Source organism: Hippoglossus stenolepis, chromosome 1, assembly GCF_022539355.2.
Source record: "Hippoglossus stenolepis isolate QCI-W04-F060 chromosome 1, HSTE1.2, whole genome shotgun sequence".
NCBI lineage: Eukaryota > Metazoa > Chordata > Actinopteri > Pleuronectiformes > Pleuronectidae > Hippoglossus > Hippoglossus stenolepis.
Window position 1 is genome coordinate 21,176,356 of NC_061483.1, and position 230,289 is coordinate 21,406,644.

The following is a 230,289-nucleotide window of genomic DNA, read 5'->3' on the forward strand; positions in this document are numbered from 1 at the left end:
GTGGATGAGTGTTTAAAGATCCATGTTGTGAAGTGAGCACAGTTTGTGTGTGTGTGTGTGTGTATGTGTGTGGACAACTGGGCAGTGGCTGGAATGTTGCAGTCATCCCCTTCCACCTCCGCACTTCGCCAAACCCAAACACACACACGCAAACACATGCACGCACACACACTCCTGACACACACAGATCATGATGAATTGTCCTTTCTGCAGGCCCAGATTGTTTTTTAAGGTTTAATTCAGTTTCTTCCTGTGCTTGGATGAGCAGCTGTGTATATGTGTGTGTTTGTGTGTGTACGTATGTGTGTGCGTGTGGGTGTGAGGGTGTGTGTGTGTGTATTGATGAGTGTGTTTGCACCTCTGTGTAGGTGTGTCATAGTATGTGTGAGATAGAGAGGGAGAGGTAAGAGGGAGAAGGATAAAGAGAGTGAGAGAAGGAGAGAACAAACGGGTGTTATGGATCTCAGGTTTAATGTACTCCAGCAGGTCAGAGAGAGGGGGCCTCCAGTCGCCATGGAAATGACAGAACCTGATCAATACTCAAGGTTACGACCTCTAAACTGCGACCCCCTCCTCCAAACTCATGTCTCCCACCGATATCTATCTATCTATCTATCTATCTATCTATCTATCTATCTATCTATCTATCTATCTATCTATCTATCTATCTCCCTCCAACTTTCTTCTGGTTAGCTCAGCTCTCACAAGGACAACCCAGTTGCACTTGTTCTCTTTTCTTTAAACTGTCATCAATATTCAGTCGCCAGCCCAATCTAACCCTACCCTCCGCTCAAAATCACTCTCTCAGGGTTTCTCTCTAGTTGTTTATCTTCTTCCTTCTTTTTCCTCCAAGTTTTGGTTCGACAAATTCAACACAGTCCATTAAAGTATGACAAAAGCTGTAAAATCCAATACATGGCTAAATTAAGTTGTCAAGGTGATCATCAGCTCAAATGGGAGCTTTTACATTACATTTCATTGAGCTGACACTTTTTATCCAAAGTGTCTTACAATAAGTACAGTTCTAATGTCATGTGGCAGCGCAGAAATTCTCCTTTAGAAACTAGTTTGAAGGAGAGAGGTGCTGAGGTTACAGGTTTCTGGAACAATGGTCCTTTCAGACATGCACACAGAAGGTGCATGTGTGAATGCAAATGTCCGAGTGAGACGCTCCGCAATCCAGGAGAAGTGGATGTGTCAACACAGCGGTGGTGTTCACTGCGAGCGAGTGCGTTGGTTGATGACGCTTCTCACACACGGCAGACGCAAAAATGAAAAACACAAAAAGAAAACCAAAATCTCTCGGTGAAAAAGCGGTGACATACAAGTAGCAGACACAGACGAAGATGTCCAGAGAGTTTGTGGTGATAAGAGCCGACACCGGTGTCGGTGTGCTGTCAAGATAATCACGTGATCTCCGCTGCAGAGTTAATACATCACTTCCTGTCTCTGTCTGCTGCACCCGGCTGCGCCACCTCACGCCTGAGTAATGTGGGGGATTTGATGCTGTTGTGAACACATCTGTGCAGAGAACCTCCTGCTGTATCGTGCATGTGTAAAAGGCGAACTCTGTGTAAACTCCATTCTCCGGATTTTAGCTACAGGTCATGTCTGAAAACGGCTTTATAATAAAAAAGATGTCACAGCATCCTTTGCTGCCTTGAGAAAGGCCCAACATTTGTCCATCTAATTTAAACACATCAAAAGCAAGATTTACAAGTTAATAGAATATTTAGCAAAATATCAAAACACCACGTTAGTGCCGAGACCTGGGTATTTAGGGATGATGCAGTTCATGGTTTGAATCTTAACTTGAGGGAGTCTGGCTTTGAGCTGAATTCTAGCATGGTGACAAAGACCATGCTAACATCCTGATATTGACAAGTTTTAATGTTTATTATAATAACCTTTGTATTATAATATGTATCTATATATCAAGTATTAAGTCATAGACCAATGTATTGGCTCAGTTGAAATTGACCCATGATGGTGCTAGATGAAAAGTCACTGAAAATATTACAATTCCTCCTGCTACCATGCATCACTGATGTCATTGCCACAAATTGTATATTTAAGTCTGGATCGAGAAGTGCACTAATTACCCATCGACATTGCTATCATGAAAGCTATGCTGCTAAAAATAAGGAATTAGTGCCATTGAAGTTCATTATTCATCTGTAAATCTGCAACGACAGCAACATTTCCTAATTATCTAAAGCTACCGACTGTGTGATTATATATCTGTCACACATTGAACATCAGTGGTGTTTGATTTATTGCTTAATTAAAATGAATAACAGACATACAGGGTATCACTTTTATCTGAAAAGGTTGCATGTTGCACTTAGAATAATGCAGGTATTACATTCACCTGTGTTTCTTAGGTATTGAATGAAAGTTCATCTTCTTGTCATTATTGATGGTTTGAGACTTGCAGATTTCCCAGCTTTTGTCCACTAAGCAAATTAAAACTGCCAAAAAGAGAGGAGTTACTAAATGATGAAAGTAGAAAAGCAAAAGAGAAGAAAAAACTAATTACATGTCAGAGACTTCTTGGTTTGGCGGAGTGTATTCGTCAATACAGAGACAGCACTCCTCACTGTCTGTGAGAGCAGGAAGAGCAGAAAATGTTGGACATCTTCCACTCTCTGCAAACCGCAGACCAAAGCCTCCATTTGAAGTTATCAATAGCAATCTATCTTGGCCTTCCTTCAAACTGAATAAAAGGTACAGCTCCTCTTCATCGGAGCTGCACAATAAACTGATACCATCTGGCACAAAAAGGAGGAGAGAGCGAGGAAGAGTAGGCAACAGTGACTAATCGCAATAAAATCAACGCAATAAAATCCTCTGGACACACTCTTACACTAAAGTACCATTTCTGACATACTCTTGTTCTGTGGTTTGGGGGAAAGACACGGACAAGATTACCTCTGTCAAAGGTGGATCAGAAGAAAAAGGTTCTCTGCTCCTTTATTGTGTACTTTATTGTGGCAATAAACAAAGATAAACAAAAATATCTGTAACAAATATAAATTATATGTCTATAAAAGACCATGAAGATGATTTATATCGGTAGAAGCAATAGTAATAGAATGATAGTGATTTAAACCATTTTTCAATGTAGCGTTGCAGCAAATTATTTTATAATTTTTTTATTAAATCTATAAGACAATCTCACATTTTCAGTCTTTTTCAATAACAAATTAAACATGTTTAATAAAAAAAAATTAACCGAAGAGAAGTCAAAGTGGAAAGTTATGAGGGGAAGGTGTTGGAGGTGGGAGGGGTCCTAGGATGGCTTGAAAGCGAAACTATAGGGAGGTATGTGCCACTCTACTCAATTCAATACACTCTCTTTACTACACAATATTCATACTATTATGACAGGATTTTATACCTATTATTTTAGTTTTGTAGAAATGTTTGACAACATGTAGTATTCCTCTGTATAAAGAACCCATACTTACCAGGTCATTGAGCCATAACAATCAGATGTAACTCCTCTGCCACTGCCTTTATTAGGCACCAAAATGTGCTCTATAGAATCCAGTTGACCGTTATTAATAATGTAAAGAAACCTGGTTTTAAACAGAAAATATAAAGGTAGGCTACGTTTCACACGTCTAAACTTTGAAACAGGTCAAATTTGACCTGAGCACAATAGGAGGGTTAAACCCGTTAAACCCTCCACAGATTGTCCTCGTCCTTTGACAATGTAAACCATCTAAATTGCAGTGTTTTAGCGCCTGTCTTTCTCTGCTGAGCTGGCCAGCGAGGCGTGAGGCTGTCAGCATTGTCAAACGGCCTTTCTCTCTCTCCTTTCTCCCTCGCTCCACGGCTGCTATCATCATCACCGGCCTTTCAGACACCAAACTTTGTCCCTTTATCTCCGATTGTGCCTCTCCCTCACTATTCCGCTGAAATTACCCTTTCATTTTGTTGTGCCATAAAATTACAGCCTGGTGAAGATTGGCAGCGTTTTTCTGCAGAGGGAGGGGGGCAATCAATGTTTTTGTTGTAGCTGTGTAGCTGTGTGCACGTGTGTCTGTGTATGTGTGTGTGTGTGTGTGTGTGCGAGCATGCGGTTGTGTGCGCATTTATCTGTGTGAGTGTGTATGGGCGTCTGCAGATTGTCAGAATGTGGTGATGTGTGATCGATGTGCCATTGTTCGTGTGTGCGTGTGTGTGTGTGTGTGTGTGTGTGTGTGTGTGTGTGTGTGTGTGTGTGTGTGTGTGTGAGTTCACGTCTCAGAGCTATCACTGGGGATAATAGGACTCTTGGTAATGCCAGGCTACAGGGGCAAAGACCCCTGTTTTACTGGACACTTTTAGATTTTTTCAATCAGTAAAAGGAAAATAGCAAAGTAGTACTGGAGGTGAGGACCTGCGGAGGGGCAAAAGGGGGAGCACTGTGGTTCATCTCTGTATGAAAGAAATCATATTCATATCAAATCTCAGCAGAGCAGCCATGGATTTGCTTAGGGTCTATATCAGAGTATAGGTTCTGCTTCTCCTCATGGTAAAGAAGGAGATGAAGTGTTTACCGAGAGACACAGGAATGGAAAGGTGGGCTCAGACTTTCGATATTAGCTGAAAAAGACCATAGCTGGATGAGTTATTGTCAACTCCGTCCAGTGCCCCACATTGGATGATGCAGGAAGTAGCAAGGGGAAATAATGTTATAGGGTGGTTGTGGAGGTGTTATGCACAGTAGTATCGTGAGAAGCAGATCACCCTCCAGTGAGAGGGAAGACCTGCATGTTAGAGCAGCCAGACACTCATGCAGCGTACATGCTAAATGTAGTGAGTGATAATTATCAGTGTAAACATGTCCAGCAGAATAGTGCACTGTGTTAACGGCTGCAGATGAAACAATTAGTTTGTGAACGCCTCCAGGACATCTGACTCCCGTCCTTCAACAGCAGAGCGATCAGGAGCGCTGAGGCTCGTCACCAGCCACGACATGTTTCTGAAGAAACCAGAGCGCTCCTCACTGCAGTTCAGGGCAAAGAAAAGCTTGAAAAGGTAACAATATTCTCATATATTGATGTGATGTGTGATTTTTAAGTGAGTCATGATTGTTTGAGCTGGACTTGTCAACATCGCACGATTTTATGCTGAATTTATCTCCTCTGACCTCATATTGATCTCCCACTGCCCTGCCTAAAATCAGAAAATATGCTTGAGCCCTAATCTGCAGGATGACAGATGGCGAGAGGTGAATTGCTTTGAGGTTAACTCATCTAAATAAGTAACATCCGTTCATTCCTAGACAGTCTGTCTTTTCTTTTCCGTCTTTCTTCTTTTTCGCTATCATGAGTCTTTGAGAGGAAGGGATGGCGTCTGTCGTTATCAGTGTGACACAGCCTGCTTCCTTGGATCACTCTTTGTCTGGTTAATTAATAACCGGCATCGATATTAGCATGTTTGCGTAAGGATCGGGAGAATAAGGGCCCACATTTCTGATGACGCCATTATGTTATCTCTTTTCTAAGTTGACAGTTTGCTTCATTGATACTCGGCCGCTTCCTCGTTGGCTGGAGAGTCAAAACAAACAGTCCGGTTAGCACACAATCAGAACACCATCCCTCTGAAAAGGCAAATGATGTTTCTTTGTAGAATCAGACTGCGTAGATATATATATATGTGGAAACGTTTGACAATCTTTATGACTATTATTATCTCTACAAAGCTATAAATGTAACGTTGTTAAAGTGGTTATATAACATCACTACATACAGTCTTCAAGAACCATTGTGTGAGCAGAGTTGTTCCAAAGTGTCCTGTATGAGTGAGTAAAGACAGACATTTATAAACCTACTCCGTCTCTTTGCTATGAACATAATTCATGAGTGGTTTACAAAGTCTGACTTACTCAACACAATGCTTAGGAAATTGTGCTGCATGAATGAGTTATGTTATTTATATCAACTAAAATACATTATTGTCACTGCCCCTTAACAACCTCCTATTTCCACTTTATTTTGATTTGTTTGCCAATAGAATTATGGAAAAACTACTGTACGGATTATTACAAAACATCGTGAAACAATGGGACATGGGCTGAGAAAGAACTTTTTGTGGGGATCAGAACAAAAGGTTTTTTTTCACTTTCTTTAACATCACTAAATCAGGAGTTGTTTTTACATCCCCCCCCCATTTCCCAGGCAATAATTCATGGATCTTGAAAAATCTGGTATATTTAGCAGACTGATATCTATAAGTATCTACAATTTGGTGTGGCTTGATTGAATTTAAACGTACTTTCTGTCAATAATAAAAGACCTATTTGATGATGTCGTGAAGCAGCGTGGGATCATGGGAGTTGTCTTCACCACCATTGCTGATGAAAATCTGCCTGACGTCACTCTATCACTCTATTTATTCACATTACCTAGCAAATGGTGATGTATAATTGTGATCCATTAAAAGTGACCAATACAAACAGTGGAAGGAAAAAAAGGCTAACTGGCAAACAGTGTGTTATTCCTCAGACATTGTTTCCCACAGTTAAAGCAGATATGACAATATTAAAAGACGAATTGTGGATTTCTCTGAGTTTGAACAATATTGGAAACATTTTGGATAATGTAGGTACACAAGTCAATAAAGTATATAACAAAGGTTTAGTTGTGTTTAGACATATTAAAGAAGGATTGTCACATTAAATCTGTATTGTGACTGTTGGGCCTCGGTGTAGTGTGCGTCTTTCTAGTTTTAAATTAATTAAAATTGATCATTTTGTTTAAACATTAACCATTTACCACTTCCTCTTTATTTATGTTACAGTAGTTATGTGATGATGACAATGGATAATATTTCTAATTTCTAGTGACGCTGCTGAAGTCTTTCTTTTTACACCTGCTTCCCAACAGCAGAACTTTTAAATATGAAATTCTTTTTTCACTCTTTTTGTGAATGGAACTTGCCCACAAATGGAGAGCAACAGTGAGTAGTCGAATATTTGTCCTAAGTCTAATTTACAGTTTCATCAAGTTGAAAAAAATAAATTAACAGCAAGTTTATATCATTGAGAGGAAGATTTATGAAAAATACAGAAAAGGGTTCAAAGATTGATTCTAACAAAATTTGTGGACACAGTAGGTTACTGAAAAAAACACGAGATTTTTCTATACAGCGATATTAGAAAATTGTGATGGTATGAGAATCATTGGCAGAGACTGTGACAAGTCTGATTTTTCTTTATATTTTCTCTCACGCCACATTTCTGTTATTACAGAATCCATAATGTGGATGCAGAGAGAGCTAACCATGTATTTATTGAGCCGATTCCCCTCCTGACTCAGTCAGCACTTGATATGTGTAACATCAACATCCATGAAGCTGATTGAGTCATACAGCAGTGAATATACTCTATAATAAATCTTTTGATATCAACTGGTATATCCTCCTTTCACTGAAAGCTTTCTGGATCCATACCAAGTCCTATTCTCCGGTACGCTGCAAGGAAGGAGGGTGGCCTTTATGGCTTTTGAATAGCATAAAGCTACCGAGACCTCTTCACCCGCGGTGCACGCTCTTTGACGCAGTCTGGCCTCTTAGCATTGTAAAGTCCAGAAGTATCTGATATTATAACAAAAGAACGGCGAGAGAATGTGGAAGGCATTTACTTGTGAGGAGGTGAGGGAAGAGGCAGAGTGAGAGGCAAGCTGCAAGGTGCCATCAGTGCAGAGAAATGGGAGTGAAAAGGATGAAAACCTATAAATGAAAATCAATACAAGAAGGCAGGAAGGCATAAGAACTGGGGGAAGGTAATAGAATAGACTAAAGATAAATAATGAGGACAGGAGGAAGGGGAAAGAAATGAGAGAGGAGAACAGAAAGAAGGAGACAAAGAAAAACGATGGCAGAATACAATCAGAGGAATATATTTGTTATTGTGTGGCTGTCCTTCCCTCCCATCAATAGGCTCAAGTTAGAAGACGGACAAATTTACCATCAGAAGCCTTAAGGAGCGAAAAGTGCCTCCATTCTTTTCTGTTTGTAAAGGACTCAGATTCACAGCGTTCCTGCGGCTGCTGCAGCTAATAACTCCTCATTTGAACACCAGCGCTCACTGACGTCTTTATGCTGATTAATGCAGCCCTTAAAAAACGCTTTTCACTCTTGTTAAAATTGGTCTGTAAAACTTTGTAAATGTAAGTTTATCTGGAAAATGATTGAGACTGGATTGGGCTTCAAATGAGTTACCTCAACCCAAGGAGGTCATGTTTTCACCCCTGTCCGAGCAGATTTACACAAAAACTACTGAACTGGTTTCAATGAAACTTCGAAGGATAGGACATGGGTCAAGAACCTGCGAAATGTTGGTGTAAATCCGGACAAAGGGGCAGGTCCAGATCATTTTCGAATTTGCAGGGAATAATAAATGGTGACATTATGATGACAAAAATAAGGCATATTTAGGGAACTTATATCTATGAATTTATGCCATTTGGTGTGGTGTCCAATCGAGAGGGCCTGGTGGGCCTTGGTGGAGGTGTGAACTTCCTTTTAGTTGGTAAATAGTTGGTGGCCACACTCCAAGACTAATATGAAAAGCCTGCCATGACACAGAAAAGTGTGAGATGTGATAACAACGGTGCTTACTGGGACATAGTTACTCTCCTTCACATGGTTGGCCAACCACTATGGGAAGTGAGGGTGAATGTTGAATTGCTGGTTTTGGAAAATGACAAAAAACTGTAGCATGCAAAAAATTCCCTCTTCTCAACACTCTTCTCAGAGCACCTTGGTGTTTTATAGGTGAAAAACAACAAACCAATGACTGTCCTCAATGTCCGGTGTTTGCATCCAGCTGGGGACCACTCATGTCCTGTTTCTACAACGTGAAAAGTAGGCAATTCATCTGATTTGTTCTCACATATGCATACTAAAAAAAGTTGCTGAATGTATTGCAGTTGAAATCTAAACTGTCATCAATCTGCAGTGTTTGTGCAGGTTTCTACTTTGGGTTGTAGTGTCACAGACCAACAATCCATCAGCCCGGGATCTCCCTGTCAACCCTGCTGAGGTCTTCTCCCTTCCCTTGTTCCTCTCTGTATTTATAAGACCAGTGCTTTGCCCAGTGGATCAACTGTAATCATCCATCCAAATGTAGTTGGATGTTTACCTGTACACAGAGTGCATTTGTTTTAAAGACGCTATTTAACTGTATTTGGACGATGGGTCAGAGTGTCTTGGCTATTGATATGTTTCTATGTTAGTGTGAACGCAGCATCCCATCACAGCCTGAGATATTTCAACACAACCATCGATCAGCCTCAGCAACACCCAGATCAGATGATACCAGGCTGGGTTACAGGAAGCACGTGTGTGTATGTGTGTGTGTGTGTGTGTGTGTGTGTGTGTGTGTGTGTGTGTGTGTGTGTGTGTGTGTGTGTGTGTGTGTGTGTGTGTGTTTAGGCCAAGGACAAAGACAGCTAGAGAAAATAAAGAGAGCGACACTTTAATTCACACATGACCGGAGAATGAAAGAATTGACCAAAGACAGAAAATCTAATTGATCATGAAAAATCTAATGAACGATTATTTGTGTGTGTGAGTGTGTGTGTGAGTGTGTGTGTGTGTGAGTGTGTGTGTTGGTGTAGAATGACCCTAAACCTCACCCTTAATCATGAATGAGAGCAGATACTCCACCATCACACTGTGCAACTCTCTGGACTCTGGCCAAGCAGGAAAGGGAGGCTGGCAGCAATTACAGACACAAACACACACACACACACACACACACACACACACTGATCACACAGCACCAACAGCACAGCGCAGTGAGGCCAGTTCCATCTGTGATTCTTCAAAGAGTTTGGCTGATATTGATTTGGTGCCAAGGTTAGCAGCTCATTCAGGCAGAGTGGAGCTTTCAGGAGCAGCTGGAAGGAGCTGAGACCACAGCCGGAGACGGGGGCTGAGACCTTGAGCTGAAACACACGGCAGCAATCCTCTTTTGGGGCTAACAATGTCTCCAAGCACACCATCACAATCACAATGCAGACAAAGACAAATAAACACACCAACACATAGGCCCGCACACACACACACACACACACACATTCATACATGCACTCTCCCTCTCGCAGTCATGAACGCGCTGCATTGAATGTAGAGTGGGAAAGAGGGCAAAAGAGTGTGAGAGAGGGAAGAGGTGTTCTGTGTGTGTGTTTGTTGTGGAGAGACTGAGGATTAGTTGTGTTTTTGAGAAAGTGATTGAGGATCTTAAATTCAGCTCTCGTCCCTGGCCAGAGGACCTCTGGGCTAACGCTGTGTATTCTGTGTTGTGCAACATTTGTCTGTGTGCTCTGTGGACATGTGTGTGTGTGCGTGAGAGAGTGAGTGTGTTCTGTGGATGTGTGTGTGTGTGTGTGCGTGCGCGTGCAATTTTGCTTTGTGTAGGCTTTACCTTTTTTCTTCAGCTAATCTAGCTGTGTTAACAAGATAAGCTGTTTGTGTGTATGCAGGCACAACTCCTGATGTGTTCGAAACCCTTAATAATGCTCATGTTATGTCCCTTCCAAGCAACGATTCAGAAAACAAATGGAAACACAGGAACCTGCAGTGTTTAAAAATGTGAAGATTCCTGCTATGAAAGCAGTTTCTCTAACAACATTTGCAGGTGGATTGTTTTAATGTCTGTAAAAAGTGTTTTGATCCAAAACAAACCTCCAAAAAGTTTCACTAAATCACCATATTCCATACATTTATGAGATCAGATACATCAGCATCAAATTTCACCTGTTCACAGATATTAGCGCTCTAATCATGCCTGATTTTTTCCTTAAAGATCTCTGCTTTATGTCTTGAGAAATTCCTTCAAATGATAAAAATGGTCTATCTTGCAATATTAATGAAACCAGTGAAACTGAAACCATTTCCTGAATCTACTGCCTTAAAAGAATCCAAATGTTAATGCATTGTTCCTTGAACCAAACCCAACTCTTCAATAAATTTGGTCATGTAGATTTTGTGTTATCCTGTCAACAGACAGACCAACAGCTATTAAAACTAACCTCTTCCATGGTGGAGGAAACTAAATCAGGGTTTTAGAGACACAGCAGGCAAACATCACACTTGACAGCGTGAGGTTTTTCCTCATCAATTATCAATGCATTTGAAAATATGCGAGTAATTAGAATGGCAGTAGAGTGCACACCTCCACTAAGGCCCAGCAGTCCCCTTAAATTCAATCAAGTTCAAGAATGTGCCAGATTTTTTTACATCAAGATCCATAAATGATTCCCTGAGAAGTCGGTGAAAACGTACGACACCACATCCTTCCACCAAGTTCATCCGCCCAGTAGATTTTGTGTGATCCTGCTGATTGACATACAATAAAATGCATCGAAAACATAATTTCCTTGGTAGAGATCATTTTAATACCACAAAATGTATTACCCACAACAGACCTTAACTGTTGAGTCACTTATGTGGCTTTCTTCTTTCACTACATCCCCCACCAAGGTCATGTTTTAAATCTCATTTTCTAATTAGTCAAACGGTTCAGTTGGATTTGAAGTAAAGGTGGATGGAGTAAGGAAGAAAAGGTTTTTTTATTTTATTTTCAAAAAGGATACAAAAGTGATCTTTCTGTTGTTTTCTTATAAACTAATTCATTTGAATGATTTTTCAGTATTTGATTTTAGGGATGGGCAATATTAACTGATACGTATTTTGAAGCTTTTTTCAGAGAACTCATATCTAAAAAAAATTCAAAATTTCTAAAAACGAAATAAATGATTATGTAAGGTGAGTATTTTCTCAAATGATACATTTGCATTAACAGTATGTTTTTCTGTATAGAGACACAAGCTGTGCTTCTGTAGTCGTAGTAGAAAACCATTTTACTTTCATGTCATTCACTGTAGATACTCCCTTCATGCACTGACGCTGCCACTGTGGCTGAATAAAAGTCTAATGTCACACACATACAAACCCATTTCTTGTTGCTTCTTGCTTTCTTTGGGCTGAAAATAGAAATAGTGTTCCACTTACCTACTTTACAGCGTTTGGTGAAGCACAGACGTGTGACAGCAGCTCTGTAAGATAAAATAAAAGTGCGTACAGAGTTAGTGTTTCTCCATATGAGCAGAATAGGTAAATATCAGAGTTATTGGTCAGACTGAAGCCAGTGGTGAGGGAAACACACACCGAGCTCACCAGCTGTCATCTTCAAAATGTGTTTCTGGTTTTTGTTGTCAGCTCCTGATAAGTTTACTTTTACAGACACAAGCTTTTGATATGACAGCAGGAACAGCATCACGTGCGCGTGTGCGTGCGTCTGCGCGTGCTCACACGCCCACGCACGTCTCTGCCTCCGCCGTCATCATTCAGACTAATCCCCTCACAGACCCCTCGTGTTGCTCTTTGAACGCAGTACAAAGCGTGTTCTGGGCTTAAAACAGCAGCACAAAGACACAAATAAAAAACCTGCTGAGACTTTTGACCTTTCGGCTGGGATTACAGTTTTCAAACAGCGTTCAAGGAATTCAGCTTTCGCATGCGTACAGGCTTTTCAAACACTCCGCCTGCTCCCTTCATCTCGGCTTGCTCGCCACCTTAATGGCCTTCGTTTCTGTTAAATACCACAAACATGCCGGAGCCGACGTGCTGAGTCTCGCTTTTCACTTCTGGTTGTAGTTGCATTGGCCTGATGAGGAACACGCAAGGTGAAATCATACAGTTACAGTTGCCATTTATAAAAGGAGCTTGAAGGCTGAAAGGGATAGTTCACTGAAAAATTAAAATGCACTCATTATCTACTTACTACTATGCCGATGGAGGGGTGGGTGAAGTGAGTCTACAAAACACTTCTGGAGTCTTAAGGGTAACTTGGTTGCGGCAGAATCCAAATACAATTGAAGTCAATGGTGACTTACACTTCATATCCAAGTGGCGATGCAGGGAGACTTAGCGCGATGGTGTGTCCGAGTGTCCGTGAATGCACCTCGTAGGTAGATACAGAGACATTTAGGCTAAAAAACATGGTGTAGATGACCTCGTTTCGAGTTGAAGAGGAATGTCGGGGCTTGCAGACACTTGGATGACACCACACGAGCAGTAAGGAAGAATGTTGTGTTTTTCTGTGGTTTTATTACGTCTGAAGAAGGACTCACCATTGACTTCAATTGTATTGGATTCTGCTGCAATGTGTTTTCTGGACTCAAACATCGGCAGAGTGGTGAGTAGATAATGAGTGCATTTTTAATTTGTTGGTGAACTATCCCTTTAATGTTGTTTGCTATGTGTCCAGCATTGTTGTCGTCAGATTTTCCTTTCTCCCATTTTTTCTGGCCTGCCCTGGTTTGAATGTACAAGACAACAAAATGTATGCAGAAACATGTTTTTACTCTTGTTTGATCTATGACACTTCTGGCTTTGTATGCTTGAAATTATCCCTCAATTTCCACTACCACCAGGCCACGTCATGTTACGGTCGTATCAACATATATTCTGGAGCCACTTCCCTGCAGAACCTGTGATAATACCCACAGACTTTTTCAGGCCAGGTTTCTTTTCAGGTTCATGTCTGGTTCTCAGGTTTTCGCAGCAACTCACAGACGTGAAAACAGTTTAGAGTGAAATATTTCCCTGTACGTGTTCATCAAATCATTCTCGGGTAATTATCAGTAGAACGGCAGCAGGCTTTTGTCTTTTGATTACATCACAGACTGGAGCTCTGGTTTCCCGGGATCCGGCTTTAGGAGACAGTTTTTCATGTGCACAAATATTGATTAAACTGTCCAGCATACAAGGAATAACATATGTGAATTCTGTATCAGGGAGGCTCGCGCACTTGAGCTGGTGTTTGCCTACAAGCGCTTCTCTGTGTATCGGTCATTCCTGTGGCTTAGAGGACGAGGGGGCACAAATTACGAAACGTATGTATTAGAGAAGACACACACACACACACACACACACGCGCGCGCGCGCACACACACACACACACACACACACACAGAGATTAAACCTTATGTGCAGTGTGAGGTGACAGTGGAGACTTAAATGTCATCACTTATGACAACAACTTCAAAACAAACTGCATTTTAAAACATAATAGAACCACAGCTTTGCAGGGACCATCCCATGTAAGTAAGTGTGTGTGTGCGTCTAAGTAGCACTAGAAGTCATTGTGTGGTGATTGTACTCACACACACACACACCCACACACACACACACACATTTTCTTCTCACTCCTGCTAGGCCGTTGACGCCTCTGCGAATCAATATGTGCAATTCTGGAGAAATACTGCATCACCATGGCAACTGGGCCTCCTGTCCTATGGAGAGGAGAGCTGCAAACCGTATCGTCTGTTTTTGTCCCACACCTCTTCCATCCCCCTTATCATTTCACGAGTTTTATGTAATTATTTTGCATTTGGGGCAACAATGCTCCATTGCTGTGTTGTTGTTATTGTTGTATTCTCCATTCCCATTGTTTATTTATTTCTGTTTGGACATTAAATGCTTCTCTTTCAACCACACATAACCTAAGGGTGCTTTCACATTCAGACAGGTGACAGGTGATAGCAGGTTACATTTTGTCCGACCAAAAGAGGTGGTCCCAGTTCAGATCAAACTGAACCACGGTTCAATTTCATCACAAAACATTTTTTATTGATAGTTCGGATTTTCGGATGAAATGAAAGGAAGTTCAAACAGCATTAATCAACAGAAGAAAAAGCGTCTTACAGGATTGCTGCAGTCTTTGCCTCTGACGATATAATGTTTGAACATTGAGAATGTTCATCTGGTGCATTCGAACTAGTGTCGAGTACTGCACCTGAGCTGGGGATCCTGGTAATAATAGATATAAAGATAATACAGTGACAACAAAATCAACCAAAAGAACTGGTACATTCATTTTCCTTGATTCAAATGGAAAGACGACCCACCAAATTGACAACACACTGATGTCAGATGCAAGCACGTCTACAAACCAGTCAATGGTTTAGGCAGACACAGCCCAGATAGGTGACGACTACGGGACGTACGTATGTCAAACAGCCAAGTCTTTCCCTAAATTACAATGTGAAAGCAACAGGATCAAATGTAAACAATGAAACAAAGACATGAACCTTGCTCGGGACTGTCAGGTGTGAAAAGGCCTTAAAGGGCGACTTAGCCAAAGCTATTGTTGTATGCGTTTGTCTCTACTCTCTCATGTGTCATTTTAAACAGCAAAGTGAAAACCTCTGTGGTCTAATAAGACCACAGTCAATATAAGAAGCTCGGTTGGTTTAAATTAGAAGAACACAGAACAACAGTATTGCAGATTTCACACCAGCTCCGAACCCAAATGTCAGGTGTTGTAGAGGCCAAGCGAGGCTGCCACACTCACACCTTGACTTCTCCAGATACAATCAGACGTTACACGAGTAATACCGGAATGTCGATTAAGCTTTTGGTTACATACCGGCGGTCTTTCATCTTAGAGAGAGACACCAAAAAGCATCCGTTTCACTAATTCACATTTAATCTCCAGCAAGATAAAACATTCCAATACACTTTTCATTCCTCAGCCCAGTCTGTCGAGAAGCTGCAATTCATCCACATTTTACCATGAAACTGCTGAACTCTTGAATTTCAAATAAGACCAATGAGCATTGCAGATGGTCAAGTGCAGGTCTGACAGATGCTCAGAACAGTCAGAGAAATATCAGAGAGTGGATCACTTGAATGGATTAATACATATATAACCTAAGTGAATAAAGCGCCAACTCTCTAAACTCTTATCCATTGTTGTACTATTACTAATGTTACTTTGTTCCACTATATCATGTATTGTGACATGGTTGCTAAATTAATCTCACATTATTCAATGTTGCTTGACAAACTGTTACGTATGTTAAAGGGTTTAGATGCTAAACACAGACCTTTAGGATGTATTAGCTGTTTATACCTGTTAAGGCTGTATGTGTGTGTGCAGCTAATGAAGCAGGCTGACAGGGAGAGGGGGATCTATACCTCTCCAGTGTCCAGACTCGGTCTCCTCCCAGGAGGCGAGCTGCCTGACAAACCCACAGACCCTAAACACCAGAGAAGGGAGGACCTGTCACGCCATTCAACTGGAAGCTGTCTGTCAGGAGGAAACAGGGATGTTTGTTTAGTGTTTATCTCTATGCTAATTTGGTTGGTTTGTGGTGTTCCTATCATTCTCTGCTCTAATGTGTTGTTAGAGAGCCAACACCTTATGTGTCTTCCTCCTCTGTGCTTCTTTAATGTCACTTGTTTTGTCTTTTCCATATCCCACACCTTACGAGAAGTGCCTCAAATACGTGTGTGTGGGTGTGGGTGTGTGTGTGTGTGTGTGTGTGTGTGTGTGTGTGTGTGTGTGTGTGTGTGTGTGTGTGTGTGTGTGTGTGTGTGTGTGTGTGTGTGCATCTCCCCAATGCAGCTTCAAGGCTGAGGCCACCACGCTCCAGAGATCTGATGGACACCAGCCATCAAAGGCAAAGAGACGTGTGACAGATATGCAGCTAAAAATACACTAATCTCTCTGTCACACCATCCTTCTTTTCTTCATCCTTCCTTTCCTTGGTGGCTCTCCGCCTGAATTTTATCTTTCAGCACCAAATCACCAAAAGAGGCCTCTATTTTCTGTTAAGACATTAAAAAAGAAAAAGAAAAAAGAAAAACCTTGAAATGCAGTTTTCTGTTTGAATTTTACTCGTAGCTAATGTTCACACATTGTATGAGGAAAAGAAAAGAAAACCTAATGGCAAATTCATGAAGGACATTCAATGATATTCACATTCAACGCTCAAAGAAGCATTAAACCCTCAACATAGGCCTTGGAGTCGCTCACACATGCACACACACACACGCACGCACACACACACACACACACACACACACACACACACACACACACACACACACACACACACACACACACACACACTCAGACAGAGGAGAAAAGGCACAACAGTTCGATTGCCTGAAGAATAGGATGACAGCTATGAAAACTTTTAAAAACACTTTGATATACATTTCAAGGGTTTTAAAATCGGCAACTAAATTTAAAAACAAGAAATGCTCATAATGAGTGACAGAGGATTACATACCTCTAAAACCGGTTTGTAAGGAAACATGTTTGCTTTGCAGCGTGACCAATTATTGATGTAACAAACCTGCTCCTTTAGTCATGCCTCATCATCCTCAGTCGACACATACAAACGGGAAATACTCAACGGCTCATCAAGAGGAAATCAGTCCGGCACTGCAGAGGAAATCAATGACAAATTCATCAAGGACATTCATGGACTATCACGTCCTGAAAGGAGCCTAAAGAGAAAAACAACCAAATATTGGTGATTATCCTGCACCCTTCAAAGTATGACACCTGCTACGTGATCAATACTTCGTCATCCTTTTTTGTTGCTGTAATGCAGGATGCATAACTTCTTGTAGCACTTGTGTCAGCAAGTTCTCAGCATGCTTCCACACTGAAGAGCGGGACACAGGAAATATAGTTGAATAGACTGGATGGTGCTTAAACAGCAGACAGCTCAGACAGTAGATTTCTATCAAAATTCATCATCAACCTTACCATCAAAATCACATGTACAGGACTGGAAGCTGCTCTTTCTTAGAAATGTCACAGGTTCCCAAACACATTGAGCAACACTACACCTGAAGTCATTAAAAACTGGAGGCTATATTTTTGCTTATTAACATTTGAAGAACATTTTTTCAATTTTAAGTCAAATACCTTGATTATATACCTAAAGTGTATAGAAGTAAAAAACACTGATTGGTCCTTTATGTAACTTAGCTCACCAGGGAACAATATTAATATCTTATGTGATGTTGGATCAGAATCAGAATCAGAATCAGAATTCTTTTAATTGCCAAGTATATTTACACATACAGGAAATTGCCTTGGTGTGGTTGGTGCATTTGGACATAAAAACAACAATCGGACATAAAACAACAATATATACAGTAAGAACAATAAGTTATGGGCACGTGCGGTGCTAAGGTGCAGTGATTGGTTTCGGGATAGTGCCAATAATATATAAATTATGTGCGGGGGGGGGGGCAGAGTCAATGTGATGCAGGGGGCTTGTTTGTGATGATTTGTATTCTTCTGCCTGTTTCTGCAATCAAGAAAGGCTACGGTGTGTTTGTGGTTCAGTATTTCAGGTTTTATTTAGTAAGACCACAGAATTGTAAATCAACTGTTTTAATTTACACAGGATTCCGCTGCGAAAAAATGAAGCTCATTTTGATTATCCTATGGAGCAAACACTTAACAGGTGCTAAGTAGGTAAAAGCACAGTCCAGTGCTTTGTGTTTCGGGCACTTCCTCCTTTTTTTGGGAAACATGGGAGAAATTAAAAGGCTAGAAGACGAGAAATATCTCCACAGTCCCTTCTTCAGACCTTTGTGAGAAATGTCACTCGCTTTTTTATACTTCCTGAAAAAAATACAAATGCTTCCATATGAAACAGTCAGCATGTTAAGTGCAGAGTAAAGTGAGGACCCAAAACAGATGACACACTTAAAGACAAACACAGTCTTTATTAAGACAAAAAAAAAAATGGTTAGGGTTACAGAGGTGGTCATGGAAGGCAGAGGTATTAAAATCCACAGAATGAAAAAGGGATGGTCAAAAACTTACTGAGGAACACGAGGGGAACACTGACAGGAAACTGACAAGACAAACAGGTGAAGAACACGGGTGAACACAGGGTTAAAGAAGAGTTAACTAGACACATGTCTGAGTAATGAGGGCAGGGCATGCAATCAGTGAAGGGGGGAAATCAGACAAAGACAGGAAGTAAAGTCCACAGAAATAAGACACAAGGGGAAGTTCAAAATAAAACAGAAACTAACTGAATCTGCAAGAACAGAAAACAAACAGAACTTAACTCAAGAAGCAAACAACAAGAGACACAAATCCAAAAACCAAACACAAGAAAACCAACAAGGTAAAAGTACATACACAGAACAAAAATGAGTCCAGCAAAAGATCAGAACAATAAATCATAACCCTAACCCTAACCCTAACCCTAACCCTACGGACAAGCTGAAAAATGTCAAAGGACGCAAGTTTCTCTGTCTGTCTGTTAGTTAAAATTCCTAATTAATGGGTGGATCCAGACATTTTTGTTACACTTTCTCTGCAGCCGTTCCAAAGAATTCATTATATCTATGGTGGGAGCGGGGACGTATGTGCACAGACGTCACTCTCATGCTCAACAGATTCAGAGTGACAGGTACACAAACTAAGGGCACTGGAACACATATTTGAATATAGCAGCAGCAAACCTTTGCCTCCCATTAACTTCAATTCTGTGCAAGCGAGGGGTTTAAAAAGACATTTGCATCCTGTGGTGAAGCAAAATCCGCATCGTGGCTTCGCGTGGAGTTCAACTTTAGGGAACTTTGACCTGCGATGTCACAGCCTCAACCGAAAACCTCTGTCATTGGTACATCCTCCTCTAGCATCCTCCTCTGCATCTCCCTCCCCTCCTCCTCACCAACAACAACACCAGCATCATCTCAATTTTCTCACAACCCAAAAATCAACCAGTAGCCACTACCACAACCTCAAACGAAGAACAACCGTAAGACCATACAAGTCATTTGTGCGTCACATCCTGCAGTACAGGTACACACACAACTACAGCAGATACTATGAGGTCTGATTGTCTGCGTGGAGGTTTACAACTCTATGAACAATTGTTATTTTCACATTTCTATAATACATTTTTGAAGTATTAGAAGTATTAGGAGTTTTAAACTCGAATCACTTATTTCACAGAACAACAGTAAAATATACAAATTATTAGTGTTGCCATAAAACTTGGAGAAAAGTGTTACTGCCAGATAATAATCTTTCAATGAACATATTTGAGTTCAGTGGCGCAGCGGACCTGCAGAGGGAAGCTCAATAACAAGTGCAGCAACAATACACCAGGATATGCAGCGTAACAGCACAGCAGGTCTGGTATCTCCAGCACATACGTGTACATTTTACACGTGCCCATCGCTCTGATTGCCTGGTTATGGAATGGAGGGCAAAGCTACTGTAAGTGAATTGGGTGTCTTCAATCTTCCCCAATCACTTAGAGCCTGTGCATCAGTGCATGTCATCCATCATGTGGACCAGAACATGCCCCAGACAAATGGTGCATCAGCATTCTTCAGGGGCTGCGATCACTGGTCACCGGGGCTAGTGGTTGAGGCTGGGGTCCCTCTGACCGTCCAGAAGAGAGATGACCCTGCAATTACAGCCCAGTTGATATCAGACACCTAAACTGACCTCTGGCAGCTCTGTTAAGTCAAAGGCTTTTAGTTTGCTGAGTGTCCAAAAGGCCACGTGAAACTGAAATGTGCTGCCAAGAGAGATGGGGTCTTGTTGGGACGAGCCCGAGAGCTCAGGAAAGCACGGAGAGAGGAAATGTAAAAAACGGTAAATGGTTTGAATTTATATTGCACTTTTCTCGTCTTGATGACGGCTCAAAGCGCTTTACAGTTACACTTCATTGCCATTCACCCATTCACACACACATTCAGACAATAGTGTATCTATGTGTAGCACTTTTTTTTCTATGAGAGGCAATTCAGGGTTCAGTATCATTCCTAAGGACACTTCGGCATGCAGATGTGGAAGACTGGGATCGAACCGCTGACCTACTGGTTAGTGGACGACATCGCTCCATCCCCCTCAGCCACAGCCGCCCCCACGTGTCGAAATGTCGAACGATAGAGTTACAGGAGTGCGAAATATGCGACAATCCCTCAGTGTGTGTGTGAGAATGTGTGTGTGAGAGTGTATGCATCACCAGTGTGCGCTCTCTGACAGTGCCTCCAGTGTGATGCAGGAACTTGCAGAGGTGTTGCTAGGACAGGGTCTGCTTGGTAACCTCTGCAACATGTCACTATAGGAGAGTTGAGCTTATTACTAAATGCTTGTACCGCATCTCGTTGCTCTCTGAGTGTAGAAGCCATCTCGTGATGGCCTGACCTAATCCATAGATGGAGGAACTATTTAATGGATTACTACACCTCTTCCCCTCACTCTCTCTCTCTCTCTGGCTGTCTTTTCTCAAAGGAACGTACACACACATATAACCCCCGCCCCCCACACACACACACACACACACACACACACACACACCTGGAAATCCTCTCAGGAAAGAGACTGATCAGTAACAGTATTGACTGGTTGATAAGTGGTTAGTATGTTGTTCATATCGAATAAGTGTTGAGAGAATTGGTTTTTCACACAACATGAAGAAATGGACTTTGAGATTTCCAACGTAATCTTTAAAATACTGTGGTCAGCCCAACTCTGTGTGGGTGGTCCTGCTGCTGTTGGATCAATTCTTATAGTTTTTTATCCTTATGCATTATACATTCTTTTCAAAACTGGATCCAATAAGTGAGACTTTTGCAAACCTTTCACCCGCCCTGAAACCATGTGTAAATCCATCCTCTGCTCTCCTGGAGCCAATGTGGAGCAAAATTTGTCTCGAGTCAAAATGGAGCCTTCAAGGCCAACTACTGTAGAGTGAAGAAGTACACATATAGGTTAAAATAAAGACTTTCTACATGTGTGTTCATTATTTCCTCCTTGCTTCAGCGTATTTTAAGGTAAGAAAAGCAGCTAAAAAGCTCTTTCAAAACACAAAACAACACATTTTTGTGCAGCATCTGCTGGCATTTCCTAGGTGTACTGAAAAAGATGCCTCAGAGCATGTGTGTGAGTGTGTGTCTGTGATGACATGGAAGGTGATATTTGAGAAACTGGGTGACAACAGTGTCACTCAGAGAAAAATATAGAGCCATAGCTCCCCCTGTGTATTAACACAGTGCTGCAAAAAAAAACAACCCGACACATCCAGTTGTCGCTGGGCTACCTGCACACAACTCTGTCATGTTTTTCTATCAGCACACTCGAACATGACACAACAGTGATGTGCACCCAAGTCCCTAAAGATTTTCACGTGGGTGGCTCTGGTGAGGGATGACCTCCTCTTGACTGCGTTGGTGACTCGCTCCAGCTGAACCATTCAACAGCCCAGTTCGCTTGCATACAAAAGGCGGTTTTCCAGACAAACTGGAGCCCAGTAAGGTGGAAGTCCCACACACAGTCAGACAGAATATTCCCCTGAGCAAAGCTATCGACAGGGCAAACATCAAGGAGACCCCCTCGCCCGTGCCTCTCTCTCCTCAGTATGTCAAAGCACACCCTCTTGACCTCCAGACTCCAGATCCTCTCCTCACACCTGTGGTCACATCAAACATTCAAAAGGCTACAGCTGCCATGACACGTATCCAGACGCATGCACACTCACACGCACATATGAGACATACATGTGCATGAACACACGTGCACATGGGACTAGAACACATACAACAGACTAAAGATGGGTCCCGGGGTGACCCAAAGACTCGGAGAGCTTGACTGTGGGCACATACGTTTTTTTCTCATAAACACTGTCTTTCCTGTAGTAGAGTAAATCCATTCATTATCTGTACCGCTTATCCTTTGAGCTATCCAATCCTAGCTGACATTGGGCGAGAGACGGGGGAATGTTTGAACCATTTTCAGACATGAACTATGGAAAATGTCCACGAAATTGGGCCTGGACAAGTTTACCCGTCACAAATTATGACCGATGTGTTCACAACCACATGAACATTTCTGGAACATTCAGGCAAGGGGGGGACATCTGGGTAGAGCAGGCAGGGAGAAGGACACTGCCTGTTTTTATTTACAACACATTGACACCAGCATCGACCTGCATCACCAAAAGCTCTCAAATCTCAATGTCTCTCACGGTTGACATCTTCGTCCGCGACTTCTACAGGTAGGACATCTCTTTTTCATCTTGAGATATTTGCATTCTTTTTTCAGTTTTGCATCTGTCGCATGTTAGAAATATCGTCAACACACACTCTGCAGTGCAGACATTTCCAGCTATATTCTCACATGGGCTCACTCTGCCATCTTTCGGCCATTTTACAAGGGGGCTGGCAGGAAAAGTTCAGATAATGTCTGGAGCAACTGACTCGGATATTTGCATTCTCCCATACAGCCCCTCTGGATTGCATGTGTGAATGCAGCTACAGAGACAAACAGCCATTCACTCATATGTGCAAATGTGAGTCACCTGTTATGCTAAGCTGCGTATCTCTGGACATGCAGCTTAGCTCAATGGGAAGCTGGAGTACCTGGAGAAAAGACAGGCAGACACATGGAGAACATGAAGAGTGCACATAGAAGGACCCCTGTCGAACCTGGGATTAGAACCATGAAACTTCTTGCTGAGGTGACAGTGCTAACCACTGCACACAAAAAAACATTAGGTAATACAAATCATTGATTGTAGAATTAACTGGATGGCAATATTTTAATCATGATCCATTTATTACGATGTTTAAGTAACTCTTCTGTTTGACATTGATTTTATTCACATTTGATCAAATCCTTCGGACACATCTGTGGTCGTGTTAGTGCCACACTGCTCTTTCTCCTGCCCAAATACAGTAGGTCTCTGTTGAATCACAGTGCTGTATGACATGTAATCCTATAGTGGAGAAGCAGCACTCCCCCCATCTTCATTAGTAGGAGTTTAAATTCCTGCAGCCTGCTTGGGCGCGCTCGACTTGTGGAACTATATCCCGCACCACACCGGGGCAGACGGAGGTGGCGCCTCTGCAATTTCATTTTGTTTAAAAATACTCCCCAAATGTTGTTAGAGCTGCATTAAAGGATCCTGTGTTAAAACAGGCAGGAGGGGAGGATTGAATCAGCTCACCGTGGGCTGGCACTCCTCACAACTCCACTCTGCATTAAAGGCCTGTTGGGTTACACTCTCAGCAGGAGACAGTGCTACAGCGGCCCGAGCTAACTGCATTAATTCCTCTGTGTTGTTAGATATACAGCACCTGTGGATACAACTCGCTCCGTTGTCTGTAATTACTGTCTGAACAACAAAGCAATACATGCTGGCAGCGGCCGCCTGCTCGGTCAAGACCGGGGAATCTCCTTTAACACCCTCCAGATTGCTGCGATGAAATCTGGCAAAAATAAGGTTTATCACTGTAGGTGCTGTGAAGCACTGAATTGTTCAATATATGCTACATTTCCTAAATGTCAGGAACAGGCTGTTATACAATCCTTATGTAGTGTTTTAGTTCTGAGACGTGATTCTTCTGCAGAAAATGACATTTTGTCTTGGACTATACCTTTTAATTAATCTGCCTTGTTCGACTTTAGACTTTTAGGTGAAGTCTGGACCAAAAAACCGGTGTGAAAGGTGGCCACAGACTATTTATATGTACTATTCTATTTCTATTTCAACATACAGTTTCCCAGAATGCCAAGTGACACACTTATATATATAATTTTTCTTTTGTCCAAAAAAAACAGTCCAAAACCTAAAATGTATATTTTGCTATCATATATGACAGATAAAAGCAGCAAATCCTCACAGTTGAAAAGTTAAAAGCATAATGGTTGATAATGAATTTACTTGATCGATTAATTGACTGACTGTTGCAGCTCTTATTCATGTGAAAGTGTAGGTTTAGCCTCTGTATCTTAGTTTTCATAACACGATGTAAGTCAAGAAACTGTAGCAAATCTCTCACAGATGACAGAATCGGGCCTCATGAACAAAATCTTTGCTCAGGGCTGAAATTTATACACTGCCATTCTTCTTCCAAATGTAGAGGTGTTGAATCTTTCAGCGGAACAAGAGTCCACCCAGGAAAAATTCATCTGTATGTAGCGAAGAAAACCTATTGATTTCACTGCAGTCTGAATGGTGGGAATTTGCTCAGCTAGTGCAGCCGAGCGCAAGTGTTACTTCTTTTTTTTTTGTTTATCCTCGCTGCTGTCTATTTATCTCTGCACCTGTGTCTCTGTTTGTTCAGACTGTGTGCTGATTTGCATCTGTCTGGGTGCTCTGCACCTCTGTACAGCGGACCACATCGGAAACGCATGAACAGAAACTCAGCTGCTGTAGAGCCTGTGTATGTTTCTGTGAGTCACTCTGAAACACAAAGTGGTTTCAAGTCCTGCACTTTCAGTATCAGTGACATCAGGGCTTGAACTTGTATTGTTTTAGGTTTAGATGTGGACTAATCTTAAACTGATTCTGCTCCATTAGACTCACCGTATCAGAAACCTGTGTGTCTAAATAACTCTCCATCACAGCTTCATCTTCAGCCTCAAAATAAAAAAAAAACTCTTTCAGCCAACAACACACCTAACAAAGGCCAAATAGAAAGTCATAATTAAGCCTGTAACACCCGAGAAACTGCACTAATTGTTTCATAAAGGAGTGAGATTTCTTCTTTAGAGAGGTTTTCATCCTCGTGCTATTACAATATCAGCCTGTGAATACACATTTTTCCATCTCCCACTGAAAGACATGAGTGTTGTGGAGAGACCTGTGTGCATCTGCAATCTGATTGGCGAAGAAGAAAGAAAATACGTTAGAGCCATTATTGAGAAAAGGTCTTTATCAATACGACGGAGCTCCGACGTCTAATAGAGACAAGACGCCAGCAATTGGCCGCATGTTTTTCATGTTCCTGCACTCAAGAGGCCTTTCAAGGCTCATTACAAAGGCTGAATCACTTTGAATGTCTGTGAATACTGAGGGAGGGATTGTTACGCCTCAACAAGAATATGTAAGAGCACACAGAGAGAAAACAAGCGAGGAGGGGACACAGAGATCCGTGTCACTGTACCGTTGGATCTGAGCACAGTCCAAGTATAGGGTCAGGGGCTCTGTCTTTCCTTTTGTGGAGGCTCGGTGTCACGTCAAGCTAACAGATGGACACTGACCCTCCCCTTATGGACTCCGATGGACTCCTGAAATCAAGATGGATATCGGCTTCCTCACATTTGCACTCTGAAAATGCCCCGGGCATTCATCAAAATGACACACAAAAGAAGCCGTTGTTTGTGTATTTCCCAACGCGCTCGAAACTAAACGACGGCGCGGGGCTCACGCACTTCAGCTCCGGGCAGTTAGGGCTCAGCCACGTGTGCTCGTGCCGTATCGTGAGGCAGGATTAGGTAACTCATTGATTTTGCGCTTAAGTTGAGATAATACGCAAATAATGTGCATTATTCAGAATTAGCCAAGCAAAATAGAAGTTTCGATATTCTGACTGATGGGAGGTTCACCTGGTATTTACTCACCTTCAGGGTAAATCTCTCAGCTTAATCAGATAAGGTCACTCATCACACCGGGGCGTTTGTTAAACCTGTTGCGCTTCATCCATTTTATTATAAAGAGGTTTTTAACGGATGTTTCCCTCCTCGTCTGAGGCCCAGGTGGCGAGGGAAGCTGCAACCAACCCAGATATCACCTCTCTGCATGCACTGAAGCATATGTGTGAGTGTGGCTAAGCATTGTGCAAAACGTTGAGTGCATTACAGCTGGGCCTAGCAAAAGAGAACAAAACCTGGTTGGTTCCGAATGAGTCCTTTTATCAGGCGATCGGTGCCCGGTGGGAAACCTTGAGAGCCCAAACTGAGTTTTAAGTGAGACTGCAACTGCTGGGGCCATTATCCTTTCACTCTTAGACCTTTCTCTCTCTGTCTGTACGTGTGTCTGTATGTGTGCATACATGTGTGTCCATGCCTGTGTGTGTGTGTGTGTGTGTGTGTGCGTGCGTGTGTGTCCTTCCCCTGCCTTGAAAGCCCTCGGAGCCTCTGGGAGCTGTGAAAAATCAATACTCTTCGGCAGCTCTGCCTCTTTATTCATTTAATAACTCACTACCATTGCATTACTGTTCCACTGATCTCCCATCACAGGGCCCAGATTGACACCTTTGTGCTCTTTTACCACACTGGAGTTTGATGTAATCAGTTAAACCTCCACCTCACGCCTGACACATGCATGAGATGGACCTTGAGTATGAACATGGGTGCATCAACAACATCGCAATATGAAAAAGAGGAGTCAAAGTGTGCAGCCCGAGCGTGAGCGAGGAGACTGCGTGTGTGTCTGGTGTCTGCGTGACTGTCTGACGGCGAGCGGCGAGCGGCGCTGTAATTCAGGAAGCAGGTGTCGAAAAGAGGAGTAACACACACAATTGACGGGAGCAATGTGAGAAAAAGGGGCTGGGCTCCTGCTGTGCATACTGAGAGACTCAAACATGAGCGTTGTGTATATGGAAGTGACGAAATCCTGTTATGAATGCACAATAGACGCGGTGAGAGATGATGAGAGTTTTCAGCTGCTGAGCCATTTCATCTGAGCAAGAGTCACGTTGAGAATGTTAAAATGTCTGGTATGTGACACAGGAAGTCTGTGTGTGTGTTTGCATATTGGTGTGTGTGTCTTTGTGTGTGCACACGTACAGTGATTGTGATGGTGGAGGTGGGGGTTGCCTCCCTGTGTGGGACTCTGAGCAGAGAGCAGGTGGGCTCGGGATGGAGCAGAGAATCTGTATTGATTGTTTTTGTGCCTCAGAGCTGTTTAGCCGTTGTCAAAGCTGCCTCTACCAGCTGAGAGGCAAATTGCAGCATTTACACCGGGAGGCATTTTCTTTCTTTTTCTTTTTTCTTTTTTTTTTAAATGAATTTATTTATTTATTTATGTAACAATAGGAGATGTTTCTACAGCCAAAATTAAAGACAAGAAAGCTCTCGAGAGAAAATGTCAAACTGAGCCAAAAGTCTCCGGAGTCATTCACACACACACACACACACACACACACACACACACACACACACACACACACACACACACACACACACACACACACACACACACACACACACACACACACACACACACACACACACACACACTTACAGACACACAACCTGAGATTGTCAACGCCATGTGCATGAGTGACATTTTTTAAGAAGCAGATTATCCACTTCTGACAACTAAACTTTTTTTCCCCTTTCATTTGCACAAACTGTGTGTTCAGCATCTTTTAAGGATCCACCTGCTGTAAGAAAGTATAGTTGTTTCTTTGGAGCTACAAACAACAGTTGTTATTACCTGAGATATTTGTTTCTCACAAACAATGCAATCTAAACACATTGTTTACACTTGTGTTTCATGTTCAAATGTTAATGTGCACATTTTCTAATTTGGCAGATGCATGTAACAAAAGCAACTTACAGCTGGAAGACACCACTGAAGCTTCAGTCCAGTTGAAGAGCTGGAAGTAAACACTGAATACTAAACCTGTTCAATAAGGGAAATGATGGGAAATCAGAAGAAGTGCACTGAAATAAATACTTACCAACAACAGCCCTGATAAACAATCAAAAACACCTATTAGTCTCCTCCAGTATTTTTCTGAAATACAAATATCTACGACAGCAAAAACGTATATTTTCTAAGATAAAATGGGACAGAGTAAGAAATACATTTAGGAGAACATCGTTACTTGGTGAACAGACTGAAATGCAACCAGGGAGCATAAACACAACCAGTCCTTCAAGCTCATTCACCTGAAGAAGATGCAGAAATAAATGTTATATTTTCTTCATTTGACCAGGGAGCTGATCGAGTACTGTGAATCACTAAAAGGGACCTCACGAAAAATTACTGCTACTGCTAATACGCAGATATGAAGCTCACAGTGCAACACTTCACAATTCACATACTGCACTTTCAGTGTAATTTATAATTAAAAGGAAACTTGATATAAACACATCCGTACACTGATGAACTGAAATTCAATGAACCAGAAACGCATCTTCATCAAAGTTTCCACATGTACTGAAACAGAAACATCCCTACTCCAGTTAGTCAAAGTACAGATGAGACGAATGCTTATTAAGGGCTAGTAAAGCTCCTACAACCTTCTCTACAGCTCCATAACCTCAACCATCAAACATGGTGGGAGGTTGGGGGTGGGGTGAGGGAAGGAAGTCAATCAATCGAAACTAATGAAAGAAAACAGCTGTACAACAGTGACCAGTGAGAAGTGCGGCTCCTTTATGCAGCTGTAGGACACACCAAGATAAAGACGCCAAAAAAAAAAAAAACGACAGAGAAGCAATGCGTCCAATGTTTTACCACCATAAAGCTCTGATTTAGCTCCACGCAACTTTACAATGCCGTGTTTTCCCTGATAGGTTGAGTCATCGGTGCAGAGGGCCAAGTGTACGCTTTTATGGCGGTGCTCGAGCAGGATACGCACACTACAGTGTGTTTGCTGATCCAATAACCAGCGGGGAAAGTTAATGACATGAAAGGGGCTGCTGTTTGCCAAACACACTGAAACGCATGATTGATTGATAATCCAGGCAGCCTCAATGCCGTGTCAGTCAATAATATAATAGCGTGTTTCTGGAGTGTACTAAAGTGGTGCACGAATACGGCCACAGAAACAGAGCGACCGGACAACAGGGTATTTAGCGCTAATTGGTGGTGGGATAAGTGTTGGGGTTTGGAGAGGGGGGCTGGGGAGGAGAAAACCAAGAGTTACGATCTCACAAATGGCTGGTTAAAACTGGTGAGCAGTCAGATGCACCCTTCCCCCTTTTTACATGGACGACCACTGAGGTGCTGCTGTGTGAACGCCTCAACCTAAAATGGCTCCAGTGGATCATAGGCCAACGTAAGAAAAACTAAAAACAGACACGCACTAATAAGGGACACTCGGGAGGCCGAAGCAGAGAGATGAAGGTAAAACCAGCTTCAGAATGTTCATTCAAACGCTTATTATAGCTGTACAGGCCAGAAGGATGTGTAAAACATGTCATCATATCAATTAAAAGGCAGCTTATACTTCTATTCATATTTGTGAGGGGATCACAACCCTGTATCTCACTGCTTTTTAAAGACATGAGTGCTCTTGTTCACAGATTCATTATCTGGACTTACAGTGTTTTGCAAGTCAATAAAGCAAATTATGTAAAGTAAAAAAAATAAAAGACATTCCCCCAACAAGGCCCAACAGCCCCATCATATTCAATCAAGCTGCTCCAAATTTCACACACTCATAGATATCACTTCTCTGAATGTAACTGTTTATTAAATAGTTGATAATGCCAAAAAAATGCTCTGTCTCACAGTGTTTAAGAAGAAAAAAGTACTAGATCCGCCACTTGATCTGGATCCACACCAAAATGTAATGGGTTCTTCTCTGACTTATACCACAATGTTCCATCAAGTGTTTGTGGGAAACTGTTCTGTTGTTTTTGTGTAAACTTGCTTACAAACAAACCAACAAATCACAAACAAATGCACAAGGGTTAAAATAAAACCTCCTTGGTGGAGGTAATGATTAAACCTCTGACTATGTGTTCCACTATGAGTTGATTATTATGACTTACTTTACTTACTTTAGATACATTTATTTATTACATAGTTATATAATGTGTAAAACAAATCACACTTGTCAATAAGTAGATCGATTATTAAATTATTGTTTTCGAAATTAAAACACACACACACATATGAATGCAGAGAGAGAGAGAGAGAGAGAGAGAGAGAGAGAGAGAGAGAGAGAGAGAGAGAGAGTAGTTAGTGGGTGTGTTGTGTTGCTGCTTGCTCGGGCTCCATGCAGAGAAGTTGACATTAAATCATGCATTGTGCTTGTTTGTGTGTGTGTGTGTGTGTGTGTGTGTGTGTGTGTGTGTGTGTGTGTGTGTGTGTGTGTGTGTGTGTGTGTGTGTGTGTGTGTGTGTGTGTGTGTGTGTGTGTTTGCGTGCATGCTTATTGATTGGCACACAGCTTTATGGCGCTCTGTTGTAAATGTCATGTTTTTACAGGCTACTGTTTGATATAAACCTGATTAAAGTATTTGCTTGCTAACACAGATTGCAAGCAGCAAATGCTCACAACCAGACGATTACTCAGCAATTAGGAACCGACTAAATGATTATATGACCGTCTGATCAAGCAAAGTAAACAAAGTATTTCCGTCCTCCTTCCCCCTCCCGTACTTACTCAAGCTCTTTCTGTGCCTCTAAGTAATTCACTGCTCTTTACAGGCTGCCATCTTCAGCCCACGTACGCGTCTAATTCTGGACCCTATTATTCTCCCTTTTTACGACATACATCTACATACAACTAGTTCATCATCCCACCGTAGATACACAGATATAAAACACACATCATTACATTTATCTGTCAGCCATATCTACTTTGCAAAGATTTGACCTCCAGAACACGACCAGCTAATAATAAAATATGATGATGAAGAATTATTTTACCAGAAACAATGATTAGAGAAGATAAATATATGATTTTATTGATCTCAGGGAGATAAATGTACACGTTACATGAGATAACTATTAAAAACTATTTCAATGTAATAAATACTAATAAAATATGAATCCACAGATGCGCATACACACAGACACAACATCAAGATCATCTAAACCAATCACAGCTGAGGCTCATGTGGTTGAGTCTCGTTCTCCCTCTTGTTTTGTGCCGTGTCTTTGTGTTGGTCACTAAACTGGACTGAACTATAGGTAATTAATGGAAAGAAGAAATCCAGTAATAAAGTAGAGCAACAGCCAGTGTGTTTGATAAGTACCAATATTGAAATGTTTGTGAAATGAAATGGTAATGAAATACTAACAATAGGAATAAACAATACCAATTATGTCATAATAAAAGTTTATATCGTTGATATTTTAATTACAGTTTATATTGAATATCTCTGAATTTAAGTAATATTCCAACATGGTAAAATATCCGACATCTTCCTCTGCACTAAGTTGATATGCATTGGTTTTATTTTTACATTTTTTAATTTCAAAGCAGAGTCTCTTACTGGCTGTTTTCGAAATATATTTATGTTGAATATAAAATCCCTCTCAATTCAGGGCTGCTGAACAAAGATATCCACAGACATAAGAACAAACAGGATTAAACGCAAGTGTCTTTTGCCTTTTGCAGTGACTTCTGCACATCTTGTTTAATAGAAGGTTTGTCAAACACATAAATGCTGATCATCCTTCCTTCCGTGAGTCATATTGAACTGAAATAATATTAATTTTCTCAAAATGTACTAGTATCTTTTAATCAAAATAGAAATATTCAAGCAGTGTAATAGTACACCTTTATGTTTCCCTACGTCCATACAAACACCGACCGTGATGTGAAATCTGTTATCTGTTATCTGCATGTTCTCCAAACATTTGCCTGTTGGAAATGTGGCCCCTCAGAAATGACTGGTGCACAGCATCCCACATCTTATGTGGCTGAGCTTCTAAGCTGTATGTACGACTCATGGATCTGGTTTCATAGAGGTGTAAATGTGTGAATATAAAGTAGGAGTCCCACTGAGAAATTACTGCAGCACTTTGTAACAGCTCATTATTATATTGAGTCAAACATATTTCTGTTTCCACAGCCACGCACCAATGGATAACGGATCCTTTCAGATTCAGCATAAGTAGAGTTATGGGGACACTTAGTGGCTGAAGTGCACAGTTACAACGATATATATATATATATATATATATATAAAGAGAGAGAGAGAGAGAGAGCGATAGAGAGAGAGAGAGAGAGATTTTTATGAAGTAACATGTTTTCAATGTGAATTGAAAAGGTTTATGTAAAGCAGAGGTGGCTGTATTTTTTAACTCTTGCATGCATCAGCATAATGTACAAATAAACAAAAACATATTTGACTAAATCCTACTCTACAGGTGCAATAACCCTTTAAAACCAATGCTATCGGTGCTGAGGAGGTCATGTTTTCACCCCTGTCCGTCTGTCTGTCTGAATAAGAACTACAGAAAAACTGGTGGAAAGATGGGATGTGGACCAAGAACCAACCCATAAAATCTTGGGGTGGATTCGGACAAAGGAACAGATCGAAGATTTCTTTTTCACAGATTTCCCAGGGACTCGTTTATGGATCTTGATGAAAAAAGGGCATATTTTAGGGGGCTGATATTTATGAGTTTGGTGGAGATCTAAAAAAATTTTATGGATTTCAATGTGTTACTGCAAACAATTTGATTTCCTTTTTTTACATTTTGTCTCCGATAACTGATTCTCATCATTCATGACTTGTTTGGTTATATTTGGTTCCATGATTAAACCGATCCAGTGAGGAAGAAAAGAGCCAGAAATCCAAAATCCAACTAACTAAACAAAAAAGCTCAAATAGGCTGAAATGAAGAAACATAAATTATAGGAACACAGGGATAAACAAAACACAACATGTTAGGAACTGAAAGGGGAAACGATTTAGAGTCTACACAGAGGACAAGTCATTAATGAGATGCAGTTACTGGAACTGAAAACTGGCAGGAAAAACCCTAAGGCAGGAAATAAAGTTGGAACAGACAAATGAGGGAATGAATTTCAAAAATAAAACAGGAAATACACAAAGTGCAAATGGTGGAGACAGAGGGGCAGATTGTGACAACTCACAGTTCCCTGCTCTTTATTATATTGAATCTGGCCACATACTGTATCACAGTAAAGCTTTTTGTACTTTACAAAACACTGAAACTCTAGTAAAGATCTGTTGGCTGTTATTAGAAGGTACTGAATGAAACATGTCTTACTTGTCTCTGTTTATCTTAGAATTGCAACTCAAAGTGCTTATGGAAACTGACATACAGAGCTGTAATAATAATTATAACAAACCCTACCAGAGGACATTCTGTTTAAAATAAATATTCATGTTGTGAATTAATCAACTGAAGCTAAATAATGCCCACACATGTCTAATATTGTCTCTTACCAACAAGGATGGTGTTAAAGGCTTAAACACATGATGAGGATCTCAACTTATTGACATTCAGTAACACACTCAGTAGCTATGTTAAACATTTTATCACTGCCTCACAGACGATGACATTAAGTGAACGAGTAATTGACTGTGTGATAATGTCTTTAATTCTGTAATCTTGTGTGTATACGCCTGAGACTGCCTTGTCTTTGAACGTGCGTGTGCCCATATGTGGAAGACTCCATGGAAACGGATTCCTTGTGGCTTTGTGAATATGCATGGCTTCCTGCATGCATGATTAATTCCGTGAGCAAATGTCAGAATATAGCATTAGAATGTAAATCCAACTGTGCGCCTGCAGTTCATACAACCACAGTTTCGCTGTTGCACAGGATTAGGTGCAATAAAATATTCCAAATTAAAAAAACAAAACAATTCATGTGTTATATGAACGCATCACTGAGCCATGTATACTGTTACATAACTGTTACACAGCATATTTTACTGAGAGTTTAGGTTTTCTATTTTCTTTCTTTTTTTTTCTGTAAAGATGATTTTAGACACTTCTAGTTATTTGCTATTTTCAGGATTACACTGCCAATGACTGTTTGGAGCGAAACAGAAAAAAAAACAAAAACATGAGTGGCCCCAGGATGGATCCTGATCCCTCTGACTCGACAATGACTGGTTTGAGTAATAGTGCATGTCATTCATTGTAGCACTGGTTATGATCCTGCAGAACAGACCACTTTCTTCACCGGAGATAATAAGCAAGCTGCTGCATTTGAACAGCAAATGTATTTGCACTGATTATTGGTTTGGTTGATTACAGCCATCAACAATATATTTGAAGGTCTGAACGTTTCTATAATCACAGGACACAGAGAACAGCTGTAGTTTAGGGCAACCGTCACTCAGCGGAAAGATTAAATGTCTGAACGCAGTAAAAATACGTCCATCAAAAGCAATGTGATGTATCGATGCAAATGTGAAACGTAAAAAGGTGCCACACACTCTTTTCACTTTTCAGTAAGGGGAACAGTTGAGTTTACCAGCTCAGTGGTGTTCCTTTATAGGAAAGTGTAGGCTGAGAGGGCTAATGAGCTATGAAAGAATGAGAAAAAAAACTAATTCAGATTAGTGAGTCAGTGTAATTGCTATGTGAGAAACAGAGGAGAGGAAAACCCCAGGTGACCCACACTTAGTAGATTTCAAACACATTCATTTGGAGTTTTAGTGAAGCAAAACTAAAAATCCATTTATTTTCTCACCTCTTTCATTTTTTCTTATGGATGTCATGTTATTTTTCTATTTTGAATGTGATTCTTGTCACGTTCGACCTAAGGGAAATCTGAGTGTATCATAAAACACTTCACTCCCACTCCAAAGTACCGACAATACCTCACAACAGAAAAAAAAGAAAATTAAGAACAGGGACCTTATCTGCCTCCCTAACAAACAGGAGACATAACAGAAATGTGTGATTCAATGTGTATGTTAACATGTTAAAGGCCAATAAGTAATAAAGGCTAACTAGTGAAATCCATTTTAAACATAAATGAATCCAGATCAATGGCATTGATACATTTTTTCTCATTTTTGCCAAAGACTGTAAATAACATTGAAATGCATAATCTCATATCAATCAGGTTTTGATACGTTCAAACGTAACATGAATTTAGATGTGGCATCTTCTAAGGGCAACTAGTTCTCATCCTTCACGTGACTAGAATCCAAAACAGATCATGTGTAGACATGAAAAGACCACCGCTGTCACGCCTTAAACTGAAGCATTTCCTCCCTCGTCCAACAGAGGACACTATTGTCCTTTTAACTATTTTGTGCCAACAGTGCTCGGGGCGTTTTCCCAGGCCAAGGTGTGTACATGGCCCAGTTGCTGTTTGCATGTCATGACTCAAAGTGTTGCCTTTATTAACCGCACTTCCTCCTGCCTGCTGCCTCTCTGGAGGCTCAGCGAGACGCTCTGCACATCGCAAACCACCCATCACTCTGCTGGGATCTAATGGCACCATGTATATCATCAAATTGTGTGATTATGTACTGAGGATAGAAGTCTACGATGATGATGTGCAGTAAATGATAATGACTGCTCAGGCTGCTCTTATTCCCCGTATGCAATTCAGAGTCAAGAGATTGTTTAATGGTTGATATTTAAACTAGTTATTTTACAACAGGCTTTTTTGTTCATTTTGATCAATTATTTGCAGCTAGTGCATTTTGATTATGATAATTTACACAGAACACAGTAAGTCTATGAGAGCTTTCAAAACTTTAACAATGTTAATATCTAATTTAATGTGGACACTAAATGCTAATATATTAGCTCAGGTCACAGCAACAACACTCTCACTGTTTGGACCTGCAGATTCTATTTCCTGCTGAGACAGAGGACCTAATGGAAAGCAGCATGGGTCAGTATCTCTGCCTGTTTGTGTTCCTTGACCTTATCCTCTGCCCGATCATGCAGTGACATAGGAGAGCCCTGCCTTTTGGGCTGAGAAGATGTCTCTCTGAATAAATCTAGATGGAGGTACCTGCCGAGCCCACCACTTTTCATTTGCAGCACAGGGGTTTGGTAAGGATGACTGCGCTCTCGGCTTCTTTTTTAATTTAGTTTGGTCGTGATATTTCTCTGGATACCACAGAGAAAAATCCTGGTAATCATCATAGCCATGGCAACGTAGCTTATATTGTCACATAATCATACGTGCGTAAACCATAGACTGTATAAAAAGACGATGCGTCACGACTTCCTCCCCCTACCCAGGAATGAAGCCAAAATATCAATGACACCAATGCTGCCATCTGGCGCATGTGGAGCAGTGTGCGTAGTTGTGATCAGGGGACGGAGCCGTGGTATCGAGGTCATGATGTTTGACCCCATTTCTACAGCAATAAATTACTAATTAAAACCAAATGAGCACTTGAACATTCATCGGAGTGATGAGAATTTCCTAAAATGACACACCAGGTGGTGACACTTTGGCTTCACATGTTAGGGACTCATCGCTTTGCTCATCTTCATATACAGTCTATGATGTAAATATATGACAGTGCAGAGGCTTAAAGGGTCTGTGACAACACACTACGTGTGCCAGCCCACACAAATATTGTCTAAGTTTGACAGCTCTTCATCGTCTGAGAGAGCTTCACCCCCATCTCCTGCTGCGCTGCGATTCCACTTCTTTTTCTGAGAAATGCATTACAGGAGAGAGAGTGAAAAAAACAAGTGAGCCCACAGAGAATTATCACTGGACTACAGATCCCTTCACCTCTGCAAAGCTTGAGCGTGCATGGTTTTTTTCACTGCTTTCAATCAGTCAGTTACATACTGTTATTTTCAGCTGCAGCCGGCTTCAATTATTTATTGAAATTTAATTATTTATTTTATTCATCAAAAAAAAAAGCTTTAAAAATTGAGTTCATGCAACCAGCTGAAAATTAAATGTCACACAGCGTTAGCACTTAGCAAGTGAACATAGTGGAGCATTTAGCAGCTGAAGAGCCAGAGACAGTGTTTCCCTCTGGAGTTGGTGGAGATCAAAACAGAATTGAATTGAATGTGGATATCTGAATGTTGATCGGTGTTTATGGGGAATGTAAATAGCAGCTGGCTAACAGGTTGGCTCAAACGCTTTAAGGGGAGCTAGCTTTCTGTTCTGCATTCTAGTGGCCACAATGAGTTACTGCAGGACTGTTTTTAGATAAGAGGTCATCCCTAACCCTAACCCTTTTATTATGGTGGTTATTTTTTAAGTTAGGATTTATAATAGTTTTTTTTGTTTTAATACCTACGTACATTTTCATTTTCCTTTAGACGTACACATACACACACTAATCTGGAGTCAAAGACTACACTTTGCTGTAATTACAAATACATCTTATTGTTTATACTCAGGTTTTCTGTAGCAAAATGTGTTGCGACGGACTATTGACTGTATGTCTTTGGTCAAAAGTGAGTTTTTGGTCAAAAGTGAGTTTTCTATATCTTTGCAATGAATTCATTTCATTATTCAGTGTTTCACGTGATCCTTGTTTTTGATCATCCCACAAATTGGTGTTGAATTTTAAAAACACACAAAAACATCAACAAACATTCCCAACCCCCCCACTTATTTTACAGTGTGAAAGACAACTGTGCATAATATTGGAAAATTGGGTGAAGGTTACCTTGACTTCGACATCCATCAGTAATGAGAAAGAGAATTATGTTCAACGCTCGCTTGCTAGCTGTTGACACGTTCTATTCTAGCTATGAGCCACAGGAGGACATCAGACAGGAGCGCCAAGTGGAGAGGAAGAGGTTGAATATCTGCTTGGCTGTCAAAGACGAGAAAGTCAGCAGCTGGGGCTCCCAGTGCATCGGGCCCGTGTGCAAGGAGCTACACACGTGTATCGAGCTGTCATTTGTGATGCATGTAAGTACTGAGATGGCCATTTGTGCTGTAGCCAGGTGGTTTTATTTCAACAGGCTTTTCTTTCATTTAGTTACAGTCATCACGGATCAATATCAGTTATTCATTATCAGTGTTGTGTGCATGTTTCTGAACATCTCCTAAATAATCATATACAAAAATTGCAGTGTATTATATCAATTATAACAAGAATATTTAATGATAAAATAAATTGATTTTAAAAGATATACAAACATGTTATTATCGCCCTGCGGCTGTATGCCTCCACCACCTAGCACAGTTTCAGTATACATCACTTTCTATTTCCAGACTCATATGAGGTCACTGTGGCCTTTGAAATCTAATCAAATAACCTTTGAGTCTAAATGACAACTGGTCAAAATTTGAAATAAAATTCTTAGGGCAGACTTGAGACATCATGTTAAAGAGGCCTAAAACATTTTTTGCAAGACCACCAACACCTTTGACCTTCCACGTCAAATCAGTTAATTCTTGAGTCTAACATTTGTGCCACACTAGAACGTCTTGAGGTTCACGTCATGAAACAATTTTGAAAGACCAAAAAGGGTTTTTAGAGGTCACAGTGCCCCTGACCTTTGACCTGCTAATTCTAATCAATTAATCCTTGAGTCCAAGTGAATGTTTATGCCAGATTGAATGAAATTCCCTTTGGATGTTGCTGATATACCACGTTAACAAGAATATGAGGTCAGTGTGATCTTTCCCCTTTGACTACCAAATTCTAATAGTTCCTCTGAGGCGTTTCATTTTCACAAGAATGTGAGGAACGGACAGATAAATGAATGTGCGGATGGACAACCTGAAAACCCAATGTCACTGGCTGTCACTGGAGTGGAGGCATTAAAAGCCCCCACTTACATAGGAAATGAGTTGTGCATTAGAAGGGGTTTGTATAGCTTTGCCTCAAAAGGTTAAAGAACGAGAAGTCTCCTGATTTAAAGGCTCACTCCAGCCTCGTCATGGGCTGCTGGAAAAGAAATAGATGAGTGACACCAACTTGTGCTCGTATTTCATCTCCCTCACTGTAAAAGCCACAAGACCCTCTTCCTGGAAGACTCACTATGCATTGAACCGTGGTGGTTTTGTCCATCACACTAACACACACTCGTTTCCACACCCTCGCACTCTCTACAGTGATCCATCTGTTTCTGTCGTCTTATTCAGTTGAAGGAGAAGGATAACCTTTGTTGACATACACCACATCTAACTTTTCTCACATGTGATTAACTGCTGAACGCAAGTTAGGTATTACTCAGTCTGACATGGATGTCAAGAGATATGTTCACAGCGGGATTCTCACCCCTCTCAAACACCCACCCACACACACACACACACACACACACACACACACACACACACACACACACACACACACACACACACACACACACACACACACACACACACAGACTTGTTATTTGCACTGTACAGTCAGAAAAGCACTAGCCTAACATCCAAGTGAGGTCATGGAGATAATTAAGGTCTAATGTAATCTTATGTGATCTAATCCAGCATAATATGACGTGACATAATATGATCACATACACACGGTAGAGCACTGAAATACACCTGACATTAAAATTTCTCTGCAAATGCAATTGAAAATGCATTTAGATGAGATATTAGTGGATTTCAGAACAGATGTATATCCCATTAAACAACATATTCTGGTATCGAAAAAAACTAAATGAACCCTTGTGCCAAATATAAAAAAACTGAATATACGTAATCAGGTATTTTAGAAAAAAAGAAAGAAGGAAACTATGTTCCTGAAGACCCCAAATATGCAGACAAACAAAATAAATTCAACAAAGTTTGATTAACTAATAATTAAAAGCCATAGAACAGTTATGTCTTCGATAGTTTAAAGTTCATAAATCAGTGGGGAGGATATTCCGCAATTCAGGCAATAAACAAACAGAAATCAGCCCCACACACACACACACACACGCACACACACACACACACACACACACACACACACACACACACACACACACACACACACACACACACACACACACACACACACACACACACACACACCAGATATCTTAAGAGAAAGTCCAAAGTAGGCCTGATATAGGAGGATGCCTGGTAATGAAAGGCTTAACTACTTTAAAGTCGATGCTAGAAGAGATTGGGCCGTGTCGTGAGCAGCGGTGGGATGTGATCCTGTCTGCACCATTTTGAATTAACTGTAGTTTTCTCTCTTTGTCTTTCCTCTTTTAATCTCAGATCTTTGTTTTCTGCTTGACGGACAGTACAGCCATCAACGGGTGCAACAGAGAAATAAAAGTGGGCATCATCTGTGTAGCTGTAAAATTATTAATATTTCCAAGAGGGAACATCATGATTATGAAATGTCTGTAACACAAAACTACCTGAATTAGTTTCAGTCAGGTAGTCTCAAATATTTAGTCTTGGTCTTCATATAATCATGTAAGCTTGTAAGGTTGTAAAAAAAATTATTTCCTAGAGGTTCGCAAAGGGAAAAAAAACTATTACATGATTAAAATGAATTGAAGTGTAACTTCATACTAGTATCCTAAACTCAAAGTATCCACCTGGTGTATTTACCTGATCGGTGGTGATTAACATTATAATCATGTTAGAGGGACACAAAGGAAATGACAGGAAATTACCTTTTATCTGTGAATTTTTAACAGACGTGAATAAAAACATTATCTGGATGTGCAATCCTCATGGCTACCATTAGAGATTATCTTGTCAGGGCAGATGGAAAAATTGTATGAAATTGTCATGTTGTCAGCTTCTGACTGACAACTCAGAGGGTGCAGTGTGTTTATCATAATAATTTAAATGCTGTATACGTTTTACCGATTAATAGGTCACATATCTTCCTAAACCACACAGGCCCAACATGCGTGTTACTCAGACATGCAAAAATATTATCAAACCAAACCATTTTATTGACGGACCAAACCATTGCGGACCAAACCATTTTTTTGCATTATATAAAATGTATAAAATGTATAAAATAACTCATTTCAGGTTGGCCACCCCTCTTGAATCAGGGTCCTGGGACAACTGACCCAGTATTCTTCAGATGTCAGCAGCCCTAAAGCTAGACTTTATCTCCTAATTGATTTAAGTGATACTCGCTCCCGGGCTGTGATGTACAACAATGTGTCTCCCCAGTCAAAGACATGAGTGGAAATGAGGTGTGACGTTTCTTTCAAAAAACCTGCCTCTAATATGAATTGATGTAATTTGCGAGGTTGAATCCAAATGATTTAAAATGCTTAATGAGATGTATAGTTTATCAAGAATATCTTGTCAGCCAAAATCAATCAGGACCAAATCTGTCTCAGTTAACCCAGTGTTTTATGATCTGGCAAACAGGCAGTGGCAGCCAGCCGTAACAGGCTACCACTTTGTACCTCCAATTTGGGGCAAGGCATGTTTATTTGTACAGCACATTTCAGCAACAAGGCAATTCAAAGTGCTTTACATACAATACAAAACGCATCATGACAAATGTAAAAGCATCATAAGACAATACAAAAAAAGCATTTAAAAAGAAATTAAAAGGGTTAAATACAAAATAAAACAATACATAAATAAGAAATACGAGTTAAAATAACAGTGCAGTGTAAGAAATGAGAAATGATTTGATCTAATAAAAGGCTGTGGCAAACAGATAAGCCTTTAGCATTGATTTTAAAGAACTAAGATTTGGAGCTGACCTGCAGTTCTCCAGGAGCTTGATCCACAAATGTTGAGCATAGAAACTGAACACTGCTTCTCCATGTCTAGTTTTGACTCTGGGGATAGAAAGCAGACCTGCTCCTGACGACCTGAGGGGTCTGGATGGTTCATAACGTAGCAGGAAATCAGAAATATATTTTGTCCCTAAACCATTCAGTGCTTGATAAACCAACAATAGGACAGGTTTTTCTATATCCTGCTCAGACATAAGTCCTTTAATCCTCGATATGTTCTGAAGGTGGTAATAAAATTACTTTGTAATTGTGTTAATGTGTTCATTTTAGTCCTATAATATGTGTAATTACCTACCTGGGGGGTAACTTATTTCATTCTAACCACAATTGATACCTGCTAGATGAACAGCAGATCAGTTTATAACATTTCCTCTACATCTAAAACTATTTATAATTTCATTATAACTTTAATGTATGACTGTTAAGACAACAATTTCAATGAGATGCCATTTTTCTTGACAACAATGTGTTTTAACATCAACAAATTAATTATATATCATATATTACCCTAAATCCCAACATATATTGGTATTTTAGCATTAGCAAAATAAATTTGATATTTAAACAACTTTTTAAACCTCTAATATACCCCCTTTAAACTCTTTTTATACAGCATTTCAATATATTTCAATAAATTGAATGCTAACTTGAACATGAACTGAAATATTACTACAGATTAACTTAACATGTACAATTTAAGTTGAACTAAAATGTCCCAAAAAATATATTGCAATGCACCTTTAATACTTAACAATGCTATCAGCTGTTAAGCTAACCAAGCTAGCTACTGGTGTTATAATAAATCAATAATACACCACTAAATAGAGCAATTAGTTTAATGATTAGTATTAGCAATTTTTTTGGTACATTAATAAGCTAATATAACATGTTATAACAATATTCTCATAAAGCCTGATTGAATTTATCAGGAGTATCTGAACTTAAACGATAAGTCTGGAATGTCTATCCTCACAGTGACAAGCAGCAAGCAGCCAGGACATCAACACATTTGAGTCTTATTTGATCGACGCACAAACGTAAACATATGATGACATATAATGTGTGTCTTCCTGGGTTGACGGGCGTCTCTGCATCAGGATGCCCCATTGACCTATTTCTCAGTGTCAGGCTCTTAAAAAGCAGCAGTTTTATCACTTCCCTGAGTGGATCATGTAACTCGACAACTGCATCTTGTGGTCTGTGCTATGGGTGTACGAGAGCCTGATCGATTTTATTTTTGTTATTGCGTATACATATCTGGATCTATATATTTGAGTATCTTTAGATATTAATAACCTGGATGTGGCCAGGTCTGCAGAAACATTGTTATGTACAGTAAATAAAGGTTGACCTTGTTTTTAGCTTCTTTCAGCTTTTACTGAAACCAATGAACTCCTTTTGACAAATACTGTGTCCATGAAGGATTTTACTTACTTTAAAACAACAGCAGGAGCTCTGAAGGTTGTTTTACAAACCTGCCACTTGATGAAAGTAATATCAAATATCCCTCTAGATTTTCCAATAGGGCAATGCTTTTTTTATTAAAACCCCCCCCCCCAAACTTTGTCCTTGATTTTTGATGCACCTGCTTCTCACAGTTCCTTTGTTCATTGTGTAATCCTCAGTCTGAGCTGATGTTTCAATGTCAGTAACAGACATTGTGGCCTTGCCTTTGAAAATACAGCATGAGAGAATGCTCAGATAAGTCATCATATGCTTTTTAGTCGGTCTTTGAGGTCGTCTTGCTTTCAGGGGCCTCTCGCTTTTAAACTCAATCTTCTATTTCATTGTGTCTGTGTCTGCATTTCTGTGAGGACAAGAAACGACAGAAAAGAGCGATAGAGAAAGAAGGCGAGATAAAGTGAGAAGGAGGTTGTATTACCCGCTACTGTATGTGCTACACCAAGCTGATTCTGAACTCTGATGGGAGGCGACACCCTTCTGAGGCAGTAAAAGTCCCCATGAATCACACAGTGCTCACCCCATTCTTTCTCCCTGTATACCTTACTTTCTCCCTTTGTCTTCGTCTTCCTCTCTTTGGGACTCACCCTGTCTGTGAGACTCTCTCTCCTTTTTTCTGTTTGTTTCTCTACTGTGACATGTACCTGTCTCCGAGCACTATCAGTGACGTTGGATGTGCCGGAGAGAAATGAATTGCATTTGTCACAGTTTTCACATTTATATACTCTTCCTGCCACATGCAGTTTTATCTCTGGCTGTGTCTCCGTGCCGCTCTGTTTCTCAGTCTGATCCAGCCTTACTGCTGGGTCTCATCATTGCAGTTCATGTGTGGTCCAACAAACAGGGATTTTTTGGGGAGCTCACCACATCTCACTGATTTAAGAGTGGCCTTTCTAAACTCATAGTAGACAATATTGAAACGCCAAGTCAAAGCAAAGCCTTTGTTTGTGAGCTCACTTGCAAAGAAGAAGAACAAAAAATACAGATCTAAAATAGAAGCTCCTGAAGCAAGAAGGGAACAGTGCTGATAATTGGAGCTGACATGTTACTTTGTGTGTGCAGGGGCAATGGGAAAGCCGCACTTCAGGGTCCTGTTGTGAGTGTTCGCGTGCACACGGGCATATTTGTTTGTGTGATTTTATGTATGACTGTTTGAGGGCACAGGAAAGCCTACTCCAGAGAGATGGAGGAGGGAACGGGAGGTTGATTGATGTGAGGAGATGTGCTTGGCAAGAATAGTCTCTGACAATCCCAAAGTTGAGCCAGAGATTTCCCCTGCGTAAGATCTACGGCTGATTACACAGGAATCCTCGACTTTTAGAAAATGGTATATTACTGGTACTGCTGGTGCCATTTGAGCTGCACCACTTACAAGTGTATTAGGTTTATGGATGCTTTGAAAAAGGTCTAGGTCACTCCAAAAAAGCTGAATGCAGGAAGGGGATTATGCATGGATTTATTTGGACCTAAATAAGTGCCATTGTTCTGCTACACTGTCAAGATCAAAAGTTATAACTGTATCTATGAGATAAGTATACTGTTGAGGTTAGAGTTAACAGGACCCAAAATGCAGATTCCAGACTAGCCAGGTGGGTGCAGTAAAGAATATTTTAAAAATAGATAGTCTCTAATTGGCAGGTTGGCAGAAAGGCAAGCAAACAGAAAAAGTCAAAAAACTTCAAATGAACAAAGAGCAAAGAGAGACCAGAGGGAATAGAACTGCGAAGTCCTGAACAAGACAGCAGAATAGAAACAGCACTAAACGAACCAGGAGCACGAGGCCAAACTTGCTGAAACGAAGCCGAGGAGAAGCAACACCAGGGAGACGAGCAGACAAACTGACAGCGGGGACTGGGGAGCACAGGAGGTAAATACACAGGAGAGGCAGGGATAATAGTGCACAGGTGAAACACATTAGGGCGGGTCAGACAATCACAGAGGTGGGGAACCAGAGGCTTGTTCAATCTTAAAAACGTTCTGTGCAATTTTGTTACGGTTTCCGGGTTGAAAGACATGTTCAGAAACAGTGTGCAACAGGCTTTGAGGTAGATTCTCTCTCGTTTGGTGGGTGTGTCAGATGTGTTGTGTATTAAAGTGCACACAATGGATTCAGAAGTTACACATGCAGCATCTGCTGCTTGGTGTTCACATCAATCGAAGATGTTAAAAGACACACGTTTTTACTTAGTATTTGAAAATGAGGTTATTTACACAAATAAGATAATATTACTCCATCTTAATTTATGTTATGGGCAAAGGCAGATATTCAAACCAATGTAATCTACCTCTGAGATCAAAGGAACGCCAAGAATGGCCTTCTCAGCTGTTGTAGTTGCAACACCAGGGTGTCACAACAGGGGGTTCAACACACCACTGTTTTATGTGCCCTGAACCTTAACGCAGCCCAGACAAATACAGGAAATTAAAGAGACACACAAGTTAAGTAACTTCAAAATAAAACAGGAAATAACAGAAAGTCCAGACAAAACATGCCAAGAAGTCAATTGGAGCCACGTGAGGGGCAGATCATAACATATGCGGTTCATATGAGAAAAGTGACTCAAGAATCACGCTTGCTGAAAGGGTAAAAGTTTTAACCACCAACATTTTAAAGGCAATCTAGAATAAGCCCCAAAACAAAAAGGTCAACCTCATTTCAGTATAGGAAATAGCTGCCTACTCTCAGCGTGGTAGGTTAGAGTTTGTATATCACCAGAAATGTGAAGTCCAACTGTGTAACTTATAGTCAGTTTTGGGTTTGGGCCAGAGACTAACAAAATGTGCCTAACAAAATAGGAAAGGTGCCAAACGGTTGCCTTTATAGGTACAAGCGACTTGAAATTACAGAGGAAACAGAAACAGCCATTGCCCTCCCAGACAATTTTACATAACAATATGAAAGGCTGTATAACTATTGACATTCACCAGCTTCATGGAGGATATCAGTTGCTGGTGAATGCAGTCTCACAATGCAGGACAGTGGGATAAAGAGACAGTATGATACATTTATAAATACATATACATGTTTATTTGGGTTGTGTGTGTGAGAGAGATAATTCAGTAGTCACCCATATTAGTTTGCAGATTGGAGATGCCTATGAGGATTCTGTGCTGTGATTTAATTAAAATGCTTTCAGAGCATGCAAGCTAATTACGGATCTTCCTTAGGGACAGTTGATGTGTCAGTGCACTGGAGTCAGGTGTCTCAAGACCAGACTCCATTTTGCATCACAGTGAGTTTTAATTGTCCAGACCATGGCCAAACAGACTTGATGGCTTACAGTAATGGCTTAATGGAGAAACCCACCATTAGTCTGTGGCATTGAACTACAACTATCTTCGTCTCTGCCCTCGCTGTGCCCATGTGGAAAAGAGAGCGGGCAGACATGACGGTCCGGAGGTGGAGAAGTGGTGAGGTCTCCTCATCCTATAACTGGTGGTCGGTGCACAGGTCACTGTGTATATCCAAGAATCAACAGAACTCACTTCACAGAGCTGGGGTCTCATTTATCACCGTTGCGTACGCACAAAACGGGGCCTGAAACGTGCGTACGGCACTTCTCACGCAAACGTTGGGATTTATAAAAACAAACTTGACGGGAAAATTTGCATATTTCCACGCAAACTCTGACCCATGCGTACGAACGTTTTGGAGACGGGAAAGTGGCGACACAGACGTGAGGTGGTGAACTGAAGCCAGATTATTGATCCAATTCATCATTTACATTAAAACCAACAGCTTAGTTTTGATCGCGCGACATTTCTGTCCCACACAAACCTTTTAATTAAGACATATATAAATCAATTTACAGCAAATTACGTTTAGATTCCATTTAACACCGAGTCATTAATAGGTTTTAATAATATCTTCTAACACTGTGCATGTATCATCAAATCACTGCAGTGAACGGGACTGAGCCATCAGGCGCACAGAGCGACCTGGAGATCACTGACAAGAAATGAAGACACTTTCCAAATAATATCCCAGAGTGGAGGTGAGGATCCACTGATGTGAGGGAATCAGTCCGATGCACTAAATAAATAAATACTGCCGTGACACTGGTCCGTGATGCTGCGTGATGTGTGCACGCGAATGGAAGGATGAGGAAGAATAGAGGGTTCAGCGATTGTCTGATCAGCTGATATAGATTCTATTGATCTGTGATCTGTGATCTTTTTTTTACTTCAGGCTCCGTTCTTTCTATCGTCTTCACTCTCACTCCCCGTATTATCCACAGCAGCAGCAGAGTATCAGTGTATTTTCTTTATTAGTGACATCACTGCTGTCCCATGAATCGCTCTTCACCCCCACCTCACTAACAAACACCTCAACGTCAGTGTCAGAAAGTTTCGCTTCCTCTTCTCATCGCTTGATGCCGTGACTCCGTCAGGACTCACGGTGGAAACCCATTGGTCAGCAGCATAATTTAGTATTCATGCCATGCTTTGCATTGACCATTTATGGTTGAAAGTGGGCGTGTGGAGGGCGGATATGAAGGCAGATCCACGTACAAACGTTTCCAGGTGGACTGTGATTTATAAAGCGAACATTGCGTTCAGGTGTGCGTGCGCACGGTTTTATAAATCGGAATTTCCTTTGGCGTACGCCATTTCCGGCTTTTGGGCGTACGTACACTTTTAGTATGAATCCTACGCAATGTTTGATAAATGAGACCCCTGGAATGACAGTGTTAGCGGGGATTATCGGTGAATCTGGCACACATCAAAGTCACAATCCGAATGGTTCCTTTCTCGTGCAACTTCTCCACATAAATTAGTAAAGCAATTAAATCTATAGCCAGTATTTATTCACTAGCACTTGGCAGGTGGCTGGCATTTCTTTCCCACTCGGCTTACTGAAAGTATCTGTGACTACTCAGCCAAAAGCCTGAGTGGATTGGAGGCTGCAGTATCTGCTCCAGACTGAGTCATCACAGGGGTCACGGTTGAGTCAGGGCCTGTGATCATAGACTTTGGGTTAGGTTGCTCATCTAGTGGCTGATGGGGACTGTGATGATTGATCCACTCAGAGTGTATCGATCAGCTGAGACAGAGTTATGGTCTCTTCCCACTCCGATTCACTCCGTCTTTCTCTTGCTCCCTCTCTCCTCTCCGCTCCCCGAGGACTGAACTGATGGGAAGTCTACTCTACTGTGTCCAGCTATTGACAGAGCCCTTGCCTTGAGACAGCTGTCTCAGTCTGTGTGTGAAAATAACAGTTTGTCTACCTACGTGTCAACCTGTCTCATAATGCCACAACAATACAGTGCACTATACAATAACATTAGCACCTATGATGCATATCTGGTGTTACAGGTGTTCAAATGATATTGGTGAGAACGTTTTTGTCTTCATCATTGTGAATGTTGGCAACCATAATGAAAAGGAAATGTTTACAAAAATAGATGAGAAAATCAAAAATCTGTATATCAGTATCCCTAAGTATTCCTACAAAAAAATCTTAACACAACGTTAATTGTATCTAATGATATGCTGCGCTTTTTGTTTGCTTGAGGACTTGGACAGGACCCATGGCTCATGTCACTCACCATCACTGGAATACACATGGGCTCGTGTTTCCCAAAAAAGCTTTTAAAATACTTGTTACTGTCCATTGGCTGCAACCACTTAAAGGGAACATACGACTTGTTAACAAGATGTTATAGTTCTACATATATTGAATACTACATTACAGATATCATTAAATTTAAGCAGATTAAATGCCACTTGAGAGTATAACCTATTGATCCCCATGTGAGAGAAAGATGCATAATGAAAGATTGATTTAAAAACCAAAGAATCACTCAATTAAACAGCATGTGAGGTTCAGTTAGCGTTGCTAGTGCTGTAACCACGCCCAAGAAGTTGGGTAGAACTAGAACTAGCACCAGCCAATCAAATCGTGTTTTAACAAACACTAACCAAACAAATCACGTTATTGCGAAAGAGGAGGCGCTGGCAGCTGGTGAACCTGGTTTGTGTTCATCTGGTCGTGTACGTCTTTGTATTTACAGCTAGCATGGCACATTAGCCCAGAAGCTCTGTTGGGTGTCCCAAGCATGAAACTGTGATTGTTGTTGTTGTTGACCACACATCAGGCACACTCACCATCAAGTGTTTACGCAACGCATATGTTTGTCCTGCGTAAGTGATGGACAAGAAAGGACAATATTGTTGCCGTCTATGATGTGACCCAGATTAACTAATGTTTTTTTCATTGCTGCATCTGCATGGTAAATATACCACTCATGCAAAATAAGAGAAGAGAATTGAAGAGAGGGGTTGTGACAGAGTATTTGCACGCTTCTCATGGGAGGATTATTTAATTGCGATATATTTACATCTGTACTATACAATTTTATTTACATCTCCATTTATTTCACCCTCTCTCTTCCCTACTAAACTAAATCAAGTTGCCAATCAGTAGGGCTGCATTATGAGTCATCATTGCATGTGAATATACATGAATATCGAGTGTTGTTTATTTATTTCACCATCTGAATAGACTGCACAGACACGAAGAGCCAACTTTACACTGTGTTATTCTCAATAGTTTTCTGCATTTGAGTAAAAACAACAAATAAAAAGACAACACATATACTGTCAGAGTAAAATCTAGGACAGTTTAGTATCACTGTACTGCAAGTTGAAGGAATAATGCAGTTTAGACAAGGGTGGAGAGAGCGAGAAAAAACGACTGAATGAAAGGGTGAAGAAAAAAGAAACAATCCTTTTATTACAGTAGAAGTTTAGCTGTCTAAATCACAGTTTTTTGGTTGAAAATAGAGTCAGCAGCTGTATTACATTAAGTTTACAGCTCCACTTTTTCTTTGTGCAATTCGGAATTACAATTCTCTCCTAATTTGTTGGAAGAGAGAATTTAAATATCAACATTGTCTGCAGTTCTTGTCCTGGAGAATAATGCTGAATATTCATGAGCAGGGACAGTGGCTACATCTTTAATTGTATATACATTATATATATTTGTGGAATCTATCTCCTCTTTTTTATAGAGGAAGTGGCTGATATCAAGAAGACCTACCAATGGCTGAAGAATGCTGGACTGACCGACAGCACAGAAGCGTTAATCATGGCAGGACTGGAAAAGGCCCTACGAACAAGAGCCTTAGAGGACAGGGTTTACCACATTAGACAAGACCCAAGGTGCAGACTGTGCAAAGACGCCCCTGAGACAGTCCAGCATAGCTGGAACAGCGTATATGGAAAGGCACAACCAAGTAGCCGGAATAGTGTACAGGAACATCTACACCCAGTATAGATTAAAAGTGCACAAATCCCAGATTTCAGATTTCAGACTGACAGACAACAACTGGCTAACCAACCGGACGTAGTGGTGATCGATAAACAGCAGAAGAAGGCAGTAATAGTAGATGTGGCAATACCGGCTGACAGCAACAACAGAAAGAAGGAACAGGAAAAGATTGAAAAGGGGTTGAAAGAAAAGCTGGAAGAAATGTGGAAGGTCAAGACTAATGTGATCCCCGTGGTAATAGGAGCACTGGGGGCTGTTGATTCCAGGATCAACATCTGAAGCTTCAGTCCAGAGCAGCTAAGATACTGCGCAGAACCCTCAAACTCCCAGGGCTCTGGTAGAGGACCCCAGCTTGAGAAAGACAATGCCACCCCCCCAAATAGGGGGGTGAGAGGGAGTTTTTTTTTTTTTTATTGTATTATTTGTTATGATTTCCCTTGAAGCATAGATTGTGATATTGTTATGATATCAGACTGTCATGCTTTTTAGCACATGAAATAGCTTTTGTTTTTTAAATCATTGAACATGAACATGACATATATTAAATGTAATACTTGATTCCTCCTGGACCATTATACTCTATTATAACCATAATAACTAATATTTTTTATTTTTTATGCATTTAAACTGTTGTTTTTGAATATTTAAACTTACACCTACTAAAAAGCAAATGGAAAACACATCGCCTATGTAATTCATTAACATTGCTGTCCACTGGGTGGTTTTGAGGATAGGAATGTAGAATGTGTGAAAGTGGAAGTGTTCTCTGCCTTTACTACATGATGTGATCATTCATGCTATCTAGTATTTGTTGGGATGGGACTGAGCGCAGAGTCTGTGTCAGATGAAGGTGATATTTGTGTGTGAGGTAGAGAGCGACAGAAAGAGACAGATGAACAGCGTTGCTGCAGAGGATATACAGTGAGGGCCCGGGTGATAAATACCTCCATTTTATTACATTGGACCTGAGCCCTGGAACGTACAGTGGAGGCTCAGATTGATTTCGCTTTGATGCTCTGCAACTTGGCAAACTTCCTCTCAGTGACGAGAATATTAATTACGTCCTTCCTTTGCTTCCTAATGTGAAGCTCCTCCGACTGAAGACAACTTCCGAGGTGCATGTGTTGTCAAGACAGAATTGCTTTCATCCGTACTACATTTGTTCTTCTGCAGAACTCTGTTCACACCTCAGGGAAAATCAGCTCCTACATATGATTCACATTGTTTATAGCACAAATTAGTTATACAGTAACGACCCAACAGGGGGTGTGATGTCATCTGCTTTTGATCTGGTTAAATCAATTGACCGAACTTGACAAGGACTGAAAGATTTTAATTGCAGATTGCCAAAGTAACCACTGAGCTGGCTAAAGGCTAATTCTAACTTCCTGGATTATTCCAAGTGACAGGATGAATAAAGTTAAAGGTTCAGTGTGTGTAATGTATCGATGAAGTTGCATGTTGCAGCTGAACACCCCTCACATCACCCCTCCCCTTCCAAACATGAAAGAGAACCTGTGGTAGCCTTCAGTTGTCATAAAAACTCAAAAGGTGTTTAGTTTGTCCAGTTTGGTCTACTGTAAAAAACCTGGCGGCCGCCGTAGAGAGGACCTGCTCTGGATTTAAATAAAGAAATTAAATATAAAAGGCCCATTAGAGGGTAAAGAAAACAACAATTCATACAATTTAGATGAAACGCACTAGTGAAAACATCACACGGATTATTTTCTATTTAATTAGATAGATCCCTTTCACCTAAATCGTACACACCGGTGGCACTTCATGTGTTGATATAAATATGTAAAGAAATCTATAATTTATCAATAATTTATCTGTCCAGCTGGTTTTCAAGCAAGAATGCAGAATGTTTACAGCTTCTCAAATTTGCTGCTTTAATACATGATAGTAAAGTGAATATCTTCAGGGTTCGGACTTTTATTGTGAATAAACAAGAATAACAAGGACACAGCCTCGGGCTATGAAAAGGAGTGAATTTCACTTATTTCGCATTTACACTGTTTTTCATATAACAAATACATGTACCTGTGCCTAAATCATAAAAACTTGTGTGGTGAGTAGGACTGTGATCATACATTTTATTCTGTGTGAAAAAAAAGATTAACCAACATCTAAAAGTAAAGTTAAAATGTCAATGGAATCAGACCATAGACAAAGGCTGTGTGTCTGTGGTGTGTGCAAGTGTGTGTCAGTGTATAAGTGTTTTTGTTGGTGTCAGGCTGTCAGAAAGGCCTCTCAAAGGTTGACGTTCTGTGGCATGACCAGGTGTCACTGTGCCAGAAGTCTGTCTGCACACTGTGTAGAATCTCAACAAGCCTGGACAAACTCAGACACACAAAGCCACACGTGCACACACACACGCACACACACTCACACACGCTCAAACACACACATAGAGAGAAAGAGAAAGACACACACATCTCGATTGCACAGGCATCAAACCACATACACACGGGCATTAATGCACATGTACAAATTCTGAGAGACACACGCACACAGTCATCATGTGTCCCAATGTGTAACACAGGCATCACATACACACACACACACACACACACACACACACAAGACACATTTAGCGGTCCAGGATTAGTCCTGCTCCCCTCCCCCGACTTCCAGCACATTGTGATAACGTAGTCAGAGGTTTTTCTCAGCTCTCGTTTTCTGCCTCTGATTGATGGAGGAGTGAACGAGAGTCAGATTTAGCTCTCCCATCAGCTGCCAAGAGGGCTGCGAGACGTTTACTCACACACTCAGGAAGCTAGGGAATACAAGGAGCCACGCTTATATGCATACATGTAAAGAGATGGACACGATGACAGATCGTGTCGCGTAAGTGAGGATACTCCCACACAACCACACTAAGGATTTGTATATGAGGCGGATGACAGAGAGAAAGAAGGATCAAACGAGGACATAGGAGGAACGAGGCTTGACGTATACAGTCCATAGGTGTATTTCTATTTTCACGTGTGTACAGAATATATGCATGTTTTCTCTAAGAGGTGTATTCCTGTCTTACAGTGTTTGCATCACAGGAAAAGCAGCATGACTATAACAGTGCTTGAGGCGGCCGGCCACAGATTACAGTAAACCCTGTGTGTGTTGGTGGTGTGTATGTGTGTATGTATGTGTGTGTATAAGCCTTCGAGCATGTCCATGTGCATGTGTACAGTGCAGTAGGCTGTGCTGCTGAACGTGTGTGTCACATGTGTTTGTAGATTTTCCCATAAATCCACAGTTTGTAGGTTGGAATTACTCAACATCTCCCACTTGTAGAGGGATGGTGGGATTAATGTCCCAGGATTATTTCTCCTTTAGGTCTTTGTGTGAGTGTTTGATACGTAGACGCTGGTGGGCTGACATGTACCATGCCGTGTTCTTTGTTAGGTGATTGTATCGATTACCATGCTCTACAAATGTGTCCTATTTTAGAAGCCTGACTTGCTTCTTTTAGCTGGGGATATGACGCACTGGTGGATTAGGTAAGTGCCGGTCATGGAGAAATATCTCAGTTGCTCACTTAAACAACTGGATATTCCAGGTACACATTACACATACTATTTGAATATACAATAACCTATAACATGTTTTTATACAGTTAAAAGTATGTGTGACACTTAGGATTACACAAACCCTGTCCTTGAGGATGTGGATTAAGGGGCTACTAATGTGATATAGTATTGGAAAAAAAAATGGCCAGAAAATAATAAAAAATAATAACTGTGAAACCAGTTTGTTATATGGCCTCCTACACTCCCCATAATGCATTACTTATTCAGTGTTACAATCTGTGGAGTCTACAAGACAAAACAGGACAGGTTGGTCGAAAAAAACCTGACAAACATTATTCAATTTATGAAAACCTCGACATATCAGTAACCTCTAGGGTGGTTTGGTGAACTTTATTTAAAAAGGTCTGTATTTATATAGTGATTTTCTAGTTTTTCTTCAACACGCTTCTACACACAGCGCTTTTTCTGTCACACACCATTCACTCACTGCATCAAATGACCATCAAATTCGAATCGGTTCGTCCATGTGTCCCTTGAACATTTGCACCATATTTGAAGAAATTCCCTCAAGGAGTTCTTCATATATCAAGTTCACAAAAAACAGGAAGTCCTCTGACCACAAAAATCTGATCAGTTCATCCTTGAGTCCAATTGAATATTTTTACCAAATATGAAAAATTCCCTCAAGGTGTTCTTGAGATACTGTGTTCACAAGGCAAAGAATGTGCTTTGTGAGGACACAGGGACCTTCACCTTTGACCACCAAATTCTATTCAGTTCATACGTGAGTCTAAGTGGACAATGAACAAATGTGCGTTTGTTCATATGGACAACCACAACAACATAATTTCTCAGGCGTAACATTTTTTATCTCTTTAGTTGCCAGTTGTTCCGCAATGTCCGATGCCACCGGGAAGTTGCTTTTCAGCATTCTTTATTATATCAAAAATAAACTCACAATAGTCAAGCAGTTTCTGCTGGCGTCCAGCTTTGCAGCTCCGCTCTGTCTCTCATGAAGTCTCTCATGAAGTCTCCGCCCCTGGCAGCTCTCCTGCTGCCTTTTGAATCCAGGGAGAGTCAATTGGCCAACTATAGTCTCAGCTGTGCCAATCTGCTCTCCCTGGTTCACATGGAGCCGCTCGCTGAGCCACGTCCACAGTTGCTGTGCAGGTCGAGTGGGGTTTTGGAGCCTTTTCACTCAAACATATGCTCGCTGCGTCTGATGATAACCAAAACTCTAAAGCTACAGGTCAAACAACTAAACTTTGAGCTGAAACTCAAAAGAAGCTCAATAAAGCCGAGGAGAGCTGTAGATCTGGGTAATAATTCAAATCATTGTAGAAATATTGACAATGGCTGCTTTGATTTCAAAAAGCTTCCATGCCACACAGGACATTATACAATTGCTGTCGTTGATTCTACAGTATTCCCCACAACTTATTAATTGATCTTGATGAGTGAAATTGCCAACGTGTCTCTTTAAATATATGACAATTGTTAATATAAATTAAGGAATGAGTTAGAAATGGATGATGACACTACACAGCCACTGAGCTACTCAAGGTGAAGTTTCCTTGTGTCTTTCTTCTGTTGTACATATTTTTTTTATTTAATATCAAAGAAAATGTGTTTTATCAAGAGAGATTTTTGGAGCTCATTTGCTGTTAGTAAGAGTGGAAGATTTTTATAGTTGTTGGTGCAGTGGGCAAATAAATTGCCATTTTCTCTCTTTCTCCCCTGTATATTGTCAGTTGTTGTGCATATTATAATTTATTTTACAGACTGTGCCCAAACAGTCAAATTGTTATCTCACTTAGAGGCCTCATGTCTTTCTTAGCATTCCAAATCCCACAAGCTATTGCTTCAAAGCAAAGTAATGAATTTCTGACAGTGGCACCTGTTTCAGGCTTTGAGAGAATCCTCTCTTTCGAATGAACCTAAAGCTGTAAATCCTTCACACATGCACTTCCTCTCTGAGTCTCTCGGTGAATCAAAAACCCAGATTGATAGCCTTTGTGTTATTATTGATACTTTACAAGGAATAGTCACTTCCTCTTCACATTGATCTAGTGAGTCATATATGTGAATGCACAGAGACTGAGCTGGTTATTAACAGCATAAATTATTTAAGAAATTTCCACCTCTGCAAACACCGGTGGAAAGAGACAAGATACAGGAAAGTGTGTGTGTGTGTGTGTGTGTGTGTGTGTGTGTGTGTGTGCGTGCGTGCGTGTGTGTGTGTGTCCTCAATGTGTGACTGTGTAATTAATTTTGTACACTTATTTAGATTTCAGAGACTCAAACTAATGTTTAATCATAAGGTATTTAACTAGTTGATCCAGTTCTGCATTTCACTGTCCACCTTTACAGTCCACCTTTACCTAACAGTCCACCTTTACCTAAGTCCACCTTTACCTAACTGTAAAGCAGTAGTGCTGCTCTCCTGTAAATGGTGGTTTTAATGGCTGACAAATACCTTGGGCTGTCAACACCAGTGGCAAACTGTGTGTTTACTATTTGCAATGCCATTTTCGGGCATTTAACAATGCCAGATGTGAGATGTCATAGTCTGTAAATATATTTCTCCTTACATTTACCTCTAAAGGACCATACATGCTTTCAACAATTACATAACTTACAAAACTACATGCATCTATTAGGTTGTTACTCTGCCCAGGGCCATAGACATGGCCGCTTATGCCTCTGAAGAGAATTGCGTTATCACAACCTCCCCCTACATGTTTGTTATTGTCAGAAACAACCATGTCTATGCAACGGACACGTGGAAGTATGTGGGCTGTGACAGTTACAGCATTAAAAGGATGTATCTATTTTTGTATGTAAAAGCAGCATAAATTAGCCTTGAGAGGTTGTCATGGAAGGTTTTTCTTTTCTACTCTACAGTCCACAGGAATTTAACATTAGATAACTCTGATAGGACATGAACACATCTCTTGAGAACTTGAACAGTCTGCTGCTGTTACCACCAGATCCAGTGCTGTACCAACTGCTGGATCCAAGAGGGGGGAATATTTAAATTTTGCATATATTATGCTTGTGTGTTGATTTAAATGACTTTTGAGCTCGTTGTTGTTTTGTGGGATGCAGAATTACCATCCTTGTCATTGAGGATTAGAGGTTTTTAACTTGAAGTGCCAACGGCTTTAACATTAACAGTCTTATGGTTGGAAGTCCCACCAAAGTCAAGCTGAAAGTCAGATACTGGGCCAAGGGTCAACTATCGATTTTTAAGGAAAGGCAACACTGGAAGGGCCCGAAGGAGGGTGGCAAACGTCAATATTGGTGTTTTGTGTCTTTTTAAATAAATCTGTCAGCTATATTTACCACAGCAATTTCTTTCATCAAGTATAAGACAACCTTTAGTTTCAAACTTTGTATGATAGTAAAGAGATATATACTTATGCCAAATATTAAATAACAAAGACAGATAATTATTGTGTTTATGGTAGAATGATGGCTATCATAGCCATGATAGCTTGACAGTGTTGTTAACCTACACTTGAACCTGACAGCAGTCTGAGGATCTCACTGAGCAGTATGTTTCCCAGTTGGATTATCTAAACAATCCAAAGTGACGCTAGTAGTTTTCATTGACCTACAACACTAGTTAGATTAGATTGGATTCCTTTAATGGTCATTTTTATGTAGGCACATGAAACAACATATGGCAAATTAAACAGACATATCAATTTTATGCAACACAATTTTAAATAGTAAGTAAATAAATGAGTATAAGAAAATAAAAGCTGACTAAAAGTGCTCAGCAACTAAGTATTTTGTGTGCCGCAGAGGCTTCCGCACACATTGGTCGCGTTGTCATGATGTCCATGGAAATTGCCGTATTTAATAATAAGCTATGGCTAATCTTGTCACTACAATAACAATGACTATGAATTCTCAAATAAGCATGCTGGGCCAAAAGGTGGCGATAAAGTCTACATCAACGATCTGTCAAATACCAGAAGAGAACGCTGTGATCCAAACGACAGTGTGCAAGCACAAAGTAAGTGGTGACAGTGCTTCCCCAAAAGCTCCGTTCTACATGTACAGTACGGAGACACGGAATCCGGAGGTTTTAAAAATCACCACTTTGGAAGGTGTTTGTAAGAATCAGTTTTAGTGACTGAAATTCCATTTGCATGTGAACAAGAGGCTCGAACACAAAGAAAACAGTTTGTTTGGCAAAATATACAAATTAGTATGTATGTGATTTCTCATCAGAACAATAAGAACAACATTTGCTGTGTTTGATTAGTGTCATTGTCACTGATGATCCTATAGGCTACATGTCATTGTTTATTGTTGATGTAGGGTATTAGTGTAGGTTGGTGTAATTCTAGTTCGTCTGTGCTTTACAAATTACACCTATTCATCACATGCTTGTGTTTCTGCTGCATGACACTGTGGTTCCCAGCTGTGCATGCGAGTGTGTGTGTGTGTGTATGTGTGTGTACGAGTGTGATTGCATTGGAACTCGTGTCTGTGGCCTACACCCTTGGTCACGCCGTCGAGGATGGCATGTCACAAGACATTACATCACTCCTCATCTCCTTGAATCTCCTTCCATCCAGTTGAGGATGTGTGGGCGGCAATAATGAGGAAAGAAAATGCCACCTCTAACCAGGAACATGCCCGGGGCACAGTGATGTCTCACGATGGAGACTTGACCCCAGAAGAGTCGGCTTCTCACCTCACACACGCTTACAGTAATTCAGAAGGGACTCATTTTTCCGCCGTCACTTGCATCAGATCTTTCCCAGGCAGGGAATTGAAATTGCAATCCATGCAAATCGGTGACTGCCATGGTGACAGCAGGTAAACTGGTGTTTGGCACTTGTTGTCAAAGCAGGTAAGTAGGAAGAATAGAGCCTTTTGTTCATGAAAGCAACCCAGAGAGCAGTGGGGTTGCTTGGCAATGGCTACTCGTCGAGAGATACAATGGACATAACCAAGCTCGTTGTTACAAACTTGTGTTTTTACACTTTTTTAAACACTTTCTTGTTTGAATTAAACAAAGAAAGATACAACATGTTGATCAGTGACCTTTAGACTTGTAGTTGGCAGATTTTGTCGCCTTTGGACAGAGGACATAAGGATCGGGTCTTCATGCATGGAGTCTGACATGTTGCAACACCTTTATTCTAGTAGCCCACAGACCAACACGGGCTCTGGAGAGGTCCTTTTGCATTTTTATGTTACCTGAAGGCCAACGTATGTTCTCTTCCATGCTTGGAACGGGAGAGTTATGCAAGGGGAGATCACGTAGATTTGATAATTTCAATATTATTATTATTATTTTTTTAATTTCTACGACATTTCATTTGCCGTGTTAGATACATCATCAACACACACCCACACTTTTCATTCTGCTCACGGAATGACAAGTCAGGCTGGAGGACGTAACATAACATTTTAATTACACACTTTTTATACTTTGTGCGGCTTATACTCCAACTTTGCCAACTACTAAATCCAATTATATTGTTCTTTGCATAAAAGCAATTAGCACAAATCGTGGGGCACCTCACCACTACATGTACCTTCATCATCTCCACCCTGTTCTGTTACCGCTTCTTCTTAATATTTAGCCTGATAGAATCACGTCTTTGAAGAGTTCACACATAACGATATGATCGAACCCTGAGTTGGCATTGAGCTTGGGCTTTTTCTCACTGACTTCTGAAACTAGGGTTACAAATCGTACAGTGTGAGCTATAAGGTTTGATTAAATTTAAACCTGCATAAATTATTTTTGGCTAATTGGAAGCAGAAACAGGCTGTAAACACAACATAGACAAAATCTCCTTTTTTTAATATAAGTTCTTGTGTTGGTGATTCAACACATTTAGCACATTAAAGGGTAATTTGTGACATTTCATAAACTTGATGATGATGTGTTGATCCCATTCAAATTACCTTTCTTTTACTTTTGCTCATGCACATCAAGTTTGTCTCCAATTTCTTAACAGCAATAAGAAAAGGCAATATTCATGCAATATGAATTTGATTATTCTTTATAAAACTGCACAGAACCCATAAAGTGAAACCCGTCGTGAAATGATTATGGGACTATGATGAGACAGTCTATTCATTTTAATATCTTAGCAAGTAATGATTTGATGCCCCTTAGACTTTTTACTCACAGTAATAGATGTGGCACAGTTTTTACATATTTTAAATATATAATCTTCAATCTTTTAATCCTGTAACATTTACAAGACATTCTCGGATTTATCTGTCATCCTGCCAACACCTGTTGCACCTGGCTCATCATCCATTGCTTTGTCAGGTGATCAGTTATGACATGGATCATCAGGTAGATAAATACCATGCACAACTACATGGGTTTTGATTTATTGAATCCACAGGAGCGCAACATGGATACTGTTACGGCTGTAACCGTCCCCTGTCCATGTTAGTGTGTATTGTGTCTCTCTGTGTCCGGTGGAAGCCTGGCAGATGCTCCTCCTCCTTCCTGACTGGTGTTGGAGACAAGGATCCGGATTGGAGCGGCATCAACCCCAAGCCTCCAATCATCATGAATCACTTAAGGCTGGCAGTATAAATTCTGTCCAGCTGGTCAGCCGTGGCGGCTGTAGTTGTGTGTGAACAGCTAGCCACTTTAGCTCTGTATTTATACTACGCCCGCTGTTGTTGTGAGACACTTGTTTCTGTTGCCTGAGAGTCAGGCCAGACTCAGAATTGTTTGTTTAAAGCTTGCATGTTAAGAGACATTAGGAGCGGGGAGCTATTTTTGTTCGTCTCTTGATTTGAACCAGTTGTCTTGTTTAGGTTGTTTGTGCAGCTCTTGTTAAGAGTCCTCATTTTGTTACATAATGTGTCTTTGATTTGAAATAGCACCCATCGGTTTGTTTTTCTGTTAGTTCACTACCTGTGTTGTGATTACAATCCTTAAACCAAATATTATAACAAAATAAACTTTATAACCAAAATCCACCTCATCCCTGACAAGCCGGGTCGTAACAGATACCATAATTCAGATTTTAAGATGTTGATGTCAGTCACTTTGAATCTTTTAAAGTGAAACAAATAACTAAGTGATACTGCTGCATGTGCGGTACAGCATGTACAGCGACGGCGGGACAGTGATGATAATGGTGACAGTGATAGTGGTGTTAGCAGCCGTGATGCCTCGTCAGGAGCAGGTCAGTGTCAGTTTTAAGCTGATCCACAAAGATTGGAAATCCAGCCTGACCTAATCTGACCCGTTAACAGGAAATGGATTTTCCATAATCGAAATTCCTCTGAACTAAACCCAGGGACTGAGACTCATTGCCAGGCTTGTCTGAGTGCGCTCACAGCGAGGCTTGATCCAGCCGCACCAATCTGATCCACCCTGTCATGCTTTGAAACCCATTTCTGAAGAGATGCTTCGAAGTGTCTCACTGTTTCCTTGGTAACAGCATTGCCTGCACTGTCGGGACTGGTTGTGATGTTAATGGACCAACTCCCAAAAAACATGAGCAAGCTGGAAGCACAATCCTCTTACTACTGACCAAGTTAAAAGTTTACTGGTTCTGGAAGGTCAACTACACTATGTGGGTACTTTCTTTCATAGTACCAACAGGTGGAACAGGTGGACATGGATGCTTTATAGTGACCGCAATTAAAAGCCTACTGCAATTGACTATTTATTGTAAAGCTGAAAAACAAATTTATATACAAACAGTAACAATGACACCTTACTGGAAAACCCATATTCCCATATGTTAACTAAAGTCTAAACTAAAGTGTTTCAAGGTGTGAAATGTACAATTAAATACATTTTGTTTGAACTATTTACTGATTTTCTCTAATGCCAAACCGGATGCGAATTTCCGCGCTGTCACTCACATGAGTTTGGCCGCAGGATCACTTGTGTTCAAATAGAATTGATTTTTCACTTTGTGTCTTCTCATAGGGTATTGAAAAGCTCTTGTTTTCCTGCAGTTATAAAGTTATTTCTTAGTTTCTTTCTTTGACTTCTACTAGACAGCCGAGTTCGAGCACCACGTTTGCAGAGCAGGAGCAGTAGCCTCAGTGCTCAGTGTGTACACAGGAGGTGTACACAAAGAATATCACTGCAGTCGCCAGTAGATATGGAACAACAAAATAAGATCGTTTCACAGAAAACAAATATGTTGCCTGTGAAGATTTGACTGATTCGTTCAGTGACGTGTTTGTGATTTGCACAAATATGTAAATTAACAACGTATCTTCATTACATGAATAGAAAATGTAAAATAGTCACATTATACTTTTGACACATATAAATTCTTCCTTGACCCATACCACATGCTTCCACCAAGTTTGGTAGTAATCCGTCCAGTAGTTTTTGTGCAATACTGCAAACTAACAGACGACAAAATGGAGATGAAAACATAACCTCTGAGGTAAAAACAGTAGGTAAACAGTTGTTGACTGTTGTTGATTCAACAGCATCACATGATTCCGCCTTTACCCCTGACAAGAGTCATATTGTTAATTAAGGTGGATACAAAAATGGAGACAGCTACAACCGCTCCTTGTCAGGAAAATGGAGACTTACAGTAAGTTTTGTCGGCATCGGAGCAAATTACATATGCAGAGCAGAGGGAGATAAGACAATCATATTCAAATGATCAAGGAATGTTACAATATTCATTCCTGTGATCTGCTGGATCTCATCTTCTGCAGTCCTGCCTTCATCATCGGAAGCTGCTCATCCATATTCCACTTTCTGAAGTGGCTCAGTTTCAGGCCCGGATGATAATGTGCGAGATTTATAGCGATTACTTTAAAAAGAGGAAAGGAAAAACGTGCCAAACAGGTGTCATTGCCCATTTTTTGTGCAAATCATCTGTGGATGTGAGCTTGATTTTTTCACCTCCATCGATCAAACAGCAGCCCTGCAGCTGCAGACGTGGTAATATCTGTTTATCGCAGCATCTTGTCATCCAGGGGCTGTTAGTGAGTTGGAGATGCAAGGCTTATCTAACCTCCAGAAGACATGGCAGGCAGCAGCCTGTTCCACGGTTGGCTGCTGCAAAACTGTCAAGCTAGTAAAAGGTTTTGCACCAAACTCATTTCCACCATCCTACCTCACCCTTACCTCTCAACTACTTTCCCACTTCTCTTTTATGGCCTCAAAGCCAGCAGAGTGTGAAGGTGTTACAGATCCTGGATATCTTGGAAAGATGTTGGTCTGCTCGCAGCTCGCTATCTTAATTTCATCTCTCTTTCATTCATATTTTGCAAATAACACGGAAATCAAAACAGGAAAAAGAAGAAAGGATTAACCTGCATCTTCAAACTAGCTTATCACTGTCTGTTTTTACCTTCCCCCTTTTAACTTTCCAGTCTATTTAACAGTATCCGATGGTCGATCAGAGAGCATGGTGTTGTCAGGGTTGCTGCGCCATTCAGTCAACAGAAGAAATATTTCTACTGCTGCTCAGGTGGGAGTTTCAGTTGATGAAATGTTAGTCACATAAGAATAGATATTTTTTCATTTCTGCTCAATGCGTAAACAAAACCAATCATAGTTATGCTAATATATGCACCATTAACAGTGTGGATGCAGTGTGTGAACAACTGAACCACTTCAGAGAAGAGAAAGCTTTCTTGAATGGAAGGTCAAACAGCCAACCGAAAAGTCTGGGTTTCTGTGAAAGTATTAAATATTTATCATTCTCATTTTCTTCTGCTTAAAATCAAACCAGTAACCAAAACTCAGTTTCATGATATCAGGTTTTTTCTGATACTAAATCAGTTGGTACTAAATAAATACTCTAAAAGTTTTTACAGTTACTTCAAATACAACACGTGTAATTGTTTGAAACATTTGTGTTTAATGATCTGTCAAATCTATAGCTGAGGTTTGGTGAAGCTTAGGGCAAGTACACAAATTTTGTTAAAGCTGCGATTACCAGTATTTTAATATTAACAATGTGTATTGCCATTAGCAGCATCCTCCAGAGCAGTGGTTCTTAAGCTGGGTTCGATCGAACCCCAGGGGTTCGTTGAGTCACTCTCCGGGGTTCGGCAGGGGTCAAGACACACACAGTATAGCCCGGTTCACACTAGCAATGTCGGGCCGTTTTTGTCGGCCGTCAAAAAATTGGCAACACACAATTTTTCTTCGCCGTGTTAGATAAATTCAGCCACCAGTGTTATTCGTGACGTCACGTCCACTTGGCCATCATTGGCTGCAGCTGATCACGCCACATTGCGTGATCAGGAACTTGGTGCGCTCAGTAGTCGACTTGTGGCTGTTGTGATTGTACGTCATTTGTGATTTTCTTTTAATCTTTCAATCCCTTCATACTAACTATGTCGAGCAAAAAAAGAAAGTGGTTGGACGAATACGTACAATATGGATTCACATGTATAAAGGAACGTGATGGGAGTCAGCGTCCTCAATGCATGATTTGCAATGCCAAGTTGAGCAATTCTAGTCTAGCACCGGCAAAACTAAAGGAACACTTCCTAAAGCTGCATGGAAATACAAGAACACAACGCTCGCTGAATTCAAGGTGAAGAGAGCCAGATTTGATGAAAAGGCTACTCTGCCTGTTCTCGGCTTTGTACCCATCTGAAAGGCAACAGCAAAAGTCACATTGATTTGCAGTAAATATTCATTGAGTTATGTTTTTGTGTGAAATTCATGTTTTGTTGGTTGTGTCCTTTGAACACAGTGATTTTGTGTGCAACTGATGCATGGTTCATTTTGTGCACTAATAAAATATATGCCTATGTTCTGAAGAAATCATATTTTATTTTTCCAATTACGAAGGTTTCGGTGAATGCACTGATGAAGCTTGCAGGGTTCAGTACCTCCAATAAGGTTAAGAACCACTGCTCCAGAGCTCCCTCCATCAGCTGGTTCTGTCCAACGCGTTTAATCTGTTGTGTGTAATGACCACTGTAGCCTCTAGGGGCCACTAGCAGGGCTTGAGGATTTGGGTCTTGTTATGTGTCTGCTCGATGTCCATGTGATCCCAAGATGAAACTTGATCCATTTCTTCCTCCAGTGTTGACTACGAGTGGTTTCAGCGGGGGAGGGGAGCAGAAAGTGCAGAGGCAACAGGAAACCAGAGCAGTGATCTTCCAACCATTTATTTGTGTTTTCTGATTGGAATATCCTTCCTGAAACAGAGAAGCACTATGCTTGGCCATCGGGGATTTGGAAGGAGCGTTAAGGAGGCTGAGGAGATAGGAAGTGGGGGAAGGAGAGCGCAGAGAAGAGTTCATTTCCCGGGGAGCCATGGTAGATGCTATCAGGTTCTGACGAGTGGTCTATGAGAGAAATATTATCACCCTTGTGTTTTTGTCTTCTGTAAACAGTGCGTCTTATCTATCCTCGCCTTCTTTCCTGCATCTGGAAAAGAGAGATGCTTTTTTTGAATTTTATGAGCTGCATTATAAAGCATAATAAATCTGCAGCTGCAGCTGTGTTAGCTTTAACCAAATCACGCTGATTTGTCGTAGCATTGTTAAAATTGAATTTTTCAAAACAACTTACAGCAAAACTGCATCTCCCTTGTGTTTGTGCAACTCTGTTCTCTCTCTGTGTCTGTCTCTTTCTCTTTCCTTTACAATTTGTTTTGTTCCCTATGTGCTCCTGCTGTCGGTCTGCCTCTGTGTGTGTGTGTGTGTGTGTGTGTGTGTGTGTGTGTGTGTGCATGTGAGCTATGGAGTTGCGGAAACAAGATGTGGGCGAGTGTCAGCCCGGATTACACCCATCCGGTCTCATCACTCTGGCACCAACACAACAGGAACTTCTGACGTAATGTAAACAGTCATTCGGCCTAAGGAGGAAGACTGCAGTCATCTTCATCATTACCATGATTCTTATGATCATAATATTCCCACCTCAACGCTGTGGCCCCTTTAGGTCTCTTCAGAAGAATGCAATAACTCTTGACAAGAAAAAGGTACAGGTTTAGTTGACTAGGAAGAGGCCAACACTGAAATTTAAAATCACGTTTATTGTGATATTGAATTTCTGTGTGCCGTGTCCTCGCAGAGCATTCCGTGTCTCATGTGAAACCACAGATAAACAATATACAATGCAGTTATGCCCAACTGTCACTTTTATTGCATTTTCAACTCCACTGCTGAAATATATGACACGAGCATCAAAGAAAACGAGAAAACTACGAGGTAAATCAGCTCTTGGTTGAGCAACACAAAAGGAAAACCATAGATATCTATCATTACCCCTGTCTGTTTGTTTGTCTATCGGCAGGATTACACAAAAACTAGTTCAAGTAACTTGGAAGGAGGACCATGGGCCTAGAAAGAACCCATTATATATTAGAATAAACAAAATACAATCCAGATGTTGGGGTGGAAAACAAAGAGCTTTTTGTTAACATTATGAAATCTAGATTTTTATTCTTTTTAATTTTTTTTCCATTTTCCCCAGTTTCCCAGGAAATATTTCATGGATCTTGAAAAAGTCAAAATAAAATCATATCTGATATTTCACATCTAATTTTCAGCTGCTGTAGATTTCATGTCATGTAGATCTATCATTATCTCTGCCAAAGAGTTTCCACAAAACATGGAAGAATGGGACGAAGAGTCAAGAAAGAACCCATTAAATTGTGGCGCACATCTGGATGTCAGGGACCATACAAAAAGACAAGGTGTAAAATAGGACATTTTCTCCTTTAATATTGGAAGTGTTCAAAAATTGCTAGCAAGTTACAAAAGTAAAGACATTCTGTGTAACATAAGATAGTAGAGAAGAGCTGCAAAATGAAGGGCACTTACTCAAAAAGAGGTCAAGCAAGCAATAAAGAACACAAGTTTAACTCAATCAAACATAACCAAACTGACCCCATCACAAATGACACAGGGAGCTTATAAAGACATGGACTAGTCCTAGACAAACACAAGGGGGGACTGTACTTACTACTAACATTAATTAACTAACAAACTTAAGATGTGCAATCATAAATACCCTATCAAAAGAAAGCTATCTACAAAGATGTTTTTGTGTTAAGCAAATGATAAAGAAACCATAAAAAGAAAGGATTTGAGAAATCTTAAATCAAAGACCTTTTTCAGTCTTAAATCAAAGACCTTCTTAAGTCTTCCACTTTCTTTAAAAGGCCATCTTTGCCAGGGGAGCTCAGTGAGACAAACAAAAAGATAAGTGTTAGCAACAACTCAAAAGACCATGTGACAGAATGTTAACAAAATTGTATGCACCCAAATTACAAACTGAATAAAGAGTGTTACATTTGAACATAAAGGACTATGTGTTTTGTCATTATTTATCAATTTTTGCGTGCAAAATGTGATCAGATCTAAATAAATACTAACACTGGACACTGTGGCCGCCACACTGGACAAAGGGGTTTATCCAGGGAATGTTTAATATTCTCTTTAATATTGCAAGATAGAGCATTTTCCTTTACATTTCCAGGCAATTATTTTATAATGCAATGTGAGGTGAGAGAGGACATTGATAATTATTGTGAGATTCCAATGTTTGTGAAACGTTCCATAAAATTAAGTCCCTGGGTATGTGTACAGTGCTGCAAAAATCCCTTTTTCATAGTTTGGTATCTAAATATCATTTTTCACACGCATGTATTTTGAGCTATGGGGACATAGAAAATTACATTCCAATGAAAACAACCTGCAGGCCCACCAAACAGCACAATCAGCAACAGCATGGGCCACTGGGGTGTTAGTTATCAACTACATCCTCAGCATCACTGGGAGTTCTTTCCTCTGCTGATACAGAATATATATATGGCTTGACCCTGGCGATTAAAGCAAGTATTGAGCAATGCTCTCTTCCTTCTTGCTGCACCTCCTCCATAGGTGGGGGTGAAGGAGGAGGAGAGTAATGCTCAACATCAGAGTGAAAGCTAACATTAGTGTCTCTGACTGTATCTCTCCTGGCCAAACATCCTGTTTCATGTGGGAACATCAAACCACAGCAGGAAAATCGTGATCTGAAAACCCTTTCATGAAATCTTGCATGAAATGACGTGTGTTACCTTGTGTGTTACTTAGAAGTTTGAGACATGTGGCTCGCACACAAATATTCAAATGCCCTCATGCAGGTCTGCCCATGCATTTGAATCATGCACGGGTAGAAAACAGAGTTTAGATTTGAGCATTGAAAGGAACAAAACTCAGAGCTCACAGTGGTATTTATTGCTGTGGATGGTTTAAGCAATGGTAAGAAAAAGTCATTAGTATTGATTGCTCTTCTAAGGAGTCAAAGCCACTTTAACTTCAGTCGTCTTTGTTTAATTCCATTCTGTCCCCCTCAGCAGTGGGTGCTCTTTATTGTGACCTCTAATAAGTGATGTCATCAGCCATCACAGCTAGCGGTGGGAGGGCACTCCTCTGGGACATCCCTTTTCCCGTCATTTGCAGTTAGAGAGGAACTAGGAATGTCCTCTCCCTGGGCCCTGATTACACAGCTTCCTGCATTTGCAGAAGTAAAGCCAACCCCATGAGCACTGTAGCTTCTCTCTCTGTGTGTGTGTGTGTGTGTGTGTGTGTGTGTGTGTGTGTGTGTGTGTGTGTGTGTGTGTGTGTGTGTGTGTGTGCGTGTGCGTGTGTGTGCGTGTGTGAGAGAGAGGGAGCGAGAGAGCTGCATACAGACACATGTACATTATTGTGTAAACCACATGAATATCTTTGCTACCTTGTCAAATAAACATCCACTGCTCTGCTGCTCTAGCCACAAACACACACGCACACACACACACACTGTCCCCACATATGCCTCATCACATACACCATCTTGCACTCACATCCGAACCAAACTGACAAATTACATGCTTCAGCAGATGGCTTTTGTGCTCCGAATCAGGGTGAACCCCCGCTGTCAACCACGCGAACAAACAACATACACACTGAGTCTGATTTGTTCAAAGTTCAACAGTGGAAGTGTAGTGAGCAGGCAAATTACTGTTTTCTCTAAAAAATCATTGGTAGAAAGGGAGCTGAATGTTATGATTTGTGTTAAGGCTTTACAAATGACTGTGTTTGACCAGTTGTGGTGTGGCAGCTTGTGATTTTCAGTCCGCAGCAGATCTGCTTGCAGATGTGTTACAATGTGTGACCTCAATGAATGGGCTGCAATCTGTTCAAGCAATCCATCATTTCTCCAAATGATATCTGACTGTGCTCCCCCCCACAGGGGGCCAAATGCAATATATAACAGAATGTACTGTTTTGTGCATTTACCGAGACACAAATCTATTTCTTGTTTTGTTAAGAGTAGCAGGCCAGAGGTTCAAAGCAGACAAGGAAAAGTTCCCGTGGAGTTGTTGTGACAAGGAAAATAAATGCACCATGACCAGTATGACGTGCAGTTCAGTCAACGAGGAAGTGTATTAAAATTCACAAGGTTCGATGGTCAGTGCTGGTCTCACAGACAACGTGCTCATCGATGCTGAAGAAGCATCAACAAACATGACAGTCAGTGGGCAAAGCTGAGCCACTGAGCGAGAGCACTGTGCAATTTGTCTGAGTCACTAAGAAAGACTCTGAATGAATGGCTAATATTTTTGTATTTACTAGTTAATGAAGCCGATAACTCATCCTTGTTGGGACCATTATTTGGACTTTATAAAAACACTGTTTTGTACCAACATTCCTTCTAGGTCTAAAAGAAACTCAACAACGATCTTCATCGTTTAGGGGGCTTTCACACCTACCTTGTTTAGTCTGAACCTTCGCACGTTTCAGTTTAATCCAAAACAAAAGAGCAGGTGTGAAAGCTGCCTCAGACGGACTTTCGTCTGCCCAAAAGAGGTGGTCTTCGTTCAGATCAAACTGAACCATGGCTTGGTTTGTCTTCTTTGTAAAAATATTTTTTTGGATTGTTTGGACTTTTGGACAAGTTGCAGGGAGTTGAAATATCGTTAAAATAATTTGTTTCTGCGGCTCTAACAATTACACATAGCTTCTTAAGAAATGATCTAGGAGCCTCATATTTCCCGTTAAAAAAAAGGGTTGTGCTCTAATGATCCCATCACGTTCATTCCCCACTTCATTATCTCTGTTTCAGTCTAATGAGTCTCTTCAATAAATTCAACATCAATGGTCCTTTTCCTTTTCACTGGATATGCTGGCCACCAATGTTCGGAGGGGGGAACATAATACTGTTGTTTTCAATTAAAAAAATCATTGTCTAACTGGTGTAGTCAGCCATATGCAGTGTGTGTTTAGAAGAAAAAGGTGAGCATATTTTAAAAAAGACAGCTACTTTACATATGCAAGAAGATGGAGACAAAAGCAAAGAAAATATACTGTGGGTTCATTGACATTGCTTACTTTGAATACTGATTCTGTTCATCAAGACTAGAGTCACAGGTCAGATGCTCTTTAACCCATTAACTCTTCCCCCCTCTTACAATCCACTCCAGATCTTGTCTGCTCTAATGGAGCATCAACAAGCTTTCTGCACGAGAGGATCCTTAGGCTTGATCGCAGAGCTTACTTTGCAAATCAAGAGGTCGTAAGGTGGTGTAAGGCAGCGAAAGGAAGACACTGTTAGACTGATGGTATTGGAAAGCAAGGGGTGACACAAAGTGAAACAGGCATTGAAATTCCCCAGATGGATTCATCCGTGTAAATGCTAAAGCATGGATTAACCCCCTCATATCTTAGGCTCAAAAGACCTTGCAAAAATACACTCATGGGGCTTAAAAGATCAGATTTTCATGCAATTCTAATGAGATGGTTCCAAGCAAAGCATACAAATTAGTATAATTAGAACTATATCAAGTTTATAGCAGGATTCTGAAATCACAATACAAGTGATAAAGGACGATAGAACCTCGATACACCAATCCCAGCCCCCCTTCAGTGCAGCCTGGTTCACTTCTACATAGTGACATTTTCTCAATCTTTATAACTGAAAAACAGATATGACAAGCTACTATACTTTATCACACTCATACACAATTTACATATTTGGAAAAGTACCTCATATGTATTGGGTATGATTCACACTAGTGTTATAAAACTGCGGTTAGGAGTTGGATTACCGTGTCATTATTTTGGCATCTAATGTTTACCGCTGCATAACCCATGGTCATCCCCCAGGGCTGGCAACTGACAATATTTAGCGAGGTGAACTGTATAATCTGTTTAAAGACCACAAAACTCATTGCATGCAAACACTGGGGAAAATAATGAGTGTCCAGTGCAGTGAGTTTTCTGAATAAAGAGATCGTTACATGTTCACAAATATCACTGACGTGGATGACTCTCCTCACGTCAGGCCAATTGAAATGAAAAGATGAAGCAAGACCTTCAGCTAAAACAGTCTGTGGAGAAAATCAATCAAAATGTAAATAATAGACAGTTTTGGATGGATTATCTATTTATGGGGCCAGTTAATATATTGTAGCTTTGGGACATTCTCTCGCCTACACTGTCTGTGCAGAATGACTAAAACCACCTCTAGAGCTGTTTAGGGACGAATTTAGCTTGAATATGTGTCACTGAAAAGCATTTTCCAATCCAAACTGAGCACATTTTTACACACAGTAATGTCCACAACTCTTATAATATCCTTGTGTTAGTGTCAACTAAGATGAATTAGTTTTGAACCTGAAGCACTGGTACAATGCAGAGGTGAAAGGTACATACAGTGTTATTGATTGGTTAAGGGTTTAAATCAAATGCTTTAATATCAGGCTATTGAGGGAGTGGTCAGTCAGGAATTTGAGTGAGTGCAGGTTGAAGGTCAATTCACATTCCACAGTGCGCACACATTCATCATATTCATACGAATCCATGAGTGCAGAAAACATTTGTCTGCTTGGTTTATTAACCAACGGCCATTGGAATGGATTGGACCAACTTCCAATTGATAGTAGTGATTTTGCTTGATAAATGGAAGCCATTGCAATGATTGGAGAAAGCTGTTAACCCGAGTGTCGACAAACACTAATCAAATGCTTTGGTGTAAATGTTGACTTTACCCTCTGCATTTGTCAAAGTGGTGGTTTAGATCTTGACAGGGAGGTCTGTAGTGTTGAAGTGTTGTGACCATATGACCACAAAAGCAACAAGGACTTAGATGGCTGAATGCAAGAATTCAATCCCTCTGTTCTTCCACAACTCCATATCTCTGGGGAGGGCAGTTTTGTACATGTTGGTAAGTTCTTTCTTGGAAAAAAAAATTCTTTAGATAATTATTACAAATGTATTTTGGTGAAGCAAGTTTGTGGCCTCATGCATCACTTGTTTAAATTAAATTGCAAAGAAGTTCTTAAGTGATTAATCATGATTTAGGGAGTTCCCTTCAGCTTTGCTCAGCTCATAAAGTCTCTAACAGGAGTTGGTTTGGAGTAAGAGCCTCAGCAGGCACCTTTATTGTGATCTTACAACCCCAACGGCACTCTGCGTTCGAGTTTGTTCTATTTATTGCAACAATACACAAGAGCTTTACGACAAGACCTACAATTACTATCGGTTAACAAGGGGGAGGTTACATGTTCAACGAACAAGCTAATTGCTTTTTAGTAGAGGAATGTTTCAGATCTCGTTTTATGTTCCCTGGTGTTGGCAGAAAGATGATTACAGAAAATTTAGTGACTTTTTCAAATTAGTCTCCTTTAGCTTCGAGTGAGTTAGAAAGGTGACAGTAATGGATATGTTGGGATAATGGCAATTTTCGGTTTAATGGAGGAAAAAATGAGGAGAAATATTTGAGCAGTTAAAATACAGTCTTGTTATTTTCACAGTTTTTTCATCGGGGGTGGGAAGAAGCTTTGCAGCAGTGAACTGACCCCGGAGCTTGAAGTGATTCTATATTTCTTAGTTGCAAACAAACAGGAAGCTTAATATCCTGATCATCTGTGATACCTCAACAGGCGAGTGCTCGAATACTTGCTGTGAATGTGCTCGTGTGTGTGTGTTAACGAACAGAAGCCTATGGACAAAGTCCAGGGAAAGGCCATCTGTTGCGATCTCGCCTCGACTCTCTCTCCCTTTAGTGACCCCTGTTGTTTACACTGTCACAGCTTCCTCCTCCTCCCTCTACCTCTATAACCTGACCACTGTCTGTGAAAACTAATGAAAATCACAAGTGTTCCACACTGACATGATGGAGGGGGCTGAGAAGGATGTGCTCAGATTTTAGAGGTGGAAACAAAGGATTTGGGTAAGAAGTTTGAACTGCTGTATACTGATTAAAAGGAAATTATATAGTGTTTTTGTCAATTCTATATATCTATATAAACTCCACTGATCGCGTCTTTAAGACTAAAACAGCAAATCCAGTTTCCTTTGACTGTTGCTTCCACACCCACCTTGTTTGGTCCCACCCTTGGGACTTTTCAGTTGAAACCAAACCAAAATAACAGGTGTGAAAGGTGCCTTTGTACCAACAGACCACAATTTAGGACAACCCAAAAAGTGGTCTGATAACTGTTTTTTGGATAGTTCAGACTTGAACATTTGCAGGTTGCAAGATGAGACAGCATTGAACAATAAAGAATAAAAAGAAGCTGAGGCGGCTCACTGGATTGCTTGCGTCAACTACGATTATGTTCATTTGCTGGTAGGAATACCATAATAATATTACACTGGTAACGGAATTAACAAAGTGGACCAGTTCATTCATATTCTTCTCCATCAAAAAACAACTTTCCACTGCTCCTAAAATAAGCTATTAAATGTGAGCTAATGTTTCACTGTTCCATGAATTGCATCACATTTCCATCATCATTTATTCAGTGTTTTTTTTTTCCGGGTAAGTTGTAATCCATATAGATGCAGATACACATACACTAGGTTTCTCTGTTCACATGTGATTACTGTAACAGTTAGCTGAGGGACTCCACTGGTTCTCCATATTGAATAACGCCCCCCACTCTCAACTCCACCTACCCCAATAATACGTTAACTCACACTTTGCTTTAAATCTTTGCATCGGCTTATTTGTACCTGCAATCACAGGCCCCAGTAAAACCCACTGGCCGGAAATTGTTCTGTAACTAACAGCAAAAAGTGCTATATTGTCACAGCAAAGTCAGTGAAGAGATTAATAACACAAGTACATACTGTAGAACTCCATGATAATTGCTCTCAGGGGGAATTCAGCTTGGTGTACGTGTGTGCATTAGTGTACGTGTGTGTGAGAGAGAGATGGGAAAGACCATGGCTATGAATTAAATGAGGGCAGCGTCAAGTAAATCAAAACATAGCCTCATTTTTCACAGATGCTGAAATGTAATGAGCCTGTTGTAGCGAGGACAGGCATATTCTCCAACAGCAACTGCATTCTAGCCAGGTAACACCCTGCAGGTTACTATCACTGTATTAAACAACACATTTTTCTTCTACAGTATATGCTAGGTGTAATTGTTCTGCACGTGTTTGGTTTGTGAGGGTACAGTGCAGCATTGTGCATGCCTGAAACACTTTACTTGAGTGAGGACACTTTTGCGAAGCCAGGCCATTTGGGGATTAGATTGTACAGTGGATGCGGCATGTGCTACAGATGTCTCAGGATAGAGTTATGGCGCAGGAGGTGGATGTCAGTGGAGGGAAAAAAGTTCATCTACTGAATGTGTGTAAGTAAGTTTGGACTCCCTCCTAATGAATCCTGTCTCATGGGTGCAGTCATGCTTCCCAATGGAGGCTATTCACAGTGTGGTTAGTGCAGGTGAGAATGGCCTCTCTGCACCAGCTGTGCTCTGTGAAAATTGCTGTTGAACTCTTAAGGTGGAATCAGCAAAGAAAACATTAAGCCCAAAAAGCAATGGCTCTGACCTTTTTAAACCCAATGGATGTCTTCGTTGTAAACCTGGTTTGCAGTGCAGCTCTAAATGTTTTGCCATCAACTATGAAATGCTTAAAGTTTCAACTGCTTTTTTTGTAGCATGAATTCTCCAGTTGGGTGAGAATCTTTGCACTGTTTAAAGCAAGGATTACTATGTCTTTATTCATGTTAGCCCATGGCCCTAAGTTCAATCAGTTGACTGACTGCCATTACATTTAGCAAAGATATTCATGGTCCTAAAAAACAGATAACTTTTTTTTGCTGTTTGTTTGTTTGTTGTTTATCTGTCTCTCGGCATGGATTAACAACAATTACTGAACCAATTTCTACGAAGTCTTGTTGAGGCACCCCTCAACATGACCCAAGGAAGAATCCATTAAATTGAGGGTAGCCGGATAAATGAGCAGATTCAGGGATGGATTTTCACTTTCTTTAATATGGCCGAGATAGGGCGTTAGCCATGGCAGAGGTACGCATTCTCTGAGCGCCTGTCTAATTCAAAATATCAGCTCGTCAAATACTTGTCAAAGTTGTAACTTTCCAATCAGCCTTAGCAGTAAATGTTTGCATTACAACATGTTGCATGTCTGTACAGAAGGTATTTCTCCCTACAGTTTTAAATGTGATAGTTCTTCAATAATCAGCATGTTAGTTTTGCCATTGTGAGCATGTTATGATGCTCATGTAAGCATTAAACCCAAAGCACCGCTGTGCAGCGTCACTGACCCAGCATGGCAGGAGACTCTTAGCCTTATAATTTATGTCTATGTGGTGTTTGCAGATAAAGCGCAAGTAACATATTGCACTACCAGGTCAGTATTCTCATTTACAGATCATGAATCCAACAAAAGCGTTTTTACACAGAAGTTGTAAAACATGTTGATGTGAACACTAATTTGCAGTAAACCATAGGCTGTATATAATGATGGACAATTTGCCTCCACTCCCTCCCACCATTATTTCATAATGGTGGGAGGGAGTGGAGAAACTGATTCTCTGGAACTCAGCTAACTGAGTTCCAGAGAATCAGTTTCAATCATGAGGTTTCAACCTATTCTTATAGCATTAAATCAAACAATAAACATCAGAGTGATTCAAACTGCCCAAAATCACAGAATCAATCTTTGAGATGACCCATACAGCCGTCAGCCAAAGGTTACTTTGGCTTCACTTTCCTTTTAGGGAGCAGTCATGTTGGCCATCATAGAGGACTGTGGAGAAACACAATTGCCTTGCAATCATTGCATCAGCACTTAAACCTCATGGTCATTGTTTCATTGTTGAATCCAGTGAGAGAAGAAAGTTAGCACAATGAAAAATGTCCCACTGTCCTCTTAGCTGCACACTGTGTATAAATATAAAGAGTACATGGTCCTGAGGGAAAGAACATTTATTTAATTTAGAAATACCTACACAACTCCTTTAGGTTCTTTATCAAACCACATCAGTAACCTCTCCCAGGCATTAATGACTGAAAAAGAAATGTGTCTTCATCAAGGCTCCAGTGAACCTGATTGATTGTGTGAATTGAAGCACTTGCCCCCAGTAGTTTCAGGCAAAACTGAGATCATTCAAACACAAACATATGGATCACAGTAAAAATGTTCATGACTTGGAGTTCCATTTGCATAATAACCAAATGAAATGTGGAATTTCTAAAAGTACCGTAGTTGTTGTGCTTTTGAAATGTTTAATCAAACTACATGCCAACTGTATCATGAACCCACTCATCTCTCTTTGTTTTTCATTTCTTGCATCATCCCCTCGTCCTCAGCCATGCAGGAGTTGTTTGAGAGAGGGAGCGGTTCCCAGCAGTAATACTGACTGATGCCACATCAGGTAACGACAGGCGCTTTGGGGGCCCCAGTACATTTTGCTGGTGTTTCCCAGCATGCTTTGTGCTGTTGTTATCTGGTGTCTGCAGCCTGCTGTGGGACTAAATAGTAAACAGAAAGGGCTGTGCTGACACAGCCATGACGCTAATGCCATACTGTAGAGAGCCTTCACAGCGCTCCGAGCTCATTTGAATGATTATCAGCTACGTTCTTTCTCATGTTTGAGCACCACACATCTACACCTCAGCAACTGTGTGCACAGGTGAGAGAGAGAGAGAGAGAGAGAGAGAGAGAGAGAGAGAGAGAGAGAGGAGAGAGAGAGGCTACAAACAGCATTTTCAAACTGATAACTCTGTCCACAAGAGCATTTTGGCTCTGTATCAGTTTTAATCCTCATCCATACTAACAAGCCGGAAAATGCATAAGGACGTGACTGCTCAGATACACCTGGCTGTTAGTTGCAGATATGTTGCAAATTGCTCAGATAATAGCTCCTCTCCTACGCATGTAAGCAGTCGTACAACAGCTATTAGCAAAAACAACAAGTTTAGTTCTACACTGGTAGCCAAGGCTAATGCCGATTGTTTTCTTACGGGTGGGTGTCATGTGATATGAGCCTGACAAATTATCGAAGGCTACGCTGTGACTTAAAAGATACGATCAGGGGGCGGTTGTGAGTGTTTACGTAACTGTTTGCAAGCATCTCCATTTTCTTCCCGTCCACACTAAAATGCAGCCCCAGAGTTTTCAAACAAAAACAGGGTAGGCAGTTTTGTCAAATTTCTCTGCTTTAGAAGTTAAAACTCCATATTAGTGTGGCCGCCATGTTGTAGTGTGGAAGAGAGAGAGAGAGAGAGACTATATATTTCAGTCCTGTTGACTTAGGTTCTTACAGGAGCTAATGAATGAGCGGTATGGATAAAGAATGGATGAGATGGATGTGTGTATGAGCGTGAGAGAGAAACACACAGATAGAGAGAGCACAGACAGAGATGGGGTGAGGGGAGGTGAGATGAGATGAGGCTGAATCATTCAGTTGCATCATTACCCAGAGGTGAGGCACATTCACCCTCGCTGGTCACAAGTTCCCAAATTTGACGTCCTGAGCCAAGGGGCCTATTCTCTAACAGAGTTCTGGGTCCTCATTTGTTTAGTCACAACAAGTCCCACATGGTGCCTTGCTATTCATTTGCAGTTCAGTGTATTTGCTAACGTTGAGCAGACAGCCCACATCGGGCAATCATTGGGTTTACTGGAGTAAATGCTACAATGACAATAACTCATTCTTTCATTCATTATGGTACTGTATTATATTTTCAAAAGAATAATTATAACGCTGTCAGCAGCTGTTTGGCTTAGTTTAGCACTAAAGCTGGACCCAGGGTAATAAGGAATGTTGAACCTTTAGTCCTATTTCAGCATTCATCAATATGACATTAAGTCGTTAAAATGCAATTTACTATTACATAAAAAAGTTTGTTTTCCATGTATACATCACACTGCGTACATCTTTTAATGAGCACACTGTGACCACATCACTGCCAGAAGAAGGCGATGGAAGTTACAGGTGTCAAACGGCTCCTCAACCTGACTCCCTATTATAACAATCAAGAAAAAGAGCCTCGTGCAGCTTTGATCACCCATTTACAGTTGTGCAGTACTGACAAATCAACCTCTAACTCCAAACTGACGGCTAATCACAGCTAGGGTGTAAACAGCAGCGTTAATTGAGACAATGTTGCCCTGTGAGCAACAAGAATAGCCACTGTGATGGTAGCTGTGAAATATTCCACTCAGAAAAAGCCAGGGGTTTTCACAGAAGCAGGGCAGTTTGTCATCTGTGGCCTGACACATTGTTTTTCAAGGATAAGCTCTCAGCACATTAAGGGTTTAAGTGTTGAGACACAGTCCCTCAAAACATCTTGGTTTACCTGTCACAGTCAACAGCAAAGATGATAATTATCTTAGAGCTGCAGCAGAGGAGGTACCACATGGTAGCTGAGTGGAGACCAATCTATTTGCCATATTATTATATTCATAATTTAAACAGGAGGCTAACAATTCTGGCAAACAACATCATATGATAATGATCATATCATCATATGTTGTTGAACGCCACCAAACACTATCATGGCATCTACTGCTGTGATCTCTGTCATTAAAGGACCTATAAGTATTTTAGTTTAAAATATTCTCATCTCTCCTCTCTCTTAAGTTGTGTGAGAGACATCCATGCATTCATTGTGTTGCAGAGAAAGTTGCTGAAGTTAGTATGAAATATAGTAACAGAACAAAAGTTAATATTAATGCTGCCTTTCATTGCTGAAACTCTTAGCCAGTGAGGAAATGTGTGATGCTGACAATGCTTATATTAGATTAGTAAGTAAAGAGCTGTTAATGCTAATGTTTGTTATGTAGAAATATGAAATACTTAGTTAATACTTACTTAAGGACCCTTTGAACAACTGAGTGAGCAGGACTAAAGCACCAAGTGAAAATGTCATAATTATTCAGAGCTACTTGTGTATGGATAAATCAATTTTATAAGTGTGGATGTTTAAAGGTTTTAAGATGTGTTTTCATGTTTAGGAATGCTGTGCGGCTAACAAACAACATTTTCAACACTGCGCATTTAGATGAATAAAACCAAGGTTGACAATAACCACAATATTTGTAAATCCGCATCCTGATAACACATATTGACTTTGTCATTTCCAATAAAACCAGTGTTTAAAGTAAGGAGGTTAGCTGACATGTTCAGGGGTGGATCTACTGGGTTGGTATCGGATGGCAGCTGCCACCAATAAAAAAATGCCTATTCACCTCAGGTGCCACCACACTTTTGGACAATCTAATTTGAAAATAAAGAAATACAATTTTATGGCTTGTATGAAATGTACAAAAAAAGGTCTGAATGCTATTGAATGCAGCAAGAGATGATCATCCTGTTATCCTCCTGGGTTCTGCCCCTCCCCTAAGTGGAGACGAATGTGACTTTGCATGGCCTCTCCCTTGGCCTTGGCTTAACACACAGGGTTGCACAGTCAAAGTGTATTTTGTTCAATAATGATAATTTGTGTTTGATTAAGCGAGGGACGGATTAGATCTGACTAAACCTGCCTGCAGCTACCGACATCTGTGAAACTGCTCATTCTGCAGACAAACCTCCAAATTTCAACATGCATTTGAAAACCATTCGCTCATTAGTCAGCAATGCATTGACAATTCATTAAAAGCTTGAGAGTTGCACTTTCACCACATTTTCAAATTGAAGCTCAGTGAACAGGATTGTCCACTTAATCAGGACTACAGAATAAATACTGCACATCTTGGATTTCTGGCAACACCAATTGATCTGTTTTAACAATATAAGCACATGATCCAATTCGCATGCTGCAAGTGGATTTAAGGTGTGTCTAAATCCAGTTTTGTTAGTTTTACGTGGTAAAAAAGTTGCTGCCCAGGGCTAATGGTTTTAAGGGTTGTATTGAGTCTCTTCATCAGTGAAGGGTGTGGTTTATATATAACATGTAATAAACAAATCAGTGTCAAAATTGAGAGTGTCCCACTCCCTTTAAAAGCCAGGTGGACCTTGGTGGATTGGTATTACGACAGAAAGTGTTTCAGTTTAAATACTTTACATCTAAATTGGAAGAAACAGAGTAATGTTAAATTAAGGCACATCATTTAATGATCTGTTCATTTGGGGGCTTTTCCAAGCTTTAAGATGACTACATGCCACCCTCTTGCCACCTAATGCATATTTATTTAGAGCCACCCCTGTTTGTGTGTGGGTTTTTATCTGCAATGCAGCAGTTGGACGCAGGACTCTGACTCTGCCAGCGACTTAAACATCCTCTGATTGATCTTTTGCTTTTCCCTCAATATCTAGTGAACTCACATGTGTAGCATGCACTGAAAACACGTCCGAATACAACCCACTTCATCTACTTTATCACTCATCACCATTGAGGGCCCTGTTTAAGATTTCACAGCAGTGCCCCATTTTGAAGCTTTGTATACCGAATGAAACTGAAACTTGTTTTTTCACTCAGATTGAATCGATCGCTTTTCATTGTAAAATCCAATCATACTGAAATGAGGCTTTGGTCTGGTTAGTTTTTCCCACATCATAATTATAATAATAACAAAGGCTGGCATGTGATTAACTAGAAAGAATCATAAGATGCTGGGGAGAATATTATGAATATGAGACAAAATGACCATCTTTACATATGTTGCATGCTCTGTCCCTTAAGAAGATTCACAGTCCCTTAGGAAACCAGGGTTCAGTAGCATTCACATTAACATTAAATAATTATTTTTGGTCCAATGCTGCACACATGAGATGGTGAACCAGTCCTGCGGACCTGTACCTAATCCTCACACTGTCCTGTGTTTGTTGAACTTTTTCCTTTATCTACATTTATTTCTCCTCTATATTATGGTAGTTACCTAACTGTCGACATTTTGAGCCACACCTCTGCATGGGATGGCATTTTTGGATAGTAGGTCCAACATTCAAGTACAACTACTGTATTTGATGGATTACCATGACCTTTTGTGAAGACACCATTGTTCCCAGGCAAAGTATGTGATCCTGAACCTTCCCTATAGTGCCACCATAAAGGTCACAGTTTTCACTTATCCAGGTAAAAATCCTACTAACTACTGGATGGATTACCACAACATTGTCTGTGTCCCCTGAGGATTATCCCTTCACTGCAAAGGTCAATTTTGTCATGACATTTGGTGCAAGCATTCATGTCTCCATCGGGATGATTGTAGAAACAATCCGATCCCTTCACCTTCAATCTAGCACCATCATTGAGTCAAAATTCCAATCAGCCTAGGCTGTAGTCTGTGTTTAATGCTAATTAGCAAATGTTAGCATGCTAATATACTAAACTAAGATGGTGAAGAAGGAAAACATTATTCCTGCTCAATCATCATAAGTATGTATTGTCTGTGTGGGCATTTTAACATGATGTCATTAACATTTAGCTCAAAGAAGCGCTGGTTAAAGTAGAGTCACACGTAGCCACTAACATGGTGTTGATTCCCTGGTGGCAAATTGGAGGAAATTGAGAAACAGTGATGGCCATGCTCAACAGAAATGGATTTTTTTCCCTTGTACTTCATATACTATCTTCATTTCTATGATATTTTAATAGACCACTGCAAATTTATTCCTCAAAATGCTTCGGGTTGGAATTTACTAGAGCACAACTTTCAGATTTTATCAGTTTGGGACAGCTTACATGGATGGGTGCAAACATTTTTAAAATCACCCTCGTCCTAATTTACAACCATCTTTCTTTACTATACTCTAGATCCTCAGCAACAATACTAAGCTCTCTCTGGTTCACCGGCTGCTAATATGATGAAGATGTTACTCCTATTCTATAGTGCTGAAGGCAGCGTGAGTTGATGCCAGCTGTGTGTTGACGGCTGTGTGATCTCAATGCACTCCTTTTAATGCGCTCTCTCTCTCTCCATCTCTTCTCAATATAAATGAAAAGATATTTTCCTTCGAGCTGATGCTCATGTGCTAGATTTAATGCTACATCAGCCCACAGCTATCCCTTAATGCTTCAATGGAAGGATTTCAACCACTAAAAGGCTATGTAAAGAAAGGCCATCTGCCTGTCTCATTAGTGCCAGCTATCCTGTGTTTCTGCCTCCAGAGGATAAAGGTCTGTCAGGGGAGATGGTGAAGTGACATTTCAATTCTTCTGGGTTAAGATGAAAACTTCAACTCAAGGACCATGACCTTTGTTATACAAATGCAAATCATAGTATACAAGTTGATTATCTGCAAAAGTCACAGGCACACAGCGGCTCAGCATTTGGTGTCAATCCTGCAGGTCAAAAAACAGCAGCAGCATACGCGCATGTGTACATTAACAAAGCTGGCCAGAGGTCTGTGTTTTCTGCAGAGCTGTGAACCTTGCCAACAACAGATTAGGAGGGGAAATCGAATATATGGTGTATAATAATAATCACAGGAGCTTGGCCAACAGAGAAGGGAACAGAGCACAAATGCAGACTGAAGCAAGTAAGTATGCAAACTAACACATTCAAAACACGGACAGGGTCTACACACAGAGTCAAAAGACAGTTCACAAATTTACAAATGACAGCAAATTCATCTTAAGATGCTTTTTAAAACATTGTAATGACACTTTGATCTAAACTGTTCCTGCAGAGCAGTGATAGGAAACACAATCACATCTCGTATTCAGCCCTGACTCTGAAACAGCAAACAATCCTTCTGTGGATCTCAGACTCCTCTCAGTGTTGACAAGGCACAACAACTCTCCAACAGATGGATGAACTGCAATGTTAGATTCTTTAATCCAAATAAATAAATACAAATACAAAGAATTACTGGATTTCAGCTGAAACTATCAAACACCAGCCTGCGAAGCCCCCAAAATTTAGTTTGTAATCTGTATGAGTCACAATGATCAGAACCTAAACGTGTAGTAATATATATGTCTTAGCTTTGATAGAGACTAGGAACAATGTGTTAAGTGTTGTGATGGATGAAAGGATGAAATGAAATCAGTTCTGGGCACAAATCAACATTAATCAAACCTAACACGGGGTCAAACATAATGAAAGTGGGTGTACCATTTTGGCTCAATGTTGGTTCCGTCACAGTTTGATTGCAGAAAAGTCCGAGGCATTCATTCTTTTATCACACTCAGGTCGTTTTAAAATATATCCATCTTCAAGGCGTCTGTAGGGCTAAATGACATAGATACTGATACCAGTGTATCATCAGCATCAATGACAAGGGAGCTCAAAACAGCAAACCATGTGCCCTAACGGGGGCATATACATGACACAAGATTGTACTGAGGATTGATCCCTGAGGTACTGAGGGGCTGTTAGAGCATCGCAATCATCTATGGAGATGGAAATTTAAACCATACTGATCGTTTTGTGTCCATGTACTTTTCAGTCAATCCAGACGTATCAATCTTGTCAAATGAATAGTTGATATTGATTACAAGCAGCATGGAGTCTGCCCAAACAATAAATGAATAACACAGATCTAGGATGTCAGTTTCTGTTTGGTTAAGTTTTGCTTTGGGCAAGTGTGTTTTATGGAGATAAGTCTATAATTCTGAAGGATTGGGAGATCTAGATTAGTCTTTTCAATAAAGGTGCATATTGCTCACACTGTTGCTTGCTCAAAACAGTTGGAGCACTTCACATGTAGACTGAGGCCAAGAGTGTCACTGAGTCAAAGCAGATGGCTGTACATTCTCAAATTGGCTAATAGATGAGTTCACATGACAAGTTAGCGAGTTGAAGAAAAAAAACTGTTATGAATGTTATTTACAAATAGTGGCGGGGTTTTAGATTAGATGCTGGTGATTTTTTTAAATTATAAAAAGCTACAGTAATCAATTGAGTCTTGTTTGAAAGCCAACTAGTTCTCTGAAGAATAAACACAGATTTAATTTGGTCATTTGTGATCAGGTGTGATTCCTCGCTCTATACAAAGCCAGGAGCTTCCTGAGTAACAAGAGATGCACCTCTGGTTTGTTTATCTTCTATCAGCGCTTGGCCTGTCTGAATTTGTGTTTGAAACAACGCTCTGTATCTTCACGGAGAATGACTGACAACTGGAGAAGACCTTGTTTATAGCAGAACACTAGAGTGGCAAGGCTGAGAAACAGTGCTCATTAAATTTGTTTACCAGGTCACTGGGGTGTACTGAGGTTGTGGTGGGTAGTCCTTTGCCAAATCAGAATGTTTTTACCGAAAATTTCTTAGCACAGTTGACTTGCTAACTCGCAAATATTCAGCTTATTTCCGTTTTAACAATTGAATAAAAACAGTAACGATAACCAAAGATATATTTGTCTGTAAAGGAAGAGTTCAATTTGACCATTCTGATTGGTCACAGTCAGAGAACCAGAGGAGGGAGATGTATTTTATTTGTTGCACAAGCTTGGGAAGGCTAAGGCTGGAGAGAAGAGAGTGGGGGGTGAAGGTGGAAAAAGAGCTCAGGGGTCTTGTCTTGCTGTCCCTATTGGGAACTAACAGCCTCCGGAAATGGCAGAAAGTGGGAGAATGAAACGCACAAGCGTATCAAAGGATAGTGTATGGAACTGAAATATAGAGATGGTGGATTGGGAAAGGAGTGAACCAACAATGTGGGGTTTTTTTTGACAGAAATAACTGTATTTAGTGAATCATCTGTGAAAGACAGCAATCCATGTTGCACAATTGAAATCCATCTTAATATTGTCCAGACACAATTAATTTGCCCATTTACCCCAGTCTCATATCACATTAGATTTGAACTGCACCATGACAATTGATTAAATAAATTAGCGTTTGCTCTGGTATCTCTGGCTGAACACACGTGTGCTGCCATAATTGGAGGAGATCAATTGGGTCAGATTGGCTCATGAACAGCTGAGATTCCGGGATGCAGCTACTGTTACCACCAGCAGGGGACGAGCAGGAGCCATACACACAGCATCCTCCTTCCTCCTCCTCCAACCCCCACTGCCTCAACACACAACCACACACATGCACACATCTCCCAACATCCTACCACTCTCCCATGTGACAGAGAGAAAAGATAGAGAGAGTGGGGAGGGAAATGTGATTGCGCTAGAAGGCCAGACAATTAGTGGCTGTTGGAGGAACGCATGACACACATCTCAGCTGAGAGAGGAGAGCAAGACTGACAGAGGGAGGGAGGCAGGCTCACGCGCACCAGAGCAGAGAGAGCGATAGAGAGAGAGAGAGAGAGAGAGAGAGAGAGAGAGAGAGAGAGATGGGTTTAATATGTATGCTTAATCACCACGAAAGCAGGAGGAGTGGGTGAAATGATGTGGACGATCATGTGACACTCTACCTGTAATGTTTTCATTTCGCTGTGTCCGTCTTCATTTGTCCCTGTCAACAGGGAATTAAAAAAGGACTCAATTAGCCAAATGTCACACAAGGACAAATTAAAGCAATTGTCTTCAACTGCCTCTCCTCCGTTGCCATTTTGTCATGAGGTTGAGTGCATTCTGTTCTTTTTCTATTTTCCAAATAAGTGTGTGTTTTTTACCACAGCTGTGAATCTGTGCCACGTACATTTCACGACGCCGATGGTGTTTTAATACGCCGGAGTACGTCTATGACCAATCTGCAGTGCAAATGAGCAATCATGTGTGGTGAAATTTCCAGTGAGAGACATAATTAGATGATGTGTGAGTGTGTTGGGAGCTCTGTTGTGTGTGTGTGTGATACAGATGGGAATGGTCTTGTAGAGCCTGGACATTGGCTGGCATAATACAAAGTGTGTGTGTGTGGGTGTGTGTTCGCTTTTATTAACTATTTAGGACCTTTTTCAGCCTCAACACTGACCTTGTCGGGACCAATTGACTTAATGGGAATCAGAGCGTGGTCCTAATGAGGCACATCTTCATATGTTAAGGCTAGTGGTAAGATGTGAACTGTGGTTAGGTTGATGTGGTTACATGGGAAGTGGTCATGATTAATGTTAGGGATAAGGTATTCTACGATGAATGGAAGTCAATGCAAAGTCCTGATAAGGACAGCTGTCCAAACGTGTGTGTGTACTTGTAGAAATATCTTTGTGAGGACATTTTGGTGGACCCCCACTTTCTGACCCACTTTCAATGGACCGTTTGAGGATATAGACTTGCTTTGGTTCATGGTTAGAATTAGCTTAACGCTAGGGTTGGGGTAAGGGTTAGACATTTAGTTGTGATGGCTAAGGTTGGGGTAAGGGGCTAGAGAATGCAATATACCAATGAGTGTCCACAATAAGATAGGAATATATGGTTGTGTGTGTGTCACAGGTTACCTTCATGGGCACATTTAAGACTAAAGACACATAGCTGCATCTAAAATTGTGAATAATCAGATTGGGTGGGTCACCGGTTAAGGTTAGGGTTAGGTTACTTGTGGCAATGGTCAGAGTAGGTCTGCATGAAGTCAATGCAAGTGTTGTTGTTTATGTGTGTGTGTGTTTGTGTGTGTGTGTGTGTGTGTGTGTGTGCTTGGCAGAAAATGATGACAGTGTGCTCCTCGCGCCCCTCAGGCATGCCCATGAGCCCGCGCGCAATACTGGTTGTGGGCGCGCGTGCACGACACTTGCACGCCACCCCCCCCCTTACAAGAAAAAAAATGAAAGCAACAGCCCCGTAGCGTCACACTGTTCCTCAGCGTGTATCTGTGGTTTCCAAGGTTCATTGGCTCATTACATCACTCCGTGTCTATCGCAATGTGCGGGTGTCTCTGCAGATCAAGCGGTTATAGCTCTATAGAATATAGAATATATACACACACTTATTCCGTCAGTTTCTGCCCGTCTCTGCTTACATCCCAGTCAAGGCGTCTTGTGCGGGGTGTGGGGTGGGGGTGCAGAGCTCTCTCATTGAGTAAGGAGAGAGAGAGAGAGAGAGAGAGAGAGAGAGAGAGAGAGAGAGAGAGAGAGAGAGAGTTTTGTACAGGGGAGGGACAGACATTCTCCAGCCGGACAGCACAATCTCAGTCTGGGCAGCCTGGAACAGCCGCATCGCTGTCTGCCTCCCCATCAGCACCACCACCTCCAGTCTGTCTGCATCCCATATTTGGACTACACACCCCGTGCCGTAACACTGTCTCTCCGAGGAGGGTGTGCGCGCGTGTGTGTGCCAATCGTGGAGCAACTCAAAAGGCAGCATCTGTGCCCCCCCACTCCTATAACGCAGACAGGGGAGCGCAGCAGAGGACCGGGTGAGGCGGTGGAGGTACAGACATGGAGGGGAGTTGTGCGTGTTCGCGGAGTCAGGGCTGTGGGATGTGGTGTCTGACGGACGCGGGGAGATGCTCTGAGCTCTGGTATTAGCAGCCAGCTGCGCACCGAGCCGCTCTCCTCTCCTCTCCCCTCCCTCCCTGCCTCTCCTCTCCAGCATCATCGCTGGTCTCCCTCGCGCCGACCATTCGCTGAAACCGCGGGACTCGGCTCCACACGGCTCGCTGTGATCACTCCACCGCTGGCGTCCTGCTGCTGCAGCTGCACGGAGGGGATTTCACACAACCAAGGTATGTGCAGCAGGCAGAGCCTCGTCCGGGCACTGGGTGCGTGTTGTGTGTGCATGCACGGTGTGTGTGGAGGCTGAGTGTTGTACCGACTTCATCCTAAATCTTCTTGTTGCTTCCCTCCCCTCCCTCTGTGGCCCTGTCACCGGATGAATGAAAGGATATTTGAGAATGATGCGGACAGATGGCATCATCTATCTAACGACCTATAGCTGAGGCGAAAAAACACTCAAACATGATTGATGCTATTTAGTCGGTTTGCTTTTTTGCTCCAAAAAACCCAGATTTGACACCAACACTGTCGAGCCTACAAATGTCCCATCGCTCTTATTCTCACCTTTCCCCATGTTGTTATGCAGAACGCACAGCATGCACGCATGTGAGCAATGCTGTTGTTTCACACTAAGCAAAGGCGATGAGACGTGGGTCCTGTCATGCTGGCCAAATGAACGGTGATATTTTGATGTATGAGAGCAGACAATCTGTTGTGAGGTTGGCTGCCTTCCTATACGGCTGCAGGCAGATATTTCACTGCTGGGAAATGCACAGGTTAGGAGAAGGGGAGGCTGAGGATGGGCGTGAGGGCAATATGATCTGAGGATGCACACACCCTCACACGCTCATCCCCCCACTGGTATGATGCCTCGCTTTCCCTCTCAGAGCAGCAAATGCATGCTTTAAAGCACCCATGCAGAGATGGCGCACATGTGTGTGCACGCACGGCTGCACACACACACACACACACACACACACTCCCACATGTACACTAATCCACACTCGGGCCATAATCCACACTAATGTGTTCTGAAGAAATGACGTAACACATGAGCATCTCTCATCTATATGCATCTGTTTCTAAAGGTTTGCACAAAAAGATATTCCCCCCACCCTGTTCGGCTCAGAACGACAAGAAGCTGAAAAAGCCCATGCAGCGTGTAGTATAATTACCTGCAGCATAATAAACTCAAATTGGCGTGCAGGCGCTTTTCATCAGGAAAATAGAGCAGATTGAACAGTTGTGAGAAATAGGTTATTGTGCCTCCTACTGACACTCATTTCCGTTGGAGGAGAGTGGCAGAGATTGTGCAAGTGAGAGGAGCTCAGTGTTTTAGAATGCTCTGCTCATCAGATGCATATAGGTGGGGGGGGGGGAGTGGGCTGGAAATTGGTCCCTGGACATTAATGCAGGGCCTGGGGTAGTAGTGGCTCAGAGCAGAAGGAGTGGGTGTGGCTGAGGTGTTCCCCTTTTCTCTGGAGGTTTCTCTAGTCTGACTCACATGTGGGAGGGACTCTACCTCAGGACCCCAGGAGTTCCCAGATTTTGTTTTGTCATAGTAGCTGGCAACAAATGTCTGGGAGCTCTTTTCTGACCAAGCAGATTGATCATGGAGCGAGTCATTTAAAAAAAGGCTACGCTTGTAGTTGGTGAGTAAGTTGCTATAAGACATCTCAATTGATGTAGTTGGAAGTTCAGTGCGTTGCTCAAAGGTACATAGCCTCAGGATTTTATCAGATAGAACAAGCAGCGTACATGCTTTACGCTATGGAACATACAGTATAATAATTGCTTGAACACATGGACACAAAATGATATTATGTGCCACATCATATGTAGCAGCACAATAACCGCTATCTAAAGTAGGGACTGAGATTACTATTATTTTATGGTGGGTGGAAGGTGTGTTTGTATGAGCGCAAACTTTGATAAATCTTGTCGTTCTATTATTAAAACAATAACTGCTGTCCACTTATCTCTCTTAAAGGTGCCACATAAGGACTTCTATTACAATGAAGCTGCGTTTATTATGCTACAAACATCAGTAAGGGTGAACAATAGCTCAGATGCCGTACACATAGATAACTCAACATGTAATCTCATTCTCACACGTGCTTGTCACGATGGCTCTGAATAAGCGGAACCATTTCATTTGTGGCTCATTTGCCGCCGAGTCTGCATACACCCTCATATCTTAGCAGATTCTGTGCCCAAAACACACGCACAAGTGGGATGAGGTGATCTAGTTATCTGTCATCCTTTTCTCCTAATTCTTGCATCATTACGCTCTAATGGGACGATACAGGCGATACCTCGTGGGCATTATCAAGTCATTTGCGAATCAACTCCAGTTCTAGAAGAGGGTGAATGCTTCATTTGTCAAACCTTAACATGCAGATGTCAGGGTGTTGGCTCTGTAAAGAGAAAGGCAGCTCCCTAATTGGTAATCAGCACTCATTAAACATTAGTACTCTCTTAGTGTGATTTGTCTGGACAGAGGGCAGCCACAGTGCAGCACACTGCTGTAAACAAGTGATGTTCCAGTGTCTGCTACAGTAAACAGTGACATATTCCAGATGCCGAACAGACATGATTGGGGCTGTAACTCAATTCATTTCATGCAGTATGTTGCAAAACAGAATCAAACATCCATTCAAATAATTGGTCCGTTATGGGTGAGCCATTCAACAGGATCCAGATTAAAAAATGTGTTAAAGATACTTTCCAAAATGTGCTTTCATTTTTACTAATTGTATTATGAATGAAGGGGTAGTATGTAAAACGTTATGCATTACTTGTGTCATTAAAGCCATGTATATTTTCACTTATGGTCAGAACCAGGATTAAAAAAGAGCACATGGACCTAATTGAACTAAGAATATGAACTCTACAGAAGTCGAAAAAAAAAAAGAAATAGGAATATAAGAAGTGGGCCATGTACACATTGTGTTTTCAACCCCAAAGAAAAAAAAAGATCTGAACAAAAAATTTAAAAATATTCCTCCTGATCAGATAATATCATTTGAGGGCTGGTCCCACAAAGACCTGCTATCAACCAACCATGCAGAGTATGCCCTATTTTTTAAAAACTTTTTGTCTTTGCAATTAATCTGTCCTTTCCTGTTGCTTTAACCACAACAAAACCATATTCTCAATTTAAAGCTACCATAAAAGGTTAAAGGTGGCACATGTTCTTCCCCAATATCAGGTTAATATCCTTTGCTTTGTTGGATTTTTTAAAATCTTTTCCCAGTCACTTTTGTACCTTGGATTTTAAACTCTTTGCATAGATATTTGAATGTTGATGTTTTGTTAGAGGCCATATCTGGTCAGTCTCCAGCACTGCCTAACGCCGACAAGCACAGAGCAACATAGCTTCAGACTGTGCTATGTTCCAGTAACAACACCCCATGCTATGCATGCATCACATGCACCCCTGCAAGAGTTAGTTTGATCAGATAAAAAGAGAAGGCAAATCTGGTGAAGATTAAGCATTTTCTCAGGCTGAACAATGTAACAATGTCTTGCAGGGGCCAACATCAAGCGTTCAGCTATAACAGTAGAGTTTATTTGCTACAGCTGATCTTAATCAATATTTTGGAATCATCCACAATAGTCTACAAATGTATTTTGTACCCACTGATTCAGTTTCTATAAACTGCTATTGATGTCACCCAGCTCATTTCTATTTTAGTCACATGTTCATTTTAATTTCACTTTCATTCTGCTCACTATATTTTGTATTATTCAAGTGATTCAAGACAAAAACCTCTTTTTACTTATTATCCATTTGTTTTACGTTTTTATTTTGTGAATGGATTTGTATGAGCATATTAATATTCCATTTCAGATATTTTGATTACCTCCTTCTGAAACAATATTTAGTCACATCAACAAACCACTGAGCCTGACAATTTGTTGCACTATAAATCAATCCAGTCATAACCATTACCATGCACATAACAGCATGACTTGTCTTTCTTTAAACAAGGTATTTTTTGTCTTTGCTTTCCTCTCATAGAAAGTATCCACCAGATAATTAAGCCCCAGGACTCCTACCACATCTGATATAACTGCCATCAGTGAAGCTTCATCTTGGTTCTTAAAGTGCCCATATTAGGCTTGTCAGGGTTTTCCCGTTCCTTTAGTGTGTCATATAGCTTTTTGTGCAAATAAAAGATTACAAAGACAGACTGGAAGACTGGGCCAAAAGCTAAAATGGAGCATTTCAGACAGAGGATGTAAGGAGGCGTTGCAGCAAAAATACTTTATGAGGCACATTTTGAACATTACAGCATGTAAATGTGTTCTTGTAGACCCCCAAATTAAAATTACTAACCTGTAAATGACAAAATGTATAGGCATTCTTCAAGACCAAGACAATCATTGTCCGCGCATATACGCCTGATTACACCACTAAACTTCATTCACAGCAGAGCTCCAGGAAAGTTAATTTATCTCTCCTTAAAGCTCCGACTCACAGGAGGCTCGTTCCTTCTCCATTGGCAGAACAGTAGGAGTCGTCCAGGCTGCCCATGTGTAGGCATTTTTTTAATATCTATTCATATGGAAACTTTCTGACCTTGGTTGGCCCATTAGCCCAATCAATAAGAATCAAGGCCCATATTGTAACTGCTCCCTTTAGGGTATCCAACAGTCCTTCTATTCACAGCAGCCGTTCTGACACGCTACAGTAGGTAAACACAAGTATTACTAATCATATAAATTAAGGCTCCACCTAAATATAACAGAACTGTCATTAATATGTTTAATAATACCTGTGTTAACCTATATTTCATGTCAAAATGGCTGCCATCAAAATGATCTATTATTGCTGCAAATCAGAGTAACAGGAGCAGTTCTGTTGTTCATGTTTCCCCAAACAAACTCCTCGCAAACCACAGATCATCAAAATTATATTGTCTCCATCTGGCAGCAAAATGGCAAAAAAGGACCTGAGGTGGAAAAACGTAAATTCAACACAGTGAAATGGAATAAGACTTAGCAAACCAGTGATAACATGGGGCATGTGAGTTTCTATCCTGTGATTTGATAATAATGCAGAAATACAGAAAAACGGCACCAAACATCAAACAAACACCATATTTCCATCCTGCTTTCCACAGGATTTCTGAGGTTTGACTGCCATTCTTCATATTTTACATCTGCCCTTTTTCAGACAGGAGTGGGAACTGTAAGTTCTCCCACCATCATTTGCTACAAAGCTAAAATGAGTTTGAGGGAGGCCTCAGCTTGTAAATGCCAAATGATCTAAGTGATTTGTACATGCTATTTGATCTAATCAGACAACACAACCTAAGTGGGGGGGCTTTATATTTTTTATTTTTGGTCAGTTTATCCAAATGATGGCTGTTAGAAAAATTGCTCTGGCATTTTCAGGGAAGTGAGGACCCACCTGCTGGTTGAAAACAGCAGTTAGCCCCCGAGTTGACCGGTCGGACAATTTGTTCTGCCATCCTGAGAGATCCATCACAGCAAACCCTTTGGCTGTTCAACGCTGGCTTTGTTGTCTGTAGTGTTTTGATAAATGATAAAATAATTTTTAGATGATGAAGTTTGGTCTCAGTTGGACATCTGTCTATGATAAGTACAGACAAACCGCCACATTTCAATATATATTAGATTGGCACTCAAATGCAATCAAGCCGCATCAAATTGTACACAGTCATAGATATAAGTCCCCTTAAAATAACTTTTTTTCAATTTAGGTCCATGGGTTATTCGCGGGGGAAATTGCAGACAAACAAAAAAACAAATATCAATGACAACATAACCTCTTTGGTAAAAAACAAACAAATATAAGCTCAATTGCAAATGTAACAATTCCTCAAGGACGTTTTTGTATCGTGACATCCTACTATATCAATGACAAAACAACATGAAGATTCTCTTATCCTGGTGGAGCGAGTTGATAAAACCTAATTTATCTACCCTTACAACTAAAGGTGCCCTTCATCAAGGCCCTCAGCTGCTAACTGATTAACACAAGTTGACTCTTGTGCTGCGACACCTCTCAGTGTTCACATGCAGACGTAAGTTCAGACGAGAGCTGAAAATGTCGGTGAAAGTAGTAGGGGCAATGTCAGGACATATTTCAAACAATATGTGATGTGATTATTTATGGGGGGACAGTTTCAGGTCTTGACCCATCAGTTGCAAAAGGCTTCTCTTGGCTTCATCCCAGTCTTCAAGAGAGCTGAGTCATGAACCTTCTCATACCATAAAATATACTGTAATCCCTCTTCACCTCAGCCTGTTCTCAATCCATTTCTGTAAAGTAATTTTGATAACGAGATTTGACTTATTTTCAATTGTGACTACACCAGGAGAATTTTGGGACAGATTCTAATGTAATGAGTTTTATAGATTTGAATAACATTTAGGTTAAAGTACAATTAGTAAACTGCAGCTCATTCTTTCCGAATGGTTCAATTGCACAGGAACTTTTAGTATTAAAAATAGTCAAATGTTAATTCTTTGAACAAGCAACCTAGCCTAAGGCCTACCACAAACCTTGTTTCAATAGTCAACCTCCTGGACTCATTCCACCACACAATGCTGGCAACCTGGTCTTAAGCTCTATTTGCTAATGCCTGGTCAGTCTTCAGAGCCCTGCAATAAAAGCTAACTGTGATGCTGTGTATCACAGCTCATTTGAAGCGAGCATGTCTCTGTGGTCATGAGACTGTAGACACATCACACTCTAAACGCCAGAACTAATGTGGAGCAGCTGTCGGATCCTCTGCACAACAAACACCCCTCTTTTGACTCAGTTGGCCACTTCCACTCTATAGAAAACCCACCTCTCAAATAACTCCAAGCTGTTAAACGTCTAATACTAGAGGACTCAAAAGGTTTCTGGCCTGTTTTCCAAAGGACTAGGGTGGCCGATTTGTCCACTTTAGTTAGTTACACATATGGATTATCATACTTGCATGGCTGAACATTGCAATTAATCTAATTCGGACAATACATGTATGAAAACATAGGTCACTGACTGAGTTGACACCCACACCACCTCCAAACACACCAAAAATATCAAAACGCACCTCTTCACTAACTAATTAACCAAGTTTCATGAAATAATGTTTTCAAGTTTTGCTTTGGACACAAAATGACAAATGGATTATATCGTATATCGTTATCACCCTCATCAATATAATCAATATATGGAAAATACAGCCATAACAAGATTTTGTGTTGGCGTTGAATATGATTTTAGATAGTCTGTGTTGTGTGTTCAGTTTCTATGTTGAAAAGAAACAATAGTAATAATAATAGTGATTTAAACAATTACCAAGTATTATGACCAGATATCAGGTCTTTTAACTTCACCATTTTTGTATTAAGCCAAATATTTATTTATGATAAACTCACTGTTGAAGTATGACCATAGGTTTGTGCTTCCTGTTTACTATATACACTGTCTTAAGAGTATTGTGAGGCAATTAGAATAAATGTCTATCTCCTGCTGTAGATGTTGGATATAACAGTGTAGCCAGTGGGTCTATCGACCTTGACTGACACTTTCATACATACATTAATGCATACACAGTCATAAATATATGTGCATGCAAATGGGAAATGATTAATCCACCTCCCAATCCCTGCACTGACACACACACACACACACACACACACACACACACACACACACACACACACACACACACACACACACACACACACACACACACACACACACACACAATTTGATTCTCACTCTATGTCTCTCCCTTCCCCTCTCTCTGTCAGCATGTCTGGCATAGAGTTAAAGTGATGTCTAAGTTGGATGGGTGACTTCAATGCTCTGTGGGGTTTGCTATAAAGCCATGCACGCAGCTAACTGTGTTAATAATACATATCATTAAATAATAAAACAGAAAAAAGCTGTCCTTTGTTTGAATGTTCAAATGAAGAACTGTATTTTCTTCATGTGAACCATCTGTTTCTTTTGCATTAAGTTTGGAGATGACTCAGTGAGAGCAATCATTGAGTGCCTTTTAAGGATTTAACTCAAAGCATATACCAATAAAGTATTTCCTGTTTGCAATTAGTGTGAACTGAGAATCTGTAAAAAATGTAAATTAAATATTCTTTTGTCTTTCAGAGAGATGTTTCGTTTCTGGAGGAAGGCGACTGGATTCAAGACTATTGCTGATTCTCTACGTGGACTGCAGTTTTAGCGATTGTGAGCTACTCACGGAAAATCACAGGTTGATTTTGCTTGGCTCAGTACCACAGTATTCTCAGCCATCTTCTCCTTTCACTAGATGATAAAAAACAGTCCACCGGATAGTCATCCATGGTTTCTGCCCTAATCAAGAACATATCATCCTACATTGAAAAGATTTGCAAAGGAATGTTTACAAAGAAATTGGCAAACCCAATAAAGAAGAAAGAGAGAAGCGAAAATAAAGAGCCTAAATCGGCCGCTGATTTGCAAGCACACAATCTAACTCTTTCTACTACACTGAAGACGACAGTGAAAAAGATTTCCAAATGCTCTTCTGCACGTAACATATCGCTTGAAGACGACGACGGAAAGAACGACTGCTCATCCTTGTCACCCACTTTCAGTTATCGTGTAGCTATAGCAAATGGACTCCCAAAAAGCTCTCCTTTTTTGAATAATAATGAAAGCATCTTTCCTGAGGTTCTCTCGATTGATAGTAGTTACTCTGACTCTTTGAGTGAGACAAAACCTGTCCGGAGACTGGATGAGCATAAATCCCACACAATGCCAGTAAGACGAAACAGGAAGAGCCTCATCAGTTTGGCTCCCTCTGATGGAAGTTCTGAGGGGGAAAGAGTGGAACGCTCCAGTCTACACACACTTAGGCTGGGTGCTCTACGCAAGTTAAGAAAATGGAAAAAGAGTCAGGAATGTGTCTCATCAGACTCCGAGGTGAGCAATTGGAGGAAAACCCTGGGCATCCGGAGCAAGTCTTTGGACCGTGCTGGACGGCAGCAAAAGAGTTCAACCCTGGAGCCTGGCTCCTCCTCCACAGGTTGCATCAGTCAAACCCAGGATGTCATGGAGATGATTTTTAAGGAGCTTCAAGGAATCAGCCAGATAGAGACAGAACTGTCTGAGCTGCGTGTCCATGTCAATTCTCTTAAAAGCTCAATTGATGAGATTTCCAGTAGTGTGGAAGTCGTTCAGAGTGAGATTGAGCAGCTTCGCTCGGGATTTGTCCAGTCTAGAAGAGAGACACGTGATATCCATGACTACATTAAACAAATTAGCCACCAGGCCAATAATTCAACCTTGCGGTTTATCAATGTTCCAGAAGAAAGGCATGAGAAAACAGAGAGTCTGATATATAAATTACTAAAAGACAAAATGGGTTTCATTGATGCCCACAAAACAATAAAAATTGAACTTGCTCATAGGCTAGGACAACAGAGAGAATGTTCAAATGCAAAACCCCGCCCTATTATTGTAATTTTTGCGACAACACAAGATAGGGATATAGTCTTGAAAAAATGCTACAAACTTAAAGGAACAGGCATTACAGTCTCTACTGATAGCTTAACTCATGATGGAAAGGAGAGAAAAGACAAAGCATTGCCCTCCTCACAAACCTACGAGAGCATGGATCTAAAGGTCTCTGGAAAGGATAAAGAGAGTGATGATTGGGACTCAATGGACAGTGATAAAGAATTGGAGGAATTAAGCAGAAATAAATATGCAATGGTGATTTCAAAGCCTGTTCACAAGAGTAAATCAGAGAAGAGGCGATCCCATGACCATAGCAGGTCAGGAGAAGAAGCAGGCTTCTCAGGAGCAGTTAATTATGCTGATGACACTTACTATGACCCAGACAAGCATGCCAAGGCTTATTACTCTGATCTGACCCCTGGCTGGCTTTCTCAGAGTGACTATTCCACCCCTAAACTCAGCCGCTCTGAGTCTGACTGCTCAAAACTTTGCCAGTCTTACTCAGAAGACTTTTCAGAGAGCCAGTACTTTACACGGGCCAATGGCTGCTCCTTGCTGTCCTCCTCAGATCAGGAACTGTGGCAGAGAAAACAAGAAGACATGTCTTCCTCCTGGTATGCTGGCCCTAGTGTCCCACTCAGCCAGGAAAATCCAACCTATGAACACAATGAGGTTGAGACAACTGAAACTATTGACAGTGGGGTGAGCAATGGACTTGTCTGCATGTCTGGGGACAGAAGCCACTATAGTGGCTCCCAGCTTTCTCTGCAAGGTGATCTATCACCGTGGAAAGACTGGCATCATCTGGAACAAGGTGCAGACTCTGGCTTGGAAGCCTCGATAGAGGTCAGTAGTCCCTTTGACCCATCAACCATCCCTGGTTTTCCAGAGAACATCACTAAATGTCAGGAGGTTGATTTGCAATTTGAAGGAGATGAAGAATTCATGATGTTTGACAGAGAACCTTCTCTTCCACCAATAACCACACACATCATTCCTCACATGACAGAGCGGGAGTCTGTCATCAAGACATCTGCTCGCCAGTCTAAAGAAGGATGTAAGGCGATGACAAAAGAAACCACAAAAGTATTATCTAAAGATGCCCCTAAAGCTGCTGCTAAAGTGACACATAAACAAACTAAATTGGCTACTAAAGAAGAAAGCACCAAAATATTGCCAAAGGAGAGTTGTAACAAGGTAACTGCAAAGGCTTTGCCTAAAGTGACCTCTAAAGCAGCACCTAAAGAGTTACCTAAAGAGATTAAGAAATCCTTAGCTAAAGAATCCTCTCAAGCTCCTAAAGAGTTACCTAAAGAGATTCAGAAATCCTTAGCTAAAGAATCCTCTCAAGCTCCCCCTAAAGACAGTTCTAAACAGACACCTAAAGATGCCATAAAGCCCACTGTTAAAGAATTATCTAAAGTGACATCTAAGGTAGCTTCTGGTGAGGTTGCAAAAGTAGCTCCAAAGGTGGCCCCAAAAGATAGCCCCATAATGACTCCTAAAGCAAGTCCTAAAGAGTCCCCCAAAGAGAGCCCTAAAATAACCCCAATTGAGAGTCCTATTTCAACCCCTAAAGAATCCCCTAAAGATTCCCCTAAAGATTCCCCAAAAGATTCCCCAAAAGATTCCCCTAAAGTCATTGCTAAAGAGTTCCCACAAGTTGCATCTAAAGAAGGTCTGACAGCTGCTGCTAAAGAGGTTACCAAAGAAGCTGCAAAACTACCCACAAAAGAGGCACCAAAAGAGATGCCAAAAGTCGCATCTAAGGAGAATGGTAAAGTACCCACAAAAGAGGTTTCTAAAATTCCATCTAAAGAAGCCCCTAAAGTAGCCCCGAAAGAGAGTTATAATGTTCCCCCAAAAGACACCCCTAAAGCAGCCCCAACAGAAGCCCCTAAAGTGACATCCAACATAGCCTCTAAAGATGCCCCCAGGGTAAATTCCCAAACACTTCCTAGAGAAAAATTCCCTGAATTGGATGTAAATCATAGCTTTCACCAGACCCAGAATAAGACTTCAAGTATGTACCGCAGCCAGAGTGAGATTAGAACTGAGAAGGTTGAGGAGGTTCCAAAGTCTTGGAGCAGTAGGCTCAGCATAGATCTTAGTGAGAAATCCTTTGGTTTTGGCTTTGGCTCTACACTGCAGAGGGCCAAGTCAGCTCTGGAAGTTGTTTGGAAGTCAGGTGCTCAGACTACCCCTCCTCCTCCAGAGGAGCCCACCAACCCCTCTTCATCATTTATGGGACGTTTCCGCACCCTGTCCACCTCCAATGCAAACAGCTCCACAGTAGACTCAGATGCCTGCACTGAGCCTGTTTTATGCAAACAGGCAGAGGATGAGAAAAAAGGTGAAGAACCTAAAGCTGGTGAACAACCAGTAGACAATGAGACTCACTATGTTGAGGTGATGGAGCAGGTACTAGCAAACTTGGAGAACAGAAATAATGCAAATGAGACAGATGAGACAGAAGAACCAACAGAGGAGTATGAGACCTCTCAGGACAATGATGTGTTTGAAGACATTGAGGAATCTCAAGACAATGCCTGTCAGGATTTTGAGGCATCACAAGATTTTGAAGCTACAGAGGACTTTGAGGAAGGTAAAGAGGCATGTGTTCTGGACTATGATTGCAATTTGGACGAGCAGTATAATGAAGAGTACAGTGAGGATTATGAAACACCATTCACTGAGGACACTGCTGAATATGACGCAATGGTGGAGTATGTTGATGTAGAAGAACCGGATGAGACTGAGGACAATGATGTGACAGAGGAGATGGATGAGGGTGATGAAGCAGAGTTAGCGGAGGTAGATGAAATAATTGAGGAGGCCACTGAGGTGTCTGAAAAAGTGGAGCAACAAAGGGAGGATGAAAACAAAAATGTTGCCGACGAGAAGCCTGCAGAGGCCCCACCCAAGAAGCGTCTTCGACCCACATTCAAGGAAGCAGCACTCAGGGCCTACAGAAAGCAGATGGCTGAACTGGAGCAGCAGATCCTGGCAGGGGGTATGACTCTTTACTCCTTTTTATTTGTCATGGTGTCACTTTGATATCTCTCTGAAATATTAAGCTTTACATTGTTACTTACATGACAGATCATATCTGTGTTTTTCTGTGGCATACATACAATATTAACTGCTCATCAAGGCAAAGACAAATATATCTTTGGTTGTGAATACTTAACATTACTTTACAAAATTATTTGGAACTAGAACATTATCAGCCAGGTACTTCACTTGACCCTTCAACATACAAGGGATATTAACCTACTGAAAACCACACATAAATACACAATAGGTATGGTCTGTTCTTTTTTATTCATCCAACAGAAGCCTTGTTTTGTTGGTGGAAGTCTCAATGAGAGTATATACTCACACTTTGATTCACTTTGAGACTCTTTGAATTGAAAACTGAAGATGGGACTTTCTCCGAGTGTGGATAGCAGTGTGGTATTGACATTGTTTTTTTATTGCCATGGTACAGCATTAGATTTTCTGTAGTAGACTGGCTCAAAGGATAAGACCATCAAAAACGTTTTCTGGCATTGTTTGAAAATTGAACACACCTTAAAACAATGGGACTGTACTCCAAAAGTATCATCAGTTTTTTGCAATGAATAAAAACATGATTATTGTCTAATCTTGGGTATCATTGTGGTGTCCGACAGCATATTGACAACTACCCAGAATGTTCTAGACATTTGAAATAATTTTTCTCTAAATATAGCAGCATATTTGGCCAGTACTCTCACTTAAATTTTTGAATCATAATTGTATTTTATACTGTATAATTGATGGGAGAAGTCTTACTTACATGGATGTGATTAAAAAATCAGCATGGCTGTTCAAATTGTTGAATTGATTCATTGAGGGGGAAGTAGTCTTTCAACTGGAATGAAAAAAAGAGACTAGGGAATTTCCACTCTTACTTAAAATGAAAAAGCTCTTGACCTACATACGTAGCTACGACTGCGATACTCATGGTGAAGTAGGCCCTGCAGTTCAGGGAATACAGGCTACACCTGAATATTGTAAGGCAGTGTGACAGATGTGTGCACAAACTTTTTCAGTGGCCACAAGCACAAACATCCTGCAGAGAATAAACTCAGGACTGTTATTAAATTAAACTCTTAAATTATGGGAGCTTTATCCAGACAAACGGTTGTAACTGACCAGGCTTACTAGCCTGAAAGAGACCAACAATATAATGGTAATATGAGATGCTAGTAGCCAAGATATAAACTACTATAAAGTACACATTGCTCTCTAATTATTAGCATAGCCCCACACATACAATACAACATAATTGAAATATTTTCATTTGTCTAAATACATGAGAAGAAAAGCAGAGGGGAAACATCAGTTATTCTTGTTGAAAGGGGCAAGGGGAAGAAATGTGAGGTCGGAGTAACAGCTAATGTGTGTTTAAAACGTCTGTCAAGAACTCTGAATTTTGTGACCACAATCAACTACATAGCTTTGTGTCTTTGTAGCTGATGTGTGCTACCCCTTCTCGTGCTCTTGAGCATGCTGGCTGGTCTTGGTGGTAGCTGTGAAGGGAGTCTCAGCAGTGCTGCCACTTTTGCCAGGCCTTTCTTCAACTGGCTACAGCAGCGTCTGTATTCAGATGCTAATTCACACTCCCAAGGGCATTCTGTAACCAGGTCAGCCTTGCTTGGAATATTTATAGAGGTCTGCTGCTAGTGAAGTTTGCTGTTTTCTCCTGGGGAGGCAAAGGAGGTAGATCCTCTTTATGCCTAGTGCAACATTTCCAGAGAAAGTGTGGATATGGAAATGCAAATGCAGGGAATGAAAGATCTTTATTGTTTCAAGTGAAATTATCCAATTCAAAGCACTGACTGATTCAATACAGTTGTTTTCATCTGATTGTTGTAAACAGGGAAATCCTTTTCTCCACAGTTTATGCTCACAACCCAGAGGAGCTATGGTATAGTTAACTGTAGCACCAGGTTTCAGATTGAACACATAAAAACTGCACTCCTACTTTGGCCCTGTTCAGACATAGCATTGACATCAATCTCAGGTGATCCAATCACAAGTGGTCAGCTCTAAGTACGCAAATTAATCATGGCCCACATTGAAGGACAAAGTATTTTTACACTTGGTGTTTCCCTGAGTATTTAATTGTGGCTAACTCCAGAAACTTTGACTTCCACATATTGTTTATTTTATTTCATTTTAAAGTAAATGTTTTGCACAGCTGCTTGCGCCGCATTGTTCAGGTCAGCCACTCTTTAAACACACACACACACACACACACACACACACACACACACACACACACACACACACACACACACACACACACACACACACACACACACACACACACATACACACACACATACACACATATATATATATACTTACATTAGCCCCTTTTGGAATAGCTAAAAACAACATAATTTGGTCTTTAAAAACAGAAATCATGTCCTTGTTTATTTACATATAGAGCAGGGAAGTGAGATCCAATCACATTGGGTCACAAGGGGTCACAGGAGTCAAGTGTGGAGATGAATTCTAATGGCAGGTGTGAACTGAGGTACTTAGAGCTGTGGTCAGATCACATGAGACTGATGTTGACACAAGGCCTGAAGAGGGCCCCTTGATTAAAGTGTTGCTAAATCGTTCTATCTTAAACTTGTAATTTCTCCCTAAACTTGCACTAGGACACATTCTTAATAATTCAGATCAAAGCCACAGTTTTGACTTTATCTGTACAATTCATATCTCATCTGAATGACAATAGAAGTGAGTTTCTTTAACCATTTTAACCCAATGCAGTTTCATGCCTACGGGGCAAGCCTGCAGGTTTCATGCCTGCAGGGCATAAAACAGAAATAGAATTGAATAGAACAGAATTGAACAAAATAAACCTGCCTGCCAAATGACAAAATTTGTCATTGTCGAATAAAATAGGACTGAAGGAGAACAGTGAGTTCTAACATTACTACTGTAGTTGATGCATTTCTATAGAAGGAAATGGCCTGATCCTTTGGTATAATCATTCATCTGTTCATCAGTGAACAGACTGGTAGGCACAGGCATTTGGGACATTCATATCTCATTCTGAGCTACCACATTTCATTAAGTCCAAGCCTGGTGGGCTTCAACCTCTCACTACAGACTTATTCTGTCATGATTTGTTTTGTCCCAGTGAGAGTATTAAAGATGCAAGTTGTAATTGGCTAATATATCCATCCATCCATTATCTATGCCAGTGTTCTTTGAGGGTCATAGGGGGAGCTGGAGCCAGTCCCAGCTGACTTGGGCAAGAGGCGGTGTACACACTGGACAGATTGCCAGCATCGCAGGGCCAACAAACAGTGACAAGCAACAATTCCCACTCATATTCACACATATGGTCTATCTGATTAACCTAACCCCAATCTGTATGTCTTTGGACTGGGGGAGGAAGCCAGAGTACCTGGACAAAACCCACACGGACACATAGAAGAACATGCAACCTCCACACAGAAAGATCCCAGGCTGAACAGGGATTTGAACCAGGAAGCTTCTTGCTGTGAGCGACTAAACATCACACCAATAACAAAGTATCCAGTAGTTCTAGAAAATGTTTTCAATATCTGTAAAATAGGTGCAAGCACTGATTACCTCCTGGAATTATGAATAAATAACAACTATAAATGGGTTAGATATGAAAATCCAGCAGATCAAATAAACAAATAAATAGACAAATAAGTACGTGGACACATTATAGACAATAATGTCCAGTTGTTCATAAGACTTGTCAAACAGCACATTAGTTATTTATCAGTCTCAAATGATGCTGAATTACACCACTGAAAACTACAAATAAAGGCAGAGCTAGTTAGTGTGATAACCAGTATCAGTAATGAATAGGTGACCGATAACATTTAAAGAAATACCATACGGCTACGATACAGACTTTATCAAAGGTTTTAGATGTGCTTGTTGTTGTCTGGACTTACTCAAAGTAAGGTGGGGGGTCCAGTGGTGTTGCTAGGCCGAGGCATGCTAGTTTGCTGCAGCCAGTGATTAGCCTCTGCCAAAGAGGGGGCGCACCCAGTCCTATAACACAAAGGTTGTATTTGTAGTGTGTTCATAGCAGCCTCCATAAGTCATCTTGGCATTCCTTCGCTCATAGTGTGTGACTGAGGAGGGGACTCACCTGTACTTTGCTAGGCTAGCTGTTGCGTTGATGTCAGTGCAGAGCTGAGCTTTACTGCAGGAGTGGGAGCCTTATGGTTGATAATCATGAATACAAAAAGCCAAACAGAAATTCGATTCCATGACAAGCAATTCGTTGTTACTTTGGTAGAAGAATACAACACAATAGACCAACGTGTTCCTCAGGGTGGTCCCCTCCTCCGGGTGTTTGCCTGTCAGGTAACCCACGCAGATGTTTGTGTTATCACTGACGAGCATCATGGCGGCTGTCAGGAGAAACATGTCAGTTTAAAGTTTTTGTCAAACAGGCAGCTTTCCTTCGACGGCTTTCTGACAGAGACAACATCCTGCAGGCAGGTTTTGTGGTGAGTGAGCTAGGAGCTAATTGCTAGGAGGCTGAAACTGTTAGTTTTAGAGTTACCTGACAAAGTAAAATTGTTCTTACGTGTCAGTTTGAATTGAAGAACAGTTGCAGAGTTTGATACAAGGTGAGGGTTCCTCCTCCGTGCTCTTTACACTCTCTGCAACTTTAATCACTCTCGTTTTATAAAATTGACTTTACACTAAAGACTGTAACTGAGGATATGGGGGGTTAGGGTTAGGGCTGATGAATAGAGATGATTCATGGTAGACATTTTAATCACATCAGTGATGACCCTGTCCTATCCGTGTGAATCAGGAAACCATCACAATGAGCCACTGTGAACAATACCATGTGTCTTAGTTGTGAAGTTATCTCTATTTTTCAACCATAGAATGTAAAAAATATCATGGATAAGTAAATGATTACAGAGTAATTAGTTACACAGTCAACTAATAGATTGCATTGTTAATTAATCTAGATCTGCGATTAAGAAACACCAGCCAAGACTATGAATAGTTATTAATAATATTAATATTAATATTAATATATAAGTAGTATTTTTGTCACGTTTAGTCAAATACAAATATGTGACTTGTTTGAGGCCAGGAGTTAAATCTATGTTTTTTGTTGTTCAGTCTGTAGAATAAATCTTTGAATCGCAGTTTTATAGCAACCATAAACTCAAATTCCAGTCGTGACACTAAATGGAAATATGGGCTTTTTTAAACAGTAAAACCACATTAACCCGAAACCAGGTTCATCTGGTGAGGTCAGTCTTCCATACCACCCACACGAGACATTTTTTCATCCGTGTTTATTCACCTCACCTAAGGCAAACTTTGATAAATATATTACATGTCATGAATATTGAGCTAAAGTGCTGTTTGTCAGTCGGCAGGGATAGAAACTGGCCTCCAGACTTTTTACCACCACACCGGAACATTCCAACAAATAATTTTTAACTGACCTTAGGTAAATATAAACTCTCTCAAAATCTAAATCTATATATATTTTAGAAAGGAATAGATGTTGAACAGAAAAGTTATCTGTGAATATTGGAGAGGCTGTTTACAGAATTTGTAAACATTTCTATTGCAAACTGCGTCTTTGCTAAATGATGAATAAACTAATGATTATACATATAAAATCTCTTTAGTTGATGATGCTTACCAGAGCAGATGCAGTCTATCTCGATCCCTGGACAGAAATAAAATACTGTATGTCCTTAAAAAGGTTTGCATATTACATTCACATTTGTGGTGGCCAGAAGTTTGTGATCTGTCACACTGTGGACTAGTGTGACAGATCACATCTCACCTCTGCACAAACTGCTGGTCATTTTGACCTAGTCTATTTCACCGTTACTGCTCAGTTGTCGTCTGGTGCTCTCTGCCGTGTACTCTTTGAGTAGGTCGGGCCAAATGTCTGCAGTAAAAACATAATAGATATTAGGGGGAAATATTTTCTAATTTTGATCGATAATTTATATTCAAACCCCGGTCTGCACCTCAGTGCACTGCGAATGTGAATGTGTTAAAATATGGCTGTGTGTGTCGGAGGAGGGGTCAGTCGTGGTTGTACTATCAGCCACGTGCAGGCTTTTCTGCTTCAGTGAGCTCTGATCTATGCACAGTGTGACCATGTGTGTCGACACAGAAGTTCAGGATTTACTGCTGCTGTTGCTACCTTGATACTTTTGCCTGCACGCACTCGCAGAGGTTTTCTACCTATCGATTATATTTTTGTGCTACACGTATAAGGCAGGTGTGGAATGAGGTTTATATCCGTACCCTGTAGTCTATCTGTGTGGGCTTGCTAGTGGAGGAGATGGCTCTATCTGTAAAGCCGTGCTGAAAGTAGCTTAGCTGATCGCTGTCCATGGTACCCACTCTGAGCTCAGCTCCTCGCTGAGTGCTGTGTCTCAGTGTGTGTGTGTGGAGCTTTTGGTGCCCCCTCACACACTTTAATATATTTTCACAGATATACACATGTAGTGTCTTTACATAAATCAAAAAATTTTAAAGAATTTATACAACCTAATTGTCTCTGGAGTTTCACAGTGATATGTGTGGTTGATGTGGTTTATGGTAAAGTGGTTTATAAAGGCGGCGACAGGACCTGCTCGAGATTTTTGAAGATAGTGGCTTGGCAATAAAACAATATCAATAAATATTGCAAACCAAAATTTTGTCGATAGCAATATAACAAATTAAATTTGTATCGGTACATTGGTCGTATTATGAAAGCACCGTGAGGAAGTATGACACATTGATCTAGCTCAGATTTGTAAAATATTTTGCCTATATATTAAGTGTTTATCATTCTCTGCTCATAAAGAAGCCTTCACTCAGGAGCAAAGATCAGCCCTTCAATTTAGAAATAATCATTTATTGTGGTAATTATCAGTATTGACTGAAATATATATTTTAATAGAATTTTTTGCCATATCGTCCAGCCCTACTTGATGACATTTCAACTCTCATTCAAACGGCCTCTTCATTGACTGGTGGAGTCAGAGGCAATAAGAACTGAAGAGGCCTTTAACATGAGAGGCGAAACATATTGAAGAATCCAGTTGGCTTCGAATAGCACTTACAAAGATATACAATCAAATTGTTTTTATGTTGACTAGAATGCATTTTTAATGTTTTTAAAATATCAGTGCCTCCACAAGGACCACTCATCATGAAAAGATGTGTGCTTGTGGTGAGCACTAATGGCTGTATAAAGCACTCTGGGTAATAGCATCCACCAAATACTCTGGGCTTCGTTCTCAATACATGTGCAGCACCAGAGTTATTGCTATTTAATGATTATCAATTCATTTTTATGTGATTTTTTTTGGTCAACTTTCAGGTAAACTGAGAACAAAATGAAGATGATAATTCACATTGTTGGTGTTATAACAACTGCATGTTAACAGTGTTTCAATGTCAGTTTAATCAGATGAGCAATTTGATCTTTTTCTTGTGAACAGCTGTTTTCTGTTTGCAGCACATTAGATCATGGTTATGTCGTCATTTATCACCCATGGGTCAATAGCACAGTAATTGCACCTCTGCAGTCTTGCTTATGCAGAGGGTTGGCCATTTCGCAGTTCATCTCCAAAATGGCAAAATGATTCTAAGCGCTTACACTTACCTAATGTCCCGTGTCTCCATAGCTAACATAGGTAATGTTATCTATCAGAGGCATTTTTTTTAAAATTTGTGCTGCACTGGTTTAAGGAAGGATCTTCATATTTCATCCTTTGTTGTATAACAGAGTTTACTGGTTCTACTGTGTGTACTGTGTCCCTGTGTTTATAGCCTTCCTCCCTGAGGCACATGTTGACTCTGTCTCCATTTCTGCATAATTTGTTGTCAAAAGGCAGTAATAGTAGATTAGTGTCCAGAGAGCCCATAATGTCTTTGTCTTTTGGTGAGCTGCTCTTTTCTAACTCTGCACCCTCCTGTCATTTTCTCCTTCCAGACGCCAGTGCTTTGGATTCTCAGGTTTTAAGTCATTGTTTATCAGATATCATCTACAGTACAACCACCCAGTCACTTTTGATTTCATTGCATGTGCATTTGTATTTTTTCTTTTTTTGTGTTGTGTGATTGTGTGCGTTCTTGTCGTACCCACCTGTACTGTGAGAGTGTGTGTCTTTCTCTGTAGATAAATAGATGTAAGTTATAAAAGAGAATGTAGCATGGGTTCTTTGAGTCGTGTTGCTGTCACTCTGTGCTGGTTGTCCTTTTATCAGTCTCTTTTCAGAAAATGATTTGTGTTTCAAAGTGGACATTTTGGCCAGTGAGGAGGGAGCATTACACAATAGGCAAATCTGGCCTGAAGCACCAAGAGCGGCACAACTCTCAGTCTTGAGCCCACAAATTACATTGATGTGGAATAATTTGGTCTTTTGCCTGTGGTGCTTCCCTCCCTTCTCCCTGTGCTGCAATTCTTCCCGCCTATCATTTATCTTATCCTGAGTTGACCTCCAAATGTACTGTATTTTCCCTAAGTACATTTTGTTGCACTGTATTTTTGTTGTTTAAAAGTCCTTCTGAGTGCTTTGTGTTTAGTTGTGTGCACTCACATCGTATTCCTTGTCTTACATTAAGTGATCTTTCTCTCCACAGCCTCGCAGTCTTTTGGATCCCAAAGTGCTCGGCTTGCAGACTGGAGGGTGAGTGGTGGCTCACACACTGATCTGATCAGTTTGCAATTACACAAATCTGAGCGGCTGTTGTGTGCCCCCATGCTGCGGCACATGGAGCAGAGAAGTTGCAAACACACTGATTGTCTGACGTGCAGCCGCAATGAGGGATATGATGCTCCCTAGTTTTTGTGTCCTACCACAGAGAGAAGGCTGATATACACGATGCCTGATGCCTCCATGACATCTGTAAAGGAACTTATCCCCTTGGCTGCACATATGCGATTGTTTACGAATGGTTAATTATGAAAGTGATTGGGGATTTGGGATCAGTGATGAAGCCCAGCTGATGTCATAGGTCACGAGAGTTAAGAATGGCTAATACATATATTTACCCAGGCTCATGACAAGACTATGCAGCCACCTGCAGCGTGTACTGTGCATAAATGCAGCGAGAGCAGGGGGCCTGTGCAGCTCGTCATGTTGTGTATCTTTAGGGTCATACCACTGATGTCACTGAGAGGGCTGACAGGAGAGCTTGAGCAGCTTTATCTGTGCGGAGGCATTGGGGCTTGGATGTCATGTTGAGGTCATTAGGGAGGCGTTGATTGACAGTTTAGGTGATGCCATCAAGAGCTTCACAAGAAAGGAGAAGGACTGGTGGGAAGGCACTGAGGGATTGTGCACATGGCAGTGGGAAGACGGAGAGCGCAAGAGAACCAAAAGTGTTGCGAAGACTGAGAGAATCATCTTAAAATAACTTTTTCCGATGCATGGATTTGCATAGATTTAGCCGCTGTTTAGCCTTGACTAACGTGCAGATTACTATCTTCTGCATTCATAGTGTGTACTATAAATCCAATAGGTATGTATCTGTAAAAGCATGTCTGCAGCAATACCCGTGCAAATTGAGATAACACGGATGACGGGGGAGCCTGTGGGAACGACAGAGGTTGAGAGGGAGTACGAGGAGCTCCAGTGTAGATGGTCAACAGCATGTGAAGTCAAGAGGAAGGGGTGGGACAGGTCAGGTAGGAGCCATGATCCATTGTGTTTACCAGCTGTGTAAATCAAGACCCCACTCTTTCACCGTAGTAATGCCTCCCCCAGTGTGGCATTATTATGTTATTAATACACCTTAAATCTGTCTGCTTCTCCAGGGCTGGCAGTATTCTTTATGGTATTGACAGCATGCCTGATTTACGCCGCAAGAGGATAGTGCCGCTTGTCCGAGACCTGGTGAGTCATCTGCCCCAACAAGGTTATGTGTGATTTATGTCAACTCTATCTCAGTGACCCCAAATTAAACCACACAGAGTGAGTATGAACCTCTGCTGCAGACAATTGTTTTAATTGGCAACCTGCTATAATGTGATGAAGAGTGACAGTGTTTGTTTCTTATCTTAATTTCCTCAGGACCCTAATATTCTTTGGGCTTTGTTATGCTTTGTCTGAGTTTGGCATTTTGAATTATGACATGTTTGGTTCACTGCACATGATAGAGATGATTTCAGATACTTACCTCATATATGTAGACCTGATATGCAAATGAGATAGAATTAAAAAAAGTTGAATTGTGATCAAATCAAGCCAATAAGAAGTTTATATGGTGATAAAAGCAACCACTTAAGTCCCTTGTTATGTAGTGTAGAGCACTGCCTAGTGGGAATGTTAAATATAACCTAAGCAATAACGCTATGGCTTGATTAATTACCCTAGAGAGTGTTTAAGGCATTGCATCACAGTGATGCTTCTCCATTTGTTTTTACTGTGACATAATGTGTTGTAACATATCCCACAGAGAGGCCTGTTACAGTGCAGCCCACTTGAGCACTGTACAACGCGTTTAGTCTTTCTGATAGAAAGCAGGCTGTTGTGAGACCAGTTAGTATTTCTGTCTGTATATAACTGTTTGTCTATTATGTTCTGCATAGAGTCCGTCTGTCTTGTGTTTGTTTGTTTCTCATCTTTATGTGTTTCAGCCAAAACAACGGAAATATAATCCCACTCGCTAATTCAAGTCTCTTTAAAAACAAACCTCTACCTGTTGATTCAGAGTTTACTGTGAAATAATGCAAATAGCCGTTTATGCAAATTTACAATGCAGCTTGATGTCATACACATAGATGCTGATGAATGTTTATACCACAGTGAACAACATGAGTTGATGCTGTATTTGTCCATATCTCTCATGAAATTAATAACCAACAATGTCTTGGTAAGTATGGGATGTCGTTTTTAATTTTCAATTTATTTGGATTTTGCGTGTATATTTACCATCCCTACATAGACCCATAACAGCTATGGGTGATATTTTTCAGTGAGTTGTCAGATTTCACCCTCGCCGATGCTTGGCCATTTTTCTCCCTTTTTTTCTCGTTGCTCGGCAGGTGTCGAAAAAATTCGCAACTTGAAATGTTGACAACTCAACCCAAAAATATATCCGAGAGACTTCATTGACTTCTGATTTAACTGTGTGAGGCTTTTAAATCATGTAAAAGTGATACTGAGCAAGCCTTTTACACTTGGGATGAAGTCACTAGTCAGCAAACAAATTGGTCCCCTTTCATGCCTCTCCTTTGTCAATGTCCCACATTTGCTGTGCGATTGCTTCAGGGCAGCAACAGCGTTTGATTGGAACGGACAGTAGGGTTCCCCCATATAATGGTGGGATGCGAAAAACAAAGAAAAAAAACCCAATAAAAAAAAAGGATGTCGAAAATTAATTCCCAAGGCACTGACCGCTATATTGTAGCTGAATAGATCATATCTGGACAGAGGGTCATATTGTATTGCCCGCAGCAACCTCAGCAGTGCTGGTGCATGTTGATAAACTTACATCAACACCCACAGTTCATGTAGAGGTCACGTTTCCTCCTACATTCTCCATGGCTTCCATGGATCTTTACCATAGCTGGGCTGTACGGACAAGAGGGTCGTGGTAAAGACTGATCCAATATTGTCAGCTGTCCATGTCTGCATTCCTCTGTCACGTAACTTCCTCCAGTATGGGATACATGTTGATCAATTTCTGGTCACCCAGACTCAATGGGTTTTTATATAATGGCTAATTTACTTTTGTGTATCTGTGCGTCTGTACTTGTGCGTTACCTGTTTGTGTTTGTGTGGGTGTGTACTACACATGTTTGAGTAAGTTATTGGATGTGTGGGCAGATGTGTGTGTGTGTGTGTGTTTTTTTTTCTTTCTTCAAAGTGGGTGAGTGTGAGTCTGTGTTGTGCAGTACAGCTGGCTTCACCCATACATGAGTGTGTCTGTGTGTGTGTGTGTGTGTGTGTGTGTGTGTGTGTGTGTGTCTTGTATTTATGTTTGTGTCAAACTACTGTGCAGAGCAGACAGCAGAAAATATGGTCAAAGCTTCATCCAATAGAGAAGTGAATATAAATGCCAAGCATGACTGCAGTTTAGCAACCTCCAATGCATGAGTGGATAAAGAATCATGCAACGGCTGTATAACCTCTCTTGATGAATAGCTGAATCTTTCTAGAGCTCTATGCCCTATCAAGCAGTCCTGCATGGCAGTTGAGGCACCTATGCTCTCAGTATGGAAAATAAATACCACAAATTCCTCTGCTGTTTGTGCCTTTAACATTCGACCTCCCACTCCTGTGCTAATTCAATGTCTTTATTCTTTCCTCCCCTGTTCACGGCCTCCTGGAAATCACAGGCTTTGGTAAGCTCACTTTCTCTGTGCACTTTGATCACCCGTTCACAAGCCATTTAACTCTATAAAGATGTGTTTTCTATATGTGTACATTCATTGCGATGAATATTGCATAAAAGTGCAGAAAGGTAAAACGGCTGGGTGAATTTATTCCTTTTCATCATCTTCTCTGTCCCTCAGACCCTCACTGCTCGAAAGGCAGGCATCTCGTTCGCTCTGGTGAACCGGTCCACCCTGAATAATGAGGACCTGGTGAGTACTAACATCCTCGCATTGCTTGCACGAAAATCAGCTACTGGCTATTATCAAGTCTTACAGGATAATGGAGGGTTCTTCAGGGACATGGGCTGCAGGACCAATGTTCTCATTATATGTTAGGGAGGTGTTTGGAGAAGAGGTTGCTGGAGCTGAGACGGATTTTTATTGCTGCTCTGTTTTTTCTGTGGCCATTGTACTCCAGGGCTCAGGAGCACGTTGCCGGGAAAGCAGGGTTCCAAAATGAAAATGAGATGGACTGCATTAGTCAGTGGCTTTATTTTTTTAGATGTACACAGAGTTACCGCATCTGTCTGTCTGCCTGTCTCTCTGTCTATAATAATCCTTTATTAAAATGGTCTCTGTTGCCGGCTAGTCATTGTTTCTACTGTGATGCTTCTGTCAGATCATTTGGCTCAGTTCAGGAATGAAGTGAAGAAATTAATTTTAGACAATCCAGGACCGTTGTGGGAATGATCGGGGGTAAGTCTTAAACACCCCGTCTAAAATTACGAATTTTTAATCCAGCTAATGTGCAGACGATAGCAACAATAAATTAGCACATGAATGACCAATACCATTTCTAACTTCTGATTGGGTGGGCAGACTATAGCCCGCTTCCAAAGTTATCCACAACCCCCGTTGACTCAAACAGAGCTGGATTAGATGGATCAACACAATTCACCTGATTTTAGTGTCATTTCTAAACTCTGCCAGACATCAGCCTGTCAGCCATGATAATGGTCACTGGTTTGAGACACAAAACAGACTCTGAAACAGGAAATGAAAGGAAATTATTACAAATAATTTTAACTATAAATTCATTTACTGCAAATTTACTTTTAACCCTTTTAAATACAAGTATTACTTTGAGTTACTTTTAATGTGAAATAATATTACAAAATGTGCTTTATTTTACACTGTTACTGATGTAGGTAAAAATAACTATAATACACATTACTGTGATGATTTTTACCAATGATTTTCTGTCATTTAACAAAATCCATAGTGTGTTCAATACCCTGCGCTGCATGGAGTATTGTCTTACAAGTTGTTTTGGGAATGAAGGGATTTTAGGTTAATACAAAAATGAATAAATAAAAATGATTCTTCAAGAAGGAATATTTTGATGAGCTTAACCCAGAGAATTGAGAAACAAAAATATGTGATAAATTAATTTTTGGATGAATACATTCACCTTCTGAAAGAGGTTTCAGCTAGGTTTCAGAAAGGAGCTGCTCTCAGCTCAGTCAGCTCACGGTTTAAATAGATACACACAGTCTGCATTCACTGACTGAGGGTCTGGTTATATTTTGAGAAGGAACTAACAGAGAATACATTACCACCGTAACACTTTTCTTTTTTTTTACCCCTTTCATCGTCACTTACAAAAAAAATTAAAGCAGTAACATTTACTCATTCCATTTTATCTGAATTACTTTTTCTGAGTGCATTTTTACTTAAGAAACTTCACTTCATACTTCTTTCTCTCTTAGTTGAGTTCAGTTCTCCAGTACTGCTCCTCCTCCTGTCAATGCTGAGACACTTTAGTTTTGACCTCTAAATCTTGCTCTGCTTTAATTGATCGCAAGTCTTCACTCCCAGAGGGAAAATGGAGGATAAGGAAAAAAACAGAAGATTTCAGCAAGACAAACCAGTAGACACTTATAATATAGTATATATATAATATATATATATAATATAGCTTAGTCGTACACAATTCTGTGTAAACAATGCACAAATATTACATACAAGAGACATGGCCCTGAATTTGTGCGCACCTATTTGTGTACATTTTCACATCACTTAGCTTGTTCTTTCTCTTGACTTGGTGCTCATGGTGCACATGGCCAGTTGCCCTAAAGTGAGAGGGTCTTGATTGCTTACTAATAGCATGGATTTGATTAAAGGAGCTTTAGGGATGAACAGCTCATGTCCACGATGAGGCGGAAATGATGTGATAGATGCATTGTGTTGATTGGTGTATGAAGGGAGCAGATTCTTGGGCTACAGTGGTAAGTAAGGCTTGGTCTTTAAGGGATAGAGGTCCAGTGTTCTGATTAGGAACAAAGAGGGAAGAGTTTGATAATTGTTGGCTGAGGGGAGCTGAGTTCAGAACAAATGCAGATTGTGTAGTCTTGTTAAGTAGGACGAGCAGATGTCAGAGTTTTATCTGCTGCATTAAGTCCAGGAGAGTGCTTCCCTGTGAGGACTGCGAGTGAATGTGAACGACCATATGCGGTTGTAGAGTGCAGAGGATCCAGGCGAAGAGAGCAGAAAGGAATAAAGAAAAGGACTGCGAGAAAAAGGAAGGAGATGAGCATTGAATCAGAGAAGATCAGAGCAGAGAGTGACTTGTCACCATGACCCCCTGGCCCTGATGTCCCTGATCAGGCAGCCATGTTGAACAATCCGCCCTCTGGTCCTTGGAGGGATGTTTGAATCTATTTAGAGTGCGTCCTTATTTTTTCCTCTTTTTGTCCAATTTCTGTCTTCACCTTCGCTTCCATCAGCACCCTCCTGTTGGTTTTTACCTGTTTCAGCTTAAAACACATGATTAAAATGACTTGCTCTGTCATTGGCGACCTATAGACCGCCTGATGTGTTCTCCTTCTGCGTCATGTTTCCCATGTAGCTGCTTTTTAGAGCAGAAAGGAACATTATGTGTGGGCAGACTAACGGCCTGTGTGTCCGCTCAGTGTTCAGAGCCGCATGTGATCTGAGCAACACAGACTTTTAACTGTGACTGGCAACAGCAACTGGGGCCATTACCTGCTGAGACAGAAGCTGGGTCTCACTTGTACTGAGGAGGAACAAAGCCAGGATCTGACGCAGTTCTAGGACTGTCTGGAAATAAAATGTGATGTGTTGCTGCTACTGGGCAATAAAACAATATCAATAATTATTGCAATGTAATTTCCATCAATAGCATTATATCAGAAGTTCAATTTATATGGATATGAAGCTAATGCAATGTGTAAGTACAGTGGGGATATATGATCTACTTCAGATTTATAAAATATTTAGCTGTTGATCAAGTGTTTGTCATTCTCTGCTATAGATATTGACTGATTTTCCTCTCAATTATAATGTTTTCCATATCGGCAAGCCCCATGTGATACTTTAAGTAACTTAACATATCAGACTGGTTCTCAGCAGCAAAATATATCACTGGTTTTTCAATGCTTGCCTGTGCTTTCAATCCAAATACCTACACCAGGGATTTTATGTTTTCACCCTTGACAGTCTGGTTGTTGGTTGGTTTGTTTTTAAGCAAGATTACACAAAATCTAGATGGATTCCCACGAAACTTGGTGAAAGGATGTGGTATCAGATCCGGACCAGTGGGCAGATCAAGAAATATTTATGTCTACTGAGCGCTTTTCTAGTTTGAGGTCATTTTTGAATTTTGCCGGACAGAAAAAAATACTGGAAATGGTCTAAATGTGATACTTCCATCACGTGTTGTGAAAAAAAAAAGACCAAACACATGGATTTGTTGTTTAGGCTGAAAATGTACAGTCGTTATTGGTTAATACAAAGACTTTGAGGATGAGGAGGATGTCAGATGACAGGAGTTGGTGAAACTGGAAAGGAGGAGAGATTAGATTCTTCGCTGTCATGTTGGTCTCAGGCGGAAACTGCAGCTGTCAATCACTTCGAGCAGTGTCTTGCACAAAATCACCAGGGTTACCTCGCAGTGTAACACATGAGACTCACACATGCTGCACTCTTCCTAAATCTGCTGAGCTGTGTGACATATGGTGTCAGGACTGAGAATGTGGAAATAGAGAGGGAGAGAGAAGGAAGGTGGGAAATTTTCATAGAACAGAAATAGATGTGTCAATGAAATCACCATTTACTTACTCATACATCAGTCAAAGAACTAATCGGAAATTAGTTACACTCTTAATGTGACTCACTCATCTCCTGCAGGCTGTCTCCGAATTAGACAGTTCAGTATTAAGTTTGGTGAGTAGAAGGCTTCCAGTCATGACCTTAATGTAGTTGTGGCTAAATCTTCGACATCTGCTTCATCTCATCGTCCTCGGATTAAAAGAGAAATCTCTCTGTCTCCTTCTGTGTTTTATTAAAGGTCCTCCAGCGTTCTGCTGCCTCTCAGTTGCATCAGCAAACTCTTACAATGTTAGATAGCCCCGTTGTCCTGTCATCTGCTGCCTTTTAATCATCTCTGCAAGGGTGTGTGTAGGTTTGTGTGTCTCTGCCTTTCTGAGTGGGCAGCGCTGAAGTCTTAGCGGTAAAGTGCGGAGCTACTGTTCAGGTGTTAAAGCACATTGTCAACACACTGGGAGCTGACAGCCGGGAGAAGGGCGGCGGGGGAAGGGGTGAGGAGAGGAGAGCAAGTGCCTCTTGAAGATTTATTTAGCCGCCATACATCTCCTTCTCTTTCTCTGTCACTTTCTTTCTCGCTTGCTCTCTCGCTCTCTCAATCTAGATAATGCTCACTTTTAAAACCTTATTTACAGCACCCATTGATTCTGCCTCCAAGAATTGGCAAGTCCCGCTTCTTTTTCCTGTCCTTTGCGGATGGAAGGGCTGTGGCAGTAAAGCGTTCAATTTGAAGAGGCCGTCTCTTACGCAGCAATCAGCCGAGACAGGCCCCTAGTAGACTTTAGTATTTTTCTCTGGAGGAGTTTTTGTCAGTAAACCACTCAATGGGAATAAAGCCTTTGGGCTAAGGATGCCGTTAATCTAAGCTTAATTAGATGTAAGTCTGATTTACTCTCTCTGTTGACGATAAGGTATTCAGGAATGGATCAACGTAGCCCCCTACATGTTATCTCCAGGAATAATGAAATCCAGGAAAAGAAGAGCGAAGCATGAAAAATGCTGCTGCACTGATGAATGATAGCTGCAAAAGCTACATAATTATCAAAATTACTGCAGATTTGTATCATAAATATCATGCTGCTCTGATTGCGGATCAATCCTATAGCCTATGGGCTGTTTTTGTGTAAACTTTAATTCAAGCTTTGTGTTATTATGGTGGTCATAGTGTTCCCTCAGCAGGTTGAGATCAGCACTACCATGAGTCTTACAACATTAGCTGCACCTATATGGTTTACCTCATCCCTAGATCCTTTTTATCATTGTCTTTATACCAGAGTTAATATTACATGTCCACAACGCCTTCTCTTTCTTTTCAGAAACTCCATGTCTTCAAGAAGACTCTCCAGGCTCTGATCTACCCAATTTCATCCACAACACCCCATAACTTTGAGGTTTGGACGGCGACTGCACCCACCTACTGCCATGAGTGTGAGGGACTGTTGTGGGGCATCGCCCGTCAGGGCATGCGCTGCTCGGAGTGCGGCGTTAAATGTCACGAGAAGTGCCAGGACCTGCTCAATGCAGATTGTTTACAAAGTAAGGCAAGAGATTGATGTGCTCATCAACACTAATAGGCACTGGCTGAGTAAATTTAAAAAAACTGTGTGTGTGTGTGTGTGTGTGTGTGCGTGTGTGTGCGTGTGTGTGTTTGTGTGTGTCTGTGTGCTGTGTGTGTGAGTGAGTGAGTGAGTGAGAGAGACACAGAGAGACAAAGACTGTCAGAGAGCAAGTATGATTTGTGGCCTTAACAGCATCTTATAGAGAACTACATAGATTTGTCATTCTGTCACATGCTTAATGTTAATTTTCATGATTTCACAGTCAGTTACGATTGGTAAAACCATGTGGTTGGTCTGGGAAATGTGCACAGTGCTTCTTATATGATATTAACTCTGTAGTTTTTCCTTCCCTTGACGTTTCTGAATCATTAAATACCAACACTATACTGTACAGCTGCACAACATGGGTGTTGTTATGGGGATGTGTGTACCACATATTACATCTTCCCCTTACACTCATTGCTACAAGTGACATGGTGCATTTATTTCCCTCAGTCCAGTCACTTGCATTCATTACAGGCTCTAATCAGCTTTTTCAATCAAGCACACCCCTGTTGTTACAGCGTACAATAAAAGGAACAATGGACATGCAGGCTTCAGGATGGTTCCCCCCACAGCAATTCTCACACACCTTAAGTGGATTAGCTACACCCTGGCTCTTATAAAAGTCTGTTATTATATCGGTTTCACACTAGTAGAACAGTTCAAACCGCGATTCATCTATGTCATTTTCTGAACTCTTGGCACTGCAGATACATGATATAGATAAAGAGAATTAAGCTTCACGCCTGTCTTGCAGACGCACACATACCAACATTAATGCATGATTTCTCATCTTGCACACGCGCTCACACATTCAGTGTTTAAAGTCACAGTGATGCACATTAGATCGGATTTTATGCTGGAGGGCTTTAACACTGTACAGCATAATCTTTATTTAAAAAATGGATCTGTAAGTCATGTGATGGATACGCACAGCAAATGCCCTGCCACTGAGATGCATCACCACTTTCAATGCCTCTGTATTAAATATGCAGACCAGTGTGCTGAGACACTCTATCACCGTTTGCTTGTTTCAGGGGCTGTGGAGAAGAGCTCCAAGCATGGGGCGGAAGACAAGACCCACAATATCATCATGGCTATGAAGGAGCGCATGAAGATAAGGGAGAAGAACCGTCCTGAGGTGTTCGAGGTGATCCAGGAGATGTTCCAAGTCTCCAAAGAGGAGGTCACCAGCCACCTGAAGACGGCCAAGCAGGCTGTGCTTGACGGGACCTCCAAGTGGTCTGCCAAAATCAGCATCACAGGTTAACCCGATAACACTAGATAATACAAGATACGACTCAATAACACAAGATTAGATTAAATAAGATAAGATAATTCTTTATTAGTTCAACAATGGGGAAATTTGCCATGTTACATAAGCAAAGTGGAAAGCAAAAATAGAAACATAATGACAACAAAAGTTTAAATAATATGTACATGTAAACAGAATATATATGCAGTATATATACTATATATATATGAAGGATATAACATTGTTTTTAGAAGCTTCACTCACACATTTATCCATCAGCCAAACAGTGACAAATGGTAATGGTAACAGTAATGGCTTAACACTGCTTCAGGTGACCCTTGACCTATGGACTACGATCTTTAACCCTTTGCTCAATCCTCTAACCCCAAATAAGCGAAACTGTCATTACAAGTCGAGCTCATCTCACATGATAAACACTGCTATTGTAATTGGTATTTACTTGCTATTAACCTCAAGATTGTGGTCATTAACCTCTGACATGGAACCACAAACAGCAGTGCACATTTAATTAGAAATAGAACTTGATTAGGTGGCTTTGAGAGTAGTTTGTTAATATTGCTTTGATGGTTACTGCTGGATCACTGTTGTGAGGCCAGTAATTAATGCCACTGTTGGTCATCATATTGATTTTAAAAATCTAAACACAACTTGTTATAACAATCTTCTGTCTACTTATCCACCTAGCCTAGTTCTATTTAAACAAAAACGTTAATTTAAATAGGAATTCATTCCATGACAAGTTGTTATAATGAAAACAAGACAGGTTGAGCAATGGGAGTGTATATCGGGTCACAATAATGCTTTACAAATGTTAGACTGTTGCACAGTAAATACAAAGCACATCAGAGTCTGTAATAAAGAGACTGTGCTGAGTCTTATTGTAGGTAAAAAGTACTTGCTGCAGCCGACAGAGATGTTAATGTCTTTTTTACAGCTCACTAGCATGCTAATCTGTTATACAGACATGGTGTAGAAGTTGATATTACACATTAAGTGATGTAAACAATTTGGGCATTTACCTGTGGGCTGATGGGAAGCAGGATGTGGGACACAATCTCAGTCAATCAGGTGTTCCCTGGGTTTTCTCTGCGGGTGACTGTTCTGTTGAAGACAAGCTTATCTGCGGCTCGGTCAGGATCCAGAGAAAAGTAGCGCATTCTCTTGAACTTGAATTTGTCCCTTTAATTTACATACACAGTAAATGCCATCACGTAATTAGTAGATCCTTTAATATGAAGTTACAATCAACACAACACGCAGTTTGAGGTGTAGAGAGGGGGCAGATGTAAAGCCGAGCTCTGCCTGCCTGCTGACAACTGAATGTCCATCGTGGGGACGTGCCGAGCTACAGCAGAAACTACCTGATGACTTCTGCCTGCGACCCAAGCACAGTAAAAACCTTATTGGTATTTTTACCGCCCACTGACGCACTGGGATTTCTTTCGGTGCTGCCAATGGCCAGCCCAACTATGACAGATGGGTCAATGTGTTTGTCGTTGAGAGAGAGAGAGAGAGCGAGAGCGGAGCGAGAGAGAGAGAGAGAGAGAGAGAGAGAGAGAGAGAGCGAGAGCGAGAGAGAGCAAAAACACTAAGTCAGATCTTTTTATGTTATTGTCAGAGGTGAAAAAGAAATCTGGGCTATTATGAAACGGTGGCAGGACAAATCAGACTTTGGCAGGCTGCCACAGTCTAAGTAATTAATGGCAATGACTGTAGTTAACTGACTAATCAAAAATGGTCATAAACTTGCATCTCTAACCTCAAACCTGGTCTCCAGTCCATCTCTGTGGTAACAGTGCCAGGCCCAGCTTGTTTATTGCCTGCCACCTCTTGTCAATGTCCCCGAGAGAAAAAGAAACAGAGAGAAAGGGAGACAAATAGAGAGCGAGAGTAAAATCATTGGATTGGATTGAAAAGAAGAGAAGAAAAAGTAGAAAGAGGGAAACCAGGGAGAAAGAGACTCCAGCGTTGCCTTGGACAATTTCACAGGGGTTTATTGAGCGGCCCATTTTAGACTGAAGCTTTTGATTTGTTTTTTATTCATCACTTGTTCAATAAAGACCCACTGGCATTAGCTCTGACAGTGACCATGAGACATTGTGTATCGGGTGAATGTGAAGGCCTGGCAGGAAATACGAACCTGCAGACCAGGCATTCTATCATCAGCTATTTTAAAATCTGCAAATCATTAATTCTACTACCTGTAAATGCACCAATCACTCACTATCAAACATGCAGTGAGGAAGTATACTAGTACACTAGTGTTTTTGATATGTCCTGTTTTTTATTACAATATCTCCTGACAATGTTTTAAATTACATTTGAATTACATTACATTACACTTCATGAAAGCCTGGCTCACACGCTTCCCATGGTTAATGCATTAAATCGGAGCGATCAGAAATTATTCTGTGCACGCAAGAAGAAAGATTTTATCTGTTGATACTTTCTGATATGGTCTCTTTGTTACTCCAGTCTTTATTTAAACAAGACAATCATAACTAATTTGGTTTGGGCAAAACATCTCTTGGCAAGTTATTCATCTTTTCTTTCTTTTACTAGCAAAAAGCTTGATAAACCGTTCAGGTGATGACCTAAAACTTAGGTATAATGCTTGAAACGAAAACATAAATTCACTTACATTTAATAAAAGAACAAAACTAAATTGTACTCTAGAGAAAAGTGAAAGTACAGCCGTTATTTAGAGGGATAAGTTATTGCTTCAATTTCCACTTCTTTGTGATGCATTTCCTGTAGTTATGTGAAGAATGAAAATCGTCAATTGCTACCGGAAGTAGACGAGATTGGGATATGGACAGTCGTGGAGAGTTAGAATATAATGTCAGTTGTAGCCCCTCCCCCAATTCCTCCATAAAAAGATGTGGGGGAGGGGGCTTCAGACACGGCTTGGTGATCCTACAAGCACTTAGTTTGAAGCACACTGACCCCTTTATTCATGTCAGTGTCTCAGGCCCCTCGTTTACCACAGGAGCCATTTGATTTTCAGCACTCCTGGAGCAGGCAGGCCGTGGCTCTTGAAACCTCTACATCCTGCCCACCTACTCCTGTCAGCACCGAGCCTAGGGATATATATGTACCCTGAATTATTTAGACTGTCACTTATGCATATTTGATGCTCCAGTGTCCTTTTTCCCTTTTGTGGCGCTGTGAAATACTACTGTCTCTCCATCTCTGCACCTTTCCCTCTCTCTGTGTAGAAGTAAGATCCTGAATCACCGATCTTTCTTTGAAGCCAAGTCTTAGCTCAGCAGGATCATTTCAAAGTAGTGGGCACACACAGGGGTGGATGGCTACCTATAGCCAGGATGTAGAAATAGATAAATCTTAGAAAAACTGAGCGTATACAAAAAGATGAATAACTGCAGTTGTCATTGAACCAAAGAGCTTCTTTGTTGCCTCAGCTTTTGGCTCAAGTTGTTGTAGGCAGTGACGGTTCTTGATTTTAAAATTGGAATCTGTAAGGAGCCCACACACAATCTAAGTAAATAAACCAAGTTCAGGCAAGTAACTGATAAATACTAACATGAAAATGAAAATATAGTGGTTATTCACTGGGATTTAGAAACGTATGTAAAACCTCACCCACCAAGCCCAGTGCTTCCTATTTTAGATTTCCAAAAAGTAAATTAAAATGTCATGCCACTGTGTTATAATTAAGATAAGGCCAACATATATAAATGTAAGGATTCAATTTTTTTAAGCACAACAAATGTCAGCTGTTTTGCCTATACAGTGCTTATATGGATGTTCTCTCTCCATCTCTGTCTCGTCTCCAGTCATGAGTGCACAGGGCTTACAGGCCAAGGATAAAACTGGCTCCAGCGACCCTTACGTCACCGTCCAGGTGGGCAAGACCAAGCGCAGGACAAAGACCATCTTTGGCAACCTCAATCCAGTGTGGGATGAGAAGTTCTACTTGTGAGTGCTCTTTATTCATTTGACCTCTATACAACCAGATTGCCCCGACCGAGATTAAGTAGGATCTCGTCCACGGAATCTTAAAGCATTAGTAAATACATTCAGACAATTCTTTTTTAATGGCTCGGGGAAATAACAACTGTTATGACATGTTACTCACCAGCTGCACTCCACCGATTTTGGAGATCCAGCTAAACACATCAGCTTTATGATGGCGTCCATCCATTCAGAGAACACAAGTCCTAGCCCTGTTATTTCAACAACAAAATAAATCCATCTGTACTTAAGAGCTTTAGAGGCACTTCTTATGCCTCATAACGTCTCTATTGTGTTGAATGGCCCCCTCTTTAAGCTATTCTTCTTGGTCAGTAAAGGCTTGCATAGTTTTTGCCATTTAGTCTACGTGTTCTCCCTCTGCATCATTTGTTCATACTCTTATTGTGTTCTCAAACAGCAGCAAATAACACTGTTGAGCACTGTTGAGATTGCAATGAATGATTATGAGGTTTGTAGAAAAGAATATAAAATGTAGCCTTTGAGAACACTGTGCAACACATGCTATGTCTAAAATAAAAAGAAATTGAAAATCAAAGCTATGTATAGCTCAACCTAAACCTGGGTGCAGAATTAGAGTGAGTACTTATTAGCAGTTGTTCTTCTACATGGAAAACCTGCACCTGTATAGTTAAAGCTTTGAGAGGAACGTTGTTCTAAGATTTCAGCTCTTTTGGACCGCAAAAAAAAACGGTACAAAAATGATATGAACATTTGACCCAGGTCTTGCCAATAAACCCACGAGGCACCAGAAGAGCCCTTTGCATTATTTATTCATTTTTTCTTTCCCTTAAACTGTAATCCTCTTGCTGTGAATGGGGAAAGGATCAGCGAGGGCTCGTCATGTTGACTTAACCCAAAGAGAGAGCAGCTTAATGGCATTTCATTATTCATGCAACAACTGAGGTTTTTAGCTGATATCCATAAAAGAAGCCATAAATATTTTCCAAAATATATTTTCTTAGAAATGTTAATGGCAAATCATAAAATACTTTTTATTTTTCGTTTATCTAACATTCCACTCACAAAATTTAGATCCTGAATTTATGCTTCAGTATTTATTGCTATTAGTTTTTGTTAACAATTTTTGAAAACTCATACTGACATGTGTGAACTATATTAAGATTTTCTGTGTGTTTGTGTTCTATCCCAGCCACAGACTAGGCTCCACACCTGCAATGAGACTCCAGGAGTGGCTATAATAAAACTTTTTCCCATTACTACAGGGATGTAGATTAATAGAGCGATACATTACTGTGTGTTTGGCAGAGAGCAAAGCCTCGGACTTGTGGTGCAGCAGCAGCAATTGCTAGCGCTGGAAAGGGATTAGTTAAAAAAAATTACTGCAGATACGTTTTCTCTGGCTGTTGCACCCAAGATGTCATTAGAACAAAATGTAATCTGTTGGTTTTAATTCCAGAGCCCAACAGTCTGACCCCATCTAAAGCTAAGTGCTGTGGCCACCTCTGTTCTGTTTAGCAGTGTCATGTGAAATGTCCGCCAGCATCTGCACTAATGTAAGAAGGGCCAAAGAGATATAACGCTTTCACGAATAAGAAAATCCCTTCCCTGATGAGCTTAGCATACATTTGGATAGAATATAAATACAAAGATGCACGGTAAATGTCATGCAGTGTCTTGGGGTAATTCTTCCTGCCAGCCAGAGAGCCCCTCTCCACAATCCCGTTCTGAACACGCACACCCACTCATACCCATCCATGTGCACACACTAATACACACATTCCCTCATTTGAATCCAGGCAAGACATTTTTCTCCATATGTTACTTAGAAAAGGGGCGAGATATATGTGTCTCTGACTTTACATTCATGCTTGAATTGTGCATTTGCTGCTCCACTGAATACCCCACTCCTATGAGCTGGCACTGAATATGCTGTTGCTGTTTGTGTTGCTCATGTTGTTGTGATTGTTTTGACCTGGCATAATCATCTCTCGCCTTGCAGCGAATGTCACAACGCCACTGACCGCATCAAGGTGCGTGTGTGGGACGAGGACGATGACATCAAATCACGGGTGAAGCAGCACTTTAAGCGCGAGTCAGATGATTTTCTGGGCCAGACCATCATCGAGGTTCGCACTCTCAGTGGAGAGATGGATGTTTGGTACAATCTCGGTATGTTACCCATTTTAGCTCAGTGTCTTTTGTTACAGATTAGATACAATGATGAAATGATAGTGGAACATATTACAGCACTTATTCAGATAAAATTATGTCTCATTTGGAAAAAAATGCTTTTGAAATAAGACCCCTCTCTTATTGTCAGGGCTAGCGATGGTTCAATATTTTGTCATATACTCATGGCTATGAAATCAGCATTAGATTGATTTGTTACTGATGAGGCTCAATTATGCTCAACATTAGATAAATATACAGAAACAGACTGAGCCCTCCCGCAGTACGCGAAATCCGAAACAGACAAAATGGAGCAGTACCACTGGAAATCATGATTAACTTCACCTGGGACAAGCTGCCGCTTTTGTCTCTTTCTTCCACAGTCTATATGTTTGTTGTTGTCAGAAAATCTAGATTCTGCGCTACCCTTTAGTGATTGTATTGGTTAACAACCATACCAACATTAAGAATTCATGGGAGAATGTTCAAAAGAGACAATTACGTAGTTTAAATCGGACGTATCTCTTTTTGGACGTAAGGGCACGTTTCGTACCTTATATTTGGTATTAAAGAAACATTTTCTATCTAGCAAAAGTAACCTCTTAAATGTTGAATATTGTCTTAACACATGCAGCCACTCAATAATCTTTCCTGAGTAAAAAAAAAAGCCTAGGGTTATTATAATTTTTTGTTCATTTAAGGAGCACTATAAAAAATTTACACATGAAGTTTGGTTTATTAATTCTTATTTCAATCCCCATTTTTTGACCCTGTGATAACAGTGGTAAATCTGCAGGTTTGTCTCAGAAATGAACTCTGATGATGTCAGTGTTGTTAGAGGAATCTTCTCAGCTTGGGATCGTTTTAACATTATAAACTGGGTTGTTGAATTTGAAAGTTGTGGATATTTACAGCAGTTGGTGTTGATGCTTTAGTCTTTCCCTCTCGTGTGTCACTGGTTTCACTACACAGCACGAGGTTGGCAGCATGATGGGAGCTCCCACTTCTGTTGAAGTGACTGGCGGCTGCTGTCATTGTTTGCCTCTCGAGCTAAAAGGAAGCAATTTGTGCTAATAGTGACCCCTGCCCACTGCTGCTGCCCTGTGCCTTTTTAAATGTCCAAAATGAATATCTAAACAGGCCATTGCGGGTGTGGGTGTCACCCCCCCAGCTGCTCTCCTCTCTAAGCCTCCTCATCTCCTCTTCAATCTCGGCTTTTGCACTTGCAGCACTGTCGCTTTGTCACGTTATTATGTTTCACTTGTCTGACTCTTGACCAACTGACTGTAGAGGAACATTTCACACATTTGAAACAGAGAAGATGATTTTTATATGAGCGCACACAAAGCATTACATGCTTTTTAATATAATTACAGAAAATAAATTCAATTCCCCAAAAATACAACTCATTTCAGCTACTGATAATCTAATGCAAGTGTTTTGTTGTACACACATGCAGTGAGTCAGTCATTGCTGTTGTCTTGGACATGATGTCATACCCCATGTCTCATTAATGCCATTTCTTTTTGATGTGTTTTATATGTCATGAATATTGTCAAGGACACTTTTCTACTGAGGTGGAAAGTAATATTGTGAAATGACTTTTACATTGTTCTCACTGAGTGGAGTCACTATTTATGTACTTGAACTGTTCTTCTTTTAACTGACTGTTGTAAAACCATGAGAACATATTTCACTTGTTCCTCCATCTGCTACATTGAAAACATATTGAAATGCAATTCAGAGACAAAACTAGAAATCTAGTCTCCCCTTCTGAATTGTATTTGTTTAGTTGTTGTTTTTATCCCTCTGTAAATCACTTAAGAACAGTGCTATACAAATAAAGCTTATATTGTAATAGTAACTGCATTAACTGATGTTAATGTATGTGTTGGAAGAGAGCTTTTAGAGTTTGAAAAGTGATAAATATGTAATTTTTTAAGCTAATCTATTATGTTGTGGTTCTAAGGACATGAGCCAACTTTTGCCCTCTAAAGAAGTGGTTTATTACATTTTAACTGATTTCCAGTTATGTTCAAAATCAGCTTGTTTGTGTTACAGATAAGAGGACAGACAAGTCTGCTGTATCTGGTGCCATCCGACTCAAGATCAGTGTGGAGATGAAGGGGGAGGAGAACGTGGTTCCTCCTCACGGCCAGTACACCTGTTTACATGAGGTAACAGTTGCAAAAAGAAACGTAAAAAACTAACCATAACAAACTAACAGGGTTGTAGTTACTGATCTGCAAAAAAACGATGTTTCCAGCTGCGATATGGGTCCTAATGGGTCCTTTCATATGAAACCATTCTCCATCAGCGTAACCCTTTGCTCCTAATCTCTTGTGCCACGCACAGAACCTGTTCCACTACCTGACCGAGATGAAGAACAACGGGGTAGTGAAGATCCCGCAGGTGAAAGGGGACGAGGCGTGGAAGGTCTACTTTGACGACGTGTCTCAGGAGATAGTGGATGAGTTCGCCATGAGATACGGAGTGGAGTCCATCTATCAGGCTATGACGTTAGTACCACCCTGATCTATGGCCTTTTACCTCACCAATCTGTCACTGTCTCATTCGGCGGAGTGGAGGAGAGACAGAGAGGAGAGGTGGAGAGGAAGAGACCAGAAGACCAGAGAAGTAGTAAAGATGTCTCCTCAGCAGAATCAGAGCTGGGAGAACTATTGAGCTCCCAAGTTTGATTGATTATTTGCTGGTCCCTTGGAAAAAACTCCTAACCTGCCTTGGTCACATTGATCATGGACATACATAAACAGTCTCACTTCCTCCTCTCTCTCTTTGTCTCTGTGATCCTCTGTGACCCCGTCCAACAATGAATGTCTCTGTCCACCTTTGTCCCATACACACTCTTACTCACACACACACACGCACGCACGCACGCACGCACGCACGCACGCACCGCACGCACGCACACACACACACACACACACACACAAACACACGTAAAGTAGGCACATGCAGAGACACGCCAACTGTCACTCAAAAATCAATTAAATATTGATCAAGGTCAGGCAGTGTTACACTATGCAGTGTTGATGTGTTGGTTACCCCTGCAGAAATCACTATTAACTCCTAAGCTGTTGTAGACATGAACTGAACTTTGCAGATACTCTAGTATTTTCCCCAGAGGAGGGGCATGTGTGAACGCACATGGCCGAGTGAGAGGCTCTGCAGTTTCTGCTGACTTTCTCTGCCTGGCCTCCTAGTATAAAGTCTGTAGAAAGTCAGGAGAATGCGATTCGATGTGTGAACACAGCGGGGGATCCCTGCGAACGAGTGGGTGAGGGGGGTTGATGGCGCTACTAAAGCGTGACAGATGCAAAAATGAAAAAACCAAAGAAAACAAATGTCTCCCACTGAAAAAGCAGTGACACATATAGAAGAAACCGACAAAAATGTTGTGAATGTGATCTGTGCACAGATCCCCCCCGCTGTGTTGTGCATGTATGAAAGGCAAACTGCAGGTAGAATCCAGTGAATTGGCTACGGAGTTGAACCACAGGTCAGGTCTGAAAACGGCTTCAGATACATCTGTCTTCCAATACAGTGGTCACTGTAGCTTTGCCTTGTATACAGCAGACATTGTCCTTAAATTGACTAAGTCTGATGCATCCCTTTGAGACATTTTATGCCAATTTACCCAGAAGTCACCACTTTTTCTGGTGCATGTCATGAATTATTGCTTTGATAATAACTCCTACATAATATATTTATTGGTTTACCACCTTCAGGGTAAGAATGTCAGCTACCCCACATAGAGGCACAGATTTAAACAGCACAATTGGCCTTATATCATGCACTCATTTACCAATGACATCAGAATTCTAGCTGTAATAACCATTGCCCTCTTCTACAGGAAACTGGCTGAAGTTGGGGACAAACTTAAATTGCATACACAATGGCCAGGAGAGCTTTTTGAGATTTAGGGTTTTGCCATTGGTTTTCTCTGTAGCCAGAGCCCAAGATGAATAAACCAGTTAATCTGAAATAAACAAACGTTTTTTGTCATAGAAACTAATAAACTTCACTAATAAACTTACTAGTGACTAATATAATGAAATGAAGTGAAGCAGCTGCATCAAAAAAGGCACAATGCACTTCATTCATGAGCCTCCATTCTTTCTGATTTTTAATATTCTGTATTTTAAGAGGTTCAATCTGACTGAGTATGGATGATACTACTCTTGCACAAATCTGTGGAAAGATGTTCTGTTACTTTTCACAAATGATTCAGTTCAGCGGCCCTTTGCTGGAGAGGTTTTGTTCCTCCGCCTCCGAATTAAAGGTTCAGTGTGTAGAATTTTGTGACATCTAGTGGTGAAGCTGAACACCCCTCACCTCACCCTCCCCTTCCAAACATGAAGGAGAAACTGTGGCAGCCTTCAGTTGTCTTAAAAACTCAAAAGTTGTTTAGTTTGTCCAGTTTGGGCTACTGTAAAAACATGGCGACCTCCATAGAGAGGAGCAGCTTCAATTTAATCATAAAGTATTTCAATGTTAAGGGCTCATTCTAGGGTAAAGAGAACAATTTAGATGAAACACACTAGTGAAAAGATCACTTCGATTATTTTATATTCAATTTCTGCCAATAGATCCCTTTCACCTAAATCTTATACACTGGACCTTTAAACATCGTCCAGAGGTGTTTCTATTGGATTGTTACTACTTTCAGGTCCACAAGTGGGTTTTAGCTGTGATTGGGATCATTGTCATGTCCGAATATTGCTCCTGCTGTCAAGGTTCTTGAGCCTTGGAGTCATCTGGTCATTGAGTATTTGGTACATTCATTCATCTATAAATGTTGTCTGCCCCACATCAGCACACTCCCACCTGACTGTGTCCACTCCCACTCCTCATCTGACCACAGAAGCTCTTGCCAGTATTCATCAGACCTTCTTTCATGCCTGTTGCCAAAGTTGAATGTGTCGACTCATGCTCAGTAGCCTGCTGATGCTCTTGTTTCGTATTCCATCTACATAAAGTCTCACAATCTGGTTTGTGGCTTGCTAAGGGCTGCTGCACACTAGAGGATAATCAAGCAGACTTTAGACCTGATTTTCCTCTTCCGACAATCACGGGGGCGTTCTCTACTGGAGGTCACTTGGTGACGATTATCTATACAAATAATCCTGAAGTGTGGGGGGTTTACAAAGTAATCTTAATGCTACGTTCTCTCAAAACACGTTTGATATTTACGATAATCTGCACCGACAGAAACCCACAACAGCGTATAGTGTATAAGCCTTCTCAGCCATGACTTCATCCATAGTTTTTCTTTTTTTGTCAAAACAGAACACACGATACCAGTCCTTCTCCATGCGTTTCTTTTGAAGTCAGGTTCAATCATATGAGTGCTCCACACTCCAGGTCAGAAGGTGGCGGTAATGTACCGAAAAGTCGTTTGCGAACCACCATTAAAAACTGTAAAAGTAAAAGTCGTCAGATGTGGGCATTCTGACGATTATAAAATCAATTCAATCTTTAATTTTGTGTGTGATCTTCCACGTTTTTATGTGTGCAGCAGCCCTAAGGCACTTTCCTACCATATGGAGCCTTTCTGCATCAAACACAATGGAGAAGGGCCAAAACGGAGAAAGCTGGTTCACAGGAACTTTTATGATGTTGTTAATGAAATTAGTCTTAATTTGAAATCACAGGTGTTGCTCTATTGCAGCTATCACAGGTTTACTGACTTTAGTTACGTTGAGGCTGCACTTTGCAGCCTGTGGTTTCAATATAACCAGTGAGTTGATGATTATACACAAGACCAAACACTTAAATAACGTAAAAAAATTGTTTTTGTAAAATGAAGTCTTGAATCATTTGACAGCTAAGTGATATCACACATCCGTTAATCAATCAATCAAACCTTTTATTTAGCAGCTTTGTTACAGGTTAGTGCACTTCAACGTGCTCCACAATTAACTAATGAGCCAAGAATAGACTAAACCAATAAACATTTCAACAATTAAATTCCATAAAAATAATTTTTAAAGTTATAAAAACAATGAAGAATACAGTTAATACAAGAAATATAATTTAATAAAGTGGGATAAAAACACTTACTCAAATATGAAGAGAGAGATAAAGTGAATATTTAAAACATAGATGCAATGAAATGTATAAAAACCACAGAGGGGTACTCTACTACTTTTTTTTTTTAAATGTGCCATATGTGCAAATGCAAAACCTACTGCTCTGTTTCCTCTCTTCATTAGCTGTCAAAGATACAAATACACAAAGATACACAGCAGCTTTGTGTTACATCCCCTTATCTCTTGTTCCTTGTTTGCTTTTGACTTCTCTTGCATTTCGAATGATGAGCTAATCAGTATCTCTCTCAGCATCACTACATCAGTCTGAGCTGAAACTCTCATATCACATCCCAACATGCACCTTTCCAGCTCTCTCTCCTCTGCAGGATGCACTTGTTGGACAGTCCCAGTAGCTGCCTGTGTAATTACCTGCTGCTTCGCTAAATCAGACACTAATTGCTCACAGACTGTGTTGGCAAATTTAATGAAAATTGCCAACATATTGGTGCTTTAATGTTTGTAAATCTGACCACGTGTAATCCTGAGATGAAGCAACCCTGATGGAACACAGGAAATAATGATTCAATTATTACTTTAACGCATAAAATGATTTGTTTTATGTTGTGGAGCAAAACCAAACCGATGGTTCCTAAAGCATGTTGTTGCATCAGGTTACTAAGTTTACTCTTTTTTTTTATTTGTATACTTCTCTCCCATCTTTCTGGTTCCACTGATCTCGATTTGGTCTCATAGATCCTACAGCAGCTCTTTCATCTGCTCTCTATACTGGCCCTGGAGGTGGGACTTGTCACTGGGAATCTGTTGAGCTGCTGTAAAGCTGCAAAGCTGTTTCAAGGATTCTTAAACATCCAACACCATTAGCCATTGTGTCCACATACATAAGAAGTGCAGCTGCTACCACAGCAACGCTATAGCATAAGTGTTGTTGACATATTAAAGCCGCAAAGTGGTACGGAGCTGAAAGTTGTTTCAGCGTGACAGGGTATTGCAACATGTGAGGTGTTGCATGGTCGTTTAAGTGCAGATAAGTGAAACAGTAAGCAGTCTTCTTACCAGCTTTCTCAGGTGGAGTTAATGCTTCAGGCTCCAGCCTTTATTTAAACTTGGCGTTTCTCACATCTTCGCTTATTATGCCTCGCCAGGAGTTTATGAAAGGCCTTACCTCTCTGTTTGCTTCATCATAGAACCTTAACTCCCGGTCACTCCTGACATGAAGGCTGCATAAATCACTGCAGCTGCGACACTCACCCTCCTGTGTTTCCGCATCACCACGACCCATACCCCTCCCTCATCTTCCTTTATCTTCATCTCACTCACTCTATCATCACCCTCACCTCCCACTACCCCGTTTCCCCGCGTCTCATCATCTTTTTCTCATTTCTCACAGCAATCTGAAGCCATTAAATAATATGGGAGTGTGTGTGTCTGTTGTGATATGCATCCGCTGGTAAAAACCAAGGCAGGGTGACGAGAGGAGGAGAAACATCTCCCTCTTGAAAATTGGCTCAGGAGATCCAGCTCTAAAAGCGCTGTGGGAATGTAGCGGATGCCAACACCACTCTCTTCACATCACTGCCTTTGCTCGCCTAACCCCAAGTGCTCCTGGGTAATTTGGAGGCTGAAAGCAAAGTAATTAAATAGGCCTCCCGATGAGAGCATATTTGTGTGTTTGTGCGTGCTCCTGTGTGTGTGTGTGTGTGTGTATTTGGACTTGGGAGGAGAGCAAATCTGTAATCATTACTCCGCATAACTTGATGCATTTTCAACCACTTCATGAAGCAATAAGACACTGAGCCAGATGTTCTTCTTTTCACATCTTTGGTACACATGGTCACCTGCACTTGTGATACACACAAATATTAATGGAACAACATTTTGATTTCATAAATCCACCTTTAATTTCTGTTGACAGCATCTGAAATTGCAGTTGTGAACAATATAAATGTTCTCCTTGTTATTTTTTGAAGTGAAGGCTAAAGGCAAAAGACATCTCAGTAAATTTTCGAGAAATCTATCAGCCTACACTTTGTCTTGTTTTAAACTCCGAGGCATCTTTACTGTAACAAGACTCTAGTATAAATAAATCTGGTACATGAATGTGTATCAATATGTGGAATTGATTACATAGTTGAAAACAGCAATTAACATATTCATGATGTTATAGCATTGTGTTCGTTTTCTGACTGGTATCAGCCAGTTTAAATCCTTGACCTGTTTGCACATCGGCTCAGTCAAACATTACCCAGACTTTGTTCTCGGGAGCTGGCAGGACAAAGACTGTTTAACGTCTGAGTTGACAGATTCTGACATTTGCATTCACACCGACAGCTCCTCCAGGTAATGTTTAGAAAAGTTGAGGTGTGCAGTGGATGGGTTGGAGCAGCAGTTTCACACAGTGCACTGCCTCTGTCTGGGTAACAAACTGCTGCTCTGCCTCTCACGGTGTCGACACAGAGAGAAGTGAGCCTCTCACTCGCATGGAAGCACTGGCAGCTTCTTTCTACAAGTAGCAAAGGTTTATCCAGAAGGTTGCTAGATTTGCTGCAAGGTGCTTCTTGGAAAAAAAGATGCTTGAAGGGGTCTGATAATTGAAAATGTTCATGCCAATTAATTATGATAGAGCGACAGCCAATAGGGGAACTATCAACACTCAAGACAGCCAACCAATGCTAGAACGTTAGTCAGTCATGCAACACATTTGGCCGACTAATAGTGTAAGTCACTCACTCACTCACTCACAAGCGATGTAAAGCGGTGCCTGAGAATGATGCAACTGTAAACACTGTAAACAATTCATTTGCCAGTAAATACATAGAACACATTGATCCAAACAGTGTGTTTTCACAGAATACTTTAAACACACACATTATTGTGCATATATAGTTTTATATATGACATACTGTCGACATGCTGTATGAATGAGAAGGCAGCTGGCAGCCAGTCGCTGTTCGCTATGTATATATGAATTATAATGTTGGAGGTATTCCATATGGCTTGTGAAGCAGCAGTATGAAGTGTTAAGATAACCATATGCTCTTCACTCAGCTAGAGATCGCTGTTTGAAACAGGCCTCTCAGGCTGCAGCACTTAATTACTGCTGTAGTGCTCTATCACCCGTGTGTGTGTGTGTGTGTGTGTGTGTGTGTGTGTGTGTGTGTGTGTGTGTGTGTGTGTGTGTGTGTGTGTGTGTGTGTGTGTGTGTGTGTGTGTGTGTGTGTGTGTGTGTGTGTGTGTGTGTGTGTGGGTAGGGAGAGAGAGAGAGTTTACTCTTCCCTGACATTGTCTTCTTCATTTGACTTTATTTTCTCATTTTCGAATTTATATTTTTTCTTTTTCTCTGATATTGTCCTTTCTTCTTCGCTCACGCCAATAAAGCACATTGGACTGAAAATTGAAAGAGAGCGAATGGCAAATCAAAAAAATCTGAAGCGGCGATGCATGTGTTTCTTTCTCTCCCATTGTGTGTATTGCTTCAAGTCCATGATGTTAGAAAAGTGCTGAAGACGGGAGAAAAGGACAAAAGATGTCATGTTTGCATTAGTAAAAGAACAATGTTTCAGTTCCTCCTCTGGGGAAGATGACTTGAGTAATTTTAGCACACTGCAGAATATTGAACCACAGTTTGTGGATTCACCTCAGTGGTAAAGACTTGAACTTGGAGTTTGTCTCAGTGGTATTTCTTAAAGAATGAAACAAGCAACTAGGTTTAATGGCACACTGTAAAATTAATATATATCCACTCTTTGGATGGGGACGAACCCTGGAATTGAACTCACTTACTTCATCTATTTCTTTGCAGCTTTCTTTCATTAATAGCATAGGTTATATAGCTGTAATTTATGACATAATTTGCTATAGATAGTCATTGAAGACACTTTTTACTACATGAACAGGTCAGTAAACTTCTTATGCACCAGGAGTAATTGTTGGGAACATTAAAAATGTGCTGTCTCCTCAGAAGATGAAAGGTGAAAATTAAAAAGAGAGAAATACTGCAGTGTTTCTGTTTTGAATTTTAAAGTAGACATTTTCTTTGTCTATTTCAATTTTGCGCTTGATGCTGACTCTCACATTATCTCTGTTTTCTTAATGTTTTTGTCTATTGAACCTTGGTGAAAAGATGATGTTGCTCCAAAATGGCTGCAGCACTGCCTCTTGTGCCAGATGTAGTAATAGCTGTTCTTGTTTCCTCCGCAGGCATTTCTCATGTCTGTCCGGCAAGTACATGTGTCCTGGTGTGCCAGCAGTCATGAGCAACCTGCTCGCTAATATCAATGCCTACTTCGCCCACACCACCACCACCACCACAACCACAGCCTCTGCTTCTGACAGATTCGCCGCCTCTAACTTTGGAGTAAGTGTGCTTGTTCTTGTCCTGTACTCTGACTTGTGAAAACACTGAAACGGTGATTTGCAGTAATACAATGCTAAAGAAAAATATGGGTTATCTATGGTCTTCAGTTAAAACATCTGTTGCTCTCTTATATCCTGTTTAAGTATCAGAGGTTGCCAACCCTTTATAATTGAACTTTTAATATGCTAATGTTATTAGGCATCAAATAATATTTCCAGGCAGAAAGCCGAGCTGGCAGTATGGCTGCATCACTAAATTTTGTTCCAGGAAGTAAAAATGAATCACTGCAGGCTAAGTAATGCTTGAGTCCACGCAGTGTTAAAAAGCTTTAGATGTTGTGACGTTGAACTGAATTATGTCATTGTTTTCCTGACAGAGGGAGAAATTTGTCAAACTACTGGATCAGCTGCATAACTCACTGAGGATCGATCTCTCCAAGTATCGGGTACGTAGGAGCTTTTTTACATGTGGTGCGTCTGCTGACACTGTGTTTGTCTTTGCGGGCGCCGGGAGGCACGGTAACGCAGTGGTTAGCAAAAACCTGCAGGTCCAGTTAAATCGCCCATAGGTGTGACTGTGAGTGTGGCTGGTTGTCTCTATGTGTCAGCCTTGTGATGGACCGGCGACCTGTCAGGCTGTACCCCGCAGCCGCTCAATGTCAGATATGATTGGCTCCAGTTCCCCGAGACCCTCACATGATCGACGGTATATAGACAATGGTTGGTTTGTCAGTGTGACCTGTCAACTCGAAGTGAGGCTCTTTTCAAAGTTTTCAGTTAAATCTCATCTCATGCCCATAGTAATATCATCTCGAGGGACTGTATTCTCACAATGAGTCTCTGGTTCACGTCGTAGGGAGAATGTTCCTTCTCTGGGAAAAATGCAGGTGGTTGTTTAGTTTTCTCCTTTGACAGAAGTGATGCCTTTTAAGCCACTTGCCATCTGGCTGATTTGATAGAGGCTTCCAGCTTGATTCAACTCTGTTTACAGTACACTGTGTGCTCTCTACATCTGGTGTGCAGCAACAATCCATTTACACCTTGCTGCCGATGCCAAATGTGTGTGTCACCGTCCAAATGTACTTATTGACTGGATCCTCCTCTTTGCTGGATTCAGTTCACTCTGTGTTGGGTGTATGTTTCCATTTTCATCCCACAGTCAAATCACACGGACTGCACACTGATGCCAGATGTAAAGGTGTTCTATTACTTATGAGGATAATGATGAGGTAAAGGTCATTATAAAAATGATAATGTCACAGAGAATGTCATTTGGTAATGTCACATGTGCTCCACTCATCTTAATGCATAAAATATATGTGTAGGAAGACTTGGTGGTTTTAAAGGGGACATAGCATGCCCATTTTACCACAAGTTGATATGGTTCCTTGGGGTCTTAATGAAATGTCTGTAACATACTTTGGTCAAAATACCACAAGGATCATATAAAACAGCCCTCCACAGAGTGACCTGTTTTGAGTGCCTGTTCCTTTAAATGCTAATGAGCCAGCTCCCCCCTCCCCCCTCTCCCCCCATGATTTTAAACGATATAAATTACATATTTTATATGATATAAATTATCAAATATGCATCCCATACTTTGTATTCCCCTTCTGTTGTCCTGGAGTTTTAATTTTCCCAATCACATAATTAAATGTCCCCCTCTGCCCATCCACTACAAGCACACAAGCAGACAGACAGAGAGAGAAAGAGAGGTGGGGGGCTATGAAGACCATCATTTACCCCCGAACCCCGACATTCAACGGGTACAACAACAAGCGGAGAAAGCAGAATCGCGGGCTGACCTTATATATACAGTCTATGGGGCTGACCAGCGCGGAGAAATGCTCGTCCCGTGTGAACAGCCAGGCGGCTGCGCGCTGGAGAACGGCGCTGCGCTGCCTCGCAGCGGCGCTTCCGCGTCCGGTGTACCCCGGCGTAACTACTGTAACCCGGCGTAACTACTGTAACCCGGCGGAACTACTGTAACCCGGCGGAACTACTGTACCCCAGCGTACAGTAGAGCTGAACACTGCGGAAGTCTTCCACACAGCTGGCAGTGTGGAAGGCCGCCATAGGCAGCGCAGCGCTGCTTCAGCGCAGCCGCCTGGCTGTTCACACGGGACGAGCATTTCTCCGCGCTGGTCAGCCCCATAGACTGTATATATAAGGTCAGCCCGCGATTCTGCTTTCTCCGCTTGTTGTTGTACCCGTTGAATGTCGGGGTTCGGGGTTACAGTAGTGCTGAACACTGCGGAAGTCCTCCACACTGTTGGCTGTGTGGCGCTGACACAAATTCCAGCTCACGCACGGGAGAGCGAGCGGTCGCTCCCGAGCAGCTGCTGCAGCCTCCCAGTCCCAACGATCCAGACAAATGCCACATGTGAGTGAATCGCGGGCTGACCAGCGGAGAAATGCTCGTCCCGTGTGAACAGCCCGGCTGCGTGCTTGGGAACGGCGCTGCGCTGCCTCGCTGCCTCCGGTGTAAACCCGGAAGTAACGAGTGTGGGGGGACGGGGGGGGCCAAGACCATGTAGGGAGACTTCCAGTTCCTTGTTACGAAACAATACCCAGGAAGCGCAATCGAGTCGCTCAAGCATGACGTTTCTGACTTAGAGGAACTATAACAAAACGCGCGAGTGTTTTTTCCCCAGAGTTTTTGGGTTGGTAGACATGCCAGATACCCACATTAACCTGTAGAAGCACTAACAAAGTGGAATTTGCATGCTATGTCCCCTTTAAGGTGAGATCACGAGGAAGGACATGAAAAGTATGAGATTTGTGATGTATGAGAGACAGAGACAGACAAATACCACTGTTGCTCAACAAAAACAAAATAGACTGATTTGATTAAAATGCTGCCAGAGAAGCAAGAGCATGGCACCCCCCCGCCCCCTTTTCTTCAAAAAAAGAAAGAAAAGGCCGGACTGTGTGAACATGTTTCCTCTGTAACTTGTTTTAGTTGAAGATCAAAATGACTCTGAAAAGGCAGACATTGTTTGTGTTCTTTCTTCAATCCCTTGGCGCTTTCACAGCTTTTAACCAGCAGTGTATTCAGACACACAAATATCAATAATCGGCCTGTGGTGTTAAGCACGACCATTGGCATCTGAAGAAATAGTGCTCCTCGTGGTACAATAAATAGACCCTGTCGTGTGTCCAGCACTCACCCTGCCACAGACGTTCATGGATTTAGTGCATTGGACACCTTGGAGTACGCTGTGGAATTCCACCTCTCTTTGTATAGACTGTAGCAGATTGATTTAATGTTGGCTATAACTATTACAATCAAACATGTTTTAAAAGACAACTATACATGTTTTATTTAAATAAGGAGCAATAATTCATAGTTTTTTATGCAATCCATAAATGCTTCTTTATAATTATTTGCTATGTAAATATACAAAACTGTACTGAAGCCAAAACCAAGGTGGTGCACAGACTAGAGAGAGGGAGAATGTGACATAATAAATGAAAGTAAAATTTGTCATTTGACGATGACCAGAAGGATACATTTTCCTGCAGTACAGACTTTTCTCATTCAACTGTTATACCCATGCCATGCGTCCCATGTAAACTACCGACTGTGAGGCTACATGTGGTCTGTGGCCATGAAGCGGGGACTTTTTTTGTTGTCTGATTGGTGATAAACTTTGCCTTCTTATAAGGGTGGTAAGCTACAATTAAAAAATCTAGAATTATATTTGATTTAAAATCACACAGAGTGGGGTCCAATAGGGGTCCATTCACTTAAATGTATATGTGACAAAGTAAGATAAATATAGCTAATATAATTGTAAATTTAGAATGAACACATATGTGTTAACACAAACATTTAATGTATACATGGTGGTTTTGTGCCACCCTCGCAACTGCTCACCCTTTTAAATTCCCAAAATGAAGAGGGAATTGATTAGAAAGAACAATCCAAAACATTGTCACCCCACCCGCACCCTAAACATACAATAAAAGTTACCACTTCAACGAATGGCTGAGATTAAACAGCCCCAAAAAATGGGGAAGTGAAGAAACTGGCGTCTTGCAACCAGACACTCATCTCTGATTGTCAGAAATGTGCCGCTCCCAGGCCAGCGAGGGTGCCGCTGTATTTTACTCTGGCAGATTGAAATCCTGACATACAGAACATAATCTTCTAGAAGAATCCCAGAAGAGTGTAATCCTGTTAGACACCGTGCACACACACACACACACACACACACACACACACACACACACACACACACACACACACACACACACACACACACACACACACACACACACACACACACACACACACTCACTCACTCGCTCACACTCATTTGCCTCACCCTTTATACGGACATGCAGGAACATTACACAAACATGCACGGAGCTGTGGACATGCACACAGGCTTTTATCCTCCCCCTCTCTCCCTTACTTTCGCTCTCTCTCTCTCTCTCACTCACTCCCTCACACACATACAGATGATAACAGCATCCCTCGCACACACTCTCGCTTATGTGCAGACATCCACTGTGCAGTTTGACCGCAAACTATCACCGACTCACACACGGCTATGCACCAGAACAGCCAAAGACCCTCACATCTCCACCTTTCTTTCCGGTGGCGTTATACAGTGAGCTGTAAGTGAAAGATGACCCTCTCATCTCTAATGTGACACAATGCAGCGTGTCTTTGACAGTGTGATTGCTTTAGCTCCTCTGTTCTTCGTCACGGCTTGTGTGTGAAACCACATGTGCTTACAGAGACACACCCTGATTGCAGCACATTCAGCTCGCGGCCAGCAAGTAAATAGTGAGGAAGAGAGGGGACTTGAGGGACACACAGAATGAAGTTGTATATAGAACGGGGGAGGGATAGAGAGGATTTGGAGAGAGAGGTGGATGAAACAAGCAGAGAGAGAGGGAGTTAGAGGAGAGGGGATTTGGACAAAGAGGGGGAGAGTTGGATGGACGTAGAGATGGATTTGGAAAAAGAGGAGAGGACAAACAGATGAAGAAAAACAATAGGTGCGATGGGTGGGTGACTGAAGGAGGGAGAGGGTTAAGTGAAGGAGAGATGGCCTCTTTTATTTTCAGATGGCCTGGCTGTCTGGCAATAACACATTCACCGAGACCAGTCACAGAACATCACATTGGCCTCACCTGCCAGCGCTGCCCTGCTGCTCTCTTGTCAAGCCTGCCACAGACCAGTGGTTCATGCACACACACACACACACACACACACACACACACACACACACACACACACACACACACACACACACACACACACAGTTCATACTCTCACTTTCTAAAGCTGTCCTGCAGACGGAGCATGCCACTCTTGGACAGTAATAAGATTCAGATCCGGCTCCTCCGCCAGTTCACCGTATGGGTTTTCCTATAATGACATTCTGAGGGAGATTGAGTTTGCTTTTGTAAAACAGAGGGCTTGAATCAGGAGCGAGAGAGCCCGGGTGCCGCTGCCACTCTACATTTGCTGCATATGCATTTCTTCCCCTTAAACTTTACTCTAAGGGCCCTGATACACAGCGACACCTTGTATAGCCAGGCTGTCCCAGCCGAGATTAACAAGTTTCTCTGGGTCGGACATAAAATCTCAGTATTCAGAGCACGCTGCAAGGGATTTGAGCTGTTAGCTCAGTTTGATATGAAGTGAGGTTTGTTCTGTAAGCTCCCCTGGGAGTTGTGTACCAGTATCTTAAAATGGAACTCTGCAGAATTACATTGGTCCTTTAGCGAAAAGGTTATTTCATGCTAACAGCTGGTTTGTTTGTGTGGTGCAGGAGCTTCTTCAGCCTCCTTTGCTGAGAGGAGCAGAGGGATATAGATGTTCCATACTGTAGAGCAGGATGGCATCACCCACACTGAAATGTATTAAAGCTGATAAGGCCTCAAGTGACCAAAATTGCAGTCAAATTCCAGAGGTGTTCTCTACAGAACAGTCTAGAAACATACGACCTCAAAAGAACATGTTTTTTGCCTGCATAATCCAGATTTAAGTCTTGTATGACAGCTACTGTAATGCATATTCTAAACCTGTAATGCTGGTCGCCGCTTTTTTCTGAAATTGCAAAAGTGACCTGCATTAATTGAGCCATGGCAAATAAAGACCGCATGCAGGGCTTAGTCCACAGAACCCTGAATCTGCACTACCACTGCTGCACAAAGAGCTGTTCACCTGTTTATTCAAAGTTCAATGAATCTCAACTCAGTGCGCTGAACTACGAACTGGAAAATCAGTTGTTGCCTTGTCTTGAACGAGCTGTTCCAGTCCCAGTCACCGCTGCAACAGATTTTATTTTATCTGATCTTAAGGTTTATTAATATTGAACGTATCAAGTGTACAAATCACACCAAACTCAACACTGCATTTTCTCGGGCCCGTAACATACTCATGAAGTATGAAGTGTGCAGCCGATAAGATGAGCTGTTGTGGAGATATGCGAGCCAGAGTCAGACAGACAGAGATTTCTGGAATTAGTAGATGATACATTTAAAACATTGAGCACAGAAGATGGTAACTAATAATTTATTGCACTCCACCCGTTGCCTTTGTCTTGCACCTAATTTAGTGCTGTTGCATCATATAAAGAAACAAATTGTGTTATTATCTTTAATATTACAACACATGACATCAGTACATCACACACTGTAACCACCATTTTTTCCAGACCACCCCAGATGCCAATGCTGAACTCAGACACAGAAACGGAGAAAGTTGAAGTAGGTTAGATTATTGTGAATTTAAATGAATCCTAAAATGGCAGAGCGGGGCAGGCAGGGGCGGCGAGAGCAGAACCAGGGTAGGTAATGGCGTGTGACAGCTGAGACAGGCATCTTCTGATTCGGGAGGCAGACCACAGAAAGGGGGCGCATCAATCCGAGACAGAAGGGGAACAAAGGTTTGTCAGGCAAAACTCAAACTCGAGGAAAATATTTAGAACCTGATTTCTCAGGCGGTTCGGCCATAACGTTTGTGCTGCATGGATACACTGAGCCCCATGAGGGGAGAGACGGAATGGGTTTTCATATTTCTGGGTTGAGGGGGAGTAGATGAGCTGGATGGTTGGTGAGGCACATACGTCGAGGTAGACCGACACACCCATGTGCACACATAGACAAACCAGGGACATAAACACTAGGAATATGTGTGTAAAGTGTTACATACATAAAGTTGAGTTGAGCAGGTTTTCCACTGTTTGGTTTGTTTCAATCTAATCTTAAAGTAGAATGTTTTTTTCCCTTGTATGTTTGACAACAAAATCAAGTTTCAGGATTTTTTTTTGTTATTTTCTTACCAAAAAAACTCCCCTGAAGTATATGATTGTCATAAATATTCAGGTCATTGGTTTAGTTTAAAGCACCTTTGGCAGCAATGACAATGACATGCCTTTTTGGAAATGATCCTACAATCTTGGCACACTTTTGCTCCAAGCTGGGCCAGGTTAGATTCGGAGCATCGCACAGTCATTTTCACGTCTTTCCAGAGATGCTCTGTTGGGTTCAGTCCAGGGTTCTCTGGAAGCCATTCCCCTCACTTTGGGTCATTACATATTGTATGACATCCCTCTAACCTAACCCCTGAGCACTATGTTGCTCTGCATTAATCTTTTCTTCTATCCTGAATAATCTCCCATTTCCTGTCTCAGAAAAATATCCCCACAATATTATGCTGCCCACCCCCTGTGTTTGACTGGAAGGGTGTTTTTAATGAGGTGATGCTCAGTGCCTCAACAACACATCAACTTTAACTATCGTTTATTTTCAAAACAAGAACCTATTTAATCTTGGATACAGATAGTTTTGTACATCACATTTCTCATCTAACGTTACCAGCAACAGTGACCCGTGGTCATATGACAACTACAACAATGTTAGCAAGATTTCACACAAGTTAAGCATCTGGTATGAGTTCCACAATTGTGAAGAGGACCCTATAGAAGTCAATGGTATACAGGTCTGCCCCAGATGAGTTTATGCCTTTATTCACTTTGTTCAAGCAATTCTTAAAGTACAGTAAATTCAAATCATGTTATAAAAGCATCTAAAAGCAATTTTCAATGTGATATTTCAGTCTTCTACTTGAATGCATTTTAAGATTTAAGAGACAAAAACTTGAAAGGTTGCGCAACCTTTATAGTATACACACACACAGTAGAGCTACATGATATGAGGAGAAGTTCGATCAGTCTCCCTGTGCCCATGACCTGACCTGACATTATCATCACATACTGTAGTTCAACTGACTAACAACACATTTCAAATTGTCAAGTTGTGGTAAAAACCAGTTGCTGTAAATGGTTTCTGATGTTAAGCAGTTGTAGCCCCTTGGAGTTTTTCTCTCATTGCTGGCACTGGCCCAACAAAATGTCCAACATATGCTATAGCAGAAAGACAAAGAACTAAAAGCGGATCAGCATCACTCAGTCTTTGTCCCACCTCATGATGCACTCTCTGACATCTCCGAACGGCAGTGCTGATGTTGTCGCTACTTCTCGTTCAGAGATGGAAGTTTGGCTTTATTAGTATGCTTCCCTGATTCTGGGCAATAAATCTTTTTTCTTTTCCCTTTTGTTTTTCTGCTGATGAAGCTGGAGTTTCTCATTTCTGGTCTTTCTGTATTCAGACATAGGAAAGCTGTATACAATTTATTTCCACTATTGTTAATGCTTCTACAAACACCTACCATTGAGATTAGTGTTTCTCCAGAGAAATATATATTTGTGGATTTACTATTATCATCAGAATTTTGTAAGTTGTGGTCCCCGGATGATTCATCTTTATTTAACAGCAATAGAGAGAGAGAGGATGAATTACAATTTACACTCTCTCCACCAGTTCTCATGTTCATGCTGTTTTTAAGCTGTTTAGTTATTCCAGATGTAATGATCTGAGCACTTTTCTCCAGTCCACGTTGTCAAAAAACAAATTGACTAATAGACGAGAACATTTTGCTGGTAGACATTAGTTTTTTGTGAGGAACACACGTACCTCATTTGTAGCAACATAATGACTTCCAATAAGCACCTTTCCCCAAATATTAAATAATTACCCATTAGTTGACATGCTACACTGTGAAGTATGTTTCAATTTAAATAGGTTCAATACGATAACGAATTTTGTTTGCATTTTGAATTAATCATTTAATCTTATAACCAAGCGGTGGATCAGAACTCCAGTGTCACTGGAATACAAAGTGGAAGTAGTGAAAACTGCTAATTTGTTGTGTAATTTACCTGTAATGTAACTGTGATTTTATTGTCCAAGATAAAGATGTTGATGTTGGACAAGTAACAAAGCTCAGATTTGTTTGACACAACTTCAGGAATATATGTTCTGGGTTACTTTCATTCACTAGAATCACTAATTAGCAGCACTAGTGCAGTATCTGTTCTGAACCTGCCTGTTGGGAATGGGCTGTTTACATGGGCTGTAATTATACTGATTGCAGCTTTCTTTCTGAAACCGTAAAAGTGACCTGCAGTTATTGAGCCAGAGCAAGTAAAGACCTGCTGTGGGACTCAGTCTGCTGAACCATGGAGCTGCACAAAGAGCTGTTCACCTGTTTATTCAATGTTCAGTAAAGCTCGGCTCAGCACACAGAACCGATTTGAGATTCAGTTGTGATTGCTGTTGTCATGATTGGGCACTTGATGGTTGATGGGTCCCATACAACGCTGGTACAGAGCGCTGGTCGCCTCTCTTCTCAAAGTTTGTGTTGGATGTCCACATTTCACCAAATTCCACACTGCTCGTCCTTGTCCCCTTAATAGTACACACGGAGTGTGAAACAGATAAGATGAACCGTTCTTGAGATATGTGAGTCACAGACGGAGAGACAGATGTGTCTGTAACTACAAGAGAGATAATCACATTGCAGTCCTAATCTGTGTCAAAGTCACAATTCTTACTCCAAAAATGAACAGATAAAACACAACAAACTGTTGTAATAACAGTTCCAACAAGGTGATTCCAGGAGGTTAACAGACAGCAGCTCTCAAGGTTGCAGTAGAGGCTATAATAACCACAGAGACTGATGGTTTCTCTCGTGACTGAAGGCTACACCTGTGTGACGTTATTGTAAGAGAAATGTCAGTGTCAGCAGAGAGAGAGAGAGAGAGAGAGAGAGAGAGAGAGAGAGAGAGAGAGAGAGAGAGAGAGAGGCTAATGACTGATGGCACTTCTGGGCTCCATGCTGTGATTGAGACAGGTGTCGGTACAGTAGCTGCAAGAAAATTCTTTTCTTTCGCTGTAAGTGAAGGATTTATATTAAAAGGAATCTGCTGAGAGACCGGGTTCTCCAACCCCTTAAATCAAATTTTAAAATATATGACCGCAATCTCTTCGTATTGAAAAAAAGAACTTTATTGAAGTGATGTTGTTTTTATTCCATCAGTAGCCAGAGCTAGTATAAGTGGTGCAACCTGTGCAAGCTGTGTGTCAAGCTTGTTTGTTGCCCGCCGGCTGTTTGGTTTACTTTATTGAGGTCTACACTTTCACCTTTAAACCAGACTTACCGTACTTATTATTCCTCTAGAGAAATATAGTGTCAGCTCTCAGTAGACCGATAACTGTCTGTCAGGCATTAGGCACAGGTTTTCCACTCTGTAGGTTGGCTGTGACCATGTCCATCATCTGCTAAATGTTTCTGCTTCTTTGAAAACTGGTCATTTTGAATCATTTATCAACCCGGTAAAACTCTCTTGGCTGCTCACATCCTGAATGTGTCAGGTTTCTGAGTCGAGTTTTGCCTCGATGATCTCGGACAGACCTCCTCCGCAGATGAGCTGTCAGCCCCACAGGTCGCTGCGAGGATTTGGCTTTATTTCCTGAATCTCTGGTGGGCATTTATTGACAAGGCAGAGGAGGGATAGGAAACAAGAATGTTTTTGTTTTTTTATTAGAGCACTGAGAGAGAAGGAGAAGTAGGATAATGTATGGGGCAGCGATGCCTTTCCTCAGGGCTGTCAGGGCTTTATATGCTCCCCGTCACGCCGTTCTGCTCCGTCTGATGACTTCATGGCCCTGAAATAGAGGTTTTCATCAGCAGAGACCTCCCTTGTCCACTAAACGATTAGACAGACAGTCATTTCGTTATGATTGCTGGGCGTTGCACTGTAATCAATTTCAATGTTTTGGCCTAAGTGATGTAATGTGGTGGTGGTGGTGACATTAAAAGGCTGTTTTCAACAAGATGTCCTCTCCTCATGTTATCTCTCTCTCTCTCCCTCTCACTCCAGGATAATTTCCCTGCAGGAAACCCAGAGCGACTCCAAGATCTGAAGTCCACTGTCGATCTGCTAACCAGCATCACCTTCTTCAGGATGAAGGTATACTCTGTGTGTGTATGTGTACGTGAGACAGAAAAAGTCCAAGTTGCATGAGCAGGTAATAGTTTGAAGAGAAATAGAGCGTTACAGTGACTTCCCACTTTTAGAACGGCTCTGGCTCCGGATGTAAATTTCCATTTCATTTTCAGAAAACCCGTTTAAAAGGAGTTTAATGCCTGGAACCAGACTGACAGGCTTCAATTTGATTCATGACCCTTTGATGCGGAGCAAAACAAATATTTAAGAACAGAAAAAAAGTCAAGAGTAAAAAACTGTGTACATTGTTATTTTAAGAGTGAAGTAACCACCGGCCTATAAACCATTGCAAATCATCCTTTTCCAAAAACATCCAAAGCAATTTCCTTTCATTTATGCTTGTTGTAAATATAGTTTTGCACTATATTGTAGTTTGTATCATGCATGTGTGTATATAGTGTTTCATATTGTGTAGAATCCTATTGAAGTAACGTTGAGCTACCCCGAAAGTAGCAGACATGGTTTTCGTGGTTTTGCTAAACATTTCCATGGAAACAGTGACCTCCACCATTCAGAGATGTTACTGCTTCACTTTAGGATTGTGGGGTAGTGTAGTTCAACACCTTTTTCTTAAATTGGCAATTATATCATCTGAACTTGTGGCATAGTCTACATTTGATGGTTACAACAACGTTATGGCTGATAATCCAGATCCCTATTCATAAATAAAAACTTTTACTGGCGGTACTACACTGTTGAGCTCTAGGGGAGCACTCAGTTTAAGAGAAACTAAAGAACACAAACATAGCAATAAATAATGTTACACAACAGGGAGTATCGTAGCTTCCCGAAGTAAATGCCAATCATACGGTTTCATCACAGAAGTGCTGTGCCATCGACTGACTGATACACCTTCAATACACAATGACCGTAAAATCTGCCACTGTTCAATCACAAACATAAACCCAGATTGATTTTTGCCATGTTTATATACAGGTGAAATCAATTCACACTCATAATTCATGGAAATCCCTCAGTCCCGCCTCCCCAACGCCATCAACCAACCAAATGATTTATTACTTTACAATGTCTCGACAACAGGCTAATGCATCTGGGTTGTGTTTGTGTGATGTATGTTGACCTGCATACAACAGTAGGCCTCCATGCTCCAAATGCTTCCAGCTCTGTCTTGTCCCCTCTCCCCTCGCCGTCTCCCACTCCACGTAAAGCTTGACTCCATTCAGTTCTTTCGGAGGAGGGGGCAGTGTGTGTGGAGGGGGTATAGCGCTGGGGCACTGAGGCATAACTAAGATGGCAGCTGTGAGCAAAGGAATGAAAACTGTCACTATAGGTTACCAAGGCTTTCACTCTGTGTCATGCCCATGCAGGGTTTTACTGTGTATACGCATCGTTGCTCATACACAGGAGCTACAGTGACTGTTCATTATACAATACACTGAACATACACCTAAAGTCCCACTCTGGCCCCATGTCTGCTTTGGTATACATAATGTATGTAGGTAGCTATTTTTATCCACAAAGAATTTATATATATTTGTAATAACATGTAATATGATATCATTACATCATCACTCGATTGATGGATGCCACTATACATATAAATGCAGTTAAAATAAAGTAGCTGCCTCTGATTTAGGTTGCTCACGTTAAGTTCGGATTTTGAAAGGCTGTAGCAGTGTTTCCCAGTAAGCGTCTGTGGTGGCCCGCCATATTCTAATTTGTCCCGCCACAGTTTCATAATGGACAAAAACATGTTCATACTTCTCATAATAACATTAGAGATCTCTAACTTTGTGATTTGCTGCTATTGTATAACTGTGTGCAGAGCGATTTGCCCCATGCTTGTGCTATCGTCCATAAAGACTTTACTGCCCACATAGACAGTCACGTGTCATAGTTTCAGCTGCGGTTGTGCACGTAACTGGCAAGTGGCATGCAATGCACTTCTCTCTCTTGCGAGTTGTCTTTCACTCACTGTCACACATTTGAAAATATAACATTGTGAACCTTCGCTTCCTGGCTGTCAGAGAGTAGCTGTGTGCCTGTCTCTCAGAATCTTTTGTGCATAAGAGTGACCTTCATGCGCATGCACCCCCACTACGGCCATGGATTGAATTAACACTGTGGGAAACACTCCTGTTGTTCAGTATAAACAGTTGTAAGGCCAAGGTGAACACCTAACCCTCTACCATGTAACATTGTATTGTGTCTGTGCAGGTACAAGAGCTCCAGAGTCCACCAAGAGCCAGTATGGTGGTGAAGGACTGCGTGAAAGCATGCCTGGACTCGACATACAAATACATTTTTGATAACTGCCATGAACTTTACAATCAACTCCTCGACCAGGTAAAGAGCTTCCACATTCGATTCATAGATCACTGCTTCTCAGCTTTCCCCAGTTCATGAATGTTTGACTTGTTTTCCACTGGTGAACATAAAGACTCTACAACAGCAACTTTGTTATGCACAAAGTGAACAGCTCCCAAAGCCTTGAGAGCTTTATATTTCTCACATTACATCATGCACATGTAGTGATGTACACAGAAAGCAATGTGCTACCTCAGCAGTAAAGTTTTCTCAGGAGCCTGGTTCAGTCTGCTGTCAGCTACACTGTAATTACATGGGTTTCTCCTGCAGCCCCAGAGCAGGGGTTAGCTGTACTGTGATACGAATGGTCTTGTTCACCATGGTCTCCACCCGCAGTGTACAGCTCTGTGACCGTGCCAGTGACGAGAGAGACAGTATTGTTTTGTAAGTCTCACACATGCCAGCGTGAAACAAACTCAGCGAACTAACATCTCACAACAGTAAAATCCTATGAATAATTCCTTACTTGGTTTCAATTGTCTTGTATATCAAAACCATAATGCCTAGTCAAAGTCTTCACAGACACGTTCAGAGAAACACATTGTATGCAAGTTAAGCTGGAGGAGATATGATGTTTGTTGTCTTATGGTTTAATCAAGTATACAAAAGCATCTGCTTCCAAACTTGATGAACACTAGGTGCCGGACAGAAGCATTTATTATTTATATTTTCCTCACTTATTTTTCATCATTTATTTATTTGTTTTATATATTTATTATTTGGGTAGTTACATCATCTGTCAAATGACGTCTGAGTGCATTTTTATCTATGGTGAGAGAAGAAGAGCCTTTTCCCAAAATGTTATACCTACCTGATAAAATAGTTTGTGGGAGCATTAACTGGTGTACGGATATTTCTCGTCTTCTGGTTTTAATCTAATTGAGGCCTCCTGCATGGTTCTCGTGTCACACCTCGCAAACTTGATCCTTCTATCACGCAGTCCAGATGCATGGCTCTCAAAATCTGAATCATAAGACTAGATAACAGATGTTAATTTAATGATGAGGATAAATTCATGTCAAAGAAAACCTGGAAACCCGCCTTTAATTTCGAGTTGTTCTGAAAAGTATTTCATTTTGAACTCAGTTATTAGTTCAGGGCCACTCTACTTTTTTCCAGAAACTCAAAGTGAAAAAAACTTTGTTAACATTTTTGATAGGTGCCAGAAGCTGTTATTCCCTTGCTCACCTCATGTGTTAATATGATATCACCTTTATCCTTTCAGAAATCTCACATCACACATTCCCTTTCAGCTTTAGTGTGCTTTGTGTTGATGTGTGACTGTTCCAAGAAAATATAAATTCAATCCAGCATGACTGGAAATCAATAGGCTATATATCATGACTGACGTTTCCCCGACAGTGAAAATGTTGCAGACTTTGCATGAAGGACTTCAACCTTCAGAGAGAGAGAGAGAGAGAGAGAGACTCCATGGTGAAAAGATAAAGCAGCCAAACGTTAGGCAGAACGTACCTGATGCAGTTTCTCCAATTGAGAAGTTACAGCAAGTTATATTGTATTTGAGGAAGTATTACTCAGCCCTCAGTAATAGTTTGCTCATTTCAACACATGAGCTTCAGCTCTACCTAATTATCTTGTGGTTAACTCCCCAATGAGAATAGGCTCCACACCACAGAAGATAATAGACCCTATCTTACATCGTTGCTGTTTCCACATTGATGAAGTTGTCATGTTCCTGTCCACCCCCCATGTGGTTAAATAGTAAAAGCACTTGCACCCATCCATAGCCTTAAGCTCTGCATGCCGTCCAAATAACCAACTACTCATTAAGTCAAGCTGGCCACTTTATAACATTACATTTTGAAGCTATTGAAACAGTTTTCAGATACATTTTATTAATTGTTTACATCTTTGGTTATCCAGTCATTGAATAGCTTTCTCCCACTTTCATTCTCATGGGCTTACCGCGCCCATTGGTGTGGAGTATATCAGTAGAGAAGAAAAGGGAGAGGAAAGAGGCCATCTACAAGGAAGCTAATTATCTTTATGATTTTTCTCGATCATCATTTGTCAATAAATAAAAATAAAAATATGTTTTGCAAATTGCAAAAGTTATGATCAGTCAGGAGGAGATCTTTTTTTGATAAAAGCCAGAACAAACAAGAACCCTTATTCTCCTTAACATCAATTTACTGCATGTTTACAATCTAGTACACAAACTCATTTAAGTATGCACTGATTAAGATTAGTCTATAGGAAGCAACATTAGCTTATAATGTGGAAGAGGCATCATATTTGGGCTTTGTTAGCCAAATATTTTTTCCTCCTAGGAATAGCTTCCTAGCTAATATACAGACTACTTTTGTCATTTGCGTACTGCTCCATATCCTCGTTGGCAGCTCTGCCATGTGAGCGCCCATGGGCCTATTGCTCTTAAAGGGATAGTTCACCGAAAAAGGAAAATTCACTCATTTTCGCTTTACCACTATTCAGATGGAGGGGTGGGTAAAGTGTTTGAGTCCACAACATCAGGGGTAAACAGTGTTGCAGCCATTCATGTCTGAAGAAGGGGTCACTTTGGCTGAAACACAGTTTACCCCAGAGACTCCTAAAGTGTTTTGTGGACTCAAACACTTCACCCACCCCTCCATCGGCATAGTGCTGAGTAGATAATGAGTGAAATTAAATTTTTCGGTTAACTATCCCTCTAATATGAGAGTCGTTTGGTCCATTGTTTCTACATTGCTATCTTGAGGCAGCGATTGCCTCATTGACCAACACAAACCTGAAGTTATTATACATGAATTCAATCTGAAATTATTTTAGGGCCACATTATCCAAATAGGAATACATTTTCTAAGTAACAGGCACACATGGACTTTGAAATGCACTAAATTTAGGTGAACCATATCCTTAGATCTGTAAAATGGAGCCCAATATCTTAAGGTTGTAATTGGGTGTAATCCACTCAAAAGCTGAATAATAGGCTTCCTGTGTTTAAACAGCCTGAGGCGTTGTAAGAAATTACCAAACCGCAGAGATAGACACATTCACTAATTACATCTTTGTCCACCACAGTTTCACAGTAGACAGCCTCTCCATCAGTTTTTCCTCCAAGGCAGAGGAAAAAGACGTCGGCTTCAACCCAAAGCAAACCTCACTGTGGCTTTAAATTATTACGTTCACGTACACTAGGTAGCCTTTGACTCAGAGGATGGAACCCATTCCAGACCCCAATTCTCCAGTTGCTAATAATGACTGAGTGCGGCGACAGAACAGCTGACACGGTGGCCAGGCGGGCGGTGAAATCTCCCAGCCACAGCGAGGCATCTTGCATAACGTGACAACACAGCTCTCTACTGCTTCTGCCTGGGCATAAAATGACTAAAATGAGGGGGGTTGGGCAGGGGGGGAAATGTGGCTTAACAGTTTCTTAAATCCCAGCAGGAGAGAGGGGATTTTGAACCGTAAGAAGAAGCAGAAATGGAAAGAGGTCAAACACATCATGGGAAAGGGCAGAAGGGAAAAAACGACTATCATTTTCTCCTGGCTCATCCAGTGCGAAGGAATGTGGAGTGACGATGGTGCGCTGGATAGAAATAATCCACTTGCACCTATGAGAAAATGCACATATATATTTATGCATACTTGCTGATACATTCTGCAAATATGAATGCATAAGTTGAAGCAATCTGGTTTCGAAGAGGGAGGTTTGTGATCGCTGGCAGGTGCACACATGCAGGAATCCACTACGCCTGTTTGTGAGAGAGCCACAGAGTCAGGAGTCAACTGCACTTGTTCTGAGCAAGCAATTCAAATTGATTTGTTAAGTATCTCTCTCACCGACATTATCTCATATTTGCCAACAATACCCATGTGGTCGGTTTAGCTGTGTTTCATGAGCTGTTTGTTTTCAGAGCTATGTGTCTTTAAGTGCATTTTTCCATACATGTGTACACATACAACCCAGTATTCCATTGCAACAGCCTCAGTTCTACCCACAGCTCTCTCTCTCTCTTCGGGGAATTGGTCACATTCTCAGAGAACAACCTTCCGTCAGTGACTATGTTTGTGTCACATTCTGAAAATTGATGAGGAGCCAGTCGTATGCTAATGCCGATTTCTCCCACACAGGGACTGTAAGTGCCAAACAATAAACATAAACCACCAGCTACCCTCCAGAGGAGAGATATGCTGCATGCATATTTCTGCCGGTCCCCCCCATCACTTTGTTCCAAGGAGCAGAAGTACACTGCACTCCTAGCTCAGAACAGTTTTCAGCTCCCAATACAACTAGCCCATGGGTGGGTTGTTGACTGTAACAAGACAGCAGGCATCGTAATCACCTTAAAAATGTGTTTACACCTACCTGAGGTGAATACAGATAAGCAAAGGGACTCTACGTTTTAGTGAGACGCATACTGCATCCAGTTTAGTGTGGCTGGACACAACCTTCAGTGTCCTTCATACATGCGTACAGTTATGCACACACACACACACACACACGCAGAGCTACACGCACAGACGGGTTTTGCTTAGCTGACCGACCTCCTGCTGAGACATTTGTTTTATTATTCATGTGTCCAATTCAACAGAACTTTACCTTGCTGCATACCCCACCCCACATGGCACAGGATTCTGATACCAGGCTTTTCCCTTTGAAGTAGGCATCACTATTCTAATTTCATAAACTCTGAGTTAGTGGCCAAATTGGATTGACGGCCAGTTTCTTCTCTATCTTTGATCTAAACTCATAAATTGCTAATTTCTTTCCAGCGGTAATCACTTGTTAATCTCTCAGTATTTTGAACTTCGTGATTAATGTACCAAGCAAATCTGTGTTTCTTTCTTCTCTTGATTGATGATCACTCTGAGAAAAGCAAGGCAAGTTTATTCATGCAGCTCAATCCAGGCACAAGGAAAATCAAAGTTCTGTTACAAATACAGAGAAGATTTGAAATTAAAATATAAGAAAATTAAAATAACATTCAAAAAGCAATAAAAACAAGGCGAGTCAAGTGTTTCACAGAGCCACTGAATAAGTAAAACCATAAACCAAATAATAAGAAGACACTTAAATTGCATTTAGGCAAATAAACATTAAAATGCAAAGATTAAAAACACGTTTCCAATTTCCAAATAGAGAGGACACAAAACCTACTTGCATTTTTGATCAGCAATATCATATTACTTTGGAGGGCTTTATTGCATGACTGGATATAATATATATATATATGTATACATATATTTTGATCATATAACATAAAACAAAAGATGCCCAGGCAAGGCAACTATGTTGAATGCAGCACTGAGATCCAGTAATACCAAAAATGTCTCAGTGCTCTGAAGGACCTCAGAATCCAGACTGAAAAGCATTAAAGAAAATGTTTTGCACTAAGAAAGACTAAAGTTGCTGAAAGATGTCTTTTCATTGATCTTTTCTAAAAAATAATTTTGTTTTTTTGTTTTAAATGAGGTTTTATAACAACTACCTTCAGGGCTCTTGGAAAAAAGGCCTGACTGAATAGAACTATTGACTATCTGTAGACAATCTAACTCAATGCATTTAAAAACATTTATAAAGACGTAGGCAGAAAGTCAAGGCAACAGGTTGTTGGCCTAAGATGTCGAGCAGTTTCTGTCACGTCTGCATAATTGTGGGGGTGCCAGACGAGGAGTTTCAGATTGTTCTTTGACTTGTCAGCCCTTCGTCAGCTAGATGCACATGATGTTCAGATAATTTACCCTTCTTTTGAACACATGTAATCCCAGGTGCAAACACGTGTCCATCTTAAACTGCCCAACAGCTTCTTTGAGTTCTGCTTAACATGAAGCTCGGACCACCTCCCTGTCGCCTTCATATTGAAAAGCAGCTCATCTTTCATGTATTACAACACAGCAAACATCACCGAAAACACAAATTAGAAATTCAAGAGTGTATCTCATATGATGATATGAGATTTCGACCCAATTGGAAGACACCATTTCTTGGAAGCGTATTAATCTCTTTCTTTGACCATGGCACACAACGTGGTACACTTCTGCATCTTTTATCATCATGGGTCGACATGATCAGCCGTCACTGAATCAGATGTAATCCCTCTCTGTGTTCCTTGTTCCTATGAGATTAAGTTCAGCGGCTTCTTCTGCTGCAACGTCTGCAAGACATGCAACAGCATTACATGCTCTGCATTACTAAATATTTACACCGACCATCAGCGACATCACCAGACACAAGTTGATTATTGTAGGGATTGATTAGACTCTAAAGATTGTACTGAGAATAAATTGAGTCATGTTGCAGTTTCATTTCCCCAGCTCCCCCTACGATGTCTCCTCTGTCTGCCGCACCACAGTCAATACGCTGAAGGTTGTTAAATAATTCAACCTAACTGATTGGAGCATGTTTCATTTTTAACACCGTTTTCTATTAATCTGAAATACATTTCGCTCCAGTCGGGATTACATACAGAAATGAGAAAACGGTGTATTATAGCCTCCTTTTGGGAGGTAGGCCCTACAGTCATAGTTTATATTTGCTGCTGTCAGTGTGCATAAGCGTGGGTGTATTTGTGAAAAATCGTGTCTGCGTATGATACAGAGCTGTCAGAATGACCGAGTTTCTTACAGTATCTACACTCACTCACTTTCTGTGTGTGTGGCAGAGTGAGAGGCCCTGACAGTTACTTGCTGACTACAGATCAGTGTGGTCGCACCCAGTGTGGGGTGAACAGATGGTGGAGTCAGTAAGTGGTTTTAGAGTCGACACCTCTCACCCCGGGGCTGAAACAAGGATTTTCTGCAACACTCTACATAGACAGATTACTGAAGAGTGATAATGTTTTAAAAATACTTAGGGTTTCAGTGCTAACCGACTTTTCAACACTCGTCATTACTAGTGACAAGCCATTTAAATTTGTGAGTCTTGAAAACAACAGGAGAACATTGAGTGCATCTGTTTCCAGTGCAACCAAATCAACTTACATTGTTTTAATAAAGAGGACAGTTAAAGATCTGCCTTTTTCCACCATGTTACGAGAAACCATGATCTTGTGCTCACTTGATGCAGTTCCTTCTTGTCACATTATACTTTCAACCGTATGTTATGACCAACCCAGTCTCTCAAAACTGCAGAAAATGGCCTCATCTTGTCAGATACACTGCATTTCTTGTGACAGCTTCACAATAAAAGCCACTTTTCATTGTTAGCTAGCAGCAGTAGGAAATGTTCAGTCTGCATAAGCAATATGTCAGCTGCACAGTAAACAGCAAGACTAAAATCAATGACATAAAACTGTTCACACTAATACTGAGTTACAAAAGTGTACCACAGACTCCTCATGCATGTGAAGGTGAATCCTGCAGAGGGATGGCCGACTCCACCTCTAACAGAGATGACTGCTATATTTGGCAACCACAGAAAATAAAAACATTAAAAGGCTGTTAGTGAGAAAATGCTCAGCCTACCTGGTATTTAACTGGGAATTCTTGGAGATAATAATGTTTAAAATCTAGTTGTGGGTGAAGTCTGCATGCCTGATTTGAATATTACATTTCCTTATCTTCACACTGTGAAAATCCGCCACAAGTGGAACCTCCCCCTACCTTTTTAGTTCAATTTGAGGTTGTACTATGTAGCATTCAACACCAGGGCAACACAGTGGTGCAGTGATTATAATCTGTGTGGGCGTGTCTGTGGCTTCGCTCCGCCCTTTTGTCAGACAGACAGACAGACCTGCACCTTTTTATACATCCATGACCCAAACAGCCAGCCGAGCAGAGAGATGGACACAGCAATGTAAACTGATCACCATATTTTTACAGCTTTCCACGCTTATACTCTTTGTGCTGTTATTGGCTGACTGCACACCCAAAGGTCACAGCCCAGAGACGTCCTGAGCACAGCAAAGAAAGACAAACATATGAGATCACCGTCAGAGGGCAGGGTCCCTGCGGAAAAACGCACTGCCGTACACATCTAGTAGGTCATGAGAGATGATTTAGTGAAATTACTTTTGTCTTTCTTTTTAAGGAAAGTCGTCCATAATAAACTTTTATGTGAACTGCAAGTGCAGTAAAAAATTGCACTTATGCGTCATAAGAATCTTCAAAGCAATAAATAATGTTCAAATGCACTTATGAGTCTGTTTGTGCAACATCCATCTTTGGCTTTCTCTCTCTGATCCCAGACAACTTTTCATTTTTCCTTTCTCAAAACTCTAACAACTAAAACAGACGTCTCACCCTCAACACACTCACGCTGTCGTCTAACTCTCACCTTCTTAATTTCCTCCCCCACAGAGCCGGAAGCAGGACATTCCCCGAGAGGAGCAGGGTCCATCGATAAAGAACCTGGACTTCTGGCCAAAACTCATCACTCTCATGGTGTCTGTTATCGACGAGGACCGGACGGCCTACACCCCAGTCATAAACCAGTATGTTCCTCTTTACTCAACTATACATGCTGTTTACTAAGAAATCGATTAAATACATAAAACTGCACCCAACGGGTTGTTATGCCAATTTTTATGGTAAAATGATTTCCTTACTCATACATAGTTGAACATTGTTTGAACTTAAAAATATGTTCATCTGACTTTAATTTGCAATTTTACACACTGTTTAAATTGTTTAAAGCTAAAAAAATTATCTGAAATCCCATTGATAATGATAAAGGCTGTTTTCACTCTGAAGCTTTATTTTATATGATTCGTGGTAGAGATCTTGTTTTTATTTGTTCAGATTGTGTGTGTTTTGAAATAAAAAATAGTAGATAACAAGCTGATTGTAAGAATCGACTCTACTAAATCCTCATGTTTAACATGTTTAAATTAAACATTTATTTAAGTTTTTATTTATGTACTCAATGTTTATGTGGTTGTCAATGCATTTATTCATTTAATTAGCCTATTTTTTAAAGTCAATTTGGGCTTTATTATTCAACAAAAGTGATTGGATAGATAAGGGAGAGAAATCCTTAAATAAGCACATCATATCAATTCAATTTGAAATCATTTTGTTGTTTTGTTTTTTGGAGAATTTAAGGAGGAAACAAATGAGCTCCTATTCATTTGAAAATATTTCATTTGTTGTAGACACATGAGGAGTTCCATGTTATGCATGAGAATTGTGAGGCAGCCAGAGCATCACATCACTTTGTGTGCTGAGCCTGAGTATGAATGGATGAAAGGGGAACTCGGTGTAGCTGAATTACATAACAGATGAGAGATTTGTCTGAGAAAAAAGAAACGGGGACAGGGGGCTGGTTGTAATGTCGAGCTGAGAAAGGTGCAAAGCATTTGAGTTTGTGTCCTTCAGATGATTTAGTTAATAAAATCAGATAAATTATACAACGTAGAGAAAATGCAGCTCGCCTTAGAAGAAATAAAATGAAGCATATTTTTCTTTCCGCCTCACTCGTTGCACACACACATCCTCTCACACTTTCGCATTCCCTCCTTGTTTTTCTTTTCTTCCTTCTCTTGCTGATTTATGATGCTTATTAAGACTTGTTTATGCCCTGAGCTCCCTCTCCTACACTGTCTAATGATAGATTTGCAATATTCATGTCCATTTCCTCCACGTTCCCTTGTCCAGAGTGACATAAACTTTGATGCTTTTCCACGATAAACCTACGATTTGAATTGGTGCCTTTTCAAATAACGGGAGCTGCTGCCAGAGAGAAAAACATGTTAGTCTATTGCTCTGTAATGCGAATGGTTACATAGGAATCTAGCCTGGAGATTTTCAAGGCAATAGACTGATCAACATAATTTATTATTTAAATGGGAATGTAAAATTGGATGCTGCTGTTGTTTTTAAAAGTGTAGAGGATAAGAAGCTTTAGAGATTATTTCCAGAAATACTGCAGATTGTAAACCGCAAAACATCATTTATTTCATTCAATTGAAATATATTTTAAACCGTCTACATGGCACACACGGCAGCTGCAGATGTTACATTGATTATTTGCTATGAAGGGTTTTGATTGTCTGCATGTGGGCGTGCGAGACTGAGGACGAACGGAGGTGGAGAGATTCCGATTCTTAACTATTGGTCTGGGAGACCTTTTCTTTCCTCCAGGATTCACTGGGAGCATAAATTCACCCTCTGGTCTCAGTGTTTGTTCCCTTGCTCCTCATAATAATGCATCACAGTTGGGGGTTGGTTGAGGAAAGTGTTTGTGTGTACAGTACGTGTGTGTGTGCAAACTCGGGCACTGGTTTCTGCGGGAGGGTCCTCCCTGAGCAGATGATTACTGCCTCAATATATATCGGCAGACAAACGTGTTCGTTGTTGGAAAATGAGGCGGTCGCCGGCAGAAGTAAAACATTTCCAGATAGATTGAACTTTCTCAGCACAGGGTCAAGTCATCCATAAATGTCCTCCCATCACTGTCTGAAGACACAGATAATTAAACCATTGACATCTCGCATTCAAGCTTTGACTGAAAATCCATAGGCATTCAAAATAGCAGATTACTTACCAAATAGGTTGCCACCCTCCGTCTCCTTCCTTCACTGTTTCATTTCCTCCTGCACCGTTTCTCATCTTTAAGCCAGGTCCCCCATTCCACCCCAATTCAGCCAGGTTCGGGAAATGACGGGTGGGATTATTAGATTATGAGATTCACGAAGCATGTCTTCTCGCACATCTGTTAAATCGTTTGTTAGGATATTTCTGGCCTGGGCCGAGCCATCAGACCACCCAGTCGAGCGTATCATTGTACAGAAATGAGTCTGATTGGAATCCCTTTCAATTCCACCAGGTTTCCACAGGAGATGAGCGTGGGCAAGATCAGCGCCGAGATCACGTGGAACCTCTTCGCCCAGGATATGAAGTATGCAATGGAAGGTCAGTGATGCAGCCGGTCAAACGCCCGTATCTCCTGCATGAGGGTGTGTTGTGAATGAGAGCTGAATATAAATTATATATTGGTTGATTTATTGATTAATTGATTGAATGATTGATGACACAGGAATAATGGTCATCCCTTTACAAGAAGGTGTACTATATTCTAATCTGATGCTCTCTCCCTCCAATGCAACATCACTGGGGCACGTTGGACGTGTGTGTGTGTGCGTTGTACCTCTGTGTGTCTGAGCCCTGTTTATCGGCCGGTGTCACAGTGTCCTTTATCGGCTGCGTCTGACTGTGGTCAGCTCCGAGATTACACTTTCCTGATTTCACTCTATCGATCACGATAGAGAAACTCTTACGTTTTCTTGTTCCTCTCCTTCAAGATAAACAATTCACAAGTCAATGGCACAATAAGAAACAGGTGTTGCTTAGGTTTGTGTGTTTATGTGTACATGTGTGCGTTTCTGTATTTTGGTACCCTTGTATTGCAAGTTTCTTTTACCAATTATTATGAAAATCACTGTTGTGTCTCTTATATAAACACATGACTAATTTGCAGCATTTTAAAACATGGCCATCAGTATGTAATGGTCCTCGTGGACTTACATATAATACAGTGTAAATGTAAAATGCAATTTACAGAAAAAAATCTTTTGGAAAAAAGGCATGGAAAAGAAAACATGGCACCTTATGGAGGGAGGGACCTACAATCTGTTGTCTAACATGGACCTAAATAGTCAATACCTCCACTACCACTAAATACTTGTGTGTAAATCAGCATAGCAGTGTTGCCTGATCAAATAGAATACATGTCCAAAGTGTAAGTTACATTAAGTGGTAGTGAATCTTCAATAGATTAAAATAGATTTTGTCAACACAAGGCAGTCTAGTTTTTTTCCAAAGACGGCAGAGACTTGCAGTGATCAAGCAGTAAATCCCAGATCTGCTCTTCTAGCACATTGAATGTGGGTTTTGACTTCAGTCCCCACCCCCTCTTACTCAATCTCACCTCCGAAAAGGCAGAAAAAGCCTTCAGAAGGTTATTGAACTATGCTTCTCTAGGTTGGAGGCTCCGGGATCAAACCCCACAGGATAACAGGATATATGGCCGGGAGGTGTAATGCACAAGGGGATTAATGCTACTGGGGTTGTGGATGAATGTTAAAATGGCTGTGTGTGTGTGTTTGTGTGCGTGTGTGTGCACGCATGCGTGTGTGTGTATATGTGTACTGCAAGGGAGAACCAGGGGTTATGATTTTGTTTGAATGTTTGCTATGAACTTTTACTCATCATTATGTGTCTAAACAGCCGTGAGGCAGAAATCATGCATGACATCATGACATCATGACATTCATACACTATTCTCAAGTTTACCAAATTCAAGTGAAAAAGGTAGGATGTAAGAAAACATGGAAACCAATACGATTAATAATACAATTTTTTGAGTAAAGGTCCCATATCGTGCAAAATATTGTTACTCATGTCCACAATGAACCATTAGCACTGCTCGACCCCCAGCGGAGCTCAGTAATCCAGGACATTCAAAGCTTAATCAGGGGAAGAACTCGATTAGTTCATATTAAAAGTGAGAATTAAGTTGAAGGAACAAAAATCGCTTTTAACGTTTTTTTTTTCTTTTAAGGAAAAACCCCCCCAATGTGAAAACGCACAGCTTGAAAATGTTAAATTTATAAAATCTGAATTCCTTGAATCTCAAACCTTAGATCATGGGATGAAATGACGTGAGAGCAGAGGGGAGTAGCAAACACAGAAATAAATAAATAAGCTCATCACAAACTCTGGCAAGGCAGGGACATTGACTAAAAGCCACTGCGGCAGTTCTTGGATACAGGCTTTCCTTGGCCTCCACGACTTGTGTTGTTACAGACAATTCTTCGCTGAATCTCATCCATGTGCTTGGTCATTATTTCCTGACCTGCTGCCTCCCAGGTGGGATCCATGATAGGTTTATCTCTCAGGGGCATATAGGGCACTGGTGGCGGAGCTGCAGTGTCCCTAGGGTGAAGAAGATTACCATTCCCAACACAATTTGGGAAATCAGATCAAATATTTCCAACCACATTTTCCACATTATGTTACGCTCTTATCTATTAATCTCCACACTATAGCATTTAAACTACTGCAATCTTTTTCATATGAATCTTTCCTCGTCCCATGTTGATCCTGTGAACCACATCCATGTTGAATGATGGGTGTGAGATTCACCACTTTAATGATGACAGAAGAGCTGGAGGTGGTGCTGCAAGAGAAGCTGTGTAATCTGCCTGAGGTCAGAGATGGAAATGTTTTATTCCACTGTGAGTGAGAGAAAAGGCAGAGCTTATTGGTGTGGTCCATTTTATTTATAAAGCAACAGGTCAGAGCAGGAGTTATCTCAGGGCACATTTCATATAGAGCAGCTCTAGACCACACACTGTAATATTATTGGTGATTTATCCTCATTTGCCGGGAACATTTCCACTGCTCTCCCCATACCAAATCATCTTGAGTTGCTATGGTAACCAGGTGCCAAGTGGAGACACTGCAAGCTCCCGCATCTTGATAAACTCACCGGGTGCATATACAGAGCGTATAGATTCTGTGCCTGCAATATGATTTAATGTGCGATAGTGTATAATGTGATCTGCTTTTGGCCAGAGATATCTACAGAATGCATATTGAGTATTAAACATAAAAAAATGGGCCCATGCATCAGATTTTAAAGAGACAGGTGTAGATTCCTAGGTGTGGATTTGCATTTCTGCAGTGAGGTAATGAGTAACCTTAAAGTAGCATGTGTGGATTATGTGAGCTGAGATTTAAAGGAAATCATTATTCCAGATCTTTTTTTTTCCCTTTACAATTCAATTGTAAGTGAGATTTTTTACATTCAACACATTCTAGTGAAACGAATCGCGATGTCTTTGTGGTGTATTTACTGAAAACTAATGAAGCAGCAGTCAAAGCTATCAGCAGCCTCTGCCTGACACTGGTGGTGTAATCGGGTTATTCTCAGACTCTCCCTGCTTTCGGTCATAAATAGGATAATGTGCTACTTGTAACCTCATTGCCTTGCTGTGCCCTAAAGGGAGACACATTTAAAAAAATTGAATCTTCCAATGTGTGTGTGACATCTTTCCACTATGTTTTAATACAAACCAGGGCATTTTGCACAAAATCCTATTTAGTGGCATCTTCAAAAATAAGTTGGAAGTAACCCAGAAATCTGGTTTGAGAAAATGGAATGAGCAAACTGTTGCTGACTTCTCTGATAATAAAGTGAATACCCCGAAATGCGTTTAAAGCCAGAGTTGGAAAGTTGTGTTATCTTTACTTTGAGCGTTGAGCGTCAGCTGCAACATATAAGTATCTTCATGTCTCGTGCACCATGTGTGAAAGAGCAGATTAAAATGGTAATTTCCCACTGGCAATGAAAATAGCATAAATGAAATAATTTAGCAACAAGTTACGGGTAAAAGTCATTTAAATTCAGTTTTTCTACGACAGGCAACTCAGCTAAACTTAAACAGAACTACACTCCGCCACAGCAGATTTATTATTCTCAAGGCTTCTTTGCTGTTTAGCTAAACAGAGTAGTTTCATTTTAGTACAGTAAGATAATTTGTCTTTGCACTGTATACACGCAGTAAATCAAGAGACAGAGAGAGGAACTGTGGCTCTGTGTTTGTAGGTGTGTATATCTGAATCAGGCTGGTAGCTGCTTTGTTGAGTTTGACAGCTCATAAACCACATAATGCTGTGGTGCAAACATAAATCAAAAATAATGTGCTTTACTAGATAGATTGTAAAACAACATGAAAAACAGAGGGGGTGAGTAGAAACTTTGAGACTTTCCTCCTCTTGTAAAAGACAAAAAGAAGACTCCAGACCCCCCATGTGTGAATCACCTATAACAGTTTATTATGAGCTGTAGTCACGTTCTGCTCTCAGGCGACCTCTGGCAGCCGCAGTCGTCAGGAGGGAGTCAGGTGATGGGAAGTCCACATTGCCAGAAGGTTGGTTTGGATGAATGGGTCAACGAAAACCAGGACTGTCACAGATGAGAGCAGTTTCTCACCCTATATATTATCAGATATTAACCCGGACCACGTCTTTCTTTTCTTCGTCGCAGTTCGTTAAGAAAAAGTCATTTCTCTTCATCGTCTATCAGCTCCAGCGCGATCCGCTAAGTTACACTCGCCATTCTTCTGAAGTAAACAGAGACATCAGGGAATTTGTAAATAAGCGGACCAGAAACCGGAAGACACTCAACACCAGCATAGAAACTCCAGAGTCACCAGAGTCTCGACGGTGTCATTGCAGCGCGAGTCACACACACCTACGCACAACTATGAATGCTCAGCCCTGGGCGTAGGCTACATGCAGAAGCTACGTGTGTACCTACAACATAGCTCTGACGCAGAAACATGAAGTGGCCTTTACCATGCCACATGTCCTGGGGGGGGGTGCAGCCTTGCACTGGAGTATATGGGTGTGTGTGTTAATACATTGCGTGTGCAGCCTCTCATTGAGCTTTACCTGATAACTGAAATCTCGTAATTTTCCTTCATGCCACTGTTCTGTTTTATGTTCATAGGCTTTCCTTTTTTTATGTATTACTTGAAGGCTACATAGCCACTGTTGTTTTTTGTATGCTCAAATATTTTTTTAAAGGAGCATGAGATTTATTGGTCTATTTTCGTTTTTTGCCGTGGTATCAAATTGGGTATTGAGAATAGTGGAAATTTCATTGTATCGGTATCGACTCCTAAAGTTTTGCTTTCATGACATCCCTAATTAGTATGTATGTGCACGTGTGCATGTGTGTGTGTGTGTGTATGTGTGTGTGTGTTGAGATGATCTTTAGCAAAGGCAGCGGAAAAGTGCACAAATGGCAACTATACACGTGTACAGCATACATACATTACAAATGTGACCTTGCCACATTTGTAATGTATGTATGCTGCACATACATGAATCGTATGTTGACTTTCCATCAAATGTGCGTTTACTGTCTGTGCTTATACACAGTGAATAATAATGAGGCTGTAGATGGAAGGAGTTTCTCAGTTTTCCAGGTCCAGGTTGTGCTTGTGTTCAGAGTGACCTGGTTACATAAGGAGGCACAGAGAAGTGGCAGGGCGGCTGACAGAGACACCCTGAAGGAGGCGGGCTAGAATGGCCTGCTTTGTTGGTCTGTTAACTCCATTCATGTGTGTGTGTGTGTGTGTGTGTGTGTGTGTGTGTGTGTGTGTGTGTGTGTGTGTATGTGTGTGTGTGTGCCCATTTATGCAACTACACATTTGTGCAAGTAAGTAAGAAAGAATGAATGAGAATAAAAGAGGAATTTGTTTGTGTGTGTGTGTGTGTATGTGTGTGCGTGTGCGTGAGCGTGTATGCGCATTACTTAATGAAGTCTTTGATGCATCCTCTGCTTCCTGCTCTGAGGCCTTCGGTGCCTGTGCTGGTGCAGAAATGGATGCTGCTAATTTTAGCATCTCTGTGTGGATCTCTAAATGTGTGAGATAGAGAGACACAGAAGGAGGGAGGGAGGGAGGGAGGACACAAAAAGAGAAGACGGAGAAAAGGAGGAGGATGTAAGAGAGAGTGAATGAAGATGGCTGAAGCTGAACCCACTTACTCATTCACCCTTTCACTGTTACCTACAATGGAACCCTGGTTGTAAGATCAGGTTTCACATAATAATTATCAAATACAATAATTATCACCATTTTCTTTGTTCCAATTAATAATTTTACTTTGTTTTGGCAACAAACAATCGCTGATCAATTGGAGAAAAACGAATGTAACTTAGATACAGTACACGCTGTATATGCAATGTATAGCTGTTTAACGGCCGTGGTCTCTGGAGCATGTCATTAAAGATCCAGTGCTCCAGCAGCCCATTAACTCATCTTCAGTCTGTTAGAACAGCTTCACTCCGCAGAATATTTTAATTGAATTTCAATTAATTTACCTCAGCAGTGGGAGTTTTGTTTTTCCACTGAAAGATGCTGTTTATGGGACTGAGGCATGGCTATAGGTTCTGTGTTGCACTGCGATTTTTAACAAGCTCCAACTGTTCGTCTCTAATGCCTCTCTTCAGATTTTTCAGCGTGGCACTTTGCACTTATCTCTGATCTCTCTGCTCCTCAGCTAACAACTCCTGGCTTTTACACTGATGGAATCTATAGAGCATTGAGGTCCTGGTCAAGCTTTGTAGGTGGTGCATTCAATTCCTACACAGATCTCATGAATCCTTAATCTATTCTCTCCATCTTTCAATGCAGAGATCCATCTTCAGGGTCCAATAAGTCCCTGTTCTTCAGGAATTTCACGCATAATGTGTTACTCTAGTGTATTAAATATAGAAAAATATGATATTAAATTAATTTATAAACTGATGAACATAGATTATAGTGATATACAGTGAACAAGAATGGACTCTTATTAGTGAGTCACTAATATGGGTATATCCTAATGCTTAATGTGTAGTTAGTGTCTCAGTGGGCTGTGGTGTTATAGCGGAGCTGTGTCAGTAGGTCCTGTGTTACAGCTTAGGAAGCCCTCTGACAGAACTGGGTCGTGAGCCAAGATGAAGGACTTATGTCGCAGAGGAAACCATACAGACATCGGCTGATACCATTCTGGTCCTCCGAGTCTTCTGCTTCAAACAAATCTGTCCAACCACGCGCTCCTATAGATATGTTTACCAAATGGTAATTGGAGGATGGAAAAGCTGTGGTGAACCGCCGCACTTCATCATCATATCCATGGCATTTAAATCAATGAAGCAGCGAGTGAGTTTTGTCTGTCCCTGTGGGCTGAGTCAGAGAGGATGACATCCCCACCAGGGACCTGGAGCCTACTCCTCCCTCTGGACAGCCCACACTGTTTACCACCAGCGGGGCACAAAGGCACACACAAGCACACACATGCATACACACACATGAGGGCCCTATCTTAACCGCCTGATTGCAACGCTTCATTATGTGCCTGCTGACAATCAGAGCACACTCGGGCACACTTTTAATATGTTTTGGTAACGTATGTGCACGGACTCATTGGAATTTGAATAGGATACGCATGGTGATTAATCATAGTCTTTTCAGCTAGTTACATTATCTATGAAACAGCTCTGCCAATCACGGTAGCCTGTAATCAAAGTGTCTCTCCAAATGTAGAGGAGAGAGCAGACTGGCCTCTCCACACATCCTGTTGTTGGCCAGGAGGTAGAGAGTGGTGCTGTGCAAATGAACACTGCCACAATGCATTTGCATGATTGTATACACACAAAATATCCATGAAAGCTAATTTATGCTGACTTTTTGTGCGAAATCAAACAATGTAACCATCTTTGCCCACATGCTTTCATGTGGTAAGTATGTTGTTACGCTGCCTGTGCCCAGCCTGTAGTTTCTTACCAACTCGCAAAACCTCCACTCCAAGATTCTGCCGTGTCCTATGGTCTTGACCTGTTAGCTACACCGCACCCCAGGATTTGTCTGCTTTGTCCATATCCGTAAGCTTTCAGATGACGTGCACAAATACGGACGAAATGAATGCAAAAACAGGAGGCTCTGTCCGTTTCCGTATGCGCATCCAACGCTGAGTATAAATGAGCCTTTATCTGCGTTGGAAGACTGGCAGAGTTAAATACATTTTTAAAAAGATGTTAAAACCAGGGATTTAGAGTGCATCCAGAATCTGGCACCCACAGTACATCTGTAGTTTGCAACACTTGCATCAGGAAGGGGGGTTACTGCAAGTCAGCCTTGTGATGGTCCCACAATCCCTCTTTCCAGACAGATGCAACGCATATCAGACCTGCTACCCCAGATGAATTAATAGGACGGTCTTCATAGTCTACACACAGTCATGATGACTGATGCTGTGAATCATGAATTCGTAATGTGCATTTTGCAGGTTTTGCCTGTCCGCCGGTTTTGCTACAATCACAACAACTTGCATTTCTTTTATGTGAGGAATCTTTTATTAATTCCACATTTTAACATTAAATTACACTTGGGCATTAGGTCCAGTTTTACCAAAAAATCATTTGCAGTCAAGTGTTGTTGTGTTATTGTTGTCCCTCTTGTCAAACCTTTGCATCAGTCACAGTGTGCGGGCTGCACACATGTCATATAAATAGACAACGCAGATTTCAAGGTCAGTAAAACAACAGATTGTAGTGCTGCTTGCTCCGGTTTTTGTGACACCTTAAAAATAGCACAGATTCAAGCATACACAGTACACACCCATGCCCAGAATGTGAAAGGCTTTTTTTATCTTCACGTGTCATTTACCTGTGACACCACAGCGAGGACTCAAGAGGATATATTTGCATAAAAAGCATGAATAAATATGAACTGACTGACTTCACAAAATGAGAGATTGTCCATTTGAGAAAATCTGAGACCTAGGCTTTTTAAAATAATTACTGTCATTGGAGGGAAATTCATCAATGAATGATAAATTAATCTTATCGAGGTTCCACAGCCTGTAATTAACTTTGAGGAAGCTGTGAATGTTTAATAAAAAATAACACAAGTGTCCGTCACCTAGAAAATTAAAAGACGTCTCAGTCTGTATTTGGATAGTCACGACATGTGTATTATTGCAAGGTTTTTAAAACGCTGCTTCCTGCAGCCTCGTTTCTCTCTGACTCTCTGCTCTATTCGAACAATCACATTGGGCCCAGTGAGTGGAAAATTATTTCCTTTTGCTTCCATTCAGAGCGTGCAAAGAAGCGCACTCTGTCCCTCTGTGCTTCTGATTTCTAGAGAGAGGATATGAGCTTTGTGATTTCTAAACTGAAGAGTTTTTCAAAGACGAAAGCTTTCAGGAGGACTGTGCGCTCTGTTAACCTCTGGCACATATCCCTGTCTTCTCACTACGGATTCTGAATGAGACATTTTATTCGGCAATATTTGGGAGAACCATTTTGTTCAGTAAATGTTGATTTAAGACGACAGCGACTACACCTCATCAATGCATAGGGATGAAAAAGCAAGCAATTGTCTTGGGCTCTAAGCTGAGATAGGCCCCCGAGAGCGGCTGATTAGGTTAGCCCACAGAAATTAAATTGTACAATCGCCTATGTACAGGAGACTGCAACGACACCATAGTCAGGAAAATGAAGATGCTTGGTGGTTTGAACCACCCTTGACAGTGTATGAATGCTGTGCAATTGAAAAAGGGCTGTGTAGAGAAGAGCTGTATGTGTGTGTGAATGGGTTAATGCAACTTGTACTGCAAAGTTCTTTGAGTTGTCGATAAGACTGTGAAAGCGCTATATGAGTACAGTCCAAATAACATTTACAATTTACCAATGCCTGGGGTTCACAAAGTCCCTCTTGTGATCCTCGTGCTTTTTGGGGGAAAATATGAGTCTTGTACAATCTCTGTATGAATAAAAGACTAACTCCAGTGTATCTTCTCCTTTCTAAGGATTAAAATATTGAATTTCACATTTGAACAAATACAGGTAAATAATGCATGTTAATAATACATATGGAATATGGAATTGAGACGAGCGTTGGGTAGCAGGCGTTGCACTATTCATTGGGGTAAGCTCTCAGGGTCTTATCAGGATTAAGGCACGACAGCTAAGGTGTAACGTGTTGGAATTAAACATTTCTTTGACGTTCTTTGGATGTGTCTTCCATCTGCAAGAGAATATGTTTGTGTATTTGTGATTTACTATTTAGAAACACACCTGATGCAAAAGGAATCTCTCACGCTTCTTTCATTTCCCTGCTTCTTCTGCTCTTTGTGGTTACCTCTTAAGAGCTCAATTTCGTCTGTCACAGTGCACACAAGCCAATAAAATAAAATTTGTTTCCGATTATCATTTTATGATCAGATGCAGTTTGCTCGCTCCCCATAAATAATCTGTTGAAAACTGCAACACCTGCTAAACCAAAACATGCATATATGCACTTTACTATCGAAAATAAGATTACATGGCTAATGTGTGTAGTGAATAAAAAGCCCCCAAAAAAGTGTAGTTATAGATTTTTTGTGTTTTCATGATGCTAATGTTGTAACACTAGATATGGACTGTAGGACATCCAACCAGGATTCTCTTACTGTTGTATGAACGTCTTTCATTTGACCCATGTGTCGTATTTCAAACCCGCCACCTCCATTGAATAATGCATTTGAATAAAAAACATATTTTTTTTCCCAAACTAGATATTCTTCTTCACAACCAGATAGCACAATTGTACAATTTATAAATATGTTGTTGAGTCATATTCCATGTGACAAGTAAATTGATCTTCAGCTGTGAAATCAGTAAAGTTTCCCCTTGTCCTTGTTCCTGAAGAACAAGTTGTGTGTCTGTGTCTTCTGCTCATAACAAAACTTGTAGAAAGATCCTTGTAAAAGAAAAAAGAACTGACTGTTGTTAAGAGGTGACTTGCTGTCAAAGTCAGACACACTGCTCATCCGACCACACACCGTACGTGTCACACAAACAAATACTGTAACAAATACGGCCTTAAACTCAGCCTTTCCTTGTTCATTTCTTACTGTGTAGTCTCTTTCGTTTGCATTGTTCTCTCTCTCACTTGTCTGTGATATATATTCTGCCATATCTGTGCTGCAATGATGTTTTACCCTACTTTTATTTCAATGGCAGAACAAATGCCTCCATGATCGTCCATACTTCCAAAATATTTCCTTATCTCTTCTCTCTCTCATTCTTCCTATTGTCATTGAATCATCTGCACAAATATAGAACAAAAACAATTCAGTTTAGCCAGCATTGCAGTAGCAGAATTGTTTTCTTCTTATTGCTCTTTCTCCCTTGTTTGTCCCTCTGTAACCTCATATTCCTCCCACTGTTTTTGCTTCGTTGGTTTTGTTTCTTTTCCCTCATCTCTCCTTTCTTCCCTCCCTCTCTTGCACCATCACCATCCATTTCTCCTCCGGGGGATCCCATAGAAATGTTTAATTGTTTTGAAATGTCTACAGTGAGCTTGACTGAATGACTCAGCAGCCATGTCAGCCGACATGAAAGTCTTAATCCATCGCGGCTTCAGTTTGTTCGCAGTCATTCAATGGCTTCCTTCCTTTTGAAGAGAGCTGGAGGCTTTTGGAAGCTGGGATTTTTTCTCATTCTTTGATAGCTTCACACTATATATAAGTCTGTTGAGATGTCAGATTTAAAGCGACCACAGCTACCTTGGTCCATTTTATGCACATCAACACATTTGCACTTTGCTCTCTGTGTGTTTCTACACTTGTGCCATGTACAATTTTTTGCAGCGAAGATTTTCAAAAAAGAAACGCATGCAACAAATTGATTACTTTATATATCAAATGTTTGATGCTGCAGTTTTGACTTACAAGTTACTGTAACCGTCTTTTCTCAGTGTGTAAGGTGCTCCAGCTCTCCTGGACAGTGGGTAACAAACGGGCTACAACTTCTCTTTATGCACAGCTCTTTATTCTTCTTCTTTGGTCCACACCAACACGGCAACAGTTTCCCAACTCAACTCTCTCCGTGTTAACAGTCAGCTCTCTTTTTTTCTCCTGTTGCACGAGGCTCTGTCACATTCATACCTGTCCCCCTCTAAACGATGTGGGAACTAATTAATCTGTGGCAAAGGTACATGCAGCTGCAACGTAAATAATACAATAATAATTAAAGTGCTATAAATGATAATAAAATAATGATGTATTTAAAGTAAACTTAACTCTGCCAGTGCACAATAATGCTGTGGAATTATTCCTATTGAAATATATAGTTCCCGAGTACTCTACACAGCTCAATAAGAATATAATTCATTACATCCATAATTATCACTCATATTGTTTTCATTATAACAACTAGTCAGTCAGAGCTGAAACCTGGTGGTACACAACTGTTCCTGGTCTCTCTCTCCCCTCTACCCCATCTCTCTCTCTTCTCTCCCCTCTTTTCCACCCATCTCCCCTCTCCTCCCCATTTTTCTCTGCTCACCCCAACTGTTCAAGGCAGATGGCCGCCCACATTGAGTCTGGTTCTGCTAGAGGTGTCTTCCAGTTAATGAGGGAGTTTTTTCTCTCACCAGTCATCCAAGTGCTTTGTCATTGTCTGAACTGTTGGGTTATCATTTTTAAGGTCTAGACCTTGCATGTAAAGTGCCTTGAGATAATGCATATTATAATTTGGCACTTTAAAAATAATATTGAATTTAATTGAAATATAATGTGTACTATAACTGCGATTACATTACTATGCTGTTTGGTATGTCCAGTGACACTGATGTTTGAGACTCGTTATGGTTTATAAGAATCGTGTTGTTAATGGATGCTGTACATGCTAACATCTGTGTTTCTTGTTTTGTTTTTTTTTCATTACAGAGCATGATAAGCATCGCCTATGCAAAAGTACGGAATATATGAATCTTCACTTCAAAGTCAAATGGTTCCATAATGAGTACGTCCGCGAACTGCCGGCTTTCAAGGGTGTTCCTCCTGAGTATTCTCTGTACGTGTCTTCTCATTTTCACACAAAATGTATTCACATGTATTTTTAGTATGTACAAAAGATACACTGTAACGGGAATCAACGGGAATATATATAAAACATGAACGGGTTGCTTGTAACACCGCAGTTAACTAATAAGGCAAAAGGAATCTAAGAGATAAAGATTTTCTTAATCAGAACTGAGAATTTTGATGCAAAGAAAAAGTTAAATGATAAATAGCTTCATTATAAAATTATATTTCCCTTTGAATAAATTAACAGACAGATCTGGTTGATAGATACATGTTTATTGGCCACTTCTGCCACTAATTATTGCTCATCCTCACCAATCAAACTTAAAATACTTATGTCTCGCAAGTTATATTTATCATAATGTTTATTTATTTAAATAATATTTGCTGTCAATGAGTTAAAAATACAAAAGTAGTGGCTCAAAGATAGATCTCTGTGGGACTCCAAATGAGACTGTTTTGTAGCTCGAGTTAATATTTCATTGCTACTTGCAAGCCCTCAGGAGAAAGATCTTTTAATGGTCAGGGATTTAAATGTGAAGAGGCCTCACCTCAGTTCCTGTTGGAGCCTGAATCGGCACAATTGTTATGTGTGCGGAAAAGACACCGATCATAAACTGCTTTTCATTAGCGAACAAATTTATATAGTGAATTCATAAGCACGTATTGCAAAACAAATAACTGGAATATAAATGTGTAATGCAAGCAGCGAACGCAACTCTCTCTCTCTCCCATCCTGTCAGTTTATCAGAGTAATGGCTCGCCCTCCCCATCTCCAACACTGTCACTCAAACACCATCTCTAGCAGGATTGATTTTTCCAGAGGCATACACATCATACAAAGACACACACACACACACACACACAGTCTGCCTCTCGTTTTCTGCCGCCACACCCACCCGATTTATTGGCCTGCCCTCCCGTAGCAGATGCCCTTACCGTAAGTACAAAGCAGTTTTAGGGGACATCCGTTGCTCTGAGGACAAGCTCAGGCACTATATTAAACAAAGAAATGGCAAAGTGAAACAGACAGAACAGCATTACAATTCCACTAACAAATGTACTTCCTTAGCCACATAATCCGGCCCAGCCTGTCCTTTGCTGTCCTCTGTCTGGGCCTTGCAGTCCAAACTGTCCACAAACTGAAACCTGATATCAATGCTCAAAAGAAGTGCAGCCTTGGCAAAAATCACATTTCCCTTAAAACGCAATAGTTCCTCAATAAATTTTGAATAACCAAAAGGCCCTGGTCTCTGATGTGTTCTCATGCAGTAAACTCTCACTGATGTTGTACTGCAGACGGATGAAATGTGATTTGACCCCACGATGATAGAAGGCTTTTCTTTTTTAGGTGGTTCGAGCCATTTGTCATTCAGTGGCTTGATGAGAACGAGGATGTCGCCATGGATTTCTTAAACGGAGCACTGGAGAGGGACAAGAAAGACGGAGTGAGTACAGCATTAAATTATTTCTCAATGTGTAGCTTTATATTTAACCAACACAGCCACTTAAGGCTGCTCTCTTAGTCACTCCCTCCAAAGACTGGGTTTACCAGAGTAAATGGAGTGGGGGTTAAAAAAAACTTCTCTCACAGTGACATCACAAGACAAGAAAACATTTATGAAGGAAGCAAAACATGATGCTCTGAGGAATATTATGCAATGTGGCACAGAAATGATGGCAAGTTATTGGTGCACCTTTGCACATTTCTTTGCATTTGTGTTCATTTTCATCAGCATTAGTGACACACTTTTGATATTTTAATTTGAATAGTAAAAAGCTATATTTATTTACACATTTGTACACACATGTTAGCTGTACTATAAAGCCAGTCAATACCCATAAAGGAAACTTCACAGGTGTAACAAAGTTTTCTAGACTTGGCAAAAGATACGTTAAAGCTCCTACAAGGAACATTTCAATTTCGTAGATTTTGGCGCCTCTGTGGACATAAGCGGTAGTGTTTTCACTGACACCTGTCGGGAAAACCTTGGTCCAGACAGCATGAGCATTTGTTTCGGAAGAAGTGAAAAAGAGACACACATGTAGCGAGTTCAGGACACACACCAAGAAAACACCACAACACTGCAGCTCTCTTTAGATTGTTTTTGCTGTCATGATATAACATGAAACAACAACTGTATCAGTTTACATCCTCTTCTCATACCTCTGTCTCTCTCAGCTCCAATTGCAACTGAGAGCGATTACTGGGTTCACGTACCAAAGCACAACATGGGGAGGGGGTTAAAATTCAAAATACTGAACATATTCATATATAAATAAAGATACATAAAATATGAACCCATTTGTCAGTAAAGACAATATTGTAACTGATTTCACAATGCCATTGAGTAGACAAGCATTGAGTATGGAATATCAAACCACACCATCACAGCTGTTTGCAGGATGCATAGCTATGAGGTAATGTATTGTGTATCTCCTTCTGATCTCATCCATCTTGTTCGTAAGAGACCTCGAGTTGGTGAGGAACAGACTCGAGAGCGCTGTTCTGTATGGGTTAGCCTTTAGCCTTGGCTTTTATCCTAGCGCGTAGCCTGGCTCGCTTCCCACGTTTCCCACGTTTCCTCTCCCTCCGCCTAAACATAGGATTTTCCAGCCTGACTGCCGCAAATGACATCACAGGCAATCCGTCCTGACCACAGATATAGAGAATAGTTTATAGAAAAAGCCAATTTTCTTCCTGATTGTCTTAAGTTGCTAAGTTGGCAGCAATATTCAAATAAGATTGTTTCATAACCAGTTAATAACTCCTTGTAGGGGCTTTAATGTGAACAGTTATGTGTAAATCAAGGATTCACTCATTAACTATAAATGGTTGACAGTACATCACCATGCTACAGAAACTGTGATGTAGTCCCAGAGTAATTGAAACATTTATGAAATGTCCTCTCCAACGTTACACCATGATCAAGGGCTTAAAGGTCTTGAGATCTGAGACAACAGAAACATCTGTCTTTCTCTCTTGTCTTTCCCCTCTTTCTCCCCAACCCTTCACCCTTCTCTTCCTTCTCACGCCCGCCGTCTCTAATACTGTTCCTTCTTTCCACAGTTCCAGCAAACCTCAGACCACGCCCTCTTTTCTTGTTCGGTGGTGGATGTGTTTACTCAACTAAACCAGAGTTTTGAGATAATCAAGAAGTTGGAGTGTCCGAACCCACAGGCTCTGGCTCACTTCATGTGCCGCTTTGCAAAGGTCAGCATCTTTGGAAAAGGCCCCCCACTGAGCCCTGAATACTCCTGCTGGGAGTAATAACACCCACTTTAAGAGTTTGACATTAATCTAACGAGACTCTTTGGTATATTAATTCCATTTGAAATCATCTTGATATTATCTCGTGACTGCTTTAAGTTTTTCAAGTTCAGGTCCGGACATTCAATAAAAGAAGAGCTGACAAGCTGTTATTATAAAACTGTTTTCTCGCTCCCTACAGACTATCAACAAAGTTCTTCTGCAGTATGCTGCAATCATATCCAAGGACTTTCCATTACATCTGAGTAAGGAGAATGTGGTAAGTGCCCACTCAAAGTCTGCAAATGTAAAGAACAAAGTGTTTTGTTTTTTTTTAAATACAGATGTGTTAAGTCTGATGATGGTGTTTCCATGATAACCGTTGGTACCAGTTGGCATGGAGACCATGTGGGAAAATGTTTAAGTAGACAGTCAGGCTTCTCTAAACTGAGCCCTGTCCTGATTTTAGCAATACTCTTAACTTAGAGCTGCAATTATTCATTTTACAGCCCGTAGCTGATGAGGAAAAGCCATTGGTATCTTCTGGGCTCTCTGACAATTGTTTAATGTGACGGCTGACCAAACCCAGAGCCTTGTGGGCGGCATAATTATCCACATTGGTCTTTAAAGTTGCAGTAAGAGGTAACACGTTTCTTTTACAGCGTTGACAGTCTCATTACAGTTGTCCCAGAGAAAATGTGAATTGATCCTTTTAGAGACAGGACTGAAGATGATAACTGAGAAAAGGAAGGAATGGCAAAAGTAGATGAGCAGTGGCAGGATTACATTAAATTAAACCTTATCTGTGATTTGTTAGACTGTCACATGTACAATAACTGACACATGCCATTGCAATCTATTACCAAGACCATATGTTGTCAACAAACTCAAGCAAACATAGAGGAGAGCAGTGGTGGTATAAGTGCAAATGAGGAGCTAGAGCAGTGGTTCCCAATCTTGCAACTCGTGACCACTTTAGATGTTCCAGACCACTTCTAGCACCACAGAGCAGTTTTTCTATGAGTACTTACTAAAGACACAAAATGTGTGTGCACAGGATAAATAATTCCTACCAATGGTGGCACAAATCAACACATCAAGATGTGCAGCAATGTGCTAACAAAGACAGGGAAGAAGAAAACTGCATGTCAGTAAACATGCATGCAAACAATACTGGAACCAAATGTTTACAAAATTGCCATTGCCATCGCACCTGACATGTTTATTGGGCTTTTAAATATAAATAAATAAGTTTTGACTACAACATTTGAATTGTAATGTTTGCTCGAGGATACTGGCTATTTTTACTTTAAGAGGTAAAGGTATATTTTACATAAAAAAAGAAAAAAATTGACAAATGTCACACTACTAGATCTATTTGTTGAGAAACCTTTAAGTTACCTTGTGCGACCACCTGGAGTGACCCCAAGTGGAGAACCTCTGATCTTTATGTTTTGGTTAGAGAGTTAGACACATGAAGCTGTGGTAAATCTCAATTTGTTTTAGTTCTTATTTTGAATATCTAATCACCCTCGTACAGATGTGCCTGTAAATCATTGTGTGTTACTACAGAGGCACTATGGGTCATTATCTGCTTTTAGCTCCTGTGGGGTGTATAATTATGATTAGTGCTATCCATTACCACTGTCATAATTTTGGGGTGTTGTATGTTTGTCAGTTGTTGTTTTGTTGGGGCTGATAATGTAGATAATGTGCGACTGACTGAAAACTGTGAAGGATTACTCTCAGCCTCCATAAAAAGCCGTGTGATTAATGTCTGTCATCCGTTAAACTTTGTGTGGAGCTGAGAATCGATAATACCTGATATATTCAGTGCAGACATTTCTCTGCCTGTTGTAGTTTGTCTTGCATTTCCCTGCTGACTGCTGCGTATGAAGCCTTGTATCTCTGTATAGATGAAGTGTCAGGGAATCAGAGCTGATGGAGTTTACTGTTCTTACAATGTGTTTTCGCTCAAGCCAACAGCAACTGTTCCAGCACAGCGCCCCTAGGAAATGTAGCGTACCCGTTTTTTTTACACAATAATGCAGTACTGTTATTCACTGTACTCTTACAGCCATGCATCCTCCTCAACAACATCCAGCAGCTCCGTGTCCAACTGGAGAAGATGTTTGAGTCCATGGGAGGAAAACAGGTCTGTGCCTACCTATGTGCATGTGCATGTGTCTGCTATGTCTGCGTCGACGTTTGAGGCAATGCACTTTCAGTTCAACTGAGTTTTCTAAAACAGAGAAGTAAAACAAGCATCTAACTTTCTGCCTTATAAAATTATGATAATGTGAGCTGCTAAGATGTGCGTCCTTCCAGGGGAAGGTCAAACCACAAAGTTGGCTAAAAGACAGCATCCCCAGGGCTTTAAAGGATTCTCTGTGTTGCTAAAAGAACCTTCAGCAGGCGTGATGCAAATTAAGTCTCAGATCTGCTCCCCACCGAGAAATAAATGCTGTGTCATTGTTATGTGAGTGATTTCAGATGAAACTTCAGTGAAAGTGAATTGACCCCTCAGTTATGTTCTTACTAATAAACCGACTAATCCGACATGAGTTTGTTGGTATCACCTTTCTGACCCCAATCCTTTGTTCCCATCACTGTTTCCCTCATCTCTAATCCTCCTGTGTATAACGTGTTGCCTTCACATTTTTCGTAAATATTGAGTTCCACCTTTGTAATTCTTTGTGTTGGGTGTGAAGCACCGTTGAATATTTTCCCTGTTGACCTGTCAACTCTGTCAGTCTAACCTGAGAAGCAGTCACCACGGCTTCTTATGACTTACACGCATGTTTCTCTTCCAGTATCTAATGCCTGTCTTGCCTTGCGTTTTGTCTCCTGTCGTTGTGTCTTCTGCTTCCCCCCATTTCCTTTCTGTGCTCTCTCTCTCTGTCTCCAGGAGGAGGGGGTTGTGTCCTTCTGTAAGGTGTGTGCAATAGGACTCGTCAACACCCCTTCCCGCCATTTACCAAATGATACGAATAAAACAAGCACGCCCTCCCCCTGTGCCTCCCCACCACCCCTCACGCTCCTGCGCTTCTCATCCCCTATACCCCCTCTAGCAGCATGTGCCACAGAGCATACGGAATCTGAATTACCCATCATCCCCCTGGACAGGCTGCTCAAGCTCACCATCCCAGGCGCTCTCGGGAATAGTGGCTCAACCCACCCGATCCCATCTTTATATCTAGCCTGCTTTATTTCTGTCCGCCACTTCTCTATCCATGGCTAATTTAGAGGTGTGGTATTTATATATAATTCGTTATTACCCCCTTTTTTTTGGTCCCTTACACAAAGAGTGGAGGCAGAGGCCCACCAGGTTGCTGGCTGTGGTTTTGATCATCTCTATCCATCCCCCAGGCTGCAGCCATGAAATGCTTTGGATACGATTTTTCAAACTGTGTTTAATGAGCATCTCAAACACTTACAAATCTCTCCAGCTGTTTGTCTCTGCTGAGGTTCTGCCATTTCCCCACAGTTAGCAGATCTAGACCCTGGCTCACTCCCAGGCCATTATTGTCTGAAGAATAACGGCACCACAAGTCTTTACATTGCCTCCAAAAGTCAAAGTGTGAATATTCACGGTTAATGGACAATCAGGCTTTATCTTTCGGAGCATTTCAAGTAATTTCTCCTGAATGATAGTGATGCAGCTAAAGTGTATTTCAGGTGAAAGATGTCCAATAGTTTCCTCCCTTTGCAGAGTAGCCTATTCATTACAGAATCGTTTCCTATCAGTGATGAACTCACAGAGAGACAGTCTAATTACCAGGAGTTGTTATCATAGCATTACCAATAACAGAGATTAGCAGTAATCTCTCACTGCGCCCACATTTATGGAATCATCACAGACTGATCTCCCCGGTGTGATATCAGACTTTATTTTGGGTGTCATCCTGTTTGACAATATGCGTTTCTCATTTTGTGAGGACGGTTTGTCAAACCTTTATTGACTTGGCACTGTGAAGAGCAAACTATTTTTTGGAATAACCGCTCTGCCAGTGAGTAGATGCATTGTTGAAACAGGGAAAGGAAAGCAAAGCTGAGCTACAGTTGATAGGCTGTCAGCCAGGGGAGAGTTTGTACACTGTGGAGGACTCTGGAGGCCGGTCAGTGTCCAGGGAGACAAGCTGCCATGGTGAAGCCCGAAGCTAGATCCTAGAAATAATGTTTCCTTTGCATAAAGTTCGATCGCCATAATGAAACCTTCCATCGATCAATGAGTCCAATGAATGTGTTAAATTTACCTCACATTATTGAGTGCACCTTTTTAACAACTTAAACTACTTTCTCACAGTGCAGATGAAACGTGAAAGACATTAGACATGGGATCTATTCATAGTACCTTCATATACATTTAACCTGACATTTCAGAGGATGCATCTTCGATTCAGACTACACTAGAGGAGAGACAGACATGGAAATGTCTGCAACGACATTTGAATAAAAGCCTCTCTGAAAGGACTGCAGTCGTAGACATTTGAGTGAAGCCTCAGGTACCACACGGAGTCAGTACGGAGTTTTCTCGTCTCAGGAGATGACAGGTGCCATGGTTTATCCGAGAGCAGGGGGAACTTCCTTCTGCCAGTATTTCCATTAACTTACAGTGTTCCTGAAAAAAACTGGAGAATCTCAATTTCAGAGACTGCCAGGCTGTAGATTAGAGCTCAGTCTAAAACTTTCCCCCGGACAGGGGGGGCTGATAAAAGACCATGGCCTGCAGTATTTTCTGCTATCACTTGAAGAGATGTTATCCGTTACTCAAACAGCAAAATTAGATCTTTAACCTTTATGAGCAATTTTATCCGTGACAGAACGATCTTGCATGCTGCAATCTCTTCCATTGAAGTGACAGCAGTATGAGCAAGTGCGCATGTGAACAAAAATACACACACTTATATAAATGTGTCTCAGTCATGCTGCAGTTGGAGGCTTGTCTGCAGAGTAACAACGTCCATTAAAGGTTTAGTCTTCACATTTGCTTCCCAGCTGAGCCATCCGCCATTAAAATGTGTGAGATGAACGGCTCCATGGCTTATCGGTTCTAATGTGACGAACTGTCATGCATGTGATGCGGTGCCTGGCCTCACACATCCACTTCGGGCACTGAGCCTCAGCGACATGTGACCTCCACCTCCATCCAAAACATCAATATTTGGACATTTGTACATGTAAATCATGAGCACTGAGACAAACAAAATACCATCATACATGCAGGAGCTGGCACAAATACACTCACACATCACACAGCATAAATATCCAATATGCGCCCATGCATCTTCTCAGATCATGCCCAAAACCACGGATGAACACAGACATCAACATATCCGGACATCCATCACATGCATATTTATGGCACTGCAGAAACCCAACACATACCATGCATGGGCACATAAATGCTGTTTAATACATGTGTGAATTTTATTCCTGTAAATATAAAGTCAGTCAAAGGGTTGAACATCGGATCATAGATACAAGACTTGATACATATATATGCGTATATATGTCAGCGCAAGTTGATGCCCTGAGCTGTAACTAGCTGACAAACTCTTTCTGCTGTAACATGTGTAATAGTGCACAAAAACGTTCCCTTTGGAGACCGCTGGATGCCTCTTTTGCTGACACCGTGTCTCATGACTCGGCAAGCAGTCATCATTGTGTTCGGAGGTGAGCCAGCCATTTGTATTCAGCACGTCGCTCGGCACAGATGGCAGGCAGAATGAGTGGGAGGCCACCAGCGAGACAGGTTACTCTCCTCTGTGCCTGTCGTCCTCCTGCCCACACCCCCACCCCAGTTGAGGCATCCTCCAGAGATACATAGCTCTAGTCAGTGCGGGCTAATGTATGGAGTGTAACGATGTAGTAACTGACTGTCTTTCACTGACAGCTGGACGCAGAGGCCAGCGATCTGCTAAAGGAGCTGCAGAATAGACTCAACACGGTGCTGGATGAGCTCAGCGGAGTGTTCGGCTCCAGGTGAGTCTTGTGTGTTTCTATATGAGATCCTTTTAATTAAGGTTAATGTCTCTCTTCATTTTCATATTCCGTCAGAGAAATTGCACCGCAAGACTGCTTAGCTACTGAGAGACAGGCTGTAATTGACTCGAGCACTTACTGTGCACAGTGCTTAGAGAGCTCAGCAGGTCGCTAAACATTCCTGCTCGAACAAAAGACACCCCTGCTCTTTACAGGTTTCCAATGCTCTAATAGGACCAGCAGGAGCGAGCTTGCACCTCCTCAAAAATGATCAAGTTTGATGTTGTTTTCCTTCACCCAGTTTCAAACCTGTGATCGAGGACTGTGTGAAGCAGATGAACCAGGAGCTGGTGCAGATGAAAGGGCCGGCCAAAGGGAGCAACGCTGCCATGGATGCAGAGTCAGTCCTCCGGCCTCTCATGGACCTTCTGGATAAAAAGTGGGTATCTACTGTTCAACATGTGACACAGAAGCAATAAGTGTGACCCTCTCTAGCAAACACAGGTGTAGCCTCATTGCCTTCAAGTTTGATAGTTTCATCCTGATGATATGAGTCATCTGTCAGTGTTGATCATCTGTCATCTCTGAGTTTATCTTTATTAATTAAAACTTGTGGCTTTTATTAATAACTGAATGACTAACTGAGGCCTCTATCCACTCCACTGTATGTCCTGTCCTCTTGAAACACAAGTACCACACATGCGTAAAACTCAAGTACCACCTTATACATTTTTACGAGTATTCTTTATAGATCTGCAAGTTAATGAAAACAGCAGAAGCCCCTGTGCCTTGTTAAGGGAAAAACAAAACAATTATTTCCAAGTTATAGCACAGCAGAAAGTCTTGATGGGATTTTAGACCGAAAAAGTGCCCAGTCAGGTATCTGAGAGACAGTAATATAAAAGGTGAACAGTAGAAATACAGCTTTCACATTACAAATACACCAAGACTCTACTTATTTAAACCGGTTGCAGGAGCCAGGTTCAACTTTATTGCCAGATTACACTCTATTCTTTTTTTTGCTTGTGTTGCTGGAGGCGTGTGTGTCTGCACCCCTGCTGCTGTGTCAACACAGTGATTATATTTAAATGAAGAGGAGACTCTTTCTCATGCGATGCTGTTATCTGTTTGAACGCAGACTTGTTGACACATGCGTAGGATGACAAACCATTGACTCCCTGCTCCCTGTTGATCACTTCATCAATGATGTTTAATCCTCAGACACTGTGAAGGCTGAGGTCATCATCTATAATTATATTTACATTTCTAGTAGGACAGTATGAGAACAAATATGGGTTTTTGCAACAGAAACGATCTCCATATCTGTTAATGTTTTTTTTTATTTTAGCCCTGGTTCCGTATTTGCTTTTGAGGCATTTTTGAAAGAACAATAGCGATGATATGGTTCACCGGAGCTCAATCGCTGTCAACTATTTGTCAGAACAACATTAAGGCCAATGGAGTATTACAGAGAATCCTCTTTATAATGGAGATACCAAATCCCCCCCCCCGTCTCCCAGTCCTTGCTCTCACAATAGCTCAAGATTAAAGCATTTAAAGCTGCTTCTTTTATCCTACGATTCACAGGTGTTTCTTTCTTTACTCAATATTGTTATTTAGGATTTGTCATCACTTTCAGCCGCGTTTGGCTCAGTTTGAGGCTCGTGCTTGTTGAGAGTTGACCTGACAAATGGCCTCTCTTTTGCCGCTTTGCAGTCTGATGTTATTTGCCAAGATTTGTGAGAAGACAGTGCTGAAACGAGTCCTCAAAGAGCTGTGGAAAATCGTGCTGAACACCATCGAGAGAACCATTGTTCTCCCTCCGCTGAGTGACCAGAGTGTGAGTTTGATACATTTTCTGTCCCTTTTCCTTTTTCTGTTGCTCTTTTTATCTGTCGGACTTTCCCCTCCACCCCCCTCCACTCTTCCACCTGTCTCTCTCTCTTTTTCTCTCTCTCCCAGTTTCTCCATCTGTCCACCTCTCTCCCTCATAACACACAAATTACTGTACAGGAGATGAAACAACACGACATCTCTAAGTCTTCACACGTGGAGCTTTAATTCCATCACGTCAACCTGTTGTTTTCCTAAACCTTGGTGGAAATCATAGAAATGACTTTATGTTTGCCACATGCATCATGTTTCTTAGTTTGCTCTTATAGTCATATTCAGTTTCTTTTTTTATTCTGTTATAACCCCCCCACCCCCAAAAAAAATGTGTGTTTCTCCAACAGCAGGGAGCTCAGATGATCTTCAGTGCTGCCAAGGACTTGGGCCAGCTGTCAAAACTGAAGGTAATTTTCCGACGAGTCCGAGTAGATTGTTGCAGACGGTATTTCCCCACACAAAAGGCTACACCACCTGACCCTATGATGTCTGGATCCAAAGTGATTATCCACTGCTCAGAATCACTGCAGATAATACCGACATGCACAGGTTAAATGTGAAACATGACACTCGTAACCTATTAATCCACATTATCATCTTTTAAAAAGAAATATAGGAGGATTTTATTTGAAAACATGGTCATGTAAGCCACTGTGGGCTTTGGCATTACAGTGCAGCTTAGTGCAACACAACCAGGCTGGTGTCTAATTACTGTTGTGACCAGAGGATGTTTAATCCCCCGTGTGCTCTGAGTAGTTGGACTGGATCAGTGGTTTCACTGGTTGTACTCACAGCCGCTGCGTGTCTGCACCTCACAGAGGTATTTTAACTCTGAGCCACTGGGGGTTGCAAACTGAACGTTGGTGTGTTTGCAGTCGTATTTGTGTTTTGTGCAGGATGTCCTCTGAGGCAACATCTGGATGGTATACATCAGTGCACAGATGGGTGTGTCTCTGTCTCCATCCTTAAGCATTGGAGAGGTTTATCATTCTGTCGTTTCTCTCGATCATGACGGATAATCCTCAGCACACCTAGATCACTGTTTTTGTCTAGTTGAGCATGTGTATACTGTGATATTGTTTTAAGCGAAATTAATTGTGTTACTTGTTGTGTTGTTGGGCTACAATTAGTCACAGTTTTTTAATTAATTATTATATAACATTATAAATAAATGGTTGTAACCTCATTAACGACAGTGGTTATCACGCAAAAGGAATCACGTGTCAAATCATTTTTAAAGTGCTGTGACCCTTGTAATGTCATGAAGTCATGGAACAGCAGAGACGTCATCGGGCTGTTTGTCTCTAACAAATGATTCTGTATTGAGCCACTCATCCGTCCCAAGCAAATATGTAAAGGAGGATGTGTAGTGTTTGGCTGCACTGCAACATGTGGGCCAGTCCTATCAAGGGCAGGCCTTCCCTCCGCAGGCTCACCCCTCAGAGCCTCTCATTCATCTAGACCTGAATGAGCTTCGAACTTTCTCTCTGAGTGATCATTTGTCGTGTAACTATGGCTGAAATCACAGCGCAGCCTTTGTCTGTAGCTTACGTACAGTACATGGTGATTTTGTCAGACGATGTTCCAGGATTATATCTGTGCAGAGCAGCAGCTTGGAAATGTCTTGTAAGTGACTGCTGGTTATCACTTCATCTTAATGGGCCACATTCCAGTCACTATCTCAGACTTGTTCATTTGTCTGACAGAAACAGAAGAACATGTAAATGAGAACAACTTTAATGGGAATCTAGCTGTGGTATAATACTGCGTATGTGAGCACAGACAGTCGGAGAGAAGCAAAAACAGATAAAGGGCGGAAACTGGCTGACACCAGGCAGAATGCAAATGTGATGCAATGACGTCATGAAAAGGCCAATTAGCATATTCGACCTAGTTTTCTTTAACTTCTTATAATCTGCTATAAATTGTAAGATTTCGCTGAAAGAATTCAGGGTTTTTATGAGTTATAACTCCAGAAATCAATAAAAATAATAATTTTTAAGGGTATTCCCACTTGCCTGCGGTTTAGGGTGATTTTGGAGCTCACCATGACCAGAGTTTTTTGCATCCAAAAAAGACCACGCAATGTTTTTAATTTTATTATCTCAAAATCAATATAGAACTGATGGTTAATTTAATCTCTACCAAATTAATTTTGAATACAGAAGAGGGGATTGACTATTGTTACAGACTATCACATTGTACCAGCCTCTGTCTTTGTGGGTGTGTTGATTGAAGGTTAGCAGCCAACACCACGCTCATGTGAAGGTTTGGACTAATGTGCAGTTACATGAATCCTGAGGACTATTTGTGTACCGGAGTTTGCTTCAGTGATGTAGTTTATTGTTGTCTAGACCCTGTGAAAGGTATTTAATATAATAAATGAACAACCCACAGAAATTTCAATTAGAATGGACAATAAAAACACTTTTATTAGGCTGTTGTGAGACGAAAAGCCTTAAATCTATCAAACACTGCATTTAAAATGACTGTAATTGTCTTTGTTTTGTAAACAGTAAATGCTATTACTCAAGTATCATGGTTCACCTGAGGTCATAGCCATTACACTAAATTCAGTGTGTGAATGTGACTTGTGTTGCCGTGTTGCCTTCTGCAGCCTGTTTGACTTGATCTGTTGTTCCTCCAGGAGCACGTAATTCGAGAGGAAGCCAGAAGTCTGACTCCACGCCAGTGTGCAGCCATGGACCTTGTGCTTCCTACCATCAAGGTGAGTATTATATGGATTATACTGTTGGCTGTGCAGCCAGAGAAACCTGGCTGGCTAAACTTGACCTTTTATAAAGGACAGCTGGGCTACATAAGGCACTGCAGAGCGCAGATATGCAAATTGACTTAAATGAGTATTTTATAAGACGCTGTTAAATGTATGTGGGAGCTGGATTTCTGTGACTCATGTCATGTGCTTTAGGCATCGAGGGCTGAAGTGTCATTGGCTCCTCTCCTTATTTTTTTCCTCTCCGCTGTAAATTAGTGTGTGTACAAGCAAGGTAAGTGTAAAAGCCTCAAGTAATGATGACTAGTAGAACATTTTTATATATAGTAATGTTAATATTTAAATTTCACGTGCTGGGACAGGGGTACACAGTATATCTGAAATAGAAAAAATACTGCTATGAATGTTTGTGTATTTTTGTTTCATCTGACTGTTTGATTCTTAAAACTGAAGACTGTGTAAGACATATTCTTACACAGTCACCTCACAGATGCATATTACTTGTAACAGGTGCTGGCTGACTCCCCCATGTTCCGTGATGAGACATAATGTAGTTGACACAAGAAATTGCCTCTGAAATTAACTTTCAATAAGCCAGAGAGAAGAAAATACCGCCTAAATAGTTTCAGGCGAACATGACACCATGCCAGTTTATCCCCATCTGAGAAATGTGTAATTAATATCCCAAGAATATGGAAAGATGCCCACTGCCTCTCGGCAAGAGAAAAGTGTGAAATGCAGCACTGTTAATTTACAGCCATACGACTGTTTATTGTGAGGGGATACGAGACAATTTCCAGAACCATGCCTCAGTTCTACAGGGACAAGGGAAGAGTTACGGTGACGTGCCACAGGGGGAACACTGCGTCATAAAGAGCCCAGAAAAACGAATTGATTCTGCTGTCTCCAAGGAAACTACCTGCAGGTTTAGATCAATCATGTCGCTGGAATTTCATCAGTATTCCAATGAGAACAGTCAATTAACAGTTGAGTAATGTCGCAGGAGAGTTGGCTGATCAAGTTGCGTACACAATATTTAAATCGGTGCTTTCAGAGAGACTAAATGGGAGCCATGCTTTGAAAATAAACCAAATAGCAGTGTGTGTGTGTGTGTATGCACATACACAATACATTTTATTATAGCACATTATACCGATTGTAGAAAAGGTATTGCGATATCCTGTCGTTCAAAATGGTATCATACCCCATTTATTTTGTACTTTTACTTTTAGTGACACTGGCTTCGTTCACACTGACACCAATATTCTGACTATTGACCTCATTCAGAATAATACATTATTCTGTTTATGGAGTTTATATGAGTTACTGATAGAATAATACAGAATATTACCTTGGACATATCACAGAGCATTATGACACACGTCAGCACATCCACTCCATCATCACGTCCAACGTTATTCCACCAGTTTTAAATCCTCAGCCTGTAAAATGTACGATGCTACTTTATACCAAGTTGGGTGTTTTCTTTAAAATTTTGCAGAAGCTACAACTTCTTTTTATATTTCCACCTTGTTTACACCCATGGCACGAGTCGTCAAGCAGTTGGTAACTGTTGTATGTCGATGTCACAAAACCCTGTCAAATCTCCAATAGGATTTTATAATGTGATTATGACGTATACGTGTCTACATAATGCGGCTTGAGTCAGAATAGTGTCTTAGTTTAATTATTGCTTAGGCTGAATATGATCGTATGCAAATAGAAGTGTTCAAATGGACCATCCACTGCTTGTTGACAAAGCAGACGTTTAATTTGAAATAAGGTTTTATTTACTTAACAAGCCAATAGTCAGACCGACCCCATTAAAAACTTCATTAACCCAGTTACATTGATCTCATTATTTATAATATTCCAATCATCAATGTCATGAATGTGCTAATTCAGAAAATGCAAACCTACATAGAAGAAAACAAACAAGAAAATATGTATTAACACATAAACTACAATTGTATGGAGTGTGAAATTGATAACAAATAACTGATACTAACTGTTCATGATGATGAGGCACAAACACAGGATTATCAGCCACCACACAAAATAAACTGAACACAATGACTTCATACATCTCCTTCAGAGGTCTGTGCTCGACTGAACACATGTATTCAGTCAAATTAGATTTAAAATTAACAATGAATGGCAACAGGCCCATTGTATAGCTTCAGTATCAGTATTGAGTTATATTATTATTTTTATTAATTTTAGTATTGTGACAACATTAATATACAGGCTATTATTGACTGCTAGTATTGGTGTATTTACTACATTAACCATTTTTACTTGGACTAATAAGTAACGTTGAATGCTGTGTTTGTACGTTGATATTGAGCTTGAGTGCATTTAGTGATTGTCCAACTGAAAATAGACATGAACTTTCAACCTGTGAAAACTAATGGCTGGGATAATGGCTAAATGCACTGGCCCACAGGGAGTCCATTTAACAGAAACACAATAATGCACCATTTGTTCCTTTCTCTGAACTCTGACCTGCCAGTGATTGTTGGAGAAAGGCAGCTATTTAATCTCCCTCACCAAATTGCTGGAACATAAATAGATAATACATGGGTTTGCTTTACCTTTTCACGCACATGTGTCAGTCGAGAGAGGAGCGCAACCTCCCAATGGTTCACGACTAAATGCACACCCCTGGTAAGCCGTGAGGACAGAGGAGAAGATAAGACTCAAAGAAAGACAGGGGAACGAAAGTACACGGAAAGAAAGAAATTAAGAATATAAGAAAGAACGAGGTGAAGGTAAATAAGGAAAGAGGAAAAAAGACAAGAAGGAGGAAATGGAGGAAGGATGTTATTTAGGCAGGTAATTTTGCCAGAGCCAGGCTGATATTTTGAGCACGCTAGTTGTTTCTGTTGGGTTGTTTTGCTAGAGGAAGTGCAGAAATGCAGCCCAGCGGTAACATAATGGGCATATTTCAAAATAAGGAAGCACTTTCTTGACTAGCACACATTCTTATATTGATGATGATCGGGCAGTGCCCCTTCTGAACACGTCTGTTTGTAATGGGCTGTTTGCTTTCCCTGTGGTGATGCTGGATGCATTTTTCTTTCTGAAACTGTAAAAGTGCCTCTGCTACAGAGCACCTGGTCACCTGTTTATTGAAAGTTTATTAATATTGAACATATCGTGTGTCCAAAATGTGCAAACTTTAACTCTGCACTTCCTTTGGCCCTTAACTGCAGATGCCGAGTGCGAAGCCGAAAAGATGAACAGTTCTCGAGATATGTGAGCCCCATACAGACAAACAGAGATTCATGGAATTGTTAGATAGATGCCATGAAAAGCAAAGCAGATATTCTTAAATTTCCTGAAAAAATGTGTCATTTATTTACACAAACTGTAAATACGTAAAAAAGAAAAATGTGTCACTTCTTTTAGGTCGCTTTAACAAATGCAGTGTACAGTTGGTTATTATTTCACAACAAGATACAGCTTCCTCATTACTCAGCTCAGCTGTGGTTTCCATGCTTACGTGTGACGGAGAGTACAAACATGCATAAATATACCTCCACCCCGTGAGTCACCAGCCTGCATGTCAGATTATGTTGAGTTCATGGAAGGCACGTGTCAGTCAAACTCTGTGACTCATGAGTCAGTGGTGGGGCTGAGAACTGTGCCTCCGACTGTGTCGAGTCACTGGAAAGTATTGACCTGACACCAGTCAAAAAATATTTACTAACATGCATCGTCCCACGTCTGATGAAGAAAATATTTGTTGACCCTATCTCTATCCACTGTGCTTTGTATTAACTTTATTTATTTATTGGCATGTGTATTTGCATTCTATTTTCCAGTGTCTCTAAGGACATGAGATTAGTGTGTATCAGACTCTCACTGACTCTGCTAACACCTCCACACATGCTGCTTTGTCCCTGTATGACCGTGTGTTATAGACACAGAAAACATATTAAACAAAGAAGAATAAAATACATGAAGGTTTAAGTCTTTAAGGTCCTTACATCCCTCCTCGTTTGTTTCCTCTGCTGGTCTCTGTGTGTGTGTTGGCTCCTCCTTGTACACATTCTGTCCATATAATCTATTTCTCAGCAAACATGAACCCGCTGTCGTGTTGGAACTCAAAAGACGTGACCATCACATCCCCAAGTTGTTTCAAAGTTTACGTTTACCTTGGTAAAACATAAATATGAGCTTCTCTCTCTCACTCTCTTTCTTTTATTTTTTGCAGCAATATTTCCATGCTGGAGGAAACGGGCTGAAGAAAACTTTCCTCGAAAAGAGCCCTGACATGAGGTCCCTCAAATATGCTCTCAGCCTTTACACTCAACCTACAGATGCCTTGATCAAGAAATATATATGCACCCAAACCTCTCAAGGTAAGGATATCTCACTTTTTTCGCCAAGGCCAGGTCCCATTAATGTGTGATTTCAGGGAATGGATTCACTTCAGTATTCCAAAAGTGAAGAATGTTTTGATCGAGAGCTGTTTTCTGTCCATAAAACATGTCTCACATGGGAATCACATGGATCCTATGGGATGAATATCATGACATATTCCGATACTGGAAAAAAACGTTTGGAAAGGTTGAAACTTGGTTTTGACCTGGTACACCACATGTGATTTGACTGTACTTCAACAGCAACAATCAATTGGATCAGAGCAAACACCCCTGCCTCCAGGATCCTGACTTCTGACCATCAGTTTCAGATCAGAGCTTTGGGACGATGCTGCCAAAAATCATGTGATTTGCAAGCTCACACGTGTGTGGGCAAATCCGTGAAAAAACGTGGTGTTGTAAACTCACCTCTGAAATAACAGACTGTGATAGTGAAGGTGTTTTTCTCCTATGTACGTGGACCAAGTTTTCAGACAGGGATTAACAAGGTTTTAAACCTTCCAAAACAAACTGAACAGATGAACTGGTGGAACAGTGACAAATTTGAAACATGAAATTTGAAAATTTGAATCTGAAAATGTGTTGGAGAAACTTTGTAAAAAGACTGCTGAAGAATTGGATAAGGAAAAATTCAAATGCAAAATAATGTTTGTAGAGATTTGAATTCTTTTTCAGCTTATCGAAACATTATGCAAGGCTTCAAAACTTAGTTTCAATCGCGCAAAACTGTTTTTTTACATTAAGTTTTCAAAGCCTTTTTTCCAGTTTCAAAATATGGCATATTTATCCAGTTGGAGTCAGCCCAAAAGAAAGCTGCTATAAAAACAAGAAATATTGAGAAAATGATGCCAAGGTTTGCCAGAAGGTGTTAAAAAGGCACAGATTGTGGATTATATTGTCCAGCAACACATATTACTTTTCTAAGGCACCAGTTAGTAAACATATTCTGATTAATCTCAATAAACTCTGATAAACGTAGTAGTAAGTTACGGATACTTCAAACTTGTTGTTGGTCATAGTTTCTATCACTACAATAGTCAAGTACTTTTTCAATAATAACTGGGGGAAAAAAGTCTTATTACCTCCTAATCACTCCAGCTTCTGTTTCTATTTAGAACTGATTGTAAATAATGTTGCTTCAGTTGTGGCTGGTTCAGCCTCGGCAGTGAGCCGTTTTCCCATGAGTCTCTGCTCCATTTTCTTTACACTATGTGTTTGTCCTGAGGATCTCTCTCTGCGTCACTTTGCTATCTTTAGGCTTATATGTGCAGTGGACATTGAAGTAATTGCATTTATCCTCTCACTTTATCAGTCATTTGTCTCTGCCACTGTAAATATATAATAATAAAAAGGAAATACAAATAAGCAAAGTTATCTGTGGCCTCTCCATCCCATGCCCTGAAGGGTTTCACTGCTCCCATGCTCCTTTGCTCTCTCCTTCATTAGAAACACATAAAAACACTGTCATGGCAAATTTATAAGATATATGTGTTGTGTAAATCAGTATGAATTCTCCGCTCTGCTCCCTCTCCTCTTCCTCTCTGTCATCACTGACCCACTTTTGTATTGTTCTCTCATTCATCTCTTTGTGTGGAACTTTTCTCCTCCGTCTCTCTCTCTCTGACTCCACAATGAGGTAGAACCTTCAGGTGTCCGCAGAGAGTGGAGAGGGACTTCAGCCCAGTGGAGCTTCGAGCTCCTGGCTGCCTCAGTGAGTTCAGCCTTGCAGAACGATGCATTGGCAGGCGGCAGGAAAACAGAACGGCAGTGGGAAAAAGCCAGTCAGCCGGGCGGCCAGCGAGCCAATCAGCGCTGCCGCTCTCACTGACTGGCAGATGGGCATAGACGCACGGCGTTTTCTCTGGGTGCTATTTTGAGCTTTGCTCAATGCGTTCGTCCTTTTCTTTCTTCCTCGCTAAATCTCTCCTCCCATCCCTTCCCACCTCCGAGTTCACACCATGTTGTCGCTCTTTATCTGAAGTGGTCTAATGTGATGTCTATAAGTGGAGGTAGTGAGGTGGCTGATGTGCATTCGGTCAGTAAACACAGTGGGGTTGTGCTGATGCTTGATGTAGCACAGTGGACACTGTTCCATTAATCACCCGCCCCTGTGCTCTGACAGAGACACATTTAGACCAACGCATGCACTGGTTTATTCCTGCCAAGAGTGCGCTCGGACGCATATCTGTCTCTCTGTATGTTAGGGAGCAGACTGAGATTGTGTGGCTGCTTCATGCTTCAATGGAAATAACATAACACCACAAATGAGCACATCTTTGACCATGCAGTCATTTCATATGAATATCTCACAGATTCTTTCTGGTGAAGTGATCTTCTGTTGAATCATCACTGCTCAGTAGCATGAACAAAAAACATTGAGCTGAATGTCAACAACAAACTGACACTTACAACTCGCCTTTCTTATCTGTTCCTTTGTTTGCATTCTAATCAGCTGACCCTCCTCAACGCCACCTCAGTTTTATTCTCCTCTGCTTTCCTTTATCTTATTTCCTCTTGTTCTCATTCTTCAATCTGTCCCTCCATGTCGTCTTCCGACAGCGTTTAATCCCTGACTTCCTCCGAAAAACATACAGAGCTTATTTGTTTTTACATTTATTATGTAGCTGACGTAAACCGGCTGTAGCGTCGGCCCGTTAAGTCTGTGCCTAAATTGTGCAGCAGCAATGTTTCTTTCTGCCTCTCCTCTCCCTCGCGGGGCATCATTACAATAAATCACAAGGCTTGTTTCTTCATTACCTGCCGTAATGGGCACTGCATGTTTGGCACATATTGATTAGCAATTGGATCAACATGCTCCTTCGTCAACAACACTCGCCTGCCAGTGTTCAACATCTGTTTGTCCTGGCTGGATGAAACAAAAGGCTCTTTTTAGAGGCAGCTAAAACGGTCAGGACCTGCTGCATCTGGTTAAACGAGACACATGGTCAGCAATCAATTGTAATTGTTTCCTGGCAACACCGTGTCCCGGTATGATTGAAACTGTAACGCTGAAGGAACTGCGAAGCGCTTGATACCCAAAAGGGTGTTTCCTGTCTTTTCCTCCTGCTCACCCTTGTCCCCCCTCTACCTCCTCTCTGAGAGGTTGTTCTGCCTTTGCACCGATGCTACACAAAGCTGGAGGCACTATCCTTTCAGGTTGTTCATCCGTCCGTCCGTCCCTCCCGCTCTCATGAGCACAAGTCTTTCAGATTTTGGACAAATGTTCACTTTCACAAATGTTCACTTTGACCAGATAAGAATTTTGTTGTCAAAGGTCAACTCCATCAATTTGACCTCACAGCACATGTTTTTTACTCCGTAACTCATCATGAATCTGGACAAACATGGACATAAACTACGAGATGACTGTTTGATAGAGGTGTACAACCGCAAGACAGTAATTCTAGTTTTCGTTTCCACGCGACATGTCAGAATGCAGTTAAATCCAATGTTTTGTTTGTATCCCTGTTGGGTTGAAAGATTTCCTCCTGTAGAAAATGATTTATTTAGTCCAAGTCCTCACACCATCTGCCTCTTTTCCGTGGTCTTCAAACCAGGCAGATTATTTCATGTTTCTTGTGTTGTTGTTTTTTCCTCTTGTTGTTCTTGCTGAGCCTGAAGCTAAAAGGAAACCCCGGCTGTGTTCACTACTGGGCTGCCATGGGTTTGAAATTGACTCTCTGCTGTTCTTTTGTTTGTTTGTCTGTTTTATATACACAAAAAGGGCTGTTTATACACCAATTTCTGGATACCTCATCTACATAGGCCAAAAAGACACCCACAGTTTTGGATGCTGTCCCTTATACCCTCTCTTTTGTTCCCATTTCCCGATCTCTCTATTTCTCTGCCTGCTTCCTCTCTGCCTCACTGATTCATTCAAGACTCTTTCCAATTCTCCTGTTGCTCTTTTGGTGTGTGTCCAGGTCAGTCATCCAACGGATCGGTGGGGGAGGTGTCGATGCAAGTGAATCTCGTCTCTCACCCTGGCACTGGGGAGCACAAAGTCAGCGTGAAGGGTGAGCGTTCCCCTATACCCAAACCTGCTTATCGTCTCCTCTATTCAAATGTATTCATACCTGTGAATGTTCAAAGACCCGTCACGGTCAGCTCATGGTGGTAATCTCATTTGTGCTGCGGGGACCCCGGTCAGAAGAATTGTTATAAGTCCTGGAGCTTGTTTCACAGAGAAAAATACAAACAACATAATTAGCATCTAAACTTAACTCACTGATTACATAATTAAAGTCCTTGTATGGAAAACCAAAACCACAGCTGGAGTTACACTGTAGGTTTTGTCCTCTGTTCTGCCGGAGGATATAAAAGAGCTGCAGCTCAGCTACATCATTTCTGATTTATAGATCTGAATCATCTGTCTTTTTAGTGTGTGTATTTGTCGTAAAGCAGCATGGCTTTATGGTTGACTGGGTCCAGAGGTTGGTCCACCACTTTGGTCCAGATTGAAATATCCCATCAACTATTGGATGGATGGCAATAAAATTAGTTGGAGACACTTTTGATCCGAGGAGGATGCAGCCTCCTGGTTTTAATGATCCCCTGACTGCATGTTTCTCTAACACCACAGGAGGTTGATATTCGTTGTTTTTGCATATTATCGAATGTATAGCCTTACAACTTAATTTGCATATTCATGTCTACCTCAGGCTGAATTGTAATAACTTTGGTGACCCATTAACATCTCATCTAGCGACATCAGCAGGTGTAAACGGTCATAAAAACCTAATATCTGCAACACTTCTGACATTGCCATCAGACTCAGCTGTGTTTGATTCTATTTAGCATAGGTTGGCATGCTAGAACACTGAGCGTTGACGGTGAACATTGTAAATATTATAGCATCAGCATATTAGCCTTGTTGTTTGGAGTATGTTAGCATCAGCTCCAAGCTCCGCTGTCCCTAAACACAGCCTCACAGAGCCAATAGATGGGACTTGATTCAGACTAGAGCTACTTCATTTACCAAATAATCCTGTATTTACTTGTTCAGAATCTAACTCAATTTTATAAATAATAATCATAAATAATAATGTATTTTAATTATCGGCACCTTCTTATGGACATCTCACAGATACAACAACAGTCAAAAACCAGCAAAATAACAGGGCACCAATAAAACAACATATGTTAAAGGACTAATAAAATAAATATAAAATTAACATGAGTAAAACAAGAGGTCAGACAGGGCCTGGTCACACAAAGTTAGCAAATATAAAAATATTTGAATGTGGGGATAAGTCAATATCAGGGATTGGCTTGTGGGAGAAAGTTCAAGAGATGAGGGGCGGCACAGCTGTAGGCTCTCGACTCCATAGAGGGGTTCTGGTGAGGATCCAGGCAGTTGCTTTCTGGACCAATTGAATTTATGGAAAAGCTTGAGAGGAGGACGAGAAGGGCGAGAGTGGCAGTAATGAGCTTCAAATGCTTGTTTCAATCATTTTTAAATCGTTCTTCTGTGATTTCCTTTTGTGAATATGCACCACCGCTTCTCATTTTCTTTAACAAAAACTAGACTAAGCTGTACACATCACGCTTATATGAGCAGCAATATCTGTTGATCCTCCCACTGCAGTAACAACCAGCAATCAGCTGTGATCAGCCAGCAGCAGCAATTTGACTTGGTGGTTGGTAGTTAAGTTACTATGGCAACCATATATGTACAGTATGTTTCAATGAACGGAAAATCCATTATCACAGGATGAGGAGCTGAACTTCAGCTGTGTTGTATTGTTGACATTATTCCTATTTTTGGTTTGCTTCATTTTTCAGAACAGAAAGTTTGACATTGGTTTTCTTTTACTTTCTTCCACCTATGATGTTGCTGCTGATTATCATTTCCTCTGCATTTCTCAGTTGTCGGTGTGAACAACCTCATCTGGCAGACCAACGCCATGTTCCGTCCGTTTGTGGAGGTCAACGCCGTGGGACCACACCTGGCTGACAAGAAGCGCAAATTCAGCACCAAGACCAAGAATAACAACTGGTCACCAAAGTACAATGAAACATTCCAGTAGTGAGTAATCCTGCCTCCTTCCTTTTTGTTACAGACATGGAGAGAAGCTATGGAAACTATGTACATTAAGTTCAGATTTATTAAACCACATGTATCTGTCTATGTTCAAGCCCTGTCCACACTAATGCGGATATTTTGCAAAACAAACTTTTTGCTCTGTAATTGGGCCTCTCATCCACATGCAGACAGCGTTTTAAGTCACGACAACAGAGATTTTTACAATCGCCTCCCAGAGTTTCAGAATGTCCGGTATTTGTGTATCCGTGAGTACATGTAAAACGGAGCATTTGGGAAACGATGACGTCACAGCTTACATCACACATTCCCACTGTGTCTTTGTATAATGAACCTGAAACAGCAATGGCTGCTATATACTGGTTACTATGTTTGGTTAGCACTGCTTGGTCTAAATTTAGCATTCACAGGCTTATGCCTCGCCCAGCATTACTTGCCGTACCTACTGGCACGGCATGCTCATTTGAGCATTTGTAATTATTTTTGTGTTTTTGTCTAGGTGGAGATATTTTGTAAAATGATGGTTTAAAACTGAGTGTAAAATATCTGTTCCAAAAATATCTGCAGAAGTTTAGAAAAGTCATTAGTCTACAAAATGTTGGGCATCATCCTGTACTGTATGCTGCCACACCTTAAATCCAGTGTTCAGTAGCTATCTGCACTCTACAAAAGAGCCTGCAGAAACCTATATGCTGCATAATACCTCTAATACTTTACTGTCAAATCCCCCAATCGTTCCGAGCACTGAATCAACTGCAGTTGCCGCACTTCTTCTCTTTTTTTATTGAAAAGTTTGTAAAAGGTCAAGAGACTACTACAGCGGTGTATAAGCCTGTCCCCTGGTCCGGACTGTACTCCTCATGCTTGGGCCGAGGGAAGTGACGGCGCTAAAGGGATCCTAGAGAGTTGTAGCAACAGCAACATAATCAAAACAAGCCCATTTCCATATAGATTTACTCCTGGCTTTGTAATTTGAAATTTGAAGAACCCATTAAGTTGCAGGGGGATAATTAGAAACCAGCCATAAAAATTTAAAAAAGAAGCTGTCACTGAATAAAGATCTAACTTGAATAGAAACATTCATTCTGTGGGCAAACATGATTGAGTTGTCCAATCACAGCCGCGCTAACAGGCTTCTCATTTGGGAAAAGTCTCAGCCAGTCACTTAAGTGAGACGTTGTATTCAGCTATGAACAAAGCAGTGTCCAAAGAGCAGCTGGTCTGCACTCGTGTCCAGTTCTGCAGGACAGGAGTTGGCTTTATCATTATGTATGGATGAATCCTAACCCTTTAACATTATATTAACATGTTTGATCTTCACCTCTCTCATCTCCCTGTGTCATTTCTCGCAGTGTTCTGAGTAATGAACACGGTCCGGAGTCCTACGAGCTGCACGTTTCAGTGAAGGACTACTGCTTCGCCCGCGAGGACCGCATCATCGGCATGACGGTCATCCAGCTCCGAGAGCTGGCGGACAAGGGCAGCTGCTCAGCCTGCTACCCCCTGATGAAAAGCATCTCCATGGACGAAACGGGTCTCACCATCATGAGGATACTCTCTCAAAGGACCAACGACGAGGTGGCCAAAGAGTTTGTGCGTCTCAAGATGGACACACGCTCGGTGGAGGAAGTGTCGTAATGAGCGAGAATGCAGTATTAAAAAAGAGTTGTGTTGTCTTAAGTAAGCGATAGAGGGAGAAAAAGAAGCAGCGGGAGGAGAAAGAGCAGTAGCAACAGTTGTTCTTTCAGGGTAGAGGCTGGAAACAGCAGGAGAGACAGATTGTCCAAAGAGAAGCGGAGGAGGCCCAAATGTGGCGAGGCAGCGGGAGAAAGAGAGAGAGAGAGAGAGAGTTGTGTTTGTTTGTTTGTTTGTTTTTGTGCATGTGCGTAAAACATCTGTTGGAATGTTCATTTTAAAACTACAGTATGTACAAGTGTTTACTTACCGTATGCTTACTATTAAGTACTATATTCTACAAGTTATGTTAACGAGACATGAAATACCTTTTGTACAACATTTAGTCTTTTTGAACAGAGATTTGTTCCAATAAAGTGCCAAACCAGTGGAAAAAAAGAACAGAACCAACGTATATGACTAATGGTGAACTTAGTATGTTTGAAATTTGCTCGATTAAGTTGTCCGGTGTAAGTCCTTTTCTGACCGTGTGGCGTTCTGATTGTTGCAAAGTCTTTCATTTTGCACCCTCGTTTCTCGGCTTCACGTTCTTCCACACAGCACTGTTGTGCATGTCCTCTTCTCGGTCATGTCTCTCCCATGATTCCACGGTGACCACCGAGCAGGGTCCTGTCCCCTTGCCTTCAAACTGTTTGTATTTTAAGTCGACCTGAAAATAGACCGTGTTTTTTTAAATGGCGATGACTGCTATGTAAACCTTCATAGGTGTTTGTAATTTTATAACCATGACAACAATGACGACAGCCTCCAGTGCTAACAGTCTTAGCAGAAAGGATGGAAACGTTTTTTTTCCTTTTCTTTGGCTTTTTTTCGTTCTTTGTTTTTCAGCCATCGGCTTCCAGCCTTTCTGAATGACCACTGTGAACATGAGCTTTGGAAAACAAGCTTACATGACATTGCTGACAGTTTGATATTATTGTTTCATATTTTTCCGATAACTTTGTTCCTGATAAACTGCCAAAGTTATTTAAAATATTTGTACAAAAGCAATCCATTACATGTATGAAGATAAATATGTACATGTGATCTATTACTTTTTCAATGCTTACTATTTGATTGTTGATAGGGTGGTACTAAGATTTTATTTTTTTTATTTCCTGTGAAGCTGTTAACAAATATGAGAGTTGCACATGTTACTTTACACATTAGTTATATCAGCTTCTGTCATCGGAATTATTTTTCTTCATAAAGGAAAGAGTCTAACATTTGGTAAATATGCAACATTCCTATGTATTGCACTGATGGCGAATTGTATGTCATGTAAATATATTTAGTGAGATATTGTACAAAAGTCTACTTTTCTTCAATGTGCATAAAGTATGTGCAAATGTGTAAAGACATCTGGGTCATTTTGAGCAATTGTGCCGTCAGATTCCCTTTTACACTACAAGGCAAATATTTCCTGTTTGGGAGGATTGAGTTAAGATGGCTGAAAAACTAGCATTCATACAAACGTATTGGCTTTGAATCAAAGCAAATCATCTACGTATGTGAAGCAGTTTAACAAGGTTTGCGTGCAGGTCTGTCATGTTTAATCTGAAACAACCTGTAGGAGGTGAATACCAGTGGCAGCTGGTTAAAATGGGGGTGCTGGGGGGCATCATGAGACAAAAAAGCCTCAATAAAAATGTTAACATAGTTTAATTATATAATAATATTTTACCTTAGCAATGCTCCTGGTTGACAGTAAGCACCTGTGAGCATTCAATACAAGTTGTTTTAAAATAGTATTTGATTAATTTCCGTCTAAATACATAATACTTCTGGGTGTGGGGCGCCGGCCAAATGGATGTGATTGTGGGTCCTGAAGCTTTTGGCAACCACAGGACCGGAGGCTGCTTTTTAATTGGTTGTTGCAGATTTTCCACGGGACTCAGCTCTTCGCGCCCCGGACACTCCCACTTTTATTTACAGGTATTGATTGATGTTTTTTTTAAATCTAATGTGATTGGTCGACCATTGACGCCGTCTCAGGTACATCCGACGTCACTGAGTTACTTCCACTGCGAGCAGACCGGCTTCAGGAGAACTGCGGCAAATCTGGAGATTTCTTTAGAAAAGTACACCAACAAGAAAGAAAGGAGCAACCCGATTCACAGATTCAGCAGCAAATGATGAGGAGGAGCTCACACCCGGGGCTCCTCCGGCCCTTGGTATGAGGAACAGAGTTGGATGTGGTGTAAGTAATGTATTTTATTGCTTCACCTGTTTGCTGTTTTGGGAGAACAAAAACATCTCTCTGAAAAATGCAAACAGCATGAAAGTTGCCACAGTCACAATGCGGCTAGATTTCCGATGAAGGCTACAGGACTGGCATGTTGTGTGTTGTGTTGCTTTTGTCGAGTCTGGCTTCAGTCCGTTTGTTTAGGATTGACTGAGCGGGAGGTAAAGGGGGTTGTCCACTTAACAGAAAGTCAGTGGTTCGATCCCAGTGTCCGCATGCACTGCTGCTCCTTCAGTGTGTGTGATATAGAAAGTGCAGCATATAGCAGCACTGAATGAGAATGTGACTTGGACTGTAAGGTGCTTTGAGCGATCGATAAGACTGGAAAAGCTCTTTATAAATTCAGTCCATTGACTGAAAAGAAAAAATATATTAAATGGTATTGAGTCACAGAATGTACAGAATCTTATAGAGGTGCCTGCACATGACAGGTTCTGCCCTTTTGATGCATATTTTTTTAGAGAATCGTGTACAGATCCTCCCACACGATACTGTAAGCCTGTGCACTGAACATGAAGGCTTCGCCAAACTTTCTCCTTTTTCTGTAATTTCATGGTGTCTGAGATGAGTGTTTTCACATCAGTTCTGCTCTACTTACTGCCAGTCATTCTACACCCACCGGAGGAGAAATACTAAAATAATACCATAAAATCTGGCAAAATTTTAATGCCACATTTGTTTTTTTGTTTTTGTTCATCAGCGAGAGCTAAGAGAGCTGATAATTTCAGCAACGATGGGAGGATGGAGCCAAAAGCATTACAGTGTGAAGCCCAACTTAATGAGTTGAACGCAAAGAAGTGTAACTGAATGAAATAGCATTGTAATATCAGAGGTGACTGGAAGTAAAATGACCATTCAGTGAAAAACTGATTATTCTAGCCACAGGCCGTCCCCTGGTCACACAGTGAACGTAATCACCTGGAACCAGGATATAAGAGCCCCAGACAAAGTAAGTCAATTTGTCAGTGTCACCTTTTTGTCTTTTCTTTGTAGCCGACTTTGTTCAGGAGAGAGCCCCTGAGAGAAAGTGAGAGATTTCAAGACGGAGCAATAAACCGGTAGAGAATCCATAGAATAAAGCAGAGACACAGACAGTGCCTGGGCGAACAAACATGGGAGATACTGTTTGTCCTGAGTTGAAATGCTTGTAGAGATTAATCAAATTCTTTCACACGGATGTAATGATGAGGGGGAGGTAGCAAATTTCCTGATTTAATTTCTTACTGTTAATGATACATCTGTGGTGTCCATGTTTGTGTTAATTTACTGTGTAATACATCTTCATTATCTGTGGGAGTGTAAATTCTAGTTTGATCATAGACAACACAGACAACAACGGTATCCTGGTGAATATTCTGAGCCATGTTAATCTTTGTATTTTTTCTGGTTGAATGACCTACGGGACAAATGATCCAATAAATCACTTTACGTGGTAATCGACATGATAACATTTACTAAGCTAATATAACTGACACTGTATAAAAGATGTGGATCAGTGCCCTCTCTAAAATGAAGAGTATAACCTTGTGGTTGACAAAAGGGTCACAAATCATGCTGTGTCTCAGGTGAGAAAGCGGGGCGCCCTCTAGTTAGAGGGTTGGCGGTTCGATCCCAGTCTCCTCCACCTGTGAGTGTCCTTGGGCAAGATACTCAACCTAAAATTGCCTCTGATGGTTGTGCCAGCAGTGTATGAGTGATGTGTGATAGAGAAAGTGCTGCAGATAGATGCACTGTATGAATGAAGGGGTGAAAAGACATAAATACAGATCATTACCATTAAATATATAACACATGAAAACAGTGATATGTGGAACAAGTCAAACATTGAAAATTATATTTTTTACAAACTATGACTTTATAACCAGACATGAACTGACTTCGTCTGTCTGAATGAACACATATCTTGTGCACAATTCATCTTAACGACTTCAGACTTGGCATGTGTACACGATTGATTTTTAAAAGTTGTGAACTTGAGTCTGAAGATTGTGTGGGTTGCTTAACAGACCTCTGAAATAAACAACATGCAATTTATAAAACATAATAGCAGTTCAGTAAATCATCCAAACGTATATAAAAAATACACACGTGAACAGTATTAAAGCAAATTCAGTTTGATTGTATGATAACATTCACTATAAAATCTTCACTGCAGATAAACCAGGTAGGATGAACACAAAGTTTTTTCTAACTTCACTCCGCACCATAGACTATTGTTTATAAAAAGCTCTGCAAACAACGTCCAGCACACAAACAATAAAAAGTGTCAGTATTTTGTAGAACTGAAAACTGTGCTTTGATAGTAACCGGTGTAACAGGGTGAGTAGTGAGACAACAGCATTTAGAGCCATTATAAACTTTGTTCTGAATGAAAAAAAAAACTACACCCCTACAGATGCAATCCCCAATTACATCTGAAATAGTGTGTAGAGTCGCTTCATTTTCCATTATTTTCTTTTCCTGAGCCAGTTCTGTCAGTCACGCTGGCTTGTTTCCTCCCCATGTAGTCAGAGAGTGTGGAAGCAGGAAGTCATAAGAGGGCCACGTGCATAATGTAGCAGGGGGAAGGAAACACTGTCACATTCTCATGGACTCCCAGAAGAAACTGAAAACAGAGAGAGAAAACTGGACTCGTCCTCCTGCGGAGCTGCCAAGATGCAAAATTACATCAACTCTGACTGCCACAACCTTGACCTCTCATTTGCATACTGTCAACTCCTCCAGGAATGTTTAGTCATCATGCGGAGCACATTTCAAAAGGATAGTTGGCGAATTATAAAGGTCTGACCATTAAAATGCAAAATGACGGCCGGGTTGTTAACCTCATGGGTGTGCACACACGTCAAGCAGCCGACCTGTAGCGGCTGATTTCTCTCTCAAATGATATTTACTGGCTATTAAATGACTAAGATAAAGCCCAGAGGAATTCCCATCGGCAGCTAATTGAGCATATGACAGGCAGATGAAAACAGCGATTAAGCGCAACAATATTACAGCCACATTATTTAGAAGTTATGGGCCACATTAACATCTGTGTGATAATATATGTATGAGCTCTCGTGTATGAGTAACAAGCTAAAAGGACACGATGCATTCGGCCTGGACTTTCATTTGTCCTTCAAATCGTGGGCCTGTTTACTCTTCAGGGGACGATTGATGGAGTTCACCTCAGGAGAAGGATTACTTATTCATAGCAGGACCTTTTTTAAACCAGGCTGAAGATCCCAACATCCAGACACAGTGAACGTGTTTAAGTTGAGGGTCCAACGCGAAGCAAGGTACAAGAGAATACAACTTGGTCTAGTTCTATACATTAAAAAAATACATTAATGAAATATTAGAAGTTTTAAAAATAGCACAGTGAAACACAAAACCATAACTAAATTCCACCACCAAATACACTACTGAGTAATAATGAAGGATGTGGCATAGACATGATACCTGTTGTATTTGATTGATTCAACTAACAGAGCCAAAGTAGAGTGGTTCTCCAAGGAGAAACATATATTAAAGACACTGCTCTACGACAAGAAACATTCAAATAACCATATTATATCTCCTTATGAGAGATATGCAAATGTTACTGTGATTATGAATTTTAATGTTTCAAACAGGGTGAACATGGCGTCAGAAGCCTGGAGGACATCTGCATTGGTGTTTTTTATTCATTTCAGCACTTTTTCAAAGCAGGGTGTTTGACTTGAGGGGCGGCATGGTGATACAGTGGTTAACACCAGAACTGGTTTGAATCCTGGGTTCAATGTGTTTATATACTAGACATGCAGATTGGGGTTAGGTTAATCGGAGACTCTAAATGTGAATGTTTGTCTCTGTATGTTGTGATATGCTGGTGACCTGTCCATGGTGCGCCTCTCGCCCAATGTGATTTTTGGTTCCAGCCCCCCCCCCATGACCCTCAAAGGATAAGTGGTAGGGGAGATTCCGTGAACAGGAAGACTGTTCACCCAGGGCAAGACCCAGCCTTTGGCCAAATGTGGGACTGTGGACCGCATCATTTCTTGTAGGCTGCTACTATTGTTGTTTTCGCTGCTTCTGTTGTTGTTTTCCCGCTATATTTCTGTATATATATATATATATATATATTTTTTTTTTTTACACCTATATATACATACACTATCTGGACAAAGGTATTGGGACACTTACTATTACACCTACAGGAGCTTTTACGACATCCCATTCTAAATCCATAGGCATTAATATGGAATTGGTCCCCCCTTTGCAGGTGGAACAGCTTTGACTCTTCTGAGAAGGCTTTCTACAAGATTTTGGAGTGTGTCTGTGGGAATTGTTGCCCATTCATCCAGAAGAGCAAGTGTGAGGTCAGACATTGATGTTGGCCATCTCCGTTCTAGCTCATCCTAAAGTTGTTTGATGATGTTGAGGTCAGGGCTCTGTGCGGGTCAGTCCAGTTTTACCACACCAAACTCACCAAACCATTCCTTTATGAACCTTGCTTTGTGCACTGGGGCAGAGTCATGCTGGGACAGAAAAGGGCCTTCCCCAAACTGGAAGCATAGAATTGTCCAAAATGTGTTGGTAAGCTGAAGCATTAAAATTCCCCTTCACTTCAACTAAGGGAGCTGGTCCAACCAATGGCAATGGGACTGAATGAAACACCTCAATTCGATGATTAAGAGGTGTGTCCCTATACTTTTGTCCATATAGTGTATATCTAGGAGAGAGAAGCCTCTTACAATTTCATTGTACCTGAGTGTGATGACAATAAAGATCATGAATCTTGAAATATAATAATTTCATAACTGTATATATTCGGCCATAATATACATTGCTGGATGTTTATCTTGTCAAACACAGGTATAGCCAGTAACATTTATAAATGTATCTCAGTGGTACACTTCAATGAAAGGGGGCTCTCGTTACTGACATATCTGGTGCAGCAAATGAGCAGAGTTGGGTGGATGTAAGCCGAAGCTTCTCTGGACTCCTCCTGCTTGGAAGTTGATTCCACTCACGCAGTTTCCAGAGTAAGTGTGACAAGTTGTCCATGTCTCCACCCAACTTCATCTCCCCATGGCCTTCCTCTTCCCTCTTCTTCACTGCTGCCTGTTCTCCTCTCACTGCTATTATAAATCACCAGTGCCGTGTGTGTGTGTGTGTGTGTGTGGGTGTGTGTGTGTGAACTATACAGACGGTGCTGTAAGAAAGATAACACCTGCATGTGGATGTACAGTTCCTATGTTGTATTACTCATGATGTATAATCGTATCATGATCAATAAAGTATGTGATTATATATGTGTGTGTGTGTGTGTGTGTGTGTGTGTGTGTGTCCTGTGTGTGTACAGTTGCCCTGCCCTCTCTCACTTGTAAGTGTAATTACAGCTCTGTGTGTCTCTGGGCACGGGGAGCCTGCTCCTCCTCCTGCTGTTAAACACAGGGGAAGCAGGTCCACAGCCACATTGCAAAAGAGCCGACCATTAAAGCACGCAGGTGGACGCCGTACTTGTTGAGCGCTAAGTAACGCGCCACCAGAGAGGCACGAGGTGTGATCTCAGAGGTCGCTGCAGAAACCTCCCGCTGTCATTAGATACAGTGGGAGGTTTCTGCAGCGACCTCTGTAGCGGCGTGCAGGACGGCAGCCCTGGCGTTTCGACCCTGATGGATGAGATGTTGAAGTGAACCATGACAAGGAGCAACCAACCGTCAGCGTGTAGTGGGCACAAACAATGCTGTAATTGCTTCTGCTGGTTGACAGTTTTATAACAAACACACATGACAAGGGAGGGAGGGGAAACATAATTTATTTCCTCCTGCGATACAGTCATCTGGGTGCAGTTTTCAGTCGACAGCGCACTGTGTCATTTTGCTGCCTTTGATTAAAAGGAAGTTCATGCATCTAGAGTCTGGTGAACGGATCGCTCAATGGTAAATATATCACTTTGATTTGACAAATCATTACATTTTTAAAGCCCAGAGCTGCACTATCTCTATCAAACACCCTCAAAACAAGAAATGGGGCCATTGAAAACAGCCGCTGGGGCCAAAAAAGAGGAAATATCTGCAGTCTCCTGTTTGTGAAACTGCAGGGCCCCTGAATCATTTATGCAGTGGCCCCGAGTTATTGGCATGGGGCCTTATTTAACTAACAAGTGTATTCTCCAGGGGTCTCTGCCTGTTTTCTGTCTTCTGTCTTCTTTCTGTGCATCGTCCCCGTCTGACAAATTGCACAGAGTTGGCCTGACATATATCTTTGTGCCTTTTTCTCCACCAGGTCACAGATTCACAGGGAAACACAACAGAGGCTTTATTCATATCCCTCTCTCATAAATCACCTGCATTTCAAACAGAGAACAAAGGACATGGTTAGAGCAGCAAGCATCTATCCCACTCCATCGCTATCTCATGGGAGTCCACAGAACTCTCAGAAAACGCCTTTCCACTCTGCACTGCATCTTTCTTTTCTTGCAGCTGCAGTCTGTGAACGCAGCTCTTGTTTAAAATCTCAGGAAAAGTAAATATTTTCCATTTTATACCCAGTGAGAACAGGATACCTACTACATCTTTGGATTAAGGGATGCCGTTCCTTTGGGAATTGTCAGATCTCTCCGTGGTTTGTGTGTAGAAGCAGTAACACAACATGCAGCCCAAGGACTCACATTATTTGATATGGTGCTCACAGATTGTTAGCCAGGGAGGGCGTGATGTCTTCGGCTGTTTCCATGATGGAGCTCATTGCTCCCTGGTAACGCAGCCGCTTGCCCCGACTGTGAAGCCGAGCTGCCAGCCCCGCATTTACCATGGACAATAATCCATGAGGAACAACATTGTGAGGGCAGCGAGAGCTCACAGCGCTGCAGGTATAGAGGGTCTGGGAGAGGGAGGAATGGAGGGAGGGGAGTCCTCCTGCAAGGCCATCTGTTCACATGTAATTACAGCTTTGGGCCTCTGCTCGGTCTGAATCCAGGGAACCTCTGACCAACCTATAGCCTGGCTGAGAGGTAAACGCTGGCTCCGTCTCCTGCACCGCGGCTTACAGGGTTTTAAGTCAGGAGTGAACTGTTAAATACCTCTTTAGCTGAGCACGAGAGGAATCTCGACGGGAAAATAAAACCCTCTCCGAGTTGGTTCATGGGCTATTTCTCCTGACATTTGATATGATTGACACCTCATTTACAGTTGATTAAAACCAGAAACAATTAAGAGCCCCTCCGGTTTCCTTCTGTTAACGCTAAGGTAGGGTCATGGACAGCCTGCCAATAATGTTTGTAATGCCACATAAAACTGTGTAGCATGAGGCCAGCTGACAGTGATGTGGCTCGTGTGAATGTGCTGCCACCACCAGCGTCACACAGCTTCATGGAGTGGAACATAATCTTATATATGCAGGCGCTCAGCCGTAGCTGTTGCGGTGACAATTTAGCTATTAATCCTAATCACTGGAACAGCGCCACCTTGCACACGCTGTATGTGAGTTGGCTTTTCACTCATTGGCTTTTTTTTTCTTGCCTGTGTTGTTTGCAGGGTTAAGTATATATTTATACATGCATGAGAGCGTGCATGTGTTTGGGCAGCGTGACATTTTGGGATTCGGGCAGGTTGTCAGACTTGCAAATATCAGTTGTGACACTCTAAGATGTGGGCACACACCTCGGTCTTTGACCGTAGATAACCAGGCAGGGACGTGAGAGCTACGTCTCAGGTTGGACGTTAAGTCGCCACAGTCTGGCCCTGTTTCTGTTTTCTGTGCAGACGGCAGAGTATAGAGAGTGGAACCCGGTGGCAGATGGTTACAGAGTGCACTTTCATTGCTTTCCACCAAATAGCTTAAGTGTTGTTCTCTAAACGGACATGTGGCGTTACAGCGTCTCGAGCCTCACTCTACAATCTACATTTCCACTCATCCAAAAAAGCAGAAAAAAACGATTCCTGCTATGACGTTAAGTCTGTCATCTGTCATTAAGTGAAATATCTGGACAACTACAGGCATTGACACTAAATTTAATTCAAATTTAGAAAAAATTAAATGTCATATTAGGTTATTATTCAGAACTGAGCTGAGCTGTTGCTCCTTTTCTCCCCATTTTTCATCCCTCTGGTTGAATTAACAGGACTGCCTCCTGAAGCCAGATTATTAGGAAAAATGTAATCTGAATGAACCTTGGGCACATTTTCACGTCAGGTGTGTCACCATGGAAACTTAGCCTGCTCAAATAACCTTCTCCACAGCGGATTATCTCTGGGGCTATGGGATCCAGATGCATAGAAGTATAAATCTAAATTAATCAACTCTGGGGTCGACTTGGGTTCATATGGAAAATCTTTTTTTTTCTTTTCCTGGAAAGAAATCAGACACTGTGCAATACATTTTCTGTCACGGTGGCTACTACGACACCAAGTGTCAAAAACTTACAGTACATTAGTTGACAATGGCTGTCATGATGATGTGTCCATTCCTCTATGTAATGCACTGAAATTCATTTTCCTGACTGATGCAATAGATTGCATCCGGTTTCCCATACACCACAGGTCCGGAGAGCCTGAGGCCAACTCCGGGAACTGAGAGTAATGTCAGTCCTAATATGATATGATAGGACAGTATTTTATCAACAGGAAGTATCTCTAACTGTGCCTGGGGAGCAACACACCTATTTACTTATGCGTTTACACTATCTGAACTTTACCACCAGTAATTCTCTGTAGGCCTCTGCTCTAACAGTATTACCACTGACTGTTAGTAATGTTTGTGTTGCACTTGTATTGGATTCCTCTTGAGAGGAAGACATGGACAGTTTATAAATTCATGCTTTTCCTCAAGAGGAATCCAATACAAGTGCAATACAAACATTACTTCATTTCATATTCTCCTCTGAATAATTTTAATGCAGTAATGACCCCATTATTACCTCCGCCAGGGAGGGTATGTTTTCATCTGCGTTTATTTGACAGTTATCAGGATTTCACAAAAAACGATTTCCATTAAATTGTGTTAAGGGGTGGGGCTTGACCCAAATCAGGGGATAGAAGCAGGATTTTTGTTTCACTTCTTTAACATTCTGAGATAGGGTGCTTTTCAACATTTTCGTTGATTTCTCAGACAATAATTCATGGATCTTGATTAAAACAACCCGACATACTTAGGCAACTGATATTAATGAGTGTATTAAATTAGCTGCAGATCCAAATAAAAATCTGGACCTAGTAAATTCAAATGTGGTTTCGTAATGGGGCAGAGATGTGCGTCACGAGTGTCATTCTGGTTAGTTTTTTGCTTTGCATCAGCAAAACAACTTCTCACATGTTTCTGTTCAATAGCACAACTTTTTGCCAGAATAGAGGTAACGTACATATTTAAAAGTTGAAAGTGATCTATATATAATGCACATTTCTAGTGTGAACACCCTCTCTAATCACTCTGTAGTAGAGCATCCACCCAGTCACGCACACATTCACACAGCACTTAGTCTTATCTAGCACCTTTGTCTATCAGTCATTCACATGCTGCCGGCAGCATGACTGAAAGACTGAATCAAGAGAAATGTGGGATTCAGTGTCTTGCCCAAGGACACTTCAGCATGTAGATGCTGCCCCAAAGCCACCAATTGCCAGCAATTACCAAGATACCGTAATCTCTACAAACAGATTGTGCATGTGAATACACAGAATCTGAAGGAGAGGGACAAGATGTTGGTGCCAGGACCCTTCTGGTTTCTGTTTCTGTTCGACCAAGAGAGACAAGAGAGAGAGAGAGCAACAGAGGTGGAACACATTGACTGAAATGCATCAGCTATTGGCTTTTTGATTTATTTGCATTCATTTACAGACAGCTGTTAATGAAGGACGGAAAACCCTGCGCTCTGTTAGAAAGCTACTCTGTGTACACACCAGTATAAGTGTGTCCCAGTCACACAGCGTTATGATGTAGGGGTCACAAGTCATTAAGTTGTTCCACATTACACTGTCTAAAGAACGAGGATGAGTTGCCTTTACCTGCGGTGAAAGACTTGATGATTTGTGGCACGCTGTAGTCCGGGCTCGTCCATTGGCTTAAATGGATGTCTGGGTCATTAATCTCGATGAGGAGAGGAGATGGCGCTGGTACACTGGTTACGTTAAGGAGCTTCCCCCCTCGGACGATGCACCATCACCATTACCCCAGCTATCCGCACACTCATCTTAGTTTTCACATGTGACAGGATCCCTGACAGCGGAACACATGCACAGCCTCAGGAAACCTAAGGTATAAAGTACGAAAATGCAGAAGTGACTCTCTGGCTGACTAACTCCTGTGAATACAGATGACAACTTCCATGATCGTTGGTTTTTGTTGCATAAGTAGTGAGTAATACCTCCAAGGAGAAGGCAGGTAAATTGTCTTGAAGTGATTATAGGATTGTCTTCTTCCACTTTGCTTTATGGAATTGACAGACAACTCAATGATCAACAAAGATCAGACTATCGAATGCAGCCACTGTCAGCAATTTTCAACGGTCTCAACTTATAGGAATACCGAATGCTCATTTTGAGATGGAAATATGCTTTTCATTAGTGTTATTGCTGAGAGTTAGATGACCCTGATTCCTGGTTTATATTTCTCTTGAGTGTTTGTGCTGTTCTCCCTCCCTGCCTGAGGGTGGGTGGTTGGGTGGTGGGAGATGGCTGGTGGTTGGACTTGGAGACTGATGCAATTTCTTTAAAATGATCAAAAGCGAGTGTTGTGCCCCTTTCTCTACTTCAGAGTTGGTCTACACTGTTTAACTGTTACCACCAACGGGCCAAGCGTTCTAGCCTAATACCAGAGGCCTCCTTACTGTGGTTCAGGAAAGAGTTGGCTGTCTTGACTCCGCCCTCCCATGGTAAAACTCGACAGAACTACTTGTTCAATTTGTGGGAAGCAAAATGAAAACAAGCAGGAGTCCACCATAGCTAGAGGGACATATAGACTTCATGACAGCTTCAAAGGTACAGAGTCAACACCATTTGCTTGCTGATTTACGATGCCAGTAAATCTGAATTAATCCTACTTTAATGTTCATGGTCTCTTTAAAATTAAATGAGTTGTTGAATCTTACAGTTACATTGAACTGATCTAATGATTTGTAGCATGTCAACATTGATGAAGTTAATGTCACCTTGTCACACTGCTTCTTGATACCAGGTAGGTTTTAAAAGGTGCTTTGTTATTCCGTCAAGTTGGAGCCTTTTAACAGCTTATAACATATACAGCTTCCCATCTTGGAAAGGTCAAACCAATTTGGATTCTCGCCTCATCTCTTTCATTGTCGGAGGCTGTTTAGTCAAACAATATGGTTTGTTCGGTGGAGGAGATTCTGTCAGGTTGCTTTCACCTGAATGTTTCCTAGTAGATGCCATCTCGCTTTATAAACATGAGGGGAGTTCACAGGGGGGGACCGGACTGCATGGGCGGCTGGATCAGCTCCCAAAACAGAGAACAGAGAAGCATGGTTTACTCACACAGAGGGAGTGTAATTGTATTCTCCACTTAGGTCAGGATGCTATTAAACATTATATATTACATTTACACTAGTAAATTGAAAATAGCTTTCAGTTTGCCGATATATTAATGTTCAAAATCTTGTATAACCTGTAAAGTCTTTCTGTTAGCTGCCAGTGTTACCTTAAAGTGGTACCAATATTTCCATCTGACTCTCTCAAGAATAAATAAAGAAAATATCCAATTATTTCTCTATATGACTCAAGTCATTAAACGAGTGCACATATCCAACAGAAATATAAAGTTTTAACTTCTTTTGTATTTGTTGATTCGAATGCCAACATATCTTTACTTCAGAAGGACCTGTTCATTTTGTTCCTGCCTCCCTTGTTCGTTCACCTTGAACTGCACAGAATTCAATTTTAGGTATTGGCTGAGTTATGCAGAGAGGAAAACAATTGAGATAATGGAGTCTTTGAGGTTGTTACACCTTGAGCATTTAGAGAGAAATTGTTTCTGCTAATTCAGGAATAATACATCTCAAATCATTAACTCCCAATTTTCAAATTTGGGCTTTAAAGACTAGTAATTACAATGGTGTTCCATGTCTTCACACTAGATTTACTGTCAAGTTCTAAACCACCTAAAGCGCAGGCAGTGAAAAGGGAGGAAGTTAACGGTCTGCTGATTATTCCTGAGGTAAATATACAAGGAGAAAGAAATAGAATAGTTCACTGGAGCTGGGATGTATTTATTGTCTTTAGTGAATATGGAGATCAGCGAGCTCTGATGGACAGAGTGACATCAGGTTTAGGGAGTGACCAGGCTGTTCTGACCATAGACTCTATTTAAATATGGTCCACATGAAAGCCCCCAAAAGTCAAGCCAAAGCTTGTTGATCGCCCCCTGGTGGCTAGCTGCAATATAGGTCATAACCCCTACCTAATTCATGTTAGTGAATGGGACATTGGTTAAAGTACACAATCAGACAATTCATCAATCTCAATGATGGTTACTGTCATTTGAGGTATTTATCACACTGATGTATGATCAAGTGCTAATTTTAATGTTAGGTTTGGTTTTAATGAGTTATTTAATGCCATAAAAATGGGGTCAAACATCATAATTAACAGGCAAGACTCACTCGTGATTGGTCAATTGTATGTGTCAGACGTCGATACTGCAGGTCCGTGGACCCGATCGCTACTGGGCAGACTCTGGCTTTAAATGATGTTGTCGGCAGAGGATGGCAGTGTTCATATTCTGGGATATTTTAGGTTAATTTCTGGATACTGGGAGGATGTGGAGACTTGTCATCCATCTTCATATAAAGTCTATGTTTCTGACATACAGTAAATGCAGGAAGGTTATAGAGTTCCCTTAGAAAAGTTATTTTCATCTGTTTAATATAAGGTTTCTGGAGAAATACATTCGCAGAAATGTCTCCATATTACAGATAAAACCACAATCTGCTGTAACAGGACAATTAGGGTTTAGGTGGGGCTGTAATATACTGACAAATAATAGATGATTAGGTAGACTCTCATATTATTCTGTCATTTTAATTTTTCACTCTAACTGCTAAGTCATTGCTACTGATTGAGGATCTATCAGGGGGGTTTAAAATGTTTTATGGTTCATAAAAATGATATTTTAATAGCATAATGGGGAGTGACTGTCCTTGATATAGTCTGTGCGCTGGTGTTACAAAAAAGGACTCCTCTGGGCTCCTTGTTAGTGGCGAGTCAGCATCTCATTTGTGTTTTGTGTTGCCGCTAAAAAAAAAGGGTGAAATTTGCATTAATTTAATGTAAAGTTGAACGTAAGCATATGGTCTTAAAAAGGATGTGTTTGATGTTGGAATTCAGGATGTGAATAAAACAGTGGTTAATGGCATAATAAAGGACAGACTGGTCTTAATGTGTCTGCAACAATTACACCACTTACACCTGGTATTACCATATGTTTTAGGTGATCAGATTGCAGTTGGATAGTGCGTGACCACATGAATGTACAAGTGTAAATGAACGGCTGGGACACTGGAGAAACAAAATAATACTAGACTGGCACTGAGTAGAGTGGATACCTCTGCCAAGGCCCAACGGGCCCCTTAAATTCGATCAAGCTGCAACAAATTTCACACAGTCATGGATATCAGTTCCCTAAATATATCTGATTGTTTTCATCAAGATCCGTGAATTATTCCCTGGGAGGACTGTGAAAACGCCTTGCAATGTTAAAGTTGAAAAGATAAGTGAAAAAAAATATGTGCCCTGATCTGGAGCCACACCAAAATTCAATGTTTTTTTTTCCTGGCCCCAAATGAATCCTTCCACGGAGTTTTGTTGAAATCCATTCTATTGTAATTGTGACATTTTGCTTATACACCAACAAACATACAAAACCAGTGACAGGGGTGAAAACATAACCTCCTTGGTGAGGGTGTCACTGTGAAAATGTAATCAGGTTAAAATCATATGTAGTATCTGGATAAGAGAAACGGTTCAATCCCAGGTGCTAATGGGATCCATGAAGCTAGTCATATAAATATTAAACTGGTGGAAGCAAATCAGACATTTAGATTTTTAAAAAAGCCTCTAATGCACTCTGTTGCTTGTATGAGGAACGAAGGTCCTTGCTACAAATATAATCGTAACCGTCTGATTCCATTAAAAGGCAGCCAGGGAGCTTTACGCAGGTTCGAGTCCATATCCAAACAGATGGGACCCTAAAGAGAGTAGGCCGGGTAGGCAACCTCACCATCTGTCAGGGTTAGGCTGCCTTCTCCCCTTCTCCGTGTGTTTTCATCTCGCTCTCCCGCCCCTTGTGGTTTATGTGGTTTGTCTTTGTTCCAGTTTAGGTGTGTGAATAGATGTGTGTGAGGGCCAGATGGGTGTGGCTACGTGGTGCATTCCCCCGCAAACCCCCCATTAGAGCTGCAAGTCTTCACCTATCAACTCCACCACCACATCCATTTTTTCAATATCAGAGTGTCACAAATACCGCGACCAGTTGGTTTGATCCCTTAGCCTCTATCCTCTGATGGTGCAGCATTTACAGCATTACAACGTGTATTGAACTTCTGGGTGTTGGCACATAAATAGCCATGAACGTTCGTGTACTTATTGCTTTTCGCAATGCGCGATCGTTTTTTTTGCATTGTGCAAGATGCAAAACTGACAAGATAGTGCCAGTGTTTTTGTAAAGTCTCATCATGGGAGAAAAAAACTTAAAATCAAACCCATCTACTAGTAATGGGAAAGGAGTCAATCACCTTTTTTTTTTGTGCAGGTTTACAAAATATATATTTATATATATATATTATATATTATACATAAACCTGCCTATTTTGGTGTATAGAGGTATTTGTGATCATCTGCTCCATCCTATTGGCTTACCTTCGCGTCAGATTCGCCTGCTACATTTGACACCCACTACTTCTCCCCCTTTTTCTTGTTTTGAAACCCAAACTATTGGCTCTAGTTCATCCGATCCTAAGACTGCATTTTCTGCCCCACTTGACCACACCGGCTACTCCAAAACTTCACCAAGCAGCCTCCCTTTCTCCATCTCTCTCAAGAGCATAACTTCCTGACTCTTCCTGTCTATGTTCTACGTTCTGGGTCCAAAAATGTATTTGACTCTAACACCATCAGAAGTGGTATTCAACAGAATTACAAATGAGAGAAACTGCTTTGAAAAACCCTTCAGAAATCTCTATTGTAGTTAATGCTAAGAAAAGCTGATGCGTTCTCAGTGGGAAATGAACCCTGGCACAGTAAATCCAGGCTCATTGCAGAGAAGAGCTATGCTCTGCTTAGCCAACAGGAAATGTCAGCGTGAATTGTTAATGAGGGCTGATTGTTTGTTTCAGCTGGTGAAGTGAGGGCACATTAGAATGTCGTTAGAGATATCGGCCGTATTCAGCTGGGGCTGCAACTGCTGTGCAATAATACAATGTTTTGAAATGAGGCCGTGATGAGTTGAAAAAGGTTAGCCCGAGGGAGGACAGCTGGAATATCTCACTTTGATGTTGTTGTGCTTTCAGAGGGGCTGTTGTCAAAGTAAATCTCCCGGATAGACGCCTAGTTATCGATTACCCCCCATGTTTATGGGTAATAAATTGATCCAACAATACAAAGTATACAGAGAGCCGAAAAGAACGCGTCGACAGTAACGTGTTCTTTAATTTTCCGTTGTGTTCACATATTTCTGTTCAGGGTCATTAGGTCACAAGATCATTTGAAGCACCAGGTGGAAGAAGTAAATTCAAGTCCACAATGATATGAGGGGTGAGTCTCTGGTTCACCTGGTCCACAGTCTGGGGACTCTGGGAGCAAACGGCCAACATTCAGTATTCACACTCAGATTCCAAATGCTGCAATGTAGCAGTACCAACAACTGCATGCAAAACATTATTAAAGCCATTATCGTTCAAATAAATAAAATAAAAGAGGTAATGCAGGATGCAAACCTCAGTCAAGGCCCAACATTCCCCTCATGAGAACACATTTCATTTTTATAAGATCTGGACTTTTATTTTGATCTGCACCGAATTGCACCCACTCATAAATAGCTGTCCCTTAAACAAGCCTGACTTTATTCTATCACAATCCATGCATTATTCTCTAAGAACTCAAGGAATATGTAAATAAATGGCAAAATCCCACAATGTTAAACCAAGTTAAAAAATATTCCTAGATTCATCCCCTGATCTGAATCTTTACCACAATTCTATGGGTTCTTTCCTGACCTACAATTCATCCTTTCACCTAATTTTGTGGTAATCCATGGAGTAGTTTCGGACAGACAGGGACACAAATGACGAAAAACATAATCTTCTTGGGGGAGGTAATAATGCCAGTGATTACTGATATAACAAGACCAAAATCGGTCTTTTTTGAAACCCTATTCCTGATCTTATCTGTACACATATGTGATTGCATGTTAGGTTCACCAAATAGTTGCGGACAGGGCACAGAGGTTGTTCAGATAGAGATTCATTGCCCTTTAGCTTTGGGTCATTTGTCTTCCAAATGAAGATTCCTTTAACGAGCAATTAACAATTCCTCTTGACTTATTGGTCCAGGCCGGCCAGCAGTAGGCTGCACTCCCTATAAACATCTTCATGGCAAAGAAAATTACTTTACATGTCTGAACCTGGGAGGATCAGTGAGAAGGAGAGAGTCAATCCCGTATTGATTTCTCTCCGTCTCCAGAGGCCCTGCACACAGTTCTTTGGCAAGAGCTACTCAGATTCTTGGTGGGAACCACATAGATGGGCTGATAGTGGCTGCGCTGTGAAAAGGCAAAGCTCAGGCCGAGATTAGAAACTTGTATAAGAGAATGTGAAAGTGTTTGTGCTGTATTGAATTCTGCTGACTAGTGGTATAGAAGTGATCCCGACCCCTTGTGAGGGATTGGCTCCACAATGCGGCACTTAAAAACTCATCTGTCCACGGTCTCTTCCATATGGCTGCGTGTGGAGTGTTGGAGCACCTCTAATAACCTTTATGGTGCTGCTCGGGGCCCAGGGAGTTGCCTGCATAATCATCTCAGCTCAGGGAGGGCGCTGAAATCGTACTGGGCTGTAGTGTCCTCGTGGCCTCATTCAACTGTTTGGTTCTCTGGGTCTTCTCTCTAGGACAATGACACTCTATAAATTTCCCCAGCCGGAAAACTCAGTCTGCGATGGGATGCTGCTAAAAGAAATTAAATAAAAATAGAGCCTTTCAACATGTCATCGTGTCCTCCCGAGCAAAGTCAAATAGTTTTCTTAAATACATCATATGACTTTGCTCATTCTGTACTGAAAAATTAAAATGGTTGAAAATATCATCTCAAAACGTTTCTTCAATTCATAACACACAAATGAAGTGAAAGGACACTGAGAGTTTATACCTCTGCCAAGGCTAATGCCCTATCTTGACATGTCAGAGCAGTGTTTTCCATTAATTATTTCAACCGTGGCGGCGGCCAACTATAATCTAATTTGTCCTGATTCAGTTTCATAATGAAACAAAAATGTTTGTACGCTTCTCATAATAAGAAACGAGATCTCGAAAGTGGTGTTTTGCTCCACTCCTGCATTGTTTATCTGTGTGCAGTACTATTCATTGTCCATAGAGTTGTTACTGTCCACACAGACAGTCAGATCTCATAGTTTCAGCTGCAAGTGGCAGTTCTTTCTGTGATACAAGAACTGGTCTTACACTCTTTAGTCTGTGTACCTGTCACTTGGAATCTGTCGCGTGTGAGAGTGACGTTTGTGTGCATGCACTTGCACCCCTGCTACTGCCATTTGAGCAACGCTGCAGAGAAAGTGAAAGAAAAATTCCTCCCATTTTTTCAGATCCACAACAAAATGTAATGTGTTCTTTTCTGACCCATTCCACTAAATTTCATGCTAATCTGTCCAGTCGTTTTTTTCGTAATCCTGCCAACTAACAGACAAACAAACAAAACAAAAGCATAATCTTCTTGGCGGAGGTGGTAGTAGGTGAAGTTTATTTGACTTGAAATTAACAAGTTATGTCAACACACCTGAACATTTTTGTTTGAAAAATACAATGAATTTTTGTGTTACCAACTGAAGTAATGTTTTCAAAGTTGATCAACAGTTTTCTTTTTTTCAGTCTAAATGAGCAGGGACCTCTGCACATAGCAGGGTAAAGGTTCATTCAATATTATTTACAAGTAAATTCCATGATTCAACTGGCAGCACCGACCTCACGCACATTACTAACGCTGCTTTTAGTGGTTTGACACAAACTTTGCTCTGGTTGAATGATGTTTCCTCTCAGGTTTGTGTGTGCAGTGTGTTGCAGCAGCCTTTAGAAATATGCTTGCTCTTGTTTAGTGCTCATATCAGCAGTGACAGCGATAAATCTGCAGTGAAAACCAGCTGAGGCAGTGATTTATGCTCCAAATTGGCCAGCGATGCACCACGGAGCACATTTTGCACCTTTAGATTGTGTATTTATATCTTCAACTAGACCATAAACTTTCATTCTTTTCTGACTTGAAGCAGAAACACAGATTGCTATTTACCCACAATAGCAACCGGTGTTGATGCTTTCAAATGAGACTTTTCATGCACAATCATTATTCTAAAATAGAGGGGAAAAAAAGAAAAGGGGAACGTGTATGTTCTGTCAGAGATAGAAACACCTCTGATCTGCATATTCCGGCCTCAGATCCCTGTTTCTTTCAACTCTGGAACCTGGAATAGACATCTCGAGGATGTCTGAAGCTGCCTCCCTAGTAGATCCGTTGATAAAAAGGTGCAGGGGATTTCTCCAAGGGGCTGGGCAGGAACCAAACCTTGGCTTCACAATACAAACAGAAAATGAGGGTCAAGCCGGGGCTGCTCCTGCAAGCCTCAGTGAGATTGCAGGCAGACGAAAGCTGATGAAGAAAGAAAAACAGCGTAGCAGTTTTCTGTTTTCTTTTAATTGTTCTGCCTTTCAGATGCTTCCAACTTGACCCAATAACAAACATCCTATTATTGGCTGGATTAGATGGGAAATAACGGAATTGAAAATGACGTCTGAAGGCTCACGTGTGCACTTTCTTCAAGGTTTCCCCCAAGATTGCAAAGATCTCAAATTGATCAGAGGGTTGCAGAATGATTCAGAGCTGGCAATGAATCTCAAGCATGTAATTAACCTCTGCCCCTTTGTTTTCTGTATCTTTCCTCACAATGTACCAGCTGGTCAGGCGAGTGGAGGGGAAGAGGTGCGAGACCCATTCTTATAATTTCCCGTGCTCTGTTTTCCACACCCTACCGCTTGACTGTGCATTTTGATATCCCATATTGAGAAGCATTTTTCATGCTTGTATTTTTATTGATTTGTTTTGAACTTCATCTACTCGCACAGTACGTCTCTCCATCTGACTATCAAGCATGATGGAGTGCTGTCAAGCTCTCCTGTTGATGTGACTGCTCCATAGTGAAATACTTAGAGAAGACCTCATCTCGATACTCCCAGTTTATGAGCCTCCGGTGTAAACCCCACAAGGTGGGGGCCTCGCATGTACCCTGTTGATGAGTGATAAGCCTTTAGTCAGCATGGATACATACATCATACTCCACCCTGACAGTCCTTTGCATTAGCAATGTAAAGCATATTAGTGATGCACTCTGTAGATCACACTAAGGAGCTGTTTTCACTGCAGCAGTTTCCATCTCATACATCAAAACCTGCAAGCTGTGATTTTTATTTTTACTATAGCAGTTATGGCTGCCATTATCGGCAGTGACGGATGCAATGACACGCAGAGGTTGCCAAGTAACGAGACTCTCCTACGTTGTTCCTACAACTATGCTCACCCATAAGCCTTGTGTCTGAAAGCGTATGGCCATAACAATAAAGGGTCGGAGAGCGCTGCAATCCCACAACACATTTTACAGGAATGTGGGTCCAAAAGCACCTCACTAGCATCAAGTATAAATAACCCTGGCAATAAACAAACCATGCATTACTCTAAACAATGTTCTTTACTGCTTTGTGCGAAACCCTCGGGTCACTGCTGGTTCAGTGCTGCTTACAGATTGAAATGTAAATGTAAACTTTACTGTATAGCTACACAATATGCTGCAGCTTGACAATGAGAAGGATAATGATAATGCAGGGGTGATGCAGGGAGAAATAAAACAGGTGGCTGAGTTTGCAGGTGGGAAGCCAGCGAGGGTCCACAACACACTTGTCACAGCTCTGGTCCTGAGCCTCCTGCCTCACGGAGGAAGCATCTGGCTAAAGGTGGAGTCAGTGTTGCAAAGAACTGCACTGCAGAGTGAGGCAGTCATTACTGAGTGGGAGGAACAGGAACAAAAATGACTCTATATTGTGTTTAAACAACACTTCCAACAGTCACTGCTCCTTGTTAGAGAAGATAAGATCATATCAAATGAGACATCAGTAAAAAGTACTATTTAAGTAAGCTTACGTTATAAAGATAGAAATAATAATAATACAATGCAAACAGATTATGAAAGAATTGCTCATATAAGATATTGAAACTGCACAGAGAGAAAATGAATATTGCACGGTTGAACCTGAGTGAGATATATTTGGTGCCTGTGGTCGTCTGGGAGCAGAGGTGGTTGTACAGCCGCAGGAAGGAACGGCCTGTGATGCTTCACAATTAGGGTAACACTTAAATTGACAATGACAATTTTACTTTTTGTACTTGACTGTTCTTTAGCCTAAACGAGCCATTTTCCCTCTTGAGGCTAGTCCTCTGGAGCACACTTACTATGGCTGATTAAAATTTAAACGAACTAATGGTGCTTTTACTGGTGCAAAAATATTTCACCAGTCTCTCTTTTGTGAGTCTGTAAACGGATGTGTGTGGGATTGTGTGTATTTACACTGTACCAGTCTATGATACTTTTGTATGTGAAGGTCAGGATTTTTAAACAAAAGTGATCAGAACATTAGAGTTACAAGTATGGAGCCCAAAGGTGTTGAGAAGAAAGTTCTATATTTTTTTATGACGTATATTTAGCTGGCCACTCACTTTTTCAAGAATCACTATGAATTTTCTTTAAAGCTACAGACTGATAGTCCATCCCCATTCTTGTTTTCCAGTAGCACCAGCAGTGTTATTTAGCTGTATGTCAAGAGCTTCTATTGAGATCCAGAGTTCGACTTCTTATTTCAAGATAATGACCGTAGATTGTATGAATGTATAAAAAACTAAAGAATATGAAAATATGGGCAAAGCCAGGGTTTGTGTTTTAGGACTGTCGCTAGATGGTCATTGACGTCTAGGGGCTAATTACCATCACATGTACTTGTCTAAAGTTGTCAGCTACATCTTATACACAGTGATTAGCCAATGAATTTAAGGGATGGAGCTGTCAATTAAATCTAGCCTATGACCACCCAGCCCTGATAAGAAAGTTAATAAAGCAACGTAAGGGAAAACCTGTGGATGGACCTTGGCTGGATTGAGGCTTTAACAGCCCTGAACTACTTGTTGTAATGAGGACTCCTCATTATATTTCATCATGATGAATTGAACTTAATGAAGAACCACTGTCAAGACGAGGATCTTATTTATCTATTTATATCTGCTACTTCATATATAAACGTCCTGAGCTAAATGAGGACAGAGGTGAACTAACATGTGCCAGGTTCAAGGGTCAGTTGGGTACATCACGGCCTGTGCATTACCAGAGTGCGTGGAGTTCCCAAGTAATGCAAATATAACATTTGTACAGTCAAATTTACCCAATTAAATCAAATTAATTCAACTTACTAAATCAGTTGAATCTATTCAATAAATTAAGATCATTCAATATTTATATTGTTTTAATGGTTTTTTCTTGTTGTTGAATTGAATGAATGCCCCCAGCTGCCCTTTGTACCCCTGAGCCTCTCTCTGTCCACAGCACTGTTGTCCTCTGCTCCTCTCTGGAGTAATAAGGTGCGGATGTCAGTAGGTTCTTAGTGCAATGTCACACCTCAGTGACCTTTTGAAATATCTTACATTAGACTCATGTTGTTCACTTCGGGGTCCGTGAGCAGGAGGATGATTACAGTGACCAAAACAATTTCGCTTCATGTGAGCATTAAAGTCTTGAAAAACAATACAAGTTTGTTAATTACTTGGCAATATGTGAACACACAACATTTTGCATGGGTTTTAGTTAAGCTCCTTATGGACACTATTGCCTCAGTTGTTCCCACATATCTGACGTAGCTACCATTCGGCCAACACTAACAAACCTTCTTCAGCAGGACTGTGATGGCTGAACTACAGCGACAGTCTATGTAAAATGTACAACAAATTATTCTTAATCACATTCTTGATGCTCCTTGGGATATGACGTGAATGGCTGGCATGCCTCGCTGTCCTCCCCGCCTTTTGCCACGCTGGCAGTGACTCGTTAGGGAATCTAGATAACGGCCGAATGCTGTCTGATGTACGGAACACTTGCACATACTTGATGAAAAGTGGGTCACCCAGCCCACTGAGATTCAGCTTGTACCATTCACTGATGTGGAAATAAGTCTCCTGAATTAAGCCCAGCTAGTGAGGCTGTACTTCCAAACACTGCCACAGCCAGCACTCAGCTTTGTTCCACACAGACCTCCATAGAGAATGAATCATTTTTTACCACATCATTGTTTATAATGCAGGACTACAGTTATTATTTGTTACTTTTCACACAGGCCAAACTACATGTTGTGTTGAGACAGAAATGCATCCTGCATACATGGCTGAGTAAAAATTGGCCTTTTACAAATTCTCCTCAACATGTGATATGGCCGACGTGCTCTGCAGACGTTTCACTGGTAAGTGCTGACAGGTTGGTGAAAGAATCTTGTTTCTCAATCATATACTCAATTATATTTAAACTCTTTTTTCATGAGCAGAAAAACAGCAAAATATTTTACAAATCTGATATAGATCAACTAGGAATGAGGTAAATGTGCACCTTACTGAGTCAGGAATTCTGCATCGATGGCAGACATATAATTGCCCCCTCTCTGTTAATTGTGGCCCCTGTATGGCCCCAGATTTAGTGAGATCTGCCACTGAGTTGTGGAAATGATATCTTTTTACAATCATTGTGATTTCCTGTGAATTAAATCTACATGTGTGGCTAAAGCTTGTCACGTTTACATAACATCACGCGATAATGTCTGATAATAAGCTATAAAACTACAGTCAAGCTAACGCTGACAGCTTTTTCATGTTGTGTTATTTTAAAAGAAGTTAACACCCACATTAGATTATGGTGTGAAATAAATAAATAATCAGTTCTTTCTAGCATGTGTACGAAGCTGATAGATATATCAAACATGCTGCATTACCCTAAAGGCAGAGCTGGGGAATCTTTCAGGATTTTTCAGGAAACATTCCAGTATTTTTTTAAAGATTGCTTTTCCGTAACTTTCAGCAAATTTAAGGAAATATTCCAGGAATTCCCTTGGATTTTCTGATGTTGTTTGATCTGGATTCTTTTGGGTGTAATTTTGCAGGTACATTTATTGTTTTCTGTGTAGGTGTTAAGTAATTTGTTGGACCTTTTTTATTCTGCAGTGTTTCTTGGTATTTATCTGGTAATTTGGGGTTATTTTGCTGTTTTTTTATTTTGTCATAGGAATGGAGGGAGAGAGGATGAGGGGATGCTACCTTACAAAATCTGTATCTTAAATCAATAGTAATTGTAATAAACACTGTCTACCTTTCTGTAGTTTCTGTGTTTTCTTTCAGAATTGTAGCTGAAATATCTGATGTCTTACTGTCAAGAATTGTCAGGACTTTGGACTCTTAGATAAAGAGTTTTTGGTTTATGGACTTTTACTTTTTACTATTAGTTTTTACTCCTCGTGTGTCTCTTGCTTAACTTCCTGTCTTTGTCCTGTTCCCCGACCCTGTGATTGTCTGCACCCGTTCCTCATGTGTTTCACCTGTGTTCGATCAACCCTTGTGTCTGCGTCTCTGTGCCTCCCTTTGTCTTTGTCAGTTTGTCATCTTTGTTCGCCGTTCACACCTTGTTGGTTTGTCACGGTTTTCACTGTCTTATTTCTTGTGTCTTCTTCATGTTCCTCTCGTCTATGTTTTATCAGTTTAGCCTCTTTGGAGCCTTTTTTTTGTTTCCAGTGTTTCTCAGTTTTTTGGACCCTGTGTTTTTTAAATACCTTAGCATTAATTAAAGGATACTTTTATGGATACTGTTTTCTGTTCCTGTGATAAACTTAGCAATAGTGAATTTCTATAAAGTCTCTGTGTGAATACATTTTGTAGAAATTTGCTGAGTATTAAATATTTGCTTGAGTGTAGACTCTACACTTTATGTTAATACCTCTACAGTGCAGAGGTATTAACATAAAGTGGTGAGTAAGTCAGAGATGTGCTACTGTATTTAACTTTCTTTTTAAGATTTTGAAAGGTTCCCTTTTTCTAACTTGATAGAGTGGCATCATCTGTGGCCTGTTTTGAAAGTGTTCATTCTGAAACATTAGTCATTCGATTAAAAAAACTTATATTGTAGTTTTTTATGGCTTGAGCCATTGAAGCCAGTGACTTGTTTAATATTCTGAAAGGTGAAATGAAAGCAGTGGTCTGTGCTCCTGCAGAAGTTGTATAAATGTAATGAAAGGTAAAACCCTTGTAGGACGAGTGATGGCCAGGAGCCACCACTTTACTCTGAGTGCGCCCTCACTGGCAGGCCCCATGCAGGCTTTAATCCACGTGCACAGCCCAAAGCTGGAGGCTTTCATGGCCATGGTTGGCTCACAGCTATAGTTGGATCAACTCACTGTTGGCCCATTGTTAAGCCATGTTGTCAGTCCATTACCACATTAAAGGCATCCCCCCCATAACTAAGAACATAACGTTTATTTAGTTCAACATTGCCGTATATTCAAATATACGGCAATGTTGAAAAAAAGGTTTTAAAAAATTCAGAGATTTCAAGAATAAAGTTGTCAATTTGTGTCATTTCACAGGGTTAAAATCAGAAGGTCAGTCTGTCGCCTATATTGAAATCAGGAATATGGAGCATGTTAAATTTTACTTTAGGGTTGGCCTCACAAATAACTCAATATATTGTCTCATCAACTCCACTTTATGATAGGTACAACTGTTTTCTTTAAAATTATGACTTAATTCTCATTATATAATGTCTCAAAGGGCTTCAAATCTATTATTCAAAATGCCATTATGTAGTTCAGTCAGACAACTCTCATTCAAACTTTTATTGCAGCAGTAGAACAGGTTTAGTGTTTGGCATCTAGGCTCCAACTTAATCACTCCCCCATGTGATTACACAGGAATGATGGGAGTGATGAGCAAATACTTGTAACCCCCCCGTTGGAGCCTACAGGTGGATGCTGGGCTGGTGGAGGGGCTGAAGCAACTGGTAGCAATACTGCAGCAGCAGTGCGAGCAAAGGGGGTAATGGGAAATGTCTCTCTGCTTAAGTAGACCACCTGATAAGGTGGGTGTGTATTATAGATGGTTGTGGAGAGTGAGGTATGTCACATGATGCATGTAACATGATTGGAGCAGCGCAGCTCAAGTTGGCTGCCTGAACTAGCTCGCAGGCGTCGCTCCATTAGATACAATGACAAAAAAAATTAAAAAACTTGAAACCATCTTAAAAATCTTGATAAAGGAAAATGAAGGAATGATTGTTTCTTCACTTAAAATTTGTAAAGTAAAACAAAGAGCCTCTGGTTGGACAGTGAGTTTTAAAGCTGCTCTGCCTCTGGGTTCCAATTGAAGCCCAAAAAAAGTGAAAGGAGAGCGGCACACAGGACCCTTTTCTATTATTTTTCCTGTATTTTTCTGCTATCTATTGGATATTTTTTCAATATTTTCAGGTATTTCAACAGTAACCTTTTAGTAATTTCCTGGTATTTTTCAGGCAATTCCTCAGTGATTTTCCAGGATTTTTCCAGAAAAGTATTTTTAGGATAATTTAACAGCTAGATCTCATTTTGTGGGATTTTTCAGGTTTTTCTTTAATATTCTGGTAAGTTTGCAATATATTTATTATAATAAATTATAACATATTTTTTCTGAAGACATTTGGGTACATTTTTGATAATTTTCCCATAGTTTTTGTTGGAAAGTTTTCAAATAATTTTCCAGAAAGTATTTGTTAATTTTCCAAAAATGTTCAAGGTTTTTTGCCGAAAGTAGGATTGTAATTTTTGGGGTGTTTATTTATTCATTTTTTTTCAGTATTTTTTAACATATTTCTCTGGTAGATTTCTAAGTATGTTCTTGGCTTTTGTACCCAGAAAAAAATCCCATTTACACTTGAATAGTTTAAACAACAAAATGAAATTCTTGGCTCCTTCATTCAACCCTCCCTCTTGCCGATAGAGAAGGGAGTGAGAGATGCATTATTTCTTCACTTGTAATAAGAGTAAAACACCGTGCCTCTGCTCTGGTTGTAGAGGTTCACAGTGAGTTTTAAAGCTGCTCTGCCTCTCGGGTCCTATTGTGGCCAGCGAACGGTGAATGGAGAGCGGCACACGGGACCCAGGGGAGAGAAGAAGCTGGGGCAAACACTCCACAGCCATTACAGCTCCCTGGTTTCTCTGGCAGCCGTTCCCCGTGTGAGCTCACCGTTTACCGCCTCTTCATCTGGTATATTAAAGCTTATTGTTAAGCACACAGGATTTAATATAATTCCAGAGATACACAGTCCAAATAAAGCTGATGACTTCCTCCACATTCATCCTTTTTCTCAAATCCCCCTCTCCCTGACTTCATTCATTTATCTCCCACCTTATCCTGCCCACTCTCCCTCTCCTCAGGCCCCCTCTGTTTAGTTTGGGGAATATTTGATTGGCAGGTTATAACCCAGAGTACTGCCGACATTGAGAAAATGTCTTATCTGCAAGTAGGTTTATTCCTTACAGTCATTTCAGAATTTTGAATGTGGGCAAAGACCGTGGATTACATGCAGATAAAGGATAAAATTGCTTGAATATCAAGTTTACAGAGAGCAGCATATTGTACATTTTACAAATCCATTGTTTCATCAGGTTTTTCAGGAAAGACGAATGAGATGAAATGACATTCAGTAATGGACATGCACCAGACCTGTAGGCATGATGTCATCACCACATACTGTGTAAGACACCAGCAGCTTTTTATGTCGCCTCAGTGCTCCTGTCTTATCTGTGTGCCCTCATCTCACCCCCTTATCTCCATCACCTCTTTTTTCAAATAAGAATTTTATTTTCTAAATTCTCAGAAAATGTATAGTTGGAAAAAACGGAACTGTGGTCAATATAATGCTTTTAATGCAAGGGACACATATCCAATAAACTGTGGCATTTAATGCACATAACATTTGTCTCCAAAGAAGCCAGGATCGATTTTATGATTCCACGCTGGGCGGACATTTGCAGAAATGTTAGGATATTGTTTTAAACGTGTGCAAACTGGATGATGAAAGAAACAGAAGACAGCGCCGGGATATAGCTGTGATGACCTCTGACATTAAGAACAACTTCATCCTCCTCTTCCTACAAACACAAAGATCGATTTGCAAATACTTGGCAGTCCAGGGGCTCCACTACTGTACACTGTGAACTGTCAAAGGGCACATGCAGGGAATCGAGCAGGGCTGAAGGCGGAGACTGTAGTGTGGTAGTAGTAGTAGTAGTAGTAGTAGTAGTAGTAGTAGTGGTAGTAGCAGGTGCAGGAAGAGGCTGAATGAATGGGCTGATTCAGGAGCTCTGCACAGTTATTTCCCCACAGGCAGGGAGATCTACCTCATTAGCACAACCCTCACCTGGCTCTGTGCTCCACCTGCCTCTCCAATGAAATATGAGGCACGCCAAACCAGACCTCCTCCTGCTGGAGGAAGGAAACACCTATACACACACTAACAGAACACGTTATGCATTCAGACAGGCTCAAGTGTGCAAATTTGTTTCTATGCTTGTGCATGGTTTTCCTTTTCTTTTTTTTTCTTCTCAGACCTCTGCAGAGGAGCCTCGCCCTCTGATTAACAGTGATGAGTGGCTGGAGATAGGGAGGCCGACCCCTCCGTCGCTCAGCAAGAGCTTTTATCTGACTCTTCAGGGGATTCTGTCATGTGATGTCGCCTCAGTGCTCCTGTCTTAACTCTGTGCCCTCATCTCCCCGTCTTATCTCCATCACCTCCTTTTTTCAATATGTCTGCCTCACTCCCCACACACACACACACACACACACAGACACACAAACACAAACGTGCACACACAGAATTCCCCATTCATCCAAGATACTGAAACGCAGACGGGCAGATGTATGCAAACCAACACTTGTGTTTTTTTGCATTGAAAATGTGCATCACATGTGTTAACTAAATATGTAAAGACTGCGAGTACACAGCCGTCTATACATTAGCACACATTTCTACATCTGAGCAGATATGAGGTCGAAGCACTCGAGGTCCAACACTCAGCAGCAGTCTTTTCTGATGGGAGTGGCATCAGGTTTCTGTGCTCCACTTCTCGAAACACTGGGAATGACCACACTGCCCTCGAGTGGTCAGTACAAGAACGGTGTCTTTAAGTATGAGGGATGATTGTCCTCAGGCTGTGCTGGAATGGACAGGGTGGGGCATGAAGCAGCTGAGGACAAGGCTCCTGACTGAGGTCCATGTCCACAGGGAAGCTGGGAGGCCTGTTTATTAGCAGGATTTATTTAACTGTAACTTGGGCCCTGGACACATCTTATTATGTGTGTGTATAACTATGACTTTTGGATGATAAAGTGACTCCATTCATTGCATTTTACATCATTTTAAGAAATTAATAAGATTGTGTTAATAGCTGTAATATGTAAATGTCCAAACTGTCCCTTGTAAAAAATTTTGCAAATCCAGTATAAAGCCAAATAAATGTGCTTGACTCAGAAACAAAATTGTTGCCAAGAGTTAGTGTGAAGTTTGATATCGCTGGGCGTCCACTTACCAGAGAGGTTGGCAATAACTTTAAGATGCAGTCTGAATGTGTGGGTGAATAGGTGAATGGCAGAGCGGCACTCTGAAGCGCTATATACATTCTGACCCTTAACATTCTCCTCATTAAGAAGCTAGAGCAGCTAGTAATCTTAGCTTAGTTAGTTAGCCTGGCGTTAAGACTGGGGGAGCAAGGACGGGAGCAGCCATTCAGGCATAAACAACGAAATA

The 230,289-nt window shown here is 41.0% G+C and overlaps 1 protein-coding gene across 5 annotated transcripts; it reads left to right on the top strand.

Annotated features, from left to right (window-relative positions):
- The first annotated feature begins 87,288 nt into the window (after positions 1 to 87,288).
- LOC118113611 (protein unc-13 homolog C) lies at positions 87,289 to 200,306 on the top strand. 5 transcript variants are annotated; one of them, XM_035163493.2, is made up of 34 exons: positions 87,289 to 87,832; positions 95,737 to 100,084; positions 108,086 to 108,108; positions 108,736 to 108,782; positions 109,913 to 109,991; positions 112,439 to 112,444; positions 112,616 to 112,687; positions 117,859 to 118,078; positions 119,181 to 119,408; positions 123,217 to 123,358; positions 125,376 to 125,545; positions 127,607 to 127,722; positions 127,901 to 128,064; positions 135,817 to 135,973; positions 136,350 to 136,418; positions 147,222 to 147,311; positions 149,526 to 149,654; positions 157,938 to 158,071; positions 160,405 to 160,490; positions 172,851 to 172,977; positions 174,340 to 174,436; positions 176,059 to 176,202; positions 176,441 to 176,518; positions 178,316 to 178,393; positions 179,147 to 179,173; positions 182,135 to 182,223; positions 182,525 to 182,662; positions 183,940 to 184,063; positions 184,458 to 184,517; positions 186,758 to 186,838; positions 191,064 to 191,211; positions 195,156 to 195,248; positions 197,101 to 197,260; positions 198,628 to 200,306. In XM_035163493.2, exons 2-34 carry the CDS (start codon positions 95,932 to 95,934, stop codon positions 198,911 to 198,913), a joined length of 7,815 nt encoding a protein of 2,604 aa, XP_035019384.1. In that variant the 5' UTR covers positions 87,289 to 87,832; positions 95,737 to 95,931; the 3' UTR covers positions 198,914 to 200,306. The 5 variants fall into 5 exon arrangements, with proteins under 5 accessions (XP_035019384.1, XP_035019392.1, XP_035019410.1 ...); XM_035163501.2 differs by having other exon boundaries at positions 184,461 to 184,517; XM_035163519.2 differs by lacking the exon at positions 179,147 to 179,173.
- Positions 200,307 to 230,289: the final 29,983 nt, after the last annotated feature.

Bases quoted from the DNA above. Each gene is read 5' to 3' on its own strand.
- LOC118113611 (XM_035163493.2), top strand. From the start codon at position 95,932: ATGGTTTCTGCCCTAATCAAGAACATATCATCCTACATTGAAAAGATT. The intron at 119,409-123,216 runs GTTAACCCGATA...TCTCGTCTCCAG, and splicing joins TGCCAAAATCAGCATCACAG to TCATGAGTGCACAGGGCTTA. The intron at 179,174-182,134 runs GTGTGTGCAATA...TTTCACTGACAG, and splicing joins GGGTTGTGTCCTTCTGTAAG to CTGGACGCAGAGGCCAGCGA.